This window comes from Hemitrygon akajei, chromosome 7 (genome assembly GCF_048418815.1).
Source record: "Hemitrygon akajei chromosome 7, sHemAka1.3, whole genome shotgun sequence".
Taxonomy (NCBI): Eukaryota; Metazoa; Chordata; class Chondrichthyes; order Myliobatiformes; family Dasyatidae; genus Hemitrygon; species Hemitrygon akajei.
This window is the reverse complement of record NC_133130.1, coordinates 180,032,120-180,253,321: the sequence shown is the minus strand read 5'-3', so window position 1 is coordinate 180,253,321 and position 221,202 is coordinate 180,032,120. Positions and strand designations below refer to the sequence as shown.

The window sequence follows — 221,202 nt, the reverse complement described above, 5'->3', positions numbered from 1 at the left end:
TACTCGCTGGCGGGTGATAGGTGAAACCTGGTGAGAGGGAAGGTGGAAGAAAGCCATTGAATGGTTAGAGCTAGAAGGAGGGCACCCATTCTATTGGATCTGAGCATTTCACCATTTCCACCCCAGCCCTTTCTCCACATCTTACAATTTTTCCTTCATAATATATATCCAATGCTTTCATAGAATCTACCTCCACCTGTAGGTAGTGAATTTCAGATTCCTGTCACAGTCTGTGTAAAAGATGTTTACTTTTCCTCCCATCACTTAATTCTCGTTTCCTTTGTTTTACACTGAGATTTCCAGTTCTTGACCTATTGAATTGAACTGAATTGACTTTATTACTTACATTCTTCATATACACGAGGAGTAAAAATCTTGACATTATGTCTCCATCTAAATGTCCAATGTGCAACTTTAGTAATTTAGATAGATAGATAGATAGATAGATACTTTATTCATCCCCATGGGGAAATTCAACTTTTTTCCAATGTCCCATACACTTGTTGTAGCAAAACTAATTACATACAATACTTAACTCAGTAAAAAATATGATATGCATCTAAATCACTATCTCAAAAAGCATTAATAATAGCTTTTAAAAAGTTCTTAAGTCCTGGCAGTTGAGTTGTAAAGCCTAATGGCATTGGGGAGTATTGACCTCTTCATCCTGTCTGAGGAGCATTGCATCGATAGTAACCTGTCGCTGAAACTGCTTCTCTGTCTCTGGATGGTGCTATGTAGAGGATGTTCAGAGTTTTCCATAATTGACCGTAGCCTACTCAGCGCCCTTCGCTCAGCTACCGATGTTAAACTCTCCAGTACTTTGCCCACGACAGAGCCCGCCTTCCTTACCAGCTTATTAAGACCAGCTTATTAAGCTTATTAATTTATAATAGTATGTACAACAGGACAGTCAATATAACATAGAAATACAGTGGTGTCAGCATGAATTAATCAGTCTGATAGCCTGGTGGAAGAAGCTGTCCCAGAGCCTGTTAGTCCTGGCATTAATGCTGCGGTACCGTTTCCCAGATGGTAGCAGCTGGAACAGTTTGTGGTTGGGGTGACTCGGGTCTCCAATGATCCTTCAGGCCCTTTTTACACACCTGTCTTTGTAATAGTGAGAAGTTCACATCTACAGATGTGCTGGGCTATCTGCACCACTCTCTGCAGTGTCCTGTGATTGAAGGAGGTACAGTCCCCATACCAGGCAGTGATGCAGTCAGTCAGGATGTGCCACTGTAGAAAGTTCTTAGGATTTGGGGCCCCATAACAAACTTCTTCAACCATCTGAGGTGAAAGAGGTGCTGTTACGCTTTTTTCACCACACAACCCAGGAACTTAAAACTGTTTACCCTCTCAACCCCAGATCTATTGATGTCTGTAGGGGTTAGCCTGTCTCCATTCCTCCTGTAGTCCACAACCAGCTCCTTTGTTTTTGTGACATTGAGGGAGAGGTTGTTTTCTTGACACCACTCTGTCAGGGTGATGACTCTTCCTAGAAGGCTGCCTCATTATTATTTGAGATTAGGCCAATCAGTGTTGTGTCATCAGCAAAGTTAATTAGCAGATTGGAGCTGTGGGTGGTGACACAGTCATGAGTATACAGAGAGTAGAGGAGAGGGCTTAGTACACTGCCCTGAGTGGCACCTGTATTGAGGGTCAGAGAGGCAAAGGTGAGGAAACCCACTCTTACCACCTGCCAGCGATCTGACAGGAAGTCCAGGATCTGGCTGCACAAGGTAGGGCGAAGGCCGAGGTCTCTGAGCTTCTTGTCGAGCCTGGAGGGAATTATGGTGTTGAGTGCTGAACTGTAATCCAAGAACAGCATTCTCACATAAGCGTCCTTCTTCTCCATATGTGTAAGGACATATTAAAGAGTATAGCTTACCACTATCCTTTTTGCCCAAATCTCTCATTATTTTATATACCGTACTTTCAGCACATGTGCCAATCAATAGTCCTTAATGAATTTTTCCCACTGAATGACACATCTCAAACAATAAAACTTCATAGAAATCCTGGAAAACATGGGCCACTTTCCATTTCTACCGCCCAATAAAGACAACACAGATAATAGAATTAATCATTGCCCTTAACACACTTGGGTGACAGCAGAAAAGGTTGGTTAAAAAAAAATCAGCATCTGAAACCTGACACAAATGATTTGGTCTTGGACAGGGGTTCCAACCTTTTTTTATGTCATGGACCCTTACCACTCACCATGGACCCCAGGTTGCAACCCCCTAGTCTAGCAAAATAGTCCCTTTGCTTCTAAAGGTTTCTGAGACTTGGACATCACTTCACTTCAAGGAAGTGAAGAGATCTGTTGTTCTGCAGAATTATCCAAATCTACACTAAGGGTAAGCTGATCAAGGTAAATATTATCTCTCATGTCAACATCCTAACATGTCAACCTGAGGCTCAGTTGCACTCTGTAGATACCCAAGGGCCAGCCACACTGTTCGCATGCTTTACATTGGATCCAGAATAGACATTCTTTTCTGAACTTTCTCAGGGAAGAATTGAACAGGTGGATAGAGGAAAAGATCCAAGAAAGTTAGAGTTTAAAAATTAGGTCTGCCATTCAATTATGGCTGATTTATTAACCCTATCAAACACATTCTCCTGTCTTCTCCCAATATCACCCGCCAGCTTGTACTCCTTCCCCAACTTCTTGTTCTGGATTCTTCTCCTTTCCAATCCTGATGAAAGGTCATGGCCTGAAACATCATCTGCTCATTCCTCTCCATCAATGCTGAGTTGAGTTCTCCCAGCATTTTATGTGTGGTAGCCTGGATTGCCATCCACTGCAGAAACTCTTGTGTTTATGATGTGAAGTACGTTGTTTTGTGGTAGCCGTATGGTGCAAAGACATAAAACTACTATAATTACAAAATAAATAGTGCAAAAAAGGTAATACTGAAGTAGTATTCATGGGTTCATGCATCATTCCAAAATCTCATGACAGAGTGGTAAATACTGCTCCTGAATAGTGTGTGTCTTCAGATTCCTGTACCTTTCCCCTGACAGTGGTATCTGTATTACCAAGAAGAGGGCATGTTCCAGATAGTGTGGGTCTTTAACATAGGATGCTGCCTTCTTGAGGCACCTCCTCTTGAAGATTTCCTCAAAAGTGGTCAGGGATGGAGCTGGATGAACCTACAATCCTCTGCTGCTTCTTGTGTATGGGAGTCTCTATTTCATACTATAATGCAACCAGTCAAAATGGTTTCTACTGTATATCTCTAGAAATTTGCTGGCATACCAGATCTCTGACTCTGAATGAAGTAGAGCCACCAGTGTGCTTTCTTCGTGGTTGCATTGATCCCAGGACAGATCCCCAAAGCTGTTGACACCCAGGAAATTAATGCTGCACAATCTTTCCACTGCTGACCCAATAATGAGCACCACATGCTTTCCTGACTTCCCCTTCCTGAAATACACAATCCATTCTTTGTTTAAGTGTGAAGCTGTTGTGGCAAAACCACTCAACCAATGATCTGTCTCAGACTTGTACACCTCCTCATTGCCATCCAAGATTTTATCAACACCAGTGTCAAATTATAAATGGATTCTGAGCTGTGCTTAAACATACAGGAATAAGAAGAGAGAGAGTAAAGTAGGGGCCAAGAATGTATTTTTGTGGCGCACCTGGTTTGACAGTCAAGGAGGAGATGTTATCACCAATTCGTACTGACTAAAACTCTGAAGTTACAACTATCAGTAGAATCTGTAGTAACTTCTATTCTTTTCTCCAAAAAACGAAAAGTTTGGAGACCTTCATGATGGCCAGTAAATGGTTAATCTGTGGTTCCTCCAGAATAAATAAGTTGAACACTTGAATCAATAATGTATAAAAAGCTACAGAACAATCTTGGTAAATGAAATTAGTATAGATTGGTACTTGATGGCCAGCATGGATGTGATGGGCTGTATCTTTGCTGTGTAAGTAAATATTCCTTCCACATGCTGCTCAGATCAGTGGGTAACAAAGGATACTTCACAGTTGCTACAGGGCTTGAATACTATCACCTCTAATAAAGCTAATTAAGTAACATAGGTGATAGGTGAGTTCAATGCCTTTTATGCTCGCTTTGACTGTCAAGACATGGAGGGACCATCAAGAACTCCCACATCCCCTCAATGATCCTATGATTTCAGCCTCTGAAGCTGATGTGCAAGCAGCCTTCAGGAGGGTGCACCCAAGGCAAGCATTTGGCCCAGATTGGGACCCAGACAAGTGCTAAAGACCTGTGCTGTGCTCACGTTCAGGGACTCATCATCTCATGTTCTCGATATTTATGGTTTTATTGTTTCTTTTATATTTGCATAGTTTGTTGTCTTTTGTGCGCTGGATGAATGTCCAAGTTGGTGCCGTATTTCATTGATTCTGTTATCGTTATTATTCTATGAATTTATTGAATATGCCTACAAGAAAATTAATCTCATGGTTGTATATAATGACACATATGTACTTTTATAATAACTTTACTTTGAACTTTGAAAAAACTATACCTGTACTGACAGTGTCAATGACAATTCTCCAGTGCTTTGAGATGCCTTCTTTAGGCAGTACACAAGCTTTGTACCAGTTCTGAGGTCTTGAGCAAGCTTGAGTGCTCTGATAGTGAAGTTTATTACCAATTCATTCAAACATGGCTCTTGAAGAAAGGAAAATAGTTCAGGTTTTCAGGGCTTTGTCATGAACCTTTACTATTTATTACATTGCGCAGGTTGATTGAGAAAGATAATTGTCTTGCAGATGTTCACTGAAAGGCTAGTTTCTTGACTGGTTACTCTTTTCCATAGAAACTGCTTGACCTGCTGAGTTCTTCCAGCGTTTTGTGTGTGTTTCTTGTCTGCTTAGATGACAGAGTTTATGACTCAGAGTTTGGTCCTTGAATATGCACATTGTTGGCTGCTTACTGTAGCAGGGTGGAGTGATCTTAGTTTTACAATGCAGATGAAACAGTTTAAACATTTCTCAGTCATCTTTTGTCTATTACATCCTCAACAGGTGGAGCTGGTTGTAAATGAAATACACAAATTTGGTGAAAAAAAGATGACAAAACCTTGGCTGACCACAGTGTGCGAGTGTATCTGTTGTGAACTTCCTGGTTAGAATCAGTTTGCATGCTATAATGACAAACAATGGTCGTGAATTTTTGAGGACAGCTATATTTGATGATTTCCACAGTTGCTTTAGATTGACTGGCTTCTGTTTAAAAGCCCTATATGAAATGACTTTTTAATTTTCTAGTACATGGATGCTGTGGGATATGAAGAGCCACCTATAGGGAGTTCCTTGCTATCTAGCCAACATTAACTGCTTCTCTGTCCTTGTTACGTTTTTCAAGGGTGGGCCATTGTGCATTTGGAATGTAGATGGCCTTGATAATGCTTAACAATCTACAAATGGCATGCCTGTCAGTAATTTGCTGGACATATTGTGTGATTTTGATGCACAATCTATTCTTCAGATGCATTGTTTCATTGGACTTTGGCCTTTAAGTGCACATTGAGCTGTGTGTCTTCACATAATTAATTACATGATCTCTAATGACTACATTCACTGGCAATAGAACATTTCTAGTTTTATTATTCTATTATTGAGTGTTTTGTGAAGTATGTGTCTTCTAGTTGTGATCATGGACCGTGATGTTTTTTAACTTGTTAAAGACTGTATTAAATCCATAAGGAACACACTGTATTTCTGATATGCTTGAGGTCTTCCGCAACCTTTTGGCACTCCAGAGGCTGAAGTTTGTCCTAATTGCAGAAGATATTATTTAATTTGCTAGCTTTACAAAATTCTTGTGATTTTGTTTTATTTGCTATGCCCTGTTAAAAAAAGTTAGTAACAATTTAGATAGGCTTCATTTTCAAACTAATATAAACTATTTAAATAACGTCCCAGCTCCTCCTACATCCCAAAATGTGTGGGTTGGTATGTTAGTTGGCCACTAAATTGCCCAAGTGTGTTGATGGCTGAGGAGTTGATGGGAATGTGGGATTAGTGCAAGACTGGTGCAGATTGTTACTAATAGTGATTATGGAGTCACTGGGCTTAAAAGTATCTCTCTGTATTAAATGAAAACACTCAGACAGTGAGGCAGTATTTGTGAAAAGAAAAAGAGTTAGTGTTACAGGTCAAAAAGCCCTTCCTCAGAAGTATTCTGTCATTAGTTCTCCTGTCCTGTAACAATTCTCCTAATCCAACCAGGCAGCCATTTAAAAAAGGTACAACAGACTCAATTATCTCCATATATATACACCTCCTTACTGACAATAGTTTTCGATCCACAGACTGTGAATAGTAAATCAGATAACTGTAAGGTGTGGCGCAATTATTCGTGGAATATAGCAATCAGGTTATTATTACATTATTGATGTAAAAGCAAAATATCGAAGACGTTGAAATTAAAACAAAGATTCTGGGACGATTCAGCAGGTCAGGTCCCATCTGTGGAGTGAGAATCAGGAGTAATGTAAATCAAATGTAGGTGCTGGAAGTTTAAGACAGAAGTTATAATTATGTAGGAAGAGAAACTGAGTTATCGTTTTAACTATCATAGACTCTTCGTCAGAACTTTATTCTTCAATATAATTTGCGAAGGATTTACACAGCCGAAAATTCAGGTGCGAAGGTTGCAATTCGCCAATATGGTCTGTAGAGGTCGCCACGTTGTAAGAATCTGAATGGAGGGGCGGGGCCCCGCCGGGCCACGGGACCGAGCGCAAACCAATGCACCCGTGCACATGCCATAGCTACCGGAACGCGCAGTGTTGCAACCCTACATTGACTTTCATGTCCCCAGATCCGTTGCAGATTGAACAAAAGGCGAAATTCCAACGTATACTGTGTGTTATGGCGTTCTTAAAAACAATTTTACTCAATGGACGCGCCTCCCCGCCCTTTGCCCCCAGGGCGTCTGGCGCATTTTGCGATCAGTGCTCACATCAACACACATAAAATATTAGAGGGACTCAGCGGGTCAGGCAGCATCTCAATAGAGAAGTACTATTTCCTGCATTGGCAGAATCTCTTGTGCCTCCGATGCACAGATCATTCGGCCTGATCGCGATTTTCGATCCAAGTGTTCAGGACAGCGAGACGTTCGTTCCTCGTACCTCGGCCCCATTTCCAGGGATCTTAGCATTCCTTACGCACATAAACGCTCCTTCTGTACCTTACAGTGCTCTTCGTGCTCGCTTGCCTCATCTCCCCTTCGCTCCCTCTCACACCCCCCAAAACCACCTCTTTTACCACACTACTCTCCCTATTACATTGTTCCCCCTTCTCACCACGACCCCCATATCACCCAGCTTATACTCCAGTTCAATATTCCATACCCTCCTTCGCCCTTCCTCCATTCTTATTCCCTCTCTTTTACATCTTCATTTTCACATCCCTCCATCCGTACCTTGCTTTCTGTTTATTCTTTAACCCCTATATTCACTTGTCATCTCTCACACCAAGTCTTCCCTCAATTCCATCAACACTAAACCTCACTTACCCTCTTTACAAAATCCCTGTTCTATTCACTCTTCTCCCTCTCACTCCTTACCCCTTTCTCTCTACTTTTACCCTTCTTGTTCTTACCCTCTACGTTACCCATCTCATGTCTCACATTCTCCCCTTTCATCTATCCCTCTCTGTGTTTACCCCTTCACTCGACTCTGCACCCCCACTTTCCTCCTAGTTTCCTTTTTTGCATTTTGCTTTCCTATTCCTCTCAGCCTTCGTTCCTCTGCTTTTTACCTCCATCTTACCCACACTCCGTCATACCTCTCCCCACACATGACACATACGCCATGTCCTCTCTAACCTCATCCTTCCTGCCATCAGATATTGCTTCTCCTTCCTCTTCCTACTTCACCCACTTTTCTTCTTTCCCTCCCACTCTACTCCTTAACCCCTCTCCTATCACTTTCCACTTCACACTTTATACCCACCCCTTAACTTCCCTCCCATGCACAGCACTGCATTTCCCTTCTTCCCTCCCCCCACACCCTGATCCCTCCCGACCCATTCCCCATTCTCTTCTCTCCCCCATCCCTCCCCTCCCCTCCCTCCCAACCCATTCCCCATTCTCTTCTCTCCCCATCCCTCCCCTCCCCTCCCTCCTGACCCACCCCCATTCTCTTCTCTCCCCATCCCTCTCCCTCCACATTCCCCAATCCCTCCCCTCCCTCCTGACCCATCCCCCATTCTCTTCTCTCCCCATCCCTCTCCCTCCCTTCCCTCCTGACCTATCACCCCATTCTCTCCCTCTACTCTCCACTCCCCTCCCCTCCCACTCCCCAATCCCTCCCCTCCCCTCCTTCCACTCCCCAATCCCTCCCCCTCCTTCCACTCTCCAATCCCTTCCCCGTCCTTCCACTCCCCAATCCCTCCTCCCCCTTCCACTTCCCAATCCCTCCCCTCCTTCCATTTCCCAATCCCTCCTCCCCTTCCACTTCCCAATCCCTCTCCCCTCCCACTTCCCAATCCCTCTCCCCTCCTTCCATTTCCCAATCCCTCCTCCCCCTTCCACTTCCCAATCCCTCCTCTCCCCTTCTTCTATTTCCCAATCCCTCCTCTCCCCTCCTTCCATTTCCCAATCCCTCCCCCTTCCACTTCCCAATCCTTCCCCCACGCCACTCTCCCCAATCCTTCTCCCTCCCTCCACACTCCCCAGTCCCTCTTCACAGTCCCCAATCCTTCTCACAAAAATACAACTGTAGATGCTGTGGATCAAATACGTACACAACGCTGGAAGAACTCAGCAGGTCAGGCAGCATCCACGAGAAAAGAGTAGCCAACGTTCCAGGCCGAGACCCTGAAGGGTCTCCAATTCCCCGATCCTTCTCCCTCCCTCCACAGTCCCTCTTCAAACTCCCCAATCTCTCCCCTCCCTCTACTCAGCCCAATCCTGTCTCTCCCTCCACTCTCCCCAATAAATCCCCCCTCCTTCCCCTCTCCCCAATCCTTCTCCCCCTGCCTCCACTCCCCAATCCCTCCCTCCTTCTCAATGTTTCCTACTCTACCCAATCCCTCTGCACACTCCCTGATCCCTCCTCCCCTCATTCCACTCTTTCCAATCCCTCCCCTTCACTCACTTCAGAATCCCTTTTCCCCAATCCTTCCCAACTCTCCACACTCCCCATTCCCTCCTCTCCCAAACCCCTTCCTTTCCCTCCCTCCACTCTCCCCATTCCCTCTCCTCCCCAATCCCTCCCCTCCCCCACTCTTCCCAATCCCGTCTCCTTCCCCCCACTCGCCCAAATCCTTTCCCCTCCACAATCCCTTTCCCCACCTCTTCAACCAAAAATCCCTTTCCCTACTTCCCTTTTTCTTTCCCCAATCTTTTGTTCCCTCCTGAACACTTCACACCCTTCCTATTCCACCCACTTAAACCCCTTCCCCTTCCTTAATCCACTCCTCTACCCAAATCCCCTCACTCCATCTCGTCCCTTCCAATTCCGCCACCCCACCCGCTTCCTCCATTCAAGTTCCCCACCTCTACACACTCTCCCTCCAGTTTCCCCGCCTTCAAGTTCCCCTCCCCTTCCCAATTTCTCCATTCCCTCAACTTCCCCTCCGGCGCGCTCCCCACTGTCACACGTGTCAACACCCTTCCCCTCCCACCTGCTCAGCCCGCGCTCCCGGCGCTGCCGCTCGCCCCCGCGCTCCCGGCGCGCCCCCGCCCGCGCCCGCGCCCGCCCGTCCGCTGTCAGCCGTTGGCCATATTGTCAAACTGCTCTGTGGGGTGAGGAGCGGAGAACCATGAAGGGGAAATAAACCGTGAGCCGAATCCACACAAAAGCCTCCTCTTACCGAGCGGATTATTCAGGCCACTTTTTTCTCCTGTCATTTGCCGGCGGTGGCGCCTTTGTGGTTTTCGCTTCAGTTAATTTTAATTTTTAATTGTGGAATAACCCGCCGACCATGAGCTGGGGAACGGAACTGTGGGTGAGTAATAGAGAAGGAACACAGGGGGAAATAAACGTGGATCTTAATTAAACGCCAGAAAAATACCCATTTCTCCTAGAGAAAAAAACAACGAAAGGAGATAGTTTGAAGGAGACTGTTGCATTTATTTGCTGATCGGTTAATTATTATTTCTACTTTAAATATGTAGCTGCAGCGTTTATCATATCTGGTTTACAGTTGCTAATTTTGGTGTTACATGTTCATCCAGCTTTAATTTCACGTAATAAAATTCTGTGAGTGGAAGAGATTGACGTTGGATATCAATGTTATCCGAAGCGCGGGGAGGATTGAGGGTTGTTTAATTATGTTTTTAGTGTTCAACCCCCGTTTTCTTTAAAAATCAGACTCCCGACGGAAAATGGACCGAGTTCTTTGAGCCAAGAAGAAACTAATTACTTGAATTGTTTTGCTCTTTGGATTGGAAATCCTAGTGATTCTGGTTTAATTTGCAAGACAGCACGCATTTTCAATATAAATTATTGCTGTGCGAGGCGTTAGAGGAATGGCCGATTGAGCAAGAAGCGAGACCTTGGCGTAGGGCAGACAAAGGTATTTTAATAGGTTGCAAGTTATCACTTACCCTCCCCCTCCCTCAAGATGAATTGGGTAACGCGAAGGAGAAATGTTGCTGCTCACGTCTTGGAAATCCTTATGTCCGGGGGATGGGGCCAGAGGCGGGGGTTGTGGGGACGAGATACTCCACACAAGCATCTGAAGACGAAGATCCGTTTAAAAACAATGCAGTAAAATGTGGATTGAAAAATGCAGGGCACCGAACGACTAGCTAGTGAATATGACGTGTGGATTATTCAGTGTTTTCAAGACTATTTATGGTCCACACACCAGCAGGTCCACCCTGCTATGAATGCGGGAGAACCTTATCAAGCACAGAGGTCGCCATAGTCTGCTGGAGGAACTTTGGGACGAATGTCCTTGACTCTGTCCCAGAGCGCACTCTCTACTACAACCTTAACTACCTAACCCTGGCAAGAGATTGAAATGGTAAAACAACAGTAAAGCCATTAGAGCTAGTTGATATCCTTACTGAAGTACTAACATGTAGTGAAATACTTCTGATGCAAGTTCTTGATGTCATCTTCCTCTTCTGGGAGGAGGACAGCATGCCATGGGACCTCAGAGACACCAGAATCATACCTATCTTCATTTCAGACTAGTCGTGGTCATCCCAGAGGGGTCTGCCTACTTTCTGTTTTGGGGGAAAAGGCAGATTATGCTATTATAAAGCTATCTCCTCCCAGTAGCTAAAGAGGTTGAAGGATTGCTATGTGGATTCTGCCCATCAGAAAGTAAATGGGACATGATCCTCAAGTATGACAGATCTAAAAGGGTAACGTCAATGACAAATTTTGGTCTGTTGTTATTTCACAAGAAGTTCAGATAAGTGAGATTGTAGGATTACAAGAACAGCACCTCATATTCCAGCTGGGCTGTCTACAATGTGATGAACATTGAATTCTCTAACTTATGGCAACCTACCCCTTCGCTCCCTATTCTCTCTCATTTTGATCTACCCATCCTCATCATTCTAAACCCACGCAGACCCATCAACTTTTCACTTCTCCTACTTGGACCCCTATTTCCCCTCCCTACAGTTCCTGTCTGCCTATCATACCTCATTGGTTCCGCTGTTCACCTTCCTTTCTTGTCACACTCCATGACCTATAATACTTTGTTGGCTCCACTAATCAGCTCCCTGCCTGTCTCAATATCCACCCTCCTCCCCCTACCTAATTTTCTTCTGCTAATCAGCCCTTTACCTCTTTATACTAGGTCATGAGGGTGGGGGGGGGGGGAGAAGACAAGGGGTGAAAAAGTAACCAGGATGGGGAATGGAAAAAGCCCTCATGACCTGCTCATCCCCTTTGCTTCCCCATCTCCTTCCCTTTATTCCAAGGCCTACTGTCCTCTCCTGTTAGATTTCTTCTTCTTCAGCTCTTTACTTCGCCAACCTATCACATACCAGCTTCTTACATCCTCCTCCTCCTCCTCCTCCTCCTCCTCCATACACCCACTAACCCCCTCACTTGGTCTCACCTATCACCTGCCACCTTGTACTCCTCCTCTTCTCCCCACCTTTTTATTCTGGCTTCTGCTGTCTTCCAGAATCAGAATCAGGTTTATTGTCAGACATATGTCGTGAAATTTGTTGTTTTGAACCAGCAGTACAGTGTAATACATAAAATATACTATAAGTTACAATAAGAAATTTATATAAAGTAGGATATACAAAACTCTATCTGCATTGAAATTGATTAACAAGAGCAAATTAAAGGAAGGCAAGGACAAGCACAATGGCCATCGATTGAGTGAACAGAGTTAGAGTGGTGATCTTGAGGTTTTAGCTCTTTGAGGCTTCAGCAAATAGAGGCTTTGGTCAGGAAAAGCAAAAGGAAAGAAAAGCTCTAGGTTTTTTTTCCCTTCCCTTCTTTTATCTACTCAGTTAGGACAGTAGAGATGCCAGAATCATGGGGACCTCCAGAGTTCCTGATGACTACGAAAGGTGCACCCACCTGTAGCTTCTGACAATCATGTTAAGGAGCTGGAGCTGGAACTAGATGAACTCGTTATCATTCTGGAGACTGAAGGGGTGTCAGGACATATAGAGAGGTAGTTACACCCAAGGAGCAGGACACAAGCAACTGGGTGACAGTTGTGATAGAGCAGGTGGAATTTAAGCTGGAGGGTGGTGTTACTAGTCAGGGAAAACATCATAGTAGTGCTCAGTCAGGACAGACTGGAGAACTCGACTAGTGAGGTGTTATGAGTGGAACTGAGAATAGGAGAGGTATGACACTTTAATGGGAATATATTACAGACCACCTAAAATTCTAGGGATTTAGAGGAACAAATTTGTAAAGAGATCGCAGATTGTTGCAAGAAGCATACGCTATGCCTTGTTATTGTAGTTGATTTTAACTTTCCATGTATTGACTGGGAATCCCATAATATAAAAGGGCTGGATGGGATAGAGTTTGTCAAATGTGTTCAGGAAAGTTTCCTTCATCAATATGTAGAAGATACTGGCTCTGCTGTTTGAGAATGTGACAGGGCAAATCATCTGGTCCGCAGGTTGAGATTCTAAATTGGAGAAGTCTAATTCTGATGGTATCAGAGATGATCTGGCAAGTGTGGATTGGGACAGGCTGTTTTATGGTAAAGGAGTTCTTGGAAAGTGGGAGACCTTTAAAAAAAAAATTTGAGAGTACAAAGCTTGTATGTGCCTGTCAGAATAAAAGGTAAAGATAACAAGTGTAGGGAACCTTGTTTTCAAGAGATATTGAGGCCTTGGTTAAGAGAAAAGAGGAGGTACATAGCAGGCATAGACAAGTAGGAACAAATGAGGTGCTTATGGAGTACAAGAAATGTATGAGAGCACTTAAAGAAATCAGGAAGGCTAAAAGAAGGCATGAAATTGCTCTAACCGACAAGGTGAAGGAGAATCCTAGAGGTTTCTAGAGGAATGTTAATAGCAAAAGGATTGCTAGGGACAAAATTGGTCCTCTGGAAGACCAAAATAATAATCTCTGTGTGGAGCCAAAACAATTGAGGTAGATCTTACATGCATTCTTTTATCTGTATTTACTCTGGAGATGAATACAAAGTCTATAGAAGTGAGGCAAAGTGGCACCAACTTCATGGTCCCTGTACAGATTACGGAGGAATAGGTGTTTGCTACCCTGAGGAAAATCAGGGTGGATAAATCCCGAGGGCCTGACAAAGTGTTCCATTGGACCTTACGGGAGGCAAGTGCAGAAATTGCTGGGAGAGATATTTAAAACATCCTTAGCAATAGGAGAGGTACCTGAGGATTGGAGGACAGACAGTGTTGTTCAGCTGTTTAAAAAAGGCTCCAAACAGAAATGATAGCAATGATAGGAATGATAAGAAATGATAGCAACACACACAAAATGATGAAGGGTCTCGGCTCGAAACATCGACTGTACTTCTTCCTATAGATGCTGCCTGACCTGTTGCGTTCCACCAGCATTTTGTGTGTGTTGCTTGAATTTCCAGCATCTGCAGATTTCCTCGTGTTTGCGCTAGGAAATTATAGGCAGGTGAGTCTGACATCAGTTGTGGAAAGTTATTTGAAGGTATTCAAAGGGACCAGATATATACTGCAAGTATTTGGATAGACAAACACTTTATTAAGGATAGTCAGCATGGCTTTGTACGTGGTAGGTCATGTCTAAGCAATCTTATGGAGTTTTTTGAGGAAATTACCAGGAAAGTTGATGAGGCAAGGCAGTGGATGTTGTCTACATGGACTTTAACAAGGCATTTGACAAAGTCCCACATGGGAGGCTGGTCAAAAAGGTTCTGTTGCTCGGCATTCAGGACGAGGTAGTAAATTGGACTAGACATTGGCTTTGTGGGAGAAACCAGAGAGTGATCATAGAAAGTCACTCTCTGACTGGAGGTCTGTGACTAGTGGTGTGCTGCAGGAATCGACACTAGGTCCTTTGTTGTTATCTGTTATCAATGATCTGGATGATAATATAGTCAACTAGATCAGCAAATTTGTGGATGACTCCAAGATTGGAGGTGTAGTGGACAGTGTGAAAGGCTATCGTGGCTTGCAGAGGGATCTGCATTAGCTGGAAAAATGACAAATGGAAATTAATGCAAACAAGAGTAAGGTTTTGATCTTATGGTAGAACCATCCAGGGTAGTTCTTACACCAGTGAAGCGTGGGGCACTGAGGAGTGTGGTAGAACAAAAGGATCTGGAAATACAGGTACATAATTCGTTGAAAGTGGCATCACAGGTAGATAAGGCCATAAATAAAGCTTTTGGTACATTGGCCTTCATAAATTAATGTATTGAGTACAGAAGATGGGATGTAAGATGTTGATGAGACCTAATTTGGAGTATTGTGTGCAGTTTTGGTTACCTACCTACAGGAAACACGTAAATAAGGTTGAAAGAGTACAGAGGAAATTTACAAGCATGTTGCTGGGCCTGGAGGACCTGAGTTGTAAGGAAAGGTTGAATAGATGAGGACTTTATTCCTTAGAATGTAGAAGATTGAGAGGAGATTTGATAGAGGTATACAAAATTATGAAAGGTATAGATAGAGTAAATGCAAGCAGGCTTTTTTCATTGAGGTTGTGTGGGACTACAACTAGAAGTTATGGGTTAAAGGTGAAAAGTTTAAGGGAAACATGAGGGGAAGCTTCTTCACTTTGAAGGTGTCAGAGTGTGGAATGAGCTGTCAGCCCAAATGGTGAATGTGAGCTCGATTTCAATGTTTAAGGGATGTTTAGATAGGTACAGGGATGGTAGGGGTATTGAGGCCTATGCAGGTCGATAAATGGGCTATCGGGCCTGTTTCTGTACTGCATTTTTCTATGACTATGCTGAGATTATTTTGTCTCCTGGAGGTCAGAAGGATGGGGTGCGGGGGTCTGCGGGGTGTTATGGAAAATCTTTGCAAGCATGTTGCTGGGTCTGGAGGACCTGAGTTATAAGGAAAGATTGAATAGGTTAGTACCATTCCTTAGAATGTAGAAGATTAAGAGGAGATTTGATAGAGGTATACAAAATTATGAAGGGTACAGATAGGATAAATGCACTAAGGTTGGGTAGGACTACAACCAGAGGTCATGGTTTTTTCTGATCTTGTTCCATGGTCACTTCATCACAGATGGTGATGCAACCAGTTAGGATGCCTTCTAGTATTGATGAAGTGTCTTGGCCCAAAACATCAACTATTTGTTTCCCTCCGTTGACACTGCCAGACCTGCTAAGTTCCTCCAACACTTTGCTTGTGTTGCTTCATCATTGTTGTGCTCCACTGTAATGGGTTTTCCATTAGATTAAAGTTCATTTACAGAGTGGAGAGCAAACTATTCATTCTTTGACCCTACCCCTGCTTCAGTAATTGATTGACAACGTGCAGACTATGTTGTCGATGTTCATCTTGGGAGCCAGAACTCTACAGTTGCCAAGTTGTTCTGCCACACAATCATTTTCTATATCTCTGGATGCACTACTAAGCAAAGACAGGCATTGATGAAAGGGTTTACCTTCAACCTGCTATGCATCAGGCCAGCCTTCAGACCACTGAGGAAGAGAATGCTCAAACTTGTGGCCAAATTCACGACTTACCATGCAACTGTGATTCCTGGCTTCCTCTCCGGTTCAGAGACAAGGGCAACAGATAATAAATAGGCACCTCAAATCACTCAAGGAGTATGACAAGTAGCATCTTGAAACTCCTGCAAATCCCTTTATGAACCATTGCTAACATCCTTTCCCTGGCTAACAAATTCAAAATCTCCGACTGACAATAGAAGGCTGAAGCAGGTGCTTCACTCTGAACTCTGTTCTAAGAAGAGATTTCATGGAAAAATGGAAGAAAACACTTACGGCTGTTCTTAGATTCTCTTTTAAAAAAAATAAAATTCAGATCTTCATTGAAGAACAAGACTAAAATGAGACCAAAACAGAGAAGGAACCACTTCAAATTTCTATGATAGGAGGATGCAGAGAATATGTGTACGTACAAGAGCAGAATTGACAACAACCCACATTTTATCATGCACCTTCTGTCCAATATGTGTCTGCTAATCGTACAATGGTCTCTTAGAATCCATGGATTTAGAGTACAAACAAGTCACCCTTGACTCTGAGGGACTGTCAAAGAAAAGGAATATAAATGGCAATGCATAGCTGTACTAAATATAATGCATTATATTCTTCAAGAAAGTTTTTATAGAGACCTGTCACATTTACTCAAGTTTAAAATAGTTATCTGAGGAAAGTACAGAGTAGATGGTTGAAAAGCACTTTGTAAAGGAAGTAGTTACTGCATTGTGAACATAGGAAATGAGCATTAGACAAAATACAACCCTTCTCTACTCAACAATATGAAGTACATAGGATGAGAGGTAATTTGGTTTCAGTTTTGTAAATGAGTCATAGCTGATTGGATTGAAATGGTGATTGGTAGTTTGTAAGAAAATTGTGTTTTGTATGTTAATGGAGAAGTAAATGTTAAACACGAGAAATTCTGCAAAATGTTGGAAATTCAAAGTGGCACACAATGCTCAGCAGGTTGAGCAGCATCTATGGATATGCACTAGCAGTTGACATTTTGAGCTGAAATCCTTCTTCAGGACTAGAAAGGAAGGGGGTAGGCGTCAGAATTAAAAAGTGGGTGGAGGGGAAGGAGGATAGTTAGAAGGTGATAGGTGAAACCAGGAGGGTAGGAAAGGTAAAGGGTTGGAGAAGAAGGAACCTGATAGAGAAGAGAGTGGACCATGAGAGAAAGGGAAGGAGGAGGAGACCCAGGTGGAGGTGATAGGCAGGTGGGAAGAGGCAAGAGGCCAGGGTAGGGAATAGAAGAAGGGGAGGGGAATTCTTTTTTAACTGGAAGGTGAAATTGATATTCACGCCATCAGGTTGGAGGCTACCCAGACAGAATATAAGGTGTTGCTCCTCTACCTTGAGGGTGGCCTCATCATTGCAAATGTGGTAGTATTAATTCTATGTAACATCAGATATGGTGTAGACTTGTGTAATATCTGTTTCTCTTATAGTAAACCATTGATTGTTTAAAGTGAATATTTGATCATTTATACCCTTCACTTATCCAATCAGATACTTAACAGGCAATATTCTAGCTGATTTTTGCAATTACTTTCTGTGAAGTAGGATAAAGTTTTATCTTACAGTCGATGTTTGGCTTCAAATTACAACCTCTTTATAACCTGTAATAACATTGTATATATAGTATGTTTTAATGTGTTCTTTTGATTACTTTATTATGCATATCATTCAGACTATTCTTTTATTACTTAGTTTGACTGGAATGAGTTGTAATAATAATATTTGCAAGTTGACGAACACATATGATACAAATCTCCGATTTCAATTACTTTTTATATAGAAACATAGAAAATAGGTGCAGGAGTAGGCCATTTGACCCTTCGAGCCTGCACCGCCATTCAGTATGATCATGGCTGATCATCCAACTCAGAACCCTGTACCTGCTTTCTCTCCATACCCCCTGATCCCTTTAGCCACAAGGGCTATATCTAACTCCCTCTCAAATATAGCCAATTAACTGGCCTCAACTGTTTCCTGTGGCAGAGAATTCCACAGATTCACCACTCTCTGTGTGAAGAAGTTTCTCCTCATCTCGGTCCTAAAAGGCTTCCCCTTTATCCTTAAACTGTGACCCCTCGTTCTGGACTTCCCCAACATCGGGAGCAATTTTCCTGCATTTAGCCTGTCCAATCCCTTTAGAATTTTATACATTTCAATAAGATCCCCCCTCAATCTTCTAAATTCCAGCGAGTATAAGCCCAGTCGATCCAGTCTTTCTTCATATGAAAGTCCTGCCATCCCAGGAATCAATCTAGTGAACCTTCTTTGTACTCCCTCTATGGCAAGAATGTCTTTCCTCAGATTAGGGGACCAAAACTGCACACAATACTCCAGGTGTGGTCTCACCAAGGCCTTGTACAACTGCAGTAGAACCTCCCTGCTCCTGTACTCGAATCCTCTTGCTATGAATGCCAACATACCATTTGCCCTTTTCACTGCCTGCTGTACCTGCATGCCCACTTTCAATGACTGGTGTACAATGACACCCAGGTCTCGTTGCACCTCCCCTTTTCCTAATCGGCCACCATTCAGATAATAATCTGTTTTCCTGTTCTTGCCACCAAAGTGGATAACCTCACATTTATCCACATTAAATTGCGTCTGCCATGAATTTTCCCACTCACCTAACCCATCCAAGTCACCCTGTATCCTCTTAGCATCCTCCTCACAGCTAACACTGCCGCCCAGCTTCGTGTCATCCGCAAACTTTGAGATGCTGCATTTAATTCCCTCGTCTAAATCATTAATATATATTGTAAACAACTGGGGTCCCAGCACTGAGCCTTGCGGTACCCCACTAGTCACTGTCTGCCATTCTGAAAAGATCCCGTTTATTCCTACTCTTTGCTTCCCGTCTGCCAACCAATTCTCTATCCACATCAATACCATATCCCCAATACCGTGTGCTTTCAGTTTGCACACTAATCTCCTGTGTGGGACCTTGTCAAAAGCCTTTTGAAAATCCAAATATACCACATCCACTGGTTCTCCCCTATCCACTCTACTAGTCACATCCTCAAAAAATTCTATAAGATTCATCAGACATGAGTTTCCTTTCACAAATCCATGCTGATTTTGTCCGATGATTTCACTGCTTTCCAAATGTGCTGTTATCACATCTTTGATAATTGACTCTAGCATTTTCCCCACCACCGATGTCAGGCTAACCAGTCTATAATTCCCCGGTTTCTCTCTCCCTCCTTTTTTAAAAAGTGGGGTTACATTAGCCACCCTCCAATCCTCAGGAACTAATCCAGAATCTAAGGCGTTTTGAAAAATTATCACTAATGCATCCACTATTTCTTGGGCTACTTCCTTAAGCACTCTGGGATCCAGACCATCTGGTCCTGGGAATTTATCTGCCTTTAATCCCTTCAATTTCCCTACTAACATGTTTTTCCCTCAGTTCCTCCATCTCACTAGACCTTCGGTCCCCTACTATTTCCAGAAGATTATTTATGTCCTCCTTAGTGAAGACAGAACCAAAGTAGTTATTCAATTGGTCTGCCATGTCCTTGTTCCTCATGATCAATTCACCTGTTTCTGACTGTAAGGGACCTACATTTGTCTTAACCAATCTTTTTCTTTTCACATATCTGTAAAAGCTTTTACAGTCAGTTTTTATGTTCCCTGCCAGCTTTCTCTCATAATCTTTTTTCCCTTTCCTAATTAAGCACTTTGTCCTCCTCTGCTGGACTCTGAATTTCTCCCAGTCCTCAGGTGTGCTGCTTTTTCTGACTAATTTGTATGTTTCTTCTTTGGACTTGATACTATCCCTAATTTCCCTTGTCAGCCACGGGTGCACTACCTTCCCTGGTTTATTCTTTTGCTAAACTGGGATGAACAATTGTAGTTCATCCATGCGATCTTTAAATGCTTGCCATTGCATATCCACTGTCAACCCTTTAAGTATCATTTGCCAGTCTATCTTAGCTAATTCACGTCTCATACCTTCAAAGTTACCCTTCTTTAAGTTCAGAACCTTTGTTTCTGAATTAACTATGTCACTCTCCATCTTAATGAAGAATTCCACCATATTATGGTCACTCTTACCCATGGGGCGCGCACGACAAGATTGCTAACTAACCCTTCCTCATTGCTCAATACCCAATCTAGAATGGCCTGCTCTCTAGTTGGTTCCTCGGCATATTGGTTCAGAAAACCATCCCGCATACATTCCAAGAAATCCTCTTCCTCAGCACCCTTACCAATTTGGTTCACCCAATCTATATGTGGATTGAAGTCACCCGTTATAACTACTGTTTCTTTATTGCACGCATTTCTAATTTCCTGTTTAATGCCATCCTCAACCTCACTACTACTGTTAGGTGGCCTGTACACAACTCTCACCAGCGTTTTCTGCCCCTTAGTGTTATGCAGCTCTACCCATATCGATTCCACATCCTCCATATCATGAGCTATAGTGATAATAGTTATTAGTATGCTTGTTGTATAGTTATACTCAGTGGCAAAACTATGATAGTTCTTGCTGCTGTCATCCAATAATTATGTACCGGAATAGGGCTGCGATCCAGTAATGTTGATTACTTGCATTTGATGGCCATGTCTTCACACATGATGTGGTTACATCACATGCTTCATATTCAAGACAGTTTTCATTTTCATGTGTTCATTTTTTTATCATTTATAGACAATTGAAACACCTTGACAATTTGTTAGAGAATGCAGACATTTTTTATGATCCTTTAATTAAAATCTACACTGATGTCATCAAGAATTAAGTAAACGAGTAGTGAATGTGAATTTTAAATTGAGACCAGACAAAGAAAACAGGACTTTAAAATTGTTCATTTCTTTGTGCCTCAATTTAGGTTTTGAGAGCTACGTACTGTTTTCTGCAGCTCATATAATGTGAGATACTGTGTTACCTTTATTGCTTTAGGGAACCTTTTACAAACTCAACTCAAAAAAGTTGGCGATATGTTCTCACAAGTAGACTAATACAACTATTTCTGCGGGTGTTCTATTTTGTTATTTCAATTAATATTTGAAGTTGAAATCTGTATCCAGCAAAAGTTTCTTACGTTAAGTAAGCTAAACCCAAATACCCATAAAAACTACTTATTAATGTACAAAACATTTATTATGGATACCTCCACACTTGTATAGATGATTTTTATTGTCAATGCTTTGTTAAAAGACAAAATATTTCAATGAATTTAGTTTAGGTAATTGAGTTCTGCTGACTTGTTTCTCATCTCCTTGAATTTTCATTTAATCGCTAGACTTTCCAGAGCTTGAACTACGACTAATATTTAAAGTCCAGTGCCTCGGATATAAACTTAAAAATTGAAGAGATATAAGAGAATATTGGATAAAAACAGAATCAAAGAATTGCAAGAATCAAATTGGCATTCTGGGTGTTTTGCAAGTAATTATTTGCATGTTCCTCATACTTCAAAGGTACCTCATAGTTGAGTCTTCTTGGTAAACTTTGTGAACAATGTTGCAGAAAATGGTCCTGGAATATCTTAAGTCTAACACCAAACAGCCTCACTTTAAAAAAAATAAAGAGGATTTTTTTGTGTAGCTTGTTACCATTGGTGCCAGAAATTTGCCTTCATTCACTGATCCATCAACAGCACATAACATCCAGATTTACAACCACACTTTTTAGAATAGCTTAAGAAAGTTTTTCTATGGTAGAAGATCTAGATTTTGTTTTACCTAATAATCTGAATATATTTTAGTGAGTAAAGCAACAGGAAGTTGGGTAAGGTACATTTCCTGTGTTTGACAACCTCATTTTGCATGCAGTCATAGAAACCGATAGCATAATGAAGAGGCTTTTTGGCCCATTCTGTATATATTGTACCTTGAAAGAGGAATTGGGACTGAGATCATAACTTGTTCATAATCCTATAAGTTTCTCATCCTCCAGTTATTACCTTGTTCTTGTTTTAAAATGACTTCTAATATCACTTCCATTTATTGACGCAGGAGGTTGCAGCTCCTGACGAGTTAAAGTACCTTGTGTTTCTTTATGAATCTTTTGCAAATTATTTTGAATCTGTAATTTCAGCTTTGTACATGATTGGGTCAAATAGGTGCAAATCATATTAATTTTGATTTTGTGTGCAGATGCTACAAAAGAGCTCATTCAAATCAAGTTTATTGTCATTTAACTATATACATGTATATAGCATATATAACCATGTAATGTATACAGAAACAAGACAATGTTTCTTCGAACCAGGGTGTAATGTACAGTAGTACTCATAACTCATGATAACTTGAGAAAGTATGGATAAAATCTACAGATGAATCACACATAAATAATAATATATTTTAAATATTGGAAGGCACGGAACTGATTAACCAGTGACACTTTGAATACGATGCAGCCGGGAGCTCAAAGCAATTCCTTTAGCAATGTTATGGGAAAGATGTCCAGGATGTATTTACTCCCCTTGTAATGAATCAAACAATATTTGATTTGTAACCAGATGTGGTGGGAGGGCTAACAATACCTTCAATAGTTTCTGAAACATCAGTCTAAAAGAAAATAAAATTGTCTGTGAATATCAGAACAGTCTATTTTATCATTCAGCCATTTTGACCAAGTTATAATTTCGAAGCTCACTCTATTACTTTTTGATCTGTTTTCAAGGCAAATTATCGTTTAAATTGCTGATAACAAATTGATAAAATTTTAGAATTTTAAATTAAGGAGACGAGACAGATAAATTGTTAACATTTATTTCCCTCTGATACCTTGGGTTTTCATCCAGCTTGGCAATTAGTTAACTTTTTCTGATATCATACAAGTTTCATTTGAACATATTTTAAATGGATTTGGGCATTTTGTTGTGCATGTAGCTTCATTACAAAAATGGCATATCTTTCAGATGAAGTTGGCATAACTTTGAATAGTTGGTATGAGAAATGGAAAAGCATGCTTTCACGTGATTGAAAAATTCCAATCCCCAGCATAGACATCTCTCAACATAGGAACAATGTGCAAAAAACAGAAAATATTCTGCTTTGTTAATTCTGTTCTGCTTTTCCCATTTTGGGTCAGTGACCTTTTGTCAGAAGAAGAAAAAAATGAGAAAACTTGCAGAGAATTGAGAGGGTGGGGCGATTGCAGCCTTTAAAACCCCATGACATCCATATTCTTTTGATTTCCATTCAATTACAGACATTTTCTTTGTTCTTCCCAACACGCCTCTTCTCTGCAATTCAGATCATGCTCATTTTTTAAACTTTCCCGTTCTTGGTGGTAGATCATTAACCAGAAATATTGATGTTTTTGTTTCTTCTTAGATGCTACCTGACATTCCATGTATTTCCAGCATATTCTGTTTTAATTACATATTTAGAACATGTGCAGGTTTTGCTTGCTTTACAATTAAAAATGCTTGAATAACTTGTCTATAAATTGGGTAAAAAGAACAAAAGAATCTGGGCGTACAGATGCATAAATCACAGATTAATAGTGCAATTAAAAATGGAGAAACACGGGCAATGGAATTCAAATGTTCAGGGAAAGAATGCAAAAGCAATAATGTTGAGTTAAATTCATATAGCACATTGGGTAAACTGGGTTTGAAGTACTGCATAGCAATGATTTCTGTTATAATAAGGCAATAGAGGAGGTGCGTGAAGATTTAATGATGGTCTGTTGTTCATGCCATGGCTATCATTAAGCATTGAGCAGGCTAAGCTGTTTTGATAGATCAAGGTGATTAGATTAAGCTGTCAAGGTAGAAATGCTAGGAAGAATTTGTTTCATTAGTGCACCAGGACAAAAACAGGAGATCAGTTATTTAATATAGAGAAACTGAGGATCTATCCTGGACCTAACATATTGATGCAGCTACAACAAAGGCACGATAATGACTATATTTCATTAGGAGTTTGAGGACATTTGGTATGTCATCAAAGACACTCACAAATTTCTACAAATGTACCATGGAGAACATTCTAACTGTCTGGTATAGGGGGAGGGGCCACTGCTCAGGATTGAAATAAGTTGCAGAAAGCTGTGAACTCAGTCAGTTCCATCATGGGCACTACCCACCCCAGCATCCAGGACATCTTCAAGGAGCAATTTCTCAAAAAGGCAGCATCCATCATTAAAGACCCCCATCACACAAGACATGCCCTATTCTCATTGCTACCATCAAGGAGAAGGTCCAGGAGCCCAAAGTCATATACTCAATGATTCAGGAACACCTTCTTCCCCTCTGCCATCAGATTTCTGAGTGGATATTGAATCCATGAACACTATCACACTACTTTTTTCTCTTTTTGGATTACTTATTTAATCTAACTTTCTAAATATATATGTGTTTGCTATAATGTACAGTTATTATTATGTATTGCAGTGAACTGTTGCCACATACTAACACATTTCATGATGTATGCCATTGATCTTAAACCTGATTCTGATTGCTGTACCCAGAAAAACTAACATTGAGAAACTCGATACCATAGGGGAAAATTGAACAAAATATCATTTAAGGTTAATCTAGATTGGCATAAGGAAGATAGGGATGGAAGAGCATATGAAGTAGACACAGGGGTGGAGGGGGTGTGTAGGGCATGAGGATGAGGGGATTTCTGAGTTTATATCAATTGAAAAAAAAGTCTGTTTCAATGTGTTAGACGTGATGGTAAACTGTGGTGAAAATTGTAATTGTGGTTTCTTTTTGTCGACTTTGGGTGAATCATTATTGTAAATGTGCTTTTAAGTTGAGTGAATTATATTTTTCCCTATCGTTTAGGGAAAATCTCATTTGGTTGGTTAGTGAATTTAAATCAGTTACTTATTCATTTTCAAAGCATTGAATATGTATTGCAAACGAGAAAATCTGCAGATGCTGGAAATCTGAGCAACACACACAAAATGCCAGGCAGCATCTATGGATGTTTCGGATACTGCGATTTGTTTTGAAACTACTTAATTTAATAGTTACCTGATTTACAATTCAATTTGTATGTTTGCACCACATGAAGATATAAATGATGAAATTTGAGTGCTAGCATTGGTCAGTTAACTTGGGGGCCACAGCTAAAATTTACCAGTGCTTATGAAGCAACTATGACGAGGATGTCTAATTTCAAACTGAACAGGAAGGCATTGAGCAATGGTTATAATATTGACTTTTAATCACAATCAAAGGCCGGCACAAAGGAAAGTAATCTGAAATTTATCTTGAAAATTGCAACTAATGCTTGCCTTATTTTTGTAAATTGTGGAATGACTGGTGATACACTGCTAATAATTACCTGTAGGTTTATAAGGAATGGCAATTGAGTTTTAACTTGCTGTGATTGCACATTGTTGTTTAAAGTAGCATTGATCTATTTTAAAAATAATTATTTTGTGCATAATTTTTCCTTGAATTATCTGTATACAGTACATAGCACACCTTATATACATTTATTTCCATTCATTCCCCTCCTCCCTCACCTCCTTCCAGGTGAGGCAACACTTCACCTGCAAATGTGTTGGGGATGTCTATTGTATCCAGTGCTCCTGATGCGGCCTCCTCCACATTGGTGAGACCTGGCGTAAATTGGGGGATTGTTTGGTCAAGCACCTTCACTCCATCCTCCAAAAGCAGAATTTCCCAGTGGCCAACCATTTTAATTCTTATCTCAATTCCAGTTCTGGCATGTTGGTCCAGGGCCTCCTTTTTCGCCATGATGAAGCCACTCTCCCGAGTGGAGGAGCACCGCCTCATATTCCATCTAGGTGGCCTCCAACCTGGTGGCATGAACATTGATTTCACTTTCCAGTAATTTTTACCCCCTCTTCCTTCCCTCTTTTTCTATTCCCCACTCTGGCCTCTTACTTCTTCTCCTCAACTGCCTGTCATCTCTCCCTGGTGCACCTTCTTCTTCCCTTTCCCCTATGATCTACTCTCCACTCCCATCAGATTTCTTCTTCTCTAGCCTTTACCTTTCCCACCCACCTGGTTTCAGGTATCACCTTCTCACTAATCCTCCTTCCCCACCCCTAACTTTTTCTTCTAGTATCTTCCTACCCTTTTCCAGTCCTGAAGAAGGGTCTCAGATGCTATCTGCCCAACTGAGCTCCTCCAGCAATTTGTGTATGTTGATCTGGATTTCTGGCATCTGCATAGTCTCTTAAGTTTATAATTCTATTTTGTAGATTTTCATTGAAGTACATACATAATGGCAAAAATAAAAACAGCTTTTTGAGATTTATTTTCAAACTGGAATTTGAACCTTGTTCTCTATTATTACTTGTTTCTGGGTACTGTACTTGATCTGTGTAAGACCACTACCATGCCCACATTTTTATATGTACTATCCTTCTTTAAGTGTTTTGGCAAATGCATTTAAGTTTTAATATCCATGTAGGTAAGCAAGGTCAGGAAGATTTACCAAACATTTGCATGTCAAAATATTACTTTAATTGTGCTGAAAATTGTACTTTTACTCTACAATACCACTTGAAGTTTTCAACATCAAGTTAACTCTATTTCATACTCTTAACAGTTGAGGTGGTGGAAGAATTAATTTCCATCTTTTTAGTAGACATACAAACAAAAAATAAGAGTTCTTGGAGTCTGAATGCAAGAACGATCTTGCAGAGAATCTTCCTAGTCTGTGTTTGGAACCACGTAGCCAATTGAATTATCTTGACATTGTTTAAATTCTAAGAAAGTAGGATCAACTCATTGCTACCTTTTTATAGACATACACCTGCAGGAAATTGGTTTTGGTGATTTATTGTGATTGTAATTTTAATACTTTTAATTCTGAATAGAAAAAGGCTTCTTCAGTTCAGCCCGTGGATTTATGATTCACTGAAGTCTCCATGTGAAGGTTTCCTATGCTGTTCTCTTCTGCTTTCTGCTAATTGAGATTATCCTTGGGCAGTATTCAGCACCAATCTCACTTTGTGGTAGCAAGATCCTCATTTGTCTTTCTGGGTAGTTTTCTCCATTTCGTATTTTTGATCTTTAGCTTTTCATGAAGCAAATAAGTGATATCACTTGAATGTGAGCTTGCTCAGTTGCCATAGATTGTACGTTGAATGTCCAAAACCCAATGGCACTGTATGATGCCTCTAAAGTATTAGATGATTGTATATTTTAATCATTGGAATAATTAAGATTGGTGAGAAACTTGTTAATAAGACCTTAGTTAATGAATTCCTAGGGATAGGTGGGTGTAGCTGGATTTTTTTGAAACACTAAATTTGATGTATAGTGATGCTTTAAGAACCTTGGGGTGGTGGATTATTGTTTTCACAAGACTTCAGTAATGTTAGATCAGTGGAAATGATTTGAATATTATTGACTATCATTACTATTTTTTTCACTAAGCTTGTTGAAAACTGAATTAGTTTTACAACCAAATAAGACAATGTTGAAGGTAAGCAACTGCATATAAAATTTTCCAGTGGCTACCTATTTGAATTCTATTTCTCATTCCCATTCCGACATGTCAGCCCATATTGAAAATTCGGCTGAGTGGTGCTACAACAACAAACTCTTACTCAATGTCAGCAAGACCAAGGAGCTGATTATTGATTTCAGGAGAAGGAAACCAGAGGTTCATGAGTCAGTCCTCATCAGGGGATCATAGGTGGAAAAGGTCAGCAACTTTAAATTTCAGAGGAGCTGAAATATCATTTCAGAGGAGCTGTACTGGGCCCAGTACATAAGTGCAATTATGAAGAAAGCATGTCAGCATCTCTGCTTCATAAGGAGTTTGTAAAGATTTGACATGATGTCTAAAACTTTGCCAAACATCTATGGATGTGTAATGGAGAGTATATTGACTGGCTGCATCACAGCCTGGTATAGAAACACCAATGCCCTTGAATGGAAAACCCTATTAAAGTAGTGGATACGGCCCGAACTATCATGGGTAAATCCATTTTCACTATTGAGCACATCTACATAGAGTATTATCGTGGGAAAATATCATCCATCGTCAGAGACCTCCACCATCCAGGTGATGCTCTCTTGCTGCTGCCATCCGCAAGGATTACAGAACCCACAGCACCAGGTTCAGGAACAGTTATCCCTCAACCGTCGGGCTCTTGAAACAGAGGCGATAACTTCACTCATCCCAACTCTGAACTGTTCCACAACCTTTGGACTCACTTTCAAGGGCTCTTCATCTCATGTTCTCTATTTATTGCTTATTTATTTATTATTATTTTGGTTTTGTTTCTTTGTATTTACTGTGAATGCCCATAAGAAAGTTAACCTCCAGGGTGTATATGGTGACATATGTATACTTTGATAATAAACTTACTTTGAATGATGAGGCCACTCTCAGGTTGCAGGAGCAACACTTCATATTATGTCTGTGTAGCTTCCAACCTGATGGCATGAACATTGATTTCATCAATCCCGATGAAAGGTCTGGGTCTTGAACATCGATTGTTTATTCCTATCCATAGATGCTGCCTGACTTGCTGAGTTCCTCCAGCATTTGGTGCGTGTGGCTTTGGATTCTCGTGTTTACGTATTAAATTTATCCTTTTTGAAAAACTGACTTGTAGAATCACCAGAAGTTTTGGAAACAGATAATTGTAGTTGTTGTAAGGTATAGATGACCAAAGTAACTTGCAAGTTTGAACAAAATATTTATGCTATACTTTAGGTTAGCAGAGCACACAGCCCTATATGTATCAATGGTACTGAGGTGGAGGTGGTTGAGAGCTTCAAGTTCTTAGGTATAAACATCAATAACTTGACTTTGTCCAACCACACAGATGCTACGGCCAAGAAAACACACTGGTGCCTCTACTTCCTCAGAAAATCAAGGAACATCAACATGTTCCCATTGATCCATACCAATTTTGATAGATGCACCATGGAAAGCATCCTATCCAGATGCATTACAGCTTGGTATGGTGTCTGTTCTGCCCAAAATTGCAAGAAATTTCAGATGGTTGTGGACACATGAAAGCCAGCCTCTCCCCCATAGACTCTGGTTACACTTCCTGATATCTCTGGAAAGCTGCCAGCAAATCAAGGATCCCTTCCGCCTCAGATATTTTCTCTTCTCCTCGCTCTCATCAGGCAGAAAATATTAAAGTTTGTAAGCACGCAACACCAGGCTGAAGGACAGTGTCTATTCCACTGTTATAAGACTTTTGAACGGATCTCATCCTCACAATCTACCTCTTCAAAGCCTTTGCATATTTTTGTGTACCTGCATTGCACTTTCCATATAGCTGTAGCATTATATTCTGCATTTTCTTATTTTTTCTTCCCTTTTCTACTACCTCAATGTACTTATGTTTTGAAATTATATGTATGAATGGCATGCAAGACATTATTTAGCCATGTCTCAATACATATGACAATTATCAATTGCCAATCTCCGATGTTAACATAACTCAGTTTCCAGTTCTGGATAGCAGACTTCATGAATAATATGAAAAGTCTTAGAAAATACCCAGATGCTTACCCAATAAGTACCAGAGATTAAGGACTTCCAATTAAGAGAAAAGGCAGGATTGTTTTCTTTTGAGCACACTAGGTAAAGATTTGGTGTAAGCGCTAAAATTATCAAGTGTTTTGTTAATATGTAAGGAGAAGCAACTCCTAATTGCAGAAGGGCCAATAATCAGATGAAATGTTTTTAAGCAAATTCATACCTTTTTTTTGCAATTCTTTAGTTTACTAAGTACATTAACTGAATAGGCAGTGGATGCACTTTCATTAGTTTCTTTTGAAGGATAATTTCATAAATACTTGGAAGAAATATTTGCAGATTCAAAGTGTGAAAGACAAGAAGTTAATTGGATATAACGGACATTTCTGTCTGCTACGTATCCAATAGGCTGATTAGTATCATCTGCTGTTCTGTGTTTTTTAGTTTCAAAATTATTCTGGATTCTGTATGTTAAAGTGTGGCAAAGAATTGGAAAAACTAATGTGATAAATACTCCAACTGCTGATGGTAATATCCCAGTCATCAAGTTGGGCATTGTTTGTTTCCACTCATCCTTTCACCTTTTCCTCATCTTAAGCAGATACACTTTGTTCCACATCCTATGGCTCTTAAAATTCCACTAGTCAACAACTGCTTGAAATCTCAATGGTCTCCATGTTTCTAACCCCCTCATCCCCTCCTTACAGCACTCCTTCTCCAGTAACCATCCCCCAGGATAATTCCTTAATTTTACAAATCAAAAAGGTGGATATACAGTGTTCCAGTTTTAGTGAAACCTATTTCTTTAACCATTCTTGCATTGGAGAACTAGAAAATTTAAATGTTAACATACAAAAGATTGTATTTTGCACAATGACTGATCTCTCTCTGTGGATGATTCATGCACAGATTTGATAGCTTTTATAAACTGTCATCAGGGAAGCACCTGCTATGATGCAATGAAGTTGCTCAAAAGGGCCCTTTTTGCTGTTTTTCTGTTTCATACTTTTGCTTTGTATGTTGATTCTTTAGCTGTGAGAGAGTCTGTCCTGATAGCTCCTTTATGGATTTTGATGGTTGTGTCAATGATTTGCTTTCTGCTGCAGGCCAGTGTCTTTAAAAAACTGAATAGATTGTCATCTGGACTAGACAGTTTGTTTATTATGTTACAACAGTGTGGGGTAGATTTAAACTGAGACTCCAGACCTTGTACTTATTTTGATCAATTGTCAAATGTTATAACAATCGTAATACCATCAGAGTAGACTAAACTTGTCAGTGCAAAAGATGGTGACAAGGATAGTCTTAGAAAATGTTTGCACAACAGAAGGAGGTCAGTGTGAAGGAATACAAAATATTTCTTGGAGAGGCTAATAGTTTTGTATCCATTTTAAGAATTCCTTTAAAGGTGGATAGTTTGGTTAGTGGGATATTCAGACTCCCAGGATTTTGAGTTTTAACTTGAAATCTTCTTTAGAGTTTTGTCTTGCTTCTAAAAGCCTTTGAAATCCATTGTTGAAATAGCTTTTTTATACCCATTTGGTAGCAGTTTTGTGTACTTGTAATATTAGTTTTTCATGTACCGTACTGTGGTCTGTGCTGTTGGTGTAGTGGTGTCCACACCAGACTTCGGGGTGAGAGGTCCCAGGTTTGAATCTAGATGGCTCCTTCCACCTGTGGTGGGTTGAGCTTCGAGCTAGCAACTTGGTCTTGTAAAACAGACAAATGCTAAAGAAACAGCATAAGTTGCTGTCTGATGCACCAAATGAGGCATGGGAGTGTACAGTGACACAGAATAACAGTTAATTTATTTAAATTGAATGATCCATAAATTTAGCTCTTAATTGCAGAGGCTTTATCTCTTTTTCACATTTCTTTGGGATCAAGGATAATTTTTGTCTGCTTTAATTTTGTGGGTTCTGAGATAACCGAGGAAGAACGGCAGACTCCCATACATAGGGTAAACAATGCCTGATATGCTGGTTTGGTAGTTTGAGATGATGTGCTCTCTTCCATTTCTGCAAGGCTTCTGACACACTCCATCCCAAATGAAGTCAAAACTTCTGTCTCAGAAGTCAGAATTTTTAAAGATTAGTCAAAGAAAAGCTTCAACTTGTCCTTGTTTCCTTAATCAAGCATTAACTAATTAAGGAGTTTGAGTGAAACAATCATAATTGAAACCATGACATTCTATCAAAAGTGGTTTTCAGCTTAATTTTGAATATAGGAATCTGATAGGATGAAGAACACATGGCTCTGGTACTGAGTCTGGTTGAGTACATGGTTAAAACCATAAGACATAGGAGCAGAGTTAGGCCATCTGGCCCATCATCTGCTCCACCACTCAATCGTGGTAGATCCTTTTTTCTCCTCCTTAGCTCCACTTCCTGGCTTTCTCCTCATCACCTTTGACGCCGTGGCCAATCAAGAACCTATCGTTCTCTGCTTTAAAAAAAACAAATGACCTGGCCTCCACAGCTGCCTATGGTAACGAATTCCACAAACTCACCACCCTCTGGAAATGTATCTGCATCACTGTTTTAAATGTACACCACCTTGTCCTGAGGCTGTGACTTCATCCTAGACTTCCCCCCACCACGGGCAACATTCTTTCCACATCTACTCTGTCTAGGCCTTTCAACTTCTGAAAGGTTTCAATGAGATCCCCCTTTCATCCTTCTAAATTTCAATGAGTACAAGCCCAGATCCATCAAATGTTCCTCATATGATAATCTTTTCATTTCTGGAATCATGCTTGTGAACCTCCTCTGTACCCTGTCCAATGCCAGCACATCTTTTCTTAGATAAGAAGTCGAAAACTGTTCACAATACTCAAGGTGAGGCCTTATCAGTGCCTTATGAAGCCTCAGCATCACAAACCCTGCTTTTATATTCTTGACCTCTTGAAATGAATGCCATCATTCCATTTGCCTTCCTCACCACCGACTCAACCTGCAAATTAACCTTAAGGGAGTTCTGCACAAGGACTCCCAAGTTCCTTTGCATCTCAGATTTTTTGGATTTTCTCCCCATTTAGAAAATAGTCCACACATTTATTTCTACTACCAAAGTGCATGACCATGCATTTTCCAACATTGTATTCATTTGTCACTTCCTTGCCCATTCTCCTGATCTGTCTAATTCCTTCTGCAGACTTCCTGTTACCTCAACACTACCTGCCCCTCTGCCAATCTTCATATCATCTGCAAACTTGGCAACAAAGCCATCTATTCCATCATCAAAATCATTGATATACAGCATGAAAAGAAGCAGTTCCAATGCCGACCCCAGTGGGACACCACCAGTCAGCCAACCAGAAAAGGCACATTTTATTCCCACTCGCTGTCTCTTACCAGTCAGCCAATGCTCTTTCCATGCTAGGATCTTTCCTGTAATACTATGGGCTCTTAACTTGGTAAACAGCCTCACGTGTGGCACCTTGTCAAAGGCCTTCTGAAAATCCAAATATACAACATACACTGCATTCCCTTTATCTATCCTACTTGTAATCTCCTCAAAGAATGGTTGAAGAACCAGAGAGAAGTAGTGAGAGAGGGTCTCGCAAAACTCCTGTCAAAGCAGGGAGGTAAGCTCTTCAGGTGTCCTTCCTTGGAACTGGTCTCTACTCCCATCAATATTTTTCATTTTTACCCCTTCAACCTATCAACTCCCTGCTTTTTACATAATTCCCCCTTCTCCACCCACCCACCATCCCCCTCACCTGGTCCCATTATCACTTGGCAGCCTGCATTCCTCCGCCTCCCCCACCTTCTTATTTTGTCTTCTCCCTTCCTTTCCAGTCCTGATGAAGGGTCTCGGCCTGAAACATCTTCTCCTGACTTCCAGCATTTTGAGTGTATGGCTCAAGTTTTCCTCCATCTGCAGATTTTTTTTTGTGTCTCTGATGCCTCTGTAGACAAGATTATCCAATGGACACAAAAGCTGTTGCAGTTTAAGAGAAGGTGATCACAGCTAGAGGAGGAAAAGACAGATGGGAATGAATGAAGCAGAGATGCAGAATACATCAGAAGCTTGTAAAAATGCCTGAAATACTCAGCAAATCAGGTAGTTTCTGTGGAGAGAGATAATCTGAATTAATGTTACATTTGAATGTCTTTCCATCATAACTGGGCAGTTCCAGTACACACAGGAAAGGACAGTTGTTTAAAACTGTTGAGTTCTGTTTTAAGTTGTGAGGAATGCAGTGTGCTGAGATGAAAATGAATTGCTCTTCCTTAAGCTTGGTTTGGACTGCTGGACTGGTGGATTACTTCAAAACTGTAGCCTGATCTGCGTATTTCCAATGTTTTCTATTTTTACTTCAGATTTTTAGCATCTGCAGGTTTTTATTTTTCAATTAAATGACATCTTGAGACAAATATTTTATAGCTCATTTTGATTATTTTTTAAAAATACTACGTACATATAATTGTGTTTTTCCATGTTATAACATAAAAGTAGATTATTTTACTACCCAGTCTGTGTCAATAAATTTGTATGGTAAAATGCATTTTGCTTCTATGGTCCTTATTCGTCTAATAGATGACTCTGGCTTCACTGTTATGTTGTGTAATATTTTGAAGCACATATGTTGCTAAAGTTAAAGGGAAAACTGGCTTAATATATTTAGAGTAAAATTATTTGTACCACAATGAAAGGTATGTATTTAGGAGTCTTTAATATTTCTCAAAATATGTACATTTAACTTATTAAAAGTAAGATGAGAAGTGAATTGGAATTTTTATTAAGACATACTTTCCATTATTTTCAGTAGGTGAAAACAAAATAAGTTAATTTCCTTTTCCATTGTGGTTCACTTCCCTGTTTCATAATTTATAAGCTTTCAGTTTGTCACAGGTCTGCATCTTTGAAGCAGTATTTTATTTGGATCAGACCAGAATGAATTTCACTTTTTCTCATTCGAAACTGATCATGGTAAGCATTGCACCATTATGTTGAAGTAAAATTCTATATCATGCAGATGATGAAATATGATGTTCCGTATTCATGTTTGGATAGAAAAGTTTGAGAGAATTGTTCCATTTTAACAGGACTACAGAGCTTTTAAACTGTTTTAACTGTCAACAGGACATTACACTTTTAGTTAGTGGAAAGAACATTACTACTGTTTTAGAGGGATGAATCAAGGAACATCAGAATTTAATTTTAAGTATTCAGAAATATTGTGTGGGAATTTTTCTCGTGTTTATAAATGAATGGGAATATTGGTAGGCAAGTGATTTTGGAACACATTCCTATGGCCCTTAACAGATGAAAAATAGCTTTACTAGTTTTCTCTGTGCCTTGAAAATGGCTTATAATCTTGTTCCTATGTTGAAGTCCAACTTGCATTGTAGTTAATTTAATTAAATACACTGAAGTTGTTACATGCAGCCTACATGTAGATACACTCGGTACAGGGGCTACACCTTCTGTTGGAAATACTGGACTTGGTATGACAGGAATAATGGTTTGCCTTTCTACCTTGAGTTAAAAACCATGAGTAGTGAACAATGTATTTCATAAACAGATCGTAAACATTTTACTTGAATACCAAGAAATAAAAATACATCTGACCATTTTGAATCTTTGGCTGCTCCAGATTTCCTTATTTTAAATTTTAGTACTTGACCTTCATGTATCATTAATGCTATTACGAGCTATGATGATGCTAATTGCAATTCACTTCCACAAATTATAACTTAAGCTATTGATTGATTGTACATCCTTAAATACTCAATTCAGTAGGAAGGTCTATGCCAGATGTCATTTCACAAAACAATAGTTGGAGCCCTTGCAATGCTTCTGTGGATAAGTCTCATTTGATGTGGTACTGAACCATACAAGTCAGAATATAATTTCCTTGTTTATCATTATGCTGCAGGTATTTTTAGCATTCTTGGTATATAAGGAAGAAAATTCAGCCAGAGCTGCCTGTCATCCTTCTGTGGTGGGAGAGCATGAATCTAGTGCCTTTGGGGGAAATCAGCCAGGTGCAAAAGGATTGCCAGTTGTCATGGAACTGTATCTTGTCATGAGTGAATATTTGAAAATACCACTGCAGGTCATATCAATATTGAATGCATGGAAAGAAGTGAAAGATTTATCAAGCTTTTAATTTGATTTTTTTCCTGATTTTTATGAACTTTTTAAGAATACATTTGTTCTTAAATAAATATACAGTATTGAGCTCTAATACTTAACAGATTAGACAAACATCTTGAACTAGTAATTTTTGTGCAGAACAGAAACGTCCTTTGACACAGCATGACTGTACTATTCCCTTTTATCAGCACTTGCTCTACTGATTTCTGTGCCTTGTCCAGATACTTAAATATTCTGAGAACACTTTAAACCTTTTGAGCCCTACCCTAAATTTATGCCCTCTTCTTTTAAACATCTCTGCCATGGGGAAAAGCTTGATCTTTATCTATCCTTGTAGATTTTATATACTGTACCTCCATCAAATTTTCCCTCAGCCTTACTGCTCCAAGGAAAACAACTCAGCCTATCCAGTTTCTACACATAGCTGAAACCCTCTATCCTAAGCAACAGAATCAGAATCAGATTTAATATCACCAGCATATGTTGTGAAATTTGTTGACTTTGCGGCAGCAGTACAATGCAATGCATAATAATAGAAAAAACATGAATTACAATAAGAATATATGTATATATTTTATATATAAAAGTTGAATAAGTAGTGCAAAAATGGAAATAAAGTAGTGAGGTAGTTTTCATGGGTTCAATGAACATTCGGAAATCTGATGGCAGAGATGAAGAAGCTGTTCCTGAATCATTGAGTGTGTGCCTTCATGATTCTGTACCTCCTTTCTGATGGTAGCAGTGAGAACAAGGCATGCCTTGAGTGATGGGGGTCCTTAATGATGAATGCCATCTTTTTGAGGCAACGGACATTGATATTTTGGAGGCTAGTGCTCATGATGGAGCTGACTAAGTTCACATCTGATGATTCTCCCTTGCACATTCTCCATTACACTGACTTTCATGCTATAGTGTGGTGACCAGAACTGCAGACAGCATTTAAGTACGCCTGAACCAATGTTTTATCAAGTCTTTCTGGCTCTTGAGGCAAGAAGTCTATATACCATCTTCATTATATTATCTACTTGTGGTGGGATTCTTGATGGACAGGGTCACTCTGTTACTCAATACTCAATCAGATATGACATTTCATTGTGTACGTCATACTTTTGCTATTCCCCCAAAGTGCATCACCCTGCATTTACTGGAATTAAATTTCTTCCGCTATTGCCCTGATCATCTTATAAACTGATTGACGTTGTCCGTAGAATATCTAGCTCATTATCAACAATGCCATCAATTTTAGTGTCATCTGCAAATCTACTAATTGTATCCAAATTATTAATGTAACAAATAGGATCTCAGCGCAGATCATGGTAGTGTATAAAACATAGTAATCATCTAGGATCTATTCCCAACAAAGCTGTGCTAACTATCTTTGAATAATTTCTGCATTCATTCAGAATTTTTTCAGTAACTTCTTTAGCACTAACATTGGACTTCCAGGACATGTAATTGCCTGGTTTATCCTTGCTGCTCTTCTTGAATAAAGGCACTACATTTGCTATCCAGCGGTCATTTAGCACCGCACCTGTGACCAGCAAAGATTTTAAAATCTGTGTCAGGACCCAGCAGTCTCTTCTCATAGCAGTCTGAGATTCATTTAATCCAGCACTGGGGATTTATTTACCTTGCAGTCCACTAAAACATCTACAAGCTCCTTTTCAATGATAATATGATCTCAACTTTCCACACACCAACACCACCACCACCCTCAAATTTTCCCATTACTCTCAGCTTCTCAGTAACTTCAGATAAAAAATACCCATTTAAATTGAAAGTCGATACCCCTGGGCATGGCACACAGAGTCTTTCAAATATTTGGGCATCATTATGCCAAAAGATTTGGCAAAATTATCAGAATGTAATTATCAAAAATTAAGGAAGATGTGGCAAAATGGAACCTGATTCCTTTTTTCAGTCTCAGTTCAAGGATTGAGTCTATTAAAATGAATATACTGCCCAGACTGTTATATCTCTTTCAGACCCTACCAATAGAGATTAATCAAAATCAATTCAATGAATGGAACAAGATGCTATCAAGGTATATTTGGCAGGGTAAAAGGCCTAGAGTTTGTCTCAAAACTTTGCAATTAGCAAAGGAAAAGGGGGGATGGGGCCTACCTTCTCTTAGAGATTATTATTTTGCAGCACAGTTGAGAGCTGTGATATGTTGGTGCAACCCATCATATGACGCTCAATGGAAAAACATTGAGGAGCGGGTACTTCCCATCCCCATACAAGCAATTTTGGCTGATAACAACCTTCAAAGGTACATAAATACTATTGATAACCCATGGGTGAAATTGACTCTTAAAATATGGAAAACTACTATAAAAGAATATAATCTAGAGGGAGATATTGCAATTCTTAAATGGTGTGCATATGACTCAGATTTTACACCAAATAAATTGGATGCTAGATTTAAGGACTGGACAGCTAAAGGAATAACAGTTCTTTGCAACATAATGAAAGAAGGGACACTGTTCAGTTTTGAAATGCTTAAAGAGAAACACTTATTAGAAAAACAAGATCTTTCTCGGTATTTACAGATGTGACAATATGTTAATAAGACGCTTTAAATGTAACCAAGGCAAATACATGCTTGATGGAGCTCTTTAGAAAAGCATATAATTCAGATAACGGTAGTAGAATCATTTCAAGCATGTATAAGGGGTTGTCAAATGTTAAAACACATCCGACTTCATACATTAAAACAAAATGGGAGAAGGAAGGAGGGATAATTATATCTGAGGAAGAATGGACAACAATATGGAGGTATCAATGGAAGTGTACCAGTTCACAGAAATGGAGAGAGTTTGGATGGAAAAACTTAATAAGATATTTTATTACACCCTCTCAGAAATCCCATTATGATAGTAACCTCTAATAAAAACACAAAATGCTGGCAGAACTCAGCAGGCCAGACAGCGTCTGTGGGAGGAGGTAGTGACGACGTTTCGGGCCGAAACCCTTCATTAGGAGTGAAGTAACATGGGATGGTCGAGGGGGGATAAGAAATGGGGGGAGGGATGAAGTGGAGAGCTAGGAAGTGATAGGGGGAAGGTGGAGAATTATGGGAAATAAAAGAGAAAGAAAGGTAGGGTTGGGGGAGATTATAGTGAGGGGGGGAAAAAGAGAGAGAAAGAGAACCAGACTAAAATTATAGATAGGGATGGGGTGGGGGGGGGGGGGCAGGGGTTGAATGTTCATGCCGGCAGGTAGGAGGCTACCTAGGCGGGAGATAAGGTATTGCTCCATCAACCTGCTTGTGGCCTCATCTTGACGGTAGAGGAGGCCATGGAGAGACATATCGGAGTGGGAGTGTTCTGTGGAATTGAAGTGTGTGGCCACAGGGAGATCCCGCCACTGCTGGAGGACTGAGCGCCGGTGTTCGGTGAAACGGTCTCCCAGTCTACGGCGGGTCTCCCCAGTGTATAAATGGCCACATCGGGAGCATCGGATACAGTATATCACCCCAGTTGACTCGCAGGTGACGTGGTGCCTCACCTGAAAGAACTGTCTGTGGCCTAGGATGGTGGTGAGGGAAGAAGTGTGGGAGCAGGTGTAGCACTTCTTCCGTTTGCAGGGATAAGTGCCTGGAGGGAAGTCGGTGGGGAGGGATGGGGGGGATGAATGGACAAGGGAGTCGCATAGGGAGCGTTCCCTGCGGAAAGCCGAGAGTGGGGGGAGGGGAAGATGTGTCTGGTGGTGGGATCCCATAGGAGGTGGCGGAAGTTACGGAGGATTATACGTTGGATCTGTAGGCTGGTAGGGTGATAGGTGAGGACCAGGGGGACTCTATCCCTGGTGGGCTGGCAGGGGGATGGGGTGAAGGCAGAGGTGTGTAAAATACGGGAGATGCGATGGAGGGCAGATTTGATAATGGACGAAGGGAAGCCCCTTTCTTTAAAAAAGGAAGACATCTCCTTTGTCCTAGAATGAAAGGCCTCATCCTGAGAGCAGATGCGGCGGAGGCAGAGGAATTGAGAGAAAGGGATAGCATTTTTGCAGGAGATAGGGTGGGAGGAGGAATAGTCTAGGTAGCTGTGAGAGTCTGTAGGTTTGTAGTAGACATCGGTGGATAGGCTGTCTCCAGAGATAGAAACAGAAAGATCTAGAAAGGGGAGGGAGGTGTCAGAAATAGACCAGGTGAACTTGAGGGCGGGGTGAAAGTTGGAGGCAAAGTTAATGAAGTCAATGAGCTCAGCATGTGTAAATCTCCCTGTTTGCTGGAGAAATTGTGGAAATCAAAATGCAAATCATTATCATACTTTTTGGGACTACCCTGTTATCAAAAACTATTGGAGGGGGATACACAATGCCCTACAAGACATCTTTAAATGTGAAATACCCTTAGAGAGTAAGACCATATATTTTGGATATATACCTCAAGAATGGTTGAAAAGAGATAAATATTTAATGAATATACTGTTGGTGGCTGGTAAAAAGACTCTTACTAGGAAATGGTTATCACAGGAGAGCCCAACTTTAAATACATGGATGGAAATTACAATGGACATTTACAAAATGGAGAAGATAATGACATCTGTTAATCATAAGCTGGAACAATTTGATTCATACTGTGAAAAATGGTTTAACTACATAATGCCTCATAGGCCTGATTTTATTCTCACAAATCAATGAATCTGTTGTAAAAAAAAAGATCACTCCCTACTTGTACATAGGGAGCGATCCCTGCGGAAAGCCGAGAGTGGGGGGAGGGGAAGATGTGTCTGGTGGTGGGATCCCGTAGGAGATGGCGGAAGTTACGGAGGATTATACGTTCCACAATTTCTCCAGGGAGAAATTACACATTTCAGGGAGATTTACACATGCTGAGCTCGTTGACTTCATTAACTTCGCCTCCAACTTTCATCCCGCCCTCAAATTCACCTGGTCTATTTCTGACACCTCCCTCCCCTTTCTAGATCTTTCTGTTTCTATCTCTGGAGACAGCCTATCCACCGATGTCTACTACAAACCTACAGACTCTCACAGCTACCTAGACTATTCCTCCTCCCACCCTATCTCCCGCAAAAATGCTATCCCTTTCTCTCAATTCCTCTGCCTCCGCCGCATCTGCTCTCAGGATGAGGCCTTTCATTCTAGGACAAAGGAGATGTCTTCCTTTTTTAAAGAAAGGGGTTTCCCTTTGTTCACTATCAAATCTGCCCTCCATCGCATTTCCTTTTGCTTGTTTTTTCTTTCCACTCTTTTCTATAAGTGTATACCTCAGATAAATACTTTGTGGAGATTTGTGATATATATGATTATATGATATATATGTACAATGTCTGAAATACATCTTATGGAAATGTTTGATGATGAACTTCAATAAAAAAATAAATTACAAAAAGAAATATCCATTTAAGACCTCGCGTGTATCCGCTGGCTCTACACAAAGGTTGTTCATTTGAATCCTGAATCCTGTTCTTTCTGTTTACACTCTCTCCCTTCATGTGTTTATAATTTTTTTAGGTCTTCTTTCATTTGTCTGTCATTAATATTGCATGGTCCTTCTTTACAATTTCTGTACACTTGTAGGTCCTTTCTTATTTTCAGTTCCATTACCAGCCTCATGCTTCATACTTACAATGAGTTTGACATCCAGGGTTCCTTGGAGTTTCTGGCCTCTTGTTTCATCCTTGTGGGAACAGCTTAGCCTTGAACTCTATTGCACTTTCAAGCGACTCCCATTTGTCAGATGTAGACCTCACTACAAGTAGCTGCTCCTAGTCTACTTTTGCTAGACCTTGTCTTATTTAAGTTTGCTGTGGCCCAAACCAGGACCTTTACTTTTGAACCATCCTTAGTTCTCTACATCACTACTTTGAAACTTAAGAGTCATTATGAATGCTTACCTTAGATTCAATACCTACCCTTCTATAGCAGGACTATACTGAATGGTGCATAAAGTTCTCCTGAGAACTGTTTGAAAACTCCCATAGTTTCTATGCATTTCACACTGAAGTAATTGCAGTTAATTTTGGAGAATTTCAAATGGCCTATTACAACAGTCTTAGTGCTCTGTAGTTTCTCCTCCATCTCCTACTGTTAGGAGGTCTGTAATATATCTCCAGTAAAGTGAAACTAGCTACAACTGAGTGCACAAATCGTGAAATATAAAAAAAACTTTTTTTCCCCTTTTTAACTGAGGCTTTTGAAATTGAATTCAAAATCAATTGAAGAAGCACATTTTGTGAAAATGCCCTGTAGCTACTGCATTTTCTTCACCATGACTCAGGTGCTTGCAATTCAGCAGTGAAGGGGTTAAATAATAATTTCCATGCAAAGGCAAAAATAATGTGTGAAGAATTTTTTTAAGCCATTGTTTATTGTAAATAATTTGTTGGCAATTGATGAATTTTCTGAAAATTGGATTAAATTCTAATTCTGGTTTCTGGAACAAAAACAAATACCATCATAATTAAAAGAAGAAGTGTAAACTTGGACTGCAGGAAACACAGAAGTGAAGTAATTCGTTATTGGTCATGTGTCATAAATTAGTTCTGAATCATCTGTAAAGGAAATGACAGTATTATTGTTTATTTGGATTCTTAATAATTCAGCCATGCTAGTAATTTTAAATAGCTACTGAAATCAATGGATGTTTGAAATTCACATATTCTTAATTTGACTAATTAATTGATGGTATTAGATGAGTTGAATTCTCAGTTTTATTCATTTTGCAAACTGAAAGGAGTGGGAATTGCCTTTTTTGTTGGGCATCCACATGTAGTCAGTTTCACATTCCACCAGCTGCAACACATAATGAGAGAAGTAAAAAGAAAAGATCCACTGCTAAGTTCTTTTCAGCTATTCAAAAATGATCATGCAAGCATGTTGAAGCTCTACAGACACAAAATGCTGCAAGAACTCAGTAAGTCAGGCAGCATCGATGGAGGAAAATGAGCAGTTAACATTTCAGACCAAGACCTTTCATCAGTCCTGATTGGTTTATTTTCAGCCCATATTGGTTTATTTTCTAAACACTATTAGCTTCCTTTTTTTGTGATTGCTCAGAAATGTGCCTGAAACTCAGTAATAGTTGCAGAATGTTATTTTACTGGTCATTTACCCCATGAGAAAAGTGAACTTTGATGTACTGTACATCCATTTCCCTCCCTTTCAACTGTAACAGATGATCATTGCTACGCTCAGCTCCATTCTTGCAGGAAGTCAACTTATTTGAATATTGTCTTATTTTTTGAAGAACTGAATCAGCTAACTTTGTGCTTCTTCAATTTTGGCAACCCCAAGACAGGAAGACTCTTTACATTAGCTGGGAGCCTATGCACTTTTGGATTAAGAGGAATGTGAGGTGATTTCTTTGAAGCTGGATAAATATTGAGAGAATGCTGCCCCTGGTGAGGGAATATAGAACTAAAAATTAAGTGAAATTAATATTGTCTAGCTGGGATCAAGGTATTGTATCGTGCAATATTAGCATAATTGTTTTTGTTTCTTTATGTTAGGAGAGCTAAGGATCTTGTGCAGTTTTAAGGTTTCTCTATTGAAAAATTGTTGGCATCCTGCCATTTACTCTACATGCCTTACTCCTTTTGCTTCAGGTTGCAATTGTTGGGTTTAAATTCCATCTGCCAATGCTTTGCCCAACTTTGCATCTCATCCTTATCCTGCTGGAACATTAAACAGTACTACAACTTTTGTTTCATCCACAAACTTGTTATTAATACATTCTCCTTTCATATCCAAGCCATCAATGTACACCACAAAAAGCAGAAATCCCAGCACCAATCTGTGTGGTACACCACTGGTGACAGTTTTGTAATCTGAAAGTCATTCCTCCACTACCACCCTCCACTTCTGATCACCAAGCCAGTTTTGGATCCAATTAGCCAGCTCACCTTGCATCATATATGCCTTAACCTATTATATTTTGATTTTTGAAAGTATAAGTGCAATAATCTTTGTAGATTATGCACTGTTGGATGATTTAGTCTGTGTCTGTGGATTAACTGACGAGAAAAGTTATTTAGCATGCTGATGTTTGCATTTGAGGGAGTATGTTGAATATTCTTCAAAGTAAGAATGAGATTCAAAAAATGTAAGACTGTTTCATCTGGTGTAACTGTGCAATGCTGATGTTAGTTGTGTTAGAAAAAAAATGTTAATGGTGGTGTGGTCACAATAATTGGGTGGGAAACCCTTGGGTAACAAGAACCCAAAAACTGAGTAAAGTTAGCAAGACCATGATGGAATGTAGCCAAAGTAGGCTGCTCTGGAGATGAACGTAGACATATCAGATAACTCCAAAGTTAATTGTATAGTCACAGCTGTAGATGCGGGCTTACAGTGATTATATGGTCATTGTTACAACTAATAGTTACCTTGGAAATTTGGTGACTGACTTAGACATGGATCTCTTGATTATATTATGTGAGTACCTCTTCTCTGTGGCTCCATTGTTGCTCTGCATTTCCATTGTCTTGTACACCCTGGAATGGTCCTGCAGATTGTCAGTGAATCACTATATATCATCTACTACACAGGCATCTTGAGGACACTGTGAATGATTGTGGTCAGTAATACGTGTGGGTTAGTATGGATTATTAGCATCATTTCATGCCTGTACATCGAAACATTGAAACCTACAGTGAAATGCTTCCTTTGCATCAATGACCAACACAGTCAGAGGATGTGCTAGAGGCAGCCTGTTAAGTGTCGCCATACTTCCAGCACCAAATAGCATGTCCACAACCTACTCTAGTAAGTTGTATGTCTTTGGAATGTGGGAGAAATCCCACCCGGTCACAATGAAAACATATAAACTCCTTACAGACACCATTGGTAATTGAACTCTGGTTGCTAGCACGGTAAAGTTATCATTCACAGTTTGGAATCTTCCAGTCCTGCAGTATAATTTTTATTTAAAGATAAGTAAAAGATTGTTGTCAAAGCCTCCTCAGTTTCAATATCTACTCAAGTAATGTTGGATGCATCTCATCTGGACTTCTTAAGTTATTATTTTTATCCCATCAAATACCATTGTTATTATTTCCATTATTCACTGCTCTGTTAGCAGCATCCTCTTGAGAAGGCAGATGCCAGGTACTTAGTTGGTATCTCAGCCACTTTCTTCACTACTATCTGAAGGTATCCCTTTTAATGCACTCTTCCTCAGGACTACCCATTTAATATTTGTTTATGTACAAGTTTTAAGGTTAATTTTTGTGTTAATCATAATAGATGTTTATGTTCTCTTGACCCTGTAATACCCTGGTTCATATTTTTACTGTTATGCTGTATGTATTTCATTTTGGCAGTTCTGTAAGAGCAGCTGGTTTGGTGTACTGTTGAAGTAAGGGATGATATGGAATGTGTGCCATTTAATTAGTGAGAGGTTTTCTTGGTGAGGGACAATAAGGTTGGGTTTGGGTCTTTTTTTGTGTTCGGCAGGAGATGAAGAGAGAAGATGCTGGGGAGAACCGGTCGTAGCATACGATCCAGTGGGAGACCTGTTTGTTCGAGAGGGATTGTGAGTGGCATTTGGAAGGTGGTGTGGGCATTCACGTTGACGGGGACCTAGCTCAAGAGTGACAGAGAAGCTCAAGATGAGCTCCAACTTGTGCACAATTGACTGTTTAATTAGAATGGGCCCTTTCCTTTTTGATATTCTTCACTAACCCTTTAGTTAAGATTCATAAATATAATTCCTTTAATCATATGCAGTGTACTGTCTATTATTTTGTGGCACCAATTTGTAACAGAGTAGCAAATTACACAGCATCCACACAAACTGGGGTTTGGGGTGGAAGAGCACCTCAATATTACTAGTTTGGCAGGGCCGGAGGTTGTCTTCCCTAGAACTACGCAGCCAAGGAAACCAGAGTGTTTCAACCCCATTTCCCCCCTTTCTTTTCTTGCATTTCCTGTATTAAGCCTGGCTACCCACAATTACACACCCCTGAGTAGTGTTTATGAATTGTACTTGTCAAACTTGTCTGTATTTATCTGCATTTAAGTAGAGTAATTAAAAGAGTTTGCTTTCTTCCTTATGAGAATTGTCATACAATTAGAGTAATGTACTTGAGCTCGGTCTACATTGAGTATGGAGGAAAGAAAAATAAGATAGCCAGGCCTTGGGAGTTGTATTGAAATAGTTCTCCCTTTGACTTTGGGGAAACACAGTTTGGTGATTAAGTAAGTATATTAATAAGGTGATAAAATGCACTGGATTAAGCGCGTGCAACTAATATATTTTATTTGGAAGCCTTGACAGTGAGTATAACCAGAAATTCAGTCATGGAGAGAATCATAACCTTATCTCCCATGCTGAAGGCCTTCCTATCATTTAGACTGTTGTCTGGAAAGGTAGTTTATATGGCATTTAGTAGTTATGCAATTAAATGTTAAATGTAAAAAACAATTTTGTTCTGGAGTTAAAACATACTTTAAAATATATAAGGCTGATTTAGGTAACCTGCTGCTTGAAAAACAGCATGTTTGCCTTTGTAATGTTTATGTCAGATTGAGTAAATGAAATGCAGAACTATACAACAGATATACAAAGGGTGATTGATAAGCTTGTGGCCTAAGGTAGAAGGAGTCAATTTTAGAAAACCTAGCACATTTATTTTTCAACATAGTCCCCTCCTACATTTACACACTTAGTCTAGCGGTTGTGGAGCATACGGATCCCTTCTTTGTAGAAGTGGTCCACAGCAGGGGAGATTGATAAGTTTGTGGCCTAATGTAGAAGGAGATGAGTTATACAGCTCTCGTTACATGCATGTGCAGTTCAACTCTTTGAGTGATTATGCAGAAAGTTTGAAGTTAATAACTCATCTCCTTCCACCTTAGGCCACGAACTTATCAGTCATCCCTACTGTGGACCACTTCTGGAGGTCCAAGACGCCAACTTCTACAAAGAAAGGATTCATATGCTCCTCGACCGCTGGACTAAGTGTGTAAATGTAGGAGGGGACTATGTTGAAAAATAAAGGTTCTAGGTTTTCTAAAATTGACTCCTTCTACCTTAGGCCACAAACTTTTCAATCACCCCTCATATTTTAACCAATTAAAATATTCATCATCTTGAATTTAAAATATGTGTACATATTAAATCTGAAATTTTTATAAACTGAAGATAATTTTTCTATTAATGTTGACCCCTTAATATGTGGTCAATCAAATCATTTTGTTGCAGAATTATAATTTAATTGATAATTGATACATGACATCAGGCCAGTTGATTTAGCCATAATATAATGGCCTTAGCACATTGGGAGTCATGGTTATACAGTATGGAAACCAACTCTTCAGCACAACTGGTTCATGCCAACCAAGATGCCCATCCAAGCTAGTCCCATTTGACAGTATTTGGCTCATAACCTTTTAAACTTTTCCAATTCATGTACCTGTCTAACTGGCATTTAAAAGTTATTATTGTACCTGCCTCAATGACTTCCTCTAGTCGCTGATTCCACAGAGATTCCACTCTTTATGTAAAAGAAAACTTGCCCCTTAAGATCCTTTTAAATCCTTCCCTTCTCATATTAAACCCATGCCTTCTGGTTCTTGATACCCCAACTCTGAGGGAAAAGACTGAGTGCATTCACTCTATATATTCCCCTCAAGGTTTTTTACACCTCTGTAAGATCAGTCTCGTATGTTTTAAATAATAGAGTCATTATAACTCCCTAGAGTTCTAGCAGCATCCTGGAAATTTTGTCTGTGTTCATATCAGTTTAATAACATCTTTCCTATAGCAGGGTGACTAAAATTGAACACGATATTTCAAGTGTGGCCTCACTACTGTCTTGTACAACTGCATTATGACCTTTGACTTTTTAGCCTTAATTCCCTGACTTAAAGGCCTACATGCCAAAAGCTGCCTTAATCACCCTGGCTGCCTTTGGCCCCAGTTTCAGTTCCACTATACTCGCCAGGGTCCTGCTGACTCCAGTTTTAGTTCAGCTATACTCACCAGGGTCCTGCTGTTCACTGTGAAAGACCTACCTGGATTTGACTTTGTAAGACGCCTTAAATATCTGAATTAAACTCCTTTTGACATTGTTCAGCCTGCTTGCTCAGCTGATCAAGATCCTGCTGTAATTTTTGATGGCCTTCTTTGTTGTCCCCTGTACTAACTATTTTTCAGTTATCTACAAACTTACTAACCATGCTTTGTACATTTTTATTCCAATTGTTATGGGCCCAACTCCAATCCCTGAGGTATACTACTAGTCATGGGCCTCCAGTTTTTGAAACCACCTCGCACCTTTCTACTTTGCTTTCTATCATCAAACCAATGGTGCAATAGTTAGCCAGCTCTACCTAAATCCCATGTAATTTAACCTTACAGAGCAGACCACCATGTGGAATCTTATCAAAGACCTTAATAAAGTCCATGCAAGTCACATCTATCACCTTGCTCTCATCAACTTTCTTGAATACCACACCAAAAAGATAATTAAGTTCATAAGACGTGATCTTCAATGCACAAAGCCATGCTGACTACCCCAAATTAACCCGTCTATTCTGCTCAGAGAAAATAAATATCAGACTACAGCTGTTCAGAGAAGATAAATAATTAGAGAACTGACACATTGATTTGGATGCCTGAAGTTATAAATTTTTGTTTTAAAGATTCCTATGAAAATGTTTGCTCAAATGCAATTACATTTTGATTACCGGTAAGTTAATTTTTGAACAGTGTTTATTTTTTTTAAACTTGTAGGCCAGGATGAGATATGTGTACAAAATTCTGTTTCTGTGCTTAATAGAACACAGAACAGAACATCACGGGAGCAAGCCCTTCACCCCGCAATGTTCTGCTGAACTAGTTATATTAGTGATCCAATGGCCAGCTAAACAAATCCATTCTGCCTACATTATTGTCCATATCCTTCCATTTTCCTCACGTTCATATGTCTTTTGTGTTTGTATTCCTGCATTCTACTCTATTAAGTGCTGCCATAACTGTCATGCTGGATTTTTACTGTTAAATACATTCAGACTATTAGCCACCGATGCAACTTATCCAGATCTCCTTCAGTCTGAATCCAGAGTGCTGTGTAGCAAGGGGCAATACTTTGGAAATATACATCTGTCACAAGTAGGTTAGTGAAGCTGTAGTTGAGTAAGTTTATCCTGTGCACTGGTTTACTCACTACTTGCTGCAGACCCTGTCCTCTAGGGTTTGGCTAGATCAGTACCGGCAATGCCAAGCCACATTTAGTGATAGATTTCTCAGGTCTTCCATCTAGAGTGTATTTTTTGTCCTTGCTACTGTCAATGCTTTTAAGTATTTAACATGGAGGAACACTAATTAAGCAGCAGTGGAAGGACAGTAGACAGCATTTAACATAAAAATTCCTTGACTTAGAGCTTTGAGATTTCATGGGATCTGGAGTTGATATTGACCCCAGTTCCTCTCATTGCCATAGCACTATACTGCCATCTCTGCAGAGTAGCAAAATATTATTTGGGGGAAGAAGTCTCACAATCCTGGTGTGTTCCAAAGCCACATGGTGCCTCTTAAATGGTGCATATCGTGGCCTTAGCAAGCCATCCAATTTAGGGATATTTAGGAATGCTTAGTAAATGGTGGCACAGCCAGCTATACATAGATCTTATGAATGAATAATTTAAAAAGTGTGGAAAGTAGTAGGTTACGAGGAGCTCTCATTTGGTTCGCACTTAGTTCACAAGCTAACCAGAGGAAGATTGGAATGTGTCATGCAATATTTGGGAGATAGTTATTTAATTAATGACAACATTGTTGCATGGTGTGATGTTGCTTCAACACATTTCATGAAGTTGGAGCATAGTTCTGGAGGTTGATTCCACCATTGAGCAGTTGTTAACTGAGTTTTGTGGGGAAGGGTAATGAAAATGAGATTGTGAGCTTTCTTAGAGCTACTCTGTTACAGTTGAGTTGTGAAGATCATCAGACATTTCTGTGAGATAAAAACAACTGCTGGAAATACTTTTCATTAGATCAGTAACCCAGGAATATTAACTCTGCTTCACTCTCAACAGATGCTGCCTGGTCTGCAGAGTATCATATATCATATAACAATCACAGCACGGAAACAGGCCATCTCGGCCCTCCTAGTCCGTGCCGAACTCTTAATCTCACCTAGTCCCACCTACCCGCACTCAGCCCATAACCCTCCACTCCTTTCCTGTCCATATACCTATCCAATTTTACCTTAAATGACACAACTGAACTCTACTACTTCTACAGGAAGCTCATTCCACACAGCTATCACTCTCTGAGTAAAGAAATACACCCTCGTGTTTCCCTTAAACTTTTGCCCCCTAACTCTCAAATCATGTCCTCTCGTTTGAATCTCCCCTACTCTCAATGGAAACAGCCTATTCATGTCAACTCTATCTATCCCTCTCAAAATTTTAAATACCTTGATCAAATCCCCCCTCAACCTTCTACGCTCCAATGAATAGAGACCTAACTTGTTCAACCTTTCTCTGTAACTTAAGTGCTGAAACCCAGGTAACATCCTAGTAAATCGTCTCTGCACTCTCTCTAATTTATTGATATCTTTCCTATAATTCGGTGACCAGAACTGTACACAATATTCCAAATTTGGCCTTACCAATGCCTTGTACAATTCCTTATACTTCCATTTTGTTTTTTTATTCAGTATTTTTATTATTTGCAGTTTTTTGTTTGTAATTCAAAGACTTCTCTGTGAAGCTGGGGATCTAAAATAGATGAGAGAACAATACATTTCAAATGGAGAAGTTAACATGAATGTTAAGCCAAATATTTGCAAATGTCAGCAGAAAAAAAATTGTAATGCAATTTTTGAATTGGTTTCTTTATTTTAATGAGATGAAAATAATACAGTATTGTTTAATGAGTAAAGAATCTGGAATATATTAGTTTTTGATTGTGTTACCATTTGATATGAAAGCAGTAATAGAAATTTGGCTTGCTGTGCACTGTTTGAGACATGGAAACACACAGCAGGATAAAGGCCTTTTGGCCCACTGAGTCAATGCTGCCTACCAATTATGAATTTACTCTAATCCTACATTAACCCCATTTTTAAAAATTCTCCCCATGTTCTTGTCAACTCCCTCCAGATTCCACCAGCCACCTACATACTATGAGAAATTTACACTGACTAATTAGCCTATCAACCCACACTTTTGGGACGTGGGAGGAAACCTGAGCACTAAGAGGAAATCCACAAAGTCATTGTGAGAATGTGCAAACTTTGAGCTGACAGCACCTGAGGTCAAGGTCGAACTCAGATTTCTGATGGTGTGAGACAGTCACTCTATCAGCAGTATGTACTCATGCTGACATGAATGTACCACAAACGTAAGAAATGAAAATAAAAGAGTGGGAGAATGAAAATAATAATAGAAAATGCTGAAAATTCTCAAGCAGCATTTGTGGGGAGAGAAATAGAGTTAGTAAGTAAGGACAGTATAACAGTAGCTGCATCCAATGGAAGGTCACCAACCTTAATTCTGTTTCTCCCTCTCTGCAGAGGCTGTAGGATCTGCTGAGTACTATTTAACATTTTCTGTTCTTATTTTGGACTGAATGCATATGATGGCATTTCTTTTAGCAAGATTCAAAAATGTCAGTTGGGTTTAAATATGTCTGAAAATTTTTTAAAAAGGTAAATGTCTTTTTCCCCAGGTCAGATGAAGATCTTCAACTTGAAATGCTAATTCTGGTGTTCTTTCCACAACTATCAGAATCAAGATTATTATTACAGTTTTGTATGCTGCAAAATTTGTTGTTTTCTGGCAGCAGTACAGAATAAAAATGTAAAAATTACTATAAATAGTGCAAAAGAAGGAATGATGAAATAGTGTTCACGGGTTTGTGGACCATTCAGATAACTGGTGGAGGGGAAGAAGCTGTCCTAAATTGATGAAGAAGAAGACGTGTTCCAGAAGTTGAGGTTCCTTAATTATGTGATGCAACAAGCCAAATGCTCTCCACTGCCCATTTATAGAAATTAACACAGTCTTTGGTGGAATACCAAACCTCCTAATGAAGAAGTAGCATGCCTTTCTTCATGATTGCATCAATGTGTTCGGTCCTGCATAGATCCCCCAAGGTCACTTACTCTTTTCACCACAGGTGTCTCTTCTGCTGACTTCTTGAACTTCACAACAAATTTCTTAGTCTTGCTGACACTGAGTTAACGTAATCACAAAGAAGGCATGCCAGTGGCTCCGGCTTTCTGACTAGTTGCATCGCAGCCCGGTCTGGAGGCTCCAATGCGTAGAGATTGCAGAGAGTTATAGACTCAGCCAACTCATGGCCAAAAGTCTCTCCACCATCGAGGACATCTTCAAAAGGTCAGCATCCATGACTAAGGACCCTCACCATCTGGGATATACCTTTTCTCATTACTACCCTCAGGAAGGAAGTACAGGAGCCTGAGAATTCACACTCAACAATTTCTTCCCTTTTGCTATCAGATTTCTAAACAGTCCATGAACATGACTTCACTATCCTCTACTGCACCATTCATTGTAACTGACAATAATTGTTTGTGTCTTGCACTGCACTGCTGCTACAAAACAAAACAACAAATTTCATGACATACGTCACTGATAATGAACCTGATTCTGATTCTGACTCTGAGTATGAAGTTGTTGTTCTGGCACCACTCAAGCAACCAATCTGTCTCACTCCTGTACACCTGCTCATTGCCATCTGAGATTCTACCAACAGCGGTAGTGTAGGGGTGTCATCGTCAAATTTGTAGTTGGTGTTTCAACTGTGCTTCACCATGCAGTCATGATTGTAGAGAGTTATATAGGTATCCGTTAGTCTTGTGAGACCATGGATTTGCGCCTTGGAAGGTTTCCAGGGCGCAGGCCTGAGCAGGGTTGTATGGGAGACTCAATTGTAATGTTATTCTCCCTCTCAAAACTTGTATAAAAGGTATCAAGCTCATTGGGGAGTGAAGCGGCACTGCAATTTACGCTTTAGGTTTTGTCTCAGAGGATGTAGTAGCATGCAAACCCTGTCACAGCTGTCGTGCATCCAATTGTGTCTAACTTCACGCAGAATTGCCTTTTCACTCTCACACGGTCACACTGGAAGATTGTTCGAATCTTGAACACCAAAGGAGTGTAGTCTGATTGAGTTTTTGTAACATTTTCTGTTGTGATGGAAAGATTATAGGTGGAAATGCCCATCAGTCTGTAACTGTGCTTTCAATAGTCATTATCTGAATTTTTTGTTTAACTGCGGTGTTTTTGATGCAGATGGGTATATTTACGTGATTTGTACCTCTGCTGCATAGGATCATGCTTTGTGCAGTTGTGCAGCAATTTTGATGATAGCTACAATAGAACTCAGATGTGGACACCAAATCTAAATCCTGAGTATTGCAGAGTGAGTGTATTGAAGAGGCAGGCTAACATTAATTTAATTTGATTCCACTGAATTGTAAAGCTAACAAAATATCAGTATTGTTTTGCAAATTGATCGGGAAGTCTGTGGACACTATCATTTCTCAGCCAGCCTGAGTATAGTTAACATGTTAAGAGAACAATTTCTTTTCCCATATCTGGTGTCAGAAGCATGTAAATATTGAACTTTCTGGACATTGTGCATGCCTGTGTGTATACATATATAAAACAGTTGTTTCCAAAACAGGACAATTTATAAGCTTGCCAGGAACTAAGTGCTGTAAACAGGGTTCTTCTGCTTGGCTGGAATCCAGAATGCACACCATGAGTCTTCTACCATATTTGAAGATGATAATTTATATTTGGATAAAAGTTTCCTGAGACTTAAGTCAACCAGATGCATCATTCGTTTGTAATGTAATGGCTGAAATTAGCCATGTCTAAAAATGGAATTAACACTGCGTTACTGACTTCAATTTTTTTGTGTGTGTTATAATTTTGAAATCTCCGCTGGAAATTATGATTGTATTCTGTAGATTTTTCATTTTGTGAGAAGTACATGCAACTTCTAAGCTTGTGCATGGTTTCTCATTGCTGGAACCATTTAATGTTGGTCTCTGTTCACACAGAAGAAACCGTTTGCCCATTTTATCTGTGCTAAGTCTTTGAAAGAATTATCTAATTTGTCCCATTACCCTACTTCTATTTTCCAGTTCTTTAGAAACAATGGAGACTATACTCCAATAATAAGGCAAGTTATTTGTAAGAATAACTTACCTTGGTGGTTAAGTTAATTTTACATTGCTTTTCTCATAAATTATTTATTGGGTATTATTTATATTGATGTTACTTGTATCAGAATTACAGCCCAAAATTGTTCCATGAAATTTATGAAATGCATGTTAAAAAGTTATTGTAGATCATTGATCTTAATAGGTAATAGCTTTTGATTCATTCTGACCAGTTATAGAGTCATAGAAAAGTATAGTGCAGAAACAGGCCCTTTGGCCCATCTGGTGCATGCTAACCTATTGAAACTGCCTACTCCCATTGACCTGCACATGGACCAGAGCTATCTATACCTCTCTCATCCATGCACCTATCCAAACTTCTTTTAAACGTTGAAATTGAGCTCACATGCACCACTTGGTACTGGCAGCTTGTTCCACAATCTCACGACACTCTGAGTGATGATTCCCCTCCCCTCATGTTCCCCTTAAACTTTTCACCTTTCCCCCTTAACCCATGACCTCTGGCTGTAGTCTCCACCCAACTCAGTGTAAAAAGCCTGCTTGCATTTACCCAATTAATATCCCTCATAATCTTGTATGCCTCTATCAAACCTCCCCTCAGTCTTCTATGTTTCAAGGAATAGTCTTAAGCTATTCGATCTTTCCTTATAACTCAGGTCCTCCAGTCCCACAACATGCTTGTAAATCTTCTCTGCACTCTTTCATGAGAAGCAAGTTGATTAAGGTGGTTAAAAAAGCATATGGTGTATTGGCCTTCATTATTTGGGGGATTGAGTGAGGTAGGGTTGCAGCCCTATAGTGCTCTGGTTAGGCTACCTTTGGAGTATGGTGTTCAGCCTGGTAGCCTCGTTATACGAAGGATGTGAAAGCTTGAGAGAGGGAACAGAGGAGACTTAACAGGATGAGAGAGCATGTCTTATGAGGAAAGATTCCTTCCTTTGGAGTGAAGGAAGATGAAGTATGTGCATAGAATGTGCTGCCAGAGGTAGTAGTAGAGGCAAATGCATCAGGGAGATTTAAGAGAGTATTTAGATTGATCTGGAAGTAGGTTAAAAAGTGGGTACAACATCATGGGCCGAAAGTCCTGAACTGTGCTTTACTGCTCTGTGTTCTATGTTTTAAAATATCTAACAATAGAACTTTTACACTCTCAATTATCATTAGTTTCTTCATTATTTATAACTCCTCTACTTCAGCTGACTGTCCTGGTTCTCATTCAAAACTAATGGAAATAATCATTCAACATGTTTTCACTTTATTGACAAAGCAACTATTTTCACTTTACAAGACACCCACAGGGCACTTGACCACACTGTTTCCTAATTATACACTTTCTTGTTGGTTTGGAAATCCCTTGCAATTTTACGTTTTTCTTGCTGTCTTTATCACTAACTGTCAGTTTTAGTGTCCTTTGTTCTATTTCTGTGAAGGCCTGTATACAATTTTCTATCTTTTTTTTGTCTACTCACCTCTCAAAATTTTTTCCTCTTTGGTAAGTGTAGGGCTTAAGCTTTTTGGAGATCTTGTTGCTTAGGAAGAGAAGTTATTCCTATATAGGACTGATCTGCCGCCTTATCCATTTACTCATTTGGCAATGCTCTTCAGCATCAGAGTAGACCTCTGAAATGGATTGTAACTGCCCAATTTCAACTTATATTAGCTCATTCTTAGGAAGAGCGACACACTTCTAATTGGATAGAATTGAATATACACCTTTGGGTAAAATGCAGCGAGTGTATTTTGTGTCTGTTGTATATTCAGTACCTCAGTGTTGACGTGCACTGGTTATGTGCTGCAGTTGTATGTACCATATGCTGTATCTCTGAAACGTATAGAAATCTTGTGTCTCTAGCTTCAACTGAATTTATTCTGTCTGGCAATGAACTATTAGAAGAGTTCTTTATGAGTAGCTAGTCATATGACAATGAAACTTGAATTGAATTTTTTTAGTTGTCTATGCTATACTGTCACTTCTGAAAAACAGGCACGTTGCTAATGGCCTTCAAATGATTCTTTCGTATAGAGCACCACCTTCCCTACCTTTTTTATGCCATGGGCCCCTACCATTAACCGAGAGGTCCTTGGGGAACCCCTATTCTAGATATTCAAATATATACTTTAAAAAAAACAAAGTTGGAGGGAAAAAATATGTGGGGTAAAAAAAATGCTTGGTCTTAGGAGTTCTGCTCCTCTTAGCGGTAACGTTTTAATTGAAGGTCTCAAAGTCAAAGTAAAATTTATTATCAGAGTACATGCACATCACCACATAAACCTTGAGATCTTTTTTTCCCCCCTGTGGGCATACTTAGCAAATCTGTAGAACAATAACTAAGCAATTAAGTGGGCAACAACCTATGCAAATGCAGATATAAATAAAGAACATTAAGTAACTAGAGTCCTTCAATGACTGCTGGTGTAGTAACTGTTCTTGAACCTGGTGGTGCGAGTCCTGAGGCATTTGTATCTTCTACTTGATAGCAGCAGCGCAAAAAGAGCTTGACCTGGGTGGTGATGATCTTTGATGATGGATGCTGCCTTTCTACTGCATCGTTTCATGTCAATGTGCTCAATGGTTTACTTATCTTGTTTGGTTTTTTCAGTTAATATTTTGCGGAGATCTCATCCAAAGTTCACTGTCAAAAGGTTGCATAGTTTCCTGTGGGATAATTTGTGAGTGTGGTAGTACAAGAACAGAAAAGAATGGTTAGAGTAATGGATTGGAGAAGGTAAACTCTGATCTCAAACCTCTACTGCCTTGCAGCTATACCTGCTTATGGGGAGGGCTTCAGGGGTAAATACCAAGGGAAAAATCCAGAGTAGAAGTCCCTAAGGCAGTCTTACGTTGAGTTCAATGTGACTGTCAACTCCTGTGATGCTGCTGGTGCCAAATAGTATCAGTCTATACCGTTCCTTTGGATTCATCAGCTGCTTGGAGAGGGGAAGCCTGCTGCACGGGCAACAGCTTGCTCTCCATATCATACTGCCTGGCTTGCGTATCAACTGACGGTGTTGTGCCAATGAGAACGCAACATCCATGGTCAACTATGACCAATGGAGGACCTTGGATTGGAGCATACCTTTTTTTTTTAAATTAAGAAAATATAGACATTTTTGAGATTTGAACATGCAACTAATCTTGAAGGATTAAGATTTTGAAATTATATTCCAGTTACTTTCTTTGCAGTTACTCTTGTGTGATTATTTTTGTGTGTGGGATAGCTATGCAGCTGTTAGTGTTTTTCATTTCCTTAAATAAACAGGCTAGAATTCCCATAGGGGTTGTTACAGTAGGATGCAATGGGAATGTGACACTAAAATCTTTCTCCTGAAATGAAGATTTGATTTTGCATTTTAAAACTTGGACAAGTCACAAATATTAATTTATACTGTAAATGTAGACGAATGAAAGTGGCATTTTTTGTTGTTAAACTTGTGAGGTAATTCCTGTATGCGTAAATATAATTATATAAATCTTGGTATTTTAACCTTTATTTTCAATGGGCAGATATTATGCGACTTGATGCATGCTTGGATTTTATGGAATGTAAGACTATATTGTTGAAGGCCACCAAGCAGCTGTGTAATAGCAAGATTAGTGTCACTATTAATATTAGTAAAAGAGAATCCATACATGTAGTAACGAGTAATCTTAAAAGTGAATGTCTGAACACCTGAACTAAGGACAGGTGAATGCATCTGTGAAAAAGAAATGTAGCAATGCCTGTTTATTAAGAATGAGGGTGTCTCCACATGACTGCAGTGTGCTGGTTCCACTTGCAGTTCACAATTGATGTAGTAAATCAATTCAGGTATATGGAAGGATTATGGTCCAGGTGCAGGTCAGTGGGACTAGGCAGAAAAATGGTTTGGCACAGCCAAGAAGGGCCAAAAGGCCTGTTTCTGTGCTGTAATGTTCTATGGTTCATGCATAGCAAGGCCCCAACAAGTGGTGGGTGATAGTCACTCCCACTCAACACAAGCGCCAGGCAATGGCCATCTTCAACAGTGAGTCCAACGTTTTCCCATTGACATTCAGTATTATCACAACAATCCAGTCACCAGTAACTAAACCCAGTGACAGCAAGCACAAGAAAGAGGCAAAACACTCTTTGTCAAACAGCTCACATTATTTCCCAAAACTTCCCTACCAAGTGCAAGGCACAAGATTAAAGCAAAAGGCGTGGTTAACCTATAAAGAGTGCAGAAAAAAATTTACAAGAATGTTGCCAAGACTGGAGTTACTGGGAGTGGTTGGCCAGGCTAGATATTTGCTTGAAATGGACAAGAGATGACCTTATAGAAATGGTTACAATTATAAGGTAGGATGGTAACAATCTTTTCAAACTAGGAGCAGAGATTTAGGTTGAGAGAGAAAAGATTTAAATGGACTTGAGGCAACTTTTTTCATGCAGAGGGCGGTGATTGTATGGAACAAGCGTTGAAGTAGGTACATTAGTATCATTTAAGAAGCTGTTGGATATATACCTGCAGGGATGGGGCTTATGGGCCAAACACAGGAAATTGGGACTAACTGGGTGTGTGCTCTGGTTGGCATGAACTCATTAGACTGAATCCTTGCTGCATTGCTTTATGACTCTTTGCTGGTGTAGTAAGCATTTGCAAAGGAAAATAGTGAGTATGCTGGCCTTTGTTGGAAACAGTATTAATTTCAGGAGCAAGAATGTCCATTACAACTATCACACATGGAGTTATATTGTTTGGGTTGCCTTACCCAAGATAGAATATATTTGCCTTAAAGGGGTGGGGGGTAATAAAGGTTCTCATGAGTGATTCCAATGAGAAACAATAAGGTGGGCTAGCCTAGGAAGTGAGGTGAGCATAGATTGGTACTTGATGATAGCATGGACAAGGCAGGCCGAAGGGCCTGGTTTTGTGTTAAATGGTTTGGTAACTCCAATGGAGGCTGTAGTTTCTGGGTATAGGGGAGAACTTTTAGAACTGAACAAAGAGGAAATTTCTTCACTCTCGGGGTGGTGAACCTGTGAAATTCTGTACAGTAGAGGCTTGGAGGCCAGGCGGCTGAATATATTTGAGGAGAAAAAAGGCATTAAGATGTATGGGAGGAAGAGGAATATGATACTGAGATGATCAGCCACATTTATATGAAAGAGCAAATGGCCTACTCCTGCCCCTGTTTGTCTGTGGACAAGGGCTTCTATCAAACAGGCAGAGAAAGTAGGCGAGAGGAGAGCCTTGTGGACTGGTATCCTCATCTGCTCAAGCAGCTAAGTGAAAAGATAGGCTGATAACTGTAAAGACTGAACCATTAGATGAAAAATCTGAGGCCAGTAAAACATGGTAGTCGTCCTGAGGTATATTATAAGTAGCGATTCTTAGTAAAATTGAGAATAGAGAGAAGAGAAATGATGTCTATGATAAAAATACAGACCAAATTTGTTAAGATGTAATGAAGACACAAGTGACTGTAGAAACTGGAATCTGAAGGAAAAACAAAATGCTGGAGGAATTCAGTGGGTCAAGCAGCATTTGTGGAGGCAATAAATTAACTGATGTGTTTTTTAAAATTTCAGTAATATTTGAGTAATATTGTAAATATATTTGATTAAGCATTCTTTGTTGCTTACTTAATGGATTGCAAGTTATCTGTAAAAGTATGTACAGTCGGCCCTCCTTATCCGCGGGGAATTGGTTCCGGGACCCCCCGCGGATACCAAGAAACGCAGATGCTCAAGTCCCTTACATATAATGGTATAGTATTTGCATATAATCTATGCACATCCTTCCGTATACTTTAAATCATCTCTAGATTACTTATAATATCTAATATAATGTAAATGGTATGAAAATAGTTGTTATTCTGTATTGCTTAGGGAATAATGACAAGATAAAATGTCTGTACATGTCCAGTACAGACGCAACCATCGTAGCTCTTCTGGGAATGCTCCTCGGCATCAGCCGATCCCGATTCTCCCGTGATCTTTAAGTCCTTGAGTCTGTAGCGCTTTACATAGCTAGCCAGCCATCACTTACTAGCCTTAAACTCCTTCCTCTTGCTCACAACACAAGTAGCGAATGAACGAGACACAAGGCAAACAATGCTCAACTTCTGGGTTTTCCCGATCCACGGTTGGTTGAATCCATGCTTGCGGAACCCGCTCATAAGGAGGGCTGACTGTAAATGGCATACATCATCATGACTCTACATGATATGTAAAGTAAAACTGAATTTAGACTCGCATTCTTGGCTCCTTGTTTTCATTTCAATTAGTTTCTATGTTTTTTCAAAATCAACAGTTGACATTTCGGATCTGTACCCTGAAGCAGGTGTAGAGGAGAAGGGTGTATAGTTCGAGTAAAGAAGTGATCCGCTGAGTTTCTCTAACATTTACTTTTAAAAAAACCTTACAAACATGACACAGAAGCACATTGAATCATTAAGTAGCCCCCACCCCGGCCATGTTATGGCCATTGGTTTAATGGAAATTCTCTTTTACAGAATTCACAAATCACTACCTAACATTTTGAGAATTAAATTCACTGTCATGGAATTTTTGACACGTGCAGAAGGTGTGGTTTTGCATTACCGGAAATCATAGTCTAAATGAAATTACGGATTGGGGTGGGTGCATAAAAAAGTTCTAGGGGAAATGATGAAATTCAGTATTATGTACTGAGGGTTTCATATGCTGAGTCAGAATTAAGTTCCTGTTCCTTAATCTTATGCTGGTCATCACTGGAAGAATATGGGAGGCTAAAGATAGAGGTCTGAGTGGGAGCGTGATGGAAAATTTATGTGACTTGTGACCGGGAACTCAGGGTCACTCGAATGGACCTAAAGAGATGTTCTGCAGAGTGGCAGGCAAGCAAACAGGTTATTTTCTCAGATACAAAACAGATCAAGTTGTATGCATCAAATGCAACACACTAAATTGAGTGAGTGCAAAAGAATTGGTTCTTTACCATTTGGATTGTTGGGAAGGATAAAGTTTCAAAGGTACATTTAATGTCAGAGAGATGTATACATTATACATCCTAAAATGCTCTTTCTTCGCAAACATCCATGAAAACAGAGCAGTGCCCCAAAGAATGAATGACAGTTAAATGCTAGAACCCCAAAGCCCCCCAACTTCCACCCCCATGCATAAGCAGCAGCAAAGCAACAACCCCCCCACCAGCAAAAATGCATTGGCACCCCCCACCGAGCACTTGAGCATGCAGCAAAGCATCAATAAAGACACAGACTTGCAGTACTCCAAAGACTACTCATTCACCTGGTCATTCAACATACCACAGGCTGTCTCTCTAATAGGGGAAAAAGAGGTGTCCCTGTTTCACAGCGCGAGGGGAGACATAACAAAATAACTCGCAGACTTATGGCATTAGAAGTCTGTTGCGCCACTTTTTTCCAAGCTCTGTGCCCAAAGAACTCAGGTTTCTGGGCACACTGCCAGCACCCAGCTCGCAGCTTACAATCTTCCATCTCCCACTAAGCACCAGGCAGCAGCACCGACGTTGAGTCTGCACGCCTCCAAAGCCACAAAAATCGGGCATCCTGAAGGTGCACTAGTCTTCCAGGCCACGTCCTTGGCATATTGAAAAGCAGCCGGTCGTGAGGCCCCAAAAGCAGGTCCCATTCCCACAAAGAATCAAAGTCAGCATGTAACTCCAGGTCAGGGTCTTAAAAAAAAACCCTGAAAAGGGAAAAGAAGGATATTAAAGATAGAAATAGAGCTCTTTCTGAAGACGCAAGCAAAAGAGTCGCTGCTATGTGCCATCTAAAGGGGCAGGTGTTGCATCTCCCACAGTTGTTTGTGAAAATGCTGTGAGAAAGGGAATTGTTGATGAAGGTGGAAAAGTGGAGGGAATATCACTTCAGATTTCTGAAAGGAGAATGCTTCCATTCAGTCTGTAAGTGCTTTCAGTGACATCATATTTATTCTTCTGTTGTCTTAATTGTCTTTTCCATTTTCCATTTCCAATCCCACACCGACCTCTTTCTTATATTTTTCTAATGATGCCCAGTACCTCACCTGCCCACTAGAAAGAAACTTAGGGCTTAAAACTGCATTTAACCAGTTCAGGTGAACCCCATAATTTCTCACAGATATGACAGTACCTTTGCTTTAATTTATGATGTTTCAACCTTGTATCATTTTGATACAAAGTCTGATATGGGAATTGCAAGGCATCTGACCTCAAGATCCCACAAAGGATTGCGAGAACTGCTGAGAGTATCATTGGTGTCTCTCTTCCACCCAATAGAGATATTTTTCAGGAGAGCTGCATACGCAGGACCTTTACCATTGCCACTGATCACTCCCATTTGTTCAACAATTTCTTTGACCCCTTATCATCAGATAGGAGGTACCGTAACATTAGGACAAGAACCGTTAGGATGGGAAACAGCTTCTTTCCCCAAGCCGTAAGACTATTGAACTCACTGCCACCACCCATGTCTCATCATGCATGAAGTGTGTATCGTATATTATTTGTTAATTTACTTTGTGTTGTGTGTCTTAGTTTTATGCACTGTGTTGTGCACCTTGGTCCAGAGGAACATTGTTTCATTTGACAGTAAACACGTGTACAGTTGAATGATGATGAACTTGAACTTCCAACAACTAGTTTTCACAGTAGTTGTTACCTTGACATATTTGTTCTACACCCCATCATGTACATTCATGTGTTCTCTCCATCTCCCCCTCTCTGCAACTGAAAGCATAGACATCTCAACACTTTTTTCAGTTCTGATGAAGAGGCCTTGACTGAAACACCAACTCTATTTCTTTCGTACTATGCTACCTGACTTGAGTCTTTCAAGCATTCACTGTTTTTGTGTCCGGCTTATAAAGTGTATACTTTTCAATAAATCACTATTGTGCATATGCACCTTAATCTTTCTACTGAATACAGTGTCTTGAGAAAGTATTCAGCCCCCAACTCTTTGTTCACATAAACAAGTATTACATCCAGGCATTTTGATCAAGTTAACTGAGAATTTTTATTTGTTAATCATATGCTTTTTTCACAGTAGAGCCCAAAAAAACTGGGAAAGTTGTAAAGCATGAAAAACTAGATATTCAAAAACTGAATTGTTAGCAGTTCAAAAGTATTCATCCCCTTTTACTCTATACTTAATTGAACCACGTCTCGTAACAATTACAGTTAGTAGTTTTTTGGACGAGTTGTTATTAGCTTTAAACAATGTGATGGAGCAAATTTTGCTCATTCCTCCTTGCAAAATTGCTCAGGCTGTTCCAGGTTAGTTGGGGAGTGGTGATGGGCAGCAATCTTTGAGGTCTTGCCAGAGATGTTTGATCAGGTTAGTCAGGATTCTGACTGACTCACTCAAGGACATAAATTTTCTCCATTTGAAGCCTCTCCATGGTTGCTCTGGCAATGTGCTTTGGATCATTGTCCTGCTAAAAGGTGAACTTCCCAGTTTAAGCTTAGTGGCAGAGGCTAACAGGTTTTTATCCAAGATCTCTCTGTACTTAGCAACATTCACCTTTCCATTAATCCTGACCAGATTTGCAGTCCCTGCTGCTGAAAAGTATCCCCATAGGATGCTACCTCCACCATACTTTACAATAAGGATGGTGTTACCTGACTGATGTACGGTACTAGATTTATACTACAAATTCTGCTTAGTGTTGAGGCCATAAACTTCCATTTTAATCACATCTGACCACATGAACTTCTTCCATAATTTTCAGTATCTTCTAAGCGACACTTTCCAAAATCTTGTCTGACAAGGATATGCTTTTTTTAAGCCAGGACCTCCTCTTTGCCGCTTCCATAAATAACCTTTTTGTGCAAGGCCTTAGAGATTGTGGAACCACGAACTTCATCTCCAGTTGCTGCCACTCAGCAACTGTTGGCATCACAGTAGCCTTTCTTACAAGTGCCATTCTTCGTGGGTGACTAAATTTCAAGGGGTGTCCTGACCTCCACTTTGTGGCTGCGGTTTATATTTTTCCACTTTTTCACAATGGACTGCACTGGAGTCCGAGGTACATTCAGTGCCTTTGAGATGGTCTTGTACCCTTCCCCAGATTTGTGCTTCTCTGTTATCATTTCCCTGATTTGTCTTGGGTGCTCTTTTTAACTTTATTTTGGGTTGGTCTGTTGAAAATCTACCATACTGTTGGACCTTATCGAGAGAGGGGGTATTTATTCTTATGAATTCATTGAAAACAGGCGATCCTCCAGTTTACTACATCAACAAATAGTGTGAGTGGGTAAGATAATATGTAGTATTGCACCTGAGAAAAATTAGCAAAGAAGATGAATATTTTTCAGCCTCACAATTCAGTTTTTTAATTTTTAGTAAATTGTTGACATTTTGGTATTTTTCATTTGATTTGACATGATGCACAATGTTTTGTAGATTAGCTCAAAAATCCTACTTCAATATATTTTAAACTTAAAAAATGAGAGTAAAATGTGAAAGTAGTTTTGGGAACTGTGTATATTTTCAAGGTACTGTAACTTCCAGAACTTAACCTAATGCTGGTGGAAAAGTAAAATTCAGTAGCCATGGGTTTTTGGAGCAAATGGCCATTAATTCTTAAAAGTCAACAAGCATATGATTATCTCCTGAGAATGAGTTGATATAATCCTCAGATCCTAAGAAATACTTCCGGAATTTGCCTTTCTTTTTGATTACTGCATTTTTTTTTGTGTATCTTTCCTGACAATGCTTCCTGGCTTTTAAAACATTAAGATGCACTCTTTATTGATTACTTCTATCTCCACCTTGTCAATTAATAAATGTTAGAGATCAGTGAAAATTTATGGCATAAATTTAAGGCCTTTGGAGCAATGTGCCTATGCCCATTGTGAAGGAGCCATTGCAGTCTCATCCTACCTCCTAGTACTTGAACTGTAAATCAGCAGTTTAAGGCTTTTCATGTCTCTGTATACTACTAATATATCCCGAGAATTTAGGTCACCACTTTCAGTCAGTGAGATCAAGATGCCTACTGCCCTCAAGGTGAAAAGGAAATTCTTAAGGTCACTAATTCAACTGTATTGAATCTGTGATCCTAGGTTTTTAACTCCTCAGCTAAGAGAAATTGGTCCATCTTTAATCTCTTTAGGGTCCTCATGTTTATGTACTCCTTCAGCCTCCTGTGACCAGTGGTATACCAAAGGGATTAGTGATGGAACCTTTAACGCCCATCACATTGGTGAGATGGGCAGAGCAATGGCAGATGGAATTTAATCTTGATAAGTGCAAGGTGATGCACGTCAGGAGCATGTGGTGGGATGTACACAGTGAATGGTAGGCACCAAGAGAGTATTTGAGTGATCTCAAATCCAAGAATACTTGGAAGTGGCATGACAGGTAGATAAGCAGTGAAGGTGTACAGGGTAGTTGCCTTCATTAGCTGGGTCATAGCATATAAGAGCAAAAAGGTTATGGTACAATTTTAACATGATACAGCATAGTAGCATAGCAGTTAGCTCAATGCTTCACACCACCTGCTGTAAGATTGGAGTTTGATTCCCCGCCGCTGTCTGTAAGGAGTTTATGTTTTCCGAGACTGCGTGAGTTTCCTCAACGTGCTTCAGCTTCCTCCCACATTCCGCAGGCGTATAGTTGTGGTTAGAGAGCTGTGGGCATGCTACGTTGGTGCTGGAAGTGTGGCAACGCTTATGGGTTGCTGAGCACAATCCTCACTGATTTGTTTTAACGTAAAACAACGCATTTCACTGTGTTTCATATGAAGCTAATAATAATCTTGTTTTTTAAAAAGTATTGCTTAGGCTGCAGCTGGAATACTGTCTGCTGTTCTTGTTGCCACACTTTAGGAAGGACATTAATTCAATGGAGAGAATGCAGAGGATGTTGTCTGGGGTGAGGAGGGACTGAATAGATGACGATTGTTTTCCTTGGAGCATAGGAGGTTGAGGGGTTATCTACTAGCAGTATGCAAAATTATAAGGAGCGTAGACAGGGTAGTTAGTATAAAACTTTCTTGACCCAATGCAGAAGGCATTGGTTCAGCAAAAGGGGTAGGAGATTTAGAGAAGAATTGAAGGAGGAATATTTTTCACCCCGGATGTGGTTGAAAACAGGAATGCATTGTCTGAGTGGATGCTGGATGCAGGTACTCATGTTTAAGTTGCATGTAGATGAGTACTTGAATTGCAAGGTATTGAAGAGTACAGACCAGCTGCAGGATTTTGGGATTGGTATGGATGGGTGCTTCAGGGTAAGCCAATGCTAATCTTTCTGTGCTGCTTGACTCTCATGTCTCTGATGTGGCCTGGGGAGCATCTTTATATTTTGTGTCATATATGGTCCCATTTATTCAATAATATGGTCACTGGAACTGTAGATCTGTGCATTCTTCTCAAGCTCTGGCCCGGCAAGTGTTGTATGAAGTTCTAGCTCTCAAGTTATTCCACTCTTAGTTCTCAGTCTGGTATGGAAACACAGTGCCCTTGAACAGAAAATCCTATAAAAAGTAGTAGATATGGCCCAGTTCATCACGGGCAAAGTCCTCCCCGCCATTGATCACATCTACACAGAGCATTGACTCAGAAAAGCAGCATCCATCATCAGGGACCCTCACCAGCTGGGTTATGCTCTCTTCTCACTGCTGCCACCAGGAAGAAGGACTTACACCATCAGGTTCAGGAATAGTTATTGCACCTCAGCCATCAGGCTTCTGCATCAGAGGGGATAACTTCACTTGCCCTATCTCTGAACTGTTCTCAAAACCCGTGGACTCACTTTCAAGGACTCTTCATCTTATATTCTCGTTATTTATTACTTATTTATTATTATTATTTTTTTTTTCTCTTTCTTTTTGTATTTGCACAGTTAGTTGTTTTTTTTTTGCGCACTGGTTGTCCGCCCTGTTGGTGTGGTCATTCATTGGATTTATTGAGTATGCCTAGAAGAACATAAATCCCAGAGTTATATATGGTGACATATATGTACCTTGATAATGAATTTCCTTCAAATTCTTCTGTGATTTCACTGCATAAAAGAAGCAATCTGTAATTTTAACAAGTTCACTACATTCAAGGAACTGTGAACATATAATCCAAAATTCCTCCACAGTTATCAATATTCTCCCATTTATTGTATAATCATTGCCCTATTGCATTCTCATACAAACACAGTCACATTTCTTTGGACTACTGTTGTTGTTGTTCGTCCTTTGGAGTCGAAGACGACCACGACTTCTGTCAGGTGGAGGGTTTGTGACTGTGGGTCCGGAGGTGACTGGTGAGGCCAATCCGGGCCCTGAAAGTTCGCCCACATGTGGGACACATGAGGGTAGGTGCTGCAGTGGAAGTGGAGGTAGCTCGAGCCTTGCGCACGGCGCGTTTCCTCTGAGCCTCTGCGGTGCGTCTGATTTCTGCTGCATACGCTCCTTTAGTGGTCCTGCTCCACCAGGTTGAGCGGTCCAGAGCAAGCGATTCCCAGCTACTGGGATTGATGTTGAAGTCTTTGAGGGACACTTTGAGGCAGTCTTTGAAATGTGGCTCAGCAGCTGTTTTGGTAGTCGACTGTCAGACATCCTGACGACATGGCCAGCCCATCTGGCTTGGGCTTTCTGTAGGAGGGTGTAGACGCTGTGGGTGCTAGCCCGCTCCAGGACCTCTGTGTCTGGGACTTTGTCCTGCCATCGTACGTGGAGAAGTCTGCGGAGGCAGCTCAAGTGGAAGTGGTTGAGCTGTTTAGCGTGTCTGTTGTAGACAGTCCAGGTCTCACTGGCATACTACTATATGCTGCTTTTCTGACTAACTACAGATTATTCAACTGAGCAGTCTATTTTTGTTTAGTTGTTTCTTGATATGGTGATAAAATTATCAACTAAACAAAGACTTCCTTGTCTGATGATAGAGCTTCAGGGGGGAGGCTGTGGTGGATTATCTAGTTGGCACTTCAGGCTGAAAGCCCTGTCTTTTGCACTTTTGTATGCTATGCTATGTAAGATTGAGAATAAGGATGCATGTGGAGTTCCTGTCTTCTCCTTTTCTCCATTGTCATTCATGACTGGATATGGCAGTGGAGTATGCTTCAGTTTGATATTTTAGGTGTAGATTCCTTAGCTCAACGTAAATTTATTATCAAATTACATTTATGTCATTATTTATTACCTTGAGATTCAGCCCACTATTTAATGGGTAAAGCCCTCCCAACTGTTGAGCACATCTACATGAAATGATGCCATAGAAAAGCAGCGTCCATCATTGAAGATCCCCACCACCCAGGCCATGCTCTGTTTTTGCTGCTGCCATCAGGCAGAAGTTATAAGAGCCTCAGGACTCACACCACCAGGTTCAAGAACAGTTACTACCCCTCAGCAATCGGGCTCTTGAACAAGAGAGGATAATTGCACTCATCTGTTGAGATGTTCACACAACCATTGATCTTACCTTATGCTCTTGTTATTTATAGCTATTTATTTATAGTTGCATTCCTACAGTTTGCTGTGGTCTATGCTCTTGCTCTTTCATTGATCCTGTTACTCTCCTATAGATTGCTGAGTATGCCCGCAGGAAAAAGAATCTTAGCGTTGTATGTGGTGACATGTATGCACTCTGATGATAAACTTCACTTAGAATATGAATTTTGATTAATTTTCTTGCAGCCATTCACAGGAGAACAGCAATTGAAGCAATGAAAAACTATACAACCAAAGCCTCAGTGTATATTTTGTATTTTTTTTCTTGCTATAGGACATGCATGTAATCCTGTGCTATAGTTCACTATTGTTACCTGATTTTTTTGGGTCCTGCTATTACTGCTTCCAGAAACTGTTGTCATTTACCAGTTGAAAGTAAAAACATCAAAGAGCTTAACTGGGAAACCTACAGGTTACATGTTACTCTCAGTGAAAAGGTCCATGTTAGTACAACAACATAGTACTATTTTGACCTTTTTACCGCGTTAGTTTTAATTTCACAGCAAATTAGTGAAAGTCATCTTTTTAGTTTTTTTTTGTTTGTGACATCAGTAGTTCATAAATCTTAGATCATCTTAAAATAATGCTCAGGAGCATTGAACTATATACAGGACAATAATTCAAAACCATTCAAAATACCAATAACTTTGTTCTTTTGCAGCTATTTTCCTGTAAAAATTGCAGAAGGGCTCCCTGTGCCTAATCTGAGATAGGTTCCCCTCCCCCCCCCCCAACTTCCCCCTCACTATCCTGTTCTGCAGTTCCCTTCCTTCAAAGTACCTCCAAGGCATGCTAAGAAAACTGACAACACTTTTGCTACTTTGGTATTGAGCATGAATGTCAGTTTCAAGAATTAATGTGAGAATGTCAGCTAAGCACCTGATTTCCTCTGACCACAGGGAAGATTATGCTCTTGCAAGAATATATCTGGAATTTTCCATCCTGTGAGTTAGGCTAGCATGGAATGAATTAATGTTACTGAAGCTATAACCCTTGACCTTGTAATATCTGCAACCAACCAAACATGGAAAGATCAGTTAACTATTTATTTTTCTTTTAAATAATGCGTTTTTGAAGAGACAATATTGTTAGAAACAAGCATAAGCTTTTTTCTAAGAAGGGTTTTATTTAGTGTGTTATTTCACTCTGTAAAGTGCAATGTTGATGAATAATATGGAAGGTGAATCAAGCAATTGAAGTAATCTTGATAAATCAGCTGAGTAGTTTTGTAAATCCTTTTGAATTATAAAGACAAATCCGCAATGTTCTCAGAAGTGTTGCTCAGTGACTATTCACCCATTGGTAAATTACCCAAAGGTGAAACCTTCAATGTCTGTTTTACTGTTCTGTATTTTCATTGTTATGATGTACAATTTTCCACTAGATTATTTTAGACTGGCTCTAGTGCCCAATAATCACTTTGAGGAAAGAATGCATCATTTCAATAATGCTTGTTTTGGGTGCTACGACCAGCTCTTATGCTGCAAAATTTCTCTAGTGCAAGTGCACACATGAGATGTGAAGCATGCAGGATATCACTCATGCACTTGACATTCACCTTTAATTACAAGTATTCAGGCAGATAAAGACATCAATAAGCTTACAGTGCTGGTTTTATGCCAGGTCAACAAATTGGACCAGTCACTTCCCTCTCTTAACATGCATTATTCAGTGATGAATACTTAGTAAAGAGCTCACTATTAGCATTGTGTACTGTGGTTATTATCTAGTTAAAAGCTAGTTGCTGGTTAATTTCTTTTCCTGCTGCTGTACTTCTATTTTACTATCTGTTGTTTCAAGCTCATTGGGAAGTTTAATGCAAGTATTGAAGAGAGTAAGTAGTTTATAATATAGGATGTATCTGCCCAAGACATTTAGAAATAAATTCTGCTTGAATCTTAATGATAAAAAATGGTTAATTTGCCTGTGTGTCAGTAAGGGGTTGCTATTGAATATCTGCCAACTGCTGCAACCGTCTCCAATCTCTTAGTAGATAAAAGACCACACTGGTAATGATTGCTCTTGTGATGTTGGCTGGAACTTTGGCTCTGATCAGACCAGTGATCGAGATTTGTACACTGTTGCTTAAGCAAGGTCACTTGGGATCTCTAGTTAAAGTAAGTGATCAATTTATTTATTTTTTTGTTTTGAAAGTAAAGCAGGTCACATCATCCTCTGGGAGGCAGAGATTTCCCACTTTATATCAAGGAAATATTTTCTTTTTACTAACCTTCAAAAAACCCACTGCACTTTATATGTGAATCCCATAAATGCCATAACCCATACATACATTTGTCTTTAATAACTTTGTACAACAAGATTATTCCAGTTTGACATAAATATTATTTCAAAAATACATTGCATGTATTTATTGGAATGGTTGGATATGCATATTGTTATTTAAATGGATCTGTAGAGTAAATTTGTATCAGTAAGACTTGTATGTCTGAAGTAAGTTTAACTACGTTATAGATTTAAGCCAGTGGTGACAGGAAGAAGTCAAACCCCACGTCTATGATTGATGCTTGAAGATCCAAGTGCTTCTTAGTTCTGGTGGCTTGCTTTTCTTAAAATAGTGTACAATGTTATAAAAATACTGACTGGGATATGTCCGTGTGTTATTGCTATGCATTGTCAATTTAAAAGCTCACCTTGGTTTTTGTTAAACTTCCGACTGTATATTGAAGTCTCTTCAGATATTTCCAGCTTCCAAAGACAGTCAACTTTTGATTGTATTATTGATATTAAAACCTTAACAAATTTAGCATCAATTTTACAAGAAGTACAAATGGGAGATAAATCCCTTCCAAGTTTAACCCTTCTGGAAGATATTACTGTTTCTTTATGCATATGCTCATGTTTTCTGAGTTTTCTTTGTTTCTCTTAAGTTATGCTTTTAAGAATAATGTTTTAAATGGTGCATCTTGATCTCTTGTCTCCTCTGACCTCAGCCATCCCTCCTGAATCATTTTGTGTATTTAGTTCTCAATGTAATGGACACGTTGTTCGATGTGAAGTTTCTGTAAGTCTGTGGACCCTAATTTCCAATCTTTATTTGTTTAACACACTTTTCTCTTTTGTTGTCTGTGGTGAGTAAAAGCATACCATGTAAGGCTATCATTGCATAGAATTCCACCAACTTCCATTTAACATAGCTTCTTTCTCTATAATAAATGTCCATGTTATTCCCTGTGGATTTTATTTGTGTATTAGTAATCCATATTTCCCAATTCCACATTTTATAACATTTGAGTACAGTTTGCATAACTGTTAGAGTTTTTATTCAAAGAAAATTGTACAGTGCTCTTTCTCTTTGTCAGCCAGCATCCTGATTGCAGTTTAAAACCATTTTCTTAAAGCCAAAACTAACAAAAAGAAAAAAAAAGGTCGTTCTGGTTTAGAGCTATACTTTGACTTTAAATGGTGATTGCTCCAGGAAGTATAGCTTAGCCTGCTGCCTGAGATGAGTGCTTTGAAATGTGCTTGAAACCAGAGGATGTGGTTAGGCACTTGTTGCTGCAGTTTTTAATACCAATTGGCCTTGAAGTGAGGTAGAATCATACCACTGAGTTCTATGGAACCTAAACAGGTACAGGTACACATGTGAAGCAGATGACTTTTATTTGGCATGTTTTTAATTTGAAGAAAGAATAAAGATTTTGCCTACTCAGTCAATGGTTGATGCAAGGATGGGAAGCTGTTGGAGCAATGTAGAGGTAATGTGGTAATTTGTAGAAAAGCGTATGCTGTAAATTGTGGCACATCTCTGTAGTCTACTTCTGTCGGGTCTATGTTGAGTAGATAATTATCATTTTATATTGTTGTACTTTAAAACCTTTTGATAAACAATTTATTGTGCTTATGCATTGAAAATTATGTCTAATGTACAAAGTGAATTATTTAATAATAAGGAAATAGGAAAGATGTTTACTTAGTGCCTTTAATAACCTCAAGACACCAACTGGCACCCTACAGTAAGTGATGTGTAATTATTGTTATAACATAGCAAATATGGTAGAGAGTTTGAACTCATCAGGTTCCTACAAAGAGTAGTTTGATAATAACCAGATAATTTGTCTGCAGTGTTTTTTGTTGTTTGAGCACATGTATTGCCCACAAAACTGAGAATAACTGCACACCTTTTGAAATTTACCCATGGGATCTTGACCACTTTGGTTATGCAACACTCCTTCAGTTCTGCACTGGACAAGTTGTCAAGAATTTTGTCCTCTGGTCATGTGACTGGGAGTTAATCTACAGCCTGCTGACGGCAAGAATGCTTGAACACTTTCATGTTTAAGTTGAAAGTTATTGAGGTTTGCCTCTTATGTACATGCATGCACTCATACTTAATCAATTTAATTTTATTCAGTCAGCAGTTTTCTAATGGAGTATGCTGTTTATAATTAGATACTTGTGTGATATCACAAAGAACTCTCAAATGCTTTACAATATGAATGTTTGGCAGAGATTTCCCATAAGTACTTGCGTATTGTATGGTTGCAAAGTCGGTTATATATGAATAGAGTGTTTAAAAAATACTGTAAGTAACATACAGAAGACACCGGTAGGAATTGGGATGCCATCAGCCCACAACTACTAACAACATGTATTGCTGACCTGGAGGAAGGAAGTGAATGTAGAGTAGTCAGATTTGCAGATGAAACAAAAATAGGTTAGAAGGCAAGTTGCAAAGAAAAGACAAACAGCTTGCAGAGAGATGTTGAAAGCATAAGTGAGTGAGCATAAAGTTGACAAATGAATTGCAATGTGGCCAAAAGTGCAATTAATAATTTTGGGAGAAAAACGAAGTTTTTTTTTCATATGGGGCAAAACTGCAGTAAAAGTTATAGGGGTTCTTGTGCTTGAAACTAGAAAGCTAGCAAACAAGTGCAGCAGGTGTTTGACCTTTATTTCAAAGGGTTTGGAGAATAAAAGTAGGAAAATCTTGCTGCAAGTATACAAGCTATTAGTGAGAACACAGCTGGAGTACTGCAAATATTTTTGGTCACTTAAGTACTTTTAAATAAGAGGCACATTGCCTTTGTGCTATATCATACTATTTTATGTCAAATAAAAGTGCAGAGACATTGTGGTCTTTTTAAAATGAAAGTTCTAACCTTTTGTTAGATCAAAAATGCATGTGGATAAATGAGTATTCCAACTTCTCTTGTATAGTTGCCAGATCCTTGGCTTGATTGCAATGTGGTTTAAATAAAGAAGGAACTCGATTACTAAATGAAGCAACAATTTTGAATTAGAGCCAAAGGCCTTCATCTAGGAGTATGGAAGTTCTTTTGCATTCGATATTCCAGTACTGCATTGGAATGTAATGTGCAATTATGAGAACATTTATGTTCCCAAGCAAATGAGGGAGTATCACTTTTTCATTTCACAGATCTATTTACTAATGAGAAATAAATAATTATTTTCTACCTGTAAATAAAATTAAAAATCAGGCATTACAAGATATAGCCATGTCTGCTTGAGAACTGTAATTGAAAATGTGTGGGGAAAACCATGTGAGTCTAAGCAACAGAATAATGATTCTAGCTTTACTTTGCTCCCTATAGGATCAGTTTGACAACTTGGAAAAACATATGCAATGGGGGATTGAATTTGTAGAGAGGTACAACAAGTTTGTGAAGGACCGAACAGATATTGAGATCAACTATGCAAAGCAGCTTAGGTGAGTACTGTACTACAATAAGTAACAAATACTTCTGGCTTTTATGTTTTGAATAGAGAATGTTATGCATCAGAAACATGTAATATATCTGCCTATTAGGAATGTAGTGGAGACTGATTACTTGCCCAATTAGTGAATGGTAACATGAATAACACGAAAAATCATCATTCAGTACGTTTCAGTACTCACCACGTGTGCCTTGTGTAAAACAAGAACCAAAAAAAAATCATTATGAGTGCTTTGTATTTTTCCATTTCTAAATGGTGGCTGATAATAAGTAAATTCACCTGCATTGTAGTCTTCTGCTTAAAATTAATATATACAGGTATGGTTTAAAAAAAAACATCCCTGTAGCCTCAACTCTGGTTACTCAGTATTTTTTTATTGGACAGTGCTGCAAGTTGTAAGCTTGTAGAAAAAATAGTTGGAACTTAACTATCCTCCATACTGTCAAGTATTCTAACAACATGCAACTCTACCTCTATTCTTTATGCTACATTTCCACTATAATTTTACACATTGCTAATCACTAATTCTTTGGACTAAGTCAATGACAGATTTGAATGATGTGTTTACATCAACCTCTGGCTTTCAGTGTCATTATGAAAAACGCAGAAGCTTTGCTGCGTGAGAATATTTACTTCTCATGTTTACTTGTTATGCTTCTTATTCTGTTTCAAGAAGTGTCCCCAGTTCTGCAGAAACAACATTTGAGTAATTATCCATTTGCTGAATTGGTCTTTTGTGCAGACGCACTCTCCATGTATTTAAATATACTAATCCTAAATTTAGGCACTTCTGCCTCTTTATCTCTCTTCTTTTTCAGAACTCTCATAAAATTTGTATATTTGAAGCATGTTGTCAGCTCATTATCTTTGACTCAATGTCACTTTTGGGTTGGTTTTTGGTAATGTAGCAATTAGGGACATTTTCCTGTATGAAATGCAATATCTACATAGAAATTGTGGTCTTATTGATCTTTGATCAATGCATGTATTTTACGTAATAATGTAATATCGGGCATGTATATGCCCAGATTATTTATATATATAAAAGACATAGGAGCCAAATCAGGCATTTCAGCCCATTGAGTTTCCTGTTTATTCGGTACTTTGATGTTATCAGAGGTGTCCTATGGATTATTTAAGATCTAGTCCATTTGATATTTAACTTCTCTTGTCATTGTAGTCTGTCATATCAAATCAATAGAATAGTAATTATGTTTTACACCAATTTGTTTGTTATTTTCTTAAAGAAGGCTTAAATGCTCTGATTTCTGGGGATTCAGTGATGTTAAGTGATTAAATTGATTCAGTGATTCAATGATGAAACCCAATAATCTTAAGTTTCTAAAGGTTACAGTGACCATTCTACCTTCATGCTTCATTTTACAGGTCACATATTCAGTCAGTGTCCCTAAGTCGGTTTCAGAGATATTCTAACTTAATCACCTCCCCAGCTTTTGATAAGGGCTTGGTTTCAGTCACCTTCCTGGTTCATATCAGCATTCTGCCTCAATTTAAGGCAGCAGCCTTTACCCTGTATAAGCCAGTTTCTCTCTGCCCACTTGCCAATTCCAGTGCACACAGCAATGAATCTGCCCTAATATTACAATATAATATAACTAGGAGCTCCTGTTTCCAATGGAAGAAAATCTCTGATGCAGAATGCTATGTAGAATGCTTATCATAGGGTCAGTAGCAGTATTGAGAGGAAAGAACCTGGTCTCAAATATTACCAGTCAAACCCTCGTAAGAGGAAATTGAAATTTATACAGGCTGGTACAAACTGCATGTCACTGAAAACAGTGAGAGCAAATGTAAAATACTAGCAATTGATACTTATGTTATTCCAAAGCAACTGTGTTGGTCTATGGTTACTGGATTTATTGAGTATGCCCACAAGAAAAAGAATCTCATGGTGACACACATGTACTTTGATAATAAATTTACTCTGAATTTTTTAGGCAGTAAATCCATAGAACACTAATAAATAAAAATAATTCTCAGTAACTGACATCAAGTCATATGCTCTTCATATTTGTAAGATACTTTTATGCTTAAATGTCCCTCTTAATTAGTGAATTTAGAATAAAGTATATAACGAGTAAGATAAATACAGTCCATCTAATTATGGCCATTTGGTCCGCTCTTCGGCAAAGAGATGGAAAGTGACTGACATTGCGAACGCTCAATGATCATCCCTCACTCATACCTAGTTTGGGTCTCGCCCTTACCACTCAACTCTAAACCTCATTGCAGTCCAAACATGAGCCAAAAAGATCTTAAATAGGCATCTTTCTCAGGGGAGATATAAAAAGTCTCAAATTGTTTGATTATCTATATAGACTGAATTTGCTTACACTTGGTAACCTTGATTAGGTTATAACAGAAGACGGTAGGTTGCTGCTGGCATCTCTACTCTCATGATGCCCTAGCATTTGGAGGAAATAGCTGAATATATCCAACCACTGCAAACGGTATGGTGATTGATGTCACTTATGCGGAATTTTGCTGTGTATTCAAAGTCTGCATACACTGATGACTGAACACTGGCATGGAGTTCTACAGCAGGGGAACAAGCCTGTTGTCCCAACTCGTCCAAGGTGAATGAGGTGAAAATGTGTGATTATAACCCACCTCTAACACTTCCTCTGGTAGCTTGTATATCCATCATCCTCTGTGTGGGAAAACTTACCACTCACTTCAGTTTTTTTCCCCCCTTATCTTATTCTGTCCAGTGGTTTTAGACTTCCCATTCCGGGAAAACAGACTGAGTATCCACCTTAGCTATGCCTCTCATGATTTTATAAAGTCGATATATGGCTTCTTTTGTTTCACTGGCATATTCCTTAACTGGATAATCGAGACTGTTGATGTAGGTAAAATAAATCCTAACCTTGGCCACTGGTGGTGATTCCAAAGAGTCTGGTTTTTTTTCAGGTTGGTATGTTCTCTTTTGCCCTTTACAGTTAGACATCGCTTCCAACCACCCATCAGAAAGTTTTGATCCTCTCTCCAGTCATCTGCACTCCACCCCTTTATCCTTTTTGCTCTCTTCCACAAATGTCTGTTGCACATTGGTTATTTGTTCATCCTGTTGGGCATGGTCTTTCATTGATTCAATTGTGTTTCTTGGATTTACTGTGAGTGCCCGCAAGAAAATGAACCTCAGGGTTGTATATGGTGACATAAGTGTACTTCAATAATAAATTTACTTTGAACTTTGAACTTTTGAAATATCCACCCTAAAAATAAATTTAAGTTGTTGCCTTAATCAGAATTTATCTTTAAAACTGGATCACTGATTTTTTTTTTGTCTATTAATGACTTGTGAAAGACGTGAAATAAAATATGGGTTAATTTTTATTTCTTTATTAATGGATTTGTCTTCCCTGTGTGGAATGCACTCATGACCAGGGAATTTACTCATTATTCAAGATAATTAATTTAAAGCTAGTTAACCTGGGATACGGAAGAACATGCTTTAATTAGGATGGAAAAATTAAAGTTATGATTTTTTTAGAAACTCAAATTTAATTACTATTTAATAAATTAACCTTGACATACGTTATCATGTTTACTGAATTCATGATGTGTTTAGTTAGCAAACTCTGTTCCCACGTTGTTAATGTAGGTGGAAGGATTCTGTAGAAAATGTGTGTTTGATAACAGCATGGGCACATTATATCAATGACAATATCATTTTACTTTCTAATTAAATAAGTCTTACTGATATTTAAATTAATTAAGGAAAATAATTTCTTAATGAGACTAAAAATCTGGGTTCTGTAAGACACCAAACCAGTGATTGTCCTATAACTTAATTATTTTGGGGTACTTCTATTCATTCTTGTGTTACTTAACGTACATTGTTTTTGGCATTACTTTCTAGATTCAATTCTATGCCAATAATGTTGGACAAGTTTGTCGCTCCACTGTGTTTCATTCAATTATTCTAATCTGCCTTGCCTTCTTAACCTTTGATACCTCTACCTAATTAAAAAAAATGTTTCTCAGTTGTTTTGAGTATCCACAGGTATTTACTAGAGAAAATCTAGATTGCTTACTTTTTTTGTGGGAAGCAGGGTTTCTTGAGTTTTTGTTCTAAATTGCTCTCTTCTGCTTTTAATAGTTTTCCTATTCTGAAATAATGGTTAATCCATCTGCCTTATAAATATCTTCAAATTACATCATTCCTTAATTTTCTGTATTCAAAGATTATCCATGACTCAGTTAATTTAATATTTAATATATTCATGATGAAATACTTACCAAGGTGTTTTCCAGATAGGCAAAAATTATTTATTTACTTATTGTTTATTTACTAACTTTCTCTTCCTCTGATTCTGGTTTTTCAGATTAAGAAGATAATCTAGTAACACACACAAAATGCTGGTGGAACGCAGCAGACCGGGCAGCATCTTTGGGAAGAAGTACAGTCGACGTCTCGGACTGAAGCGTCGACAGTGCTTCTCCCTATAGATACTGCCTGGCCTGCTGCGTTCCACGAGTATTTTGTGTGTGTTGCTTGAATTTCCAGCATCTGCAGATTTCCTCGTGTTTGAGATAATTTAGTATATTTTTCTTGGGTTTCTGCATTAAATCCATTTTGCTATAGTTCTGCCCACTCTCTTGTATGTTCCAATGCTGTTTCTTGTTCCTGTCTACTTTTCCTCCAAACTTACTGTCAGCTGGATAGATCACTCTATTTTATTGAAGTTCAAAATAAATATGAGACACGGTTGAAAGTGCAGATGGTTGAATCTGGAGCAACAAACAATCTGCTGGAGGAAATCAGTGGGTGGAGGAGCATCTGTGGGATGGGGAGAGGGGGAAGGAAGTGCTGACGTTTCCTGTGGAATCCCTGACTTGGGACTGAATGTGGAGAAGGAAGATGGCCAGCAGAGGCGAGAGAGGAATGGCCTGAAACTGATTGGTGAATAAGGATGGGTGAAACATAATGGACAGATGCAGCCAGGTTGGTGAAGGAGAGAGTACTTCACCCTCTGGATCCTGGATTCATCAGTGTTACAGTAATTTCAACATCTAATTACCCTTTTTATTGATACCTATGTTATGGCCCCATAATGGGATGGCAGATTTTAATTGTGGCTACATTGATGGCAGTGCTATCCACAAAACCCAGCATTCATTTTCCAGTGGGTAAAATTCTTAAACAAGATCACAATAATTTAAATTTAGTTAACTTAGTGACTAGCAAAATCAGGGCAATTTTATTTTAACTCTGTAGTTCACTGTCAGGAATAGATAAAATTTAGTCATGTTAAAATGGATAGTGTTCTGTCATGTTTATCCTTTCACACAAGGATCTTAATATCAAAGGTTATTGAACTTTGTTGAAGTACTATTTAAAAAAAGCACTAGATGACTCAATTTTTATGGAATGCTTTCTCAGGCTCCCTACTTTCCAAAGGTCATTATCAACTCTCACCAATGTGACCAGATTCACCAGTGATTCTTTTTTCTAGAAATTCAAAAATAAAGTTTTGAGAAATATTGTGGATGCACTTGAGAACTAAAATGTATAGCTAATTAGAGGAAATAAAGGTTATGTAGCCAATAATGAGATATTTTACGAAGTTGTTTTCCAATTTCTTTGCTCTGCCTGCCAGAAATCTTGTTTTGAGCTAAAGTTCCTCATTTTTATTTTTTTTTCAGGAACCTTTCAAAGAAATATCAGCCAAAAAAGAATTCCAGAGAAGAGGAGGAACAAAAGTGAGTGCTCCTTTCAAATCCCCAATTATCAGTACAATCAAACACAACTTCAGATGCAGTAAAAGCATCCAGATACATCCTGTGTTATCCTTGGTTCTACTTTAACTTTGCAAGCTGTTAAGATTAGATCTGCTTTATATGTATCATGTACATTTAAACATCTAAACATACAGTGGAATGTGGCGTTTTGCATCAACACAATCCAGTGCTTGGGGAAGCCCACAAGTATTAACACGCTGCCAGCACCGACATAGCATGCCCACGGTGTAAAATCTTTACATTACGTCTCCATCTAAATGTGCAATCATAGTAATTTAGAATAACTTATAATAAATAGAACAGTCAATGTAACATAAATCAGTGTGAGTTAATCACTCTGATGGCCTGGTGAAAGAAGCTGTCCTGGAGCCTGTTGGTCCGTCCTGGCTTTTACTGGAAGTTGTGTTTGTTGATTTGTGTGTTAGGACTGTTCCGCAGGAAATACTTGTGTTTGCCCCAGTGCACAGAAAGAAACATTGCTGAGAAAGTATGTCTCAGAAAAGGTAGCTAAGTGAATGTTGGCCTGCTAATACTTTTGCAGTGAAAAACAATTTTAACCATCAGCCTCAATTATTCATGGAAACAGTTATGTCAGTTCTTAACTGAAGGAAAAATTAAACTTTAAGAATTACTTGATGATAAGGTTTTGTTCCCCTGTATCTAAGATAGGGAGAAATTGGATTTACTTTTGATCCCTTTTCCGCCTCTTTGTCAGAGGCCTACTTTTGGTTTTGAATTCCAGTTATGATGGATCTGAGCTGCAAACAATTAACAGCATAATATTAAACCTCCTAGTGAGTGGATTAGATGTTCAATAACTAACAATACTATTTCAAACTTGATCAGTCAAGTCTCGCTCACTGCTAACATTCCTGTTAAATCATAATGAAGGCTGGGGTTAATAATTTTTAAAACACTTTAGAGAAAAGTACAGAGAAAACAAAGAAAACCATTAAAGGCAATTTAAAAGTGTTAGAGCACAGCTTATTCCATTAAATTGACATCAGTGCCTATGTTTCAAAATTGCAGCTTTCTTCTGAGAAGCTGCTGATATGCCTAATATTAGGGAAATCCTTTATTTCTCCTTTTGTAAAAACAATACTTCTTATTTTTGTTTTGTTGAATGAAGTTGATGATAGTATGGCATAGTTAATTGAGTGATGGGCAGCACTGTAAGTTAATGTTCAGTTGTCAAGCATGTTCAACTTTAGTTCTGCTTCAATTCCAGTATTGAGTGAAATGTTGCCTGATGATATGAATTGCTAAATGCATTTGGAGGAAGTTGTGCAATATTCATAACATAATTTTAGGATATTTGGAAGCCTAGTGTGTTCAATCACAAACGTGATAATTTTTGAACTACCTTTACTGTAAGGTTTTCCTTATCATAATCCTGGATTTCAAGATTTAAAAGATTAGGAATAAATTTATTTAGAGAGAACAACTAAAATATAACTGAATATATTTCAGATTCACATCCTGCCGAGCATTTCAAACTCTTCTGAATGAAATGAATGATTATGCAGGCCAGCATGAAGTTATTGCTGAGAACATGAGCGGACTAATATTTGCAGAGCTGGCACGCTATATCCAGGAGCTCAAGCAAGAGAGGAAAATGGTAAATAATTTTACAATTATTGACAATTTGTGAGGTTTTTGCCTCTGATTTCAGTTGTTTTTCGAACAACTGTTAATTCAGATATATATATGTTTTTAGAAATCATTTCTGTAGAAAGAAAACTTATTCTAAATTGGTGAAAGTTTGTTGTGAATTAAGTTAGACTGTGGGTAATTCTCTTTATGGCTTTAATACAGAGAATAAATTTTAAATTGCAAGTTTCAGCAATGTATTCATAAATCAGCTTTTCTTTTTAATGTGAAGCTTTTGCTCATTGATACTCGAGAACAAAATGCTCCTTTTTGTACTTGCTTTTTCACTATACAGTACTGCGCAAACTGGCTGGTATCAGCGCTGGACTTTGAGACAAAAGGTTCAGAGTTCGAATCCAGCTGGCTCCCTGGCCAGAACACGGAACTCAGAACACGAACGCGTCCGTGCCTGGGTTGAGAAAAAAAAACCTGGAGAGGGATGAGCTCCACCAGATTTCAGTTGCCCAAGACACGCTGTATGATGAGCAATCACCAAAAAGAACGGTGCAAAAAGCTTGTCATGACAGCGGCCCGACGACTCCACCAGGAGTTAAGGGATTAAGGGCGTCCAACAAAGGGTCTCAGCCCGAAATGTCAACTGTACTTCTTCCTATAGATGCTGCCTGGGCTGCTGCATTCCACCAGCATTATTTTGTGTGTGTTGCAGGTTTATAGAGTTGATTGACATTTACAAAAATGCATTGCAGATTTGAAATGGGAAAATGTACTATTTTTCTGAATTGAGGATGGGATGAGTTTTAAGTTTATACCCATTCAACTGAAATTTAGTTTTTGTACAAGGAGGTGGATTACCCTAAACAGAAATTATGAGCACTGCTTTACTGAAAGTCTCTCTAGATTATTAACTCACTAACAGATTGCTAATTCATTAACGTGTCTCAGTTTGAAGATGATCTAATGTTTCAAAAATTTAGATGCATTTATTTGGATCTATAGATTCTACACCTGCACATTTTTCATAATTGTATTGGGATACCTGAGGATATGGCAATGAAGTTCCAAAGCAACAGCCAGATTGACTGAATGGTGAAAAATGCAGACAAATGGGACGAGCTCAGAAAGATATACACATCTGAGTTGGCTGAGGGACCTATTTTCATGCAGTATGACTTGATGACTTAATTGAACAAAAAGGGACTGTGGCAGCCCTAAGAATGGCTAAGTAGCAGGAAGTGAAAGCCTTTTTTTAGGACTTAGAGGATAGTGTGTAGTGGTTTCTATTAGGATCTGTGATATAGCTACAGTTATTTTAAATTAAGAACTTGGTCTTCAGTGTGCAAGATGCATTTTCCTCATTTGCAAGAAAGCTGTGAACAGCATAGCTTTAAACTTAAAGGATATATGGACAGGTTGATGAAATGGATTGATAATGTGGCAGAAAAATTCATGCTGGAAAGTGTCAAATTTTCAATTTTGGTGGGAAGAATTAAAGCGATAATATTAAACCTGGGCACAATTATGTAAGGGATCCACGAACCAAGAAATTTGGGGATATGATACCTTTTTAAATGTTTATAGGTTCCTGGCATAGTGCACAAGAAGCAAGGAAGTCATAAACCTTTCTAAAGTTCAAAATTAAAAGTAAATTTATTACAAACAACACACACAAAATGCTGGTGGAACACAGCAGGCCAGGCAGCATCTATAAGGAGAAGCACTGTCGACGTTTCGGGCCAAGACCCTTAAATTTATTATCTTGTCAGTTATATACAACCTGAGATTAATTTTCTTGCGGGCATATTCAATAACCATAATAGAATCAGTGAAAGACCACACCAACCACTGTGCAAGTACAACAAGAAAATAATAATAATTTCAAGCATATGCAATTCTGTTAAGTACACACCATGAAACTTAAATGAAATCACAACCCAGAAAAAATGAAGAAATTATCCCTAAAGAAAGAAATGTTAATCAATTGGAAGAGCATGACCCTCCATGGAAGACATCCCCATGATCTGAAGAGACTAGATGTTGACAAGGAAGCATCAAGTGCCTGGCTCAGAGTTGGTGATCTCTTCCAAGAAGCAGAGGGGTTCCTTGTAGCAACATAAGACCAGGTGGCTAACACAAAAAGGATCAAAAATACATAATAAAAGACAAATTCAAGATGATAAATGCAGAAAATGGCAAGGGAAATCAGAAACAATCCAACACATTATAGGATCCTGCAGGAGTTTAACTCAAACTGATTACTTCCATAGGCACAATCAAGTAGCAAATAACATTCACCAGAATTGTGCTTTAAAATACAGACTCATAACAAACACTTTACTATAAGTGCAAGCCTGATTCAGTTTTAGAGTCAGAGTCCCAAAAATTATATTACTACCTATCTATTTCATAGACAGGACGATCCATAATAACCACCCGGATATAATATTACAGGATAAAGAAGCAAGAACTACTTACTTAATAGACATAACTATTCTAAGCACACATCATATACAGAAATCAGTAAGTGAAAAATGCCAGAAATATGCTGAATTAAAAGAGGAAGTTGAAAGACTATAGAACATGAACAGGCTATACATTGTCCCAATAGTCACTACACAATGGCATTAAACATTTAGACCTACACAGCAATATTTACATAAATCTCCCAGAAAGAATGTTAAACACCTCTAGAACAATCTGAAAGTTCATAGCACTTGAGAAATGAGTGCTCTTGGCTATGTCCATACCAGCTTGAGCTGAGAAAAGATATAAAAATTAAAAATAATAATAAAAAATCAAGAGCATGAGACAAGAGTCCTTGAAAGTGAGTGCATAGGTTGTGGGAGCAGTTCAGTGATGGGCAAGTGAAGTTGAGTGAAGTTCTCCTCTCTGGTTCAAGAGCCTGATAGTTGAGGAGTAATAACTGCTTCTGAACCTGGTGGTGTGAGTCCTGAGGCTCCTGTACCACTTTCCTGATGGCAGCAGCAAGAAGAGAGCATGACTTGGGTGCTGAGGGTCCCTAATGATGGATGCTGCTTTCCTGTGACAGCCCTCCATGTAGATGTGCTGGATGGTGGGAGGACTGGACCATATCAACTACTTTTTGTTGGATTTTCCGTTCAAGGGCATTGGTGTTTCCATACCAGGCTTTGATGCAGCCAGTCAATATACTCTCCACCACACATCTATAGAAATTTGTCAAAGTTTTCGATGTCATGCCAAATCTTCACAAACTTCTAAGAAAGTACAATATTTTCTAAAACAATGGTTTAATCACAGCAGTACTCTTATCAATTTCTGGGTGCCACAATTGGTCAAAATATGAAAGGAAAAGTTGCCAGAAGATAGAGAGTCTGGTCAAGGTGTGATATACAAATAGAGACAATGTATATTATCAGTTTGAGTGGAGTAAATGGTGGAAAGTAAAATTTGGGTAACTCCATTCTGCTTTGGATATTATTGCGTGTCACAAACATAGTATGATAATTTTGTATGTTTCTTTGGCATTTAGTGCATCACAATAGATTTCCAGCATCTACAGAATCTCTTGTGTTTATGATCATCGGGCAGTGGGCCTCACTCACAGATAGAAGTTTCTTTTGAACAAAAGAGCTGGAGATCTATAGTCCAAAGCATCAGTATTGGCATGAGTGAGTAGAATATGAAGGAGGATGACAAAAGAGCATCTTGCCAAGTGTAGAGATCAGGAACGACATGGAATAATGCTCCTGGCATTACTGCTGGTTGTGTGGATGGCAAGTTGAGTTGAGTTGCTGGGGGAGGCAGAAATATCAGGAGCATTGTGTATTTGTTAATTAGTTAGAATCAGAATCACTGCTGCATAGAAGAAAGCTGTTTGTGCCACCAACAGACACCCATCACTGAACTGTTCCCACAACATACATACTCACTTTCAAGGACTCCTCAACTCACACGTTCTCAATATTTATTGCTTATTTATTTATTTGTTTCTCTTTTGTATTTGCACTGTTTGTTGTCTTTTGCACATTGTTTTCTTTTGTCTGTCCTGATGGGTGTGGTCTTTCATCTGATTCTTATGGTTCTTGGATTTATTACTGAGTAAGCCCACAAGAAAATGAATCTTAGGGCTGTATATGGTGCAATGTACTTTGATAATAAATTTATTTTGAACTTTTGACAGTACCAGCCCTTGGTAGAGCAATCCAGCCAGTTGCATTCCCTAAATCTTTTGCCATTATTCTGTCAATTATTTTTCTTTAAGGGCTAATGCAATTTACCTTTAAATCTCTCAATGAATTTTTCCATTAACGTATAAAATAAAAATGCACCTATTTATCTTTAATTTTCCCTGCATATATTCCAAAGAAGCGTTTTTGGATTTTTTTTGTGTGTGTGTCAGTAGCACTACACTAAAGCAGGTTATTGGTCCTGCAAATGTTGTATTCATTTTGGTTTTGAAGCTGTCATTGAAAACCAAATACATAATTAATTTCCACCTCCAGCTACGAACTGTGCGCAGACTTCTTTCAAGCCAGAAGGAATTAATCAGTACCTCCAAAAGCTGAGTGGGAAAAGGCATTTCCCACTGAGCCAAAAGGTCCCATATTTGAACCTGGTCTGTGCTGAATTAGCAAATTGTTACTTGGGCAACAATGAGCTGCTGCATTTGAACTCAGTCTCTCTCACACAGGGAGGGAAAGATAAACTGTAATTCTTTGTCTGCATTTCCAATGGTATGCACCTCATCATACAAAAACACTTATCTAGTGTCCTTTGATGTGGAATGAGTGGAATTATTTTTTTAAAAGGATATTCAAGACTCCACATGGAGTGTGTGTAGAATCTGTGTCATAGAGTTTCTAAGAGTGACCATTGCTTACAATGTTTAATTTATATTCTATTGTTTAAGTGTTTTCCATTGGTAAACACTTCAACAATTTTCCTCTCCTATTTTCTCAAGTTGTCTATTGAAGACAGTAATTCTATCTGAAATGTTGTACTAATGCATTTTTGTCTTAAGTATTTACATGTAACCACTGTTAATGAGGAGCTAATGGGTGTTGTTGACAAGTATTTGAGAGCATCACATCAGTTACTCTTTTGTCTTTAATCTGCAGATAGGTGCATTGCAGCATACTAGGAACCTTCAACCAAATTTATCTTTGTATGATCAAGTACTGAATTTTAGTAAAATAGGTAACTTAATTAATAACATAAAGTTACTGAAAGATTTTTTAACTTATCCATAATTTTCTAAAATTTTATTTGTTTTAATTGAGATTGCTAAAATGTTTTATGTTTCAGACTTTACAATTGCATTTAAATATTATTTTTGAAAATGCTATCACAAACAAGAGAAAATCTACAGATGCTGGAAATCCAAGCAACACACACAAAATGCTGGAGGAACTCAGCAGGCCAGACAGCATCTAGAAAAAGAGTATAGTTGACTTTTTGGGCCGAAACCCTACAACAGGACTGGAGAAAAGGCTGAGGAGTAGATTATAAAGTGGGGTGAGGGGAGAGAGAAACACAAGGTGATTGGTGAAACCTGGCGGGGGAAGGATGATGTAAAGAGCTGGGAAGTTGATTGGTCAAAGAGACAGAGGCCATGGAAGAAAGAAAAAGAGGTGGGGGAGCACCAGAGGGAGGCGATGGGTGGGCAAGGGGATGAGGTGAGAGAGGGAAAAGGGGATGGGAAATGGTGAGGGAGGGTGGGGGCATTACTGGAAGTTTGAGAAGTCAATGTTCATGCCATCAGATTGGCGTAAAGCAGAAAGTAGGGGGGGAGGGAAAGATGTGCTTCGTGGTGGGATCCTGTTGGAGGTGGCAGAAGTTTTGGAGAATTATGTCCACCCCCAAAGCACATCTTTCACTCACCCCCTTCTGCACTTCTGCTTTCTGCCGGGGTTGCTCCCTACCAAACTCTCTTGTCCACTCGCCCCTCCCCACTGACCTCCCTCCTGGCTGGCAGTTATCCTTGCAAGCGAAACAAGTGCTGCACCTCCTCCCTCACTACCATTCAGGGCCTAAACAGCCCTTCCAGGTGAGGCAGCACTTCACCTGTAAGTCTGTTGGGGTCATATTCTGTGTCCGGTGCTCCCGGTATGGCCTCCTGTGCATCAGTGAGACCTGATGTAGATTGGGAGACAGCTTTGCCGAGCACCTATGCTCCGTCAGCCAGAAAAAGCAGGATCTCCCAATGGCCACCTGTTTTAATTCCACTTCCCATTCCCATTCCGATATGTCCATCCATGGCCTCCTCCACAGTTGTGTTGAGGCCCCACTTAGGTTGGAGGAACAGTCCCTTGTATTCTGTTTGGGTAGCCTCCAACCTGATGGCATTAACATTGATTTTTCAAACTTCTGATAATGCCCCCCACATCCCTTCCTTTACCATTTCCCATCCCATTTTCCCTCTCACCTTATCTCCCTGCCAGCTTCGCCTCCCTCTGGTGCTCTTCCCCTCTTCTTTCATCCTTCCTCCTCCAAGTTTCACCTATCACCTTGTGTTTCTTGCCCAGGCTGCCCTCGCCCAGCTTTTAAATCTACTCCTCAGCTTTTTTCTCCAGTACTGCCGAAGAGCTTAGGCCCGAAATGTCAACTGTACTCTTTTCCATAGATGCTGCCTGGCCTGCTGAGTTCCTCCAGCATTTTGTGTCTGTGATGTTTTGAAAATGCTATGCTGCTAAAACTTCATTTTTAGATTGAACTGTAATGTTAGCTTGGAATTTGATCTTTTGAACTGGATCAAGATGGAATCTCATATTTGCTCAGGGTGAGAGAAGAGAGGCAAAAGAGCTGTGTGGGAAATGGAACAGACTGATTGAGAACCTCGTCAACTTTGGTGGAGGAAAAGTAACTGTTAAGGAAAGGGACGTACTGATGTGGAAAATGTTTTGCATGTGCTGATAATGATGAAGCTAGAGAAACAGGACAAATATAAAGAAGCAGGGTGGGAAGAGGTGTACTTGAGATAGCTTAGGGAGTCTGTAAAATTGCAGTAGATTTTACACTGGAAAAACTAAATGCAGATTGGTAATAGTTTTACAGAACACCTTTGCTCAATCCATAGGGCGAACCTGAGTAAGAGACATAGAACAATACAACACTGATACGGGTCCTTTGGCTCACCCAGCCAGTTGCAATTTCTTTCATTCAAACCATATCCCTTTAGCCATGCCCTTCTATGTACCTACTCAAGTACATCTTATTGTATCTGCTTTAACCACTCTTTCTGGCAGCTCGTTCCATCTACTAATCACCCTTTGTGTGAAAATGTTGCATCTCAAGTCCTTTTTGTATCTTACCCTCTCACCCTAAATTTACGCCCCCTAATTTTGCTCTTCACATCCCTGGGGAAAAGATTGTTACCATTCACCTTAATTTGTGCCTCTCATAATTATAAACATTTCTGTAAGGACACCCCTCATTCACCTAGGTATCAAGGTATAAAGATTTAGGCAACACAGACAAAAATGTTGGTCAGCAGGCCAGGCAGCATCTATGGAAAAGAGCACAGTCGACATTTCAGGCCAACACCCTTCAGCAGGACTGGAGGAAAATAAAGATGAGGAGTCAGAGTTAGAAGGTGTGGATAGGGGAGAAAGAAACACAAGATGATAGGTGAAACTGGGAGGGGGAGGGGAAGTAAAGAGGTGGGAAGTTGATTGGTGAAAGAGATACATGGCTGGAGAAGGGGGAATCTAATAGAGAGAGGCGATGGGCAGGCAAGGAAATAAGGTGAGGGGGGGAAAAGGGGATAGAGAATGGTGAAGGAGGGAGGGGGTGGCATTACTGGAAGTTTGAGAAATTGATGTTCGTGCAATCAGGTTGGAGGCTACCCAGATGGAATATAAGGTTTTGCTCCTCCAAACTGAGTGTGGCCTCATCGCGATAGTAGAGGAGCCATGGGCTGACATGTCGTAATGGGAAGTGGAAGTAAAATGGGTGGCTGCTGGGAGATCCCGCTTTTTCTGGCAGATGGAGCATAGGTGCTTGGCGAAGCTTCTCCCAATCTACATCAGGTCTCACCGATATACAAGCCCGTGGTAGGGAAGAAGGAGGTGTAGGGGCAGGTGTAACATTTATTCCCTTTGCAACGATGTGAAGGAGGAAGATCATTGGTGAAGGACGAGTGAAGAAGGGAGTCACGTATGGAGCGATCCCTCGCAACGCAGAAAATGGGGGGGATGGAAAGATGTGCTTGGTGGTGGGATCCTGTTGGAGATGGCAGAAGTTACAGAGGATTATGTGCTGGACGCAGGGGCTGGTGGGGTGGTAGGTGAGGACAAGAGGATGTCCCTGGTGGGGTAGCGGGAGGATGGGGTGAAGGCAGACGTGTGCAAAATAGAAGAAATGAGGTTGAGGGCAGCATTGATGATGGAGGAAGGGAAGCCCCTTTCTTTGGAGAAGGACATCTCGTTTGTTCTAGAATCAAAAGCCTCGTTCTGAGTGCAGATGGAGATAGAGGAATTGAGATAAGGGGGTGGCATTTTTACAAGTAGCAGGGTGGGAATAGGTATAGTCTAGGTAGCTGTAAGAGTCAGTGGGTTTGTAATAGACATCAGTGGATAAGCTGTCTCCAGAGATAGAGACAGAGAGATTGAGAAAGGGGAGGGAGATATCAGGAGTGGATTAGGTAAATTTGAGGGTAGGGTGGAAGTTGGAGGCAAAAGTGATGAAGCAGCACCAATGCAGTTGTCGATGTAGTATAGGAAGACTGGGGGAATGGCACCGGTGTAGGCTTGGGACGGACAAAAAGGCAGGCATAGCTGGAACCCATGGGAGTGCCCATGACTACACCTTTTTTGAAGGAAGTAGGAGGAGCCAAAGGAGAAATTTCTGCTAGATGGATTGTCTTGGTGGTGGTGGCAGGGACCCGGTTGGCTCTGGTGTTCAGAAAGAAACAGAAAGTTTTGAGGCCTTCCTGGTGGGGGCCAGATAAAAATCTAGCCTTTCACTTAAGGCCTCTAGTCCTAGAAATAACCTTAAATTTGTTTATACTCTTTCTAGTTTAACCACATCTTTCCTACAACAGGTTGACCAAAACTATGCATATAGTATTCCAAGTGCAACCGTAGCAACTACCTATACATTTGCAACATAATGTGCCAACTCCTATACTCAATGGCCTGACTGAAGGCTGGCATGCTAAATGCCTTTTTCACCACTCTGTCTACCTGTGATGCTGCTTTCACAAAGTATAGACCTGTACTCCTACGTTCCTCTCCCTAGAGTTCTACTATTCATGGTAGCTGTTGCTATGAGTTTAATTTTCCACCACACTGTGAGTGTGCCCTTTTTACCTTCTGAACTCATGCACTGTTACAATGAAGCCTGACACAAACTTCTGACTTCTTCCCATTTGTCACAGTAGAGTCTCGGGGGGCTTAAACAACAATCTCAGATAACCAATCTTTTTGAATATATTAGAATTTGTAACTTGAACTCAATTTTTCTTTCTTCTTTGCTGCTGATTCAGCTCCTCGATAATTCATTTTCCATTGTGTCGATTCTTAGCAACTGATAAGTACTTAACCTCATGTTCTGCATTCTTTTCTCTCGTGTTGCCATTCAGTTCCTTTTATTTATGCTTCTTCCAGACAGACGAATTGTGAATAACCAGCTTACATCAGCCTTTCTTGGCTGAGACAAACACCTTGTGACATTTATTCTGTCTTGGTCTGGACCTTAAGACAGACACATACCCCTCCCTAACCCCATTTCTCCTACTGTTCCTTCTGTGTAAAGCACACTTATTTTCTAACTTTACCAAGTTCTGATGAAATATTAACTCATTTACCACAGATGCTGGCTGACCTGCTAAATATTTCCTAACCACAAAGTACACCACAGATACTGTGGTCAAATCAACACATACAAACAAGCTAGATGAACTCAGCAGGTTGGGCAGCATCCGTTGAAATGAGCAGTCAACATTTCGGGCCGAGACCCTTCATCAGGACTGAAGAAGGAAGGGGCAGGTGCACTATAAAGAAGGTGGGGGGAGGGGGAAGGTGCAGGTGAACAACCAATCAGAGGAAAGATCAAGGTGTTGGGGAGGGGAAGCAGGGAGGGTATAGGCAGGAGAGGTGAAGAAGGAATGTAAGGGTAACTATGGGTAGTAGAAGAAGGCAGAATCGTGAGAGAGGTGATAGGCAGCTAGGAGAGGAGGCAGAGTGAAAGTGTGATAGGGGAAGGGAGAGGGAGAGAATTACTGGAAGTTGGAGAATTCGATGTTCATACCAAGGGGCTGGAGACTACCCAGACGGTATATGAGATGTGGCTGCTCCAACTTGAGTTTGGCCTGTATGGACATATCCGAATGGGAATGTGAAGGAGAGTTGAAGTGGGTGGCAACTGGAAGATCCTGTCTGTTGTGGTGGACAGTGCAGAGGTGCTCGACAAAGCGGTCCCCCAATCTGTGTCAGGTCTCGCCAATGTAGAGGAGGCCGCATTGGATGCAATAGATGAGCCCCACAGACTCACAAGTGAAGTGTTGCCTCACCTGGAAGGACTGTTTGGAGCCCTGAATGGTGGTAAGAGAGGAAGTGTAGGGACAGGTGTAGCACTTACGCTTGCAGGGATAAGTACCAGGTGGGAGATCTGTGGGGAGGGACGTGTGGACCAGGCAGTCGTGGAGGGAACGATCCCTGCGAAAAGCAGAGAGGGGTAGAGAGGGAAAGATGTGCTTAGTGGTGGGGTCCTGTTGAAGATGGCGGAAGTCGCAAAGGATAATATGCTTGATCCGGAGGCTGGTGGGGTGGTAAGTGAGGACAAGGGGATCATGGTCCCTGTTGTGGTGATGGAAGATCACAAGACAAAGGAGCAGAGGTAGGCCATTTGGCCCATCGAGTCTGCTCTGCCACTCCACCATGAGCTAAACTATTCTCCCGTCTAGTTCCAATTTCTGGCTTTTTTCCCATATCCCTTGATACCCTGACTAATCAGATACCTGTCAATCGCCTCCTTAAACACACTCAATGATTGGGCCTCTACAGCTGTATGTGTCAACGAATTCCATAAATCCACGACCCTGTGGCTGAAAAAATTTCTCCTCATCTCTGTTTTAAATGGGTGCCCTCTAATTCTAAGACTGTGACCTCTTGTCCTGGACTCACCCACCAAGGGAAACAGCCTTTCCACATCTACTCTATACAACCCTTTCAACATTCGAAATGTTTCTATGTTTCTATGAGATTCCCCCTCATTCTTCTATACTTTAATGAATACAATCCAAGAGCCAATACAATCCAAGCAGGATGGGGTGAGGGCTGAAGTGCAGGAAATGGAGGAGATGCGGGTGAGGGCATCATTGATGACGGCAGAAGGGAAACCATGATTCTTAAAGAAAGAGGACATTTGAGATGTCCTGGAATGGAAAGCCTCATCCTGGGAGCAGATGCGGCGGAGACGGGGGAACTGGGAATAGGGAATTAGCATTTTTACATTTGGCAGGTTGGGAAGAGGTATAATCAAGGTAGTTATGGGAGTCAGTGGGTTTATAGAAGATGTCAGTGGACAGTCTGTCTCCAGAGATGGAGACAGACTCAAGTTAGAGGAGCAACATCTCATATACCATCTGGGTAGTCTCTAGCCCCTTGGTATGAACATCGAATTATCCAACTTCCGGTAATTCCCTCCCTCTCCCTTCCCCATCACACTTTCACTCTGCCTCCTCTTCCAGCTGCCTATCACCTCTCTCATGATTCTGTCATCTTCTACTACCTGTAGTGCTTTCCCCTTACATTCCTTCTTCACCTCTCCTGCCTATCCCCTCCCTGCTTCCCCTCCCCCACTCCTTGATCTTTCCTCTGATTGGTTGTTCACCTGCACCTTCCCCCTCCCCCCACCTTGTTTATAGGGCCCCTGCCCCCTCCTTCTTCACTTTGTCATATGCTTTTTGTAATGATGCTCTCTGTTTTGTATTATGAATGGCTGACTTTAGAATCTAGAGCTTGATGAAATTGCATAAATTTATGCATTTTTCAAGCATTACTTTTGTTAAAATGTGTATTAGGAGATGCATTGGTCTGAAAGGGATAAGACACAACCTGTTTGTTCCTGTAAGAATAAGAGACCAGGCTAACAGATTTAGGGAACCTTAGTTTTTGAGGAAACTTAAGGCTCTGGTATACGAAAAGAAGGAGGTGCATACCAGGTATAAGCAGTTGGATCAAGTAAAGTGCACAAGAGTAAGAAATGCAAGAGAAGACAAGGGACAAATCAGGAGGCTAAAAGAGGAGATGAGGTTGCTTTGGCAGACCACAATATGAAACAGAATCCCAGGGCCTTCAATAGCTATATTAAGAGCAAAAGGATAGCAAGGGATGAACTTGTCCTCTTGAAGATCAGCATGGAAGTGAGAGATGGGAGAGATCGTAAATGATTTTTTTACCTCTGTATTTACTCAGGGGACAGACAGAGTCTATTGAACTGAGGCAAAAAAAGTACTTAAGTCATAGACTGTATCTAGATTAGAGAAGAGGAGGTTCTTGCACTTTTGAGGTGAATTAGGGTGGATGAATCCTCAGGGCCTTACAAAGTATCCCCGTGAAGCTTATAGGAGGCTAGTGCAGAAGTTACAAGGACCATCACAGAAATATTAAAAATGTCCTGAGCCCACAGGTGAGGCGCCAGAAGACTGGAAGATGGCTAATATTGTTCAGTTGTTTAAAAAAGGTTCTAAAAATAAAATGGGAAAATATAGGGCAATAAGCCCAATATCAGTCGTGGGTAAATAGTGAGAAGATAGTATAATACTCCAGATAAACAGTGGATCCTGGTTAATTGGGCTATCAGTTAATCGGGGCATGTTTATTTGGGACAACTCTTAGGAACAAAACCTAATTGAGAAAGTAGCTGGGATTCCTTTACTTTATTTGGGACACTTTGCCACATTATTGGGACGTAAGAACAGAAGACTATTGCTGAACAGTTACACCATGCTTGAAGCAGACACTTCTTAAATAGTGTCAATTGCATGTGTTTATGTTCAAAAGCAATGATTTTTGTCACTTATAGTTGGCTGAGAAATAAGCAATAATATGACTCAGAGCTGTTTTGCTCACTGCAGTTCCAAGCATCCAGGCTTAGAGATGCTAGAAACAGCTGGAATTGAAAATGAAATGATTTCACTACTTCAACAAGTTTGGGACTTTGAAGAATTTGAAGGCATCGACAACAATCTTGAATGTTACAATAAAGTTGAAGATTTGGCGGACACAATCATTGAAAGCATTGTATGAAGGTAGTCTGTTATCCACACCAGTGATCTGGACCATTTGGGGGGAAAAGAGCTGAAAAGTGGCAGATAGAATTCATTGCAAACAAGTGTGAGGTATTGCACTTTGAAAGACAAACCAGGGTAAAACTTAAACAGTAATTTAGGGCTGTGAGGTGTACATTAGAACAAAAAGATCCGGGAATACAAATTCTTAATTCCTGGAATAGGACATCACAAGTGAAGAGGATTGTAAAGGCAGCTTTTTGCACATTGGCCTTCATAAATCAGAACTTTGAGTACAGAAATATTGATGTTACGTTGAAGTTGTATAAAATGCTGGTGAGGCCAAATTTCAAGTATTATGTGCAGTTCTGATCACCTACCTATAGAAAATAAATCAATAAGCTTGAAAGAGTGCAGAGTACATTTATGCAGATGTTGCTGGGATTTTTGAGGATTTGATATACAAGGATGGGTTGAATAGGTTAGGACTTTATTCCCTTCAGCACAGGAATATGAGGTGAGGTCTTATAGAGGTCTACATAATTGTGAGGGATATAGATAGGGTGAGTGCATGCAGGCTTTGTAACATTTAAGAGATATTTGGATAGGTACACGGAAGGGAGAGGTATGAAGGGCTGTGATCAGGGTACAGGTAGATTGGACTTGGCAGAAAACCAGGCTGGCATAGGCTACATGGGCCAAAGGGCCTATTTCTGTGCAGTAGTGCTCTATGATTCTAAGTTTAAGTAAATATAATTTGGTACTTTGATCCTAACTAAAAGTTAACTATTTATTGAGAAATCGGTTACATTTTATTTAAAGGAACTTTCTGTTTAAGCAGGACTACTCCTCGGTGGCTCCTGAATATAACTTTCCTGATTACTGATTATTCATGTGAGATTCTGGGAAAATGAATGCTATTTTGCTTTGTTAGAACATAACTTGCATCAGATTCTATCTTCACCCAGAAATATTTTCAGCTGCACCTTCTCCTTTAAGGAACATTGGACGGCTATCCAGAAAGGGGGTCCAAGCAAGTTCCCCCCTCCTCCCCAGCTAGATGCCAAGGCTCGTTTTTGCACTCTGACCGCTCCTTTTGCTGAAAAATGCTTTACAAGTACAGATGTGAGATTTAACCACTGTTTTTCTTTAAACACTGTAAAATAACTATATGATCATTTTGGGGGACCGTATTGGTTGGAACCATATTAGTAGCAAATAGTCACATGCTTTGTCATGTGCTATTGTTCTCTGCATTTCAGCAGTGGAATACTGTATCCCAGCATGGTCAGCTCACATGAAGCTGCTTGATGTCCATACACATGAAATCCACCCTCTCTTGTCTTAAAGTATGTAACTCTCTCTTGGCTACCTGTGCTATACAACATTAACAGCATATGTGGTAACCCAGTTCTGAAGTGCTTTGTTTTTTTCTCCTACCTGTGTGCATCACATTGTTTGATCCCAGCTGCTGCCTTTACAGCCAGACAGCTCTGCTGATCAAAGAAAAAGCAGTGGCTGGCAGATCCAGCCCTGGACTTCTTCCACATTGAACTCCCATTCAGAGTCCATTCAGTTTGATTGGTCTCTGTTCAAGTGGCTGCTCTTAAGATATTTTCAGATGACTATCATATTTTCTGATCACAAAATATGGAATTAACCAATTCAGATGGACAATACAACAGTAATATATTGTACAAATGTGGATGATTCAAATGATTTCTCATAAATATCTTTATTATATTGGGACAGTTCAGTTGAGTGGACTGCATGTCCCATTATTAACTATTATTTATTGATAAGGTACATCAACAGTATAACAATTATTCCCTTAACTATTAAAAGGTCCATGCTTGACATTTCACTTGCAACAAAGTGGAGGAAGTATACAAAAGTGTTTTTTTTATATATGTACAGTGCCTGTAAACAGTGTTCACCACCCCCCCTGGAAGTTTTCACGTTTTATTGTTCTACACCATTGAATCACAGTTGATTTAATTTGGCTTTTTTCACATGGATCAACAGAAAAGACTTATGTCAAAGTGAAAACAAATTTCTACAAATTGGTCAAAATTTATTAGTTATTAAACACAAAATAATTGATTGCACAATTATGCACCCCCTTCAAGTCAGTATTTAGTACATGCACCTTTGGCAGCAATTACAGCCTCAATGTGTGGATAGGTCTCGATCAGCTTTGCACATCTGGACACTGCAACTTTTCCCCATTCTTCTTTACAAAACTGCTCAAGCTCTGTCAGATTGTATGGATATCGTGAGTGTACAACCTTTTTCAAGTCTAGCCACAAATTCTCAATTGGATTGAGGTCTGGAATCTGATTTGGCCACTCCAGGGCATTAACTTAGTTGTTTTTAAGCCATTCCTGTGTAGCTTTAGCTTTATGCTTGGGGTCATTATCTTGATGGAAAACAAATCTTCTCCCAAGTCGCAGTTCTCTTGCAAACTGCATTAGGTTTTCCTCCAGGATTTCCCTGTATTTTGCTGCATTCATTTTATCCTCTACCTCCACAAGCCTTCCAGAGGCTGCTGCAGTGAAGCATCCCCATGGTGTTGTGCATCACACGGTGGAATGTTTGCCTTATGCCAAACGTGGCATTTAGTCTGATGGCCAAAAAGCTCAATTTTGGTTTCAGTAGGCCACAGAACCTTTTTCCAGCTGACTTCAGAGTCTTGTGCATGTCTTTTGGCAAACACTAGCTGAGATTTCATGTGAGTGTTTTTTTCAACTATGACTTTCTCTTTGCCACTCTTCTGTAAAGCTGCAACTGGTGAAGCACCCAGGCAACAGTTGTTGTATGTGCATTCTCTCCCATCTCAGCCACTAAGTATGTAACCGCTCCAGGGCTGTCGTAGGTCTCTTGGTGGCTTCCCTTGCTAGTCCCCTTCTTGCACGGTCACTCAGTTTTGAGGATGGCCTGCTCTAGGCAGATTTACAACTGTGCCTTATTCTTTCCATTTCACGATGATCGACTTAACTGTACTCCAAGGGGTATTCAGTGACTTGGTAATGTTCTTGCATCTATCTCCTGACTTATGTTTTTCGATAACCTTTTCACACAGTTGCTTGGGGTGTTCTTTTGTCTTCTTGGTGTTGTTTTTGCCCGGATACTGAGCCAGGTGTATTTTTACTACAATCAATTGAAACACCTTGACTGCACACAGGTGAATTCCATTTAACTAATTACGTGACTTCTCAAACCAATTGGCTGCACCAGTGGTGTGTCATATTAAAGGGGGGGGGGTGAATACTTATGAAATCAACTATTTTGTGTTTTATATTTGTAATGAATTTAGATCACTTTGTAGAGATCTGTTTTCACTTTGACAGAAAAGAGCCTTTTTCTGTTGATCAGTGTCAAAAAAGCCCAATTAAATCCACTGTGATTCACTGTTGTAAAACAATAAAACATTTAAACTTCTAAGTGGGGGGGGGGGTGAATACTTTTATAGGCACTGTAACTGAAGAAGAACTTAATCAGAAATCACAACACTGAAATTATTTCATGCCAGGTCTTGATAGCCTGAACCTCTGGCCTGGAATTACCATCCATAAATCCCTATGCCTGCACATAGTTTATCTGGATGTGAGTGGCATTCTAATTGGTCTGTCTCCTGAAGTTTGGCAGCATGTTATTACTGGTTTACATGGCCTTGGTTGCGGAGAGTGATGGAAGTTGAAGTAAATCATTTTTTTAAAGGTAGCTGAAAACACTTAAACATTCTTAATGAACCAGGGAGTGTAAATAAAAGTAAGGATTTTTAAAACAAGTATTTAGACTTTTCCTTTGCTTGCTGATCGTATAGAAATCAATGGGGTTTTGGATCCTATGCTAAATGTACATTTAGGGTCCGCTGGCAGAGTGAATGGACATTGCCAACCTTTTGATTCCCTTGAGAAAATGTGGGACAAGTGTGAGATAATGCACCAATTCTGGTAGGATGTACAGAATAAATGGCAGGGACTTTGCGATCATTGATGTACAGAGAGATCTTGGGGGTGCAAGTCCATAGCTCCCCCAAAGACATAGCACAGATGAACAGAATAGTGAAAAGGGTGTCTGTTGGATTACCTTGATAAGTTGAAGAATTGAGTATAAGATTCAAGTCTTCTTGTTGCTGTCCTATGAAATACTTCTCAGACCACACAGAATATGTGATGGTTCTGATCACCACGCAACAGGAAGGATGTGGTAGCAACGGACAGACTGCAAAAGAGATTTACAGGATGTTGCTTGGAGAGAGGGGGAGTTTGGGTAGGCTGGGTTTATTCGTGCTGTAACTTGGCTGAGCAGTAACTATCTTGAGGTTTATCAAATCATGAGGGGTGTAGGTGGTATAGATCATCAAATGGCATGGATTTAAAGTGAGAGAGGAGGAACTTAAAGGATATCTGAGGCTACATTTTTCAAAGAGGCAAATGAATATCTGGAACAAGCTGCCGGTGGAGCTGGTGAAGAGAAATACATTAGACTGCTTGAAAGGTATTTGAACAGGTACTTTGATAAGAAAGACACAAAAGGAAATATGCTAACTGCAGACAAATGGATTTGGAGTGGTAGGTGAGCATCACGGTCGGCATGATGAGGTGGAATCTTCTGAAGAACCCATTTTGGTGCCATGGATTTGACAGCACATGTGCTGAGATCTGGGGCATATTTCACTTTCAAGTGGTAAATTGCAGTGCTTCCAATGGGAATATTTGGGAAATGTCCAATTTGGCCAAATGAAAATCAGAAGAAAACCAGAAAACTGAAATAAAAACAGAAAATGCCAGAAACCATCAGAAGATTGGGCAGCATGAGCAGAAAGAGAAGCAGTTAATGTTTTACAGACTACAGACTGTCAGAACTGGGAAATTTAAAATAGTTTAGTTTTTAAGTTGTAGAGTGGAAAGGGGTGGGATCGATCTGATGAGGAGAACGTGTCTGAAGGCTGAGGCCAGGGTTGCCATGGGTGTATACTTTAAATGATGGCAGCTGGTTAATAGATTAAAGGTGGCAGAAAGAGAATGAGCAAACATAGGTAAAGGAGCATAAAAGCTGCACGTTGCAGAACAGACTGCAGGGAAGTTCTACAAGACAGAAATGTTAACACTGTCATTTTTCGAATTGTTTCTCATGACCACAATGGATTAGGCACACAATTTTGCAGAATAAATTCTCATCTCTTTTACAGACTAGTTTAAATAAAAATATTCTGTGCAAAGCATGTGGTAGTCCTCTGCATCTTCTTTGAAAATCAATACTATATTTGATGGTGTCATAAAAAGAGATGAGATGTCCCAAGTAGGCAAGTTTGTATGACTAGAATGTTGGCATAATCATTTGAAATCAGACTTTAAAGTTATTTTCAACCTGTACGTGGCCTTTCGACGGTGTCAACAGTGCATTACCAAGTGGGATTCCTTGCAGGTCGGCAGCGGTTATTTAAAAAGGGAACTTCGAGAGCGTTTGTCCATTGTACGTGGCCTATCAGCGGCTATAACTGGAGTACCAATCTTGAGTTAGATAGCAGGGAAGTTCAGGCATAAAAGGGAGACTCTGCCTAGCAGTGCGGTCATCGACGAAGTGATCTGAGGCAGAGTGGTAAGGCTTTGGCTCATTCGGGCTTCAGCGATAACAGGTCAGGGCAAGGTAAGTTACCTGTGAGGAATAGAAACAGGAAGTATATCTGTGAGGCCGGTGTTCTGTACTGGGTGTCAGATATGGGAAGTCTGGGAGACTCCCAGTCTCCTGGACAGCCACATGTGCAGCAGGTGTGTTGAGCTGCAGCTCCTTGGGGACCAGGTTGGGGAACTGGAGATGCAGCTTGATGACCTTTGTCTGGTCAGGGAAAGTGAGGAGGTGATAGAGAGGAGCTATAGGCAAATAGTCACACTGGGGCCTCGGGAGACAGATCAATGGGTAACAGACAGGAGATGGAAGGGCAGGAGTCAGCCCTGTGACCATCCCCCTTAACAGTAAGTACTCTTGTTTGAGTACTGTTGGGGGGGGGGGCCTACCTGGGAGAAGCAATAGTGGCTGTGCCTCTGACACAGAGTCTGGCCCTGTGGCTCAGAAGGGTAGGGAAAGGAAGAAGGCAGCAGTATTAGGGCACTCTATAGTTAGGAGGTCAGACAGGCAATTCTGTGGATACAGGAAAGAAATGCAGATTGTAGTTTGCCTCCCAGGTGCCAGGGTCTGGGATGTTTCTGATTGCGTCCACGATATCTTCAGGTGGGAAGGAGAACAGCCAGAGGTTGTGGTACATATTGGTATCAACAACATAGGTAGAGAAAGGGAGGAGGTTCTGAAAATATACTACAGGGAGTTAGGAAGGAAGTTGAGAAGCAGGACCACAAAGGTAGTAATCTCAAGATTACTGCCTATGCAACTCGACAGTGAGAATAGGAATAGGATGAGGTGGAGGATAAATGCGTGGCTGAGGGATTGGAGCAGGGGGCAGGGATTCAAAATTCTGGATCATTGGGACCTCTTGGGGCAAGTGTGACCTGTACAAAAAGGAAGGGTTGCACTTGAATCCCAAGGGGACCAATATCCTGGCAGGGAGGTTTGCTAAGACTATTAGGGAGAGTTTAAACTAGAACTGCTGGGGGTGGGAACTGAACTGAAGGGGTAGTTGGCTCACATATAGAGAAAGCTTGGAGACAGTGCAAGAGGGAGGATAGGCAGGTGATGGAGAAGGGATATGCACAGACCCATGGTTTGACATGTGTCTATTTTAATGCAAGCTTCGTGACCAAAGCAGGTGAGCTTAGAGTGTGGATCAGTACTTGGAGCTATGATGTTGTGGCCATTACAGAGACTTGGATGGCTCAGGGGCAGGAATGGTTACTGAGAGTGTCAGGCTTTAGATGTTCCAAAAAGGACAGGAAGGGAGGTAAAAGAGGTGGGGGCATGACACTGTTGATCAGAGATCGTGTCACAGCTGCAGAAAAGGAGGAAGTCATGGAGTGATTGTCTACTGAGTCTCTGTGGGTGGAAGTTGGAAACAAGAAGGGGCCAATAACTCTACTGGGTGATTTTGATAGACCACCCAATAGTAACAGGGACATTGAGGAGCAGATAGGGAGACAGATTCTGGAAAGGTATAATAATAACAGGGTTGTTGTGGTAGGAGATTTTAATTTCCGAAATATTGACTGGCATCTCCCTAGAGCAAGAGGTTTAGATGGGACGGAGTTTGTTGGTGTGTTCAGGGAGGTTTCCTGACACAATATGTAGATAAGCCTACAGTAGGAGAGGCTGTACTTGAACTGGTATTGGGAAATGGACCTGGTCAGGTGTCAGGTCTCTCAGTGGGAGAGCATTTTGGAGATAGTGATCACAATTCTCCCTCCTTTACCATAGCATTGGAGAGGGATAGGAACAGACAAGTTAGGAAAGCGTTTAATTGAAGTAAGGGGAAATATAAAGCTATCAGATAGGAACTTGGAAGCATAATTTGTGAACAGATGTTCTCAGGGAGATGATCAGGGGATATATGTGTGGCGTTCTGCATAGGTACATTCCAATGAGACGGAAAGGATGGTAGGGTGCAGGAGCCGTAGTGTACAAAGGCTGTTGAAAATCTAGTCAAGATGAAAAGAAAAACTTGCAAAAGGTTCAGAAAACTAGGTAATGATAGGGATCTAGAAGATTTATAAGGCTAGCAGGAAGGAGTTTGAGAATGAAATTAGGAAAGCCAGAGGGGTCTGTGAGAAGGCCTTGATGAGCAGGATTAAGGAAAACCCCAAGGCATTTTACAAGTATGTGAAAAGCAAGAGGATAAGATGTAAGAGAATAGGACCAATCAAGTGTGACAGTGGGAAAGTGTCTATGGAACCAGAGGAGATAGCTGAGGTACTTAATGAATACTTTGCTTCAGTATTCACTACAGAAAAGGATTTTGGCAATTGTGGGGATGATTTACAGCAGATTGAAAAGCTTGAGCACATAGATATTAAGAAAGAGGATGTGCTGGAGCTTTTGGAAAGTATCAGGTTGGATAAGTCTCCGGGACCGAATGAGATATACCCCAGGCTTCTGTGGGAGGTGAGGGAGGAGAGTGATGAGCCTCTGGGAATGATCATTGCATCACCAATAGGGATGGGGTAGGTTCAGGAGGTTTAGAGGGTTGCAGGTGTTGTTGCCTTATTCAAGAAAGTGAATAGAGATAGCCCAGGAAATGATAGACCAGTGAGTCTTACTTCAGTGGTTGGTAAGTTGATGGAAAAGATTCTGAGAGGCAGGATTTATGAACATTTGGAGAGGCATGATATGATTAGGAATAGTCAGCATGGCTTTGTCAAAGGCAGGTCATGCCTTACAAGCCTGATTGATTTTTTGAGGATGTGACTAAACACATTGATGAAAGTAGAGCAGTAGATGTAGTGTATTTGGATTTCAGCAAGGCATTTGATAAGGTACCCCATGCAAGGCTTATTGAGAAAGTAAGGAGGCATGGGATCCAAGTGGACATTACTTTGTAGATCCAGAATTGGCTTGCCCACAGAAGGCAAAGAGTGGTTGTAGACGGGTCATATTCTACATGGAGGTCAGTGACCAGTGGTGTGCCTCAGAGATCTGTTCTGGGACCCTACTCTTTGTGATTTTTATAAATGACCTGGATGAGGAAGTGGAGGGATGGGTTAGTAAATTTGCTGATGACACAAAGGTTGTGGACATTGTGGATAGTGTGGAGGGCTGTCAGAGGTTACAGCGGGACATTGATAGGATGCAAAACTGGGTTCAGAAGTGGCAGATGGAGTTCAACCCAGATGAGTGTGAGGTGGTTCATTTTGGTAGGTCAAATATGATGGCAGAATATCGTATTAATGGTAGGACAATTGGCAGTGGAGAATCAGAGGGATCTTGGGGTCTGAGTCCATAGGACACTCAAAAGTAGCTGTGCAGGTTGACTGTGTGGCTAAGAAGGCATACGGTACATTGAACTTCATCAACCGTGGAATTGAGTTTAAGCCAGGAGGTAATGTTACAGCCATATAGGACCCTGGTTAGACCCTACTTGGAGTACTGTGCTTAGTTCAGGTCACCTCATTACAGGAAGGATGTGGAAACTATAGAAAGGGTGCAGAGGAGGTATGGTGCAGGGATGATGCCTTACAGGAATAGATTGAGTGAACTTGGCCTTTTCTCCTTGGAGCGATGGAGGATGAGAGGTGACCTAATAGAGGTGTATAAGATGATGAGAGGCATTGATTGTGTGGTTAGTCAGAGGCTTTTTTCCCAGAGCTGAAAAGGCTAACATGAGAGAGCACAGTATTAAGGTGCTTGGAAGTAGGTCCAGAGGAGATGTCAGGGGTAAGTTTTTTTACACGGAGTGGTGAGTGCATGAAATGGGCTGCCGGCGATGTTGGTGGAGGTGGATATGATAGGGTCTTCTAAGAGACTCCTGGATAGGTACATGGAGCTTAACAAAATAGAGGGCTATGGGTAACCCTAGGTAATTTTTAAAGGAAGTACATGTTCGGCATAGCATTGTGGACTGAAGTGCCTGTATTGTGCTGTTTTTCTATGTTTCTTTCCAATTTATTTGTTATTATGGAATGTGAAAGTCAGCACATACTGCTTTTACCTGCTTGTGCTCAGAAGTAGTGGTAAAGTACTATAGCTAGTCTGGTAGTAGTATTTCAAGGGAGTTTTTGGGTGTGGTTTCCAGGATTTTGGCTTGGTGGTGATGAAGAAATGCCATTATATTTCCAGCTGGTGAAAGACTTAGGAAAGGAGTTTGCAGTTGCTCGAGTTTCCTTGTGACAGTTGCCTTCATTCTTACAGATGATAACCTTATTGGTTTTGGAGTTATTGCAGAAAAGGCCCTGGTTGAGTTCAAGTTCAAGTTTATTGTAATTCAACCATATACATTTATACCACCAAACAAAACACCATTCTCCTGGACCAAGTTGCTTAACACAGTACATATAACTCACACATAGCACATAAAGTAATATTACCAGAAAAAATTACAAATAATAAAATATATTCCAGAAGATTGACATTTAGCATAAGGCGCATTTATGACACAAGTTAAAAAGTAAACAGTATAATGCTACTGGCATTTCATGCGCAATGGGACCTGGGTGGTGGTAGGGAGTTCAGTTGAGTAGTCTCACAGTTTGAGGGAAGAAACTTCAATCCTAATTCTGCAGTACTTCCTGCCTGATGGTAGGGGGTCAAAAAGATTGTAGGACGGATGGGAGTTGTTGTAGTGTGTGGCATCCACAGTGTGTTTTTGTTCTTTTAGTAACTGTGAAGGGTGGTGGAATTATGTGCAATCTGTGTAAATTGACATGTCCTGCATGGTGTTAATCTGCTTGAGTGTTGTTAAAAGTTGTACTCAAACAAATGAATGGAGAGCATTGTATTGCACTGCTGACTTGAGTCTTGTGAATGACTGAAAGGCTTTGGGGAGCCAGGAAGTGAGACATTGGCTTGTAATGAAAGATTGTATGTACCTGATGCAATTAAATTTCTGATCAATGTGCTATTTACTTGATGTTTGCCACAATTTTCTTCCTTGTTGGTTTCTGTAAAACCACTACTGTTTTGAATGTATTTGCTGTGTTCTGCCTTATTTGTATACTTAGACATCCATTATACATTGGATGAATTAAGTACTTCTTTCGTCTTACTGCATTCGTGGTCACATATGGTAATTATCACATGTTACTGGAGAAAGACTGGAGCCGTTGTTAAATAGTATTGCATATCAAAGTCATTAGTCACCAGGACAGGTAATGTATCCTGTCACACTCCCCTTACTGACAACTCCCCTTGTCACCAATTTTTTGTGAGTTTAGACCAGCAGTTATCAATGAATGGCTATACTCAGTGGATTCTGGTTAATTGGGCAGCAGCTTATTTGGGACAACTCTTAAAGAACTAAAACTAATACAGAAAGTACCCTGGATTGGATTCCCTTCATTGATTTAGGACACTATGCCACTTAATTCTGACAGGAGACTGTTGCCAAACAGCTTCTAAATAGCGTCAGTTGTGTACATATTGTGTGGCTGTTAGACACTATACTATGCTTAGAGTGAATAGTTTTTAAATAGCATCAGTTACACAAGTTTGCATTAAAAAAGCAGTGTTTTTGTCACTGATAATCGGTGAGTAATGAGCAGTAAAACAGTTCAGACTGTTTTGCTCACTGCAGTTTCAAGCACTCAAGCTTGGAGATGTCAGAAACAGCCAGGAGTGAAATTGAGACAATTTTACCACCTCAGCAAGTTAAGATCGATAAAGAATTTGAAGGTATCATTAATCATCTTGAATATTACAATGAAAATGAGGATTTGGAGGATGCAATCATTGAGAGCATTGTTTGAAGGCAGTCCAATATCTGCACTAGGTGTCTGCGCTGATTTTGTTCATTTACAGTCAATCAAAAGAATATGGCAGCATGTACTGGATTAATTCCTCCATTGATAACTATTAGGAATTAATGCACAGTTTTATAGTACTGCAGTAGTTTTGATTGTGTTCTAATTTGTTTTGCATTTCATTTAAATGCATAGTTCGTTACTCAGTTAAATGATAATTTGTCTTTTTTACACTTTAACTGTTTCCATGAAACAGCGGCTAATTAGGGGAGCTGCTTAATTGGGCCAATATGGACTGGCCCTAATGTGTCCCAATTGACTAGGCTCCTCTATACTTTAATGAAATCTTGTGACGTGTATCAGAACCTGGAGGCAGCCACATTCCCTTTCAGTTTCCAGGTTGAAATGATGCTTCCCACAATGTTGGGTCAAACTAGAAGATGTACAGGAACATCAGGTGTAAAGAAAACAAATTGATTTCCACTCCACATATCCAGACTACGTCATCCTGAAGTTGTTGCAGGCTATTCGTTAAAGACCAAGACCAACATTATCAAGCCGCCTAACAAGAGCAGAATTGTTTAGCGAACTGAGACGTACATCTTTGGAATATGGGAGGAAACTGGAGAAACCTTTGTGGTCACGGGGAAAGTACAAACTCCCCACTGACAGTGACAAACTCCCCTGCTGGACTACTGTGCCACCCGTACCAGCAGAAGACGGTGTGTACTGGCAGTATTGAAGAAGGCAGCTGTAACTGTAGTGGTCCTACTGGCAGTGCCACATTTCCTCATACCTTCCTCTGGACATGACCCCATTAAGAATAACAGGCTTATCCCTCATGTTTACTGCCACATTCACTGTTTCCAATTTAGATAATGATACATGAACAATGCAGTTGGTATTCTGAGTTAAGGACTCAAATAATTAAAATTAAGTGTGTTTTGTAATTAATGATAAATTAAACCTTTGCATTCACAGTTTAGTAAATGCTGCTTTGTAGTTTTGTTTTTATTTTAATTGCATTCTTAGCTGCAAATGTAGCTCTCCACAGGACCTTTCATATCTCCAATACTATCACATATGAAAAAGCACCAAACACAATCGTTAGGGTACAATGTACTGTGTTCAGTTCTGGTCACACATCTAAAAAGGTATGATGCCATAGAGAATTCAAAGAAGGTTTTGAATCATTCACAAGACTCGTAGTTGTGATAGATTTCAGCCATGGGTCTTAAAAGAAGTGGGTAGTGAGATAGAGCATTATGGCTCAAGAGAAGGCCCTTCAGTCCAGGATGTCTGTACTGAATATTAAACTAAACCTAAACATGATCCCTATTGCTTCATTAGTTGGTATGATGGTTTTAATTTTAAAATAGAGAATTTTTAATTTTAAAGTTCCCTTGATTCAGGAAAGTTTTCCATTAGATTCTGAAGCAGCAAGTATATAAGGTTCAAAGGTTAATTTTATTGTCAAAGTCTGCATGTATAATACAACTCTGATATTTGTCTACTCTAGATAGCCATTAAATACAGAAAGACCATGGGTGTTAATGGAAGAAAAGACATCAACATCTCTTCCCCCCCCCCCCCCCCCCAAATCGGCATGAGAAAGAAAAGAAACAGAACTCACAGACCCCAAAATCTCTCACTCACCCACAGCAAAAGAGAGCTACAATAACAATCAGCAACCCCCTGGATCCCCTCACACAGAATAGAACAGCACCAAATCCTCAACAACCCCCCTTACTCACAAAAAATTAACAGATCACCCACCCATCAATTGTTCACAAGAAAACACTGAAAAACTAAAGGAAACCAATATAAAGTACAGTTCAATAATCACATAAATCTCAGAATATAATCCCTTGGAAAAAAAAGGAAAGAGGCAGAGAGCAGCTAAATATGGGGGGGGGGGTTAGCTTAATATTTGTTATTAGATAAATGTTAGAAGCTATAATTATAACAGGACATAGAGGGAAAACATGAAGGTAATTAATCAAAGTCAACATGGTCTTGTGAAAATGAATTATATCTGAACCCTATTTACTGGAGATTTTTGAATAAGTTAAATGGTCACTGGACCAAGAGGAGCAGTTCATCTAGTCAGATTTCCAGGAGTTGTATATGTTCCTGCATTGTAGTAAAACCTCACGATGGAGGAATTAGCATCTTGGCACAGAAGACACAAAGTTGGGATTTTCCTGAATGACAGGATAATTTGAATTGTTAGTTAGCTCAGTTTCTTACAGTATATATGCATTATGAAGGCACCAAAGATGCATTTCTAAATTTGTTCATACCACAAATATAAATAAGAAAAAAATAAGAAGAGGGTATATGGAGGTTATAGAGAGATATGGAAAGGCTGATTGAATAGACAAAGATTAGGCAAATGAGTATAACATTAAAAGATGTGAAATTTTCTATTTTATCAGGGAAAAAGAAACGAGAAAATATGTGAATTTGAGAATTCTGAGATGCACAGAGGCGGTGCATGATTCACAAAAGGTATTAGTGAGCATATATTGTTAATTCCGAGAGCCTGGCGAACAGTTTTGTTTGTTATGAGGGGAATTGAATTAAAAAGTAAGGCACTTGTTGCTTTAATTAGAGGGGGCAAAGGTGAAACCATATCTGGAGCACTGTCCACAGTATGAAGAACGTACATGCTTTGCAAGCAGTTCAGAGCAGAATAAGACAACATTAGAAATAGGCATATTTTTGACTTATGCCTGGATGGGTTGTCCAGTGAAAAACACTTGAATAAGTTAACCCTATATTTGCTGGAATTCTGAAGAGTGAGAGGGAACTTGATTGAATCATACAAGATCGTTAAATATCTCAACAGGGTAAATTTGGAAAGAGGTGTTTCCTCTTATGGAAGAATCCAGAGTTAGGAGTCAGTGTTTAAAAATAGGTGCTTAACCACTTAAAATTCAAAGTTCAAAGTAAATTTATTATCAAAGTACAAATATGTCACCATATACAACCCTGAGTTTCATTTTCCAGTGGGTATACTCAATAAATCCATAACAGAATACTAACCATAATAGAATCAATGAAGGACTGCACCAAATGGGCATTCAATCAGTGTGCAAAGGACAAGGAACAATCCAAATTCAAAAAGAAAAATAGTAGTAAATAAATAGCAATAAATATTGAGAACATGAGATGAAAAGCCCTTGAAAGTGAGTTCATAGGTTGTGGGAACATTTCTGTGATGGGGCAAATGGAGTGAAGTTATCCCCCTTTTGTTCAAGAGCCAGATGGGTGGGGGTTAATAACTGTCCCTGGTGAGTCCTGAGGCTCGTGTACCCTCATCTGGAAGCGAAGCCTTGTTGTTGCCAACGCCGCTTGATTTTACTTTATAAGAGGTGGTAGTGTTCAAGCCCTGTCACAACTATTGAGCATGAGACAGATGGGGCAAATTTTGTGTTCCCCTTTTCAGTACTTTATTCCTCAAAGGGATAGTGGAAACAGTGTCCTGAAGTATTTTTAAACCAGTTGATGTGATTAGATGATTAACAAGGTGGTGAAAGGTTAACTGCAGATGGGTTGACATATGAAAATGAGGTTACAATCAGATCAACTTGTTTCCTATGATACGTTTGTATATGCGTATATTTAATGAGGGAAGAGTGTGAGATTTCGAGAGAGATTTAACTGAGGTGTTTCAAAGAAACAGTTGAAAGTACAGGACAGACCATTTTAATGTTAGCAGTCCGATTAGCAATTGGGGTACAGAGATTTCAGCTGTTAGAAAGATTAGAGAGAAATCGAAGGGTAAAAAAATACCCAAGGATAAAGGGGATTAGACTTTGCAGCCAAGGAGGTTGATTGATGTAGAAACCCTCATTATATTTTTATAAACATTTCAGATGGGCACTTGGAGTAGTTAGTTGCATTTACATTGTATTGCTGTTAGAGAGAATACTTAATAATGTTCCAGTTCACAAATGATCCTGGTGCAGAGTACTTTTATTGTTTTGTGGGCAAGACTGGAAAATTTTATTCATCGGTGATTTAAAAGTGATTTTCCAGCTATGTCTAATGGAAATACAAAAAATCTGGCAGCTCCTACATAACTTCAGTCTGTGTTTTTGATAGATGATATCTCTGTGTGCTTCTACACATAGCTGATTTTAAAATCACATTTGCAGCTTTTATGCGACTTCAATGAATTTTAAATATTTTATTATACCCCTCATGCTCAAGTTCTTTAGAATTTTGTGGAAAGAAGGCAGAATTATGTAGCACAGAAACAGGCCTTTGGCCCAATCATCCATGTGGAATCTATATTTATAATATGTGACATTAGTGAATTTTAGATTGAATTTTTTCTTAACAAATTTCTGGTACGTTTTGCTCAAGTTTTGCATACAGCAGTCCTTAATTAGTACCAAGATGGTATCAAGTTAAAACATTTTCTTTTCCCTTACTCTTTGGATCTTTTCCTTCAAACGTCTCATAAATTAACAGTTTCATTCTTACTTCAAGCTAAGAAGTTGTCTTGTGTTTAATATTTCCACCTTGAGTTTCTTCCAGATGCCCTCCTTGTTGCCACCGTAATAATATTGGTATTCACCTCCAGTTTCCTTCCCTTATGAGAATTTGTCTCTACTCTCCTCCATAAATCTCTCCCAGCACACTTGTAATCACCTGCATCCAGCCACTCCTTTGTATTTCTTAGCATCTATATCCTCTCCCTCTGCAGCTCACTTTCCTCTGCTTCTTCCCTGGGAAAGCCTCCAATAAGGCTTTTATAACCCCAATCTGAAACCTTAATGCTCATCCTTGGGCACTCCTTTTGTTGTAATATTATACACTTATTGATCTTCCCAGCAATGTATCTCGGAGCAAACCTTTTCGTTGCTGCTTTATCCTTGATAATCATCTGAAAAATATTGTAATGCTGGTTCTTTTCCTTCTCTGCCTGAGTCATTTGTAATATACCTTGGAGATTAAAAGATGTCAAAAATTCAGTTTGCCACCATATTATGACATAATTTCCTGTTCATTGCTTCATAGAGCTTTGAAGCAGGCCCTGTAGCCAAACTGAGTTTCACAACCAGCAAGTATTCATTTGCTGGAACAGCTCCCTTCCCCTCTGCCATCAGCTTTTTTGAATGTCTCATGAACACTACTTAGCTATTCCTCTGTTGCATTATTTAGTTAGCAATACAGCCTGGAGTTCCCTTCCGACCCTTCAAGCAGTGCCACCCCAGCCACCTTCCACAGCCCCATTTAACAGCAGCGTATGGGACAATTTACAATGACCATTTAACCTACCTGGTACATCTTTGGACTATGGGAGGAAATCAGAGCACACTGGGATAACCCGCGCATTCTGTGGGGAGGATGTACAGACTCCTTACAGAGGACGCCAAGATTGACCTCTGAACTCCAGCACGGCGAGCTGTAATATCGTTATGCTAACTGCTACACTATTGCGATGCCCATTGTAACTTGTACTATTAAATAGATATTTCTTGTCTTGTACTGTACTACTTCCACAAAATATTTCATGACATATGTCAGTGATAACAAATCTGATTTTTACCCTACATTAATCCCACTTTAATTCTCTTACAGTTCCCTTTAGCTCTTTCCAAATTCTATGGATGGATACTGTTTTCTGACTTCCAAATTATTGATGGAATTCCTTCACCACCAACCTTCTATCTTCTGTTAGAATTTTACTCTTCAAATGTTTATGTGTCAAATCATTGTTGTAAAGGCTGTATAGGCATGTGACAGAGCTGAAGAATGATATAGTCACGATCACAGTTCTTATAAAATGGTGAAATTGGACTGTGGTTGGTGTAACTTGCATTATCTTGCAGAACAGTGATTCATAGTTGGGTTTAGACTTGATATCAACATTTCAGACCCAGTTGTGCTGTGCAGCAACTTGCTCTGGCTTGTCTATTGCTGAAATGTTGCTGGGAGAAATATAAACAGTATATTGCTGGGAAGATCAAAAGATGTAAAATATTATAATGAAAGGAGTGTCCCAGGATGAACATTGTGATTTCACCACTGCCTTTATAACCTCCGGAAATGACCATTGTCGTAGACTTCTGATGACCTCTTGCATTCTTCTCTACATAAATTTAAGATTATCTAAATTTTCATCCTTCTTTTCAAATCTCTCTAATGTTGCCCCTCCCCATTCTGTAATCCCCAAATCCCATGTGATTCTTTAGGATATTTGCACTCCTCCAGTTCTATGAGCATTCCTAATTTAGTTATTCCATCAGTGGTGTTTGGGTCTTCCCTGGAATTCCCTTTCCAAAGTATTCTTCCTCTAAAGTTCTTTACTTTTTTAAATTATGTTGCTGAAAATCTACTTTGAAGCTTTTTGTCTTCTTCCCTCAAGTTTTATATTACTCAGCATTTTTTAAAATTTCAACATATGCAGCATCTTGAGACATTTCTGCATGGTGATTTTTTTAAAGCTATACCTATAGCTGAACAATAATTTTAAAAATCTCTTGGGTAGTTTTGGTTAAAATATACCATGAAGGTTTATTTTTGGTATAATTCATGGGTATCACATGATACTTTGTCCATCCCGTGGGACATGTACATTCAAGCTTATTAAAAATTATTGATGGAATCCATCCCATGGCTACTAAATGTTGGGATTTTGTATTAAATATCCAAAATGTGTGCCTCATTAAAATTATGGAAAATGATCATTTGATTATTTAGCTCATTCTTGTTTGTGAGACTCTTTCGAACAGTGCTGTACAAAACTCAGTACATTGTAATAGTTGTTACACATCATAGTTGTTAGGCTGACTTCATTACATTGTAATAGTTGTTAGATATCAAATTTACTTCTCTATTTGTGAAGAACATTGGCAGAGCCTGTCATTGCGAATAGTATGATTGACTGTGTTGGCATTTATTTGTGAAATATAAAGCATCTCACGGAGACGAAATACATTCTTTACAAATATGTCAGTTTATGTGAATAGCATACTATGATAGGCATACACAGTAGTTGTTATTAAAGTGAACAGGATCTAATTGCTTCTAAGGGATATATGTTTTGATTCACTGCTAGTTTTAGCACTTTTGAATGTGGTTCCATGCAAATTATCAGCCAAAATATTGGCATTTAATTGCAAATTTAGCTAAACAGAATTTGAATATTTATCATTCTGTGGGAGTATTTAAGATTTAAAAGGAGTTTTCTGCATTACACATTTTCCACCATTGCTGAAGGGCATCTGATTCTTATTTTGAAAGATCAGGTCATGTATTCAAAGGAAGGTTGTTAATATGAGCTAAAACAGCTTTGTAGTACAGTCTGCATTGCAGATGTCATGTGATGTGAATGACATTTTTCTAAATGACTGTCTCCTTTGAGGTTCAGTTTGAATAAACTGTCAAACAATTAAAACATTTTTTTAATCGCTATTAATATTTTTACTTAAAGGCCAATTATCTGTAAACTCCTAAAACAAAATACAAAGTAAAATTTAAAATATAAAGAATTTATACTTTGTTTTAGTGTGGTGTGTTTGTAATAAAAATAATTGGAAGGTAAAGTTCCATCCATAACAGCTTGGTTTCTCATGGGGTAGCAACTGCAGTTGGACTATTTTGTTATGCTAAGTACTTGCAAGAGCAGTGTGTGCATGCATGGCATTGCATTCAAATGCCCTTAATGTTTACACTAAGTTATTTTGATAGGAACAATTCAGTGCACTATAAATAGTGTTAAGCATTTGACACCAACTGAAATTGAGTTAATGAATGTCTGACTTGAGTGCTACATGGAATAGCCATTTGAGATGCTATTTTGAGAGTGCAATAGATGAAGTAAATAATATGACGTTTATATATTGTCTTTCACACTTAGAATATCCAAATAATACTTTAAAACCAGTTAAGTAGTAGGAAAACAGATTTTACATTAAAATTAATTGTAAAAAAGAGTAATTCTGAATGGCTAAATTGTATCATTGTTTATTTGTGAAAGTGATTTTGGAATAGGATAATAGTTTCAGTTAGGCTTCATTAGATAGATAGATAGATACTTTATTCATCCCCATGGGGAAATTCAACTTTTTTTTCCAATGTCCCATACACTTGTTGTATCAAAACTAATTACATACAATACTTAACTCAGTAAAAAATATGATATGCATCTAAATCACTATCTCAAAAAGCATTAATAATAGCTTTTAAAAAAGTTCTTAAGTCCTGGCGGTTGAATTGTAAAGCCTAATGGCATTGGGGAGTATTGACCTCTTCATCCTGTCTGAGGAGCATTGCATCGATAGTAACCTGTCGCTGAAACTGCTTCTCTGTCTCTGGATGGTGCTATGTAGAGGATGTTCAGAGTTATCCATAATTGACCGTAGCCTACTCAGCGCCCTTCGCTCAGCTACCGATGTTAAACTCTCCAGTACTTTGCCCACGACAGAGCCCGCCTTCCTTACCAGCTTATTAAGACGTGAGGCGTCCCTCTTCTTAATGCTTCCTCCCCAACACGCCACCACAAAGAAGAGGGCGCTCTCCACAACTGACCTATAGAACATCTTCAGCATCTCACTACAGACATTGAATGACGCCAACCTTCTAAGGAAGTACAGTCGACTCTGTGCCTTCCTGCACAAGGCATCTGTGTTGGCAGTCCAGTCTAGCTTCTCGTCTAACTGTACTCCCAGATACTTGTAGGTCTTAACCTGCTCCACACATTCTCCATTAATGATCACTGGCTCCATATGAGGCCTAGATCTCCTAAAGTCCACCACCATCTCCTTGGTCTTGGTGATATTGAGACGCAGGTAGTTTGAGTTGCACCATATCACAAAGTCCTGTATCAGTTTCCTATACTCCTCCTCCTGTCCATTCCTGACACACCCCACTATGGCCGTGTCATCAGCGAACTTCTGCACATGGCAGGACTCCGAGTTATATTGGAAGTCTGATGTGTACAGGGTGAACAGGACCGGAGAGAGTACGGTTCCCTGCAGGGCTCCTGTGCTGCTGACCACCGTGTCAGACCTACAGTCTCCCAACCACACATACTGAGGTCTATCTGTCAAGTAGTCCACTATCCAATCCACCATGTGAGAGTCTACTCCCATCTCCGTTAGTTTGTGCCTTAAGATCTTGGGCTGGATGGTGTTAAAGGCACTAGAGAAGTCAAGGAATGTAATCCTCACAGCACAACTGACCCCATCTAGGTGAGAGAGTGATTTGTGCAGCAAATACGTGATAGCATCCTCCACTCCCACCTTCTCCTTATACGCAAACTGAAGAGGATCCTGGGCGTGCCTGGTTTGTGGCCTCAGATTCTGTATTATCAGCCGCTCCATGGTCTTCATCACGTGCGACGTCAAGGCAACAGGTCTGAAGTCATTCAACTCCTTTGGTTGTGGTTTCTTCGGTACCGGGACAATACAGGATGTTTTCCACTGTCTGGGTACTCTTCTCTGCTCCAGGCTCATGTTGAAGATGCGCTGTAGTGGTTCTCCCAGCTCAGTCGCACAGGCCCTCAGTACTCGTGGGGAAACTCCATCCGGTCCAGCCGCCTTGCTGGTACAGATCTTCCTCAGTTGACCTTCCACCTGTTCAACCGTAATCCTGGGCGTGGGCCAGGATTACTCTAGCTTCTTCACTACTGGCTTCTAAACCACCATAAACACATAGTCAAAGTTCTGTCATCCAGAAAAAATCCTGCTCACAATTTCCATTCTCTCAATTTTACATGGATACTATTTTATTTCTGAAGTATCTTAATGCAGAGTAAATCGACCTGCTTAGAATGGGAGTTTACAACAAAGCCATCAACAGTTTTTACCTGTAACTCTGGAAATTGTCCCAATTATCTTCACAAAAGAGAAAAGCTAGAAAAATGGTAAACTATAAGAATGAAAACCAAAAGTTTGGTGACAACTATGCCAAAAACATACGAAACGTTGGTGTTCCAGTAGTTCAGCTCACCAATGAGGACAATGTGAAAATGAATCATTCAAACTGGAAAGTCCAGGTTGATTCTTGCTGCATATCTAAACAATCATAACGAGACATAATGCAAGCTTAGTGAATGATTTCATGAATGTGTCATCATGTAACAAATAATAGGTAGTCAATTTAAGTAAATCATTTCTGGAATTTTTCTTTTGGTTACACTCTAATATAATAAAATTGCAGCAGCTTTAAAGATTTTAAAACACTTACATCCAGTTCTCTTAGCCTTTTTGGAATGAAAATTCACAGGTTGTAGTATCTTGTTGAAGTGGATACACGAGGAAATCTGCAGATGCTTGAAATTCAAGCAACACACACAAAATGCTGGTGGAACGCAGCAGGCCAGGCAGCATCTATAGGAAGAAGTACAGTTGACATTTCGGGCTGAGACCCTTCGTCAGGACTAACTGAAAGAAGAGATAGTAAGAAATTTGAGAGGGGGAGGGGAGATCCAAAATGATAGGAGAAGACAGGAGGGGGAGGGATGAAGCTAAGAGCTGGAAAGGTGATTGGCAAAAGGGATACACAGCTGGGGAAGGGAAAGGATCATGGGACGGGAGGCCTAAGGAGAAAGAAAAGGGGAGGGGAGCACCAGAGGGAGATAGAGAGCAGGCAAGGAGTGATTGTGAGAGGGACAGAGAAAAGAAAAAAAGGAATAAATAATTAAGGGATGGGGTAAGAATGGGAGGGGGGCATTAACGGAAGTTAGAGAAATCAATGTTCATGCCATCAGGGTGGAGGGTGTCTTCTCCTATCATTTCAGATCTCCCCCTCCCACTTTCAAATCTCTTACTATCTCTTTCAGTTAGTCCTGACGAAGGGTCTCGGCCTGAAACGTAGACTGTACTTCTTCCTATAGATGCTGCCTGGCCTGCTGCATTCCACCAGCATTTGGTGCATGTTGCTGAAGTGCATATTCAAATTCAGTCCTATGTATAGCTTGATGGGCAATGAAGCGCTTTCTCTTACAGAAGGAAAGCATTACTGTTAAAAGCTCATTATCTATTGTGGAAGCTTTGTTTTATTTTTCCAAATGCAGCAAAAAGGAGAAAGTGTTCAAAACAAGAGTTAAATTTGCCTCTCTTCGGCTACATAAGTCAAATTGGTCAATTGTCTAAATTTGCTTCTGACACCTCCACAATCACAGAAGTTGGTCTTCAGCCAATCTGATTCTCTCCACTTGACAATAAAATGACTGAACACATGGGATGTTGGAAAGGGAATGGGCTTTCACTGTGGAGCTACCAACTCATCTATCCGATCTGTTCCAGAATGAAAGAGAGCGAATTTCTTGGTATATAAGTGAAAGTGAAACTGTCCATAAGGGGTCTGCCCCACAAAAAGCATGACAAATCCAATCTAACATATTACGGTACGAGCTGAATCAATCATCAACCAGTAGATGGAAGAGATTGTCATAAGTATCACTTAATAAGCAATAACCTGCTCACTGGTGCTCAGCTCAGTTCTGTCACGACCACTTATCTATTGGATAGAATGTTGGCAAGCCATTTTGCAGCTGTATAAACGGCAGTTTGACTGCCTTTGCAATGTTGTGTCTCATTCTGAACACTGCATTAATGGAAGAGTGAGAAGACTGTGGAGAAGGTGCAGAAGAGGTTCACCAGAAAAACGCCTGTATTGGAGAGTGGTAACTATAAGGAAAGTTTGGAAAAACTTGTATTGTTTTCACTGGAGTTTAAGAGGCTGAGGGGTGATATAACAGAATATAAAATCATGAGTGGCATAGATGGAGTAGATAGTCAGAATCTTTTTCCCAGTGTGAAAATATGACAAACCAGCCAGATTAGATTTAATGTGAGCAGGCAAGTTTAAAGGCAATTTACAAGTTAAGTTTTTTTTTTACATAGAGCTTGTTATTTCCCTGGAACACACTACCAGGGAAGTGTTGGAAAGAGATGCAATAGCAATGTTTAAGAGACATTTTAACAAGCAAGTGAACAGGCAGGGAATAGATGGCTGTGGCTATGGGATTAGTATCAAATGGCATCATCATTGGCACAGATATGGTGGGCTGATATGCCATTTTCTGTGCTGTGTGCTTCTGTTGTACTAATCTCATTATAACCTTTCTACAAATCAGAACAGTAATACTGAAAACTAGATTTGAGCAAAGAATTGATTGTGCTGGATATCAAGATAGTATTTAACAATATCAAGACATCAAACACATTTCGTAAAAGTGGTTATAGTCATGCCTGTACAAAATTTCTTGTTTTGGTTACTGAAGGCCAATACCCCCCAAAATGTAGGTGCAAGAGCTTTCAAGGTGGTTATCTGGGGCCAACAGTCTTCAGATAGTTTTTCATTGTAAAGTTAGGAAGACGTAGATGGTTGTGTTGTTCAGTTCCTCTGATATTGATGACATATCAATTTACTCAGTAACTCAAATAACATTTAGGAAAATAAGTTTTGGGCAGAAGTGTGCTACAGTCACCTTTCTTTGGCATTGTGTGACTTTACTGGTGCTAAATTCCCCCACCATCAACATCCTGAAGATGCTTACTAACTAGTGAATGGTTAGGTAGCATTGCTGAGGTAACAATATGAGTCAGACTCTATATAATGCAATTTGTACATGAAATTTTTACATAGACTCTCATGCAACATCTGAGTAAGATGGAAAATATTTTTAATCTAGCTACCACATGCAAGTCAATTTATGTTTGATTTGAAGAACTTTTTACAGTAGCATGCATTTATATAGCTTATTAAATGTCAAGAAAATGGTCTAAGATATTTGAGGCTCAAGAAGAAAATCAACAGTTGCTGTGACAACCCAGAATGAAATTCATAAAGAAAGGCAAATATTGACCTTTAACAAAGTAAATTATTTCTTGCTACAGAAAGTCATGCTTCTCTGAACCACAGTTTAGAATGACAGATGGAGGACTCGAGTCCATACTGATGATGCACGAACAATCCAGCTGGTTCATCTCCCCACAGATCTACATAGAATCCCTTAAGATCCACCCTCAAATCCAACAAGTTGCTAGGGCTATATTCTAAATATTGTTGCACTAAGATGAATATGTCTGTTTATCTGCATTTTGTTTATTGTTCAGTGGCAGGTATGCAGTTAATGCAAATTATAATGGAATATTAACATCTAATTATTTTCTAAAACCAAAATAAAATATCCCAGAATCTAGAAATCACATAAAAACAAAAGTGTTGGAAATAAACAGCAAAGGCAGGCAACATCTATTTCTCTCTCCACAGACGCTAGCTAACCTGGTGAGTATTCCCAGCATTTGATTCAGGCTTTTTTCCATTTTGTATCTTTGGAAAATACCAGCAAATTTACTTTGGCCATGTGCCACAGGGGATGACAACTTAGAACTTAGTGAATCCTGCAGAAGGAAGACAAGAAGTGAAAGTTGAATTTTGTCAGGTTTCTTTGCTTACACTAAAACTATCATGTCCATTGAAGTCTTTTTCACAGATTGCCATGCAGGACTATAAATAAAATGATACTAAATCAGGTCATAAAAGTATTTTAATGGCAAAAGGATCTGTCAACTCTAATGTTTGGTCTTGCCATCAGAATTAAACAATTGATGTAAAATGTCAATAGAGCTGTAATTATTAAAATAAATATTTAAGGCAAGGTTGTTCATAGGCTTCCTGAAGAAGCAAAATCTTTTAGTATTAGTTGTTCCAAGTTTATTTATGCTTTTTATCAGCAAAAAGCAACCATTAATAATTTCCTGCTGAGCCTACCCCTGCAGCTGCAGCTTGTCATGCACTGTTCAAATAGAGGAACTGATGATGCAGAGTTTTCCATCTCATGACCTAAGTAGTTGCAATACAGATAATTGAGATGTGGTCCTGTATTTCTTCCAGTAAACCATAGCACTAAAATGATCAGTGACCTTACTGCAATTCCCTGTTTTGCTGGACCAGATTTTTTTAGAATTCCAAGATAATAAAACCTGGGATACTTTTATGTATGTAGCTATTCTGGGATCTTTGAACTAAACTAGTAGATTCCCTGCCAGTCTGTAACTAAGGTGGGCACAAAGAAGAGGTTCCAGCTTTGATTCAAGTCTGCTCTGAGCTGATATCAGCAGTAATTTGTTTTTGTTCTAGTTTGCTTTCTGTTCCTTTGGGAGTGGTTCTTGCACTCTAGCAACACCACTGCTCTGCACCTGCAATGGGGAGGAGACTATTATCCTCGGCTAGTTCTCCAAAATTTGCCATTAAAGCATGCATCAAATTAACAGTAAATAATTATGAAATCTCTTACTTCGTAAAAGTATCACCTTCAAACCTTATATCTTTCACAGCTTTCTGTGAAAATAAAATCTATTAACATTTTTTAAAAGTTCATCTATGTGTACAAGAAGATTCTGCAAGCAATTTTACATTTGCAGTTTAAAATATTTTATTCTCTTTATTTCATATAGTTAGAGACCACTATGATGAATAAGTATTTCAAAGCCTTCTGAAATTCAGAAATATAAAACAAATGCGTAACGACATCAAACCTTCACTTGAAATCTTCATCTGACATTCTCCTTCAAATACTGTTGGACCTACATTGATATATAGTAGTGTCCTTCAAATCTAAGGCCCTATCAAAGTGTTTTACAGCCAGCAAGGCTTTGGCTGTTGTAATTTATTTAGAGATACAATGCAAAACAGACCCTTTCTGCCCAAATGAACTGTAGCCTGATCACAGGGCAGTTTACATTGACCAATTAACCTACCAACCGGTACTTTTTTGGACTGAGGGAGGAAACTGGAGCACTCAGAGGAAACACACGCAGTCACACGGGAGAACATACAACCTTCTTACAACCAGCGGCAGGAAATGAACCCGGGCCGCTGGCACTGTAAAGTATTATGCTAACTGCTACGCTACCATGCGATGATTCAGTTCCGTCATCTCAGCTCCATTGCCCAGCCAGTTCCATGATGGGCACAACTCACTCCACCATTAGGACATCTTCAAGAGGCTATGCCTCAGGAAGGTGGTATCCATCACTAAGGACCCTCACCATTAGGACATGCTCTCTATTTGTTACTAACATTAGAGAGAGGAGAAATCAAGCCTGAAGACTCACCCCAGTGATTTAGGAATAGCTTCTTACCCTCCACATCAGGTTTCTGGACAGTCCATGAACACATGACCTTTATTTTGTTATTCCTTTCTTTTGGCATTTTGATATTTTGCAATTTATATTAATTTTAATGTCTTTGCGCTGAACTGCCGTTACAAAGCAACAAATTTTACAGTGTACGGATCAATGATAATAAATCTGATTCTGATTCAAGATTCTGCAAATTGAAAGAGGTCAGTGGCAATAAGAAGTTCAGAAATATAGTAATTACATATTAAATATATAATTGGGAGTTTAAACTCTTGTCACTATATCAGACAATTAAATGCCAACCAGCTTTACTAATAATCTGTATTTTTAGGCCTTAAAGCTGTTCTGAAAACCGATAAACCAAATGTGAACCACACTGTGAAATGAAATCTCTTGACCAAGCCATCTTTCAAAGTATTCTACCTCGGTTACTCTTCAAAGTTCAAAGTGAATTTATTATCAAAGTACATGTATGTCACCATATACAACTCTTGAGATTCATTTTTTTGCGGGAGCATACTCAGTAAATCTATCAAATGATAACCATAACAGACTCAATGAAAGACCAACCAACTAAGATGTTCAACCCGAGTGCAGAAGACATTCCTGTCGCTGCCTATAAGGAGTTTGTATGTTTGCTTCGTGACTGCATGGGTTTACTCTGGGTGCTCTGGTTTCCTCCCACATTCCAAAGGTGTACCAGTTAGTAGGTTAATTAGTCATTGGAAATGATGGGGCTAGGGTTAAACCAGGGAATTGGTGGTGGCGCAGCTCGAAGGGCCAGAAGGGCCTGTTCCAAGCTATATTTCAATAAATAAATAAAACTGTGCAAATGCAAAAGGAAGAAATAAGATATAAATAAAAAATAAATATCAAGAACATGAGATGAAGAGTCCTTGAAAGTGTGTTCATTGGTTGTGGGATCATTTCAATGATGGGGCAAGTGAAGTTGAGTGAAGTTACCCCCTTTGGTTCAAGAGCCTGATGGTTGGGGGGTAATAACTGTTCCTGAATCTGGTGGTGTGACTCCTATGGCTCCTGTACCTTCTGATGACAACAGCGAGAAGAGAACATGTCCTGGGTGGTGGGTATGTGATAATTCAATGTTGGCATCTATTTCAAGGGGAATAGAACATAAAAGCAAGGAGATATGCTGAGCCTTTAAAAGACACTGGTCAGGCTGCACGGAGTATTCTCAACCGTTTTGGGCCCCATATCTCAGAAAGGGCGTGTGGTCATTGGATTGAGTCCAGAGAAGGTTCATGAGGATGATTCCGGGAATGAAGGGTGATAACATATGAGGAGCATTTGGTAGCTTTGGGCCTGTACTCTCTGGAATTTAGAAGAATGCATAGGGATCTCATTGAAACCTAACAACTGTTGAAAGGATTAGATAGGGTGGATGTGGAGAGGATGTTTCCTATGGTGGGGCTATCCAAAACTAGAGGGCACAGCCTCAAAATTGAGGGGTGACCTTTTAGAACAAAGGTAAGGAGGAATGGAATAACATACTCATAAGTAAGTGTGCTTGTATACTTATAGGATTAAGAATTGACATATTCTTCTGAAATAAAGTGTATTTTTAAATTGATTTTATGATCATTTGTAGTTTACTGGTATTTTTCATGTGCTAGACAAAGATGGTTAAGAAAGCAGTCTTGAATTTTCATCAAACATGAACAATGCAATTGATTAGATTAAACTGAAATTTTTGAGATCTCGCTATTTTGAGATCTCAATGGCATTAAACATCTTTGAAATAGTTTCTCAAATTTAATGATTTCTCAAAAGAGATTTAATTTAGTATTTCAGAAGCAGCTGAAAGAGAGCTCTTGCCCAAAAGTCTTGTACCATTGTGCCAGGAATCAAAACAGTATATTTTGTAGAAACATAATATGCATGTTTTTCTTCCAGCATTTCCAAGAAGGACGAAGGGCACAGCAACACATCGAAAGTTGTTGGAAACAACTTGAAGCAGTAAGTTTGTTCCCATTTCAGATTTAATTTACACAATATCTGATTACTGAATCTTGGTTCTCTCTAAATTACAACTCTAGTGAATTCCAGTTAATTGGAGCAGCTGCTTTTTTGGGACAACTCTTGAAGAGCTAAAACTAATGGAAAAAATAGCCGGGATTCCCCTTGTTTATTTGGGCCAATACACCATTTAATTGGGACAGAAAACTGTTGCCAGTTTCTAACTAGTGATAGTCACGTGCACTTTTTGTGCCTGTTAGACCCTGCACCATGCTTAGAGTGAACAGTTTTTTAAAAGCGTCAGTTGTGTGTATTTGTGTCAAAAAGCAGTGATTTTTGCCACTTACAGTTGGTGAGAAGTAAACATTAAGACAATTCGGAACTGCTTTGCTCACTGAGGTTTCAGGCATTCTGGCTTGGAGATACCAGAAACAGCCAGGAGTGAAAAGGAAATGATTTCACTATTTCAACAAGTTAAGAATTACAGAGCATTTGAAGGTATCTGCAATCATCTTGAATATTACAATGAAAATGAAGATTTGGAGGATGCAATCACCAAAAGCATTGAATGAGGGCAGTCCATTATCTGCACTAGATGTCTGCTCTGATTTTGTTCATCAAAACAAGATGACAGCATACTCTGAATGAATTCCTCCATCAATAACTATAAGCAGCTAATACACAGTTTTATTGTACTGTAGTAGTATTGGTCATGTTCTAGTTTGTTCTGTATTTCATTTAAAGGCATAATTTGTTACTCAGTTTGGGTTTTTTTGTACCTTTTTAACTATTTCTCAAAAATGGACCAAAATGTATTGGTCATGATGTATCCATTGTATTTACAAATTATTTCACCATCTTATACCAGCACCTTAAATGTTAACTAAATGCATCATCTTTCAGATCTCTTTATTAAATTTCATTTGTCATTTTTTCCACCAAAGCTTTCTTTGATCTTTTATAGTTTACAGCTATTTTCTTCACCATCAACTGCCAACTTGTTTCTGCAGATGTGTTAATCATACCTGTATTATAGTCTAACTCATTGTTGTTACAAAAGTTGTAAAGCCTAACCCCATAGGAAATAGTTATTCAGTCACAAGAAAATCTTGCTAACATCTATGCAGCCTGCATGAAATGCTGACCTTTCTTTGGTCTCCTTTGTTTCCTACGTAAATTAAAATCAGTGAAGTTGATCAGATTTCCTCAGACTAGTGCTTGATTACATCCTGTCCTGCTGGCATTAGTGGCTGTTGGCACAGTGGTGTAAAGGCAGGAGGAAGTAGCTGTTGGAGTCCTCTACATCAACTCTAGCCCCTGTGCAGAATCATTGCACAAGTCAAACTCGGAGAAGGAAGCTCATTGGTTATCACACAGTGTCCTCCCTCAACTGATGAGTCATTGCTCTTCCATGTTGAAAAAGTTTTGATGAAACATTGGAAGTAGCAGAGGCACAGAGTGCTGTCTGGGTGAGTAACTTCAGTGTTCATCATTACCGCCCAATTCTAAAAGCCAGACTGTTGTAGATGTATTGGTAGAAGTGATCTTGGGGAGACAAAGTTCTACCATCACAGTAATGATATTGTCCATTGAGTTTAGCACTTGAAATGCATAAAAGAAGTACAACAGATCTAGCAGTTTAAAACTAGGCACCCATGAGACATTATATACCATCAGCAGCAGTAGAAGATTATACATCCACATATCCTTCACTCTTCCAGTATCACCTAGCCAGAGGATCTTGTTGACAAGGGTAGTAAGCATATCTGAAATGATAAGATGCCAATTGAGTGAAGTTGAGAAGGTCATAATGCTTTCTAAACTGCATACAGTAGGCAGAACTAATCAATCTTACTATCAACAAATCAGATCAAATCCATTGTGACTGATAGCTGGTAATTTAAATAGCTAAGAGAAGGAGAAGACTCCATGAAATCTCCAACTTCAACAATTGCTTAGGGCAAGGCTGAAGCATTCATAACTACCTTCAGACAAAAGAACCAAATCAATGAATGATCTGAGGTCACCAACTTCACAGGAGCCAGTTTGAGTCACCACTCTGTATAATAACAATTAGGTGAAGGCTCACAAAACAGCAAAGCCGATAAACTAGTGGACGTCCATAGCTGTGGAACTGAAGACTTGTACCTCAAGCAAAGTAGTTCCACTACAATTATGACACTGCCATTAACCTGATCATAGGAAAAAATATTCAATTTGGTACATTCTACCTATCAAAGACCCCCTACCCCACTAACCCCACCAATCTCCTTGCTACTTTTGAGCTTCTTTTCTCTCCTTCACAGTTCTGATGAAGGGTCTAAGATCTGAAATGTCAATTCTATTTATCTTCTAATTGAGCTTCTACTGATTGGTGAGTGGGTGATGATAGAAGTGGCTCCAGACATGCTTCTGTTTGAGTATTAGATAACATGTGGATAACAAATTGTTGCCTTTTCCTAAGCAAGCTATTATGTCATAACATAGGCAAAAAACATTATAAGACATCATAACATAGGAGCAGAGTTAGGCATTTTAGCCCTTTGAGTCTGCACCGCCATTTGATCATGGCTGATCTGTTTCCCTCTCAACCCCAACCTCCTGCCTTCCCCCGTAACCTTTCACACCCTGACTAATCAAGAGCCTATCAAACTCGGGCTTAAATACACTCAATGACCTGGCCTTCACAGCCACCGGTCCTATTGAATTCCACAGATTCACCACCCTCTGGCCAAAGAAATTCTTCCTCATCTTTGTAAATGGATGCCCCTCTATTCTGAGGTTTTGCCCTCTGGTCCTAGACTTTCTCACTATAGGTAACATCCTCTCCACGTTCAACGTACCATAGGTTTCAATGAGAATTCCCCCCTCATTCTTCTAAGTTCCAGCGAGTACAGGCCCAGAGCCATCAAATGCTCCTTATATGCTAAGCCTTTCATTCCGTGAATCATTTTCGTGAACCTCCTTTGAACCTTCTCTAATGTCAGCACATCCTTTCTTAGATGAGGGGCCCGAAATTGCTCTTGATACCCAAGTGAGGACTTACCATTGCCTTATAAAGGCTCAATGTTATATCCTCATTGATATATTCTAGTCCTCTTGAAATGATTGTCTTCTTCACCACTGACTCAACCTGCAAGATAACATTTAGGGAATCCTGCACAAGAACTCCCAAGCCCCTTTGCATCTTCATTTTTGAATTTTCTCCCCATTTAGAAAATAGTCTGTGCTTTTATTCCTTCTACCAAAGTGCATGACCATACACTTCCCAAGACTATGTTGTATGCAAATCAAAATAATGTTTTGATTTTTAGTTCATCAACATTGGTTAATACTAGCTGATACAGCTACTTGTTCTGTCTTTAATTCAAATTTCTATTCAACAACAGAGCAAACGAAGGTTTGAGAGAGATTGTAAAGAAGCAGAGCGAGCTCAGCAACATTTTGAGAAGATGGATGCTGATCTGAACGTAACGAAGGCTGATGTGGAAAAGGTATGTCGGAAGTAGCTATATATCTAAGTTGGAGATTGGTGACATATGACTAATAATTTTCTTTATAGTTTTAAATGCTTGTTATACTTCTGAAAGCACAAGTACTTTTGAAGGAAATGCTTTTTAACCACTTAACAGTCAGAAATTAGGATAGGAAATCATTGTTGTGAAGTTACTCATGAATAATCCAAGAGAGTTGATCTAATAATTCACAATGAGAGCTGAGGAATTTAAATTAAGTGATTAATTGAATAAAAATCTTGTACAAAGAGCTAAGGGCAGTATAAGAGACCATGAAGTTCTGTGCTGTCTTAAATAAAACACACTGATTCAGTTGTGAATTTCAGGGAAAGAGATCTTATGTTGAGCCTGTACATGGCTCCAGACTTGGAAATGATTCAGCAAATCACTGATTTATCAGGAGTTAGTTCACCACAATCTTCTTAAAGGCTATTAGTGATACTAACGTTGAATATGAACAATATTTCACATCTTGTGAGTAAAGCTTAAAAACGCTTCTACTCAATTAATATGCAACATTAACAATAGATTATCCAAAAAAGTAATAAAATTATTGCATAATTAAAATCTAATTTCCATTTATAGCTGGACTGAATGAAGGATTAGTAACTGAAATTGACTGATACAGCATATGAATTCAAATAATTAATGGAGGAGTAAAGAAGTTCTAAGAATGATTACACAACCATAATCGAACTTGGATTTCAGGGTGACTTCAACTTGGATTTGTAATCTAGTCATGGTAAGGTTCAAGAATAAAAGTAGCTCAATGGCTAATCTCCATTAGCCATTTATTATGATAATTTATTATATGAATTTATTATGGGGAACAAGGAAATGGCAGATGAGCTGAATAGGTACTTTGGATCTGTCTTTACTAGGGAAGACACAAACAATCTCCCAGATGTAATAGTGGCCAAAGGAACTAGGGTAAAGGATGAACTGAAGAAAATTTATATTAGGCAAGAAATGGTGTTGGATAGACTGTTGAGTCTGAAGGCTGATAAGTCCCCGGGACCTGATGGTCTGCATCCCAGGGTACTTAAAGAGGTGGCTCTAGAAATTGTGGACGCATTAGTAATCATTTTCCAATGTTCTTTAGATTCAGGAACAGTTCCTGCTGATTGGAGGGTGGCTAATGTTGTCCCACTTTTCAAGAAAGGAGGGAGAGAGAAAATAGGGAATTATAGACCGGTTAGCCTGACGTCAGTGGTGGGAAAGATACTGGAGTCAATTATAAAATAGGAAATTACGACACATTTGGATAGCAGTAGAAGGATCAGTCCGAGTCAGCATGGATTCATGAAGGGAAAATCATGCTTGACTAATCTTCTGGAGTTTTTTTGAGGATGTAACTATGAAAATGGACAAGGGAGAACCAGTGGATGTAGTGTACCTGGACTTCCAGAAAGCTTTTGATAAAGTCCCACATAGGAGATTAGTGGGCAAAATTAGGGCACATGGTATTGGGGGCAGCGTACTGACATGGATTGAAAATTGGCTGGCTGACAGGAAACAAAGAGTAGCGATTAACGGGTCCCTTTCGGAATGGCAGGCTGTGACCAGTGGGGTACCGCAAGGTTCGGTGCTGGGACCGCAGCTGTTTACAATATACATTAATGATTTAGATGAAGGGATTAAAAGTAACATTAGCAAATTTGCTGATGACACAAAGCTGGGTGGCAGTATGAAATGTCAGGAGGATGTTATGAGAATGCAGGGTGACTTGGACAGGTTGGGTGAGTGGGCAAATGTATGGCAGATGCATTTTAATGTGGATAAATGTGAGGTTATCCACTTTGGTGGCAAGAACAGGAAGGCAGATTGCTGTCTAAATGGAGTCAAGTTAGGAAAAGGGGAAGTACAACAAGATCTAGGTGTTCTTGTACATCAGTCAATGAAAGCAAGCATGCAGGTACAGCAGGCAGTGAAGAAAGCTAATGGCATGCTGGCTTTTATAACAAGAGGAATTGAGTATAGGAGTAAAGAGGTCCTTCTGCAGCTTTACAGGGCCCTGGTGAGACCCCACCTGGAGTATTGTGTGCAGTTTTGGTCTCCAAATTTGAGGAAGGACATTCTTGCTATCGAGGGAGTGCAGTGTAGGTTCACAAGGTGAATTCCCGGAATGGCGGGACTGTCATATGTTGAAAGATTGGAGCGACTGGGCTTGTATACACTGGAATTTAGAAGGATGAGAGGGGATCTGATTGAAACATATAAGATTATTAAGGGATTGGACACACTGGAGGCAGGAAGCATGTTCCCGCTGATGGGTGAGTCCAGAACTAGAGGCCACAGTTTAAGAATAAGGGGTAGGCCATTTAGAGATGCGGAAAAACTTTTTCACCCAGAGAGTGGTGGATATGTGGAATGCTCTGCTCCAGAAGGCAGTGGAGGCCAAGTCTCTGGATGCATTCAAGAGAGAGTTAGATATAGATAGCGGCGTCAAGGGATATGGGGAGAGGGCAGGAACGGGGTACTGATTGTGTATGATCAGCCATGATCACAGTGAATGGCCGAATGGCCTACTCCTGCTCCTACTGTCTATTGTGTATTGTCCATGTTAGCAACTGGCAAGAAATAGTCTTACAGCTCAATTCTATATCCCTTTTCCAATTGTTAACTGTTAGTGTATTCTCACCATCCAAAATTAGTGTGTTTACATTTATGGCAAATAAAATGTATATCATTAAGTGCGTAGATTTGATCATCATTATGAATAAATTAGGATGAATAGCATAATCTAAACTTGTAGTGTGTAGTTGAGGTTATGTCACCATTTCTGTAGCTTAGGAGGTTCTTTTCACATAGCTGGGTTATTGTTCACTTGCCTAAATTTATAAAGCAAAAATAAGCCTGAGCTCTTGGAAATGTTTGTGGACGTTGCTTGAAGATGGTGCCTGAATCACATACTCCTGATTATGGACATCTGTTGATTGCAATGCTGCCAACTTCATGCAGCCTACTCATTTAATTAGTTTCTGTATCCGTTCAGCCTTAACCCTTCTGTTCATGGTTGGACACCTCAGCAGGAGTCAGTATTATGAATATTTGGCTGGAATTAAAGCTAGCTTGCATCTCTTAAAGGTGTGATGGTATTGTGGCTATAACACACTCAAGACAGCCACAGAAGTCTTTGCTAGAATGAGTCCCCGAGGACCTTGTTGCAGGTTGATGCTTTGAGGCTGAAACAGTTACTGGCCGGCTTGCAGTTAATAGAAAATACCACAGAGCACTCAGTAGCCTTGTGTGTGCAAATACTTCATCAGCCAATCATGTGGCAGCAACTCATTGCATAAAAGCATGCAGTCATGGTCAAGAGGTTCAGTTGTTGTCCAGGCCAAACATCAGACTGGGGAAGAAATGTGATCTAAGTGACTTCGACCGTGGAATGACTGCTGGAACCAGGCGGAATGGTTTCAATATCTCAGATACTGTTGGTCTCCAAGGATTTTCATGCACAACAGTCTCTAGAGTTTACAGAGAATGGTGCAATAAACAAAAAACATCCAGTGAGCAGTAGTTCTGTGGGTGAAAGCCCCTTGTTAATGAGAGAGATCAGGAGAATGGCCAGACTGGTTCAAACTGGCAGGAAGGTGACAGTAACTCAAATAACCATGCGTTACAATAGTGGTATACAGAAGGGTATCCCTGTATGTACAGCACTTCAAACTTCAAAGTGGAAGGGGCTACAGCAGCAGAATTCGAAGGATATATACTGAGTGGCCACTTTATTGGGTACAGAAGGTGGCCACTATGCGTATTGTGTGGAACAGGCTTCAAAGTTCTCTTCCATCAAGTGCTCCAGTACTGTATATTATGCAGATGCAGTGCTTGGTGCATTCAGAAATCTGTCAGGAGGGCGACATTCAAGCTGAAGAATCACAGAGGAGTAAAGAACTTAAAAAGCAGGAGTTGGCCATTTGGCATCTCATGCATCTCAGCCATTCTACTTAGTGTCTCTTTAATGTTATTTTCTGCACTAATCCCATATCTCTTGATCCCTTAATATCTAAAAATTCTTCGGTGTGAACCCTGAATTTTCTTGGTGACTGAACTGCCACAGGTCTCTTAGGTAGAGATTTCCAACAATTCACCACCCTTTGAATGGCTGACATTTTTGTGACCATGATCCCTGATTGTCAGGCAAGGAAAACATCATCCTTGCATTTTCTCTGTCATGCACCTAAGAATATAACACTAAAAGACATGACCTCACAATTTTCCAAATTATATTCCATCTACCTTGTATTGCCCATTCAAAGATCCAAAGTACATTTATTATAAAAGTATGCATGCAGTATACAGCCCTGAAATTCATCTTTCGACAGTCAGCCACTAAACAAGGAAACGCCATGGAACCCGTTCAAAGAAAATATCAAACACCAAATGTGCAAAATGAAGAACAAATCGCGTAAACGACAAAATAAAGTGCATAACACAGAAGATTAAACATCAAACCACAGAGTCCTTGAAACAATCTAGGAATATTCAGTTTAGTTCCATTCAGTTCAATTTAGTGTTGTATTGTTCATTGACAGCAGAGCCAATCTGCCCCAATGAAAATTACGCAAAACTGCAATAAAAAAGATTCGGTTTCAAAATACAGTTATTATCAAAGGAGTAACAAGAAACCAGAAACACATATAACATGACCTGCAGTGTTCTCTAAAAATGAGTCCAATCCACAAAGCGTGTCAATCAAACCTTACCCAAAACCAAGACTGCTTCCTCCAACAGCAGCGAGAAAGAGGGAGAGGAATTCAGACAGATGGCAGGCAGATAGTGCTGAACACCTGCTCACCTTCTGCTCTCATCCTTGTTGATTTCAGTCTTGCTCGACGCTTTAATTGGCAAGTTGGTTGAGAACTGGAGCTGATCATTAGGTTCGTACTCTGCCATTAGGCCGCAGGCTCCATGTCGTACAAGGCTGAATTCCCTTGGAGACAGGAACGGCACCAGATCACTCAGACAGCCCAAAAATACGTTATCAAAATGTAAACTGCAGGCTCCAATCACACACAGATTAGTAGTAGCAGTATATTTAGAAGAAGAAGGGGCTTCGTGAACATTCTGCAGGACGTCACCATTGGTCGCATTAGTTGCTGGGGCCATCTGCACACTTCACTTAATTTTCCTATATCGCTCTGAATCATCTCTGCATCATTCTCAAAGCCCTCACTGTTTTGAGTCATCAGTAAGTTAAGATGTTTTATATGTGATCCCCAGCACAAATCCTGTAGCACAGTGGCTTGAAAATGAAAGCAGCTTGGAGAGTCTTGCAGCAATGTATCTTCCAACAGGTTCCTTCTATCTGGGGTAGAGTGGAGATGCTATATGCACAAAATATTATGTGCTCTGTCATTGAAACCCTGTATGATGGAGAACCCCACAGTTCGAGCAAATCCACATGCTCTTGTGGCCTGTTCATCTCTAGTTAAAGAGAATGAAATGAGGTTAGCTTGCTTTGAATAGAATCTCAGTGACCTCCTGAATACAACAATGGCCAACGTGATTACAGAATGCTGAAAACTCCTTCAACTTGGGTATATACAGTAGACGTTCATTGGTACTGTTACCTTGAGAGCCAGAAGAAAGTGTCTTTGCCTCAAAGTTCTACTGGTGGTGTGCAGTGTGTGGGAGATTTCTCTGATGACATCCTTGTTGAAGTACAACATATCACATATAGTTCTTCCAGAGGTTCAGTATGGAGGCTCCTTTACACTCTTCCAGCATGCTCCTGTTGATTTTCGTATGTGGAGCTATACTGTGAGGAATATATTATTTCTACATTTGGAGTAGTTCCTTTGCTTCATCAGGTGTCTTTGAAATCATTCATCACTTAACAAAAGAATATAAAACATTTATCTGTACGTAAGTTGGTAGTGCATTTATATGAAACAATACAGATTTGATATCTTCAAAACAAGTTATAGAGTTATAATGATGAAGATAGTACAAAAAATGAAAAGATGGGAAAGCAGTGTTAAAGCCAGAGGGTATGAATCTGTGGAATTCATTGCCACAGGCATCTGTTGAGGCCAAGTCTGTATGTATATTTAAGGCTGAGGTTGATAGATTCTTGATTGGTCAAGACATGACGGGATATGGGACGAAGACAGGAGATTGAGGCTGAGTGGAAAATTGGATCAGCCATGATGAAATAGCAGAGCAGACTCAATTGGCCAGATGGCCTAATTCTGCTCCTATATCTTATGCTCTAAAATAATCTTGTTTGAGGTGAAGAAAATGTCAGCAGGATAATAGGTAAAGTGTTTGTAATGAGAATTGACAAAGAAGTCTAAAACTAACAGTAGGCATCTTTGAATTATGACAAGAGAAAGATCAAACTCCAAAGTTCCTTGCTTGAAGACACTGAAGTTAAAATGTGACTTTGACTTATTAAACCAAATGTTTAATAGTAAGAAAGAAAAATATGAGATAAGAAAGATCTAAGATTTCATTAGAAGTGGTACATCTAAAGATAAAGCTATTTATATACATTATTTCCCAGAATGCAGTTAGAATAAATCATGCAGTTTAGGTAATTTTCTATAGCTACATTCTCAAGGCTGCAAAGAAAATACAGAAGCAACTTCTTAAGATTAAACTATAAATAGAAGGCTTTAGTTATGAAAAAAAGTATAAACAAAAATGGCCTTTAAAAATACAGCATAGAGACGCATAATCAAAGCAGCTGCAGCTATGCAAATTTATGTGGCGTTGGGTGAACATCATAAGGTTATCATAATGCATGGAATGTGGTACAAAATTACAAAACACTGAAGATAGTGTTTGGTAAGTGGTCAATTGCTTGTTGATTCCATATCATGAATAATGCCCTTTTTGTATTAAGCCCCATGTGACCACACTCTCAAATGCAAAGTTAACTTAAATTGAGAGAGGACGTGGTAAAATTGCACAGATTATATTTAATATTTTAGATTTGTGCATGTTGTTTGAACTTACATATTAATAGTTTATGACATTTAATTCTTAAGATCTATGTTTTAATTAGAATTGTCCTGGTAACAAAGTTTTGAAGAATGCAGCTAAGGAATGGATAAATATTTGTATTATATACTAAACCACACTTCAAAAAATCGAACAATAAAGCACTGAATATTAAAAAAAAATAATTCTGAAGAATGAAACTAATTATCATGGAGAGTCACAAGGTTGTATAACACAGAAATGGGCTTTTCAGCCCACTGTATCTGTGCCAAGCTTTTTGTCCACTTACATTTAGAATGTTTGCCTGCTCTAGGTGTGTACCCTTTTATGCCTTGCCAATTTAAATGCCTGTCTTTCTGCCTCTTAAATGTGGGGCTTATTTTTCATCTGTCTGTGTTTTTTAAAAAAAACAAATTTTCTCTAAAAAATCTCTTTTTAAAACTGGTCTTACCTAAAGTCTATTATTTTGATCCCTTTCCATAGTGGATAGATATAACCTGTTTCCTGTCTATACCTCTTATAATTTTATAAATCTCTGTCATGGGGCTCCAGAGCCTCCTTCCTTCTAATGGAAAGTCTCTCCCCATAACTGAAGTCCTCCAATCCAGGCAGCATCCTGGTAAATATTCTTCGCATTTTCTTCCCAGCACAATCAGAAACACGTGCAGAACTTCAAATGTGATCTAACCTGTGTTTTGTCAAGTTTTTCTAATTATCATTATCATCCCAGCATTTATATTCTACATCTCAGCTTATGAAGACAAGCTTGCTATACATCAACCTGTGTTCCCACTTTCAGGAAACACCAGGATATCTCTGTTTGTTAGTGTTCTTAGCAGCTTACCATCACTTGTACCTGATCAACTTTGCATCTCCATCTGTAGTCCTGCTGTAGCCTTAGATAATCTTGGTAATATAAACAACACCATCAACTTTCATGTCATCTGCAAGCTTACTATTGACACCTATATATGTACTCCAGTCATTGATATACTGTATATCACATGCAACCAATGGTCACAAACTTCCAGTTTGGTAGTATCTTTTCACCACCACCCTGTACCTCCTATTACTCTTTAGGATCCATTTAGCCACCTCCACTTGGATCCCATGTGTTTAAACCTTCTGGACCAGCCTACCACACGTACTTTGTCAAAAACCTAACTGAAGTCCATTTATACAATGTCCACAGCCTTGTCTTTGCCAATCATCTTAGTTACCTCTTCAAAAGCAATTAAATTTGTGATTAATTATTAGCTAATCTTTGGGCTCCCCACATCCTGGGTTCAAGTGTTTTAGTCTGGGTGTTAACTGGCATCATATAATGAAGTGTGGATACTCTTTCTTTCAAATGCCTATGAAGCTGGCAAAGTTACAATAGGCTGCGGAACTTGTCATTGGTTTGAGAGATGTTTGGAAAAAAAGTTAATGCAATTCAATTGGACAATTAAAACAACATTAAATAGAATAAGTTAACACAAAAGTAAATCAAAATTGTTTAATCAGAAGTAACTAACTTTCTCTTTTGTCTCCTTATTTATAGACATTGAACTCATTGGGGTGTGATTCTAGCAAAGATTTAAGTTGTTTGAGTCCATCTGCAGTCCTGGAGTTATATTTTGTGAAATTCAGGGGTGAAGGGCAGAACTCTTCACATCTGGCCATTTGTGTAGATTTGAAAGTACAGATACACCAACAGATAAATCTCTTGATACAGATTTTGGGATGTTAATGAGACTATACTTTTAAGAAATCCAGAATTATTATTAAAATGAGCAGCTCTTTCCCAAGTCTGGATTTTTTTTGCAAGCAAGCCATAAATGACATTTTTGTTTATCGACTTTAAATGAGCTTCATTGAATATACTGCTGTTTTTAACCAAGGCATTGTTGATCTCTGATTAAGTTGTTTGAGAAGAGTGGAGCCTGGTAGTTCTGCGTAATATGCAGGTTTTGTATTAAAGATGAAACAAAGGACTACTTTCTGCCAATGGCACAGTTTAACTGATTAGTGTTCCTTAGGGGCCTCAGTGTGCCTTTGTTTCATAATGGAAATTATTGTGTATGTATTACTCAAAGTCAGGAACCATGAAGAATCTAATGCTGCTGGTCTTAAAGTGAATAAGATGGCCATAATTCAGTGGAAAAATAAACAGAGTATATTGTCAATGGATTTTATTAGATGCATTTACTTAGTGAGCTTCAGTGCAACAGAAATAGCTCTACAAAGCCAATTCCAAGCCAGGAATAAATGGGGAAATATAATTTATTTACCAGTTATGTTATTTATGTTCATCACTATACTGTTATAGTTTGTATAAATATGGATTAATCTTGTAATATATTACTTAAGAAAGAAAGGTGTCTTCAAAAATAAACAGAATATACTTCAAAGTAGTTAAGCAGTGAGAGAGAGCTGATGTTTCACACTGATGACCTTAACCCAGGATACCTCACACAAGCTTGCCACATTAAACCATCTGAATTGAAAGATCCATATAATTGTTTACTTAAAATAAAGGGTTGCAGTTCGAAGTACCGGTATTTTAATCCACAGTCCACACAGTTTTTCTGCTTGAGGAAGATAAGTGAAGGCAACACACACCAAATGTTGGGGGAACTCAGCAGGCCAAACAGCATCGATGGAAAAAGTACGGTCGACGTTTCAGACCCAGATTCTTCATCAGGACTGACCCCTCCATCCTGATCAAAAACGCGCAACAGTGCCTTTATTTCCTGTGGAGCATCAAGAAAGCTCACCTCTGTCCCAGGATACTGACTGACTTCAACCTCTGTACCATTGAGAGCATACTCACCAACTGCATCTCAGTGTGGTTTGGCAATTGTCACGTATCGGACCGCAAAGCACTCCAGCGTGTGGTGAAAACTGCCCAGCAGATTATCGGCACCCAATTGCCCACCATTGAGAACATCTACCATAAACGTTGCCTGGGCAGGGTGAAAAGCATTATCAAGGATGCATCTCACCCTAACCATGGACTTTTTACTCTCCTCCCATCCAGTAGGTGCTACAGGAACCTCTGCTCCCGCACCAGCAGGCACAGGAAGATTCTGAGGTTCTTCCTACATCACAGCACTAAGCAATATTGCACCCATATTGTACTATGTCAGTACTTTTATATTTGTGTGCTGTAGCACTTACTTTATATTCACAGTTATTTTGTAAATAACACTACTCTTTGCACTTCTGGTTAGATGCTAACTGCATTTCATTGGCATTGTATCTGTACTCGGCACAATGACAATAAAGTTGAATCTAAACTATTCTAATTTAATGATTTCTCCAGTTCTTATGAAGGGTCTCGGCCTGAAGCGTTGACGATACTCTTTTCCATAGATGCTGCCTGGCCTGCTGAGTTCTTCCAGCATTTTGTGAATGTTGCTTGGATTTCCAACATCTGTACATTATGTCTTGTTAAAGATAAATGAGGCCTTGATTCTTGTCTTCACTAAGATGTGCATTAGAATTATTTTGCGGCCGGTGCTTCTAGGTAAAAGAGTAAAGGATTCAGCTTCTCCAGCAGTACTTGTAACTCACTTATAACTGAGCTGTGGTGAGATTTAGTAATCAGCTGGTGTTTAGGATGGCAGCCAAATTATTGTGTAAATAGTTTATTGTTCCATTAAGATTGTTGCACAAGTAACCATTGTTTTGCCATTTTAAAATACTCTTCACATATGAATATCTAAGCAGGGTGGCATCTGGATGTAGGAATCTTGTCATGTTTACTAAAAAAAGTATCAATTTCATTTGAAACTGTAATAGTACAGATTGTTACTTCTTAATAAGCATGTAAACTACAGATTTATTGAAAAAGAACACAATTTAGAAATTAAATAGTGAATGAGGGTGTCATCTAGATTTTCTTTGTCAATCCCATCAAGAGATTGTTTTTAATCAGTGGATTATTTAAAGGCAATGTTGAGAAATGACAGAAAAGTATGTTTCAAAAATGGTTACAATTCATTGCAACATTTTCCCCACACTTTGTTAGCTATTTTAACAATTATGTTTCCCTGTTTATTCATGCTAACCTCATATCAATATTTCCAAAGTCATTATTAGCTAAACAAGCCTCTGCTTTTTGTTGTTCTTGCAACAGTGGGTCAGTTGAGTTTTTAACAGTTGGGATATTGATTGCATAAACAGCAGGAGCCCCCTATCATCTCATATAAATTATCAGCCAACTTCTCCGAGCCCAGGAAATGGGTCATTCCAGAGTAATGGAATTTGTGGGCAGACCACAACCAGGACTAAACCTGTTCATGTGCAGTGTTACACATGCTATTTTTCTTGGCGGTTTCCCAAAGAGGCAATCAGAATTGGGAAGCTTAAGCTCTTTTATTTTTATTTCCCCCTGTCGTGGATGACAGAAGCCCACCATTTTACTGCTATTTCCCTTCCTCAGATACGGTAATCTTGCAAATCATAATGGAAGAAATATGGCGCCTAATTCTTAGTGGTACAATATATTTATTTATCAGGTGACCACATTAAATTGAATGAAAACAGGCTGATATTTCATCTGCATGACTTTAAAAGCAGCTTTATATGAGAAGTAAAGGAACTAGAAATAAAGATTTCAAGTTCACAGTTTTTATTTAGTGCAATCAGTGATCCATATAGTGGATTTGAAGTGGTTTTGGTTAAATAAATGTCATGGTCATGGATATTTAGGTTCACCCTTCTGTTTTTGGTTATTTAGATACTAAAATTACAAATTTTTGTTGAACAAGCTTAATTTTGTAACTTGGGAATACCTTGGGTTTATAAGAAAAGCTACATGTTATAAGGTGCACTCCTAAGACCTTCATTCTGAAAATGACCCATAGTTATGGAAATAACCTTCCAATTAGGAAATGTAGTAGATTCAATATACAGTATTGCTGGAATTCTGGAAAAATGCAAATACTATATCTTTGTTTTAAAAAAGGTAGAATTAAGGGTTAACCCAGTAATTATAGACTGTCATTTTAACATCAGTAGCGAAGACAATTTGAGAAACAACAATTTGGCACAGAATTTGCAGTCACTTGGACAGAATGGATTGATCAAAGAAAGTAAGTATGGAGGGAAATCATGTCTAATTTGATAGAGATTTTTGATTAAATAGTGTGATATGTCATAAAAGAAATGCAGTAGATGTGGGATGCATGGGCTTCCTAAAGGCATTTGGTGCCACTTAATAGATTTGCCTTCAAGATTAAATACAATAGCATAAAAAAGGTATAATGGCCTGGGGGAAATGGAAATTGAGAGTAGCAGTTTTGTTGGGACTGGAAGGAAGTATATGATGATCAATACAGTTCAGTACTCATTAAATGTCTGTGATATGGACTTAAGTGCACAAGCGCAATTACCAAATTTGCAGGTGAAACAGAACTAAGAAGTGGATGAACTCTGAGGAGACCAGTAATAGACTTTAAGTAGGTATACACATGCTAATGGAGTAAGCAGATGGGTAATAGATGAAGTTTATGCCAAGAAATGTGAAGTGTTACCTTATGCAAGAAGAATGAGCAGAGGAGATGTTGGTTTGAGGGCATAATTAGAATCAACTCTTCCCTCAGCTAGGACTTGGGCCCTCTGCAATTTGCCTACCACTGCAATAGGTCTACAGTGGATCCAATCTCATCAGCTCAACCACGGCTGTGGTTCACCTGGACAATACTAATACTTATGTCAGGCTACTGTTTATTCACTACAATGTCTCAGCTGGAAATGTCAACAGTACTTTTTTTCCATAGATGCTACCTGGCCTGATGAGTTCCTCCAGCATTTTGTGTGTGAAATCTGCTAAAATGCATTGTTCCTTGGAAATGAGGAAGAGCTGCGCAGGTTATGAAGATGGTCTTTAAAAAGTCTATGGGATCCCCAGTTTTATAAAGAGAATCTTAGAATACAAGAGAAGGAAGTCACATTGAACTTCTGCAAACACTGCTTTTGTATTTGAAGGCTGTAGGGAGGGTGAAGAGGGGAATGACCAAAAATGAATCAAGAAATTAAAGTTCCAGTAATGTGGATTGATAAGTGATGTTGTGTTTGAGGAAGATCTGATCATTATTTAAAATTATGGAAGAAATTTGCTGGCCTTTAGTGAGAGGGTGAGGAAGTGAGGATAGCTGAAATGTTCTTAAATAGAGCTGATAGGACTCAATAAGCCAAATGGCTTCCTTCCATATTGTAACCCCTTCTAATCATTTGTGTTTTTTCATTATCTTAAATTGCTCAGTCACCATCTCCTGCATTTTTGATGTCCAAAGATTCTTTGTTTTTGTCTTCTAATATTTGCAAGTGCCCTCAGGTAGTTATTGCCCCGAAATATCATTTTGTTAAAGCAAAATAAACAAGATGGTCTGAGATTGAAATACAGATTGTCGATCAAGTGATCATTTGTGAATATTTCTGAACAGGCTCGGCAGCAGGCCCTGACTCGGCACCAGATGGCATCAGATAGTAAGGGAGAGTATCTCAGTATTCTTCAGAACTTCAATAAGGAACAGCATGAACATTATTACACAAACATACCAAATATATTCCAGGTAAGCTGAAACCATGTTACTTTAACACACAGGATATAAGGTTGTAAGCTATACAGCAAGTGTTCCATCTTTTGCTTGAAAATCATTACACTAGATGGGAGGGATCTTTTAATGACTTAACACATTCTCTGTATAAATGGTTTGGTCTCACAATGTATTTTATGAGGACTACATTTTGTATTTGTCACACCGCAGGCATCGTACATCAGCCATGGTTATACATTTCCTCTATGTATCCATCTTTCAATTGGGATTACAAATCAATTGTTATTGTGTTTATTTACTTAGAGCAACTGATCTGTAGTCCCAGTTGGATCATTACTTTTCAACTTCATAATACTTTGCTTACTACTTATGGCACTATCTTCCACCTCTCCAACCTGCACATTTAACACGCTTTCCATTGTAATTTCTGTCACTATCAGTGAAATGTCCACACTAACTGTGCTCCCCTTTCAGCATTCCAAAAAGACAATTTCCTCTGAGATTCCCTGGTGCACCTTTTTCCTGCCACCAACACCTGATTCATTCTCAAGGCATCTCCCTTGAAACCATGCAATATTTTCCCATTTATGTGTTCTTCCCCTATCACCTCCAGATATCCAAACACTCCTTCCACATAAAGCAGAAGTTCACTTGGATTTCTTCCAATTTAGCGGATGCAGTCATTGCTGATCTTCTGTCTTTGGCTCTTTGGCTTCTTACACAGTTCTATCAAAGCCTAACATCTAGGTATGCTGCAGCTCTTGGTTTTTTATATACGTACAAATGACTGGTTTGTTGCCCAGTAGCTGTGATGTTCTGCATAACATAGAATGTTACAGCAGAGGCCTTACAGCCCATGATGTTGTTTCAACATTTTAACCTACATTTAAAATCAATCTAACTTTTCCCTGATACATAGCTCTTCATTTTTCTATCATTCGTGTGCCTCTCCAAGACTTTCTTACTTGGCCTTCATGTATCTACCTCTACCATAATCTCTAGCAGGGCTTTCTGCACATCCACTACTCTGTATTTACAACCTTACCTCTGATATCTGCCCCTATACTTTACTCCAATCACCTTAAAATTATGCCCCCTCCTATTAACCATTTAGGTATGGGGAAAAAGTCTCTGGTTATTCATTCGATCTATGCCTCTTATCATCTTGTATACCCCTACCAAGTTATCTCTCAACCACCTTCACTCCAGAGAGAAAAGCACCAGCTTGCTCAACCTGTCCTCAAAAGACAGCCTCTCTAGTCCAGGCAGCATCCTGGTAAATCTCCTCTGCACCCTCTCAAAAGCTTCCACATCCTTTCTCTAAGGCGATGACCAGTACTGAAAACAAAATACCAAATGTGGTCTAACTGGGGTTTTATAGAGCTACAATATTATCTCACGGATTAATAAAGGCCAGCACACCATTCACCTTCTCAGCAATCCAGGCAACTTGTAGAGGAACTTTGAGGGATCTGTGGACGTGAACCCCAAGATCCCTCTGTTCCTCCACACTTGCTAAGAATCCTGCCATTAACCATATATTCTGATTTCGAATTTGACCTTGCAAAGTGAATCACTTATTTTTCCGGGTTGAACTCCATCTGCCGCTTCTCAGTCCTGCTCTGCATCCCGTCAATGTCATTTTGTAATCTATGACAGCTTTCTACAGTATCCACAGCTGCACCAAATTTTGTGTCATCTGCAAACTTACTATCCAGCCCTTAAATGTTTTTCTGTCCCTCTATCCTCTTTCCTCACCCTCTGTTCATACTTACTCCAGATGGATAAATTGCAATTAACAGGCCAACAAATCTTCCTTCCTACAAAAATAAAATAAACTGATGCTGAAAATCTAAAACAAAAACAGAAAATGCTGAATGCACTCAGCAGGTCAAGTGGCATCTATAAAGAGAAAAACAGAGTTAACTTTAAAAGCCAAAGACCCTTGGTCAAAAGTTTTTTACCACACTCGCTCAGATGCCATCATCTCCACTCTCCTTTGTTCACTTCCCTATAACAAACAGTTCCTTTGTCTTTTTCCACTCTTTGCCTTATCTACACCTTAAAACTTAGTTGTTTTCCAACTTCTGATGGAAGATCATTGATCAGAAATATTAACTCCGTTTGTCTTTCCAAGGATATTGATTGACCTGCTGAGTATTTCTGACGTTTTCTGTTTCTGCATTGATATTATAAGCTAAGTAATCACAACAGCATTAGACTCTTCAAACAATGTTCTGTCAGATTGCTTATTTGTAGTTATATATGTCCAGAATTGCTAGTTTCCTTTGGGATTGATAGAAGACTGTGTAACCAGCAACTTTTTTAAAAAAAATAGAACAAAATTTCCAAGGAATACAATTTTAAATTTGTTATGAGGAAAATTTTCAGGACTAAATTTACTTAACAGCCTGGACAAAGTGGAAGCTGGATCAAAGTAATAGCTTTGCAAAAAAGTAATTCTTAGAAGTAGATGTTGTTGGCCAAGGCACGCTGAAGTAACCATTTCTATATCCTAGGAAAGTGGAAGTGAGCAGTCATGTTGAACCACTACAGTCCTTGTGGTGAAGGGGATCCTCCTACATTGCTGCTTAGTAACAAATTCTAAAATGTTGATACAGTGCCAATGACCACATGGCAAAGTATTTACAAGTCTTGGAAGTGCAAGCAGTTTGAATCTGGATTCTTGTCCTTCTAGGTTATAGAAGTCATCTACTGGTGAGCTTCTACTGTCAAAGAACACAAGGAAGCTGGTGCATTACATTTTGAGTTACATTGGTGCTGCTTCATGCACCCATTCTGTGCTCTTCAATTTCATCAACTTTGCCTCCAACTTCCACCCTGCCCTTAAATTCACTTAGTCCATTTCTGACTCCTATCTCCTCATTCTCAATCTCTCTGTCTCCATTTCTGGAGGCAAAATGTGTATTGATATTTTTTTATAAACCTACCAATTCCACCTTGACTATACCTCTTCCTGTCCTGTCACCTGTAAAAATGCCATTCCCTTTTCTCAGTTTCTTCATCTCTGCAGCATCTGTTCCCGGGATGAGCCATTCCTTTCCAGGACATCTTAGTGGTCCCCTGCCTTCAAAGAATGGGGTTTCCCTTCCTCCACCATTGTTGTTGCCCTCACCCATATCTCTTTCCTTGCCCAGACATCCGCAGTCACCCCGTCTTACCACTTTAATAGAGACAGAGTTCCTCCTGCCTTCACCCACTATCCCATGAAACTCCATATCCAACACGTCATTCTCTGCAACCTCTGCCATCTTCAATAGGACCCTACCACCAAACACATCTTTGCTTACCTCCCCACTCTCTGCTTTCCGCAGGGATTGCTCCCTCTGTGATTCCCTTGTCCATTCGTCCCTCCCCACTGATCTCCCTCCTGGCACATATATAACCATATAACAATTACAGCACGGATACCGGCCATCTCGGCCCTTCTAGTCCGTGCCGAACGCTTACTCTCACCTAATCCCACTGACCCGCACTTAGCCCATAACCCTCCATTCCTTTCCTGTCCATATACCTATCCAATTTTACTTTAAATGACAATACCAAACCTGCCTCTACCACTTCTACTGGAAGCTCGTTCCACACAGTTACCACTCTCTGAGTAAAGAAGTTCCCCCTCGTGTTACCCTTAAACTTTTGCCCCCTAACTCTCAACTCATGTCCTCTTGTTTGAATCTCCCCTACTCTCAATGGAAAAAGCCTATCCACGTCAACTCTATCTATCCCCCTCATAAATTTAAATACCTCTATCAGGTCCCCCCTCAACCATATACGCTCCAAAGAATAAAGACCTAACTTGTTCAATCTTTCCCTGTAACTTAGGTGCTGAAACCCAGGTAACATTCTAGTAAATCTTCTCTGTACTCTCTCTATTTTGTTGACACCTTTCCTATAATTCGGTGACCAGAACTGTACACAATACTCCAAATTCGGCCTTACCAACGCCTTGTACAATTTTAACATTACAGCCCAACTCCTATACTCAATGCTCTGATTTATAAAGGCCAACATACCAAAAGCTTTCTTCACCACCCTATCCACATGAGATTTCACCTTCAGGGAACTATGCACCATTATTCCTAGATCACTCTGTTCTACTGCATTCTTCAATGCCCTATCATTTACCATGTATGTCCTATTTGGATTATTCCTCCCAAAATGTAGCACCTCACACTTATTAGCATTAAACTCCATCTGCCATCATTCAGCCCACTCTTCTAACTGGCCTAATTCTCTCTGCAGACTTTGAAAACCTACTTCATTATCCACAACGCCACCTACCTTAGTATCATCTGCATACTTACTAATCCAATTTACCACCCCATCGTCCAGATCATTAATGTATATGACAAACAACATTGGACCCAGTACAGATCCCTGAGGCACACCACTAGTCACTGGCCTCCAACCTGACAAACTGTTATCCACCACTACTCTCTGGCATCTCCCATCCAGCCACTGTTGAATCCATTTTACTACTTCAATATTAATACCTAACGATTGAACCTTCCTAACTAACCTTCCGTGCGGAACCTTGTCAAAGGCCTTACTGAAGTCCATATAGATAACATCCACTGCTTTACCCTCGTCAACTTTCCTCGTAACCTCTTCAAAAAATTCAATAAGATTTGTCAAACATGACCTTCCGTGCACAAATCCATGTTGGCTGTTCCTAATCAGACCTTGTCTATCCAGATAATTATATATACCATCTCTAAGAATACTTTCCATTAATTTACCCACCACTGACGTCAAACTGACAGGCCTATAATTGCTAGGTTTACTCTTAGAACCCTTTTTAAACAATGGAACCACATGAGCAATACGCCAATCCTCCAGCACCATCCCTGTTTCTAATGACATTTGAAATATTTCTGTCAGAGCCCCTGCTATTTCTACACTAACCTCCCTCAAGGTCCTAGGGAACATCCTATCAGGACCCGGAGATTTATCCACTTTTATATTCCTTAAAAGTGCCAGTACTTCTTCCTCTTTAATCGTCATAGTTTCCATAACTTCCCTACTTGTTTCCCTTACCTTACACAATTCAATATCCTTCTCCTTAGTGAATACCGAAGAAAAGAAATTGTTCAAAATCTCCCCCATCTCTTTCGGCTCCATACATAGCTGTCCACTCTGATTCTCTAAGGGACCAATTTTATCTCTCACTATCCTTTTGCTATTAATATAACTATAGAAACCCTTTGGATTTATTTTCACCTTACTTGCCAAAGCAACCTCGTATCTTCTGACAACACATACAAAATGCTGGTGGAACACAGCAGGCCAGGCAGCATCTATGTGTTCCACCATTCCAGCATCTATGTGTTCTACCTGCTGTGTTCCACCAGCATTTTGTGTGTGTTGTTTGAATTTCCAGCATCCGCAGATTTCCTCGTGTTTGCTCATATCTTCTTTTAGCTTTTCTAATTTCCCTTCCCTTCTAATGGCTGAAGTGCTACACCTATTCATTAACTTACTCCTCCATCTCCAGTCAGGACCCTGAACAGTCTTTCAAGGGGAAGCAACACTTCACCTGCAAATCTGTTGGGGATTGTCTACTGTATCCAGTGCTACTGATATGGTTTCTTCTACACTGGTGAAACCCTACATAGATTGGGGGACCGCTTTGTCAAGTTCCTCTGCTTCATTCATAAAAGGCAGAATTTCCCAGAGACCAACCATTTAAATTCCTTCCTTATTCCCATTCTGATGTATCAGTGTGTAGCCTCTTTTGCCACGCTCAGATTGGAGGAGCAACACCTCATTTGTCGTCTAGGTAGCCTCTAACCTGATGGCATGAACATCGACATCAATTTCTAGTAACTTTTCCCCCTCCCCTACCCTCTTCAATTCTCCCTCTGGTTCTTGCCTCTTATCCTCACCTGCCAATCAAATCCCTCTATACCTCTTTCTTTCCTTTCTCTCTTGGTCTATTCTCCTCTCCTATCAGATTGCTTCTTCTCCAACCCTTTTCCTTTTCCATCTATTACCTCCCCACTTCTTACCTTGTCCTCCTTCTCCCTCCCCCCACCTTCTTGATCTGGTTTCTACCTCCCTCCTTTCCAGTTCTGAAGAAGGATCTCAGCCAGAAACATCAACTGTTGATTCATTTCCATAGATGCTGCCTGACCTGCTGAGTTCCTCCAGCATATTGTGTGTGTTGCATTGCATTTTGTTTTTGTACTGGGGATTTTGGAAACTATAAATTACAAGCTCTGTTTTATCATCAATCTTTTGAAATGATTGAATCATTGCCATTATGATGTTTTAATTCAGACAGGATGCACTCTGCCAATTTAAAAATAAGCTAACTAATTATATAAGGGAAATGCATAAATGATTTGGGCTTTTTCCTGGAGCCCTTTTACCATTTAAACCAGCAGAATAAACACAATTTATTCATTAATTCCAAATATTAATTGATCTTTCAGAAAATTCAAGATCTGGATGAGAGAAGAATAATTAGAATTGGAGATTCAATGAAGACCTTTTCTGAAGTTGACAGACAAGTCATTCCTATCATTGGAAAATGTCTTGATGGAATCACAAAAGCAGCTGAATGTATTGATGAAAAAAATGTAAGTTATGTGACAATGCTTTACTAAACATTGTATGTGAATTTTTTTGAAACTTTAAGTCAAGAACTTGTCCTTTTTTGCACTGTTATCCATTGTCAGAGGAGTTGATAATTCATGTAGCTATTTTTGCTGAACATTAAAATCTTCTTTCTTAATATGAATCAGTCTGGTAAATGTAGTAGCTGTTGTGGAGGCACCATTTTGCTGAAAGCCTTCACTTCCTGGCTATAATTGATGTAAGGTATATTGGTGATATGTACACATTAGGTGACATTTAAAACATATACAGCTGTGGGTTGAAAAGTTTGCAATACTGAACAAACAATTCATTTGACATCTGTGGGAATATAGATGTGTTATGATTTTGGGTGTCACCTTACAAAGCTACGGGAGCTGCAACAGTATTTTTAATTTTCAGAAAAAGGTAAGAATTAAAATATGTACTGCCATCCATCTAAAAGCATTACCCTGATCCTTGATTTGTGCAAGTGGGGTAAACTTAATTTTGTATTGGAGAATCACATTAAGATATTTATAGAACAAACACACAAAGACAAGATTGCTGAACAGTTCCCATTTTGTGCATAAATACAGAATAGCATCTTTGTTTGTCTACTTTGCTCCTTTCCCATTCCTACTGTGACCTTCTAAACTGTAGCACTGAAAGCAAATGCAAGTTTTGACAATATTATCTCATTTGAGGCACTATACATCCTTTTGGTCTAAGGAATGAATTTAGAAACTTCAAACCCATGTCTTCATTTTCAGAACTGTATAAAGTCCATTTAGACCTCAGTTATAGTCTTTCCTTAAAGACCTCAGTTTTTTCCCAAATTTCCTCTCTGATTTATTTTTTCTTATTTTCCATGCCTCAACTTTTATTTATCTGTGCATGTGCAGACTGAGCCTTATGTGTTTTTGCAACCAGGCTTATTTCTCCCCATTGGTTTAGTGTTCATTGGAGTTCTTTGTTGCTTAACTATCATAATATCACATAGAATTACATTGTGTCACTCTGAAATGAGACTCTGTGACTGTTTTTGCTCTATCAAAGCTTTCCCTTGTCCGCTCCTCATCTAATCGTCTCATCATATCCTTCATTTTCTTTATTCCTTGTGTACCCATTCAGTTCAATGAACCAATAATATTTGCTTTAACCACTATTCATGGTGGTGGGTTTCTAGAAAATGCTAGAAATACTTGAGCCATATCTGTGGGTAAAGGAACAACTATTCATGTTTGTGATCCTTCTCAAAACTGGGCAAAGGAGCAACAAATTAGTTTGAAGTTGCAGAGAAAATGGGAAAGGAAAACGGATGGAATAAAGGAACTTTCTCCAGTATGGTGAGACTGGATGAAGTATCAAGTTTGTTTATGTGGTGTGACACAAAGGGATATATCCAGAGAGCCAACCTGAAATGCAAAGAAAAAGGGAAAATTGAGAAACTGAACCCACAGTATGGCAGGCAATAATGATCAGCTTTCATGCAATCAGAATGATTGTATGAAAATACAGTCAGCTATATACAGATTGAGAATACAATAACGTGTCCTGCAAATTGCTATGTACCCAGGTGTGCTTGCTCCTCAACCTTAGGCTGGCTTTAGCTGTTTTGTTGCTGGCATTATGGCATCCTGGTAACAAAAGTAAATAATTCATAGTATTAGTTTTGAAAGAACATTTCTATTTAAGTCTTGTTTAGTTATTGACAAAATGCCAGTTTTAAATTTGTCTTTGCAGCATTTATGTAGAACTAATCACTGGTCTGCAAAATTTATTTTTCAAGTTACAGTGACATGCTAAAGATTGGACACCCCGGTCAAAATTTCTGTTACTGTGAATAGTTAAGTGAGTAGAAGGTGAACTGATCTCCAAAAGTCATAAAGTTAAAGATGAAACATTTTTTTCAATATTTTAAGCAAGATCAGTGTGTTATTTTTGTTTTGTACAATTTTAGAGTGAAAAAAGGAAAGGAGCACCATGTAAAAGTTTGAGTACCCCAGGAGATTTGATCTCTCAGGTAACTTTTACCAAGGTCTCAGACCTTAATTAGCTTGTTAGGGCTATAGCTTGTTCACAGTCATCATTAGGAAAAGCCAGGTGATGCAAATTTCAAAGCTTTATAAATACCCTGACTCCTCAAACTTTGTCCCAACAATCAGCAGCCATGGGCTCCTCTAAGCAGCTGCGTAGCACTTTGAAAATTAAAATAAATGATGCCCACAAAGCAGGAGAAGGCTATAAGAAGATAGCAAAGCGTTTTCAGGTAGCCATTTCCTCAGTTCTTAATAATAATTAAGAAATGGCAATTAACAGGAATGGTGGAGGTCAAGTTGAGGTCTGGAAGACCAAGAAAACTTTCTGAGAGAACTGCTTGTAGGATTGCTAGAAAGGCAAATCAAAACCCCCATTTGACTGCAAAAAATCTTCAGGAAGATTTAGCAGACTCTGGAGTGGAGATGCACTGTTCTACTGTGCAGCGACACCTGCACAAATATGACCTTCATGGAAGAGTCATCAGAAGAAAACCTTTCCTACGTCCTCACCACAAAATTCAGCATCAGAAGTTTGCAAGGGAACATCTAAACAAGTCTGATGCATTTTGGAAACAAGTCCTGTGGACTGATGAAGTTAAAATAGAACTTTTTGGCCACAATGAGCAAAGGTATGTTTGGAGAAAAAACGGTCCAGAATTTCGTGAAAAGAACACCTCTCCAACTGTTAAGCATGGGGGTGGATGTGGTGAACTACATATACCTGTCTGGACACGCCCCCTGCTGACTGCTCCTGTGGCTCCTCCCACAGACCCCGGTATAAAGGCGATTGAGGTCTGAGCCTGGCCTCTCTGTCTCCAGGATGTAGTATGGTGGTCAACCACTGCTTGTTCCTTCTTCCAGTCAATAAAAGCCGATATCTCGCCTTTACGTCTCAGAGAGAGTTATTGATGGTGCATCAGTAGACCAATCATGTTTTGGGCTTGTGTTGCCACCAGTGGCACAGGGAACATTTCACTGGTAGAGGGAAGAATGAATTCAATGAAATACCAGCAAATTCTGGAAGCAAACATCACACCATCTGTAAAAAAAAAGCTGAAGATGAAAAGAGGATGGCTTCTACAACAGGATAATGATCCTAAACACACCTCAAAATCCACAATGGACTACCGCAGGAGGCACAAGCTGAAGGTTTTGTCATGGCCCTCACAGTCCCCTGGCCTAAACATCATCGAAAATTTGAAAATAGACCTCAAAAGAGCAGTGCATGCAAGATGGCCCAAGAATCTCACAGAACTAGAAGCCTTTTGCAAGAAAGAATGGGTGAAAATCCACCAAACAAGAATTGAAAGACTCTTGGCTGGCTACAGAAAGTGTTTACAAGCTGTGATACTTGCCAAAGGGGGTGTTACTAAGTACCGACCATGCAGGGTCTTTTCAGGCCCTTTTCCTTTCTCGTTATTTTGAAACTAAAAGATGGAAATGAAAAAAGTAATCTTGCTTAAAATATTAAAGAAATGTGTCATCTTTAACTTTATGCTTTTTGGAAATCAGGTCATCTTTTACTTGCTCAGCTATTTACAGTAACAGAAATTTTGACCAGGAGTGCCCAAACTTTTGCATGCCACTGTATTACAATATGAATAGATCCAAGGTTATAATGTTGAAAAATAAGCATACATTTAAGAAGCTTTATTTTGAGTTATTTACTAGTATTCCATAAGACATAAATTTTAATGACTGTTATGACACTTTTTAAGTGTCTTGAAATCTGTAATGCATTAGTGTCATGGGAGAAGTTAAGATAGTTATGAACAAAATATGGTCTAACCTATTTTGTAGCCAAGTTAGTTTTAGTGCTGATGTTATTGAAAATTATATTCAGAAGTGAAGTGAGTTGGCGTGCAACTTGGTGGATCATTGTATGACTTAGTTTTTTTGATCATTCTTCCCTTTCATTACGGACCGGAAACACTGACATTGGAGATATGGCAAAAATCAGCTTTCACCTATGTTGGTGTATTCTGCTCATAAGTCAATTCATTGATCACAGACAAGGGCAGGCAAGGGCTACCAGAGGTTCACTGAGTATCAATTAAGAATGACATCCCCCTCTCTGGCCCAGTGCATTACTATTATTTATAGTGCTAGAGTCCTTTTAAGCAAATTTGAATGAGGATCTCTACTATATATAAATTTAAGTTTATAATACATTCACCAATAAATGTAGAAATACTGTTTTTATTCTTCAGTTGATCATGAAACTTTTTGGTAACTTGATTACAGTTCTAACTTGAATCAGTTTGCTATCCATCAGTAATAATTTAAATATGTTCCAACAAATACAAAAATGCTTTCAAGCTGTTATTCAGAGAGTAATTTCCTGCCATTTACATTCTACGCATTGCTGATTGTTAGCGTGCTAAGTCAGAAAACAGAGAAGATGTATTAGGTTTGTGGGGATGCAGCAAAGTATGGATGCACTTTGAATGAACTTTGAGTTCGATTGTGCTCCATACGTCATTCGATTTCAAGACAAGATAAAATGGGCCACATTTCACAAATAGTCATAGAACACTACAGCTCAGAAACAGCCCTTTGGCTCATTAGTCTGTGCCGAACCATTAATCTCCTTAGTTCCATCAACCTGCAATCATAACCCTCCATACACCTTCCATCCACGTACCTATTAAAATTTATCTTAAATGTTGAAATTGACCACTCATCCACCACTTCTGCTGGCAGCTCATTCCACAGTCTGACCACCCTCGGAGTGAAGAAGATCCCTGTAATGTTCCCTTCAAACATTTCACTTTTCACCCTTAACCCAACACTTTAGTTGTAGTCTCACCCAACCTCAGTGGAAAAAGCCTGCTTGCATTTACCCTGTCTTTTTTTTTAAATTAGTTTTTTTTATACATTTTCTAGATAGCTACAGATAAAAAACCCCAGATCAAAATGAACATTAATACAGTGCAAAAACAAACATACAATAATAATATGATACAAAGAAAGATAATTGAGAAAGCACCTTAATTGAAGACATGTAAAATTAGTATCCTCCCCAAGCCCCGCAACAGAAAAAACTCCAGACCAACCACAACACAATATAGAGAATATAAATCAGGACAATCAAACCCCCAAAACTGTAAATACACTTAGCAACAGAAGATATTAATGCCTACTACCAACAAAAAAAGGAGCTGAAAGCAAGGGACCGAAAAAAAACCTTAGTCAAGAGGAAGGTTATGAAAGTACTCAATAAAAGGTCCCCAGACCTTATGGAACTTTAAATCCGAATTAAGAACTGAATAATGAATTTTTTCAAGGTCTAAGCAGGCCATAATATCGTTAAGCCATTGAGCATGCGTGGGCGGGGCAACATCTCTCCATCTAAGGAGGATTAAACGTCTAGCCAGGAGAGAGGCAAAAGATAATATTCAACACTTAGTCGAACTCAGGCGTAAATCTGTCTCACCCCAGAAACCGAACAAAGCAATTAAAGGGTTAGGTTCTAGGTGGTGATTCAGAATATGTGATAACGTTATGAAGATATCTTTCCAAAATTTCTCCAAGCTAGGACAAAGCCAGTACATGTGAATGAGAGAGGCCTCGCCCCTTTTGCATTTATCACAAAGCGGACTAATGTTAGGGTAAAATCGAGATAATTTAGATTTAGACATATGGGCTCTATGAACAATCTTAAACTGTAAAAGGCAATGGTGAGCACAAAGAGAGGTTGAATTAACCGATTTGAGAATCGAGTCCCGTCTCATCAGATAAGGAGGTATTTAAATCGTGCTCCCATGCCATTTTAATTTTATCCACAGGGGCACGTCGTAAGGCTGCTAATTTATCACGAATAAATGATATTAAACCTTTACCTAGTGGATTAATAGAAAGAAATAAGTCCATAACATTTTTCTCAGGCATTTCAGGGAAGTTAGGAATTAAAGGAGTAATAAAGTGTCTAATTTGGAGATATTTAAAAAAATGAGCATTGGGCAGATTGAACTTAGCAGAGAGCTGTTGAAAAGAAGCGAAGCGATTATCAATAAAAAGATCTTCAAAATGTCTAATACCCTTCCTATACCAATCATGGAATGCTGAGTCGTACGTAGTAGGTAAAAAAAGGTGATTATGTAAGATAGGGCTAGAAAAGGAAAAACCATGGAAACCATAAAATTTCCTAAACTGAGCCCATATACGGAGAGTGTGTCTAACAAGAGGATTAACTATTAATCTGGACAAACTACTAGGGAGTACAGAGCCAAGAAGTGCAGAGATAGATAATTCTTTAGTGGAGCTCAACTCCATTGCCACCCAATTAGGGCACTCGGGTTGGCCATGAAAAAAAGACCAAAAGGTAGCACAACGTATATTGGCTGCCCAATAATATAAACGAAAGTTAGGTAAAGCCATGCCACCCTCCTTTTTAGATTTTTGGAGATAACCTTTATTAATTCTAGAGTGCTTATTCTTCCACAGATATGACAAAATAATAGAGTCTAAGGAATCAAAAAAAGATTTAGGAATAAAAATTGGGATTGATTGAAATAAATATAAAAGTTTAGGGAGAACATACATTTTAACAACATTAATACGACCTACCAAAGACATAGAAAGAGGTGACCATTGTAACAGACTCTGTTTAATAGTATATGAAAGATTGGCAAAATTTTCAGGAAAGAGATCTTTAAACTTCCTTGTGACTGTAATCCCAAGATAAGTAAATTGATTATGAACTACTTTAAAAGGGAGATCACGAAATGTTAATTCTTGTGCTTCTTTATTAATTGGGAAAAGTTCGCTCTTATGTAAATTAAGTTTATATCCAGAGAGCTGGCTAAACTGGTCAAGAAGTGAAAAATTGGAGGTAAGGATGTAGACGGATTTGAAAGAAAAAGTAATAAGTCATCGGCATAAAGAGAAACTTTATGCTCAACACCCCCTCTCCAAATCCCGGTCAGTTCAGGACAATTTCGAAATGCTGTCGCCAAGGGTTCTATAGCCAAATCAAAGAGAAAGGGACTTAAAGGGCATCCCTGGCGGGTGCCACGTTTGAGGTTAAATAACTGGGATTTCTGAAAATTAGTTAAAACGGAGGCAGTAGGACACAAATACAGCAATTTGATCCAAGAGATAAAACTTTGACCGAAGCCAAATTTTTCTAAAACTGCAAAAAGGTAGTTCCACTCTATACGATCAAATGCTTTCTCCGCATCGAGGGAAATAACACATTCAGGAATCCCAGTTGGAGGTGAATATAAAATGTTAAATAAGCGTCGCATGTTAAAAAAAGGGAGACGGTTTTTAATAAAACCAGTTTGATCATCGGAAATAATAGAGGGAATAACAGTTTCTAATCTATAAGCCAAGACTTTGGCCAAGATTTTAACATCAACATTAAGCAAAGAAATTGGCCTATATGAGGAACACTCTGTTGGGTCTTTACCCTTTTTTAATAAAAGAATAATAGATGCCTCATTAAAGGAGGGTGGCAATTGGCCACACCTAAACGAGTCAGATAATACTGAGAGTAACTGAGGAGAGAGAAGTGAAGAGAATGATTTATAAAATTCTACGGGGAACCCATCAGGTCCAGGAGATTTCCCTGAAGACAATGCAGAAATTGCAAAAGATATTTCTTCTGATGATATAGGTGCATTAAGTTTGGCTTTAAAATCAGATGAAAGCGAAGGAATATTCAGATTATTTTAAAAATGGTCAACAGAGATATTGTCATTCAAAGATTCAGAGGAATAAAGTCGAGAGTAGAAATTTTTAAATGTATCATTGATTTCTAGGTGATCCGATGTAAGGTCACCATTCTCCTTCCGGATCTTTGTAATATGTTGTTTGGCTTTGGAACACCTCAACTGATTGGCTAGAAATTTACCAGATTTGTCGCCTCATATCTAGGCCTCATATGGAGCCAGTGATCATTAATGGAGAATGTGTGGAGCAGGTTAAGACCTACAAGTATCTGGGAGTACAGTTAGACGAGAAGCTAGACTGGACTGCCAACACAGATGCCTTGTGCAGGAAGGCACAGAGTCGAATGTACTTCCTAAGAAGGTTGGCGTCATTCAATGTCTGTAGTGAGATGCTGAAGATGTTCTATAGGTCAGTTGTGGAGAGCGCCCTCTTCTTTGTGGTGGCGTGTTGGGGAGGAAGCATTAAGAAGAGGGACGCCTCACATCTTAATAAGCTGGTAAGGAAGGCGGGCTCTGTCGTGGGCAAAGTACTGGAGAGTTTTACATCGGGTGCTGAGCGAAGGGCGCTGAGTAGGCTACGGTCAATTATGGATAACTCTGAACATCCTCTACATAGCACCATCCAGAGACAGAGAAGCAGTTTCAGCGACAGGTTACTATCGATGCAATGCTCCTCAGACAGGATGAAGAGGTCAATACTCCCCAATGCCATTAGGCTTTACAATTCTACCGCCAGGACTTAAGAACTTTTTAAAGCTATTATTAATGCTTTTTGAGATGGTGATTTAGATCATATTTTTTTTACTGAGTTAAGTATTGTATGTAATTAGTTTTGCTACAACAAGTGTATGGGACATTGGAAAAAAGTTGAATTTCCCCATGGGGATGAATAAAGTATCTATCTATCTATCTATCTATCCATGGATATAAAAGCGACTCTTACTTTCAAGAAGTTGCCGTTCGACAGGTTGAGTAGACAGGAGGTTAAATTTAGCTTGAAGTTCTACACGCTTCTTGTATAGTTCAGGGTTTTTAGTTTGAGCATACAGTTGATCCAAATCTTTAATCTGATTAATGAGGTCTAATCGATCTGCACAGGACTTTCTATTAAGATTTGCTGTATAGGAGATTATTTGGCCCCTCAAATATGCTTTCATGGCATCCCAGACAATCTGGGATGACACTTCAGGTGATGTATTGGTGTTAAAATAAAAGGTTATCTGATCCTGAATAAATTTTAGAAAATCATTATCCGATAATAAAGTCGAATCAAACTGCCAGTGTTTATTCCTCTGAGGGAGACCAGGAAAATTTAAAGACAGAGTAATTGGGGCATGGTCAGAAATCAGTATACTCTGATAATCACAAGAATAGACAAATGGAATGAGTTGATTATCGAGTAAGAAGTAGTCAATTCTAGTAAAGGTATGGTGAACATGTGAAAAAAAAGAATAATCTCTCTCAGTAGGATGAAGGAAATGCCATATATCAGAGATACCATAATTAGAGAGAAACGATTGAATAGCTAAGGCAGATTTAGTAGGTGGTCTAGTAACAGAGGATGATCGATCCAAATTAGGATCTAACCAACAATTGAAATCACCACCCAGTATAAGAGAGTATGAGTTTAAGTCTAGTAGTGAGGAGAAAAAACGTTCAAAAAAATTAACATCATCAAAATTGGGGGCATACAGGTTTGCTAGTACAACTTTAGTATTATATAGTTTACCAGAAACAATAATAAAACGGCATTTGTATCAGATATCTTATTATGGAGTTCAAAAGGAATATTTGAATTAATAAGGATGGAGACCCCCCTAGCTTTGGCGGCAAAGGATGAATGGAAATGCTGACCCGCCCACTTTGACAAAAGCCGGGAGTTATCAAAACAACGAATATGAGTTTCTTGAAGGAAAGCAATTTCAGCTTTGAGTTGTTTAATATGTGAGAAGACCTTCCTTCTTTTAACAGGGTGATTCAATCCCTTTACATTCCAGCTCACAAATTTAAGTGTATTAACCATTATCAATTGTTGGTGCATAGAAGGCAGCAGGCATATAAAAAGTCAAGCAGTACAATAACAGTCTGGGAGCAAAAATGTAAACATAGATTCGTAGAATCAAAACAGAAACATGTCCTGAGTAACAAAGGAAAGCAAAGGAAACAGTGAGTAGTGTTGGAACTGGAGAATCCGCCCCACCCTCGCAACCCAAAACTAGACGGCTACCAAGAAAAGCAGCTAGCTCTATCAAAAAAATTAACCCAAGTATGACTTCCAGTTCTGTGTCGTTAACAGTTCCGTATAGATACTATAGCAAATGGTAGCTAGTTTATGCACTAGAAAACATAATTACAAATAGGAAAAACTTCAACAGAAGTATAAGACGTAATACAAAGAAAATCAAAAGAAAACCAAAACTAACCTACCCGCGAAAAATTATAGAAGATTAAAAGAAAAAAAAAAGGGAGGGAGAAAAGGGGGAAATTGTAGATTCGAAGAGAGTACTTATCAACCATTTACAGAAAAAAAAGGGAGCAAAACTTAAAAACTATGAATCAACCAACAGGGAGGCCTTCAATAAAACCTCTAAACCTCCAAAACAAGTTAAAGTCGCTTGTAGATCACTATAGATAAAGTTATACAAGAATAAAATGGATTACACACGTACAATCTAAACGTCCGCTGGGGAACATTAAACTCGGATTAGCTATTTAGAAAAAATGCACCAAGTCCAGGGAGAGATTGTCTACAGCCCTTAGAATTTCAATAAATAATGTCTGAGTTATTCAAGAAAAGTCTTGAGTCCAGAAAAAATAGCTTTACTACGAGAAGTACTTATCCACCATTTTAGAAGGTCAGACCGGGTTCCTAAGGAGACAGGCTGGCCGGAAGACTTCCAACAAATGCCTCAGCATCCTTCACTGATTTAAACCACTTATATTCTCCAGTAGTAAGCATAATTTGCAGGTCGGCTGGATTACGAAGGGAGGGTCTGAAACCACGATCAAAGAGCACTTTCATTACACCTTTAAACTCAGCACGCATCTTCAGAACCTGGGAGGCAAAATCCTCCACAAAACGAATGACTGTATTTTGAAACGCAAAAGTACCTCTGCGTTGTGCCTCCATAATCAAACGGTTTTTCACCTGGTATTGATGAAAGCACAAAATTACCGGCCGTGGGCGGGAACCCAGAATTGCACGGGGACCGTAGATCCTGTGTGCCCTTTCAAGCTCAGGTGGAGTCGGAAGAAATTCTTTCCCAAAAATCTCACAGAGAAAATTGGAAGAAAATTCCACGGGAGAGCCCTGTTCGGTGGCCTCTGGCAAACCAAGAATTCGTAGATTACAACGTCTGCTACGGTTTTCAAGATCCACCATTTTGGAAAAAAGTTTACAATTCTTCTCCTCTAGTCTGGAGCATAGAGTCTCGAGATAAAGAACACGGCGTTTTAAATCTTCAGAAGTTGAGTCGATGCGAGATAAATGTTCAGCATGTTCGTCCACTCTAGCGTTGATCCGATCCAATTTGGCATCCAGCTGGTTGAAATAAGTTCTAAATTCCTTTCAAATATCTTGTCGATGCTGTTCCAACGCAGCGAGAATGTCAACCGGCAAAGTCGTAGAAATTTCTTTTTTCCCGGTTTTAGCACTTTTGTTAGACATTATAAGATAGATGTGTTCGCATGCAAGTAAAAGAAACCCAATAAAATACCTAACTAAGGTTTAAGAATGGAGACATGTAGTACAAAGATAGGAAGAATGACGGAGCAAAAGTTCGAAGCAGCTAAGCAGTCGCCATCTTACCAGAAGTCCTGCATTTACCCTGTCTATACCCTTCATAATTGTGTACACTTATGTCAAATCTCCCCTCAATCTTCCATGTTTTAGGGACTAAAGTCCAAACCTATTCAGCTTTTTCCTATAACTCAGGTACTCAAGGCACAGCAACATCCTTGTGAATTTTATCTGCACTCGTTCAATCATATCTACATTTTACCAGAATGTAGGTGACTAAAACTGCTCAAAAAACTCCAAAATCCTGGTGGAACACAGCAGGCCAGGCAACATCTATAGGAAGAAGCACTGTCGACGTTTCAAGCCAAGACCCTCCTACTTTCAAATCTCTTACTATCTTTTTTTCAGTTAGTCCTGACGAAGGGTCTCGGCCCAAAACATCGACAGTGCTTCTTCCTATAGATGCTGCCTGGCCTGCTGTGTTCCACCAGCATTTTGGGTGTGTTGCTTGAATTTCCAGCATCTGCAGATTTCCTCGTGTTTGCAAAATACTCCAAATTAGGTCTCACCAACATCTCAAACAATTTCAACAAAACATACCAACTCCTGTACTCAATACATCAATTTATGAGGGCCAGTGTACCAAAAGTTTTGTTTACGACCCTACCTACCTGTGATGCCACATTCAAGGAATTACGTATCTGTATTCCCAGATCACTCTGTTCTACTGCACTACTCAGAGCGTGACTGTTTGCCCCAGTCAGTCCTTCCAAATTGCATCACCTCACAATTGTTGCATGAAAATCCAGCTGTCAATTTTCAACACATTTTCCCAGCTGATCCAGGTCCTGCTGCAAGCTTTGATGGTCTTCCTTGCTGTCCACTACATCTTCCAATCTTGGTGTCGGTCTTGAGGATACAAAATGGAGAAGACAAATAAATGTGTTGATTTTAAGATGATTAGGTTAAATTAGCAGAGTACATCTACCTCAGTTTTTCACTATTCATGTCAAACACTCAGATGAGGGACCAAGTTTGAATCAGAGCCATTTGGGATAATGGCTTCTGGATAGAATGGAAGATATAGACTAGTTAAAATGGCAGATGGAGTTTAATGTTGTACAGTAAGATATTGTTTACTTTGGTGGGAATGATAGAAAGAATTATTTTTTAAAGACGAAGCCAAGTAGGTATTTAAACAGAGAGATTTTGATATCATCAATCTCAGAATTTTAATTTGGAAGATCAATTGGGAAAACAATAAAAACAGAATGTTAACAGTCTAATTTTGCTTCAGATTTCCAGCATTTGCAGACTTTGCTTTCATTTGGAAAGGCAAACAAGAAGTCAACCTTTATTTTAAGTGGAGTGAAGTAACATAGTAAAGAGGTTTTGCTACAGTTAGATAGGGCTTTGGTGTGAAGTCTGGTATCAGCCTCCTTGGAGAACTGTTGGTGTCCTTATGCAAGGAATGATGCACATTTCTGGAGGCAGTAACAAAGATTCATGGATTGATCCTGAAGAGAGAACTATACAATGTAAGAAATAAATTACATGAACTTATTTTGCTGGAGTTTAGAAGAGCAAGAGTTGAACTATGTAAGTATTTTACCAGGTTTAGAGGGTCTGAATTATCTGGAGAAGTTTTACAGGCAAAGTCTTTATTCCTTAGAGCAGAGGGAGACTAAAGGGTGTATAAAATCATGAGGGGCATCAATAGATAGATAGATAGATAGATACTTTATTCATCCCCATGGGGAAATTCAACTTTTTTTCCAATGTCCCATACACTTGTTGTAGCAAAACTAATTACATACAATACTTAACTCAGTAAAAAATATGATATGCATCTAAATCACTATCTCAAAAAGCATTAATAATAGCTTTTAAATAGGGCAAATACACTGTCTTTATCCCAGAGTGGGGAAATCAAAACTAGAGGCTGTAGCTTTAATTGAAGTGGTAAAGATTGCAGAGAAATGTTTTACACAAAGGGCAACATTTTACATAAAGGCTGATTTCTGTATCAAATTCTCAGCAAGAAAAAGTAGTTGAAGCAGGTAGAATAATAACTTTGAAAAGACAGTCGGGCAGGTACATGAATTGGAAAGGTTCAGAAGATTATAGGTCAAGCGTTAGCAAATGGAACTGGCTTGGGTGGGACTTTGTAATTAGTGTGGATCAGTTGAGCTAAAAGGCCTGTTTCTGTGCTGTATAACTCTATGACTAAACATGCAATTCTTTAAAATCTTCATCTGGTAGATGCCAATAGATTCCTTGCCTTAGATATCAGGACAAGATGTTTTCTAAGGAATAGAGCCTTTTGGCCTTTCTTCAAACAATTGGTTGTAAATTTTAGCAGTTTTCAACTGTATTTGCAAGATCAAAACCAATAGAAATTCAGTCAATGAATTCATTACTGAACAAAATGATTGTCAAAGCTTGACTATGAGAGCTGGTTTAAGAGTCTACATGGCCCATTCCTTATATTTTCAACTTCACCTCCCTGTTACATTGCATTTTCCTTGATCCCCTTTCCCTGTGCTTCTAGCTAAAGAACAAAGAAAATTTTTGTGATTTCCCAACTGCCACCTAGCTATCTCATGGAGACCTGCCTCCTATGTGTCTAGAATCAGAAAACAATTGTTGATCTATTGTTGGATCTTTCTTTGGCAGGCTGCATCATTGCTATATTTAGATTTTCTATGAAATCCTTCTACTGCTGCAGGTGGTTTCCCCTTAATGAGTTCATCAATGTCATGGCTTCTGGCTCATTCATCCATAAGCCAGGACTGAGCAATCTCCAGATGTTGTTGCTATCTGTTCCAAGGGTGTAGTTATTCAAATGGGTTTCTTCTTTATTTTCACATTGATGCCTCAAAATACAGATGGTAAAGTAAATGTAGTGTGTAACTAAGTTCTCAATGCAAAAAGGCACTATTTACTATTTATAAAAAATCCAAAATATATCATGGATTTCATTTTAAAATTCCACACATTTAGCCACCAGTCTTGGTTTTTTTTGCAATTGTGATATTCTCTGACACTGTCCACCAGGAATAATTTGATATAACTTTATTAAATATAATTGTGATGTCAACTTAATTGCTAACTCGAGTCACCTGAAGTCTGCTGATTTGTTTTGCAAGCTAAGAATGAGAAATAAAACTTACTTTTCTGAACACACTTCTGAACTATATGGAGGAGAAAAATTTGACTAACCAGTGCCCCTACAAGGCTTTCTTTCTGCTGTGCAAAGCTGAGTATTGTATTTAATTTGGTTGCTGAATGATTGTTGACTGTTGAACAAAATTATTCTCATGGGCAAAATTTTTCAAGGTATTAAGGTGTTAGATTTCTCCTCTCAAAATTTAAATATTTTATAGTTCTGATGTAAGGAGAAAACAGCAATGTGTAATGCTGAAACAGGGTATTCTAGCTGGTTATATTATCTGAGAACTTGCCTTACAAAACAGTTTTATATGTAAATGAAGCAGTTCTGAAGTTATAATAGTTGTTATTTGAGTATTCTTGTGTTGGATTCCAAACCATAAAGTAAGTAGGTGAAACCAGCATCTGCCTAAATGGCTACAAAATATGGTTCAAACGGTTGATTTAATACAAGTAGATATTTGCAAAATTTACATGTTGTATGGGATTTCTCAAAGTCTCAAGTCTCAACGTACATTTATTATCAAAGAATGTATAAATTATGCAACCCTGAGATTTGTTGCTTACAGGCAGCCGCAAAGCAAGGAACCCAAAAGAACCCAAATTAGAAATCATTCTGAACTCTCCAAATTGGCTCAGCGATGCAACCTTGCCTGACTCTCAACACCCTGCCTTCCCAGTCCATCTGGGCCAGCACTTAAATTATCCAAACAACGGATTGTACCACATTCTGAAATTGTTGTTAAAGCGCATATTATCACCAAAGCCAAAAACTCCAGCATTGTTTGAGAGAAAATGATGAGGGGTATTAGTTTATTTATTTAACTAAGCGGGACAGTGAGGAGATATTTTGAAACAAAAGATATTTGAAAATCAAATGACTTATCATGGATAGTGTCCGAGGCAGTGACTTTGAAGGAGGTGATGCTATAGTGTGGTGAGATAAGAAGAAAGTGGGAATAATTTTCAATCGTTCAAGCAAAGTGCATATGTAAAAGCATTCAGTTCAGCCTGTATTCCACTTGTTAATTAAAAATTATGTGCAGTGACACATAACTGTCTAATAAACTAGGACAAGTATTCAGCTTGTATATCTCTGTGAGCTTGTTGTATTCCTTGTTTGATTTAACACTGCTTAAATCTTTGTGATAATATTGAGTGCTTTGCTCACAAATATTTTGCTGTGTTTTGGTATTGTGGATTGTGCAGTTTCAGTAAAATAGAATTTAGAACTCACTTCTTTCAAAGTAAATATATATTCCATATAACCTTGAAGTTTCCATTGAAGGTTAGTAAATGTTTTGTGTGATATACAGTACAGCAGAAAACCCGAGAGAGTTGATAAAATGATTAATATTTCTTGATTTTAGGACACGCAATTAGTGATTGAGGCTTTCAAATCTGGATTTGAACAGCCTGGAGATGTTGAATTTGAAGATTTCAGCCAGACTATGAAACGAACAGTTTCAGAAAGTAGCCTCTCCAATAGCAGATCTGATGGCAAACAGGACAAGTGTGGCAAATCCAAAGGCAAACTCTGGCCTTTCATCAAGAAAAATAAGGTAAAAGCATTCAGTGTCTATGTTTATAAACCTTACAATTAACATCTCTCATTTAATATCTATCATTATTTTGAGAACTTAGTATAATATTCTGTGACTCGTTGTAATCGGGTTGGTGGCTATACTTTGATGAATGGTCTTTGATTTTACTTCAGTTTTTAAATTGTGGTTCTGTTTATTTGTGTTTGCCGTGGTTTGTTATTATTGATTTTTGTTAAAAAGGGCATGTATTTGCTTTCCATGCTCTTGACTAACAAACTAACCATATTTTTCTACATCATGTGCAACAGCATGGTTTTATTCTCTTTTAGTAAACACCACTTGGCTGTAACTTATTTAGACATTTTGGAACTTTGTGATTTATTTTCTCATTGGATTTTATAGTAGTTATGCCAGCTTAAAATGATAATGGTCTTTATTTGATATTCCAATACTACTGTGCATAAAAAAACATTTACTTTATGAGTACATCTGATGAAAACAAATACTTCTTAGGTAGCAAAGGAAGACATTCTATAATTGAATTTTACAAAGTAATGGCATTTCAAAATGTTAGAACATGAAACCTAATAATCTTAAAAGCTTGCACTGGGCAAAAATACGAGGTAATTTTATATATTTAAAAAAACGCATGCAGATTTTATATGGGATTATACAGAGTCTCCATGTGGAAAATGTCGAAGGTTGACATAATCTTTATGAGAAACTATAGCGGTTCCTCTGGTAAGACCTCACTCACAGAAATCCAACTTTACTCAAATTCTCCCATAAATTTTTTAAAGGTTTTTCAAGTTAGGAAAGATAGTTAGATAAATACAGACCTATTTTGGAGTCCTAGTATAGGGGTAGCAGCTATTTAGTTCAAAAGACAACCTTAAAAAAACTGTTTCTATCCCAGCCCACAGCCATGCTAAGTGTAATACCTATACCTCCTCCCTTAGCACCATTCAAGGCCCAAACAGTCCTTCACATGTGAATCCATCCATGTCTTTTATTGCATTCAGTACTCTTGCTATGCCACTTCTACATCGGTACAACCGATACTGATTGGGGGATTGCCTCACAGGATCTCCTAATGGACTTCTACCTTAATTCCACCTCCCTTTCCCACATCAACATGTCTGTCCACTCACCTGCACGACCGAGTTGAGGCTAGACACATGGTAGATGAACAGCACCTCATATTCTACCCTGGTAGCCTCCAATCTGATAGCATAAACATTGATTTCTGTAACTCCTGGTAACTACTCTCCTCAGTACCCCCCCTGTTTTCCCTCATTCAATTGGCCCCATCACCCCTTCTCTTTCTCCCGTACTGCCCTCTCAATCTGTCCATCACCTACACCTTCTTCCTTTTGGCTCTCCTTCTCACCTTCTTCCCTTTATTCCATGGTCCACTGCCCTCTCCTATTAGATGCCATCTTCTTCAACTCTTTGTCATGTCCACCTATCACCTCCTACCTTCTTGCATTATTTCCACTCTGCCCTTTCTCTACCTTCCCATCTTCCCTCCTCACCTGGACCCACCTATCAATTGCCAGCTTTTACTTCACTCCTTCCCCCTTGCTTTTTATACTGACCTGCCCTCTTTCTCCACTCTCTCCCATGAAGGGTCTTGAGCCAAAATGTGCACTATTTACACTATTTATTTCCTTTCATAGATTCTGCCTGATCTGCTGAGTTTCTCCAGCACTTTGTGTGTTTACATTTAACATCCCTGCAGTAATCAAACAAATGCTGTCATCTTTAACAACTCAGGCTGCTGGTTCACAGCTGGAGGTCACTTAAGAGGTTTACTTTGGAAATTGACAAGCCGCTCTCTTCGATTGACACTTGTAAAATAATTTATCAAACAGTGATACTTCAAGGCCATTCAAATGAAGGATTGGGTGTGGGGCATTTTCTTCCAGTGCTTTTTTATACAGAGGATGAGAATAAATGTTCACGTTAATTAACCTTTATTGAAATTGTAAACTGACATGTGTCAGAAATATACAGACAGAAATGAAATACTTACAATACCCAGGGATTGCTTTTATAATTATTATTGTACAAATAATGCATAAATTTTCACATTGACTTTTGAGTGGTTTAAATTGTAGCATCCCTTGGACATTAAGAATCAATCAGTACAATGTAAATCTTAAATCGAATGATGAAGAAGCACAATGCTTCAGTTAGTTCCTGGAAACATTGAGTTTCAGCTTTATCCTGTTATTTATAGTATGATCTGTTTTTAATTATTTGAGCTGTGTACAGCTCATCTTTCCTTTTCACCAAAGGCATACACAATAGGAATATAGCCAAGCTCTTTGCCTCTTATCCACAATTCAGCTCTAAGTTAAATGCATCTTTGTGGACTTGTTTGCCCCTAATATCAGTTAATTGGTCTTACCAGAAATGTACATCACAGAATCAAGCCACACAGCCCCGTATAACAGTGTTGATGCTTAAGCTATATTGAGACTTTCTTCTGCCATCCTCATTGAACTTCAGCACATAGCTATTTATCTTGTGTCCTTTTAAATACATGGATGCAACTTGCTTATCGTAGTATATTCTTCATAAAGGTGTTTCTCCTGAATTCATTGTTGGATTTATTGGTGTCTCTGTCTTCTTATTTCAAAATGACCACAATTAATTCACCAATCAGTTTCTTCTTAACAATTTCAATTCCAGTATCATCATTGTAAATCTTATTTTCTACCTCTCCAGGTATAATTTTTCTATAGAGGTATGGTCTCTGCAGAGTATTACAAATTTTGTCTAATAGATGGCCTGTTAACTTCAAAATAACACCTCTGCTTTTCATTACTGCCCTTCTGGAAACTTATTCCAACCTTATCTTTGCCTTTTAATTACCTTATTAAACTGTTATGCCTTTTGATGATTCGTGTTCTTGAACCCCATTTAAATCCTTCCTTTCCAAGGAGTAAGTGGCCTAATTCTTCCTCCCAACAAAATACAAGGATTTAAAGGTGAGAAGCCAAATTGTGAATTAGTTACCATCATGCTAACACATGCTACAGTCATTGATATTTTAAAGCAACTCAAACAGATTCAAGTAATTAAAAAGTAAAAAAAAGCGATCTGGTGCTGCAAGCCCAAGAAGAGTTTATTCATAATTTTAAAACAGTTTCAACAAATAAATACCTCTCAATTTAAACCAGAGGGGTCTACAGGCCCCTTGTTCATGGTATTGGTCCATGACATAAATAAGGTTGGGAAACCCTGATTTAAACACTCAATTTTGGCAAGTAACTAAAAACATAAGTTGGGCTTTTTTCTTTGAATATGATTTGTAATTGAGACACACAAAATATAGATATTGGTAACTGAAGGTAAGTAGATACCATATAAAATATTATAGAAGCTGGTTGTGTCCATTAGCAAAGAGAATTTTTCACCCAGAAATTTATGGGAGTCTGAAAGGATGGTAAAGCTAGAAATTCTGGCATTGAAAAGTATTTGGTTAAGTACTTGATATGCCATAACCTATATAATTAGTTCAACAACACACAAAATGGTGGAGGAACTCAGCAGGAATAGCAGCATCTATGGAAAAAGTACAGTCAACGTTTCAGGCCGAAGTCCTTCGGCAAGACTCATATGTGATTAGTTAACAAGAACATGGACATGGGATTGAACTAAGCATTTCTTTATCAGCAGTCAAGCAATGGGCTCAGTCTGCTATGCTGCAAATGACAATTCAAGATTTAAAGATCTAGATGATGGATATTTAAACTTAACTAAAAAACTAAGTGAGCAAATCAAACTCATCGCGCAGTGATGGTATTCTGTTGGGTTGAGAACTAAAAGCACCAGGGGTTGACTCTGATGCTAAATTGATATACTATACGTAACCAACCTATGTGGCTCAAATTCCAAATTAAGGTAATGTGGCTTACCAGCAAATAAGAGCAGTTTCCTCAATTAGCATTTGAAGATAGTCATATTGAAGAAGTATCAGGAAGCCAGCGATGAGGGAGACGTGACAAATGACTCTGAAAACAACTTCTATCACTTTATTTTTGGTATCATTGAAAAGTGTTCCTTTTAAAAGTTTTTCTTGGCCTCTCTGTATTGCATTGAACCAGCAGTCCCTGAATTTTACATTTTCTAGGTAATTAAGTCATTTGCAAAACTTGCTCTTCAGTTAGAGGATAGGTTAAGTTAATGCAGGCGTATAGTAACTATATTCAACCATGAAGATTCTCTAATTATTTTTATTTGTGCATGTTTAAAATTGCATCCTAGTGTATATATAAGGTTCTTTATACTGCTCCCAATTGATCATTTGATACGATCCATAATGTCACTTTTTCTTTTATTACCAAGGATCAAGCTATCTGAATTTTCTAATGCCCAATCCAAGCTATATTGTGTGAGTGCTTTAAAAGCAGCAAAGAAAGATTGTGGTATTAAATCCCATTTAGATTTGTTAGCTTTGTAATTTGTTTCAACTGAACTCAAGTAGGATTTTAATGTCACGATTCTAGATGTTCATCATATAAATAGATTCTAGAATTATTTTAAAAAAGCCTTTGAATGCCCAGTGAGGCCATCAGGCCATCAATTGCTTGTTTTCTATCTTGATATCTCAGATTTACATTTAAGTAATTGCCTTTTATATGAAATTTTTAAAAAAACATGCTGGCATATCTACAGAATAATATTTCAACAGTTAAAATGTGCATGAATCAATTTTTGCATGTGCTTTCTGTCGATATTGTTTCTTCAGTTCTTCCATTGTTTGTCTCAGATGCATATTATCAGCAATTGTTTTAATCTTTTATTTACCTTTGTTTGTAATGCCATAGCTTAATTTTTGTGTGCATTTTGTGTTCTTATTTCTGTTCGCTTTTTTCTTTTTTATTTTTCCCTTTTTACATCCATCTCTTACTCGTAGCTTATGTCCCTTTTGACATCTCCTCATCAGCCCCCTCCTCCTCCTCCTTCCTCTTCCACACCTTCTGCTGTTCCAAATGGCCCTCAGTCTCCCAAGCAGCAAAAAGAGCCCCTCTCTCACCGCCTGAACGAATTTATGACCTCCAAACCTAAAATCCACTGTTTCAGGAGCCTAAAGCGGGGGGTAAGTTTTATTTCATCTTTTTGTAGTTATTTGTACTTTGTACTTCCTCCTTAAAGTTTGTCTGTGAAAGATTGTCCATGTGCATATTTGCTGAAATTGTAGAGCACTTTGCAGCTAGCAAATTGCCTCTTATTCTTAAACATTGTAGAAATGCAACTTAAATTTTGAAATACTATTCAGAAGAGTTTCTAAAATATTTAATAGTTATAAATCCAAGGAAATAATTTTATTTTACACAGGGAACTACAATGAACTGGAATGAGGCACTGTCTCAAAGCTTGGTGGAAGTAGTTCAGTAGGAACTTTAAAAATGGAATTGTGTGACTATTACAATAGAAACAAAAGTCTAGAATTGTGACAACAGATCAGGGACTAATTGATAGGTATTTCAGTGACTGAGAAAATGAGCCAAATGGCTTTAATATATATTAAAGCATTTATTTAAGCATTTAATTGGTATAGTATTCGGGTAAAACTAATAATAATCATCAACCTTTAAAAAGAAGTTCTCCAGTAGCAGAGTTTTAAACTGGCCTTATCCTCAAAATAAGTTATTAAGGTCTGCTTTAATTGTCCTTATTATGATGGAATGGAAAGGTTTAAACAAAACACAGAATATCCACTCACACGTAGTTTTAAATATTCCTTGTTGGAAAGTAGGTTTTTCCATGTGTACTGAGGACACTGTTTTAATTTTGAATGTGTCTTGTGGTCAAATAGTCTGCAAACATTTGCAGCTTCAACTTGAATTTGAAATGTGAATCTTGAGTAAACTAACAGTGGGTCTGTGTCTCTTCCAGAATGAGTCCATGTTTTCAAGACTGTGAAAAATTATTACAAAGCCCCTTCAAATTATTTTATAAGAAGCATGTTGATTGTCTTAATAATTGCCAGAAATAACTTATAAATTATTTTGTACAAGACCAAAATACAAAGTACTTAGAGGGGAATTGTAATATCTCAGTCAAATGTATTTGTTAGAAACTTAAATCCTCTCTGTTTGTTCCAGAAGGATTACTTCCAATAACAAAAGGTAGCATGATATGCATCTATTTTAAACATCATCTTTAGAATATTTTGTATTCACTTGTAGTGGCCTAGAAATGTTTTTTGTGCTTTATCCATAATTAGCACTTTCAGATAAGTATATGCTTATTAATTTTTGTGTGTCCTGCCTGCCAGATCTATAGACTGCACTGGTACACTTGAAAAGACACTTTCTTGTGGAAGGGTTAAAATGGAATCGTATTAAGGGAAGATTAAAGGAAATGGTATATTAAAAACTTAGGTTGCATTTCATCTTTCTACAAAGGAAGTTTAGGACAAAAGTTTAAAATTTCAAATTAAAAGAACAAAAGATAATAGATCTTCCTAACAACCAACTAATTTAGTTAATGACATCAATATATTTACAAATACAATTTGTTGTAAGTTCATTTGTTTCTTGAAAGCAACCATATGTAAAAAAAAATGAACGTGGCTTCAACAATAAAGAATTAGATTTAAAAGGAAGTTGGATGCTTTGAAAATAAATCAACTATTTGGGATAAAATATTAGTTAATGAACTGTTCGTTAAAAATTAAAAATACAGACTCTTCCTTTGAAATGTGTCCTAAGCTACCTTCAAAATACTAATGTTTGAAATGTATGAGCTTTATGTATCTGTGGAAGTCAACTGCACACAGCAGAAAACTATATTTTTGTTATACATTCCTTGTTTGCTTTTACACATTCTACATTGCATAAATAATGAGGTTTTAGTATTTTTAAAATGTGAATATTTTGATTAGAATATTTCAAAAGTTTGTAATTACTTCAGAGCCACTGGGAAATTCATAAAAGGTAAAAAAAAATTTCCTCAATCAAGGGTCTACAGCATGGTTTTTTTAAAAAAATCTTCAAAATGGTCCTGCTATATTGTCAATATGTCATTAGCCTGTTTGTCACTTGAAAACTGCAGTGACATAGATACTTTTATTTAGCCCATTATATGGGTTAGTTTGGAATTTTTAAAAAATAGCCCTTATGAAATGGCCTTCTGCAGAGCACAAAATAACAAAAAGCTGAATCCACTTTGGTCAATGGGGATGTAAATTACACAGCAATTTTACAAACTGAAATACCTCAAGGATCTGCACACGGGTTAGGAAGTGTTAGAGCAGATGGCCAAGAACCGAAGAGGAGATTTGATAAACATCAAAAGAGGGTAAGGAGAATTGGGACGTTTTGGTTGTGAATTCAAGGTTCGTGCATTAATCACTGAAGGGACAGCTACTAATAGAGGGGCAATTAACCTTGGGATGATGAAAAACTGATATGAGAGGAACATAGATATTTTGGAGGGTTTGATGAAATCACAGAATTAGGGAAGGATTATAGAGAGATTTGAAAGGGATAAAATGTTTAAAGTTAAGACTTGTTAACCAAGAATCAACATAATATGATGGTTAAAAGAACTTTCTTGAGGTTAAGGCACAAACAGCAGAATTATAGATGTTCACAGTTATAGAAAGAGAAAGGTGAGTGATGTTGACCGGGAGTCCGCTTGAATGGCCATCTGGAGACATAAAGGCATGAACAAGGCTTTCAGCAGCAGATGAGTTGGGATAACAGCAGAACTGGGATATTGAAGGGATGGAAGCAGATGCTGATAGTCTTAATTTGGTTATCTCAAGGTCAAATATGTCAGTGGGTTAGAAACTATCCTGCCTGTCAAGTACAGTATGTAAAAAAAATCTTGTGGTTAGAGAATGGAGATTGTGACAGGCAATTTTGGAAGAAATTTCTGTCCGTCTTGCTCAGAATTGTCAGACAAGTGATCTTATAATTTGGAGACAGTAGTGTTGTTAAGATGGGGTTGATTTTTGTCAGCCTGCAAGTAAAACCTATGCTGTGTTTATGGATGATGCCAAGGGATCTCATTTCGAGGAGTCAAGGATAGCTCTGTTGGGGCGAGGAAAGGGAGATCAGAAAGATAATCCAGAATGAGTCAAGCATCAGTCCACTTGGATGGGCTGTGATGGTAAACTATAGGACAAATGTTGGCCTGAAGGATTTTTCATTTAATTTATGGTAAGAAGCGAGCTCAGGGAAACCATATCAGTGATGTCACAATTGCAAAGAGCCAAATGATCTCTTGAATAGGTGTATTTTGTCAGTTGAACTTGATTCAGGCTGCTTGCATTTGCTCAGTTCCAATTCAACATGGTTTGCCAACTGTATGGTGTTATCATCTGAAGGTTTTAGTCCTTTAATGTTTCTGTTCACTCTTTCAATAATTATAAAGACCTTGTGGAAGCAATGACCATGCAGATCAAAGATAATTAGCTGCTTTGCCCCTTTGCCCTAAAAATCTTTGTAGAATTTTTAATCACAGTTGCAACAGGACAGATTAATATGATGTCTGCCCAACCTCTGATTGCTGTAGGATATAAAATTAGGCTTGCAGTTCATTAATGGCCTATTGCCATTACATGCATTTGCTAGTTTACTTTTACACAAGGTTAAAATGTGATAATATGAAAGGAACAGTGATTTGAGCTAATATTTCTGTGATCAGAGAATATACTATTATCCGTTTTGATGTACCCTGACAATCTAAGTTTTGCTTCAAACCTGCTTTCTAACAGTAAGCAGTGTCTCATCAAACTTAGATAATTCAGAATACTAATTCTATTCCTGACCTTGATCATATTTGAAGGGGTAAAAATGTGGTTCAGTTCCAAAATGCCTTTCACATTGGATAAAAGGTACAAAGCTAAACCTCTGTTTGGCCCTTCCTCTGGTAAACCAATCAAATTCAGTTAAACTTAGCCTAAAGAACATCTCTGTGATATGAACAAGCCACTGAAAAATAATATCCTTGATTGAGGAAATCCTATACTAAGGCCTACCCTATATTTTGTAGCTTTTACCCTATAAACATTATAGTAGGTAAAAGCTAGTTTTGAATTGCTGGCTGTTAACGTGGTTGTATTCTTCTCCACAAATGCACACCCCAGCCTCGGTCTTTCTATTGTCACAAAGAACTGATGAAGAGGACATTAGGGAAACCTACTTATGCATATGAGGCGAGGGAATTTGTTGTAAGTCCATGTATGGTGATTTCCCATACACTCAGTTACTAGCCCCACTTACACAAGCAATTAAATCATACTTTTGACCTCTTCTGAACTACTCTGCATGTCTTAATTAATAAGCTTAGAAATTATAAAGACATAACAAACATTGTTACGCAAAATAAATAGACTAAAATATATTAAAGGTGTAAGCTAATACGGGCTTAATCGGCTGTAGTATAGAATGTGCCGGAAGTTACATCCATCTTGTCTCTTAAAAGAAGCTGTTGGTTTAATTTAACAGTGAACTTCACAAAATGTTAATGCTGCTCTCACTAGATAATTATTTTATATTTATATATTGAAAACATCTTGTGCAAGTTCAAGTTTTTCAGAAAAAGTGTAAAGTGAAAGTTTGTGTCAAACAATGTAACGTTAGGTCAAAAAGTTATTGCCAAGATGTAGCTGGTTTGAAGTCAAATCTGAGAATTGAACTAGTTTCATCAGACCATCCATGTGAAATATTGCACTATAACTGCAATGGAAAAAATATCTAAACACAACTTATTTCTAATAAGGCTAAAGTCTGTATCCTGTTTAAAGTGAGTTCCTTAATGCAGACATCAAGTAATTCAGCTTCAGATTTATTTACCCACGTGTACATCAAAACATACAGTGAAATATATTGTTTGCATTAAAACCAACACACCTAAGGGTGTACTTGGAGGTAGTCTGTAAGTGTCACTACTCATTCCGGCACCAACATAAGCATGCCCACGGTGTTCAGCAGAACATCAGAGAACACAAAAAAAAACAGAATATACCAAGTGGCAACGCAACAACAGCAAAACAATGTTCCTCCCTCCCATGCACATTCACAGTTCTCTAACCCCAGGACAGGCCGCATTCAGCCTCCAGTGGACTCGTGGATTCTCCCAGATAGAACTCTGGAGAAACCATCTTTCTGTTATGCAATTCCTAATAGACAACCCTTAAAAATTAAGATCCTGAAGTCTAAATGTAGAGATCAGGCACAGGTCTCCATTTAACTTGGATTAATATGTGGCATGTGGAAACCCAAAAAAGCAGAACAAGAAGAATGATTTTCAACAATTAAGAGCTCTCCATTTTTCTTCTGAAGATTATCAACAGCTCAAAGAGTCAGCTATCACCCAAGGATGCAGTAAAACATTTTGAGGATTTAACGGAAGATAAGAAATTTGTCCATCTGTAGTTGCTTTATATTTTTATAATCTACATTCAGCCAGCCAGGCTGGCAATACAACAAACACACACAATAGTAAAGTACTGAAAATACTACAAACACTCAGAAGGTCATGCAATATGTGTGGAAAGAGAAACACAATTAACAGCTTATGTTGAAGACTCTTTGTCAGAACTGGACAAGAAAGAAAATCAGTTACCACTTGGTTGCATTGAGAGAAGGGAAGAGATGGATAATATAAAGGGAGTATCTCTAATAAAGTGGGCTCTGGGTTGACGTGGGAATAAGCTGTGAACAAGGTAGTCTGCCAGTGGGTTGATGGGGGCAAGTAGAGATAGAGAAGTGGAACAAGGGAACAAAAATGTAGGCAGTTAGAGCAAGGACACAATAAATTAATGGATAAGTTCAGAAATATCTACCTCCAAGATATGTCCTCTAGAGGGAGAGCAAAAAAAGCTAAGCAAATGTCACAGATGGACTGGCCAGGTGATGAATGAAGTGGTGGACAGTAGAAAACATACAGTCACTCCTGTGGACTAAACATGGGTGTTAAGCAAAGTCGAGGAAATCTGCAGATGCTGGAAATTCAAGCAACACACACAAAATGCTGGTGGAACGCAGAGGCCAACATCTAAGGTGCTGCGTGGCCTGCTGCGTTCCACCAGCATTTTGTGTGTGTTGTTAGGCAAAGTGGTCAGCCAATATGCATATGTATTGTAAACACTGAATGTAGTACATTAGATTAGAAGAAGGATATCCTTCACTAAGGAGAAGGATATCGAATGGTGTAAGGTGTGGGAAACAAGTAAGGAAGTTATGGAACCTATGACAATTAAAGAGGTGGAAGTACTGGCGCTTTTAAGAAATTTAAAAGTGGATAAATCTCCGGGTCCTGACCGGATATTCCCCAGGACCTTGAGGGAAGTTTGTGTAGAGATAGCAGGAGCTCTGACGGAGATCTTTCAGATGTCATTAGAAACAGGGATTGTGCCGGAGGATTGGCGTATTGCTCATGTGGTTCCATTGTTTAAAAAGGGTTCTAGAAGTAAGCCTGGCAATTATAGACCTGTCAGTTTGACATCAGTGGTGGGTAAATTAATGGAAAGTATTCTTAGAGATAGTATTTATAATTATCTGGATAGACAGGATCTGATTAGGAGTAGCCAGCATGGATTTGTGCGTGGAAGGTCATGTTTGACAAACCTTATTGAATTTTTTGAAGTAGTTACGAGGAATGTTGACGAGGGTAAGGCAGTGGATGTAGTCTATATGGACTTCAGCAAGGCCTTTGACAAAGTTCCACATGGAAGGTTAGTTAAGAAGGTTCAGTCGTTAGGTATTAGTGCTGGAGTAATAAAATGGATTCAACAGTGGCTAGATGGGAGATGCCAGAGAGTAGTGGTGGATAATTGTTTATCGGGATGGAGGCCGGTGACTAGCGGGGTGCCTCAGGGATCTGTTTTGGGCCCAATGTTGTTTGTAATATACATAAATGATCTGGATGATGGGGTGGTAAATTGGATTAGTAAGTATGCTGATGATACTAAGGTAGGAGGTGTTGTGGATAATGAGGTGGGTTTTCAAAGCTTGCAGGGAGATTTATGCCGGTTAGAAGAATGGGCTGAACGTTGGCAGATGGAGTTTAATGCTGAGAAGTGTGAGGTTCTACATTTTGGCAGGAATAATCCAAATAGAACATACAGGGTAAATGGTAGGGCATTGAGGAATGCAGTGGAACAGAGAGATCTAGGAATAACAGTGCATAGTTCCCTGAAGGTGGAGTCTCATGTAGATAGGGTGGTGAAGAAGGCTTTTGGAACGCTGGCCTTTATAAATCAGAGCATTGAGTACAGAAGTTGGGATGTAATGTTAAAATTGTACAAGGCATTGGTAAGGCCAAATTTGGAATATTGTGTACAGTTCTGGTCACCGAATTATAGGAAAGATATCAATAAATTAGAGAGAGTGCAGAGACGATTTACTAGGATGTTACCAGGGTTTCAGCACTTAAGTTACAGAGAAAGGTTGAACAAGTTAGGTCTCTATTCATTGGAGCGTAGAAGGTTGAGGGGGGATTTGATCGAGGTATTTAAAATGTTGAGAGGGATAGATAGAGTTGACGTGAATAGGCTGTTTCCATTGAGAGTAGGGGAGATTCAAACGAGAGGACATGATTTGAGAGTTAGGGGGCAAAAGTTTAAGGGAAACACGAGGGGGTATTTCTTTACTCAGAGAGTGATAGCTGTGTGGAATGAGCTTCCTGTAGAAGTAGTAGAGGCCAGATCAGTTGTGTCATTTAAGGTAAAATTGGATAGGTATATGGATAGGAAAGGAGTGGAGGGTTATGGGCTGAGTGCGGGTAGGTGGGACTAGGTGAGATTAAGAGTTCGGCACGGACTAGGAGGGCCGGAATGGCCTGTTTCCGTGCTGTGATTGTTATATGTTATATGTTATATGTTATAAGAACAGCAAGAACACCTTGAATGGGACAAGGAAAGAGATAAAAGGATGGGTGTTGTCTGCTGCACGTGCTTAGTGGAAATCAAAGGCCAGACCAGGAATTTAAAAGAAAGCAACCCCTTTAAAATGCTGAAATGAAAGGGGAGAGGCAAGTGTATCTTGATTTGGGATATTTTTGCAAGTGGCAGAAATTGCAAAAGATGATCTGTTGAATTTGAAAGCTGGGGGGGCGGTGGTGGTTTGGTGTGGATTGCAACAGCCAGGAGGCCTCCATCTTTACCCTGTTTAGGAGGAGAAGATGCAGGTAATACAGGTTGAGTACCTCCTATCAGAAATGCGTGGGGCGGGAGGTATTTCCAATTTCAGATTTTGAAATATATAATGAGATAGCTTGGGATTACCATCATTATCGACTTTGAATTTATGTGCTACCGGTAAGAAGTCTTTGTTTTACACTTGTTCATCACACATATGTACTGATGCAGCTGTTCTGCACGTTAGATTTTCATCAGCGACAACCTTGGCAAAGTCATCAATGAATTTCTTTGCTGCGTCATAATCAGCAGATATTTTATTGCCACAAATCTTCAAAAAATTAATGTCACGCCTTTTCTTAAATTTCTGCAAATTTCTCCTGAATATTCACAATTACCTTCAATGTTCAGTTTATCACGGTAGATTTTTGCTACCATTCATGGTCAGCATACCATTAAGTGGCATATGTTCACTCTGATGCTAACAAATTCACGCTTTCAATACATGATGGAGATCTACACTTTTCGCTTCATGCAGTGTCATTAACTTCTGCTCATTATGTATGTGAGGTCACTTCTCAGAACTGTCTGTGGTGCATAGAGACCAGCACCTCACCTGGGAACCTTCCTAACACCTTGTGGTTTTCCATTTGTGATGTTAGGCAGCACCAAAACATTTTGGATTTAGAGGTTTTCGGATTTTGGAATTTTGTATAAGGGTACTCAACCTGTATATGAGATTTAGTCAAGGGCTCTGACAACTGAGGAAATGAGTTCAGCCAATAAAAACAGAGGGATGCTTGGCATTGTATTGGAGACAGAGGCCCTCAGACAACCTTGACATGCAGTGGAAACATAGCATCCCCATGGTAAAAGGAGCTGGTCGAAACTAGAAACTGTCAAAATGCAGAGAGCAATTAATGCCTGCTGCAGAAAAGTTAGTTATCCAATAACAAGCCTGTTAATGTGTTTTCAGTATTTGAATTTGTACATCATAATCTCAATAATTATTAGTAATTTTATAACAAGAAAAATATCAAATAGTTGCCAATATTAACTGTCAATTTAGGCACATACACAATCAAAAGTTACTTCAAGTCAAACTTTTCCTTTTTTTACTCAGTTACTCAAAGTTACTCCATTTTTGTTTAATACTAATTTTGATTTCTTAAAAATAAATTTGATGTATTTAAGTGGTCAGAATAAAGTATGTCTTAATCTGAACCATTAGATTATAGCTGCAGGTAAAACTGAAGTCTCTGTTTATAGACATTACTACATGAAGTTTTCCAGTTTTAATATGATTAGCATTTTGATATGTTTGCATAGTATAGATAAAAATGCATTAAAAACTAAACCTGTAAAAATCATATTCTTGTTTGCAATAAGTACATACAATTTAAAAATAAGGATCATTACTAAGTCACATAACCCAGCTATTCAACTCGTAGAGTTGTATAGCACAGAAATAGGCTCTTCAGCCCACCACATTTCATACCAAACTTTTTCTCCACACTAAATCCACTTCCATCTATATCCTGCCAATTTAAGTAACTACCTCCTATCTCAGTGAGTTCTATTTATCAACCACTATTTATGTTAAAAGAAACTTTCCCTCAAATCCCTTTTAAAGCTCCTTTTTCTCACTTATGCCCTATGTTTTGATACCCCCAAACAAGGAGAAAAAAGTTCTATCTAGCCTATTTATGCCTATTAAAATTTATATACCTCCATCAGGTCACCTCTCAGCTTCCTACACTCCAGGGAAAACATGTCTTGCCAATCCATTTAATCCTTATGACTGAAGTTCTCCAATCCAGACAACATTTGTGGTGAATCTCTTCACTTTCCAGTGCAACCACCTTCTTTCTAATCTGTGTTTTATATAGTTGTAATGTATCATCCCAACTTTTATATCATGTACATTGACTTAGGAAGGTAACCATCCAATATGCCTTTTTCTTCACCATGTCTCTCTGTGGTGTCAATTTCTGGAAACTATTTTGCTTGAACTCCAGGGTCTCTCTGTACCTCAATGTTGTTTCACATCCTACCACTTACAGTTTATGTCCTACCCCCAATACCATTCATTTTAGTAGCTCCACCAACTTTCCATCTGATCTATGATCTACTGAAGTCTTTCTCACTATCTACAGCAATACTGACTTTTGTGTCATCTGCAAACTTATTATTCATGCCTCCTACGTGAATATTTAAGTCATTAATACATATCACAAACAACAAGGAAACCCAGCACCTATTCCTATGATACACCACTGGTCACAAACTTCCAATCTGAAAAGTATCTTTTCACCAAGATAGTTTTGGATATTAGCCAGCTTTCCTTGTATTCCATGTATTCCTTGTAACCTCCTGGACTAGAGCAGTATACAGGAACTTATCTATATGTCATGAGTAGATGTAGGCAACATCTACTGTACCTACCTGTCTTCATCAACATTCTTAGTTATCTCCTCTAAAAAAAACTTAATCAAATACTCACACAACCTGTGATCAGCCTCTACCTTTCCAAATGTGTATCGATCCTATCCCTTTTGTTTTTGTCCAATAATTTTAAACCACTGAAGTAAGGTTCTCTGGTGGTTAGGATTTGATTCCCTGTCAGGGAAGAGTGTTTGTGGTAGATGGAAGGGGTGAATGGCTATGGTCCACTTGCAGGTCGATGAGGTGAGGCAGCACAATAGTTCGGCACAGACCAGATGGATTAAAGGGCCTTCTTTCTGTGCTGTAGTGCGCTATGACTCTAAGGCTCGCTGACCTTAGTTGCCTGCCCTATGTCTGCTATCCTTAAATAATAAATAATATTAACTATCGTGAAATCTTTTGGAGCTCACCCTTGGATAATAAAGATGCAAAAATCACCATCAGGACTTCAGCCATCCCTCCCTTATTTTCAATTGCAATCTGGGATAGATCTTGTGTGATTGGGATTCTATCAGCTCTAATGCATCCCAAAGCATCTAACACCATCTCCTTAATAATCTCTGTTATCCGTGTTTCCCTTCCTGAACTTTCCCATGTCCTCCTTTGTAAATACAGATGAAATGCGGTATCTACATTGCCCAACTCCACTGATTATCCCATGGGGACCTGCTCTTTCCTTCACAAACCTTTTCCTCTTAATCTGCTTAGAGAATGTTTAATGATTCTCCTTAATCTTACTTGCCAAGGACATTACAGGAATCATTTTTATACTTTTAATTTCTTTCTTAAATTCTTTCCTATGTACTCTATATTCCCCAAGAAATTTCCTTGATTCCATTTGCCTATACTTGCAATGTGGTTCCATTTCCTCATCAGATTTACAGTTTTCTCTGTCATCCACTTGTTCCTCATCTTACTATTTTTGCCCATGATTCTCATTAGAACATGCTGGCTTTGAAGTCTTACTAATTCTTTTTAAAGGCTTTCACCTGTCACCTGTTGTTTACCTGCACACGTTTACTCCAATGCTACTTTTGCTAGGTTCCTTATCTCACCATTGAAATTGGCCTCCTTTCCAAATTTAAGGCCTCAAACATCAACATAATAACTATCTTGAAACTTAAAAAATTATGGTCACTTTTTCTGAAGTGTTCTCTCACTGATACCTCCATCATCTGCCCAGTTTCTTTTCCTAAAACCAAGTACTGCACTGACCGTATCAGGTCTCTTTACGAACTCTGGAAAAAAAACTTTCTTGTATGTGTTGTTAAGCCCTGTCAAAGCCCTTTGCATTAAGACAATCCCAGTCTTAATGAAAATTAAAATCCTCCACTTGTATAACCCTATTGTTCTTACATCTTTCTATGGTTTGCTTCACAAATCATTTCTCTAAGTCTTGCTGACTCTTCACACTTCAATCCTATTTTGATTTTAGAGGACTAAATTAGGAAAATTTACCAATCCATACAGTGTTAAATTATTGACAAAGTTGATGGGCTTTTTAATAGTTTAATAAAATTGAATTAACACAATTTTTCACTGTATCTGACACATATGTAGATAGGTAAAATCATGTAAAGAAAAGAAGGTTACTCACCTCATCAAAATCACATTGACTTTTCAGTCCCATTCCTGAACTTGTTCCCTATAACCCTGTGATTTTCTTTTCAAATTAATTGATTACTAAGGATTTTGTGACAAAAGATGTTTGACTTAACTATATTTTTCATCTGTCTCAGTAAGAGGATTTGAGGTTAAAATCAGATGCTAAAAATCTGAAATAAAAATAAAAAAATGCAGAAATTTTACATTCATCAGTCTTGGAGATTAATCAGTAGCTTCTTTTGAATACCATCTTGAAGCTATCTGCCCCCAATGGTATATTGCTGCACAAGTGCATACTTAAGAGTATTTTGATGATTTTAGTGATAGTTCTTTCCCTGCTGCAGGACAATTACCGGTACTCAGTTGTTAAGAAAGAGGCTATGTTCCTGTTTTAGCATAAATAATTTAAATTTCCACATTTTGGTCAAACCAATCCCGAAGGATTCACTTTCTTTTCAAAAGGTTACTAGATTTATTTGTGTGCGCACACGTATGTGTTGTGTTTTATTTTACTGTCGTAAAATGATCCTGAGACTGCAGAGTCTATTCCAGGGTAATCTTACCGTTGATAAGCAATTCTGAGCTTGGCTGAACAATAGGTAACAAGAAAGGTCAGGCTGCAACATGAAATAAAACTGAATCCAAAATAGTGAATTGACAAGGGAAGAAAAATGGTGAAATACAAAAGGTCAGTTGGAACACGGTTAATATATTCAAAAACATATACTCAAATTATGAAATAAATAGACATTTTATAAATGCAAAGAGAGTGCAGAAAGGTCAATGGCCTTTCATTTACTAATTTTTTTAATTGCACCAAGAGTACTATAGTTTTTAAAATAGTTGATCAAAGGCCAGGTGATAAGATTGCAGAAACAAGAGCAAGTTTTTGCTCTTCAATTAACTTATTTTGAAAATCAGTTTATTTTAAAATATTTCTAAGTTCTGTAGTAGAAATCTTGTAAATTGGCTCAATGCTCTAAGGATGCAACACAAAATTCAGAGTTTGCCTTTCTTGTGGTATCACCACAGCATTTTCAATGCAGCAGTATTAAATCAAAATACACCACAAACACGATATACCTCTTAAGAATTTGAAGAGGTCTCTAGAGCCAATCTTATTTATTTAAATGAAGTTATAAATCCAGCTCTAACAAATTTCTGTACCAAGGTAAATATTTGTGTAAGTGGGGTTACTGCCTGGAATTCACAATAACACATGGACTTGTTGCTTCATTGTTATGTGTTATTGCATCTTGTGGCTCCAGATCACTTCATAATTAGCTGTGAGTAGATGCTTGCTGAACTGTTCTGAGAAGCGTAGTGTATGTAGGCTGAGTACATAAACCATAAGGCTGTGACTTTTGTTTTTCATTTTTGGTTGTTGTAAGCTTTATAAGATAATTTGTGCTTGTTAGGAGATAAACTATTAAAAGAAACTAAATATCCTATATCTCATTTATTTTTGCAATTGGTGGTTTTATTTAAATGTTTTCATGCAGCTCAAAACTCTATTAAAATGCACATGTGCGTATTTTTAAAATGATTCAATGCAATATCACTAACACACTGCACCATATATGGAGTGAGATAAACTTTCCTATTTCAATAGCATATACATTTACAATCTGAACCTTGGCAGTGTTGTAAATCATGGTATTAAATGGAGCAGAGTTGCTTTCTTCCCTGAGGCAAGTGTGGAAAATAAACAAATCACTTTGAAGCCCAGTTGCATATCTTCTTGGAGCCTAGCAGTTGGTGATATAAACTATGTAGAAGACAATAGAGTATTATGTGGGTGCTCTAAAGAGGGCAATAGGGTATAATGGGGAATCTCTTAAGACAGGGAGAGCAAAATAAGCTTTGAATTAAATATGCATTTGAGAACCTTCATGAATTTTAATCAGTTAATGCAGTGAAATGAGGAAATGGACCTTCAGGCAACATTTTAACTTTGATAACTCAATAAACCTTGTCAATTCATTAATTAATTTGAATTTATATATCCAGACAGTTTTCTGTTTAGTATTCCTCTTTTCAAGGCATTGAAGCTTTTCTAGAATTAATTGTCTCTGACTAAAGTGAGCACAGAATTTTTTTGTGAGACAACAACATGCATTGTATAATATCTTTAATGCAACAAAATATTTTGAGTCCCTTCTCAAGGAAGAGCATCAAACAAATGTTTATGCTGAGCCTTCAATTTGAGAAGGTAGTTTGTCATGGAAGAGTCATTGATAGATTTTTAATTCACAGTGAACATTGGTTAATGATGTAAGCATTTATCTAAATAATTTATCAACCCAGAAGTGAGAAAGGAACTTTGAGAATATTGTTGTGATGTTGCATGTACTTGATGTGACCAAATGCAAGAACTGAATTTGCGGAGAAACACTGGGAAGTTGCTGGCCCTAGATTGAAACTATATTTGCATATGTTGAGAATACATTTAGTCCAGATTGTGATAGCAACAATATGTGACTACCTACTGTCATTAGCTTTCCAGTTTCCAAAGTGAACTATGCCTATTGCACCAGCAGGGTCAGATGCCAGCATAAATTAGGGTTTCAAGAAAGGAGTAAAAAATAGATAACCCCTTTGCTATTTTTTGTATTCTATTCATAGCTTTTTATTTATCTTTGCACACAAAGAAAAGTTTGGCTATTTAGTCAGTTTCCAATTTTTTTTGTGAGGGTGAGTTTTGGAATTTACATTGCCGTAACTTAAAACGAATATCAGTTTCATTGAATGACTGTCCACAACTAGAATACAAGCCTTCCATCAATTAGTTGTATGTTTTGCAAAATGAGTTTTGACAGCTCTCTCGGCAGCCTATGGATGTGTCTTTAATACAATACAGATTGGAATTAAATTCTTGATCTCGTGGTGTTAATGATTGTGAAGTTGAAGTGGAATTGGTGTTCATTATAGGTATATTTTCTTCTTCAACAAGTAATACACACTGATTATTCAGGACAAGATCCCAACACTGCAAATTGCATTTTCTGTGCCAATAGATGCACTGGGTGCAAGGCCAGTGCCACCAAGATAAATGTCAATGAATACCCTGTTGACAGGATGGTATCACTAGGACTTGTAAGGCTTGGGTAGTTGAAAAAGAATGAAGGTTACCACAAATTTAACTTGCTTTAGATGATGCTGTCACACTGTATGACAATTTGTGTAATGTTGTGCATTATGAAGTAATGTAATAGGCTAAGGTGTTTATTGTTGTGTCAAGTAAATACTATATTTCATTTATGAAAGATAGTGTAGGGATTGAACAAATATTAAGGATCGCTGGCAACTGAATTAACTTTCAGGGTTTCATTTTGATCTTGCAGACAGTTCCAGTTCAGTGTTACATCTGCTCCTGAGCCTAGTGTAAATGAGATGTGTGGTTTTTTTAATCAATGTTAGGTAACTTGGACTATTGCTGATAAAACTGAGTAGTATATATCCCAGCTAGTCAATTACCCTCTGAAATATAAATGCAGCGGATTCAATTTAGATTGTATTAGTCCTCCATTTCTGGGGTGGATATATCAGTGAGAAGTACATTAAATAATATGTCTAATGTGAACTGCAGGCTCTCTAATTGGTATGGAAAAGGAACTCTGTCCTTTTGAAAACAATGAGATCATCTATGATAAACCATTGTCAGAAAGCTGAGAAGCTGATCCAAAAGGAAACTGCAATCAGATTTATGTGGTTGAGTCACACTTGCAAAGAGAGATGATTAAATGCAGCCAATTTGAGTTACATAAAGATTTAATTTGGTTTGATACAGAAAAGCAGTTCAACTTAACTTGATCCCCCTTTGAGAATTTGAAATAAGGGGTTGGACCTTCTGGGGAACAGGTAAAACATACCCATGCTGCGATCTTCCAATTTGTAATCCACACATTTGGGTCATTAAGCTGTTTGTAAAGTAGCTTTTTTGACACTGATCAACAAAAAAATACTCTTTCATGTCAGTGAAAACTCTACAAAGTGATCTAAATTAATTACAAATATAAAGCACAAAACACATTGATTGCGTAAGTATTCACCCCCTTTAAGTCAATATTTAGAAGATGCACCTTTGGCAGCAATTACAGCCTTGAATCTGTGTGGATAGGTCTCTATCAGCTTTGCACATCTGAACACTGCAATTTCTTTTTCCCCATTCTTCTTTAGAAAACTGCTCAAGTTCTGTCAGATTGCATGGGGATCGTGAGTGAACAGCCCTTTTCAAGACCAGCCACAAATTCTCTATTGGATTGAGGTCTGGACTCTAGATAGATAGATAGATAGATAGATAGATAGATAGATACTTTATTCATCCCCATGGGGAAATTCAACTTTTTTTTTCCAATGTCCCATACACTTGTTGTAGCAAAACTAATTACATACAATACTTAACTCAGTAAAAAAAAATATGATATGCATCTAAATCACTATCTCAAAAAGCATTAATAATAGCTTTTAAAAAGTTCTTAAGTCCTGGCGGTTGAATTGTAAAGCCTAATGGCATTGGGGAGTATTGACCTCTTCATCCTGTCAGAGGAGCATTGCATCGATAGTAACCTGTCGCTGAAACTGCTTCTCTGTCTCTGGATGGTGCTATGTAGAGGATGTTCAGAGTTTTCCATAATTGACCGTAGCCTACTCAGCGCCCTTCGCTCAGCTACCGATGTTAAACTCTCCAGTACTTTGCCCACGACAGAGCCCGCCTTCCTTACCAGCTTATTAAGACGTGAGGCGACCCTCTTCTTAATGCTTCCTCCCCAACACGCCACCACAAAGAAGAGGGCGCTCTCCACAACTGACCTATAGAACATCTTCAGCATCTCACTACAGACATTGAATGACGCCAACCTTCTAAGGAAGTACAGTCGACTCTGTGCCTTCCTGCACAAGGCATCTGTGTTGGCAGTCCAGTCTAGCTTCTCGTCTAACTGTACTCCCAGATACTTGTAGGTCTTAACCTGCTCCACACATTCTCCATTAATGATCACTGGCTCCATATGAGGCCTAGATCTCCTAAAGTCCACCACCATCTCCTTGGTCTTGGTGATATTGAGACGCAGGTAGTTTGAGTTGCACCATATCACAAAGTCCTGTAACAGTTTCCTATACTCCTCCTCCTGTCCATTCCTGACACACCCCACTATGGCCGTGTCATCAGCGAACTTCTGCACATGGCAGGACTCCGAGTTATATTGGAAGTCTGATGTGTACAGGGTGAACAGGACCGGAGAGAGTATGGTTCCCTGCGGCGCTCCTGTGCTGCTGACCACCGTGTCAGACCTACAGTCTCCCAACCGCACATACTGAGGTCTATCTGTCAAGTAGTCCACTATCCAATCCACCATGTGAGAGTCTACTCCCATCTCCGTTAGTTTGATTCAGCCACTCCAGGAGATTAACTTTGTTGTTTTTAAGCCATTCCTGTGTAGCTTTGGTTTTATGCTTGGGGTCATTGTCTTGCCAGAAAACAAATCTTCTCCCAAGTCACAGTTCTCTTGCAGACTGCTTCAGGTTTTCCTCCAGGATTTCCCTGTATTCTGCTGCATTCATTTTACCCTCTACCTTCACAAGCCTTCCAGGGGCTGCTGCAGTGAAGCATCCCCAGAGCATGATACAGCCACCACCATGCTTCACAGTAGGGAAGGTGTGTTTTTGGTGATGTGTGGTGTTTGGTTTTTGCCAAACATTGTGTTTAGTCAGATGGCCAAAAAGTTCAATTTTGATTTCAACAGACCATAGAACCTTCTTCGAGCTGACTTCACAGTCTCTCATATGCCTTTTGGCAAACTCTAACTGAGATTACATGTGAGGTTTTTTTCCGTCAATGGCTTTCTCTTTGCCACTCTCCCATAAAGCTGCAACTGGTGAAGCACCCGGGCAATAGTTGTTGTATGCACAGTCTCTCCCACCTCAGCCACTGAAGCTTGTAACTCCTCCAAACTTGTCATAGGTCTCTTGGTGGCTTCCCTCACTAGTCCCCTTCTTGCACAGTCATTCAGTTTTGAGGACAGCCTGCTGTGGGCAGATTTACAGTTGTGCCATATTCTTTCCATTTTGTGATGATTGACTTAACAGTACTTGAAGGGATATTCACTGACTTGGAAATGTTCTTCTATCCATCTCCTGACTTATGCTTTTCAATAACTTAATCGCACAGTTGCTTGGAGTGTTCTTTTGTCTTCATAGAGTCATAGGTCACAACAGCACAGAAACAGGCCCTTTGGCCTATCTAGTCTGTGCTGAACTATTATGTTATTCCATCAACCCACACCTGGACCTTAGCCCTCCATACACCTGTCATCCATGTATTTATCCAGACTTCCCTCACACGTTACAATCAAATCTGCGTGCACCATTTCTGCTGGCAGCTCGTTGCACGCTCTCACCACCTTCTGAGTGAAGAAGTTCCCCTTCATGGTGTAAATTTGCCAGGATACTGACTCACCAGTGGTTGGGCCTTCCAGATATAGGTATATTTTTACTGCAATCAATTGAAACACCTTGTCTGCACATGGTGATCTCCATTTAACTAATTATGTAACTTCTAAAACCAATTGCCTGCATCAGTGATGATTTGGTGTATCATGTTAAATGGGGTGAATATTTATGCAATCAATGACTTTGTGTTTTATATTTGTAATTAATTTAGATCACTTTGTAGAGATCTTTTACCACTTTGACATAGAAGAGTCTTTTTCTGTTGATCAGCGCCAAAAAAAGCCAAATTAAATCCACTGAGATTCAATATCGTAGAACAATAAAACATGAAAACTTCCTTGGAGATAAATACTTTTTTATAGGCTGTGTGTCTATGTGTGAAGATCTATATACAGACATAAATCTTCAGCAAGGCAACAAAGACAAAATTGAAGGGGATGGTTGGGGGGAGGAGCAAAAAATGAAATTGGTCAGTGCGAGTCCACAGTGTCAATGTAGCCAATAAATTTTAAGAATGTGTCTTGAGGCGGATTTTTATTTTTATTTTAAGACATTAGTTAACAACTTAGAATTTTGCAGATGCTTCTAGAGGACAATGGTTTATTGATGAAAAATAATTCCTAAAGGTAAATTCAGATGTTTGTTACTTTTTCTGGAGTCGCTTTGTTAAGTACTGTACAGCCTTACTCCAAAGAAATGTACTATTTTAGGGGAAATGCAAGAAATTCTGCAGATGCTGGAAGTATTGCACAACAGAAACAAAATGCTGGAGGAACTGATGAAGGGTCAGGGCCTGAAATGTCAGCTGTTTATTTCCATCCATAGGTGCTGCCTACCTGCTGAGTTCCTCCAGCATTTTGTGTGTGTTACACTAATATTTTAAATAGTATGAAAAAAAGCATTGAATAAATCACAGGGAAGTATTTTTCATTCTAATTTTCAATTAATGCACACAGTCTAACATTAACAGTTGATTAAAATGTATTATTTACCAAGCTTGGAAGTTTTAAGTTTATTCTTTGAATGATGGCTGCTGCAGATTCTGCCAACATTTATTGTCCACTCTTACATGCCTTGATTTCAATTCTGTTCTGATTTTATGGTTCATCTTTTGGCTCATTTGTAAATACCTGGTTTAATACATGACCATCTATAACTACTTCTGAAAGCCTCATTTAAATCATCCAATATAAAAGTTTGCCAACTTGAGAAGCTTAACATGAATTATTTTATTCAGTTACAATTTATTTAATGTAGTTAGTGCACAATATACAAAATAACTGATATTTTAAATTAAATGTTTCTGTCCAAAAAGAAGTAAGTATCCTTTTTTATTTCATTCAGAACATTTTGAAGCATTTTAACAGAATTTTGGAGTTCTGTTTAACTCAAATTTGATTGGAAAGATTTAATAGTTTTCAATATAGTCAAGAAAGAGTGCATTAAATGTAAGGCTTTTATGTTTGTGTTGTGCATAACAGTTTATGTCTGTTAGAAAAGCTGACGTTGCACCTTCATTGTTTAAGGCCAAGGTTCATAAGGTAGCCATTCTGTTATGTCATTGGAGTGTAAATAATATGAATTTGGGAAAACATTTATAACATTAAATCATATTTTTCAATGAAAATATGTATTTTCTTTTAATCGTGACTCTAGTTTAAAGTGACAAATTTAACTTAAGATTATAGGAGAGAGAAATATAATTTTGTTTGTCCAGATCTTCTTCTATCAATTGAGGTATTCTTAAAACATTGCTACTTTGATTACACAGGAAGGTGATTAAATTCTTTTTCATAATGGCAGAAAGTTTAGCATTTGACTCTAAAAACAAAGGTTCAAGTAAGCTTACTCACAGGGCTGTCCACCACATGACTTGGCTCTGCAGTAAATAATTTCAGCTTTAGCTAAAATGGTGGTTTAACATATGGAAACAAGGTGCTCCATCATTCTGACTCAGTTTTTCAATCTGATTGCCAAGTAGCATAGAGAAAATCCTCAGCTTGCATTTCAAGTTGTTGAAACATTAAGGAAAGGTTTTACAATTTAGAAGTTTTTCCAGTTTTGGGATATCTGTGTGTATCTGTGATGCTGATAAAGTATGGATATAATATAAATATTTAAAGAGTGGCAGATATAAATGAAATGCACTTTGTTAACAATTCAAATATTAACAAATCCATTCATAACCACAAGTAAGACTTCATAGGATTACCTGGGTTATATATGACAATCAGAATCAGACCCTGCGCCTGTTGATATTCCACCTGAGGCTGGATATCAAAATGTAGCAAGGTCAGATTTCAACTTGGTTTTAATTGCTATACCCCTGGGGCTCAGTCCCCATAAGTAAAGAAACCGAGGCATAAACCTTTTTAATAGTTTTCTATTGGATCTGATAATATTGCTGTGAGTTAACAAAAATTTTAAAAGTCAAGTTGATTAAATACCACAAAATGCCAGAAATAAATGAAAGTAATAAGGTGGAATAATTTTTTAGAAATAAATTTCTTGCCCTTCTACCCCTTCAAATGATCTTACTCATTTGCTTCAAATGATCCAACATCAGCAACTTTGGGCTTTGCAGCTCTATGTGGAACCCAGCAAAGACTTGAAAAGATATTCGTCCCACGATGAAATGCGTCCATGCAGTTCAGGAATATACAATTGCAATGATTTACGGTCAATCACTTTTACAATACTGGCCACAATTAGCATAATTTGGCTCAAATTTTCTCTAACAAGGAACACTTCATAGTTTACATGTGTTACGTACCCCGTAACTGGGTCACTTAACAGCAAAGATAGAGAGGTCCGTTGAAGTCTGATGGTACTATTTTTAACAGTATTTATGGATAAAAATACACAAAAATAATATCAGTGCAAACATACAGATAATATACGTCGTCAGTACTAAATCTAAAAGCGCGGGTATAATAATAATCAATAAGGAATAGCTCTATCGTTGTCTAGGGGATAATGTATTGTCCAATGGAAATATAAAAGTCACTCAAGTTCATTCAGGCTGCAGCTTTTTGGTTGGAGAGAGAGAGGATATTTTTAGAACTTGCCCGTTTTCCTTTTTATGATGTCGATCCTTCGAAATGTCGTCGGTGGTGATCTCTTCTTTAGCTAAGCCGTCTTCCGTGGTAAGGCCTCAATCCCAGGCAACGGGAAAGGACACACGTGGGCCTTCCACCAGCTGTCGCTATTAAATGCTGTCACGGGATTTCTAGCGTTTCTCCTGGTGCGTCTAAAGGGGTTGTTCCCCAGACCTTCTTTTATCCTTACTCACGGGGTCTCAGATGTCAATCAGATGTCAATCTGGTTGGAATCAACCAGCCCACATTGCTCATTCCTTGAGGGCCTCGATGAATAGCACAGCGCTCAATACACAATTCCGTCTCCAAGAGACAATGGCCGTTTCCCGTGGCTTTGTATCGCTGAGGGGCTAGGACATTCCAAACCCCCTGTGGATTCTGCGTCTCTCTCTCTCATTTCCTGGGTCTCCTGACCTGAATTAATAGCGATCTTGCAATTCTCAAAAAGGAGGGGGCTACTTCGTACCCTTCGGCCCCTCAGAGTTGGGGCACAGGCATAACACATGCAACAAGAAGCAAATATGCGGATGATCTATAACAGCTACTTTCAGCTTTTCTTTATGTAATAATCAAAATGCTTAATAGTAAGGGGTGAATTTGTGTAAACATGGATATAATAGATGGGATCCCAGTTTGTATTTCACTAATAAATATTCAGCCATATTAATTTGCAATTGTAGCACAGTGTCACTTCAAATTTTCCAACCTTTTCATGTGACTATAACTAAGTTGTAGACATTGGTTTGGGCTTTTCAGAAATATTGAGGAGCTTATCTGCTTTTGGTATAGGATCTATTGATTTACAATAAGTACACAAGTAATAATATTTCATTTGTAGTGTATGATAGTTACAAAGCTACTAAAATTCTGGAGATGGTTTAGTGGACATATGATAAAAGTTAGATCAATATCTTGAAATCTTGCTCCATTCATATTTTAGGGGTGTAGTTAAAATTTTGACAGAATTGCATTCTTGAAGTTAAAATGAACTGGGTAGAATCCATTGGACAGTATATAGTATGTAATTTGAGCCAACTTAATGAAACAACTAAACTTGTTTCATTCTTTTTCATGTTTCAGTATTATACCAGTAATGTGCAGTAAATCTGTAGTATGCATTTCCTTGCAGTACAGTTTCAGATGGCTCCCTTATGAACCATGTTCATTGTAACCTTACCATATTCATTCGGTACAGTTTTATATCACTAGTTTACAAGTGAATGGTCATTTTCTATTGACGTTACATGTTCTTTTCTCTTTCCTCCTTTCCTCTCCAATTTTGCGTGAAGCTTTCTCTCAAGCTGGTAAGCAATGTGGTATTTTGTGTGTCTGTTCCTGTTATAATAAGATTTACCAATCATGTTAACCAGCTGTGAATAATTTTTTTTACTGTCTTTTGTCCATGTTCGTTTTGTTTTGTCAGAAAATGTTGAATACACAGGTCTGGAGTCTGATTGAGGTGAACACTCATATCTTTGTTTTAATTACATTTTTTAATGAATTAACACAATTGCACAATTAAAAAAGCAGCATTTTTAAAATGGTAGTCTTGCAGCCAACTTGAGGTGATAAAACCAGTTGTGATCAAGAATATGAAATCCAGTATACATTTTTTTGCATTATGTCACTAGCTCAAAACTGTGAAGTTCAAATACCTACTTTGCAAAATACCATAGCGACAGTTGTGCTTCTATATAATCTCCCTACATTATTCCTTTGTTTACTCCAGTTCCCATCATCCCTCTCCTCCCCCACAGCAAGACAAAGAAATATGCCTGAGCTTTCTATAATCAGTTGGTGAACTTCATGTATCAATTGTCAGGAAAAAGACACTTTTGATGTTCTGGACTCACTTTACTTTCTCTAAGTAACACAGACAATATTGAGAGGTTGTGAAAGATCCTAAATTACCGTGGCCCCATAAGAAGTGATTAAGAATGTGTTATTCACAGCTTTAAATTTGTGACATGAGGCAAGTAATTTCTAATTGATTTCACATTATAAGGATTATGCTGAAGCAGACCGTAACTGAAGTTTTCAGTAAAACAGGCATTCCAATGTGTTGTACTTCCAGATAAGAAGAAAACGGATTAACTGCTTTCTCTTAAAATCTGAGATTAACCTTTGGTGTTTATATAAATGTGTCAATTCCCAATAGGTGCCTCCTCAGAAAATATACCTTTGTGACATCTGTGTAAATTTCTTCAAATCACTGGAATGCTGCTTTTCTATACTGTCAAAACCAAATATTTAGAGTCCTCTTTAAACTTCATCCAGAGAATACTTCTCTTTGAAAGATTGGAAGGCATTATTCAAAATAACTTCATTTCATGCTGGAGGATTACTAAAGAAATGCACTAATTTTCATTAATACTCATTTTGCAAATTTACATTAACCGCAAAGCCCTTCTGCGGGCTAAACTGTTCGTTAAACTAGCAATGGTAAAGTGTATTATATAGAAATTGTACAATATAGTATCAGAGATTATAAAATTATATTTAATTTCCAGAGTCAGAGGTTTGGTGTCTCCAACATCCATTGTTGCTTCCAATTGAAAACTGCTTTCTAAATATTTAAAGTTTCGTGAACATTATTTTAAAATGCTGGATTTAAACTATTCAAACGTGTGAAACTGATGCAGTGTATTAAGAGTTTCTGGAGATAGGTAATGAAGTTTATAGGAGAGAAATCGATATTTTTGTGCTTGATCACTTATTTTTTTATATATACACTTGGTCACATAGGAAAGATAAAATTTGCCTGAGAAATTACTATGGCATTTCCAGACACAACATTTAATGATCATTGACAGTGACTTCATACCCTGTTCCAATAATTATTATAGTTATAACTTGCAAACTACTCAAGGAACTAAAATATGGTAAAACAACACCACTGTGAATATGGTATTTCCAGTTTCAGTTCTAAATTTTAAAAAAAATTTATTTGGTTGAAATACAACGCAGTGAAGGTCCTTCCAGCCCTCTGAGCAGCACCATCCAGCAAACCCCGACTTAAACCCAGCCTCAGCACAATTTACAATTACCAATTGACCTACCAGCCAGTAAGTCTTTGGACTGTGGGAAGAAACCAGAGCACCTGGAGGAGACCCACAAAGTAATCAAAGAATAGGCTATTTGTAGTGACAACAAAAAGCATGACTTATGCTGACAAGGCTCCTTTCATTATCTCAGAACATCATAAAATAGTTTTCAGCAAACTTGTGCACAGCAAGCTCACATAAACAGCGGTGTGATTGTAAGTAGATAACTGATTTTTTTTAAACGATGTCTAAGGAAATGAGAGTGGTATGAGATACCTCATGTCAACTAGAGAGGGCTAATGTGTCATTTGTTTACCATCTTGACTTCAGGAACCACTTGAATAGAGCAAGTTTCTTATGGCACACTCTCTGTATTAATAAATACAGTAAGCTTTGTTTCATGGTTTTTAATTATGGGAATGAAACATAGGGATGAGAGAGAGCCAAATTTACAGAATGTCTTTACTCTGAGAGTATGCCCCTTAAAGAAGTCATGAAGAAATGGTTTCAACACCAAAAGATGTCAAGTCTCTTGCATCCTGACGTTCTGCATTCTTCAAACTATAGGTGAAATTTGTAGCTCCGAATAGGCTAAGTCACTAGCATAAGGGAAGAGTGAGATCAAACTAGAAACCACCTGATATTCTCATCATATCAACTGAAGTTGCAGTATATTGGACTCTGTGTGCTGCAAGGTACTAGAAAAAAATCAGATTCAGTGCTTCTTCTAAAATAATGCTAAGTTTTAAGCTGCTTAATTTATATTTTGTTATTATGCATTGCATTGAAACATGCTGGATATTTTATTTCTGTACTGGGTTAGGATGCCTAAAATTAACCACACCATTATTTTTGTGTTAGCAAATTAAAGCTAATCAGTGATCCGATGTTATTTTTGCTCCACTGTCACTCAGTATGTGAGGAACCGCCATTGTTTGTAGGCATGTCATTAATTTTTAGTTTAATCTTTTCCTGTCTAAGCATTGGAGAAGTATCTTTAGGGTATACAGTGAGATCAGAGAGGAAAGAGACAGACTCAGTTTTCCTCTATAAACAAATTAGTCATCACATGCTTTAGTTTCCCACATGCTGTTGGGCATTCCTCTTGGTAGATATAGGCAGCTACTGTTTCAGCCACTTTCATTTCAATTTCATAGACTTTGTAATGTTGAGAACTTGGGCATGGGATGTAAATTATCAATCGGAAACTACACCACACTGTTCTTACAGATGTCTTAATTGGCAAATAGCGCCACTGTTTTGGTGTGCCAGTTGTTTCTCATATATACACACTGACATAAATACATTCATACATGCATTTTGTGGCGTTTTTCTAAAAACCTTTTCTAATTAAACTATGTGGAGTCTAGGATACTGAATTCAGAACGTGTAAAATATTTTTAATGAACATTAGGTTTAAGTAACAAATTAAAGCAGACCAATAGCCTGCATTAGGCTAGTCAGGCTTAATAATATGGGCTTGAGAAAGTAAAGCTCCCTGGATGGAAAAGTAACTTTCCTTAAATGACTGGCCCTTTATCTAAATTGTAACTGAAGGTATAAATCCACTTACGATACTGACAATGTAATCATAACTTGGACAGGGTTCAGGACCAGAAGACTTCAGTCATCTGCCACCAGAACAACGAAGAAAGAAACTACAGCAGAAAATTGATGAGATTAACAAAGAAATCCAGAAGGAATCTGATCAAAGGTAAGAATACCCAGAATTTTCTCCAATTGTCTCAACCAGAGTAAATTAGTGGCAATGTTTTGCTAAACATTTTAATTAACAATATTACCATGTATTTTAACTAATAACTTTTTCTTACTAAGCAACAACAATGATTAATCTCTTATAGTGAGCATTAGTCATCTTTGCTTGTGTTGCTGAGATGTTTAATATTTTTTAGTTATTTTATGTGGGTGTGCCGTACAAGACCAGCATATCCTGCCTATTTGTTCCTTTGATGGTGGTTATGAGTCACTGCTTTGAATTGCTGCAGTCATTCTGAGGAGTTGTATCCATAGTATTGTTCAGCAACAATGAAGGAATAGTCATTGCACAATCTACCATCAATCCTACCGTAGCCTCACCAAATATCTGCTCAAAGTTTCTAACCATCAGCCATCACGGGTAGAGGGACTGAATAATCAGTGTACTTGCTGAGATGCCAGTCAAGCAGGCTATTTTGTCCTAAGAGTTCAAAGGAGGTTCACATAAATGATTCCAGGATTGAATGGCTTACCATATGAAGAGTATTTGATGGCTCTGGGCCTGTATTCACTAGAATTCAAAGGAAGGAGGGGTGAAACCTATCGAATATTAAATGGCCTTGGCAGAGTGAATGTGGAAAGGATGCTCCCTATGGTGGAAGGGTCTAGAACCAGAGAACGCCCCCACAGAATCTTTTTAGAATGGAGATGAGGAAGAATTTCTTTACAGACAGACAGACAGACATACTTTATTGATCCCGAGGGAAATTGGGTTTTGTTACAGCCACACCAACCAAGAATAGTGAAGAAATATAGCAATATAAAACCATAAATAATTAAATAATAATAAGTTAATCATGCCATGTGGAAATAAGTCCAGGACCAGCCTATTGGCTCAGGGTGTCTGACACTCTGAGGGAGGAGTTGTAAAGTTTGATGGCCACAGGCAGGAATGACTTCCTATGACGCTCAGTGTTACATCTCGGTGGAATGAGTCTGTGGCTGAATGTACTCCTGTGCCTAACCAGTACATTATGGAGTGGATGGGAGTCATTGTCCAAGATGGCATGCAACTTGGACAGCATCCTCTTTTCAGACACCACCGTCAGAGAGTCCAGTTGCACCCCCACAACATCACTGGCCTTACGAATGAGTTTATTGATTCTGTTGGTGTCTGCTACCCTCAGCCTGTTGCCCCAGCACACAACAGCAAACATGATAACACTGGCCACCACAGACTCGTAGAACATCCTCAGCATCATCCGGCAGATGTTAAAGGACCTCAGTCTCCTCAGGAAATAGAGATGGCTCTGACTCTTCTTGTAGACAGCCTCAGTGTTCTTTGAACAGTCCAGTTTATTGTCCATTCGTATCCCCAGGTATTTGTAATCCTCCACCATGTCCACACTGACCCCTTGGATGGAAACAGGGGTCACTGGTGCCTTAGCCCTCCTCAGGTCCACCAACAGCTCCTTAGTCTTTTTCACATTAAGCCAGAGAGTGGTGAATCTGTGGAAATCATTGCCACAGTGGCTGTAGAGGTGTATATTTAAGGCAGAGGTTGATAGATTCTTGATTGGTCAGGGCATGAAGGGATGTGGGGAGAAGGCATGAGATTAGGGCTCAGACAAAAAATAGATCAGCCATGATAAAATGACGGAGTAGTCTTGATGGTCAGATAACCTAATTCTGCTCTTATATCTTATGGTCTTATGATTGGCATCAAAAAAACATTCACCTGAGCAAGAGTTGAATATTATAACACGTGCTTTGTAATTTGTGAAAAATCTTTAGGATATTAGGAGGTGAGTCATTTGCCTCAGGATATTTAGTCACCAATATGCACTTGTAGCCACAATATTTAAGTGGCTGGCACAATTGAGTTTTTGGGTCAATGATGATACCTAAGATATTGGGGTGTCATGGTAGCATAGTGATTAGCACAATGCTTTACTGCACAAGTGACCTAGGTTCAGTTACCACTGCTGCCTGTAAGGAGTTTGTACGTTCTCCCCGTGACCGTATGGATTTCCTCTGGGACCTCCAGTTTCCTCCCACACTCCAAAGAAGTAGGTTAATTGGTCATTGTAAATCAGCCCATGATTAGGCTAGGGTTAAAATCGGGCAATAGTTGGGCAGCGTGGCTCAAAGGGCCAGAAAGGCCTACCCTACACTGTATCTCAATAAGAATAAAATAAAAATATTGATGGTGTATGATATATGGGTGCCATTGCTGTTCAGTACTGTGGGGATGTGATTAAACTCTCATATTGTCCCCTATTTCTGTGGCACATGCTACATATCAGTCTGACCCTGAAAGTCGACAAAGTCTTGCTGCATGCAGACCTGGTCTACTTCTGGAAACATATTTGCCAGATTTCCCAGTGAATTCTTGAAAACCCAGTATACATTTTTGGCTAGAGAATTAATGATTTGGAAGTAAAATATTTGATCATTCCCAGGCTTTGGTACCCAAGGGTTTTTCATAAAAGGTTGTTATTTTAAATTCACAAAGTACCAGTGGATATCCCTGTGTTCCCACAACCACTCTCAAAAGAGCAAGCAGTTAAAGAAGGGATCTTTAATGACATCTCTTGACTGTGTTGGTAATACGTGGTTGCTTGCTTTGTTTTATTGTTGTTGCTGCTGCTTGTGTTGATCTGTGGAATGTTGTGGGCATGCTGTGCTGGTGCCAGAATGTGTGGCGTGTCTGCCCCCAGGACATCCTTTGACTATACTGGTTGTTAAAGCAAATGATGCATTTCGCTGTATGTTCGACATACACGTAATCAATAAATCTGAATTGGAATTGGAATCAGTGTGCAGTAAAGTCATGTACATCCTGCTTGTTAAGTTACTAAGCCATCCAAGCACAATAAAAGCAGTAAGGTCAAGACAGGGTCGCTGGTACTATTCCACCAAATCTTAGTTCAAGCTTGACATCTGGTGCTGTCTGTGTAGCATCTGCACGTTCTTCCTTTGTCTGCGTGGGATTTCTCCAAATGCTCCAGTTTCCTCCCACCTGCCAAAGGTTACAGCTTTGATAGTTTACTTAGCCACTGCATATTGCCCCTGATGTAGGTAGGTGGTGGAATTGATGGAAATGTGGGGAGAAGAGGTTACTGGGAAAATTGGTCGGGAAATGGAATTGTTCTCTAAAGTGGCATAGACTCAATACACCAAATATCCTGCTATGGTATAAGGAAATCTGAAAGAAATAAGTGGTGAATAATAAATGTTGTTTTGGAGAAACTATCAAGAAAAATAATTAAGTGATAATTAATTCTTAATGATATTGGATCACCTTGTAAAACCACACTCATCAAAATCATTTAAAAATTATTTTAATCTTTTTAAGTAGAAAATCAGTTACTGATTAACAAGTTAATTAATTTGTATTTGCAGTTATAACAATACAGTTATTACTTGCTCTAGAGCTCAAAGGAAAGACGTCACAAGTTGCGAGACTTTCCTCACAGTTTAGAGAAAGAATGAGAGGACAGTTGAGTAGCAATTTGGCTGATATTTTATTTGCAAAATTAACAATCTGTTTGTATTTATTTGAATGGGATATCAGCCAGTGGTCTAGAATGCAAATTGGTGCACTGAATTTCTTTTCTTTAATTCTTAGAGATGCTTTAACAAAGATGAAGGATGTCTATATTAAGAATCCTCAAATGGGTGACCCCAACAGTGTGGATCCCAGGCTGGCTGAAATTGGGCAGACTATTGAGAAATTGCGACAAGAGAGTCAGAAATTTGAGGTAACGTATGAGTCATTTTCTCCCCCACCCCAGATCAGCATGTAATACACAATGAAGCTATCCATTCTTGTCTTTCTCACCTTCTACATTCAAGGCTTTCAGTGTATATACTGTACATCAACATGATGATTCACAGTCTGACCAAATTTTGAAAGCTGCTTTTTTCTTTTAGTTGTTACAGAAGTATTCCTCTATACAGAATTGCAATGTTAAGTTAGAGTTCTTTGAAGGCTTGAGTGGGAAGCAGAAAACAAAGAATGTTAATCAGTAGACACAGAATGAATGCCTTTGGCTGACTTTGTCCTTTCTTAAAATATTTGATCTGATTTAATTAGAAGGATAGGTGAAAATCATTGGCTATAATATTTTGAATATAGGTCCATTATTGCTGCCTCTTGTGCGCTGTTTGAAGATTAGGCAATGGGCACCAGCTTCCATTTGTTTGCCTTCTCTTATGTTTATCGTCACTCCCGCATGGCCTTGATTGCAATGCGGTGCTTCTGGTAGTCCCCTGCTATTGTTCTGGTCATCCAGGCAGCATTAGCATACCTGTAGTAGTGGAATGACAGGATACACATCAGGAAAGAATAAAGTGCATCTGATCCACAACTGACCATGACCAATAAGATAGGGGATCCATAAATGAGCTGCCCATTTGCTGTCCAGATAGTTTCAGGAAGCAGTAGATAGGCTGGCCGGTGCCCACGAAGAGGCTCAGAGGACTAAGAATGAGAATTCAGCCAATGCCTGGGCTGGTGACAAAGGTAGGATTTGAAAATGTTTGATATTTATTGGAACTTGGTGTCTTTATACAAAAATTGCTAAAATACAAAATGCGGGTGTAGCAAAAAATTAGGAAGGGAATTGGCATGTTGACATTTATTGCAAAAAGATCTGAATGCATGGTCTTGGTAAAATTCTACCTATGGATTTGTATACAGTTTTAGTCTCCTTACTTAAAGAGAATGTCGTTGCCATGGTGAAACGGTAAGCAAATATTCTGTAGCATGATTCTTGGAATGACTGGTTTGTCATATGAGGAAATATACAGCAATCTCTGGTTTGAATGAATCTATATAGCCATCTGAGTAGAGAATTCCAAATATTCTCCCACTTTTTGCATGAAGAAATGTCTTCACATCTCAGTCTTAAACAACCAATCCTTATTATCACATCATACACCCTGATCCTACACTAAGCCATAATCTCCCTGCATCTAGACAGTCGTGATAAATTTCACTGAGATCTGCTCATGATCTTTTAAACTGTATATTGGGCCAAGATCACATTGAGATCTGGAGCAGAGTGGCCTGGTATGAAACCCAAACTTGCATCTGTGAACCACTTGATAGCACTGTTGAACATGCCTTCCATTATTTCACTCAGAGAAACATGGAAAACCTACAGCACAATACAGGCTCTTTGGCCCACAAAGCTGTGCCAAACACGTCCTTACCTTAGAAATTACCTAGGGTTACCCATAGCCCTCTATTTTTCTGAGCTCCATATACCTGTCTAGGAGTCTCTTAAAAGATCTCATCGTATCCACCTCCACCACCGTTGCTGGCAGCCTATTCCATGCACTCACCACTTTGTGCATAAAAAACTTACCCCTGACATCTCCTCTGTACCTATTTCCAAGCACCTTAAAATGGTGCCCTCTCATGCTAGCCATTTCAGCCCTGGGAAAAAGCCTCTGACTATCCACACGATCAATGCCTCTCATCATCTTATACACCTCTATCAGGTCACCTCTTATCCTCCGTCGCTCCAAGGAGAAAAGGCCGAGTTCACTCAACCTATTCTCATAAGGCATGCTCCCCAATCCAGGCAACATCCTTGTAAATCTCCTCTGCACCCTTTCTATGGTTTCCACATCCTTCTTATAGTTGGGCAACCAGAACTGAGCACAGTACTCCAGCTGGGGTCTGACCAGGGTCCTATATAGCTGCAACATTACCTCTCAGCTCCTAACCTCAATCCCACAACTGATAAAGGCTAATGCACCGTATGCTTTCTTGACCACAGAGTCAACCTGTGCAGCAGCTTTGAGTGTCCTATGGACTTGGACCTCAAGATCTTTCTGATCCACCTCACTGCCAAGAGTCTTATCAGAAAGTTTGAAGTTAATAACTCATCTCTTTCTACCTTAGGCCACAAACTTATCAATTACCTCTGAAGAGTTATTAACTGATGAGTTATTAACTTCAAGCTTTCTGCATAATCACTCAGAGTTGAACTGCGTGTGCATGTAACAAGAGTTGTATAACTCATCTCCTTCTACCTTAAGCCACGAACTTATCAATCACCCCTGCTGTGGACACTTTCTGGAGGTCCAAGATCCATATGCTCCACGACCGCTGGACTAAGTGTGTAAATGTAGGAGGGGACTATGTTGAAAAATAAATGTGCTAGGTTTTCTAAAATTGACTCTTTCTACCTTAGGCCACGAACTTATCAATCACCCTTTGTATGTTGAATGATGTACATTTTCTAGCACCAGTCTTCAGGAAGTACTATAGGTATCTTTGATTTCTTAGTTTGGGATATTGAGACTATCAGTAGTCTTCCTAGAAGCATGACTAGGATCAGCTGTTGCTGTGCATTTAGAAATGCAATGTGAAATCTTGTTGGTGTTTGTGTCACAATGCCAAACCCACTGGCCAGAGTCTTGGCCAAAGGACTCATTAGTGGCAGTGACTGCATATTTGCTCAGTATTGAAGTTAATTTGGACTGTAAAAGACATAACTAAAACCTGTTCTGGAATTAAGCAAATCGAATATCAGGAAGCACTTGCTCCTTTTCTCTGAGGGAAAAATTTAGTCAAGAATGAAGTTGCAAGTGTACAAATTGTGTTGTATGCACTAAGGTCTTAATCACAATTGTGATTTAATGATAAACAACAAACATTCTTATCCCTTGATAAATAAGTGAGCAGATAATTAGTTTATGTCAGGACACTGAACCGTGACTACATCATTCTACTACGTTCTGTAGTATTGTCCTTATCAGAAAATGTGCCACATAATGAATAAACTATGATGTTTATCAGTATGATAAACCACAGTCATTTTCATTCCATTTTCCTGCATAGTGAAAATGGCCTGTGAAATTAAACAACAACACACACAAAATGCTGGTAGAACACAGCAGGCTAGGCAGCATCTATAGGGAGAAGCACTGTTGACGTTTCAGGCCAAGACCCTTCGTCAGGACTAACCGAAAGGAAAGGTAGTAAAAGATTTGAAAGTAGTGGGGGGAGGGGGAAATGCGAAATGATAGGAGAAGACCGGAGGGGGTGGGATGAAGCTAAGAGCTGGAAAGGTGATTGGCGAAAGTGATACAGAGCTGGAGAAGGGAAAGGATCATGGGACGGGAGGCCTCAGGAGAAAGAAAGGGGGGGAGCACCAGAGGGAGATGGAGAACAGACAAACAACTAAATATGTCAGGGATGGGGTAAGAATGGGAGGAGGGGCATTAACGGAAGTTAGAGAAGTCAATGTTCATGCCATCAGGTTGGAGGCTACCCAGCCGGTATATAAGGTGTTGTTCCTCCAACCTGAGTTTGGATTCATTTTGACAATAGAGGAGGCCATGGACAGGCATATCAGAATGGGAATGGGACGTGGAATTAAAATGTGTGGCCTGCTTTTTCTGGCGGACCGAACGTAGGTGTGAAATTAAAGTGGGGTTTGTCAGTGATTGAGGTAGATCTTGCAATTTATATCCAGGCCCTTGGTTTACTTCCATGTCTGTGCTAATATAGCTGGTCTTGGCCAGATTAGTACTTGGGGTTCTGAAGCTGACTCATTGTTAAAGAATGCACATGTAATTTTTGCTAGAGAACAGGTTTAGACTTATCTGCAGCACAGTCTATACTGAAAATAACTCATAGCATACTGGTTAAGGTTACATATGAACATTTGTTGAGTTAAGCTAGTGGAAGTGCCTCATCCTAAATGCCTTCAAAAAAGATGAAGTGAAAACTAAGAAGCACGTTTATGAAAAAAAGTGTGGGTTGAGACACCTTGCAGGTTTGTGCCTGCAGCCCTGACAGCGCTGAAGGAGGCACAGAAAATAAAGCTATAAATTCCAGAAATAGAGGGACATACCATACAATCTGCAGAATGGTAACAAAGAAGAGTGATTAGTTTATTCTCTCAATCTGGACTCCAACCGTTGGTTAAATATTTGCAGTTAGGTAACAACAGACATTGCTTGAAAGGGAGCATTACTGAGGATTCATTTAGTATTATTATGCCCTCTGGTGTCTACAGATTGCAATCAGCATGCTCAAGTGTGGAAATAAAGGAACATAGTTAGGCCATATCCACCTACTTTCCACCTACTTTTGAGTTTGCATGACAATCACGGCTGATTTTCTACCTTGCTGCCATTCTCCAGCATCCAGAGCGAACACTTGGGATGGAGAATTCCCAAGGTTCATCACTATCTGAGTGAAGACATTTCTCCTCATTCATTCCTAAATGGCTTGCTCTTTTTTTCTGAAGCTCTTCCCCATGTTCTTTGTCTCCTTAGCAGGGAAAATACCTTTCATGCATTTAAACTGGAAAACCCCTCATGATTTTTATTAAGTTTCAGTGAGATCTTCAAATTCTTCCGAAGTCTAGAAAATACAGTTCCAGATAACTCAGGCTCCTTGTATGGTACAATGACTATTCCCTGCACTCCCACAATGGCAAGTAATTATTTCTTCAGTCAGAAGGCCAAATCCAAACAATTCTCCAATTTGTGGTCTCACCCTGGTCCTAAACTATTGAAGTAAGACTTGACTCGCTGTTCAAATCTTCTCATAATAATAGCTAACATACTATTTGCCTTGGTAGTCATTTGCTGAACTTCTATGTTGGCCTGCAATGACATGGAAGGGAAGTGATATTCTCTTTGAACATCAACGCCACTCATTCTCTCTCCATTCTTTGCATCAGTTGATGTTGGCCATAGGTGTGTTTCATATTTCTAAGTTGAATTAACTTCCAGTGAATAACAATCAAAATACCAGGGTATTCAGTGATTCCACATACCAGGTTATGTGTGAGCCCTTATGATACACATACACAGTAAGTGTGCAGAATCCAAATAGAATGTAGATTGCTGAAAAGGTCGAATCATATTTAAAAATTTGAGTCTTCATTTAAAAGAAAAAATTACTTCTGCTTCATGTACAAGTAACTACCCAAATTGTGGTGCTGGACTTACAAAATAACTTCTTCAAGACAGTAGAAGGGTTTCAGCTCTAAGTGTCAGCTGTTCATTCATTTCCTTAGATGCTGCCTGACCTGCTGAGTTCCTTCAACATTTTGTGTGTGTTGCTTTGGTTTTACATCTGCAGGCTTTCTTGTGTCTATATGGTAGTTTGCCTCCCATGTGCCAAGGTCCGTCCAGGATGTTTCAGATCGTGTCCAAGATATCCTGCAGTGGGAGGGAGAACAGCCAGAGGTCGTGGTACATATTGGTACCAATGACATAGGTAGGAAAAGGGAAGAGGTCCTGAAAGAAGACTATAGGGAGTTAGGAAGGAAGTTGAGAAGCATGACTGCAAAAGTAGTAATCTCGGGATTACTGCCTGTGCCACGTGACAGTGAGTATAGGAATAGAATGAGGTGGAGGATAAATGCATGGCTGAGGGATTGGAGCAGGGGGCAGGGATTCAGATTTCTGGATCATTGGGACCTCTTGGGGCAGGAGTGACCTGTACAAAAAGGAAGGGTTGTACTTGAATCCCAGGGGGACCAATATCCTGGCAGGGAGGTTTGCTAAGGCTACTGGGGAGAGTTTAAACTAGAATTGCTGGGGGGTGGGAACCAAACTGAAGAGACTGGGGAAGAGGAGGTTGGCTCACAAATAGAGAAAGCTTGTAGACAGTGCGAGAGGGAGGGTAGGGAGGTGATAGAGAAGGGACTCGCTCAGACCGAAGGTTTGAGATGTGTTTATTTTAACGCAAGAAGTGTTGTAAACAAAGCGGATGAGCTTAGAGCGTGGATCAGTACTTGGAGCTATGCTGTGGTGGCCATTACAGAGACTTGGATGGCTCAGGGACAGGAATGGTTACTTCAAGTGCCAGGTTTTAGATGTTTCAGAAAGGACGGGGAGGGAGGCAAAAGAGGTGGGGACGTGGCACTGTTGATCAGAAATAGTGTCACGGCTGCAGAAAAAGTGGATGCCATGGAGGGATTGTCTACTGAGTCTCTGTGGGTGGAGGTTAGAAACAGGAAGGGGTCAATAACTTTACTGGGTATTTTTTATAAGCCACCCAATAGTAACAGGGATATCGAGGAGCAGATAGGGAAACAGATCCTGGAAAGGTGTAATAATAACAGAGTTGTCATGATAGAAGATTTTATTTTCCCAAATATCGATTGGCATCTCCCTAGAGCAAGGGGTTTAGATGGGGTGGAGTTTGTTAGGTGTGTTCAGGTAGGTTTCATATAGATAAGCCTATAAGAGGAGAGACTGTACTTGATTTGGTATTGGGAAATGAACCTGGTCAAGTGTCAGATCTCTCAGTGGGAGAGCATTTTGGAGATAGTGATCATAATTCTATCTCCTTTACAATAGCATTGGAGAGAGATAGGAACAGACAAGATAGAAAAGTGTTTAATTGGAGTAAGGGGAATTATGAGGCTATCAGGTAGGAAATTGGAGACTTAAATTGGAAACATTTTCTCAGGGAAAAGTACAGAAGAAATGTGGCAAATATTCAGGGAATATTTATGTGGAGTTCTGTATGGGTATATTCTAATGAGACAGGGAAGTTGTAGGGTACAGGAACCATGGTGTACAAAGGCTGTAATAAATCTAGTCAAGAAGAAAAGAAAAATTTATAAAAGGTTCGGAGAGCTAGGTAATGTCATAGATCTAGAAGATTATAAGGCTAATAAGAAGGAGCTTAAGAAGGAAATTAGGAGAGCCAGAAGGGGCCATGAGAAGGCCTTGGTGGGCAGGATTAAGGAAAACCCCCAAGGCATTCTACAAGTATGTGAAGAGGATAAGATGTGAAAGAATAGGACCAATCAAGTGTAACAGTGGGGAAAGTGTGTATGGAACCAGAGGAAATAGCAGAAGTACTTAATGAATACTTTACTTCAGTATTCACTCTGGAAAAGGATCTTGGTGATTGTAGTGATGACTTGCAGCAGACTGAAAATCTTGAACATGTAGATATTAAGAAAGAGGATGTGCTGGAGCTTTTGGAAAGCATCAAGTTGGATAAGTCGCTGGGACCGGATGAGATGTACCCCAGGCTACTGTGGGAGGTGAGGGAGGAGATTGCTGAGCCTCTGGCAATGATCTTTGCATCATCAATGGGGACAGGAGAGGCTCCAGAGGATTGAGGATTGCGAATGTTGTTCCTTTATTCAAGAAAAGGAGTAGAAATAGCCGAGGAAATTATAGACCAGTGAGTCTTACCTCAGTGGTTGGTAAGTTGATGTAGAAGATCCTGAGAGGCAGGATTTATGAACATTTGGAGAGGTATAATATGATTAGGAGTAGTCAGCATGGCTTTGTCAAGGGCAGGTCGTGCCTTACAAGCCTGTTTGAATTTTTTGAGGATGTGACTAAACAAGTTGATGAAGGAAGAGCAGTAGATGTAGTGTATATGGATTTCAGCAAAGCATTTGATAAGGTACCCACGCTTATTGAGAAAGTAAGGAGGCAAGGGGTCCAAGAGGACATTGCTTTGTGGAACCAGAACTGGCTTGCCCACAGAAGGCAAAGAGTGGTTGTAGATGGGTCATATTCTGCATGGAAGTTGGTCACCAGTAGGGTGCCTCAGGAATCTGTTCTGGGACCCTTACTCTTCATGATTTTTATAAGTGACCTGGATGAGGAAGTGGAAGGATGGGTTAGTAAATTTGCTGATGACACAAAGGTTGGGTGAGTTGTGGATAGTATGGAGGGCTGTCAGAGGTTATAGCGGGACATTGATAAGATGCAAAATTGGGCTGAGAAGTGGCAGATGGAGTTCAACCCAGATAAGAGTGAAGTGGTTAATTTTGATAGGTCAAATAAGATGGCCGAATGTAGTACTAATGGTAAGACTCTTGGCAGTGTGGAGGATCAGAGGGATCTTGGGGTTTGAGTCCATAGGACGCTCAAAGCAGCTGCGCAGGTTGTCTCTCTGGTTAAGAAGGCATATGGTGCATTGGCCTTCATCAATCATGGAATTGAATTTAGGAGCCAAGAGGTAATGTTGCAGCTATATAGGACCCTGGTCAGACCCCACTTGGAGTACTGTACTCAGTTCTGGTCGCCTCACTATAGGAAGATATGGAAGCCATAGAAAAGGCGCAGAGGAGATTTACAAGGATGCTGCCTGATTGGGGAGCATGCCTTATGAGAATAGGTTGAGTGAACTCGGCCTTTTCTCCCTGGAGCGACGGAGGATGAGAGGTGACCTGATAGAGGTGTATAAGATGATGAGAGGCATTGATCGTGTGGATAGTCAGAGGCTTTTTCCTAGGGCTGAAATGGTTGCCACAAGAGGACACAGGTTTAAAGTGCTGGGGGAGTAGGTACAGAGGAGATGTTTTTTACTCAGAGAGTGGTGAGTGCATGGAATGGGCTGCCAGCAACGGTGGTGGAGGCGGATACGATAGGGTCTTTTAAGAGACTTTTAGATAGGTACATGGAGCTTAGTAAAATAGAGGGCGATGGGCCGAAGGGCCTGTGTGGTGCTGTAGGTTTTCTATGTTTCTATAACTAACAGTTTTGCCTCAGATATTTACATTTGTTTGTTCCACATGCTGCGTAAATATGCAGTTCATTCTCATCCTGAAATTTAGAAATTATGCAGTAGATTAAGTAGAATGCATTTGACTTTTTGTGAATGTGCAGTCAATAAGTTCTTCTGGTGTAATTTCACTGAGAAAGTGTTTATTATCAACTTTTAATTTCACAGAAAGAGGTTAATTTCATCTTCCTTTTCTGAAGCTGCTATAAGCAGGAAATGTGGACAATTTCCTTCTTCATGAGGCAGTAAAGCTAATTGTAGCATTTCTTACCCCTATCTTGGATGAAATTAACATTATAGATTAGAGATCAAAATGATTAAATAATTGGAAAATAAATAAATTAATATCATTAGCCAGTACATTTCAATCCAATAGGAACAGAAAATGCAACAAATAACATATCCATGATTCTTTGGAATATACTGATGTGAGGAATCTCAAGCTGCTGATGGAATTAAGGCAAAGAGAAAGCATATTGCCGGTTCTCAACCTTTAGCCAGATTGTATGAACATCTCATTCATGCCTTAATGACAATATTTTTCTCTACCAAAAACAGCCATATTTTTAATTCTTGTTTTTTCTTGAAGCATAATAAATGTTTTTATTCTTGGAGAAGGAGGAGTTTTTCCACAACAGCAGTTGAACAAAACAGAATTTCTTTAAGGAATGCTCAGCTTTGACAACAGCATGTTAAATGAATTTTATATCAGAACTGGAAATTCAGCAGTGTGGCATTGAGGCTTTGGAGTTAAAGTGTACATACTTATATTGATCCCTTTGAGAATTCAGCAGTAGAATTATAGAACTTTTATAATACATTCCACATTTCAACTCCTGCTGGAATCCTTGAAGAACTTTCCAATCAATTTCATTCCTCTGCACTTTCTCTAGAGCCTGGAAAAAAATATTTTCTCTTGGGATTATTGAAAGCCTAGTTTGGTTCTGTTTCCAAAGACAGGAAGTTCCAAATTATGACTACTTACTATTTAAAGATTCTTGTCATGTCCCCTTTGAATCATTTTGGCCAAGATTTTAAAATCTGTTCTTCTGGTCTTTGAACTACCTACCAATAGTACAGTTTCCTCCATTCATCTTTTCTGAAGCAGTCATGATCATATACACATGTATTAAATTTCCTTTCAACTTTCTGTGATTGAAAAACAACCTCGGATTCTGCAGTATAATCTGGTAGCTGAAGCCCTCAAGCCATTGTAGTAAACATTTTTTTGCACTCTTTCTAAAACTTTCACATCCTTCTTCAAGTTAGATGACCAGATTTGAATATTAATCTGTTGTGGCTTAATCGGTGTTTTATAATCTTCTGTTCTCATGTATTTGACCTGAAACTTCATAATATTCTCTAAACAAACTTTGCTACTTTCAGTGATTTATATATACACCCTGTTTCTGCTAACCTGCATACAGTTTAAAACCAAAGCAAACTGGTGCAGACTTTCATGATTCTACTATGGTTATTATTCTATTATGGATTTATTATGTATGCCCACAAGAAAAGGAATCACAGGATTGTATATAGTAACATATATGTACTTTGATAATAAGTTTACTTTGAACTTTGATCTTGTCTTTATCCTCTCTCTTTATTTTTGCTGCCAAAATATACCACCTCCCAATTCTCTGTATAGGATTTCATCTGTTTACTTGTGTGCCATTCTACCAGTCCTTTTAGCATATGCCTTTATGTAGCCTGTTATAGTTTACCAAACTCCCATGTTTTGTATCGTCTGCAATTTTGGAGATGTTCCTCTGTATACCCACATCCAAACCATTATTGTATCAGCCTTGGGCTTACCATTATCTACCATTCACTATTCCAAAAGTTTTTACCACTGTTAAAGAAGCTTGTTAAAAATTATAAATAAATATAGGCTAGTTAACAATCAACAATTGGGGACAGAAAAATTGGATAAATATTTCAGTAGATATCTTTTTATTTTTTATGTAATTCTTTATACTTTATAATTGTTGAATTTTGATGTTTCTGTTGAATGTCATGGTTTGACCAACACACCATAGCAATTTCCTGATACATGTAAACATACATCGCGAATAAAGTTGATTCTTGATCTTTTAATCATAGACATAATATTACCTATGTATTTTCAAAAGCAAACTGATTTACATTTACAGCAATTTTACTTCCTTTTCCGATGTCCTAAAGCTACCTTTTTCAACTTTTGATTACAGGATATAAATCAGTGACCCTAAGTTCAGTGAATTTGCACTAATGACCAGCGGTCAAGTCCCCCTTTGGATGGGGTACATTATAGCACGGAAATTCCAAAGTGTAACTCTGCCATTTGATTCTTTTGTATGAATAGAACAATCTTAAAAAGAGAAAGTATTAACTTCCTACATTCATATCCAAATCTATATATATTGCAAACAATGGGGTCTCAACACCGACCACTGGTCACAGACTTTTAATCAGAAATGCATCCTACCACTGCTACCCTCCTATCACCAAACCGGTTTTGGATTCAAATAGCCTGGAATCCCATGTCACTTAATCTCTGGACTACCCTCACATGTAGGTCCTTTTTAGATGCCTTACTACACATTTTAGCTCAAATGTAAGCACATGACATACGGATTTAATCAAGTAATTTTATTAAATACTGCATACAGTGAATACTGCACAAAATTCTCATCGTAGGCCATACCATCAGGATTTTTTAAATTTTCCATTTAGAAATATGGAGAAAGTAATACAATCCTCTGTCCGTTAAAGCTGCATCAGTCTTGTGGTTTTGCATATTTCAAGATTGATTCTTAATTTTTCTTAGGCATGGCTTGCAGAGGTAGAAGGTCGTTTACCAGCTAAAGCTGATCAAACACGGCGGCAGAGCGAAATGTACGAGCTGCAGAGCAGTGCTGTCAACAACTGTGCACAGGACAGAGAGAGGTACAGTATGGTTACTATTCCGGGTAACAGAGAGAATGAGGTGTACGTTGAGAAGCTGAGGATGGTTGCAGATGATGCTGGTCTCTTTGCACTGGGTCTTGTTGAATCTGAGGTCAGTTCACAAAAGGATGTGGTCAGAAGGCATAGGGTGATCTGATCTATATCTTCCTGTTTATGGCTTCATCAGGTTAGCATCTTATTTTTGGGAGCAATTGATGCTATTTCTGACAAGCTCTCAGAGAAACTCATACTTTTGACTGTAGTGACAGTATAGGTGAAGAATATACCAGGATAAGAGACTACAGATGTTGGACAATAAAAGTCTGCTCTTCCTGGTGACATTCATTTGCCACAAGAATGTTCACTTTTGAGCTATTAACTCTAATTATATCTCATTTAAGTGGTACATATCAATATTGAGGGTACCTTTATTCTGACAACAGAACTTGTCTTCAACACAAGCAATTCTTCAGATGCTTTAAATCCAGAGTAACACACACACAAAATGCTGGAGGAACTCAGCAGGTCAGGCAGCATTAATGGAAATTAATAAACAATTGACATTTCGGCCTAGGACCCTTCATTAGGACTGGAAAGGAAGGGGGAAGATGCCAGAATAAGAAGGTGGGGGAAGGAAAGATTACAAGCTAGAAGGTGATCAGTGAAGCCATGTCAGTGGGAGAGGGGAGGATGAAGGAAGAAGCTGGGAGGTGATAGGTAAATTTATTTATTTATTTATTTACTGGGATACAGCGCAGAGTGGGCCCTTCCAGCCTTTCAAACCTTGCTGGCCAGCAACCCCCGACTTTAACACAAGCCTAATCACCCGACAAGTTACGATGACCAATTAGCCTACCAACCGGTGTGCCTTTTGGACCAGAGCACACGGAGGAATCCCATGCGGGCTTGGGGAGAACGTAGAAACTCCTTACAGTCAGCAGTGAGAAATGCTGGAGAAGAAGGAATCTGATAAGACAGGGTAGTAGACCATGGAAGAAAGGAAAAAGGAGGGGCACCAGAGGGTGGTGATATGCAGGTGAGGAGAAGAGAAGTGGTAAGAGGGAGGCCAGAGTGGGGAATTGAAGAGGAGAGGGAGGGGGAAAATTCTCTTCACTTATTTCCAACTTCATCACCAACCTTATCATGAATAAATACATGAAAGTCAGATAGATCTGTAAAAATTAGACCAGCTTCTTTTCTTTCTCTCATATCTGCCATAGATCCTTTCTGGTAATTGTTCCCTAGAGAACTATGGGAAAACTGTGGGGCTATGGGAAAAGTACTGGAATTTGGGGATTGACTGGCTTTCTGTACAATGAACAAGCATGAACGTTTTATAACTGATCTAAGATTGCATTGTCCAGACTGTATCTTGTAATCTTGTATTCTCAAGTGCTTTATCCAAACTTTATTCTGTATGGAACAGTGCTAATTCGTTAGCTATGGGAGGGGAGTAATTGGTAGTTAGAAGGTGGTGTAGGCTACAGTCAATATGATGATCTTACCAGTGGTCTCTACATCACATGAATGACAAAAATCCTTTTGTGAATTGGATGGATATTAATAATGAAAAGTTCCATTGTTAGAGTTATTGATAATGACCTTTCATTCTAGATTTATTTAAATTCCACAGCAGATAAATTGAAGTTCCACAACAGAATCTCTGGATTACTATTCCAATATTACAACCATTGTTTTCGTTACCTTGAAGTAATTTGCATAAAGCCCCCAATTATTCAAATTGTCACCTAATTATGATTGTATTATTTAATTTAGAATAGAGAAGAAAGGATAAATTAGAATCATTTGATCTGATGACTTATGCTAACATACTTCTGCAGTTTGTAAATTGTGAATTGCTGTTAATATTCTGAAATGAGTATTACAATCTAGTTTAAATTGTTTTTCTTCCTGTTTTTCTTGTGAACTTAACCTCTGATGTTGCGGTCAGAGTTACTTTACAGGGTGCCACAGGATCATTGACTTGCAGTTTGACAGAGGTTCTTGTACCCAGCACATTCCTGTGAATTCCCAATATGATGCAGCTGATGTTTAGAGTTTAGAGAGCAGATTTTTGGTTAAGTAAAGCAACAATAACATTTGCTGTAAATGTGAAGTAAAGTACTAATAGAGTCAATATCATAAAGCAAAAAGCTTATGTGGTTGTTGGTTTCGAGTAATTATTTAATTTATAAAAGTGTTAAAGAACTGCTTACAGTGTAGTTCTTTTATGAGACAAAAACATTAAAGAATCACCAGATCGATAAAACAATCATTATTACTGCCAAATGTCAACATATACAAGACAATCAATTAACTTATTTCAAATGGAAAACAGTAAAACTCCAATAATCTGTTTTCTGATTGGTTGGTAACCCTGATAGTTTGGTGTCTGTCTCACTGTTTCCTGTGATCACTTTAAACTCACTAGGTTCACTGGAAAATGCATAACACTACTGTGAAATTTTTTTTAAAATAATTTAAAGTGTGTTGGGATATTCATGTGAGTGATATCCAGTACTTTGAAAATCTGCCTGTCCAGTAATACCAAAATCTGGAGGCGCTGGATTATTGGAATCTCAAACAAAGTAAAATCAAGATATCACTAAAAGCTCTAGGAAATCTGCAACTTTTCCCGCATGGATACAATAAGCACAATAGTCATCTTCTGTGACATAACGTCCCATGAATTAATTGAATCCAGGATTCTGTTAATGTTCCACTATATAATTTCTATTTGTCATTATGCTGCAGGTGCCTGTGGATCAGCTCTGGTGTATCTAAGGAAATGCTATTCTATAGTTACTGTATTTCTTTCTTTCTTGAGCAGCCCTGATGGGAGTTATACCGAAGAACAGAGCCAGGACCCTCAGTTAAAAGTTGCAGCCCAGAACGAATTTGATGACGAGTTTGATGATGAAGAAGTATTGACCTCAATTGGCACATGCAAGGCCATGTATGCTTTCGAAGGTAAAAACACTGGAGAAAATAGAGAAGTTAATTCCACTACGTAGAAATCCTGCAGCACCAGCAAAATTCTCTTTCGAAAGAAAGATAATCAATATGTTGGCCTACCTTTCAATAGGATCAGAGTAAACAGTAGAGGGTGAGGGTGCTGGAGTGTTATATACAGTTTAGATTTCTCCACCACTGAACAAAGGAAATCTGATCTTGAGATGGCATGTATTTTATAAGAAGAAATTAAACAGAGTAGAGTCATGAGCAGTGATCATAATATGATTGAATTCATACTGCAATTTGAGACAGAGAAGCATAACTCACATGTATCAGTATTGCAATGGAATAAAGGGAATTACAGAGGCATGAGAGAGGAGCTTGCCCAGGTGAATTGGAGGGGGATACTGTCAGGGATGATGGCAGAACAGAGGTGGCTGTGGTTTCTGGGAATAGTTCACAAGGCACAGGATAGATTTGTCCAACAGAAGTTGTTCTCAAATTGCAGGGCTAAGCAACTGTGGCTAACAAGGGAAATTGAGGACTGCATAAAAACCATGGAAAGGGCATGTAAGGTAGCAAAAGTGAGTGGGAAGTTGGATGATTAGGAAGCTTTTAAAATGAAACCAAAAGGCAGCTAGAAAAGCTATAAGAAAGGAAAGATGAAATATGAGGACAATCTAGCCGATAATATAAGGGAGAGTTGATATTGAGCCACTGGAAAATGACACTGGTGAGATAGTAATGGGGGACAAAGAAATGGCAGATGAACTTAATAAGTACTTTGCTTCAGTCTTTACTATGGAAGATGCCAGCTGTGTGCCAGAGGTCTGTGAGTGTCAAGGAGCAGGAGCGAGTGCCATTGCTATTACAAAGGAAAAAGTGTTAGGCGGTCTGAAAGGTTTTAAAGTGTATAAGTCACCTAGACCAGATGGACTACGTCCCAGAGTCTTGAGAGAGGTCGCTGAAGAGATAACAGATGCATTGGTCATGACCTTTCAAGAATCACTTGATTCTGACAATGTCCTGGAGGAATGGAAAATTGCAAATGTCACTCCGCTCTTTAAGAAGGGAGGAATCCAAAAGAGAGGAAATTATAGGCTGGTTAGCCTAACCTCAGTGGTTGGGAAAGTGTTAGAGTCCATTATTAAGGACGAGGTTTCGGGGTACTTGGAGACCAATGATAAAATAAGTCAAAGTCAGCATGATTTCTGTAAAGGGAAATCTTGCCTGACAAATCTGTTAGAATTCCTCGAGAAAGTAACAAGCAGGGTGGATAAACGGAGGCAGTGGATTTCATTTACTTAGATTTTCAGAAGGCATTGGATAAGGCGCCTCACATGAGGTTGCTTAACAAGGTAAAATCTTATGATGTTACAGGAGCGATACTGGCATGGATAGAGGAATGGCTGACAGACAGAAGACAGCAAGTGGGAATAAAAGGGGCCTTTTCTGGTTGGCTGCCATGACCAGTGGTGTTCCTCAGGGATCAGTATTGTGACTGCTATTTTTCACGTTGTTTGTCAATGATGATACGAAGATAGGTGGAGGGTTAGACAGTGCAGAGGAAGCAATGTGATTTCAGCAGGACTTTAAAAAATCGGAAGAATGGGCAAAAAAGTGGGAGATGAAATACTATGTTGGGAAATATATGATAATGCATTTTGGTAAAAGGAACAACAGTGCAGACTGTTATCTCAATGAGGAGAAAATTCAAACATCAGAGCTGCAAAGGGGCTTAGGAGTCCTCGTGCAAGACTCCCAGAAGGTTAATTCACAGATTGAGTGTGGTAAAGAAGGCAAATGCAACATTGGCATGTATTTCAAGGGGAATAAATATAAATGCAAGTCTTTATAAGACACTAGTCAGGGTGCACTCTGAGTATTGTCAACAGTTTTGGTCCCCATATCTCAGTAAGGATGTCATCGTCATTGGAAAGAGTCCAGAGGAGGTTCATGAGGTTGATTGTGGGAATGAATGGGTTAACGTATGAGGAGCGGTTGGCAGCTTTGGGCCTGTACTCACTGGAATTTAGAAGAATGCGTGGAGATCTCATTGAAACCTACTAAATATTGAAAGGACTAGAGAAGGTGGATATGGAGAGGATGTCTCCGATGGTGGGGGTATCCAGAACTAGAGAGCACAGCCTCAAAATTGAGGGAAGGCCTTTTATAATAGAGGCAAGGAGGAATTTTTTTTTAGCCAAAGAATGATGGATCTGTGGAATGCTCTGCCACAGACTGCATTGGAGGTCAAGTCCATGGGTATATCCAAAGCAGAAGTTGATAGATTCCTGATCGGTCGGGGTATCAAGGGATGTAGTAAGAGTTCAGGTGTATTGTGTTGAATGGGATCCGGGATCAGCCATGCTGAAATGGCTGAGTGGCCTAATTCTCCTATGTCTTACGGTGTTATGAGTTTAGAAGATTCAGAAGTGATTTTGGTACATAGATTTTTGGATATTAAGAGAATAAAGGGGTTAAGATTAGGTACATGAAAATGGTGTTGATGTTTTTGTAAAATAACCACAGATAATCAGGAACAGTATTGGGGTTGAAGCTGCATTACAGCTGCAAATATGGTGGGGCATTGTGCAGAAAAATTGAAATCAACTCTTTTCAAGTCTCTTTCGGGACACCTGGCATTCATTGGGAATGAAACAGTAACAGTAGACAAGGCTCCGAAGTTAACAAAATCATCTAATCTAAAGCTTCTCCAGAAAACTGTATTTCTGTCCTGAGTGTGGATCCAAATTGCAAGTTAAAAGATTGTATGTGGAAGTGTGAAAGAAAATAATAAAGTTTATCTTTTCTAAGACATGCTTGTGCTTATCATCTGGTTTGATTTTACCTGATTTGTGAATCTGGTTTTAATTCAGGTCAGAATGAAGGAACTATAACAATTGTGGAAGGAGAAACGTTGAGTGTGATCGAGGAAGATAAAGGAGACGGTTGGACAAGAGTTCGACGAAATGAAGATGAGGAAGGATACGTTCCCACGTCTTATGTGGAAGTCTATTTGGACAAAAGTGTCAAAGGTGCAATGACTTATATATAGTTTTAAACAAACTCTAGGTAAAATATATGTCAGACAGGATCTGATTTACACATACAAGAGAATACAACAAAGTGCAATACATTGTGCGGTCATGCAATTTCATTATTTCGCACGATATGAAGTGACATTTTCATGTTGCTGGGTAGAAGGAAGGGAGAACTCTCAAGTGCTGTTGGAAGTTTAAAACCAGTGAAGTTGACTCTAGCACATCCTAATATCAATGCTAAAGTTAGGATTCGGAGTACAGTATTATGATTGAAAATTAACATTCTCTGTCTGTGCCAATACAAACAATATGCTTTTCTTATCTTACAAGCTAAAATCAAATCATGGTCCATAAAGAGGAAAACTAATATTTTATCATTACAAAATCTAATACATCAAATAATGTGTTTTTATTTATTTAAAGAACATTATGAGTTTTATGGCCATAGAGTTCTCTATCCACATCCATGCTGATGCAGCGGCATTGTATTACATTATCGCCTATAGTGTAAGTAATTTTCAAGGTCATATCATTGCCTTTTTCTGCTGTTTTGCTGACACCATGCAGTATTGTGACAGTGAATGGTTAACAGTACTTTGTTATTCTTTGAAACATTCTGGGATAGCCTGAAGTCACGAAAGGTGCAATATAAAGGCACTTTTTTTCCTTTTTCTCAGTTTGTCTTTCTTTTTCTTTCTCTCTTTCTCTCGATCCCTCTCCTCACTATCTCTCTACCCCTCCCCACCCTCTTTTCCATTTCCCCCTTTCCCCTCCCCCCATCCTGCTCTCTCCCCTCTCTCTTTACAATTTTATTTTTCCATAATGAACTGCATGCAGCACAACAAGTCTCTGGATAGAGAAGTTTCTAAATAACAATGTATTTCATATCACTGTTTAATAATAATTTTGCTATTTAATCTTTGAAATGTGGACCATCTGCATCAGCACTAGACAGGTTTTTATATCTTTATTACTTGACCATCTTTTGAATGTAATTATTTGCATGGCAGCCTGAGCTAATTGTAATTATAACAGGGTGTCCATTAAGAACAAAAGTATGTGTTAGTCATTAGTTTTGTTTGCACCGTCTTTTATTGTTATTATTTCCCAGTTTTTAAAATCTCTTAATCTGCTTGCTGATTATCTAAGAAAACTTGAGCAGAGTGATTAGTTGATGTCGAGAGGACTGAATGCAACCATTTTGCATATAATGCAGAGTAAAACTTCTTGGGTGCTTGGGTAAAGAGTGTACACATAGCAAGTGCTGACGTTACACACCACTTGTTTAATTTAGTGTCATTGAAGTCATTTGACTAACAGCAGTAAAGTACAATGCACAACTGCATCTGTCTTTTTGCATTTAGCACTGGAAACTGAAGAGGAATTTCTCTCCCATTTACTTCACTGGTGTACACTGCCCTCCTTTTAAGTCAGTATACAGCCGTGGTAAAAATCTGTAAATAGCAGAAGCCCGTTTTAGAGCAGCAAGGAGATGCATAACTTTTTCTACAGCCAGTAATGTCTTTCTCCTGTCCATCAGTTATCAGTGTTAATTTTGATATCATAAGTGTGATTTGTTTTGTTACCTTAAGTTTAAGTCTGTTTGATAGGAATGGCTCTGAAAGAAAAACTTTCTGCTGCAAATTTGATGCATGCAAGTGTTTGGAACAATGAAAGACTTAATAAGAACTTTTAAAAAAATGTATCAAGAAAAAACTGAGCTGTGAGTGATTAATTATAAGTATGACTATTGTCACCTGAACATTTAGCTTTATGCTAGTTATTGTCTATAACAAATATTGCTAAGGAAGAATTCATCAGCAAATAACCTTGTTGAAATATTTAAAGAAAAATCCACATTACATTCTGCTTGTGTGCACAATCATTACCAGCAGAAATTAGCACAAAACATGATAATAGTAAACACTGGAGCAATTTGTCCCTTGTTTTCTTTTACCTTTTTTGATGTTTTTGGCTTCTGTTGAAAGAAATCCATTAAGCCGACCCATACTTTGTGAATGTTGACCTTCAGGTAGCATTGCAGAACTCATGATCGATAAGATAATTTTTGATTTAATTCTCAAACCAGCCTTGTTTTGCTTTGATATCCCAGACTGTGAGGTCTCAAAAAATTATACAAATTATATGGTTTTCTGCATCTTCTTTTGGAAGCTGACTGCTTTCTACTATGTTATCATTCTTCATATTTAAGTTTCTTTCTAATAGATAGTAGGGTCAGATATCGTAAACTTTTTTCTTTGTTTCAGCACATCCCAAAAAAAAACAAAATATCTGTAATAGTTGTTGTACACGATCTTATATCTTGGAAGCCCATAGGCTAAGGATTCCTGACAAATGGCACAACTTTACTTGTCCAGTCTCAATGCTTAGTTACAATTGAGATTCACTATTTTGATTTCGGTGATGAGAGGTTTCCCCTGTGATAAGATGCAGCATGGAGTAGGTTTGCGTTCATTGTCTTTTGGAAGGATTACAGATGATCTCACAAAACAAATCAGGAATGAAATTATTCTTTTTCTCCTGTTGTTCGTTTCCAAAGAATTTTTTTGTTATTATTGCTAGTCTGTAGGAATGGGGATAAGTTTCAAAGTTTCAAGTTCAGAACTTTCCCAATTCCAATTTCTTTAAGTTTTACAGATAACGACATAGAAGATTTACTGTATTTACCATATTGGATATTAGACAGTAGCAATTTATAATCATAATTTGGTGAAAATGAGTAAAGATGATGTTTTGTTAAATTCTTCCAAAGATCCAGTGGATGTAGTGTACCTCGATTTTCAGAAGGCATTTGATAAGATCCCACATAGGGGATTGGTGGGTAAAATCAAAGCTCAGGGCATCGGGGGGAAGACATTGATATGGATAGAAAACTGGTTGGCAGATAGAAAGCAAAGGGTAGCGGTGAATGGGTGTTTCTCGAAATGGCAGGTGGTGACTAGTGGGGTGCCACAGGGCTCGGTTTTGGGACCACAGCTGTTTACAATTTATGTCAACGATTTAGATGAAGGCATTAAGAATAACATCAGCAAATTTGCTGATGATACTAAGCTGGGTGGCAGTGTGACATGTGATGAGGATGTTAGGAGAATTCAGGGTGACTTGGATAGGCTGGGTGAGTGGGCAGATACTTGGCAGATGACGTTTAATGTGAATAAGTGTGAGGTTATCCACTTTGAGAGTAAGAACAGGAAGGCAGATTATTATCTGAATGGTGTAGAATTAGGTAAGGGAGAAATACAAAGAGATCTAGGAGTCCTTGTTCATCAGTCACTGAAGGTGAATGAGCAAGTGCAGCAGGCAGTGAAGAAGGCTAATGGAATGTTGGCCTTTATTACAAAGGGAATTGAGTACAAGAGCAAGGAAATCCTCTTGCATTTGTACAGAGCCCTGGTGAGACCACACCTGGAGTATTGTGTACAGTTTTGGTCTCCAGGGTTAAGGAAGGACATCCTGGCTGTAGAGGAAGTGCAGCGTAGATTCATGAGGTTAATTCCTGGGATGTCTGGACTGTCTTACGCAGAGAGGTTAGAGAGACTGGGCTTGTACACGCTGGAATTAAGGAGATTGAGAGGGGATCTGATAGAAACATATAAGATTATTAAGGGATTGGACAAGATAGAGGCAGGAAATATGTTCCAGATGCTGGGAGAGTCCAGTACCAGAGGGCATGGTTTGAGAATAAGGGGTAGGTCATTTAGGACAGAGTTAAGGAAAAACTTCTTCTCCCAGAGAGTTGTGGGGGTCTGGAATGCACTGCCTCGGAAGGTAGTGGAGGCCAATTCTCTGGATGCTTTCAAGAAGGAGCTAGATAGGTATCTTATGGATAGGGGAATCAAGGGATATGGGGACAAGGCAGGAACCGGGTATTGATAGTAGATGATCAGCCATGATCTCAAAATGGCGGTGCAGGCTCGAAGGGCCGAATGGTCTACTTCTGCACCTATTGTCTATATAAGTATAATGCTAAGTTAATATTTGTCTAGAAACACTGCCCAATTCCACTTCCCATCTATTGTATTCTCAGACATTATTTCTCAAGAAGAGAACAATCAGGAATCCTACTTTCAAACCTCCGCTAGTGTTGCTGTGAGCCAAACAGTTAAAATAACCAGGGAAGGAGCCCTATAATTCCACTTACTCTTCTGGCCACAGGAAGACTCTTTGCCTCTTGGAGATGTTCCCACTGCAGCTGAACTAAGATTGGCAACTCAGTGGGGTGGAGATTTGAATCTCCCTCTCATCATTTGTTATATCTGTCCCTCCATTTGATTTTTTTTTGTAAAATTGTCTATATTTTGAGCCTGAAAATAAATCTGTTTTAGTGCCTTTATGAAAGATACTTGAGATAATACAGTTACTACACACATGTTGCAAATTATGCTGTTAGTAATCATAGTGTTGCGTCATGGTTTATGGAAAATTAGTGACAACAGATGTCAAAATTTGCCAGCTTTAGAATTGTCCAGAGTCCTTTCTTCATTTATGATTACTAGTTACTTCGCAAAGTAACGGTTGTATGGTTTTAAGAAAATTTTGACATTGGTATTGCGCCATAGTTGTAGGAAAATCAGAACATAGCTATGTAAAATAACACAAACAAAATAGCAATTATTGCTGTGAAATCACTCCCAGTGTTTATATCTTTTCATAGTGATGCTTCCAAAACTGGAAGAATCACGCTTTGAAGCAGTATTTTAAAGCTAATATGTTTTTTTTGGTGTGTCCAATTTCAAATGCATTCTAATATATATTAAAAAGAAAATAATTTAATATTTTCTGTCTTTTGATGTCATGACTTACTTTCTTCAGTAATGATATATTTGTGCTGTGCTTTGGAAAATGGGTGCTTTAATCCAGGGATTTGCAGTTAAATCAAGAACCCTTGTAAAGTGGTGTCGAATTTCTATTCACTAGAACATTTATAGCAGGTTATGAGATTCATGTCCTCTGCAAGTGAACAGAAATCCAACTGCAATGGGAGACTTCATTCAATCTTTCAAACACTTTGTAGAGCCATTTTTTTATATAAGGACCCACAATTATCTTCTGTTTGCATTTGAATCAGTTATTTCCATTATTTTTGCTCTCTATTAAAGACTTACCCATTTGTGATTGAATTCAGAACATTTAGCTGCATCAGTAGTGTATGACTTACCTTTGTTTCTGGACATATGGTAAACAAATCACGGCTTATCATTTGGAGAATAGAAAGTTTATCTCTGTACAGATACATTGTCGATTCCAAAAAGAAAGCACGGATATCTGAAAACAGTAGCTGCTGAAAACATGAAATAAAGCAGAAAATGTTGAAAGTTCTCGGCAGGTGTGGTTGTATCCATGGGAAGAATACTGAGCTCTTTTTTTGCTTCCCACAGATGGCCTGACCAAGCTGTTTGCAACATTTTGTGTTTTTATTCCGTATATGATATGTTTGCTAATGACTTGACACAGAATGTCAGTGGCACATAGAGCTAAGCTACTAATTGATGTCAGCGTTAATATCCAGAATGTTTACCTTACACTAGATCAGGGGTGCCCAACCTTGTTTATGCCATGGACTCCTACCATTAACCAAGGGGTCCGTGGACCC

The 221,202-nt window shown here is 39.0% G+C and overlaps 1 protein-coding gene across 1 annotated transcript; it reads left to right on the top strand.

Annotated features, from left to right (window-relative positions):
• The first annotated feature begins 9,720 nt into the window (after positions 1-9,720).
• fnbp1b (formin binding protein 1b) lies at positions 9,721-220,382 on the top strand. Its single transcript, XM_073052772.1, has 18 exons — positions 9,721-9,958; positions 73,742-73,857; positions 79,539-79,595; positions 81,105-81,252; positions 122,828-122,890; positions 126,280-126,384; positions 139,794-139,922; positions 146,363-146,509; positions 162,502-162,693; positions 167,603-167,785; positions 171,788-171,871; positions 190,671-190,685; positions 190,805-190,840; positions 194,030-194,139; positions 197,773-197,905; positions 209,471-209,589; positions 212,417-212,559; positions 215,424-220,382. Exons 1-18 carry the CDS (start codon positions 9,935-9,937, stop codon positions 215,600-215,602), a joined length of 1,983 nt encoding a protein of 660 aa, XP_072908873.1. The 5' UTR covers positions 9,721-9,934; the 3' UTR covers positions 215,603-220,382.
• The last annotated feature ends 820 nt before the right edge of the window (positions 220,383-221,202 follow it).

Coding starts and splice junctions, on each gene's coding strand:
- fnbp1b (XM_073052772.1), top strand. CDS start 9,935: ATGAGCTGGGGAACGGAACTGTGG. Junction 73,858..79,538: donor AACTATGCAAAGCAGCTTAG/GTGAGTACTGTA, acceptor TTTTTTTTTCAG/GAACCTTTCAAAGAAATATC. Junction 139,923..146,362: donor ACATACCAAATATATTCCAG/GTAAGCTGAAAC, acceptor TTGATCTTTCAG/AAAATTCAAGATCTGGATGA.